The 288,358-nt window shown below is 43.8% G+C and overlaps 4 protein-coding genes and 1 long non-coding RNA gene across 5 annotated transcripts in view; 1 reads left to right on the top strand and 4 right to left on the bottom strand.

Annotated features, from left to right (window-relative positions):
* Positions 1-108, bottom strand: part of LOC121553736 (lathosterol oxidase-like) — a 2,505-nt gene extending 2,397 nt beyond the window's left edge. The window contains exon 1 of the mRNA XM_041867086.2: positions 1-108. This exon is cut by the window's left edge and continues 102 nt beyond it. Coding sequence (XP_041723020.2) covers positions 1-108 — 108 coding nt within the window.
* Positions 109-4,432: 4,324 nt separating this feature from the next.
* rin2a (Ras and Rab interactor 2a) lies at positions 4,433-82,506 on the bottom strand. Its single transcript, XM_045211598.1, has 12 exons — positions 82,205-82,506; positions 61,529-61,625; positions 39,905-40,005; positions 38,084-38,294; positions 37,375-37,486; positions 35,621-35,693; positions 34,439-34,530; positions 26,881-28,521; positions 7,415-7,723; positions 7,150-7,281; positions 6,799-6,962; positions 4,433-6,712 (listed from the first exon to the last, which is right to left on the bottom strand). The coding sequence occupies exons 2-12, from the start codon at positions 61,586-61,588 to the stop codon at positions 6,242-6,244; spliced, it is 3,366 nt and encodes a 1,121-aa protein (XP_045067533.1). The 5' UTR covers positions 61,589-61,625; positions 82,205-82,506; the 3' UTR covers positions 4,433-6,241.
* A 24,244-nt stretch (positions 82,507-106,750) lies between these two features.
* Positions 106,751-107,577, top strand: LOC123482739. Its single transcript, XR_006657909.1, has 4 exons — positions 106,751-106,815; positions 106,924-107,035; positions 107,220-107,342; positions 107,538-107,577. It is a non-coding gene; the product is annotated as an uncharacterized LOC123482739 (long non-coding RNA).
* Positions 107,578-109,668: 2,091 nt separating this feature from the next.
* Positions 109,669-114,305, bottom strand: si:dkey-187a12.4. Its single transcript, XM_041866604.2, has 4 exons — positions 113,856-114,305; positions 112,928-113,154; positions 112,650-112,809; positions 109,669-111,712 (listed from the first exon to the last, which is right to left on the bottom strand). The coding sequence occupies exons 1-4, from the start codon at positions 114,148-114,150 to the stop codon at positions 111,531-111,533; spliced, it is 864 nt and encodes a 287-aa protein (XP_041722538.1). The 5' UTR covers positions 114,151-114,305; the 3' UTR covers positions 109,669-111,530.
* Positions 114,306-119,846: 5,541 nt separating this feature from the next.
* slc24a3 (solute carrier family 24 member 3) lies at positions 119,847-235,005 on the bottom strand. The gene is made up of 17 exons (XM_041866847.2): positions 234,546-235,005; positions 170,205-170,330; positions 134,691-134,767; positions 128,603-128,677; positions 128,375-128,459; positions 128,071-128,174; positions 127,830-127,904; positions 127,278-127,303; positions 127,116-127,169; positions 126,859-126,986; positions 125,000-125,160; positions 124,149-124,410; positions 123,766-123,932; positions 123,552-123,666; positions 122,792-122,904; positions 121,888-121,953; positions 119,847-121,749 (listed from the first exon to the last, which is right to left on the bottom strand). The coding sequence occupies exons 1-17, from the start codon at positions 234,736-234,738 to the stop codon at positions 121,600-121,602; spliced, it is 1,977 nt and encodes a 658-aa protein (XP_041722781.2). The 5' UTR covers positions 234,739-235,005; the 3' UTR covers positions 119,847-121,599.
* Positions 235,006-288,358: the final 53,353 nt, after the last annotated feature.

The following is a 288,358-nucleotide window of genomic DNA, read 5'->3' as shown; positions in this document are numbered from 1 at the left end:
TACCAACAGGCTAATGATCTGGCGCAATGCTGTGTCCTCGGGCCATGACGACGGGAACACGTAGGGGGTGAGGACATAGTGGTCGGCAACGTTCAGCACGAGATCCATGTCTGAATCTGTCAAGTTGATAAGCAATGGCTTTCAGCAGAGCCTTCTAGACTCCGGTTAGAAGACTCCTCCTAGACTCCTCCTCTCAAGGAGTTCATCCAACCCACACATCATAAGTGACAAACAATTCTACTACATCTGCAAATTCCTCACTTATCAAAGCCAGAGACAAGGCTTATTCAGAGGGAATGCTCTGGTTTTGAGAAGTTAAGGAATTTGCATGTAGCAGACAAAAATGTCACAAATGATTTGTGGGTAGAATAGACTCCTTGAGAGTGACATGTAAATTGGATATGGCTTATGAATAGGGTGGGTAGTTCTATAGACTATATCAATTATAGTTTTATCATATAGATACAGTAGCGTGTTGTAGTAGAACTAACGTAAATAACAGTATGATAAATGGTAGTGTTTTTTTTTAAGCAGTGAGATTTGGGAATGCTACTGCTAGTGCTTTTTAAAGCAGTGACATCTGATCATGTCTTGAGGTAAACTGGTAGGTAGTCTTTTACTAGGCAATCTTTTAAGTATGCTGGCACCACCAAAGGTTTTCCAGGAATGGGAATGCTTATCTGGGTACAAGCCTAGTCGTTGTATATTCTTGGTATTCCAGAAAGAGGATAGCATGCATCTGTCTCCCATATGCACGGTCATTTAGGAAGATGCATGCTATCACTTTTCATTTAATGGAACACCAAGGCTCTAATTTGGTCAGTCTATTCCAGACATTTCCAGAAGGTTAGATAAACAGTACAACATATAGAGATGTGTAGGATCTAGCAAACCTACACATTACAACTAATATATTTCAAAGTAGTCTCAGTCCAATAGAATGCATTAGTGTTAATTAATGAATCTACATCAGGGATGGACAACTGGCGGCGGCCCACCTTTTGTAGGCCCACGGCCAATAATAATAATAATAACAAATTAGGTGCTAAGTCGGGGTCTCAACTTACTGTTGAGAGGTAGAATACACAAGGTGCAATTTCAAAAAATTGGTTGTGCATCAGCAGTTTTTCCCTGATGTCAGTCACTGACAGTCACTCAATTAGGCAATGTCAGCAACAAAAAAATGGATTGGTAAATTAGTCTAGTAGCAAGCTATATTTACGTGTAGTAATCATGGTCGAATTACCAACTGGGGAGCCCCCATTGATCATCAGATATCATATTAAAAAACATTTGTCCACCCTACGGCAAAATGTGTAGAATTGCAGGAAATTAGCTGTGAAACGGCAACATTTTCTCTACACCCCATGGCAAAATGTGTAGAATTGACACATTTTGATGTGAAGAGAGAGGCGCAGAGAGGGCACATTCGCTATATAACGCAACATATATTGTGACAAAACCATCAGTAGAGTTGAAAATGCGATGGAAAGCCATTTAACTTGAAGGTTTTATTTGGTACATGTGAATTTAATGGCAAAAGGTATTTTTATGTGCACTACGTTATCATGCACAGCCTTTAATCCTCAATAAATCAATTAGATGGAAACACATCTCTGGTGGGAAAATGTGCATATTGTTTTTATGCAGATTTGAGAATATTCACATGAAACCTAGCTAGTGTGTGGAAATATCCTTTAAAAAACAGGAAAATCCAATTTTTGACTGTGTTGCCCCATAAACAGTGAATAGCTAACTAGAGCAATCTACAAGCAAAGTATTTATAAATACGAGAATGCTCCTGAGCATGTTTACAACAAAGCCAGTTAAAATAGTTACACTTACTTCTGTCCATGCACTCCCTCAAACATGTCCACTTGGAGAGAGACTGAGGAGGCTCTGACCTGAGCAGGCAGAGGGAATGGCAGGTGTCTGGCCCCCTAGCAACCTGAGCCTAGCAACCTATCTGTGGCCTAATCACAGAGGTCACTGGGATTTTGAGGGGCAGGTTAATGAACCCCCAGTATCTCTGGCACCATCTGGGGATGGGTGGAGTGAGGTATGAGATGAACAGAAAGACAGTGGGAGTTCTCTACAGCCACCTCTAAATATGTGCAGCATCAGTGATGTAAAGTACTTAAGTAAAAATACTTTGAAGTACTACTTAAGTAGTTTTTTTTGGGTATATGTACTTTACTATTTATATTTTTGACAACTTTAGTTTTACTTCACTAATAATGTACTTTTTACTCCAAACATTTTCCCTGACACCCAAAAGTACTCATTACATTTTGAATGGCTAGCAGGACAGGAAAATGGTCCAATTCACACACTTATCAAGAGAACATCCCATGTCATCCCTGATGTCTCTGATCTGGCAGACTCACTAAACACAAATGCTTTGTTTGTAAATTATGTCTGAGTGTTGGAGTGTGCTCCTGGCTATCCATAAAATAAAATAAAATGGTGTCGTCTGGTTTGCTTAATATAACTAATGTGAAATGATTTATACTTTTACTTTTGATACTGAAGTATATTTGAGCAATTACATTTACTTTTGATACTTAAGTATATTTAAAACCAAATACTTTTACTCAAGTGGTATTTTACTGGGTGACTTTCACTTTTACTTGAGTCATATTCTATTAAGGTATCTTTACTTTTACTCAAGTATGACAATTGGGTACTTTTTCCACCACTGTGCAGCATATTTAACACGAAGAATGAATTCCCCCTGCCAGAATGTCAAAGTCTGCTGGGAGCCAGCTATGTTCCACCACCCTGTCATTTCAAGTCGAATTTTGGCTACCACATAGATAGAGCCTGGAAACACTGTACAACTGAATGGAACTTGCAAAGGAAAGAGACAAATTAATCCACAGGATGGCGCTGTAGGCACATGAGTCTTAATTTCCTGTCAAAAATAACATCAGATCACAACTTTGAGGAAGAGTTTGGTTGTCATTCATTTAAATTAAAAGGTGAATCCCAGTAGGTGAATTTCAAGTTGGCATAGGATGTGGTGAAGGAAGTGGCCCCTTCAGTGGCAAACTGCAAACACACACACCGCACGCATGTACGCACAGTCAAATTCATGACCAAAATTTATTGAGTGCAAAATAATATCATTCAATGATACATACAGACAGTCTTTATCATAGGAACATAAGTAAATGTCTTGTTGATCTTGGAAGACTGCAATATAACAGATATGGAAAAAGCCATCTGTGAAAAATCCCAGCACAGATACATATAAATAAAAGAATGTGTATAATTTAAAATATCTTGTTAGAGTAGCAATTGTATTACAGTACAAGTAAATTAAAAACAGGATAAAACCTCTAAAAAGTCCCCAAAAAGTATAACATATTTCAATATATTTAACTAACCTTATAAGCTACATATTGTTTCTAACAATAATGCTATTACCTACTCACAACATTTCCTCAATCACATTTCCCATTTAACTTTTCTGTTATCGTTCTACAGCACCAGCAATGCCAAAGTCTACATTTCAAAATGTAAACATTGAAGTACTGATACATTAATATAATACAATTTGTTTTAAAATTATTAGTGTTAAGTTAACGAAACATTAGAGCCTGTATTTTATGAATGATTCAGTTCTACTTCTCTTATCTCATTCCTTTCCCTTCTCTCTCCATCTTTTAAATCGGCGTCCTTCAAAATTCAAATTCTTTGTTGCAGGTGCCATGGTAACAGTTGAATAAGATGAGAAAAAAGAAGAAACCAGCACACTGCTCTTGCTAGTATCACTGCTCTTTACTAAGCTTTACGTATCGGCCTAAAGGTCAGAGCTCTGACGAAGGCCTTGAGGCCGATACGTAAAGCTTAGTAAAGAGCAGTGATACTAGCAAGAGCAGTGTGCAGGTTTCTTCTTTTTTTTTCAAATCTGCGTCCTTGCAAATCTTTCTCATGCCCTCTCATACCCAATGCACAAAATCTTACCAGCCAAGAGCCAAAACACACACAAGTTTGTGCATTTGTGTGTGTGTGTGTGTGTGCATTATCTCAGACCAGCTTGAGAATCGACACACCAAATTTCATAAGGCAACTTAGGCCTACTTTTAGCATTTGTCAGTAGTACAATATTTCATGACCTTGTCTGAGATTTGACGCTGGTGCTGTAGACCAAGCCAGTCAATCATATATCACACATCAACCATTATGGCAGTGATGACCTCTATTAACTAAGGATTAGCTATGAGGGAAGTACAGTATAATATCTCCTGGATAATCATAATAACATTAAGGACGTTCATTATTTAATCACTGGCAGACATGCCTATTTCTAACATTTTACTTTAACAAAGAAAAGCACATGTAATGATACATTTCAAGTTGGCATAGGATGTGGTGAAGGAAGTGGCCCCTTCAGTGGCAAACTGCAAACACACACACCGCACGCATGTACGCACAGTCAAATTCATGACCAAAATTTATTGAGTGCAAAATAATATCATTCAATGATACATACAGACAGTCTTTAGCATAGGAACATAAGTAAATGTCTTGTTGGTCTTGGAAGACTGCAATATAACAGATATGGAAAAAGCCATCTGTGAAAAATCCCAGCACAGATACATATAAATAAAAGAATGTGTATAATTTAAAATATCTTGTTAGAGTAGCAATTGTATTACAGTACAAGTAAATTAAAAACAGGATAAAACCTCTAAAAAGTCCCCAAAAAGTATAACATATTTCAATATATTTAACTAACCTTATAAGCTACATATTGTTTCTAACAATAATGCTATTACCTACTCACAACCTTTCCTCAATCACATTTCCCATTTAACTTTTCTGTTATCGTTCTACAGCACCAGCAATGCCAAAGTCTACATTTCAAAATGTAAACATTGAAGTACTGATACATTAATATAATACAATTTGTTTTAAAATTATTAGTGTTAAGTTAACGAAACATTAGAGCCTGTATTTTATGAATGATTCAGTTCTACTTCTCTTATCTCATTCCTTTCCCTTCTCTCTCCATCTTTTAAATCGGCGTCCTTCAAAATTCAAATTCTTTCTCATGCCCTCTCATACCCAATGCTCAAAATCTTACCAGCCAAGAGCCAAAACACACACAAGTTTGTGCATTTGTATGTGTGTGTGTGTGTGTGTGTGCGTGTGTGCATTATCTCAGACCAGCTTGAGAATCGACACACCAAATTTCATAAGGCAACTTAGGCCTACTTTTAGTATTTGTCAGTAGTACAATATTTCATGACCTTGTCTGAGATTTGACGCTGGTGCTGTAGACCAAGCCAGTCAATCATATATCACACATCAACCATTATGGCAGTGATGACCTCTATTAACTAAGGATTAGCTATGAGGGAAGTACAGTATAATATCTCCTGGATAATCATAATAACATTAAGGACGTTCATTATTTAATCACTGGCAGACATGCCTACTTCTAACATTTTACTTTAACAAAGAAAAGCACATGTAATGATAAAACAATATTACATAAAAACACATCATACAATTTACCAGCAACTGCAACAAGTAGTTCATAATAGAAGTAGGCTATCACCCAGATAAAGTAATTGCTGTATATTTGCTATAAAGGCTCTTTTCTGTCTGAAGATAAACATTTTCGGTCTGAAGAAAAAGTGAATGGCCAGAACGAGTACATCACTAGATGGAACCATTCCAGACAAAAGTTACCCCTATCCACAGATCTGAGATCAGCTTTCCTTCAACTTATCATTCAGCTTTCCTTCAACTTATCATTTGCTTCACCACTAGGAGTTACAAACCAAAAACTGACCCTGAATCTGCACTTTCAGACACTTTCGGAGTATGACCGTATAGACGGTCTGTCTGTGTCTGTAACAAGACTATTTCAAAGCCTTTATCCATCCTTTCTGTGAGTGGTGTTTGCCCTCACGTGTGCTCCTTGCGTGCCATGTCCCAAAGGTTCACATATAGAGCTGCAAAATAAACCCATCTGTCACATTTCCTTCCCTCTTCCTCGCCTTTCCTCCTGTATTTAGACAAATCTTTCCACTTTGAGGATGCCCTGCTAGACAGAATATTCACCAAAAGGGGAAGTTTGTTTTGGCTAAGCTTAGCATGGCGCAGCTTAACCCCGTTAGGCCCAGTTCAGCCTAGTTAAATCCATTTAAACACAGCTCAGATCAGTTTTGTTGGGTTACAGAAAGAATGTCCAGATGGGTGTTTCAACCCCCCCAGCCCTGCAGTCTCAGATAGATATGGAGTTGCCATTGTGCTGGTTGGGGGGTAGACTGAGGCTGAGACTGGGACTGAGACCCAGGTTGAAGTTGGGCTGGGGGTCCGAAGGGGTTAAGGCTAAATCATTAAGATTGGGCTCAGAGTCCGTGGTAAGGGTGACGTCATTGAGGTTGGACTGGGGGTCAAGAGAGGTCACGGTCAGGTCATTGAGGTTAGCCACGCGACGGAAGACGAAGTGAAAAGGTGCGGCCTGGGGTCGACTGTGGAGCTCAGCTTTGATCTTCTGGGGGTGTGTGTCAGGGGCTAGCTGCTGGCTCGAGCCCTCAGTGAGCAGGAACAGAGCGTAATTCTCAGGGTCGAGAACTTTGAATTTGTAGGCGCAGATCTGGCAGACTTCCTCGGTGGTGGCGTAGGGCTGCACCTGCAGGGTTTTGGCCGTGCAGCCGCTGTCCAGCTCTTGGAGCGCCACTCGCAGGTAGTTCTGAGGAAAATGAAAAAGATAAGGTTGTTTAGATGTATTTAGTCAAAGGGACTAAGAGTTAAGAATTCAGTGTGAGTGTGTGTTACCTGGAAGTCATCTACGGAGGGAGCAGTGCGTTGGGTGGTGCGGCGACAGTGCCACTGGTGGAGTGTGTTGCGTGTTTCAGAACTGAGTACACGAGCTGCTTGCTCCTCTTGGAAGTTCCTGATGAGGGACATGGCTCCGTATGCACTGGTCAGGTAGTACCCACCTGGAACAAGACAGGAGAGAGGAGGGTCAAACATCTCTGCAGCCTGACACTGCTACAACAGCAGTCAATGATTGACACTCAACATTTAGTTGAGTTTATTTGAACATTACGATCTACAATAAAATGGAAGAAGAAAGGAAAGATTAGGAAGGACAGTACACGTAAAGCAGATAGATGTGTGCTGTACCTTCTCCATGGAGCAGAGAGGGGTCCAGCAGCTCCATCATGTAGAGGATCTCGTTGTCTAGTTGAGGCATGTCACACTGGGCCAACACATAGGTAAGCATGGGCAGGAAGTCATCTGCCCCGTACAGACGTCCTGAGACACATACCGCATTAAAATTAGAGCGAGAGAGAGTCGATGTGTTTGTGTGTGTGCACGTGCGTGTGCATGTATGTGTGTCTATACATATGTAATTGGTTGTTTATGCATGTGTGTGTACACTATGTACCTGAGTTGTCCTCCATGATGGTATAGATGAGTTTACACACGTGCAGCAGCATGGTCACCTTCTTCTCAGGGGAGTAGAGTTTACACATGGTGTAAAACTTGTGCCGGATCTTCTCTATGGCAACTGGATCCGGAGGGAGTGCGTCGGTCACGCCCATTTCCTGTGGCTGCCGGACCTTGGCCAATGAGAGGTTCTCCTTAAGCTCCTGCCACGCCCCGCTGCGGACCTGGAACTCCTGGAGGGCCACCCCCACCACACCTTTCAGGGGCTTCAGGACAATCTTATGCATGGCCTTCTCTAGGACATAGTCTGTATGGGGGAGAGAGAGAGAGAGATACCATTATTTTGACAGCAATTACTGATAGGCACCATCCACTCTGTATAATGAATGATTTGCAGGAAGTCTTACTAGATTCCTGGTAGTAGTAGGAGTGGGATTCAATCCATATCATGTTATCAAGAAATAATGCAGACCTCAGGTTTTACAAGCACACTCAAATAGACTGGCTAATAGGAACCATGATATCATAATACACACAGGATGAATGCAGAGTGGGAGTCAAGAGAGAGGAGAGAGAGAGAGAGAGAGAGAGAGAGAGAGAGAGAGAGAGAGAGAGAGAGAGAGAGAGAGAGAGAGAGAGAGATGACTGTACAGTTGAATGGGGCAAACTCAGCAGGATTATACTGAAGACATCTGCAGACCTAGGCACAGCTTCTTCCAACACTGAATTTTCAACCCGTTCCCACATGGTCTCAACCCACTTTTCATTATTTCCTTTCTCCTGTGTCAGATTAGCTGCTGTCGAGGCTTCTCTTCCTGGGGTCCAAACAGTAAAATACATAATATATACTGAACAAAAATATAAATGCAACATGTAAAGTGTTGGTCCCAGAAATATTCCATTTGCACAAAAAGCTTATTTCTCTCAAATTTCGTGCACACATTTGTTTAGATCCCTGTTAGTGAGCATGTCTCCTTTGCCAAGATAATCCATCCACCTGACAGGTGTGGCATATCAAGAAGCTGATAAAACATCATGATCATTATACAGGTGCACCTTGTGTACCTTTTTTTCCACACAACACAATGCCACAGAGGTCTCAAATTTTGAGGGACCGTGCAATTAGCATGCTGACTGAAGGAATGTCCACCAAAGCTGTTACCAGAGAATTGAATGTTCTTTTCTCTACCAACGTCATTTTAGAGAATTACGTCCAACCGGCTTCACAACCGCAGACCATGTGTAACCACGCCAGCCCAGGACCTCCATATCCAGATTTTTCACCTGCGGGATCGTCTGAGACAGGCCACCCAAACAGCTGATGAAACTGAGGAGTAGTTATGTCTGTAATAAAGCCCTTTGTGGGGAAAAACGTATTCTGATTGGCTGGGCCTGGCTCCCCAGTGGGTGGGCCTATGCCCTCCCAGGCCCACCCATGGCTGTAATGTACAGTGGGGAAAAAAATGTTAAGCAGCCACCAATTGTGCAAGTTCTCCCACTTAAAAAGATGAGAGAGCCTGTAATTTTCATCACAGGTACACGTCAACTATGACAGACAAAATGAGAAAAAAAATCCAGAAAATCACATTGTAGGATTTTTTAATGAATTTATTGGCATATGATGGTGGAAAATAAGTATTTGGTCAATAACAAAAGTTTCTCAATACTTTGTTATATACCCTTTGTTGGCAATGACACAGGTCAAACGTTTTCTGTAAGTCTTCACAAGGTTTTCACACACCGTTGCTGGTATTTTGGCCCATTCCTCCATGCAGATCTCCTCTAGAGCAGTGATGTTTTGGGGCTGTCGCTGGGCAACACAGACTTTCAACTCCCTCCAAAGATTTTCTATGGGGTTGAGATCTGGAGACTGGCTAGGCCACTCCAGGACCTTGAAATGCTTCTTACGAAGCCACTCCTTCGTTGCCCGGGCAGTGTGTTTGGGATCATTGTCATGCTGAAAGACCCAGCCACGTTTCATCTTCAATGCCCTTGCTGATGGAAGGAGGGTTTCACTCAAAATCTCACGATACATGGCATTATCCTTTCACGGATCAGTCGTCCTGGTCCCTTTGCAGAAAAACAGCCCAAAAGCATGATGTTTCCAACCCCATGCTTCAGCAGGTAGGTATGGTGTTCTTTGGATGCAACTCAGCATTCTTTGTCCTCCAAACATGACGAGTTGAGTTTTTACCAAAAAGTTATATTTTGGTTTCATCTGACCATATGACATTCTCCCAATCCTCTTCTGGATCATCCAAATGCACTTCAGACGGGCCTGGACATGTACTGGCTTAAGCAGGGGGACACGTCTGCACTGCAGGATTTGAGTCCCTGACGGCGTAGTGTGTTACTGATGGTAGGCTTTGTTACTTTGGTCCCAGCTCTCTGCAGGTCATTCACTAGGTCCCCCGTGTGGTTCTGGGATTTTTGCTCACCGTTCTTGTGATCATTTTGACCCCCCCGGGTGAGATCTTGCGTGGAGCCCCAGATCGAAGGGAGATTATCAGTGGTATTGTATGTCTTCCATTTCCTAATAATTGCTCCCACAGTTGATTTCTTCAAACCAAGCTTCTTACCTATTGCAGATTCAGTCTTCCCAGCCTGGTGCAGGTCTACAATTTTGTTTTTCGTGTCCTTTGACAGCTCTTTGGTCTTGGCCATTGTGAAGTTTGGAGTGTGACTGTTTGAGGTTGTGGACAGGTGTATTTTATACTAATAACAAGTTCAAACAGGTGCCATTAATACAGGTAACGAGTGGAGGACAGAGGAGCCTCTTAAAGAAGAAGTTACAGGTCTGTGAGAGCCAGAAATCTTGCTTGTTTGTAGGTGACCAAATACTTATTTTCCACCATAATTTGCAAATAAATTCATTAAAAATCCTACAATGTGATTTTCAGGATTTTTTTTCCTCAATTTGTCTGTCATAGTTGACGTGTACCTATGATGAAAATTACAGGCATCTCTCATCTTTTTAAGTGGGAGAACTTGCACAATTGGTGGCTGACTAAATACTTTTTTTCCCCACTGTATTTATTTCAACTGACTGATTTCCTTATATGAACTGTAACTCAGTAAAATCTTTGAAATTGTTGCATGTTACGTTTATATTTTTGTTCAGTATACATAAATATACATACATAGCACTACATTTACATTACAATTTAGCCATTCAGCTGACGCTCCCATCCAGAGTGACACACAGCTAGTGCCTTCATCTTAAGATAGCCAGGCGAGACAACCAAATATCACAGTCGCATCCCAACCACGTATCACATCCATAATACAATGTATTTATCTGGTTTTTCAAATCTGGTTTTATGGCAGAGTTCCATTTAGTCATGGTTCCATTTAGACTCTATTTAATAATGTGTGTTTCCCAGCCTCTGTTCTGGACTTGGGGGATTGTGAAGAGACCTCTGGTTACATGTCTTGTGTGATACCGAAGAGCGTCCGAACTGTGTGCCAACTGTTTTAACAGACAGTTCGGTACCTTCAACACATCAACACCTCGCACAAAGACCAATAGTGATGCAGTCAATCTCTCCTCAACTTTGAGCCAGGAGAGACTGACATGCATGTCATTGACATTCGCCTTCCGTGTACATGTAAGTGCAATACGTGCTGCTCTGTTTTGGACCAACTGCAATGTGCCTATGTCCTTCTTTGCCGCACCTGACCACACAACCGGACAGTAGTTCAGGGACAACACAACTGGACAGTAGTTCAGGGACAACACAACTGGACAGTAGTTCAGGGACAACACAACTGGACAGTAGTTCAGGGACAACACAACTGGACAGTAGTTCAGGGACAACACAACTGGACAGTAGTTCAGGGACAACACAACTGGACAGTAGTTCAGGGACAACACAACTGGACAGTAGTTCAGGGACAACACAACTGGACAGTAGTTCAGGGACAACACAACTGGACAGTAGTTCAGGGACAACAAAACTGGACAGTAGTTCAGGGACAACACAACTGGACAGTAGTTCAGGGACAACACAACTGGACAGTAGTTCAGGGACAACAAAACTGGACAGTAGTTCAGGGACAACAAAACTGGACATTAGTTCAGGTGTGACAAAACTAGGGCCTTCTCAAAGTAGCCTAACCACTCCATCTGAGAATGTGTGTCATGCGTATGAATGTCTTTCTTCCTCGTTCTGTAAGTCAAGATCAGCAACACATTTCCTTCCTTGTAGGTGTTAGATCACTGTATCATTATCAAAAGTATGGTTTAAAAATATTACAAAATATAATTGTTCCAGTAAGCAGTATAACCAACAGGTTAAGCCAGACTTGTGACATTTCACTGACAATTAGTCAGATTTTATCAAAGCACTCATGTCAACTTGGACATCACCCTGTCATCTTGAGTTCTATTGGATAGGCAACTGTCCATCCATGATAAGGCAGAGGATATTAATCCATAACACCTACATTTTTCAGCGATATGTTATGATCAATGATATCAAAGGCTGTACTTAAGTCTAACAAAACAGCTCCCACAAGCTTCTTATTATCAATTTCTTCTTTCAGCCAATCATCAGTCATTTGTGTCAGTGCCGAGCATGTTGAGTACAATTCTCTATTAAGCTCTGTTGTTAATTTGTTGAACACATTGTATTTGGTCGAACATGATGTTTTCCAAAAGTTTGCTAAGAACCAGTAACAGGCTGATTGGTCTGCTGTTTGAACCATTAAAGGGTGCTTTGCCCTTATTTATAGATAACAATACTTTTTTCACCTCTTCCACACTAACTTTGCGGAATTCAAAGCTACAGTGCTTGTCTTTCATTATTTGGTCCATTATACATGATTATGAAGGCTCAGCATTTGTTGTTTGCATGTCATGCCCAAGTCTGCTAAAAAGGTTTTTAAAGTTGTTGGCAATATAAAAGGGTTTTGTTATAAATGAGCCATCAGCCTCAATGAAGGATGAAGCTGAGTTAGCTTTTCTGCCTAGAATTTCAATTAAAAAGGTACTACAAAGCTTTTTACTATCATTCATAATAATAATAATAAATAATATGCCATTTAGCAGACGCTTTTATCCAAAGCGACTTACAGTCATGCGTGCATACATTTTTGTGTATGGGTGGTCCCGGGGATCGAACCCACTACCTTGGCGTTACAAGCGCCGTGCTCTACCAGCTGAGCTACAGAGGACCACATTTATATTTGTCCATTGTATAGTTTCTTCTTCTTTTTGTTTAGTTACGTGATTTCTCAATTGACTCTATTTTTGCCAAACTGCTGTGTTGCCAGACTTATTTGCCATTCCCTTAGCCTCATCCCTCACAGCCATACTGTTTTTCAATTCATCATCTATCAGTTTCTAACAGTCAGTTTCTTTATGAGCGCATGCCTGTCAGTAACTGGAAGAAGCAATTTCATAAATGCTTCAAGTGCAGCGTCAGGATGTTCCTCATTACACACATCAGACCAACAAATATTTTTCACATCTTCAACATAGGAATCATTGCAAAACCTCTTGTATGATTGCTTATACACTATTTTAGGTCTAGTCTTTAGAACTTTGGTTTCCTAGATACAGTGGGGGAAAAAAGTATTTAGTCAGCCACCAATTGTGCAAGTTCTCCCACTTAAAAAGATGAGAGAGGCCTGTAATTTTCAACTATGACAGACAAATTGAGTCACCTACAAACAAGCAAGATTTCTGGCTCTCACAGACCTGTAACTTCTTCTTTAAGAGGCTCCTCTGTCCTCCACTCGTTACCTGTATTAATGGCACCTGTTTGAACTTGTTATCAGTATAAAAAGACACCTGTCCACAACCTCAAACAGTCACACTCCAAACTCCACTATGGCCAAGACCAAAGAGCTGTCAAAGGACACCAGAAACAAAATTGTAGACCTGCACCAGGCTGGGAAGACTGAATCTGCAATAGGTAAGCAGCTTGGTTTGAAGAAATCAACTGTGGGAGCAATTATTAGGAAATGGAATACTGATAATCTCCCTCGATCTGGGGCTCCACGCAAGATCTCACCCCGTGGGGTCAAAATGATCACAAGAACGGTGAGCAAAAATCCCAGAACCACACGGGGGGACCTAGTGAATGACCTGCAGAGAGCTGGGACCAAAGTAACAAAGCCTACCATCAGTAACACACTACGGCGCCAGGGAATCAAATCCTGCAGTGCCAGACGTGTCCCCCTGCTTAAGCCAGTACATGTCCAGGCCCGTCTGAAGTTTGCTACAGTGCATTTGGATGATCCAGAAGAGGATTGGGAGAATGTCATATGGTCAGATGAAACCAAAATATAACTTTTTGGTAAAAACTCAACTCGTCGTGTTTGGAGGACAAAGAATGCTGAGTTGCATCCAAAGAACACCATACCTACTGTGAAGCATGGGGGTGGAAACATCATGCTTTGGGGCAGTTTTTTTGCAAAGGGACCAGGACGACTGATCCGTGTAAAGGAAAGAATGAATGGGGCCATGTATCGTGAGATTTTGAGTGAAAACCTCCTTCCATCAGCAAGGGCATTGAAGATGAAATGTGGCTGGGTCTTTCAGCATGACAATGATCCCAAACACACCGCCCGGGCAACGAAGGAGTGGCTTCGTAAGAAGCATTTCAAGGTCCTGGAGTGGCCTAGCCAGTCTCCAGATCTCAACCCCATAGAAAATCTTTGGAGGGAGTTGAAAGTCTGTGTTGCCCAGCGACAGCCCCAAAACATCACTGCTCTAGAGGAGATCTGCATGGAGGAATGGGCCAAAATACCAGCAACAGTGTGTGACAACCTTGTGAAGACTTACAGAAAACGTTTGACCTGTGTCATTGCCAACAAAGGGAATATAACAAAGTATTGAGAAACTTTTGTTATTGACCAAATACTTATTTTCCACCATCATTTGCAAATAAATTCATAAAAAATCCTACAATGTGATTTTCTGGAAAAAAAATTCTCATTTTGTCTGTCATAGTTGACGTGTACCTATGATGAAAATTACAGGCCTCTCTCATCTTTTTAAGTGGGAGAACTTGCACAATTGGTGGCTGACTAAATACTTTTTCCCCCACTGTATATGGTATGTTATGAAGACACTCACTCAACACCTAAGATGTTAACTGTAGAAAATCCATTGAGAAATCTTCTGAGTGACGTAGTATTAAATATAATGTATACTCTATGAGTTACCAGTTTAGTATGTTTATGTAGTCAACTGTATCAAAGCACAAGAAGAATTCCAGAGGATGTTTTGGCTGCAGGCATCACTGCTTAACAATTTCAGTTGTCTGATGTTGATTGGTACTAAAATTGAGTTCTATGTTATTTAATTGTCTTCCTTTTAAAAAGAAGACAGTCATCATGCCAACCACATTTCAAACAGTTTCAACCACCACAAAAAAAAAATAATGTTTGATGTTTGCGTTTACTAAGAAGACACAGATATAGGAAGCAAACCAACGCAGATATTCAATTTTGTGTAGATGAGGGATATACATTTTTAAATATAGTATACATCTAATCAAAAATGTTATTGTCCTATCATGATGGAAATATCCCTAACCCTATATCCTGGACACCCACCTGAGCGACCCATACACCAAAGAGAAGTTCCCATCTCTTTTATGGTCCTGCTGTGAGTATGCAGCCTAAACAGAGAAATAAATGCGGTCAGAGACCTACTTGAGCAGCACCACCCCCTCAAGATTCTGAGCCTGCCTGGCAGGGTTGGTCCTACAAAGCCAGAGCCCCCTGATGGGAGAGCATTATATACAAGGAAATTCTCAAAGCTGCTAATGAGAACCTTGACGACCTTTTACCTAGCCGGTGGGGATTCCGGTGGGGTACCCCCACCCAGGTAGTGGCAGTGCTGGCAACACTGGCTGCAGTAACCCATGGGGAGGGTGTCACACTCAGACAATCAGAGAGGGGGTTTATCATTGTGGCCCAGGTGGCACAAAATAATCAAAGGTCTGACTGCACGGAGATGCTTGGGAAAATGGTTACAACAGGGGATCAGAGTGTTTGTGTCTCAGGTGAAGAGGGTGGATCTGATCTCCATCACCTAGGACTTGACATAGATTAAGTAGATTAATCAAATCTCACATTGTTGTCAATTTCTGCTCAATCTGCATGCTTTCTCAATCAGCTTTAACTGTATGTGCACTCGTAAATCAGGTCCTTTCTTGAGTTGGGCTCTGGGATATAACAGCCGTTGAGTGTCTGATTTGATAGTGGAGGAGGGGGGTTGAGTGTGTTGGAGTATGTGAGTGGGGGGGGGTTATGGGATGGACCACGGGAATTATTTGCTAGGATAATAATTGCTTGTCAATAAATTAAATGTAATACAATGGCAATCCGGGTTATATGTTAAAATCCTACGCATGAACTGCCGACATTACATTATTACGCATATTAATTGATAATGATGGAAAATAGGATATGCATCATTTTTTAAAAATAGTTATATATATATATATAGAGAGAGAGAGAGAGGTGAGAGCATTGGAAATGCTTTTGGCGGTTAATCTGCTTCTGTTGGCACTGTGTGCTGTTTTCGATGGATGGGTCCTGGCCTCTCGGGGCCTTAGGGATCCGGAGGGACGTGGGTGGGATGCCGATCACTGGGATGACGGCTCAACTTGGGATGGGGAGGGGCTTTAGCGGGGGAATTAGTGGAGAACAATTGAAGGGTTACTCAGTAGCAATGTAAATATCACGGTACAGCTATATGGACACTCAATCATTACGGTATTTTTTATTGGTCAATTTACAAACATATATAATGATAAATAGACTTGAAACTTGTATCTCATTATGGTGTATGGTGAAATAAGTATAGCCAGTTATAATTGTAATGGCTTAGCTGATAATAACAAAAGAAGAACAATATTTACATGGCTCAAAGAGAAGGAATATAATCTCTATTGTTTACAGGAAACTCATTCAACAATTCGAGATTAAGTTGCGTGGAAAGAGGAATGGGGGGGGGAAATATACTTCTCCCATGGGCAAAGAAATTCAAAAGGGGTGATGATATTAATTAATAGTAATTTCGATCTGAATGTGCAAATTGTCCAAATAGATACGCAAGGTAGATGGATTATTTTAAATATGTTATTGGAACATAAACAGATATGGCTCATTAACCTTTACGGACCAAATAATGATGATCCACACTTCTTTGACAATATATATAATAAATTATCAACCCTGCAAGCAATTCAAGACAATATTATTATGGTGGGGGATTATAATACTGTTTTAAATAGCTCAATGGACCGTAAAGGAAATCACACCACAAACAATCACCCACATGCTCTTAAGGAAATTGTGGATGTCATGGATACATTAGAACTAGTAGATATATGGAGGCTTAAATATACTGATCTAGTGAGATATACATGGCGGAGACTCAATCAAGCTAGTCGTCTTGACTTCTTTCTTATCTCATTCTCGTTGGCACCAAAAGATAAAAAAGTGTTGATAGGGGACAGAATGCGGTCGGACCATCATATAATTGGCATATACATTACTCTTACTGAATTTCCACGTGGGCGAGGATATTGGAAATTTAATCAAAGCCTATTGGATGATAATTTATTTATAATTAGAACAAAGGAATTTATAACTGACTTTTTCCGACATAACATAGGTACAGCAAATCCCCTTATTGTATGGGAAACCTTTAAATGTGCCTTTAGAGGCCATGCAATTCAGTACTCATCTCGAAATCAAAAGCAATTTAGGTAAAAATAGTTAATACTAACAAAGGAAATAGAAAGTCTAACAGACGAGAAAGACGGCAATAAAAACTAACATAGAGGCTCAGAATAAATTAGAGGAAAAACAAAAAGAAATGGAGAAACTTATTCAAGAAAGATCAAGTGTAATATATTATAAAAATAAAGCAAACTGGATGGAATATGGGGAAAAATGCACAAAATTATTTTTTAATCTTCAACATAGGAATGCTACCAAAAAGAACTTAATGAAACTGGTTACAATTGACGGAGTCACCCATGATTCACCAAATTATATTTTGAAGGAGGAAACAAAGTACTTTAAGCATATGTTTTCTTTTCAGTCGCCTCCATCTCCTCTAACTGAAGCTAATTGTAGAGATTTTTTTTCTATTGATAATGTCAAATTAACAGCCATACAGAAAGACTCATGTGAAGGTGAAATTACAGAGGAGGAACTTCTGGATGCAATTAAATAATAATAATAATAATAATAATAATAATAATAATAATAATATGCCATTTAGCAGTCCGGGAAAACTCCAGGGTTGGATGGCATACCAGTCGAGGAATACCAAACCTTTTTTGATATACTAAGAGGACCGTTATTAGCATGTTTTAACCACTCCTATGTAAATGGTAGATTATCTGACACTCAAGAAGATCTCATTATTACTGAAACAGGATACAAGTGGAAAATATAAAGATCCAGTCCATTTAAAAAATTGGAGGCCCCTTACACTTCAGTGTTGTGATTCAAATATTCTAGCAAAATGTATAGCGCATAGAATTAAAAAGGTATTGTCGGATATTATTTATTCTAATCAGACAGGTTTTTTACATGAAAGATACATTGGAGATAATATAAGGCAAGTATTGGAAACAATAGAACACTATGGAAAATATGGGAAACCAGGCCTGCTATTCATAGCAGACTTCGAAAAGGCATTTGATAAAGTACGACTGGGGTTTATACAGTGGGGAGAACAAGTATTTCATACACTGCCGATTTTGCAGGTTTTCTTACTTACAATGCATGTAGAGGTCTGTAATTTTTATCATAGGTACACTTCAACTGTGAGAGATGGAATCTAAAACAAAAATCCAGAAAATCACATTGTATGATTTTTAAGTAATTCATTTGCGTTTTATTGCATGACATAAGTATTTGATCACCTACCAACCAGTAAGAATTTCGGCTCTCACAGACCTGTTAGTTTTTCTTTAAGAAGCCCTCCTGTTCTCCACTCATTACCTGTATTAACTGCACCTGTTTGAACTCGTTACCTGCATAAAAAGACACCTGTCCACACACTCAATCAAACAGACTCCAACCTCTCCACAATGGCCAAGACCAGAGAGCTGTGTAAGGACATCAGGGATAAAATTGTAGACCTGCACAAGGTTGGGATGGGCTACAGGACAATAGGCAAGCAGCTTGGTGAGAAGGCAACAACTGTTGGCGCAATTATTAGAAAATTGAAGAAATTCAAGATGACGGTCAATCACCCTCGGTCTGGGGCTCCATGCAAGATCTCACCTCGTGGGGCATCAATGATCATGAGGAAGGTGAGGGATCAGCCCAGAACTACACGGCAGGACCTGGTCAATGACCTGAAGAGAGCTGGGACCACAGTCTCAAAGAAAACCATTAGTAACACACTACGCCGTCATGGATTAAAATCCTGCAGCGCATGCAAGGTCCCCCTGCTCAAGCCAGCGCATGTCCAGGCCCGTCTGAAGTTTGCCAATGACCATCTGGATGATCCAGAGGAGGAATGGGAGAAGGTCATGTGGTCTGATGAGACAAAAATAGAGCTTTTTGGTCTAAACTCCACTCGCCGTGTTTGGAGGAAGAAGAAGGTGAGTACAACCCCAAGAACACCATCCCAACCGTGAAGCATGGAGGTGGAAACATCATTCTTTGGGGATGCTTTTCTGCAAAGGGGACAGGACGACTGCACCGTATTGAGGGGAGGATGGATGGGGCCATGTATCGCGAGATCTTGGCCAACAACCTCCTTCCTTCAGTAAGAGCATTGAAGATGGGTCGAGGCTGGGTCTTCCAGCATGACAACGACCAGAACACACAGCCAGGGCAACTAAGGAGTGGCTCTGTAAGAAGCATCTCAAGGTCCTGGAGTGGCCTAGCCAGTCTCCAGACCTGAACCCAATAGAAAATCTTTGGAGGGAGCTGAAAGTCCATATTGCCTGAAGGATCTGGAGAAGGTCTGTATGGAGGAGTGGGCCAAAATCCCTGCTGCAGTGTGTGCAAACCTGGTCAAGACCTACAGGAAACGTATGATCTCTGTAATTGCAAACAAAGGTTTCTGTACCAAATATTAAGTTCTGCTTTTCTGATGTATCAAATACTTATGTCATGCAATAAAATGCAAATGAATTACTTAAAAATCATACAATGTGATTTTCTGGATTTTTGTTTTAGATTCCGTCTCTCACAGTAGAAGTGTACCTATGATACAAATTACAGACCTCTTCATGCTTTGTAAGTAGGAAAACCTGCAAAATCGGCAGTGTATCAAATACTTGTTCTCCCCACTGTATATAAATGCCTGGAGCATTTCAATTTTGGAGAATCTCTTATAAAATGGGTCAAAATCATGTATAGTAACCCTAGGTGTAAAATAGTAAATAATGGCTATTTCTCAGAAAGTTTTAAACTGTCAAGAGGAATGAAACAAGGTTGTCCACTATCGGCATATCTATTTATTGTGGCCATTGAGATGTTAGCTATTAAAATCAGATCCAATAATAATATCAGAGGATTAGAAATCCAGGGCTTAAAAACAAAGGTGTCATTGTACGCTGATGATTCATGTTTTCTTTTAAATCCACAACTAGAATCCCTCCACAGCCTCATAGAGGATCTAGATACATTTTCTAACCTCTCTGGATTACAACCAAATTATGACAAATGTACTATATTACGTATTGGATCACTAAAAAATACAATTTTTACATTACCATGTAGTTTACCAATAAAATAGTCTGATGGTGATGTGGATATACTCGGAATACATATCCCAAAGGAAATAAATGATCTCACTTCAATAAATGTTTATAGAAAGTTAGCAAAAATAGATAAGATCTTGCTACCATGGAAAGGTAAATACCTGTCAATTTGTGGAAAAATCACCCTGATTAACTCTTTAGTATTATCCCAGTTTACCTATTTGCTTATGGTCTTGCCTACGCCTAGCGAACAGTTTTTTAAATTATATGAGAAAAAATTATTCAATTTTATTTGGAACGGCAAGCCAGACAAAATTAAAAGGGCCTATTTATATAATGAATATGAATTCGGAGGACAGAAATTATTAAATATTAAAGCATTAGACCTATCACTAAAAGCTTCAGTCATACAAAAGTTATACTTAAATCCGAACTGGTTCTCAAGCAAATTAGTAAGATTGTCTCACCCAATGTTCAAGAATGGCCTTTTTCCCTTTATTCAGATTACAACCACTCATTTTCAGTTATTTGAAAAGGAAGTCATTTCCCAAATATCACTATTTCTAAAACAAGCCATAGAAAGTTGGTTGCAATTTCAATTTAATCCTCCAGAAACGACAGAACAAATAATGCAACAAATATTGTGGTTAAATTCAAATATACTAATTGACAAAAAACCTTTATTTTTTGACAGAATGTTTAAAAAAGGTATAATCTTCGTAAATGATATCATCGGTAGGACTGGTGGAGTTATGTCGCACATGCAGCTAACAAAAACATATGGAAATGTCTGCTCTACCCAAAATTACAACCAAATAATTGCAGCCTTACCGCAAAAGTGGAAGAGGAAAGTGGAAGGTGGAGAAAGTAAGGAACTTGTCTGTCGGCCTTGCATTAAAGAATATAATTGGTTAAGGAAAACTGTGATAAATAAAAAAGTATATCAGTTTCACTTAAGGACCAAAGGATTGACAGCCGTCCCATATAGATTGCAAAATAGTTGGGAAGAGATTTTTGACGTACCGATCCCATGGCATAGTGTTTATGAACTGATACGCAAAACGACACCGGATTCAAAAATTAGAATCTTTCAATTTAAATTATTATATAAAATTCTTGCAACCAATAGAATGTTATTTATATGGGGGATACAATCTTCACAGCTCTGCAGATTTTGCTGTGAAGAGACAGAATCATTAGATCATTTGTTTTGGTTCTGTCCATTTGTAGCTTGTTTTTGGACACAGGTCCAGGAATGGCTAAAGGATTGCAATATTTACCTGGAGCTAACCTTGCAGATAGCATTACTGGATGATCTGAAAAGTCATAGTCAATCAATCAATAATATAATAATACTTTTAGCAAAAATGTTTATTTTTAATTCACAATCTGTAGAAGCAATGAGAATAGAAAGGTTCAGAACTTTTGTAAAACATCACAGTACGGTTGAAATATATATGGCAAATAGAAATCCTATATGGATGGTGTTAAGAGATAGATGGGAGGTATTGAATGGAGTTGAAGGATGGGACTAATAACAAATAACAAATAATGTAAGCGTACTGTGTCCATAATAAGTACAGTGGGGAAAAAAAGTATTTAGTCAGCCACTATTTGTGCAAGTTCTCCCACTTAAAAAGATGAGAGAGGCCTGTAATTTTCATCATAGGTACACCGTCAACTATGAAAGACAAATTGAGAAAAAATATCCAGAAAATCACATTGTAGGATTTTTATGAATTTATTTGCAAATTATGGTGGAAAATAAGTATTTGGTCACCTACAAACAAGCAAGATTTCTGGCTCTCACAGACCTGTAACTTCTTCTTTAAGAGGCTCCTCTGTCCTCCACTCGCTACCTGTAGTAATGGCATCTGTTTGAACTTGTTATCAGTATAAAAGACACCTGTCCACAACCTCAAACAGTCACACTCCAAACTCCACTATGGCCAAGACCAAAGAGCTGACAAAGGACACCAGAAACAAAATTGTAGACCTGCACCAGGCTGGGAAGACTGAATCTGCAATAGGTAAGCAGCTTGGTTTGAAGAAATCAACTGTGGGAGCAATTATTAGGAAATGGAAGACATACAAGACCACTGATAATCTCCCTCGATCTGGGGGCTCCACGCAAGATCTCACCCCGTAGGGTCAAAATGATCACAAGAACGGTGAGCAAAAATCCCAGAACCACACGGGGGACCTAGTGAATGACCTGCAGAGAGCTGGGACCAAAGTAACAAAGCCTACCATCAGTAACACACTACACCGCCAGGGACTCAAATCCTGCAGTGCAAGACGTGTCCGCCTGCTTAAGCCAGTACATGTCCAGGCCCGGCCTGAAGTTTGCTAGAGTGCATTTGGATGATCCAGAAGAGGATTGGGAGAATGTCATATGGTCAGATGAAATCAAAATAGAACTTTTTTGGTAAAAACTCAATCGTCGCGCTTGGGAGGACAAAGAATGCTGAGTTGCATCCAAAGAACACCATACCTACTGTGAAGTATGGGGGTGGAAACATCATGCTTTGGGGCTGTTTTTCTGCAAAGGTACCAGGACGACTGATCCGTGTGAAAGGAAAGAATGAATGGGCCCATGTATCGTGAGATTTTGAGTGAAAACCTCCTTCCATCAGCAAGGGCATTGAAGATGAAACGTGTCTGGGTCTTTCAGCATGACAATGATCCCAAACACACCGCCGGCAACCAAGGAGTGGCTTCGTAAGAAGCATTTCAATGTCCTGGAGTGGCCTAGCCAGTCTCCTGATCTCAACCCCATAGAAAATCTTTGGAGGGGAGTTGAAAGTCTGTGTTGCCCAGCGACAGCCTCAAAACATCACTGCTCTAGAGGAGATCTGCATGGAGGAATGGGCCAAAATACCAGCAACAGTGTGTGAAAACCTTGTGAAGACTTACAGAAAATGTTTGACCTGTGTCATTGCCAACAAAGGGTATATAACAAAGTATTGAGAAACTTTTGTTATTGACCAAATACTTATTTTCCACCATAATTTGCAAATAAATTCATTAAAAATCCTACAATGTGATTTTCTGGATTTTTTTCTTCTCATTTTGTCTGTCATAGTTGACGTGTACCTATGATGAAAATTACAGGCCTCTCTCATCTTTTTAAGTGGGAGAACTTGCACAATTGGTGGCTGACTAAATACTTTTTTTCCCCACTGTATATAGGTTGTATGTTGGGAGCTTTTGGGAAAGAGCACAGTTAGAAAGATATGGCATATAGAAGCAAACCGGATGGACATCATGAGAATGATCGGAGAGGTTGAGAGTAGAAGAGGTTCAGGAGCAAAAACAAATAAAATATAATTATTGTAAAATTGTGTCCATAAGGTGTAGATAGTAAGTATAGGCTGGAAGTAGAGGCCTGGGCATTGTTGTTCACTAATTTACCCCAAGTAGGGAAAGGATGGCAGGGTTGAAAAGTAATAAAGGGGACTATATATATATAAAAAAAATGGGGGATTGGAAGTGATGCAGACAATTACATTGATGGAAGTTACAATCTATCTGCAATATTAAGCTTATTTTTTGCCCTAGCACTACACAGCTGATTCAAATAACCAACTCATCATCAAAAGAGCATAAATTAGGTTGACATCCGGTGACTGAGACACACACACAAACCCTTTAAACCCCTTATTCTCCTTTGAGACCCCTCTTTCAAAGTCACTTCTAGTCATGTTATCCAAAATAATAGCAACTGGGCATTTTTATACATGACCCTAAGCATGATGGGATGTTAATTGTAACCAATCAAAAGTGTTAAACAAATCAAAATATATTTTATATTTGAGATTCTTCAAATAGCCAACCTTTGCCTTGATGACAGCTTTGCACACTCGTGGCATTCTCTCAACCAGCTTCACCTGGAATGCTTTTCCAACAGTCTTGAAGGAGTTCCCATATATTCTGAGCAATTGTTGGCTGCTTTTCCTTCACTGTGCGGTCCGACTCATCCCAAACCATCTCAATTGGGTTGAGTTCGGGGGATTGTGGCGACCAGGTCATCTGATGCAGCACTCCATCACTCTCCTTCTTGGTAAAATAGCCCTTACACAGCCTGGAGGTGTGTTGGGTCATTGTCCTGTTGAAAAACAAATGATAGTCCCACTAAGCCCAAACCAGATGGGATGGTGTATCGCTGCAGAATGCTGTGGTAGCCATGCTGGTTAAGTGTGCCTTGAATTCTAAATAAATCACAGACAGTGTCACCAGCAAAGCACCCCCACACCATAACACCTCCTCCTCCATGCTTTTCGGTGGAAACTACACATACAGAGATCATCCGTTCACCTACACCGCGTCTCACAAAGACATGGCGGTTGGAACCAAAAATCTCCAATTTGGACTCCAGACGGTCTAATGTCCATTGCTCATGTTTCTTGGCCCAAGCAGGTCTCTTCTTATTATTGGTGTCCTTTAGTAGTGGTTTCTTTGCAGCAATTCGACCATGAAGGCCTGATTCACACAGTTGATGTTGAGATGTGTCTGTTACTTGAACTCTGTGAAGCATTTATTTGGGCTGCAATTTCTGAGGCTGGTAACTCTAATGAACTTATCCTCTGCAGCAGAGGTAACTCTGGGTCTTCCATTCCTGTGGCGGTCCTCATGAGAGCCAGTTTCATCATTGTGCTTGATGGTTTTCGCAACTGCACTTGAAGAAACGTTCAAAATTCTTGATATTTTCCGTATTGACTGACCTTCATGTCTTAAAGTAATGATGGACTGTCGTTTCTCTTTGCTTATTTGAGCTGTTCTTGCCATAATATGGACTTGTATTTTACCAAATAGGGCTATCTTCTGTATACCCCCCCTACCTTGTCACAACACAACTGTTTGGCTCAAACGCATTAAGAAGGAAAGAAATTCCACAAATTAACTTTTAAGAAGGCACACCTGTTAATTGAAATGCATTCCAGGTGACTACCTCATGTGTTATTTCATAGTTTTGATGTCTTCACTATTATTCTACAATGTAAAAAATAGTAAAAATAAAGAAAAACCCTTGAATGAGTAGGTGTTGTCAAACCTTTGACTGGTAGTGTAGGTCTAATACATAGTACATTGCAAATTACAATTCAAGATTTATAAAATGTCTGTGTCTCTTCACAGTCCCCTTTGTGCAGTAAGGTGTTATTTTATCGTTTTTTTTTTTTTAACTGTTTTTATTGCTAGCTTGAGTTACCTGGTGTGGCAGAGAGTTCCATGTAGTCATGGCTCTATTTAATACTGTGCGTTTACCAGCCTCTGTTCTGGACATGGGGACTGTGGTAGAGCAAGCCTGGTACCTTGTAGTTCTGTTAAAGTGGTTAAAAGCCCTGGAATGCAGTGCCAGCATTCCAAGACCTCAGGCCTGTGGTTGGGCTTAACACGTTTCCCAGTGGGAGCACACATGTAAACACACACTCCCGCATACAAAATCCCCTGTGGCCTTTGTTTTTGCATGCAAGTGCTTTTCAAGTTTCGCTGGACTGGTCTTTAAACAATGTGCCTCCCGCTACTGTACTTCCTTACATACTGGTACTGCTCATAACTCTGGTCATTAGCACTGTGGAATGTAATAACATGTAACTGTGGAGGGTTAGCATGCAATTCTGTAGTGTACTAATGCAGTTGTTAAACTCACTGTATGGCTTACAGCACATGCTAGATGAGTAAATGCTGGATGAGTAGGTAGTCTTTAGAGAAGTTGGAGTTCAATCTGTGTTGAGTGGTGTGGTATGGTGTGACAGAGGGGACAGATAGAGAGAGAGACACAGTGGAGCCATCCCCCCTTAGGAGAGACTTTTCATCAGCCAAGGTCACACACTTATTTACCATTAGGCCACTTAACAGACACAAACTCACACAAATGTACAGTAGGTACTGAGTGCCCCTTCTGCTTCAAATACACATCTCCCCACCAAAACAACGTCCCTTGCCCGCAATCTCACTCAAAACATCCTCCCTGCAGAGCTTGCACGTGAACCTGAGTTATGTTCTGTTATGTACAGACAGACAGACAGACAGACAGACAGACAGGCAGGGAGACAGGCAGGGAGACAGGCAGACAGACAGGCAGGTTAGTTCACGTTAGCTAGTTCACAGAAGCATCCTCTCTGGCTGAAACATGCATTGTTTTCACTGTTTACATTTGGGCCAGTTTCTAATCCAATAATTCCCAGACATGAATACCTTGGCCTTTTTCTAAGCCCCTCCCCTGGGCAGGTGTTTGACATGCCAGTGCGTCATAAAGGCCAAGAATAACACTGTATCTAAATGCTAGCACTGTTGTCTCACTAGCAATAAAGTATCCCAATCTCTTATATCCCATTGGTTAACTGTCTGTAACTCAACTCCTGCTGCTTCACCCACCACTTCCCCTTTTCTGAGATACATTCCAAAGAGCTGTAATCATCCTGACCAAAACAGCCAGCTCACACACAGACTTGCATACTGAGCTGCTCTCGCCCTGGCTATAGGCATACACAGTGTTGTCCAGTTGGTATATTTTCAGATATGACGGTTTATTATGATTTTCTTTAGCTGTTTGGTTGTCTCAATGTCAAATAATTAACATTTTAGAGATGGCGATGGAACAACTTCGAAACAAGTTCAATGTACATTTTTACTGTGACATCTAGCAAACTATCAACTTTCATGCAACGGTTAAGCAACATTGACTGGTGTGATATACAACATTTGTGCAACTATTGGACAACAGTAAAAACCCACACATTCTCACACACCCCTTGCTACTTACCGATCTGGTCCTCTGGGATGAGTGACTCGATGGGGGGCTCTAGCTCAGAGCTCTGCCGCAGGTAGCTCTTCATCTGGGTGATGAACTGGCGTAGCGTCTGCAGCAACTCCAGTCCTGACGCGTGGCACTGCCAGGCATGGCTGCCCCCTCCCTCCTGCAGGAAGCTCAGGTAGTCCTGCACCAGGCAGCCGAAGTACGAGCCCTTATCCCTGGACAGCTCCAGGACTCTCCGTATGGCCCGTTTCTCTGGGGTCATCAGAGAGTTGAACACCCCACTCATCTTACGGAGGTGGCCCCTGAGGGCCCGCTGGATGACCATGGCCCCGGCGCTGGCTCGCCGTTTGGTGCGCAGCCCGGGAGGGGTGATGGTCAGGTCCTGGTCTTGGTCATGGTCGCTCTCCAGGCTCCCGCCGAAGTCTGCTTCGTCTTCATCATCGTCATCGTTGTCTTCCTCCATGCTGCTGTAGGGGTGGGTGAGGGGGGGCAGGACCAGGTTGTTGGTGGTGGGGGGGCTGGGTTCAGGGAGAGGGGGGAAGAAGCCCTGGGAAAAGTCTAGTGAGTCGGCAGAGGATTCGGTGGAAAGGCTCATGTCGCTCAGACGCTGCACACTGTCCCCTCTTCCTCCTCCTTCTCTTCCTCCTCCTTCTCTTCCTCCTCCTTCTCTTCCTCCTCTTCCTCCTCCTTCTCTTCCTCCTCCTTCTCTTCCTCCTCTTCCACTTCCTCCTTCTTCCTCTCGACAGGAGGGGGCTGGGTCTTGAGTGGACGGACTGTTTCCCTCTGTGTTGTCATCAGGGGTGGTGGTGGTGTTTCTCAGTGACAGCTTAGCCAGACTGAGAGAAATGGCGTTCTCAATAGTCTGGTCATCGAGAGCAAGATGGCAGTCAACGTCGCTTGGTGGCGTGGGTTTTGGCCTACTTGGGGAGGAGGAGAGGGGGAGGGGGATAGAGATGGGGGCACTGATGCTGAGCTTCTTAGGAGGGGAGGATAAGAGCAAAGGAGAGGAAGGGCTGATGCTGAGAGAGGAGCCCAGGCGGGAGAGAAGGCTACTGCCCTTCTCCCTCTCTCCTCCTTTCTCCCTCTCTCCCACCCTCTCCTTCTCTTTCAGGGGGTTGATCCAGGATATCTTCTCAGGCATGCTGCGCTGGCGTTGAGGGGGGGCAGGGCGACGGGGGGCACAGTGGGGAGGTGGGGGGCGAGGAGGTGGGGGGCGGGACATGCTCTTAGCCTGGCTCACACTGTTGTTATGATGCTGGGGGCTGTTGTCAGGGCTAAGATTCTGAGGGCTCTCGCTAAGGGGTTGAGGGCTGTTTGTGCAGTCGTTAAGTTGCTCTGGGTTGCTGGTACAGTGCTGTTGTACTTGTACCGTTGTTGCTGTAGTTGTTGTAGTACTATTGTTGTTTAGGTGGTGGGGGTTGTTGTAGTGGCTGGTGGAGGACGGAGGGGTGTGGTTGCCCCCCTCTGGGTCGTGAACCTTCAGGAAGAGGGGGTTGATGAAGCAGAGAGCCCCATTGGACTGGGAACACTCAAGCTGGGATGGGGTGCGGGTGACCAGGGGGCTGGGTGATTGGTCCTGGGTGGTTGTTCCGGACAACCGGGAGACAGAACTCTTCCTCCTGCAGCAACGCCCAGAGTCCCAGAAGCCTGCAGGGCAGAGACAGGAGAGAGAGAGGATCAGAACAGTCAGACACTACAACAGCAACATTACTGTAAAATATAGTGCTGAGCGATTAGTGCTTTTTGAGGTCAGTTCGGCTTCGGTTCGATTATTTATTTATTCGTTTTTTAAACATTAACTGCACTATGCATTAGTGTTGCACAGTATACCTGTACCACGGTAATATAACGGTACCAAAATGTCATGATAACAACATTTTAGAATACCGTAGTACCGTTTCATATGATACTACCAACTTTTTCAACCCTACCAATCTAAAGAACCCGTTGGCGCCTGTTATAAAATGTTTATAAAGTCAGTTCTGTTTATAAATGGAGTAAAATTTAAGCTACAGCCATTAGTCTCTAATATGCACATGTCCAATAATATCCACTTCACTTTCATGCGCACGTGTGGCAGATGTAATCAACGCGCCGCATCCCCTAACAGCCCTCACCTGCTTCTCTCTGTCCGCCCTTCATGTGTGTCTATACCTCCGTCAGTTTTAAAAATATGTAATTTAGTACTGATGGCAAGCGGGGATGCAGACCCAGACCCTGATTAGTCTTCTGTTGTTAGATTTGTACATTTGCTACATTGGAGCAGCGCAAAGCAAGCAATGTTGATACATTGTGTAATTTAAAAGTTGGAAGCAGTGTGTATGTGTGTTTGTGGGAGAGAGAAAGTGGTGTGTGTGTGTGTATGAGAGTGAGGGAGACCGAGAGAGTGTGTGAGGAAGGGAGAGTGTGTTTGTGTCTGTGTTAACTGAAGAGTAAAGAAGGTTTTATGCAGTGTTTTCTCCTTATACATGCATAATAACATGCAGATCATAATGTATGTATATTCCTTCTTCCCATTTCTCCAGCCAAATCACAGTTAGGCCTTTTTAAATAAGAGCAAATCAGCCATTCTATGCAGTATTCTATTATACACTGAACAGTGTGAAGTTAAATTCAAAGTGATATTACTCGGTATCGTGATACTTGGCCTAGTATCGTGTCGTTTGTAATATGTTGGTATCCTGACAAGCCTACTATACATTATGTGGGTTGAATGCTGTAACAACACAGAATAAAACAATTAATAAAAGTCACATGATGGTAGTGACTGCCCATTACTGCTTATCACTTATTAACCATCATTTATTCACATTACTTTAATTACTAAAATATTTCAGTTGTTTGTGTATATTACATTTGTTTTATTTGATGACTTTATTATTTCATTCCAAGTCATCATCTCATCTCTATAGAGCTGCTGCCTATGCTGTCTAACAAAATCACTATTTTGTAGTTCTTCAAAGTAAATAAGGCATATTTTTATACCAAATAGCAATCACTTAGATATTGTATTTTCAGGTAGAGATACCTCATGAAGCAACTGCTCTCTATCCCCCTCAATCGCGCATTCTTCTCTCTCTTCCCTCCCTCTCCGTGTCTGCCCCACACACTTACCTAACGTAGCAGGCGTAAAAGAAACACAGACAAGTAGGCGCACAATAGATTACGGTCATTGTAATTAATTACCACGTTTTCTGCACTAAACTGTGTAGAATATTTGCCTGTTGGAAACTGTAACTCCCTACTATATTGCACAGTTCGGGCTTGATATAATTGATCTCTAGAGAAACTGTGCAATGTGCGCATTGAGCTCACTGAAAAAAACAGAATGAAATGCTCAATTAGTTGTTTCAAAACATAATCACTCAGCACTAGTAAGATAACACTAACATTACATTAACATCATGCAAATATTACGCCAACATTATTTCAATGTTGCCCTAACTCACAATAACATTACTGGTCAAACGCTGCAGGAGTCAGTCAGTCTGATATTACACTCCTTTGCAACATTAGGATAGCATGGTACTGTAATATAATATCAATGTAGTGATGTTCTACATTAAAACAGAGGCTACAATAACCTGATAATAACACCAACGTAGTAACTGAGAAAAACAATGCCAATACACATCAACATTATACCATCGAGTCAATTAAGCTACTGTCATCATACCAATTTGCCAATGCCTACATTACATAGTATTAATACAAAAGCATATTAGCACATTGTTGCAATTAAGTACAACCATACCAGTCTACATAACAGCAACACAATAACATTCCAATCAGTATGATATAACCATAGAACACTTAGAAAGAACAGCGCTGGTCACTACTGTTTGTACACAGCCAACAACTTAGCAACCAAAGCCATTACCAAATAATGACACTATTGGTGCATTTCCATACAGGATTTACCCCAGTGTTTTACCCAAAAGGCTCAGACTTTTCTGTTCCATCTATGCGGGCCAGCACCCGAGTCTCACTGGACATTGGCTCCGGCGGACCTTCTCTTACTTGGGGCCAAAGCCAGGCCACTGGTACTTTTCAGCTTTCATTTACATAACAGAGGCTAACTGTGAACTTTAACACCTTCTTACAAAGCAACTGTTTTGATTATGCAGAGGTTGTTGATTCGGCTCTTCACAAGTTCTCACTGTCAGCCATAGCTACGGAAACACACATTTCCCTAGTATAACATAAGGGTGTATACACTAGTGTAACACTGGTGTTCCAGTCGAAAAGCAGCATATGACAGAGCTAACCTATTGCTAGAAGAGACACGTCCAACTGAAGAGCTTATACAACAGAGCTGTACTAGACAGTGCAAACTCAGAGAGACTCTAGAACAATAAAAGACAAAGCCGTACCAGACTCAGCCAAAGTCACATCACAATGTAAGACCAGAGAAACATTGACTTACTGTTCTCACATCGACTTACAGCAGACAAAGACCAGCTCTGATTTGAGTTGACTAGTGTGAGAGCTCTAGAGCACACTGCCGTCCAGTCTGAAGCCTCGCTGTCATGTCTCACACACACGGACTGTGTTATGACTCACACATGCTAATGAGTGCGTGATGGAGGACTGTCAACACAGCATTCTCTCCTCCCCCTGTTTCTCTCCCACTCCCTCGCTCGCCAGCTCTCCGGCAAAGTTTTTCCTACTCCACTCCTTCAATAATTATTTTTCTCTGCTGTTTTTGTTATTCTTCCATTTTGGCAGCTCTTGCCCTTTTCACAGTTACTTTCTGGGGCGAAACTTTGGTTTTATAGGTGGGGGGAGAGCAAACCTGTTAGGGGGTACTCCCCCAGAATTTATTTTCTCCACCTAACGCTAATTTACTGCATTTCTACACAATTTAACTTGACCCTCGGCCCTTCTAACTAGTTATTTTTAGAACATGTTTAAGTGATTCATAAAAGACCGAACTAGAGCAACAGTAATTCAATAATCAATATTGTGTTGCACCTTGAACCAAATTAACAACTCTTAAAAAAAGCAAACGTTAAGTACAAAGACTTAACTTTTGATGGTCATCATGAAGACTTCCTCTATATCAAACGTCTTCAAACTTAATTAGTCAGACAATATTTAACGTTTCTATGACTCTAGGATATCTTCACTTTTTTCACATGGTTCAGATTTGTTTCAAAAGCCACTGGCATGTTGAGCTAACTTTACGCAACAATAACCAAAACCCCCAAAACAATGGGAGTGAAAGGGGAAAGCTCACCATGTTCAAATGGTGTGGCCAATTCACCTCTAATTAACTTCAAACTAAGTATTTGAGTTGATTTGGTCATGCAATTTTGAACACGGTGAGCTTGCCCCTTTCCTTATGTTTTGAAACAAACCAAAACAGTGGATGACAGCCTCTCCTGGCCCCATAGAATTCTTTCAGGGCAAATGGAAAAATGGTCTAAAAAGGGACGCTATCCTTTAACATTTTATTTGGTCCCCTCAAAACACCAATTATAGAGACATTAGACCTGAAACATTTAGTTTCATACCCTCGGCATATGATCAAATGATGTGCTCAAAACAGGAGCTACACAGGAAAATCACGTTTTTGACTGCACTGGGCCTTTAAGATAGTGATAACATGGACCATCACACTATTTTAGGACACTTTGAGGTATCCGAAACAAATGTAATTATTTGATTACACTTTTGAATCTGGCCTTATAAATAACACAAAGATGTTTCAGTCTGAATGAAGTATGCTTAGAAGTTGGAAAGTTCAGGAGAGCAGAAGAAAGATCATCAGGCAATCATTCTGTATTTCATCTTTCTTAGAACAGAATATCAATTAATTTTCCCCAGTCATTCTGTGTTCCTGAGAGTCATAGCTTTCAGGCATGGGGTCATAATTGCCAATAGCCCAAACAGTTCAACTGCTAGAGCCAAATTCATAGGAAGATCACAATTACATTAAATTCATTTCCCCCAGTCATTCTGTGCGGTTTTGTCACAGTCCCTTCTAACGAGTCCTGTGCGACACTTGAGCTTTGTAAGCAACTTTTTATTCAGAGGGGGGTTACAAGTTTAAAAACAATCAAAGAAATGCATACAAAGATAACCCCAACCCATTTGCTTGATGGTTTGTACTGAACGACATGTTTCCCCAAAACATTCTTCAATGTTCTTGAAAAGACTGAGGTACGTTTGCGCCGTTTGATGGGGTGTGGCTTGAAGCAATGAGTGAGGTATTTAAAGGACAGCGGAGTGTTTCCCAACCCAACCGCTCCCTGTTTTTCACCTAGTCGTTCAGAACAGCACCGTTTCCATTTAATTGAACGTTGCAGTACGTTTTTTCGTACTGAACACTGCCCTGAGACACTGGGAGGGTGTGGCCTAATGAGGGAAATGTCCTTGTCTAAAACTGGCAGCTGTAAAAATCTAGGGTGAGCTTAGGACAATGAGGGGAGGAAACCTGAAATTCAGGCAGATGATGACAGATAAAGTGAATTCATTCTTGGCCAAAGTTCAGCCTCTTGGTAAAGAAAGACAGCAATGTCTGCTAATGGTTCGCTGCTTGAAAAAGCTTCTTTATCAAGCATCTGCTAGTATGTCCAGCTACTGTGTACTTCTTTTTCAATCAAGCTCATCTTCTGACAAAGGGTTGAATAGACACAGACAGAATGAAATAAAGAGTCGACTTTCTCTGAAGCATAGATGGACACAGACCCATTGTATTGAATCAGACCCACACACAGGTGCACAGTCACAGGTACGGTTACCGATCCAGACGTCAGAACTCAGCACTGGTGTCTTTTGTTCTGTCCAAAGCCACATTTCAGTGACGCGACATAGCCTATCTACCTACACAGCTCATCTCCAGCATGGTCACCTATATGAATGTCATTAAAATCTATTTGAAACTTCACTGACGCGCATCTACGTCCACACACACAAACTCAAGCATTGTTTAAGTCTCAATGCAGTCTGCTCACGTTCCTCAGAGGGAAAAGCTACACAGTGGGCCTGTTGTGTGTGAAGATCACTCGAAACCACACCAAAGGAAGTATGTTATCAAATCAGTGTGTCACCGAGGCTAGTATATGCCTACACTGTATATCAACTCTTTCAGAGGCAGCCAGGCAGAGTGACATTACGTCTTTGGCACAGAGAGCACATTGCACAGAGAGTGGTTCATGACTGAGGTTTAAGACCCCAGTGAGGCCTACTAAGGGGCTCCAGAGCCCCAGTGCTCTCCTGATCATGTGCCCAGCTGAGCAGCACTGATTTGGGGCTCAGAGAGGCATTGTTCCTATGGGTCATGGAGCCATGTCATTTTGGGCTTTTACTAGTTTAACTTGGAGAATGTGGTTAAATGTGATTTACGAGAACAGCCGGAGGAAGACAATTTGCTTGGTTTTAAACAGAACAGATGTACCTTAGACCTAAGGTCCTAACAATACTTTTCTAAAGCCACCACAGTCAACTAGCAGGCAGTCAATGACCATCCAGCTACAAAGTGAGGCTACACTTTTAATCTTCATGCTTCAGACATGCATTATCAGTACAAACATACAGTATCAGTCTAGTGGACACTCACCTGCTCCTAGCTTGGCCACCTCCTCCAAGTCTGTTAGTGTCTTGGCTGCAGAGATGGCTTCAGGAAGCTTTAGAGTGAATGGCAAGACATCCCTAAGAGAGAGGCAGACAGAGACAATATGTGAGATGAAAATGAGTGAGAGTGAGTGAGAAAGAAAGACCATAAGAAAATGGAGCGAGAGAAAGAGTAAGAAACAGGGAATTAATCCCTGTCCCTGCAGTGAGTCATTTCATTGGAGTGACCAAACAGCCCTTCCCTAACTAGTGTTTGTCCCATGTGTGGTTCCTTGGGCTAGAGAGAGAGAGAGTGGACACACACACACACATACACAAAACACACACACGCGCACACACACACGCGCACACACAGACGCACACACACAGACGCACACACACAGACGCACACAGAGAGACAGACAGACAGAAAGAGAGCGAGACAGGCCAAGAGGCTCAGCACCCCACCCTGTTTCTTCCTGTGTCTCAGAGAACTGAGACGCAGGAAGTGCACATTTACTAAGCTCTAATTGAATCATTGACATTATTGACATTATCATGGCAAATAATTTAACCAACATCATTCATTCCGAGAGCAGAATAAGGCTGCTATTCAAAACAGAATTGAGAACTTTGAGCCATGCACACAGTTGGCTTGAAGTCATACTGTACACTCAAAGTTCATGATCATCTTTGATCCCTTATGGTTTGTTTGCAGTTTTGTTCCTGTCTCTATACGTAAACACAAGCTACAGACAGTTCAAGGCCTGTTTTCTTCCTCAGACACTTCCTGCTTGCCCCCCACTCCATGTTGATTTGTGGCCTTGACATTCACCACACCAGAAAAGAATGTGTTTTCAATCAAGCACAACCTTCAAGTTTTATCCAAGCTTTAATATCATTGTTTGAATAGCCTTGAGCTTGTTTAACTAACCAAGACAATATGTAATTAGAATTGTTATAGTGCAGACTAGACTGACATTGATAGCTTTCGAAGAAAACAGTGCAATAGTCTCAGTGCAATAACATGAAGTGATGAGGTGGCCAGTAAATTCCATTCTCTGTACTTCAACTGACTCATGGTTCTTTCAGTAACCTCTGGGCTCCATGTGTTCCTCTTCAAAGGAATAGGTGATTTATAACTAGGATGAGAAATGTAGTGTTTCTTGAGGTAGTGTGTGTGTGTTACCTGCTGATGCAGCAGAAGGCCACAAGACGGAACAGGTCTGCGAAGCTGAGGCCCGATCCCTCCAAGGAGAATGCTGTGAAGGGATAGATTTATATTTAGGGAACTAAGAGATATTTTCATACTTCAATCAGGAGCAAAGCTGTATTCACATAATCAGAACAAAAGCATGGCCACATTCCTAGATGGGAGAAGGGAGTTGGAGTGATGTTTTCACTTTGGAACTTCAAAAGACATACTATATACACACCAGTAGCATTATCATCGCGAGTAGCTAACTGTTGCTCACATATTTGGGTCACTCTACTAAGAAAGAAAACTGAGTACACATCTGGAGGCTTGCTATTTTATTTGCCAAGGCACAAAGCGCCAGACACCCAAAGGTAACTGTATACAATCAGTCCACAGCACTGCTCCACCCTCTCCTGGTCTCCCTTCCCCTCCCCTCTGTGGGCTAAACGTGACCCAAAGAGAAATGGACAGAAAGAGGGAGAAAGAGAGAGAATTTACATTTGAATTAAGATGGGGGGGGTATGGAGGATGTGAGACAGAGATGGACAGAGAGAAAGAGAGGCAGAGATGGAGCGAGGGAGGGGGAGAGAGAAATTGTGTTTACATTTAACGGGTCATTGGGGAAGTGGGTTAAATCCAGACATATACTGTATGCCATCTGGCAGCAGGCCAGCGAGCACAGAGCAGTCCCCATCTGTACACTCTCTGAGCTCCATTACATATGGTCAACTTGGACGATCTCTGAGCTTGAGAAGAGCAACAGGATGTCAAACTCTGCTGTGCACTGTGAAAACGTGTCCAAATTGAATATGCTTTACATTTGCACATTCTAGCCTGGACACTTGACTTTTGCTGCATTAAACAGTACTCTATGTAGGAGTTAGCGGGAAAAACAAAACTGACCCAAGAGTAGCGTCTAAGTATAGACAATTTTACTCCTCTCCAACAACATGATTGTTGCATGGCCCAAAAAAAATCACAAGTTAATTGCATAGCTCATTGGGTTTTTGCAGGAGAAGGGTACATCTGTTTTCTTGGCAGGCTGGCATGGCTGAGTGGGTGTGTCTACGCCTAGTAGGCATTTGGTACACATACAAGCAGTTACAAGCTGCAACAGGCCATCACACTTACCAGGCTACATCGCATTAGGAAAGAAAGGGAAAAATACCTGGTCAGCCATTTTCTGGGACAGCACACCCAACAAATAGCCTAATAAGATTTTCCTATTCACTTCAAGAACATCAACAAGATGTGGCTATATTAAGCCTTGTTTAAGGTTAGCTTTTGTGTGACTCTTAACTGCATAACACATAACTACTTTCACTAGGTAAGTATTGGGAAATAGGTTTTTGGGAAACTCCAAATGCTCTCGGCATTGACCTCAGAGTAGGGAAAGGTAAGTGAAAGGGTGATACCTAGTCAGTTGAATGCGTTCAACTGAAATATGTCTTCCGCATTTAAGTAGAGAATGTTGAGGCCCAGGTAGAGAGATGTCACATATTGTACTAGACAGCGGTAAACTGTGACAGTAGCACATCAGCACGTGTTGATTTAGGAGGGGGAAAAACCGAAAGGGAAATGCACAGAGAGCAAAATGAATACAATAGAAAATAATATTCAAATGATCAGAGGAAAATTGTTCTTTTTTGTGTTGAGAATAAGTTTATAATAACACAGGTATATGCGGGATACATTTGGATGATAAAGATCCATAATCGATGGGAATGAACAGGCCAGGTGCTTACTGTATTGACTCTCCTTCACAGGGAAGTCTTTGACGGGTGTCTCAGAATCCTGATGCATACGCAGAGAGATCACCTTCCTCTGCAGGGTAGTCGACTTCCTCACCAGAAACGTCTGCAGCCAGGGTAAAAAAGCACATTGAGAAACACAGACAACAACAATAAAAACATTGAAATGGAGAATATCAGACACTTCGGAAGTATACGTCTCAATTAGTCCTCCATTGTGTGAGATTGTAAGGGTGTCTTTGAGTATTGTGAGGTTGTTGCATGAATAGGAGTTTAATGGTAGGGTCAAGTAACTGATGCACCTAAAACTATTTTCTTTATTCCTCCTATTACCTACACGGAAATGGCTGTCAAATAAATGGCTCTGCTCTTTAAATGGAATGAAACTGCCGTGTGAGATGTTTTATCTTGTGTTGACTATGTCTGCTGTTTTAAAAGAGATGTAAATCTCAATGTGACCTCTCTGGTTAAATAAAGGATAACCATTTAAAAAAAATAAGTGATCAGAATGTGATGGTTGAGTGGTGAGATACAATTCTAAACTACTGTGTACTTAGATGAGATGTATCATTGATTATCTTGTAAGACAGTGTAAGCTTTATGCATGGAAACGCCATGTAAAACTTGAGCGACTCCTGTTTCACAATCAGTTCTTCTGAGAATAAAATAAATAAAAAGAATGACTGAGTGTATCTCATCTCACCCCGGTGGGCTGCGGTTCCAGCATGCTTGTGGAGTCTGCATGGCTAAGTCCCAGCTGCAGCCACACAACGTGCGTCTGCACCAGCCTGTCCAGCACACTCATCCTTCTACACAAAGAGTCGTAGCCGGAATCCCTAGCTCCAGCCAGCCGAGCCCCCACACCAACACAGGGACGAGCCTGTAGGAACAGACCTCCCACCTCCCCATCCAGCCTGAGAGAGAGGGAGAGAGAGAGGGATAGAGAGGGGGAGAGAGAGAGGGAGAGGAAGAGACCTAATTAGAAATATACCTTTCAAATCCCCTATATGTATAATGGCCCAGGAGGAACAGTACTTCAGTGTAGAAGGACCAATGTACTCAACAACATCTAACAATGAAATGACGCAAAGCAAGCACACCTACTGAGGCCCGTATCCCTCACCACTCATACATCTTCAAGAAATGGGTGCTGGGTACGCAGACCCACGAGCCACTGCGGCCCCTCATGATGAGTTCAGTTTTTTGGGGGCCCACACCCCCATCAGTTGCCCATCCCTGATCTAAGTGATTGATAGTTGTATTCAGCAGTCATAAAAATATGCCTTATTTACTTTGAAGAACTACAAAATAGTGATTTTGTCAGACCACATAGGTAGCAGCTCTATAGAGATGAGATGATGACTTGGAATGAAATAATAAAGTCATCAAATAGAACAAATGTAATATACACAACAACTGAAATACTTTATTCAAGTAAAGTAATATGAATAAATGATGGTTAATAAGTGATAAGCAGTAATGGGCAGTCACTACCATCATGGGACTTTTATTAATTGTTGTATTCGGTGTTGTTACAGCATTCAACCCACATAATAAGTTGGTAGAGCATGGCGCTTGCAACGCCAGGGTTGTGGGTTCGATTCCCACGGGGGACCAGTATGAAAATGTATACACTCGCGACTGTAAGTCGCTCTGGATAAGAGCGTCTGCTAAATGACTAAGATGTAAATAATGCACAATGCATTTAATGTAAAAAAATAAAATAAATTGAAACCGAAAACCGTGATTATCTTTTTTAATCGAACCGAAACTACCTCAAAAAACACTAATCGCTCAGCACTAATATTTAACAATCTTCAAAATGAAGCTGATACTGGGTATAATTTTATTATAATCTACATGTCATTATTATGTACCTAATGTCAGGTAACTTGTAACCCATTATCTAATTTACACTAATATGCTTGGTGTTCACTTTGAAAATCCCTGATACTCTTTCCACTGTCAGTCCTAACATAGATCCCTCTGACATCCCGTCAACACAATGACATGATGAAACTCAGCTACGTGAATGACCAGGGCACACTATCCACACCTGCTGGTGGACACAGGAAATTACAGTGGAACTTAAATCAATGTTACTCAAACCACCACTCATTTTACATTTTAGTCATTTAGCAGACGCTCTTATCCAGAGCGACTTACAGTTAGTGAGTGCATACATTTTCATACTTTTTTCATACTCATCATTATCATCATCATCCTCATCAATCATTCTTATCAAACATCCAGTAACAATGAATTCAATAACTGTTGTTACTACATTTGAACAAACAACAGAGGTCTGAAAGGGAATTCTACTCCTTCCTTAAGGAGACAATCACTGTTTGAATGTCTTCCACCGTTTCCTCTCCCTCTAACATACACAGCTAACGTTAGTTTTACATCAGCCCATGAAGAGGCTGAAGCAAGTCTTCTCATCATACTACTACTAGAGTAAACGGATGTACAGAAAGAACAATTTTGTTAGTCAGTTTGTCTGTCAGTTTTAACACACACTTACCCCTGTAGTATGACAGGCTCTGGGTCTCTCTCTGCTGGCTCAGCCTTCTGCACCATCTCCCTCTTCAGAGTCCCGATCTCCCAGGCAAACGAGTCGATCAGCTACAGCACAGCAAGACGGGAGAATGATCAGTGATGAGGGATAGAGGGATAGAGTGATAGAAGCAACCAAATTGAGAAAAAAATGAAACAGAGTGAGAGTGTGTGTACATTTCTTGTATTTGCGTGAGACTACTTTTCACTCATTCCTGCAGACTCAGGAGCTGGGAAAATGTTAGTCACCTCCCAGTGTGTGTGTGTGTGTGTGTGTGTGTGTATGTGTCCACCCTCTCCTCAGAAGAGCCACTTCCCCTTTAATGACTGGCCAAGACTACAAGGAAAGAGAAAAGAAAAGCAACACAGAAATACCCATTCAGACAAAACAAACCAGAAGAGACGCCAAACTCACATAACATCCTCTAGCCTAAAACATCTCACGCTGATACTGAAGTTTACAAGATAAATAAATCCAGCCATGCTAAAAAACAAATAATCCAATACTTCATGCATTTTTCCACAAACCAGTCATATCCAGTATAGGTCACTGTTTCAAACACATGAACAATGAACAATGAACTGAGGGGATCTCACACACCACTGTGAAATCTGACTGGACTCATACACGCACCCCAGACCCCATCCTCAGAGTCTGTGCATCTACGGCCATTCCTTGCTCCTACAGTGGCTTGATAAATCTGAGCCAGCATTTTTATTTCCACAACTACTGACAGGGTTGTTAGTCTAACCATAACTAAACCCCAGTCAGCAAACCATACACACGCACGCACACACACACTGCCTGCCACTCTCCCACTACAGCTCACTGCCAAGACACACAGCCGGAGAAGAGCAAATGGAAGCTTTAACCCATGCTTAATCCTAGAATCGAAAAGATTTAGACAATACAACCTTCCCTGAATAACCACATTCACCATGCTTAAACTACATCAGCTACTATACTGAATTACTTACATTAGCAATAGTTCACAATATCTAGTATAAATCTCTGCTTACCTTGAAAGTGTGTTAGGTAAAATAAGCAACAGTCTAGCATCATTAGCACTGAACAAAGACCCCAGTTTGACAACCGTCACCTCTGGGTGTTTTCATTTCATATATGAGGCGACAAATGTCTTCCTGAAAATCAAAGTGATGTAATTGCTCAATTACGTATATGGTTGATTCTGGTGTAAATTGTAGTCCCACCCCCAAAAAACTATTTAAAAAACTCAGGGCATTTATTTACATGCTGATATGTTCTAATTCAATCCAAGGCAATAGCAAACATATTGTTCAATCAATATAGTACAAAGTCCTTGTTTATACACCTATTTCTATTGAGAGGTGGCTGTCCCACACTCTGAGTCCTAAACTTCATGTTTGAAAATCAAGCAATTAATGCATTTTTTATAAAATTTTGAACACTATTATTTCAATAGAACATCTTGAGTTGTTTTATTATTATATTGAAAGATACTGATCTAATTAGTAGTTTTGTTAATTTTTAAACATCTTTCTCTAAAAAATGCTGTCCCACCTTCTGATGTCACTACTGAAACACACATTAAAATACTGTAGAATGAATGTGTCTTAAACCACACCCCTACAAATATCACCAGGTGATGGGTTTGCACCCATCTCGACTATGGCCACATGGTGAGTAGTCTGTCTGCAAACATTTTTGAGAAAATTAGTGAGCAAGTTGGCAAATCTTCATGCATTTTTAAGAAGTGTAACTACCGGACATCTAATATATCAATAAATATGTAAAGTATGGTTTTGGGACTAAAATAGGCTATATGTTTGCTGGGATGTAATAATAATAATAATATGCCATTTAGCAGACGCTTTTATCCAAAGCGACTTACAGTCATGCGTGCATACATTTTTTGTGTATGGGTGGTCCCGGGGATCGAACCCACATGTACATCTGTCCAAATGAAAGATAGCCAGCCATATGTTAGCTATGGGGATTCTTTAAAGTCCCAAATAAGTAAAAATTGTCTAAACTGAAATGGTCACAACCAAAACAATTGACACCATAGAGATATATAGAGGTCTCATCTTTGTATCTGTGCCATTATGGAGCCTGTGACGGCACGGGCAGCGCCATTGAGGCTATCTCCATTTTAAAGTTGCAAGTGCCATGCTCTACCAACTGAGGACCACCATCTGGGTAGTGGACAAGTGCACACATCAGGAAAAAGTGTAGAGTATTGAGATACATAGGCAGCAGGGGGGCTCCAACCTTCCAAGAGCCCAAACATTGACATCTATTTGGCCAAAACGCAGACGTCTATAATGTGCTATACTGTATTGTCACCTACTCTACTATACAATGCTCTACTGTACCCTACTGAACTGTGCTCTACTGTACTGTACTCTACTGTGCTCTACTATACTGTACCCTACTCTACTGTACTCTTCTCTAATATACTGTACTGTATAATAATATAATATATAATATGCCATTTAGCAGACGCTTTTATCCAAAGCGACTTACAGTCATGTGTGCATATATTTTTACGTATGGGTGGTCCTGGGGATCGAACCCACTACCCTGGCGTTACAAGCGCCATGCTCTACCAATTGAGCTACAGAGGACTCGAGTTTACTCTACTTGAGTTTCTTACAATGGACTCTTGATCTAGTGGTCTTAAGATTCGGTCTTTAAGTTGTCATGGTCTCAACTCACTGGGACTGGGTCTTTCTTGGGACCAATGTCCTGGTATAAATCTTGGTCTTGGCTCCTGGAAACCCAATTTGAAGAAGGAAATGCTCTCTGATCATTGGCTAAACACTCCCAACCCACATGAATCCCCACCCAGTTGACTACATTTAAATGAAGCCCTCAATGGCAATGTAAATACTAAATGAAGTAATATCCTCCATTTAACTCTAAGATTGACACTCGACACAGAAACACCTGTTATTTTGCCAAAATAAAGACAGGTAGAGTGATAATTCATTAGATGCATAAGTAATTCAATCAATCAACACGTTTCAGATTCATACAATCAAAATTTAACATTTTACAGAGAACAATAGAGATAATATTCCACTAAATTAAATTGAAAGGTTTTAAAAGTCTGGTTGAAAGTCATGTTTTTACTATTTTGTTAATTTGGTATACAAATAATTGCAACTTTTCCCACTATGTTTCTGCAGTGACAAATTTAGTGGGGTGGAAAGGAATTCAGGTAAATGTTTCAAATATGCAATACCAACTAAGTGTGTGAGTAGTATATAAATTGTCTACCTGACATAAACTATGTATACAAAAGTATGTGGACACCCCTTCAAGTTAGTGGATTCGGCTATTTCAGCCACACCCGTTGCTGACAGGTGTATAAAATCGAGCACACCAGCATGCAATCTCCATTGACAAACATTGGCAGTAGAATGGCCTTACTGAAGAGCTCAGAGACTTTCAAAGTGGCACCGGCATAGGATGCCACCTTTCGAACAAGTCAGTTGGTGAAATTTCTGCCCTGCTAGAGCTGCCCCAGTCAACTGTAAGTGCTGTTATTGTGAAATGGAAATGTCTAGGAGCAACAAGTGGTAGGCCACACAAGCTCACAGAAAGGGACCGCTGAGTGCTGAAGCGCGTAGCGCTTAAAAATCATCTGTCCTCATTTGCAACACTCACTACCGAGTTCCAAACTGCCCCTGGAAGCAACGTCAGCACAATAACTGTTTGCCGGGAGCTTCATGAAATTGATTTCCATGGCCGAGCAGCTGCACACAAGCCTAAGATCACCTTGCGCAATGCTAAGCGTCGGCTGGAGTGGTGTAAAGCTCACCACCATTGGACTCTGGAGCAGTGGAAACGCGTTCTCGGGAGGGATGAATCACGCTTCACTATCTGGCAGTCTGATGGACAAAGCTGGGTTTGGCGGATGCCAGGAGAATGCTACTTGCCCCAATGCAGTGCCAACTGTAAAGTTTGGTGGAGGAGGAATAATGTTTGGGGATTTTGTATTTATTTTTTAACACCCAATTTGCAACACTTCTATAGAATGACCCATATACAGTACACAGATGCGCGCACGCACAAACTCACAAGCAGTATAAATTGAACCATTTCCCAATACTGTGACTAAAAAAGGCCAGTTTTGTAATATATAATAGATGTTGTGTAAGTTGGTTAAGCAGCTATAGAGCAGGGTAGAGGGAGTCAAACTCCCTCTACCCTGGAAACAGAGTTTCCAAGAGCAAAGCAAATTCCTCTTGCACTAGGCAGCAGCTATACAGGAAGACAGTCAGTATGACACATTTACCAGAAGTTCTGCAATTAGCCTCCATGTTGGTAACAAACGGCTATGCAAATGCATTCTATAATGCATTTGCGTAGCATACAGTTGAGCATCCGCATTTTGGGGGATTTCCACATATCATTATCATTATTGTATATCATTGTTGTTATTCTAGGCCTTTTTATTAATCTAAACCGGTTCTTTAAATAGCCTATGCAAAACATGTTTTGTTTAATTCTGTTGAGACATTTTCATTGGCTAAATTAAGTTTGATCTGTCTTTTGAATTGTGTGTTCCGTATTTAGTTTAAGGTAAAATCATTATCATTAGCCTATTGCTGTCATTTATTGGGTACGGTAGGCACTAGCCTTTCTTGGTAACTACTGCAATAAACCAGTTCGCATGTCACGACTTCCTCCGAAGCTGCCTCCTCTCGAGCACTTGCTCGAGGGGGCGAAACACCCTTTCCTTGTCTGGACTGACCACCGTAACCTGGAGTATATCCGGGCAGCGAGGAGGCTGAACCCTCGCCAGGACAGGTGGGCCTTGTTTTTCACCCAGTTTGATTTCACGCTGTCCTATATACAAGGCACAAAGAACGTGAAGGCAGACGCACTGTCACGGCTGTATGACACAGAGGAGAGGCCCATAGACAACACCCCATACTCCAGGCCTCCTGCATTGTGGCGCCGGTAGTGTGGGCGGTGGACGTGGACATAGAGCAGGCGTTACGCACAGAGCCATCTCCACCTCAGTGCCCAGCTGGGCTGCGGTACGTGCCGTCTAGTCCGTGATCGTCTTATCTATTGGGCACACACGTCCCCCTCCTCTGGTCACCAAGGCATCGGCCGTACAGTGCGCTGCCTGACCGGGAGAGGGCGTTCCTTACTGCATGCTTAATGAAGTGCTGAAACCACTTCCTGAACAGGTCCCCATCAATGTAGCCACTGTTTGACCGTCTATACAAGGCTTGGGGAGGGGGGCCTCCCAGTGTGTAGTGGCCACCGGGGAAACACTTGGGGTAGATGATAAACGGGGGGACGTCCTCCCCAGCTGCGTTGAAGCAGGCCAGCACTGCGATGTGCTCCTTGGTCCTCGGAGCCTGCTGGTACACTGTGCCTGCTCTGGTCGCTACGAAACCCAGACTCATCGCAGTTATAGATTTGTCTGGGTTTCTCCCTCACCCCACTCTCCTTCAAGTGCTTCTCATAAGAAGTAAAAGCGTCCATCGTCGGACGTGTGGCACACTCAGCTCTCCCCCTGTCCAGGGTGTCCGGCCTCCTCATGCTCAGGTTCTTGTGCCTCCTCCTGAACATTTCCCACCACCTCTTCCCCAGTGGTGGGATTGTTTCCCCTGGGTGCCGAAACCTACAATAGAATAGAATATATAATTGTCCATCCAGGATGAACATTTTTGTTTTGGCATCACCATACACATCCACATTTACATCACACACATTGAGAACAGTCAGTCCAGCATTCTACATACATAAACACATAGAACACCAAATACCTGCGTATTTTGTAGGCGTATTTCATCAGCCTCTGTCTGGTGAAGGGGAACCCATGGCTGGCGCAGTAGATACAGTACTGCACCAGAGAATTTTCATCCTCTGTGGAAGCAATGTGGGTGGTACACTGCGACAACCATGGGTCACCCGGCCGCTCAGCCTGTCCACCATCCCTGCCCCGCAGTCCTCCATGGCATGGAACATGTCCACCTCACTCCACTGCTTCCTCTTGACTTTCTCCATGCTGTGGTGGTAAATACATGTAGCTAAATAACTTGGCATACTCTACACATTTTAGAAAGATAACTCAATCTGAATATGTATAAACATTTACATTTCAAAGCTAAGGCATTGAAAGGTGATGAAAGTATTCACAATAACTGAAAGTGTACCCACGTTTTTTGTTTGATGTTATCTGTAATGAAAATTAGTGTCCCAATTAGTTTAATATTGATGCATACATTGTAACATTTGACTAAACACTGCCTCTATGTAGCTGTTGTAAGATGAAACATAGCCAACAGTGATGGGTGTCAAAAAGTTAATGGTTCAAAGTTCAAAATTACTTTTTGCAAAACGCCCCCGTCAGAGGACTCCAATTTTGATACGGTAAAGCTTGACAACATTCAGCTGTTTTCGTGATATGTATTATCTAACGCTTACAACTTTTTTGAAAACTCTCAAAACCTAACTTAACTTACATAAATTGCACTGAAAATCGGTGGTCAGCTAGCTAGAAGGGTGTCTTTAGTCGCAAAACTTACCGTTATTTTCCAGTCCATTTAAAATGTTGAGCTCGAGGTGATTTAGTCCTCCAACCGCTACAGAGTGTCCGAAGTTAGGGGGTGTCCAATGTTGGGGAAAAATTAGCTAGCAAGAACATCAACAATGAAATGCGGTGGAATTGAAGCTTTCTTTAACAAAAAAATAAATAAATTATGAAAATGATCATCCACAACCAAAAGATGATGATGAGGACACTGTCAGAGATGCTGCTACCGATCCTCCACCTCAGAAAAATATCAACATGTTTCGAGAGGGGTCGCTTCGCGAATTCAAGTGGCAAAGGAGGGACAAAACTAGCAGCACAATGTTCTGTGAGTACTGTTGAAAGTGTGGAGTAATAGCAGTAGGGAAGACTTATTTTGCCACTAGGTTCAGCAACCTAAAACACGAGTTGTTGCTAAAACATAACTTAAGCCACAAGCACATCAAGTGACAGGACAAGTGCATCGAGGGCTACTAGCTACCAGACGTATTTGACAGTCAACAGGTGACAGCCCAAGCCAATGAACAGGCAAAACTAGAGATGAAATGTAACACTGCTTACTGCATTGCCAAAGAGGAGATGGCTTTCAACACGACATATGGAAGCGTGGTGTCCTGCGCAAATGTTATTGGCACCATCGTGGACACTATCCGGGAAGAGGGTTAGTGCTATCCGGGATCCTTGACGTCCCTACCCTAAACCCTAACAGCAAATGTTTTATCAGCTAGATTCTAGATCAAAGAAATTGATTAGTTATTGTGAGAGGAGACTAAATATTTTTACATTTGTCATATCCCTACCTAGGGCTGTGGCGGTCATGACATTTTGTCAGCCAGTGATTGTCAAGCAAATAACTGCCGGTCTCATGGTAATTCACCGTTAATTAACATAAACACATGTAGCATCTCCTGGCTTCCACGCATAGCCTACAAGCTACTGATGCAGACCTATGGAACATCTACATTTAAAAAAGTCTAATAAATCCATGTAATATATCCTACACAATCACAATAAATCCATTATTTATTTTATATAGACTACATTTTCTTCATGTTTCTTTAGACCTATTTCAGAAGAACAGAATAGCATACTCTGAGTTGTCCTTATGTTAGGACCTGATCTGGCTATGTCATATGGCTGTGGGCTACACTAGTTCATTTAGCAGACAAGATTTGCTTAGAATTCCGTGGCATTATTTTATATTATTTAATAGTATGAAGAATACAATAGAAAATAGCTGAATAAAATAGAAATGATATTTTCTCCAAACGATTTGAGGGAGTGCTCACATGCAGCTATTCTGTGTTGAGTGGTTAACAAAGAAACAGGTACTCCTATATGCTTAATTTAGAGTTATTTATGTAACTTTAGTTGTGATACAAATGTTGGGCTATATGTTTTGATTTTTAATACATTCTAAGGCTGCATGATGCAACTCTAATGATGATTTGAAAAAAGTTGCATGAAAGAAATGAGCTCTGCTTAGTTTTTTGCACAGGCTGTACACACTTCATCAGTCTCTAATTCACAATTTGACAAGCACTTGATAATGCCTCAAATTTCCCAGCTGCATCCCCTATGTGTGGCCGTAATGCCCCCTAAAGAAATCCATGCCTTTTGCGGCCAGTGGCCGCTGTGCCCTTGGGCTGAATATAATCATTATAATTCCCTTCTCCCGGCTGCGTGCCGAAGCACCTCTCATTCACATGGCTCTCCGTCACGTGATAGGGTCTTTCTCACAGGCTACAAGTGAAGACCGACACATCGGGGAAGCAACTGCGCATCAGGGGGCCCAGTATGAAAATGTACGCACTCACTAACTGTAAATCGCTCTGGATAAGAGCGTCTGCTAAATGACTAAAATGTAAATGTAAATGTCCTTATCCAATTCCGAGGCACATATTGAAGATATTGGAAGAACTGTCCACATTTACTTTTCGTCAGCCAACAAGATGTGTAGGCTTAACGAACAGCAAAGGCACTAGCCTATGTCAATCTACTATCCCCATAGTACAAAAGTTGACCTATTCTGTGCGAGAAGTAAATATTCCAAACATAGTCTGGGACAGTTGTGGGATGCGATAGATCCCAAATTAATACAACCACTAGCATCAAAAAACCTGTTTTAAGCAATGAGCCTGATGCAACGTTTAGCTTAAAATGTTGATAAACTATTAGGCTATTTCTTCACATTATAAGTGCAGCAATGCGCACACGGCAGTAGGCTATAAGCACGAATGTTCCATCATTCTCATGAGGTGTGCTACATGAGGTGTGCGACCTTTGATTTGAAAAAGTAGACCAAAAAAAAGCATGCACTGTTTCTTGCCTTAAGCTGGGCATCATTCACAAGTGATAATATATAATTCACAAGTGACAGGCTAATATTGTCACTGATCACACTATTCTTGATTTAATCTTGTCTTTACATATACTAAATAATATGTGTGAAATTTGTTTTGATTTAGAATGGACCATTATCATGCACCTGTCTGGAAACAGGGGCAGCGTAGGAAAATACATGTCATCTATGCACTTAAATAGCGAATGGAGGACGCTTTTCCAGTGGTTAATTTTCATGTCCGCCAGGTTGGCTATACTCCTGTTGTAAAGAGAAGCAATTTGCTTAATATTAGGAAAGTTGAGAAATAAATATAGTAGGCCTAGGCTATAGAAAGCTGATGGGATCCTCCTCTTTTTAAGAGGCCATCACTCTGTTTTCTCACACAATTGCATAGCCTATAGAAATGTTGCGCAACATGAGCTCATGGGCTCTCATGAAGTGTTTGATTAGATTTTCGATCACATTTGCATTGATATCAGAGTGATTAGAGGGACAATAGAGTGCTGAGTACCAACCAGGCAGTTCGCAAGTTTCATAGGCTACTAATGACCATCAGCAGCATCAGGGCGTGGACAAGCCTAATTACCGTGACTAAACGGTCATGTGGAATTTGACTGCAGTCATGACTCGTGACCGCCGGTGTGGCAGTAATACGGTCACCGTAACAGCCCTATCCCTACCATTTAGACATAAAAACACTTCATGTATCTAGTTCCCCCATTTGAAGAAATAAGTATTTGGACAAATTCACTTTTAGTGCATTCAAATCTTAAAGTCTAAAGCCGGTTGCGTCAAACTGTATGGTTCCTGCAGAAGTCCATTCATTTAATTGGGAGGCAATCCGCACCACTGCAACTCATCTGCCAGACTAGGTTGCGGTGCGTGGCACTGCGTGCAGTGTGTCGCATGCGTTGTATTTTTTAAACTTGTGCATTGATTTGCTGTGCGGTACCAGTAGTAAACCACTGAAGAAGTTGTTAATGTGTAGCATGATTCTTTTTGTTGTGATGCGGCGCATGGGTTGTGAGGAATACGTCAAATGTAACATACAGCAATAACTTGTGTGCACGCAGCGTAAGGTTAGTATTTGGTCCCATATTGCTTGTACCCAATGACAACATCAAACTTGTGGCTCATTGGGTGCATTTGCTGTTTGTTTTGGATACTATGGGACATGTCTTGTGAATGGTGAATGGTGTCTGGAGTAATTTTCTTTCTAATTGAGCAGAGACGATGTTTCTGAACACTTCTAAATTCATTCTGATGCTGCAATGATTAAGACAATTCATAAATGGATCATGAATAATGATTAGTATTAAAGTTACATAGGCTACAACAACAGATGCTAACCTCTAACCATTACCAATAACAGAGAAGGTTAGCATTTTGGGGGGGGTATCACCTTTGTGACTATGTAACTTTCTCACTTGTCATTATTCATTTTTCATAATCATGGCAGCATCCAAGTGAATGTTTCAAACTAGAGCTGTGTTCAAACTAGAGCTGTCAAAGTTAACACGCAAAAAAATGTGTTGTGTTACATTTTTAATGCTGTAAATGTTTTTGACACTGTTAAATCGCATCTCTATTTCTTCACCGCATGGACCCTTTTTAAGCCCATGTTTCTGCACGGACCCTATTCCACATGGACACTGCCCTCGGTGGCAGCTGCTGTTATGTAGCGCTGTCCATCTCAAAAATCCACTATGTGCACAGCTTTGAGCAACAATTTTTAAGGAAAACTTAGAGTTCAACCATAAACACATTCCGAGGCGTTTCTTTAGAGAACAGCAAAAACATAATTCGTTTAAATAGCTGGCTAGACTAACTAGACTAAAAATGTTTAACTGACATGGGCTAATTGAGTGACTGTCAGTGAGTGACATAACAAGAGGTAAACTGCTGATGCACAACCAAGTTTCGAAATTGCAACTTGTGTATTCTACAATCCTAATGATCAACAGTAAGTTGAGACACCAACCGAGTTCCTAAATAACAAAATAATAATAATGTGTTTTATTACCGGTACAGACCTCGGGGTCCTCATATGTAGCTACGGCCATGTGTGTGTGTGTGTATGTGTCTGTGCGCGTGCAAGTGTTAACCTTCAAGTACATTGATAACAGGGAGTAGGCCACAGGTGGCTGCTGAGGGGACAAGTGCTCATAATAATGGCCGGAACGGAGCAAATGGAATGGCATCAAACACATGGAAACCATGTGTTTTATGTATTTGATACCATTCCAGCCATTACCACGAGCCCGTTCTCCCCAATTAAGGTGCCACCAACCTCCTGTGGAGTAGTCCTACTTAAACATTGGGAGCATTTTGTTTCTGATACAGATTATGTTTGTGTTTCCGTCCCTGCAATGCACTGCTTTTTAAATGGACAAATCTTTCTTTAGGACCAAATTTGAGCAAATTCAAAAATGTTGATTAATCGTGATAAACTACAGAAAATCATTTGATTAATCGCGAGGAATTATTTTAATTGTTTGACAGTACTAGTTAAAATATCTTCTATTCTCACTTACAAAAAAGTTTATACAAAATTACACCCGGGCAAGACATGTCCCAAAACAAACTGAAAATGCACCCAATGAGTTTGTAGACTCACAAGCTTGATGCAGTCATTACGTGCAAGGGACATGAAACAAAATACTGAACTTTAGACTAATTTAAAACACTTTAAGTAAATGTGTCCAAACACTTATGATTTCTTCAAAACGGGGGGACTAGATACATAACGTTTTTTTTTTCTTCTGAATGGTAAAACAGATCTGTATGAAAATACCCTCAAATAAAAAGTGACATTCTGTCCTGTCACTTTATAGTAATAATTTGATCTTATAACCAATATGCTGGAGTACAGAGCCAAAATCAAGATTTTAGGTTCACTGTCCAAAATATACAGTATATAGCCTTTTATCTTTCTGTTGGTCTGGTAAGCCACATGAACTGATTTATGACTGGACTGATAACACTCCTGGAATCTCAGTCTGGAGTGGCCCTAGTGACACTATTCCAGTCTGGAGTGGACCTAGTGACACTATTCCAGTCTGGAGTGGACCTAATGACACTATTCCAGTCTGGAGTGGACCTAGTGACACTATTCCAGTCTGGAGTGGCCCTAGTGACACTATTCCAGTCTGGAGTGGCCCTAGTGACACTATTCCAGTCTGGAGTGGACCTAGTGACACTATTCCAGTCTGGAGTGGCCCTAGTGACACTATTCCAGTCTGGAGTGGATCTAGTGACACTATTCCAGTCTGGAGTGGCCCTAGTGACACTATTCCAGTCTGGAGTGGACCTAGTGACACTATTCCAGTCTGGAGTTGACCTAGTGACACTATTCCAGTCTGGAGTGGACCTAGTGACACTATTCCAGTCTGGAGTGGCCCTAGTGACACTATTCCAGTCTGGAGTGGACCTAGTGACACTATTCCAGTCTGGAGTGGACCTAGTAGGGGTGGGCGATATGAGCTAAAATTCATATCACGATATTTTCCACTGTCCAGACGATATCGATATGATATCACGATATATGACGTAAAAAAATATGAATCACATTTTAATATCCCTTCTTGGTTAAATTATATTAGTTAAGGAAAAATATGTATTTGAACCTTATATAACCAGAAAGAGTGAGGCATTGGACCGTATGGACCTGAAAAGTTTTTATTTGTATTGTGCAAACATGCATTCCGTAAACATGAGGTAGGTAGGCCTATATATATATATATATATATATAAATTAGATATTAAGTAAAATTAAATAAAAAATAACAGGAGATAAAGAAAATAAGGTAATTACAAATTCAAATACGTGTGTTTGTTTTGGCTACGGTCCGTAGATATGTAAAAAACTAACCGTTTGAAACTAAACCTTTCAAGCCTCAACCATCAATTATCAACAATATCAACAAATCTTCACTAGAACTTTCTTCACAAGTTCCGTGCCAGGAATACCAGCATGTTGACTGTTTCTGGCTTTAGTGCTGCCCTGTGACATGTCACCACATTGCCCCCCAGTGCTGAATGCCCTCTCAGAGGGGGCACTTGTGGCAGGGATGCATAAGTATTTCTTTGCCAGACAACTCACACGTGGAAAATTAGATCCGTGAAATCGCCACCACTCCAAAGGATCAGACTCGCTGTCTGCCGTTGCCAGAATGTAGCTATTCAGCTCTTGCTCAATGATCTGCCTCTCTGAACATGAGGCAGGTGCACTGCTGGTCTGCTTAAAGAAGCTCCCAAGGCTCTTCTTGGGCTTCTTGCCTGATTGATGAGCAGTGGAAGCTTCTTTCTCCCTGTCAGTGTGATCCTCTGCAAGAGACGATTTTCCCAGGGCTGTGTTCTCCACCAGGAGGGCTTCGGTCTCTGAGGCAGCTCTCACCTTAAAAATGAAAATAATTAAACTTTATTTGTATAGCACCTTTCATACATAAAATGCAGCCCAAAGTGCTTTACATTTGAAGCAATAAAACAAGAACAAATGAATAAATACCTTAATGTCCTCCAGTTTCTCAGCGGACATGTACCTGGTCTTGAACCTTGGATCTAGAAAGGTAGCCATGGAGAGCAGCTCATCTGTTGCAGGGTCAGTGTACTTGTTATTCAAGTAATCAAGAACCTTGATCTTGATCTCTTTGGTCAGTTCTGTATCGTCCTTGCTCAGATTTAGAACCTCTGCATTTAACAGATTGATGACAGGCTTCAAATAGGACACGCTCACATACGCTTCTCCTGACAGGGCATCTGTAAAGTCCTGAGTGGCTTCAGTGCTGCTGTGACTGATTCCAAGACCTGGATGTCTTGCCAGGTAGGTACAAGGTGCCGTGTCTTTTTGTCCCCTGCCAGGACCTGTGTAATGGCCTTTTCCTGCTCCAGGACTCTTTCCATCATTTTCAGACGAGATCCCCACCTTGTCGGAGATTCTGTGATGAGCTTGTGCAGGGGCAGGCTTAGTTCATTCTGTGCTGTCATCAGGGCCTTCTGCTTTTTCCAGCTGTATGAGAACGTGCTAACCACCTTTTTGCAAACCCCTGTGGCCCGGGGAAATCGCACACCCCTGTGGCCCGGGAGCGTTTTGGACACTCCTCTCTGGAAATTGGGAATAAGAAATCAAAATAATAGGGTGAAAAATAATCGAATCACAATACAATAATAATTAATAATAATGCATTTTTATATAGAAATCACAATACAATATAACTTTTAATCTTTGTTTGAGGATTTACGGCATTTACATTCAACTGTTACACATTTTACAAATCTGATGTGCTTAGATTTAGCCTACGGTACATGGCTGATGTGAGCTGTATTTTTTCTTAATAATAAGCATCATACAGGGTAGGCCTAGGCTACAGTCCTGAAACTTACCAATAGCATTGTGCAGCCTGTGTCCGAAACATCCAAGGTTTGCCCACTTGTTCAGCTGCAATGCCTTGATCATGTTCGATCCGCTGTCGGTCGTCATACAAACTTGACGCGACTCTTTTAATCCCCAGGACGACAGTATGTCCCTCAGCCCACCTGCAATTATTTCCCCGGTGTGGTCGTCTGGGAAATAAGACGTCTGTAGGCACTTACTTTTCAGTTTCCAGTCACCGTCTATGTAATGGATTGTGAGGCTTATATAAGGTTCTGTGGTACGACTTGACCATAGATCGGCAGTAGTGGAGAAGAATGGAATGTTATTTATCTCACTGTAAACTCTGTCCCAGCATTCTGTGTAAAGCTGTGGCAGGCATTTTTGGCTAAAATATTTGCGGCTCGGGATCTCATATCTTGGGTCCAGAGTTTGAATCAACTTTCTGAACCCCTCTTTCTCCACAGTTTGAATCGGTACCATGTCCTTCGGCTATGTGATTTGTAATCGCAGCTGTGATGTCTATCCATTTTTTTGCTCGTCTTCTCATAGCAAGTACCGGCAGCAAATGATGATATAATTGATTGTTGAGTGCGAGTCTGGCTTGTCTTCGGGCCGAGCTCCTGGGCTTACTGTCTCACGCATTCTGGTGCATTGTTCATACTCACGGACATGTATGTTTTTAAGTGATTGAACAGGTTGGTCGTGTTTCCACCTTTTGCTAAGACAACACGACGACACAACTTGCATAGGGTAGTGTTTTGGTCGGGGTCGGAGATTTTAAAAGCCAAACCAGTTCCAAACAACAGAGGTGCCCCCTTTCTTCTTAACCAATTTATCCTCCTGCTCTTGAGCAACATCAATTTCTGTGTTTTCGCTCATCCTGGATTGTAAAGTTTTCCCCCAATAGTTAACCTGCCTCCTAACTGCAGCTGCCTGCACACTTCTTTGTTGCTAGCACTACATGCGTGCAACAAGTGCATGCGACGTGCGCTCATAAAAATAGGTCAACATATTAACATACATTCTTTTATTCGTAAGAACCAAGAAAGGTTGGATAAAAAAAAAAAAAAAAGATGTAGCTACTTAGTACTATCACTCAGTTGAAATTTGGAACAAAAAAATATTGATGCAAAATTCGAATTTATGAATTCTGAATAAATCGCGGTATCCATGATATTGCTAAATCCATATCATGGCGCGGCACAATACCGGTTTTAACTATCAAACCGGTATATCGCCCACTCCTAGGACCTAGTGACATTATTTCAGTCCGGAGTGGACCTAGTGACACTATTCCAGTCTGGAGTGGACCTAGTGACATTATTTCAGTCCGGAGTGGACCTAGTGACACTATTCCAGTCTGGAGTGGACCTAATGACACTATTCCAGTCTGGAGTGGACCTAGTGCCACTATTCCAGTCTAGAGTGGACCTAGTGACATTATTTCAGTCCGGAGTGGACCTAGTGACACTATTCCAGTCTGGAGTGGACCTAATGACACTATTCCAGTCTGGAGTGGACCTAGTGACACTATTCCAGTCTGGAGTGGACCTAGTGACACTATTCCAGTCTGGAGTGGACCTAGTGACACTATTCCAGTCTGGAGTGGACCTAGTGACACTATTCCAGTCTGGAGTGGACCTAGTGACACTATTCCAGTCTGGAGTGGACCTAGTGACACTATTCCAGTCTGGAGTGGACCTAATGACACTATTCCAGTCTGGAGTGGACCTAGTGACACTATTCCAGTCTGGAGTGGACCTAGTGACACTATTCCAGTCTGGAGTGGACCTAGTGACACTATTCCAGTCTGGAGTGGACCTAGTGACACTATTCCAGTCTGGAGTGGACCTAGTGACACTATTCCAGTCTGGAGTGGACCTAGTGACACTATTCCAGTCTGGAGTGGACCTAGTGACACTATTCCCCTTTTTCCACTTTCCTTTTCATCCTCCTCTCTATTAAATTTTAGTCATTTAGCAGGACGCTGTTATCCAGAGCGATTTACAGTTAGTGCATTCATCTTAAGATAGCTAGGTGAAACAACCACATATCACTGTCATAGTAGGTACAGCAAAGTCAGTGACAGGGGTGGAATGAAACATATGTCTTATTTAAAATACTCTTTGAAGAGGTAGGTTTTCAGATGTTTTCAGAAGATGGGCAGGGACTCTTCTATCGTAGCATCAAGGGGAAGCTGGTTCCACCACTTAGGTGCCTGGACAGAGAAGCGCTTTGACTGGGCTGAGCGGGAGCTGACCTCCCGTAGGGGTGGGATGGCCAAGAGTTCCAGAGGTGGCACAATGGAGTGCTCAGGTTGGGATGTAGGGTTTGAGCATAGCCTGAATGTAGGGAGGGGCAGTTTACGTTGCTGCTCCGTAGGTAAGCACCATGATCTTGTAGTGGGTTTCAACTGGAAGCCAGTGGAGTGTATAGAGTACTGGGTTGACATGGGAGAACCTGGGAAGGTTGAACACTAGACGGGCTGCGGCGTTCATTGCACGGTTTTGATGGCACAAGTGGGGACCCCAGCCAACAGAGAGTTGCAGTAGTCCAGACAGGATATGACGAGTGCCTGGATTAGGACCTGCCCCACTTGCGAGGAAAGGTTGTACTCTAATTATGTTGTAGAGCATGAACCTGCAGGAGCAAGTCACTGCTTTAATGTTTTCAGGGAATGACAGGGTGTTGTCTAGGGTCACACCAAGGTTATTTGCTCTCTGGGAGGGGGACACCGTGGAGTTGTCGACTGTGATGGAGAGGTCTTGGAGCAGGCAGGCCTTCCCCGGGAGGAAGAGCATCTCCGACTTGTCGAGGTTGAGCTTGAGGTGGCGGGCCGACATCCAAGCTGAGATGCGTGTCGCCCCCTGGGTGTCAGAAGGGGGGGAAGGAGAAAAGTAGTTGAATGACATCCGCATAGCAATGATAGGAGAGACCATGAGAGTGACTTGGTGTATAGAGAAAAGAGGAGAGGGATAGATCTAGGAAGATGAGAACAGAGGAGAGAGAGTCAGCTTTGGCAGGGCGGAGAGCCTCCGTGACACAGAGGAGAGTAGTCTCAGTTGAGTGACCCGTCTTGAAGCCTGTTTTAGGGTCAAGAAGATCGTTCTGAGAGAGATAACTAGATAGTTGGTCAGAGACGGCACGCTCAAGTGTTTTGGAAAGAAAAGAAAGAAGGGATTCCGGTCTTTAGTTTTTGACATCAGAGGGATCGAGTGTTGGTTTCTCGAGGAAGGGAAATGACTCTGGCCATCATGAAGTCAGAGGGGACACAGTCAGTGGTCAGGGATGAAGAATGGGAGAAGGTCTCCAGAGAAGGGGCAAGGGGATGGGGTTGAGTGGCAGCTGGACATCACTAGTCGCAGGATTTTATCTGGAGAGAGGGGAGAAAAAGGTAAAGGGTAGTTCTGTGTGAGTGAGACCAATGGACTCAGTAGGCTGAGTGAACGAGGAGCCGATGTCAAAGTGGTTGACAAAGTCGTCTGCAGAGAGGGAGGAGGGAGGGGGAAGAGTTGGAGGATTAAGGAGGGAGGAGAAGGTGGAACAGAGTTGTAGGCAGAGGCTTGTAATTTAAAGTGATGGAAAGCGGCTTTAGCAGCAGATACAGAAGAAGAGAAGGTAGCGAGGAGGGAGTGGAAGGATGATCGGTCCTCCAGAAGTTGAGGTTTCCTCCATTTTCACTCAATCATGGAGGAGGTGGGGAGGGTTGAGCCGGCCGGGAGGAAAGGGGACAGTGGGAGTCAAAGGAGGCGGAAAGGGAGGAGAGTAATGTCAAAGAGGCAGAGTCAGGAGACAGTATGGAGAAGGATTTAGGGGAAGGAAGAGATGGATAGAAGAGGAGAGAGTTGTGGGAGAGAGACCGAAGATTGCGACGGTACTTTACCATTTGGGTAGGGGCTGAGTGGGTATGGTTGGAGGAGCGAGGGAGAGTAAAATAAACAAATGAATGATCAGAGACCTGGAGGGGGGTTGCAGTTCCAACACTTCATAGTGTTATTATATTGGGGCAAGGTTAGTGTTAGGACATAGACAAACACACTATCCAGGATACACTTCCACACTCCATTCCTTTAGAGGCAGCAGCAACCTTGTCCAAGTGCTGAGCCTGGTTGATAAGCACATCAGGTGCTGCCAATTAAGGTGATTGTCAGTCAGTGTCAGCTTGGAGAGCCTTCTGGTTTTGTTTGGTGGCCATGAAGCCTTTTGTTTGTTTTGAGTCTTTAGTTTGGGCATGCCTTTTGTAGTTATGTTTCGTCACCATCTGAACTAACAATAATCCGCTTGGACTGGCCGACTAAGAGGTCAAGAGAGACATACACTACATGACCAAAAAAGATGTGGACACCTGCTTGTCGAAGATCTCATTCCAAAATAATGGGCATTAATATGGAGTTGGTCTCCCCTTTGCTGCTATAAACAGCCTCCACTCTTTTGGGAAGGCTTTCCACTAGATGTTGGAACATTGCTGCGAGGACTTGCTTCCATTCAGCCACAAGAGCATTAGTGAGGTTGGGCACTAATGTTGGGCGATTAGGCCTGGCTCGCAGTCGGCGTTTCAATTAATCCCAAAGGTGTTCCATGGGGTTGAGGTCAGGGCTCTGTGCAGGCCAGTCAAGTTCCTCCACACCGATCTCGAGAACCCATTTCTGTATGGACCTCACTTTGTGCATGGGGGCATTGTCATGCTGAAACAGTAAAGGGCCTTCCCCAAACTGTTGCCACAAAGTTGGAAGCACAGAATCGTCTAGAATGTCATTGTATGCTGTAGGATTAAGATTTCCGTTCACTGGAACTAAGGAGCCTGAACCATGAAAAACAACCCCAGACCATTATTCCTCCTCCACCAACCTTTACAGTTGGCACTATGCATTCGGGCAGGTAGCGTTCTCCTGGCATCCGCCAAACCCAGATTCGTCCGTCGCACTGCCAGATGGTGAAGCGTGACTCATCACTCCAGAGAACGTGTTTCCACTGCTCCAGAGTCCAATGGTGGCGAGCTTTACACCACTCCAGCCGACTCTTGGCATTGCGCATGGTAATCTTAGGCTTCTGCTCGGCCACGGAAACCCATTTCATGAAGCTCCCGACAAATAGTCCTTGTCCTGACGTTGCTCCCAGAGGCAGTTTGGAACTCAGTAGTGAGTGTTCGATCCGAGGACATGCAATTTTTATGCGCTACGTGCTTCAGCACTCGGCGGTCCCGTTCTGTGAGCTTGTGTGGCCTACCACTTTGCGGCTGAGCCATTGTTGCTTCTAGACGTTTCCACTTCACAATAACAGCACTTACAGTTGACCGGGGCCTCTCTAGCAGGGCAGAAATTTGATGAACTGACTTGTTAGAAAGGTGGCATCCTATGACGGTGCCACGTTGAAAGTCACTGAGCTCTTCAGTAAGGCCATTCTACTGCCAATGTTTGTCTATGGAGATTGCATGGCTGTGTGCTCAATTTTATACACCTGTTAGCAACGGGTGTGGCTGAAATAGCCGAATCCACTAATTTGAAGGGGTGTCCACATACTTTTGTATATATAGTGTAGCTGGCACTGGACCAAGGTAAGGTTGCTCTCTCCCTGGGCACATGTACATTCAACACCTAGGCGTATTCTGCTGATTTCTCACATAGATGCCCATCTTACATCAGGTTACAGACCAGTTAACTAGGTCTAAGGCCCCTAGACTTAGTGAGTGCAACAAGTTTAGCAGGCTAGTTATTGGTTTCCTAACAACAGCCACTAGTACTGAGCATTCAGCAGTTCAAAGCAATGATTAAAAGCGTCCACATGCTTCCCGTCCGAAACAGTTCTTGCATATATTATGACGATATTTTAGTTTTGTTCTTCAGCATGGGGGTTTTCCGGCTATTCGTGCACACAGCATTTTTTCCTGAGGCTAGCCGAAGTTCGGTAGCCGAAGTCTACGCTCCTTCGTCTGTGATTTGTCAACAGTAGGGCTTCTTCAATTAAGTGTTTGTCATTCAACAAGAGACAATTGGTTTTCATGCAATTTTTTTCACTTGATAAATACTGCACCAAACACTAAGACCTCCTTGGCAAAAACGGCAAAATTAATTACAGATTTCTTTAGTTATTTTAGATGAATTCAGACTATTTTGAGGAAATGTATACTTGCTACGGTGTCTCTAGGGACAAGAAGTACTATTGCCGCTTTTTTCTCGTTATTCAAGCGAAGGTCTTTTAAGGGAGTATTCGAGGCACAGACGTTCACTTGGCCTAGCAGAGTTCTGCTAGGATCAAACCAAACCTAGTATGCAGATGCCTTAAGTAGGCTAATAGGTGGAAGGGCAGCACTTAGTATAGTCTGGCTAGGGCAATTCTAGCTATCTCCCCTCTTTTTTTCTCGTTGACCTATCATCTCCCCTTCCCTTCTTCCCTCCCTCCCTGCTAAAGCATCATTCGTATGATAGGCTGTTTCAAGTCAGCAGCCTTACTGTATCTCCTATTGAACGCCACAACCCCATTGAAAGCCTTTGATTTAGTATATGAAATGAATGGCTTCAAAGTGTAAGAAATGAACTGGTCTAAAAATAGAGTGGGTGTGTTCTTTGAAAAGACAGTTCATTGGAGAGTAACCTATTACTCTCACATTCAGAGTGAAGATCTATAAAGTCTTTATTGGAATCAGTAGATCTTCTACCCCTCTTCACAGCACTAAGGGGTGTGGTGTGATGGTGCTGTGTGGTGTGTGCAGGTCTATAATTACTCTTTCTCCCCCCAGTGAGATAGCAGGGTTTACACAGTTAACTCAGCCATAATATATGCCTGGCTGGGGATATGGGTCCCTGAGTAGGCCTTTGACCTCCTGAAGCATTTGTAGGCTAAAGAGACTCACTAGCTAAAGTCCCAGCAGGTTCCCAACACATAACCACCAGATGTATTGAAAGAGGAGCTTCTCACTGAGTTCACAGCTTAAATGTGGTAGTCGTCATTACTACAGAGAGATAGAGGCACGAACCCACAGCTCAGAGACTTTGGTAAGCAATGCTAAGCTAAAACTAAATCACTTCAGTCTATGACATCACATTTCATATGGAGTGTATTTATCATACATCTGATGCATGGACATTGAGGAGAAAAAGAAAGAACATGGGGACTGTTTAATGTTAATAACATAACTAACCCAAACTTCCTCTCAAATAAGTATCAATAGAGTAACTTAACAGACAAAATACAACTAGAACAGGCCGTTACGGACACAGATGGACAGAACAAAAACAAACCACAAGGACAGTTTCAGGAAGGCTCCTTCTATCTACCTCTCCCCCCTCCTAATCTTCTATTTGTTTATCTTCTCTCCCCCCTCTCCCTCCGTACCTTGAAGAAGCTCCCTTTCTTCTCCCTCAGGCTGGGTTGGATGAGTGCGCTTGTTGACATGCTATCCTCCTATCCTTCGTCGTGCCTGTGTTTCTCTCTGTGGGGGAGAAAAATAATGTCGTTAGCTAGGTTTCCATCCAATTGACGACAGATTTTCATGCAAATATTTTCAAATCCGCATAATAACAATATGCACATTTTCCCACCAGAGATGTGCTTCCATCAAACTGACTTGTTGCGGATAAAAGGCTGTGCGTGATGACATAATGCACATAAAGATAACTTTTGCGGTTAAATTTCCATGTACCGAATTTTAAAAAATACAAGTAAAAAAATAGGTAGTGGGAGCAACACACAACATGTCATCGGTGACTCCAAGTTTACTTCGATATGATGGTTATTAAATCAATATTTGCGCAAAAAAGTGTTTCCATTGCGAATTTCTCACATAATTCATTTTAACGACACAAAAAGATCCCACTTTGTCTAGCGTATTTTGTTTTGTCGACATTTGCTGTTTCCATCAGGCCTGTCGTGACATTTTTTATCCGGCATGTACTTTATTCTGCATGCTCTTCAATCGAACACTGCTTGCACCCGCCCGCCCGACTAGAATCACTAGTCTCGGCGGGTCTAACTTAGAATATGTGGACAACTACAAATACCTAGGTGTCTGGTTAGACCGTAAACTCTCCTTCCAGACTCACATTAAGCATTACACAATCAGTTAGGAAAGCAAAGGCTAGCTTTTTCAAACAGAAATGTGCATCCTGTAGCACTAACTCCAAAAAGTTTTGGGACACTGTAAAGTCCATGGAGAATAAGAGCACCTCCTCCCAACTGCCCACTGCACTGAGGCTAGGAAACACTGTCACCACCGATAAATCTACAATAATCGAGAATTTCAACAAGCATTTTGCTACGGCTGGCCATGCTTTCCACCTGGCTACCACTACCCCGGCCACCAGCTCTGCACCCTCCACTGCAACTTGCCCATGCCCCCCCGCTTCTCCTTCACACAAATTCAGACAGCTGATGTTCTGAAAGAGCTGAAAAATCTGGACCCCTACAAATCAGCTGGGCTAGACAATCTGGACCCTTTCTAAAATGAGTCGCCGAAATTGTCGCAACCCCTATTACTAGCCTGTTCAACCTCTCTTTCGTAACGTCTGAGATCCCCAGAGATTGGAAAGCTGCCGCGGTCATCTCCCTCTTCAAAGGGGGTGACACTCTAGATCCAAACTGTTACAGACCTATATCCATCCTGCCCTGCCTTTCGAAAGTATTTGAAAGCCAAGTTAACAAACAGATCACCGACCATCTCGAATTCCACCGTACCTTCTCCGCTATGCAATCTGGTTTCCGAGCTGGTCATGGGTGTACCTCAGCCACGCTCAAGGTCCTAAACGATATTATAACCGCGATCGATAAAAGACAGTACTGCGCAGCCATCTTCATCGACCTGGCCAAGGCTTTCGACTCTGTCAACCACCGCATTCTTGTTGGCAGACTAAATAGCCTTGGTTTCTCAAATGACTGCCTCGCCTGGTTCACCAACTACTTCTCAGATATAGTTCAATGTGTCAAATCGGAGGGCCTGTTGTCTGGACCTCTGGCAGTCTATGGGGGTGACACAGGGTTTAATTCTCGGGCAGACTCTATTCTCCGTGTATATCAATGATGTCGCTCTTGCTGCTGGTGACGCTCGGATCCACCTCTATGCGGACGACACCATTTTGTATACATCTGGCCCTTCATTGGACACTGTGTTAACAAACCTCCAAACGAGCTTCAACGCCATACAACACTCCTTCCGTAGCCTCCAACTGCTCTTAAACACTAGTAAAACTAAATGCATGCTCTTCAACCGAATGCTGCTTGCACCCGCCCACCCGACTAGAATCACTACTCTCGACGGGTCTGACCTAGAGTATGTGGACAACTACAAATACCTAGGTGTCTGGTTAGACTGTAAACTCTCCTTCCATACTCACATTAAGCATATCCAATCAAAAGTTAGATCTAGAATCGGCTTCCTATTTCGCAACAAAGTCTCCTTCACTCATGCTGCCAAACATGCCCTCATAAAACTGACTATCCTACCGATCCTTGACTTCGGCGATGTCATTTACAAAATAGCCTCCAACACTCTACTCAGCAAATTGGATGTAGTCTATCACAGTGCCATCCGTCACCAAAGCCCCATATACTACCCACCATTGTGACCTGTACGCTCGTTGGCTGGCCCTCACTACATATTCGTCGCCAAACCCACTGGCTCCAGGTCATCTATAAATCACTGTTAGGCAAATCCCCGTCTTATCTTAGCTCACTGGTCACCATTGCAACACCCACCCGTAGTCTGCGCTCCAGCAGGTATATATCACTGGTCATCCCCAAAGCCAACACCTCCTTTGGCCACCATTCCTTCCAGTTCTCTGCTGCCAATGACTGGAACGAACTGCAAAAATCTCTGAAGCTGGAGACTCTTATCTCCCTCACTAACTTTAAGCATCAGTTGTCAGAGCAGCTTACCGATCACTGCACCTGTACACAGCCATTCTGAAATTAGCCCACCCAACTACCTCATCCCCATATTGTTATTTATTTTGCTAATTTGCACCCCAGTATCTCTATTTGCACATCATCTTTTGCACATCTATCATTCCAGTGTTAATACGAAATTGTAACTATTTTGCACTATGGCCTATTTATTGCCTTACCTCCATAACTTACTACATTTGCACACACTGTATATAGATTTTCTATTGTGTTTTTCTATTGTGTTTTTGACTGTATGTTTTGATTACCCCATATGTAACTCTGTGTTGTTGTTTTTATCGCACTGCTTTGCTTTATCTTGGCCAGGTCGCAGTTGTAAATGAGAACTTGTTCTCAACTGGCTTACCTGGTTAAATAAAGGTTAAATAAAAATAAAACTTGCATAAAAATGTTGGATGGAAACCTGGTTAGGCTAGTGTCAGCCCTGTAGGCTACAATCCAGTACAGCCCAGTACTGTCTAGTTCATACATTCAGCGGTGAGCCTTTTTTTCTTGAGCGGATGGTCGGGGGGCCGGAACATGGTTATAAATAATTTGTACAATGCCAAACAGATACAGTATTTGACAAAAACATAATTATTTCAAACCTTGATTAGATTGGGATACGATCACATACAGTACCTTCAGAAAGTATTCACACCCCTAGACCTTTTCCACATTTTGATGTGTTACAGCCTGAATTTAAAATTGATTAAATTGAGGATTATTTTTTCTTCATTGGCCTACACACCATATCCCATAATGGCAATGTGGAATTATGTTTTTCAGTTGTTTTTTTTAATACAAATGAATTACAAATTAAGAGGTGAAATGTATTCAGTCAATAAGTATTCAACCCCTTTGTTATGGCAAGCCTAAATAAGTTCAGGAGCAAAAATGTGCTTAACACGTCACATAATATGTTGCATGGACTCACTCTGTGTGCATTAATAGTGTTTAACATGATTTTTTTAATGATTACCTAATCTTTGTACCCCACACATACAATTATCTGTAAGGTCCCTCAGTCGAGCAGTGAACTTCAAACACAGATTCAATCACAAAGACCAGGGAGGTTTTCCAATGCCTCGCAAAGGACACCTATTGCTAGATGAAAAAAGAAAGAAAGAAAAAAAGCAGACATTGAATATCCCTTTGAGCATGTTGAAGTTATTAATGACACTTTGGGTGGTGTATCAATACACCCATTCACTACAAAGATACAGGCGTCCTTCTAACTCAGTTGCCGGAGAGGATGTGATTCTTTAACCTTTTTTTTGTTTTTTTGTTTTACTTGTCCCGGGCAAGCGGACATGCGTTAATATCGAGCCCTGTGTCTGTTATTATTGCAGAAGAAAATAATTACATGAGCGCCAGTACCATCATGTTCGTGCCTACTGATTGGTTGCCTTGGTTAGGAGTAAGAACCAGAAGGTTACACTTGCATCTATATTATTGTTTTTGCATCTCAGCCTTCTTGTTTTTTCCTTTTTATGGTTTGAGTGCAAGTATTGAGCTCTATATCCATCAAAACAACTCCTTGCTTGAAGGCAATAAATTGCTGGGTCGTTCCCCCAATTAGGTGCCTTTCACCCTTGGCAGAAAGCGGATGTTTCTGGTTTTCAGGGATACAGTATTTTTGATGTTTCTGGTTGTCAGGGATACAGTATTTTCAACCAAACTTACGTTAAACTCTGCTCAGGCATCTTTCTACGCCTGCTACATTAGGTTTGAGTTGTGTAACTTTTTACATTCTGTCATAAAGTGCCATAAATCAGCCATAAATCCCCTTGTGACAGGGGGAATGTAAGCATGTTGTGTGCAACAGGGAGGGGCAATTGAATGCAAGCTTCACATTTATTTATTTATTGTTAAAACATTTCTAGCCTGTCTATCTATGGGTAACAGGGTTGACTTGTTATGCTAGACCCGCTCAGTTTTCCACCACAAAAACACCAGAAAATGGCCAAAGAGTAAGAGTAGAACCATCTCTTTTATTAGATGTTCAATGTTTATTTGGTTCACGTAACAGGGATGACCTTAAAATGAGGGACAGGTTGTATTTATTTTTTTTACCTTAAAAGAACCACATTATGATTTATTTAATCTTCAGGAATTACTTTTTCATAGCAACAAAATAACTAGGGCTTTACAATGAATGTGAAAACTTTGAGAAATGTTAGGATTAAGTGGGTTACAATCTTCCTAGAAGTCACAGAGGATGCTGAATTTAGGCACTTTAGCAAGTCTTTATTCATATAAAGAATTTGATTTATTGAATTGTAAATGTGGCCTTTATTAAAGGGCACTTCATTTAATATAACAGGCTTTTAAAATTCAATATTTGTGCACAATTTCTACTTAAAATATCAAAGGCACTGATTTCGTGGAACTACCCAAGTAGTATAGGCAAATGGGTGGAATATGCCATTTGAAAAGATAACCGTAAAACAAGCCATTCATATGCTAATGTTAAGGTAGGGCTGGAAAATTAAAGTATCTTTATGTCCATTCTCTATGTGAGAGGGCAGCCTCGTCATAAACCTGCATTTCCTCTGAGCGGACAAGCTTTGATAAGTATTGTGGTTAACTAATCGTAGACGAGTAACCTCCCACCTCTGGGCTGCACCCATCGAGTATAAGACATGACACATCTGAGTCTGTGGACTGTAGTTAGAGGAGCAGACACTCTGAGCTATCCCTCTAAGATTCAAAGACTACTTCTACTTGTATATAATATTCAGGAAGATATGAACACAGGGAACCTGCTAGTCTCTATAGGAGAGGGGAAAACCAACTATTAGCTAAGTAATGAACTGCCATTCTTAGCACACTTCTTAAATTCCTAACCTGTGACTCAAGTTCTACTATGACTTCAACAAAGCTCAACAGTAGTATCGTGTGCTCTCTCAACATGACAACTCTTCAAGATAAGCTTGACCTGTCCGCCTGTGTTTTCTGGAACATCGCTTCAGGGAAAACGTTGTACTTTCTGATTCTTTACATCATTTTTCTCCTCTCTCTGGCGGTTACCAGCTATGTACTCATTCGATTGGTGAGACTTAAAGGATGGCAGCGGTCCTGCACATTGTTTAAGAATGTATTGATCTGTGGTCTTTTGCAAAACTTTGTTATAGCATTCCCTGTGATGTACTCTCTTCTGCTCAGACGTACTGTGATTTTAGGGGGATGGTGCAAGGCACATTCTTTTGTTATGGTTACTGTGTTTTTTAGCTGATGACCAAGGACTTCATGGCAATAGAAAGATGTGTTTATTTGCCACATAATCCACTACCTGAGCATAATGACTCCCAGGCATGTGTGGCTTGCCTTGGGGCTAATCTGGGTGCTGAGTGTCTGCGTTGGCAGTAATCACCTTGTCCTGCTCAACCCACAGGAAGCATTTAACAGAGCCACTGCAGGGCTGCTCTGTGAGCCTAGAATTGTCAGAGCATCTATGAGCTTCAGTGCTGTGGAAATGGTACTGCTCTATGGCCCTCCCACTATAATCATGACTCTTTCAATAACAATCTGCTTCTGTTATGGATGCATGTACATGAAGGCACACAGGGCTGATGTGGCTCTTCAAATCTTGTTTAAAACTGCTTGTACTACTGTAGCCTTCTATTTCTTCATGTTTTCACTGCAGCTGATGCCAATAATCTACAGAGCAACCTGTATACTATTACTAGAGCAAACTATGTCCTTTCACTTGTCCCATCAAGGGTGTATGAAGCATGTTACAAGTATACTGTTTAGCACTGTACAATTGTCTATGTGATCCGTAATGGGGTTGTGCCGATCTGGCCATACTCGTAATCGTATCCGTAAATATACAGTTGATAGTCGGATCGGATAATACTCGTAATCTGAAAAACGTACGTGTTTTAAGATGGCTTAAAAATGTCTGTGCACGTTTATAGAAAGCATAAAAGCTGCAGATCAGGAGTCTACAGTATGAGTGTGTTCTTAAAGCTTGAAGCGGGCAGATTAGTTTGCTGTCACTCGGTCAGAACGTGCTTCTGTTTTTTATCTGTTGTTGTTTAGTCTTTTTCATTAACTTTTCATTTATGTTTTGTCTGTATCCTTGCTTCCACAACACGCTGCCTGTCTCACTAACCCCCGCTTGTGGGGCCACAAGCCCACGAGCCTGTGAGGCCCCCCATCCACCTGGTCAGGGATCCAACCACCAGTCCACCCACTGACCCGCCCACCTGGCTGCTTCCCCTGTGATCAAACCACCATACTCAGGGATCCATCCATTCTCTATTCACTCCGATGTCCTACCGTGAGATCCCTCCACCTTTCCTCCTGGCTGTCACTGGACTCACTGTCACTCTTGCTCTACTGGACTCCATGTTTTACTGTTGTTATATTACATGTATTCCCCCCTCCCCCCATTTCTCTGTTGATGGTTTTATTTATTATAATTATGTTTTTCACTAAGCGTTTATTGTCTTGGCATTTCAGTATAAATATATACAGTTGAAGTCGGAAGTTTACATACACATAGGTTGGAGTCATTAAAACTTGTTTTCCAACCACTCCACAAATGTCTTGTTAACAAACTATAGTTTTGGCAAGTCGGTTAGGACATCTACAGTGGGGGAAAAAAGTATTTAGTCAGCCACCAATTGTGCAAGTTCTCCCACTTAAAAAGATGAGAGAGGCCTGTAATTTTCATCATAGGTACACGTCAACTATGACAGACAAAATGAGAAAAAAAATCCAGAAAATCACATTGTAGGATTTTTAATGAATTTATTTGCAAATTATGGTGGAAAATAAGTATTTGGTCACCTACAAACAAGCAAGATTTCTGGCTCTCACAGACCTGTAACTTCTTCTTTAAGAGGCTCCTCTGTCCTCCACTCGTTACCTGTATTAAATGGCAGCTGTTTGAACTTGTTATCAGCATAAAAGACACCTGTCCACAACCTCAAACAGTCTCACTCCAAACTCCACTATGGCCAAGACCAAAGAGCTGTCAAAGGACATCAGAAACAAAATTGTAGACCTGCACCAGGCTGGAAAGACTGAATCTGCAATAGGTAAGCAGCTTGGTTTGAAGAAATCAACTGTGGGAGCAATTATTAGGAAATGGAAGACATACAAGACCACTGATAATCTCCCTCGATCTGGGGCTCCACGCAAGATCTCACCCCGTGGGGTCAAAATGATCACAAGAACGGTGAGCAAAAATCCCAGAACCACTCGGGGGGACCTAGTGAATCACCTGCAGAGAGCTGGGACCAAAGTAACAAAGCCTACCATCAGTAACACACTACGCCGCCAGGGACTCAAATCCTGCAGTGCCAGACGTGTCCCCCTGCTTAAGCCAGTACATGTCCAGGCCCGTCTGAAGTTTGCTAGAGTGCATTTGGATGATCCAGAAGAGGATTGGGAGAATGTCATATGGTCAGATGAAACCAAAATTGAACTTTTTGGTAAAAACTCAACTCGTCGTGTTTGGAGGACAAAGAATGCTGAGTTGCATCCAAAGAACACCATACCTACTGTGAAGCATGGGGGTGGAAACATCATGCTTTGGGGCTGTTTTTCTGCAAAGGGACCAGGACAACTGATCCGTGTAAAGGAAAGAATGAATGGGGCCATGTATCGTGAGATTTTGAGTGAAAACCTCCTTCCATCAGCAAGGGCATTGAAGATGAAACGTGGCTGGGTCTTTCAGCATGACAATGATCCCAAACACACCGCCCGGGCAACGAAGGAGTGGCTTCGTAAGAAGCATTTCAAGGTCCTGGAATGGCCTAGCCAGTCTCCAGATCTCAACCCCATAGAAAATCTTTGGAGGGAGTTGAAAGTCCGTGTTGCCCAGCGACAGCCCCAAAACATCACTGCTCTAGAGGAGATCTGCATGGAGGTATGGGCCAAAATACCAGCAACAGTGTGTGAAAACCTTGTGAAGACTTACAGAAAACGTTTGACCTGTGTCATTGCCAACAAAGGGTATATAACAAAGTATTGAGAAACTTTTGTTATTGACCAAATACTAATTTTCCACCATTATTTGCAAATAAATTCATTAAAAATCCTACAATGTGATTTTCTGGAATTTTTTTCCTCATTTTGTCTGTCATAGTTGACGTGTACCTATGATGAAAATTACAGGCCTCTCTCATCTTTTTAAGTGGGAGAACTTGCACAATTGGTGGCTGACTAAATACTTTTTTTCCCCACTGTACTTTGTGCATGACACAAGTAATTTTTCCAACAATTGTTTACTGACAGATTATTTCACTTTTAATTCAATGTATCACAATTCCAGTGGGTCAGAAGTTTACATACACTAAGTTGACTGTGCCTTTAAACAGCTTGGAAAATTCCAGAAAATGATGTCATGGCTTTAGAAGCTTCTGATAGGCTAATTGACATCATTTGAGTCAATTGGAGGTGTAGCTGTGGATGTATTTCAAGGCCTACCTTCAAACTCAGTGCCTCTTTGCTTGACATCATGGGAAAATCAAAATAAATCAGCCAAGACCTCAGAAAGAAAATTGTAGATCTCCACAAGTCTGGTTCATCCTTGGGAGCAATTTCCAAACGCCTGAAGGTACCACGTTCATCTGTACAAACAAAAAACACCATGGGACCATGCAGCCGTCATACAGCTCAGGAAGGAGACGCGTTCTGTTTCCTAGAGATAAGCGTACTTTGGTGCGAAAAGTGCAAATCAATCCCAGAACAACAGCAAAGGACCTTGTGAAGATGCTGGAGGAAACAGGTACAAAAGTATCTATATCCACAGTAAAACGAGTCCTATATCGACATAACCTGAAAGGCCGCTCAGCAAGGAAGAAGCCACTGCTCCAAAACTGCCATAAAAAAGCCAGACTACGGTTTGCAACTGCACATGGGGACCAAGATCGTACTTTTTGGAGAAATGTTCTCTGGTCTGATTAAACAAAAATAGAACTGTTTGGCCATAATGACCATTGTTATGTTTGGAGGAAAAAGGGGGATTCTTGCAAGCCGTAGAACACCATCCCAACCGTGAAGCACGGGGTGGCAGCATCATGCTGTCGGGGTACTTTGCTGCAGGAGGGACTGGTGCACTTAACAAAATAGATTACATCATGAGGAAGGAAAATTATGTGGATATATTGAAGCAACATCTCAAGACATCAGTCAGGAAGTTAAAGCTTGGTCGCAAATGGGTCTTCCAAATGGACAATGACCCCAAGCATACTTCCAAAGTTGTGGCAAAATGGCTTAAGGACAACAAAGTCAAGGTATTGGAGTGGCTATCACAAAGCCCTGACCTCAATCCTATAGAAAATGTGTGGGCAGAACTGAAAAAGCGTGTGCGAGCAAGGAGGCCTACAAACCTGACTCAGTTACACCAGCTCTGTCAGGAGGTATGGGCCAAAATTCACCCAACTTATCGTGGGAAGCTTGTGGACGGCTACCGGAAACGTTTGACCCAAGTTAAACAATTTAAAGGCAATGCTACCAAATACTAATTGAGTGAATGTAAACTTCTGACCCACTGGGAATGTGATGAAAGAAATAAAAGCTTAAATAATAAATTCTCTCTACTATTATTCTGACATTTCACATTCTTAAAATAAAGTGGTAATCCTAACTGACCTAAGACAGGGAATTTTTACTAGGATTAAATGTCAGGAATTGTGAAAGACTGAGTTTAAATGTATTCAGCTAAGGTGTATGTAAACTTCCGACTGATATTTTTAAGTAATATTTTCTACAGAAATGCCAAGACAGGATTTTTAAATCAAGAAGTTCATCCTTCAAGAGTATGTCTACCTTCATGGGAAAAGTAAGCCCCACAATTAAAGGGGAGGCCATCATCCCCTTAGTTTTTCTGCCAGTCATAGACCAGTCCCCCTAGGCAGACGGGTTGCCTCCCATAATGTATCCAATGTTCCAGCATACACGTCTGCTGACAATACCAGCGTCGGTTGGACAGTAGGTGGAAATGACACTCGCACAGGAAATCAGTCCATAGCCTTTCAGTTCATGTCCTGCCGTAAACATTAGCCTACCATCGGACACAAAGTCAGCTGTCATGACGCAAGCAAACTACTTACTTGCTAACATTAGCGTTACAAGCTTAAAACATAATTTTTCAGAAGCACAATTCCCCTCCGCATTTTAAGCCCCGACCAATCAAACTCGTGATTTGTTTTGGTGAGTTGTCCGTCTGAAGAGCACCATCCTCGGAACAATTGTTTTCCCCTTTCGAAGCGTCCAAGAGAATCCGACATACTCTCCAGACCTTGTGCTGTTGCTCCAAGGTCAGGGATTTCCAAGTCTAGTCATAACCTAACCTTGAGACAGAACTCAACCAAAGCAGACAGACTCACAGCACAAAAGGAAATGCACACAGTTGGTGCTGTGTTTTTCCTTTATCACTGATATGTATATATTTTTTCATTGCTTTGGTTGAATACTGTCTCAGAATTCTACAACATTAAATCTATAAAATGGGCATTGCATACATTTTAGTAATTTAGCAGACGCTCTTATCCAGAGCGACTTACAGTTAGTGAGTGCATACATATTTTAAAAATGTTTTCATACTGGCCCCCCGTGGGAATCGAACCCACAACCCTGCCGTTGCAAGCGCCATGCTCTACCAACTGAGCTACACAGGGACCATACATGTTAAACATTTGCAAAACATTGTCTTTTGATTATACCTTGTGTTGACTGTACCATTATGTTATGAGCTTATTTGAAATTTTGAAGTAATTGTGACTGAACAAGTTAAATATTTCATGTAAAATGTTTAGGAAGAATAAGACAATGGGATAATCAACATGTTAGAGATGTGTTTGATAATGTGTGTTGGTGCTGTGTCCTTTCTTTATCATTGAGATGTAGAGTGCCTTCAGAAATTATTCACACCCCTTTACTTTTTCCACATTTTGTTGTGTTACAGCCTGAATTTAAAATGGATTGAATTTAGATTTTTTGGTCACTATAACCTTCACACAATACCCCATAATGTCAAAATGGAATACATTTTTCCGCTATTTTAACTAATGAATTAGCTGAAATGTCTTGAGTCAATAAGCTTTCATCAAGGCAAAGTGTGGCTACTTAGAAGAATATAAAATCTAAAATATATTTCGATTTGTTTAACACTTGTTTGGTTAATACATGATTCCATATGTGTTATTTCATAGTTTATGTCTTCACTATTATTCTACAATGTAGAAAATAGTAAAAATAAAGAAAAACCCTTGAATGAGTAGGTGTCCAAAACTTTGACTGGTACTGTGTATATATATATATATATATATATATACACAGTGAGGGGGAAAAAGTATTTGATCCCCTGCTGATTTTGTACGTTTGCCCACTGACAAAGAAATGATCAGTCTATCATTTTTATGGTAGGTTTATTTGAACAGTGAGAGACAAAATAACAACAAAAAAATCCAGAAAAACACATGTCAAAAATGTTATAAATTGATTTGCATTTTAATGAGGGAAATAAGTATTTGACCCCTCTGCAAAACATGACTTAGTACTTGGTGGCAAAACCCTTGTTGGCAATCACAGAGGTCAGACGTTTCTTGTAGTTGGCCACCAGGTTTGCACACATCTCAGGAGGGATTTTGTCCCACTCCTCTTTGCAGATCTTCTCCAAGTCATTAAGGTTTCGAGGCTGACGTTTGGCAACTCAAACCTTCAGCTCCCTCCACATATTTTCTATCGGATTAAGGTCTGGAGACTGGCTAGGCCACTCCAGGACCTTAATGTGCATAGTCTTGAGGCACTCCTTTGTTGCCTTGGCCGTGTGTTTTGGGTCATTGTCATGCTGGAATACCCATCCACGACCCATTTTCAATGCCCTGGCTGAGGGAAGGAGGATCTCACCCAAGATTTGACGGTACATGGCCTCGTCCATCGTTCCTTTGATGCGGTGAAGTTGTCCTGTCCCCTTAGCAGAAAAACACCCCCAAAGCATAATGTTTCCACCTCCATGTTTGACGGTGGGGATGGTGTTCTTGGGGTCATAGGCAGCATTCCTCCTCCTCCAAACACGCACCAACTGTTGTCACCTTCTCACCAAGCTGCTTGGCGATGGTCTTCTAGCCCATTCCAGCCTTGTGTAGGTCTATAGTCTTGTCCCTGACATCCTTGGAGAGCTCTTTGGTCTTGGCCATGGTGGAGAGTTTGGAATCTGATTGATTGATTGCTTCTGTGGACAGGTGTCTTTTATACAGGTAACAAGCTGAGATTAGGAGCACTCCCTTTAAGAGTGTGCTCCTAATCTCAGTTTGTTACCTGTATAAAAGACACCTGGGAGCCAGAAATCTTTCTGATTGAGATGTTCAAATTTTTTGTCCATTTAAAATAACATCAAATTGATCAGAAATACAGTGTAGACATTGTTAATGTTGTAAATGGCTATTGTAGCTGGAAAAAGCAGATTTTTAATGGAATATCTACATAGGCGTATAGAGGCCCATTATCAGCAACCATTAGTCCTGTGTTCCAATGGCACGTTGTGTTTGCTAATCCAAGTTTATCATTTTAAAAGGCTAATTGATCATTAGAAAACCCTTTTGCAATTATGTTAGTACAGCTGAAAACTGTTGTGCTGATTAAAGAAGCAATAAAACTGGCCTTCTTGAGACTAGTTGAGTATCTGGAGCATCAGCAAATGTGGGTTCGATTACAGGCTCAAAATGGCCAGAAACAAATAACTTTCTTCTGAAACTCGTCAGTCTATTCTTGTTCTGAGAAATGAAGGCTATTCCATGCGAGAAATTGCCAAGAAACTGAAGATCTCGTACAACGCTGTGTACTACTCCCTTCACAGAACAGTGCAAACTGGCTCTAACCAGAATAGAAAGAGGAGTGGGAGGCCCCGGTGCACAACTGAGCAAGAGCACAAATACATTAGAGTGTCTAGTTTGAGAAACAGACGCCTCACAGGTCCTCAACTGGCAGCTTCATTAAATAGTACCCGCAAAACACCAGTCTCAACGTCAACAGTGAAGAGGCGACTCCGGGATGCTGACCTTCTAGGCAGAGTTGCAAAGAAAAAGCCATATCTCAGACTGGCCAATAAAAAGAAAAGATGGGCAAAATAACACAGACACCGGACAGAGGAAGTTGGAAAAAAGACTAATCGAAGTTTGAGGTGTTCGGATCACAAAGAAGAACATTTGTGAGACGCAGACCAAATTAAAAGATGCTGGAGGCGTGCTTGATGTCAAGCATGGTGGAGGCAATGTAATGGTCTGGGGGTGCTTTGGTGGTGGTAAAGTGGGAGATTTGTACAGGATAAAAGGGATCTTGAAGAAGGAAGGCTATCACTCCATTTTGCAACGCCATGCAATACCCTGTGGACGGCGCTTGATTGGAGCCAATTTCCTCCTACAACAGGACAATGACCCAAAGCACAGCTCCAAACTATGCAATAACTATTTAGGGAAGAAGCAGTCAGCTGGTATTCTGTCTATAATGGAGTGGCCAGCACAGTCACTGGATCTCAACCCTATTGAGCTGTTGTGGGAGCAGCTTGACCGTATGGTACGTAAGAAGTGCCCATCAAGCCAATCCAACTTGTGGGAGGTGCTTCAGGAAGCATGGAGTGAAATCTCTTCAGATTACCTCAACTAATTGATAACTAGAATGTCAAAGGTCTGCAAGGCTGTAATTGCTGCAAATTGAGGATTCTTTGACGAAAGCAAAGTTTGAAGGACACAATTATTATTTCAATTAAAAATTGTTTTTTCTAACCTTGTCAATGACTACATTTCCTATGCATTTTGCTATATTTCCTATTCAAACTCAGTTAATGTATGTTTTCATGGAAAACAAAGACATTTCTAAGTGACCCCAAACTTTTGAATGGTAGTGTAAATACACTGCTCAAAAAAATAAAGGGAACACTTAAACAACACAATGTAACTCCAAGTCAATCACACTTCTGTGAAATCAAACTGTCCACTTAGGAAGCAACACTGATTGACAATAGATTTCACATGCTGTTGTGCAAATGGAATAGACAACAGGTGGAAATTATAGGCAATTAGCAAGACACCCCCAATAAAGGACTGGTTTTGCAGGTGGTGACCACAGACCACTTCTCAGTTCCTATGCTTCCTGGCTGATGTTTTGGTCACTTTTGAATGCTGGCGGTGCTTTCACTCTAATGGTAGCATGAAACAGAGTCTACAACCCACACAAGTGGCTCAGGTAGTGCAGCTCATCCAGGATGGCACATCAATGCGAGCTGTGGCAAGAAGGTTTGCTGTGTCTGTCAGCGTAGTGTCCAGAGCATGGAGGCGCTACCAGGAGACAGGCCAGTACATCAGGAGACGTGGAGGAGGCCGTAGGAGGGCAATAACCCAGCAGCAGGACTGCTACCTCCACCTTTGTGCAAGGAGGAGCAGGAGGAACACCGCCAGAGCCCTGAAAAATGACCTCCAGCAGGCCACAAATGTGCATGTGTCTGCTCAAACGGTCAGAAACAGACTCCATGAGGGTGGTATGAGGGCCCGACGTCCACAGGTGGGGGTTGTGCTTACAGCCCAACACCGTGCAGGACGTTTGGCATTTGCCAGAGAACACCAAGATTGGCAAATTCGCCACTGGTGCCCTGTGCTCTTCACAGATGAAAGCAGGTTCACACTGAGCACATGTGACAGACGTGACAGAGTCTGGAGACGCCGTGGAGAACGTTCTGCTGCCTGCAACATCCTCCATCATGACCGGTTTGGCGGTGGGTCAGTCATGGTGTGGGGTGGCATTTCTTTGGGGGGCCGCACAGCCCTCCATGTGCTCGCCAGAGGTAGCCTGACTGCCATTAGGTACCGAGATGAGATCCTCAGACCCCTTGTGAGACCATATGCTGGTGCGGTTGGCCCTGGGTTCCTCCTAATGCAAGACAATGCTAGACCACATGTGGCTGGAGTGTGTCAGCAGTTCCTGCAAGAGGAAGGCATTGATGCTATGGACTGGCCCGCCCGTTCCCCAGACCTGAATCCAATTGAGCACATCTGGGACATCATGTCTAGCTCCATCCCCCAACGCCACTTTGCACCACAGACTGTCCAGGAGTTGGCGGATGCTTTAGTCCAGGTCTGGGAGGAGATCCCTCAGGAGACCATCCGCCACCTCATCAGGAGCATGCCCAGGCGTTGTAGGGAGGTCATACAGGCACATGGAGGCCACACACACTACTGAGCCTCATTTTGACTTGTTTTAAGGACATTACATCAAAGTTGGATCAGCCTGTAGTGTGGTTTTCCACTTTAATTTTGAGGGTGACTCCAAATCCAGACCTCCATGGGTTGATAAATTTGATTTCCATTGATCATTTTTGTGTGATTTTGTTGTCAGCACATTCAACTATGTAAAGAAAAAAGTATTTAATAAGATTATTTCATTCATTCAGATCTAGGATGTGTTATTTTAGTGTTCCCTTTATTTTTTTAGCAGTGTGTATATATATATATATATATATATATATATATATATGCGGACCCATGCAGTACCTGAGTGAACACCCGGATGAATACCACTGTGCTACAGCATTAAATCTAAATGATGTACTCTATAAATAAAAACGGAAATAAAGCAACTATGTGGAACTGTTTGATAATTACTGTGTGTTGGAGTGTCAAAGCTTTTAGCCAAATGTGTCTCCCTCAAAAAGTCACATTCAGCCTCTTATCACTTGCCAAAGAGCTCACACACACAATTTTAAAGCAGATGGTGTTTCAATCAAAACACATATTTTGTCTAGTGGTGCGAGCTGTTGAATTTTGGCCACATTAGAAAAATTACAGTAGCGTTATACTATGCTATTTAATTTGGTTATGTTATGTAGAATACTATCATTATGTGATCTTGCAGACATTGTTTCAGCATTGATCTAACTTTCTTAGACGAGCGCCATTCTCTATTCATCACTGAAATTCAACAGAGTAGCTGAACGAGTAGACGCAAGATCTTAGGGTTTTTAGCTATGGGGAATAGCCCTCCCCCCCAGTTCTAAAGTTCTAATGACACTTCCAGCTATCAAAGCATCCCATGTAACACCCTAAAATCTCAGCTCCACACCCAACTCCCTGCACCCCTCTCTTCTCCCCACACCCCAACAACCCACACCACAAACTAATGTGAACAGACTGGTTTTCTTGCTTTGACAGCAACAGATTTCCTGCACTGGCACATCTACAGTAATAGTTGGGGCTAGCAGACAGATGGGTGAGGTGAATGACTACAGGTTTATGAGATGTGAGTGTTGTTATGGCTTGTTATGGTAGGCTTTAAACCAAACTCCTTATGACAGCATTTATGGCTACTATTTTCAGAGGTCGAAGCGTTCTTGCTCTCTCAGGGCTGAATCATAACTTGAGATTCAAGTGTGAAACTCCAACTTCTGACCGAGTCTCCTATAAAGTGTGTGTTTTGTAAAGTATATATCATAGGGTTTCTGTGGTTGGAGCCTCAAGTGATGACAAACACACTTCTCTATTTGTGATCTGCACGCAATCACAGCAGACTGCTGGGGGGAAAAAACTGCTAGACAAAGGAAAGAAAACTACAGCCAGTTACAACATGGTAATAAGGAGAAATACTGCCTTAGAGGCACACTCAGCCCCATATTACCCTCTATCAGGCTGAGTGTGCCTTTTTATGTGGCCTGTTTTGGGGAGCAGATAACCATTAATAACTGGTCCAGGGGCAGACATTTGTCAGAATGTTATAGGGCAACAGTGCTACAGTGACAGGAACAATGTGTAGAGACAGCTGGCTATGCCATGCAGTTGGGCAATTCCACAGTAACAGAATTACACTGAGACTCAAATGTTTCACTAGAATGCCATAAATGGCACATATTAAACATGCAATATACCTTGACAACCGTTACATGATCACATTGCATTAGATCATGCCACCATCATCATTCAATTACTAGGGAAATACAGCTTATTTATGTACATCTACAGACCAATTCTCTATTCCACATAGAATGTATTCTATGCATGCATTCCAATATTTCATACGTTGTGTAGTTTGCCTTGCCTTTGGCCAACTGAGGAAACCCAAGAGCACACACTTTGACTCCCACAATCTGCTCCTAAACTACACTGTAACCTTAACAACACATGATTTAAAACAAATTGCCCATGCAGGGAGCTTTGAACACAGGGAACCTGCTAGTCTCTAAAGGAGAGAGGGGAAAACAAACTATTTGCTAAGTCCTGAACTGCCAGTCTTAGCACACTTCTTAAATTCCTAACCTGTGACTAAAGTTCTACGAAACAACACCAGTCTGTTTTCCCCCCAAAGCTAAGCTTAAGCATATTAACAGATTTTAGAGCAGACTGGAAAACTGGCGCCTTGGCAAGTATGTAATTGGCAAAAAAAGGTCACTCTTTTGCAGAGAAAGTGAGAGGTTTGAGATGATCATGGCAAAATAATGAAAACAGGTTTTCAATCTAGTTTGGAAATCTATAGGGTGACAGCTACCAACTAAATATTTATTTATTTATCAGAAACTGGAATGGTTGAACACTAGAACAGAAGTAATCTCTGTAAAAGTTGAACCGCTCCTTAGATCACACACTCAACTGAAGGTTTATCTGTGACTGCCTCTTATGACTCACCCAGCTGAACAGAAAGCTAACTTCCCAGTACTGAGTCACAATGAGCTTTGTTGCACCTGTACAACTCCTTTGTATTCTCCATACTTTCTCTGAATTCACAGGGTGAAATAACACACCGCTGATCACTTAAGGGCAATTTAGAGGGTGATGAGAGCATAAATTGGGAGAAGTACACACAATTTCTATATTCTATTTATGTGATTAGTAAAAGTTCGTTATAGCTTTCTTAGGCCTATGTCTTCATATATCTTATCAGGCCCACTACAGTAGGCTAACTTCAATATTTCAATGTAGTTTACACTTGTTCATTGCAGCACACCTTGCTTTCCACCTTAAACAATATTCCCCTGTTGCCTTGCTTGGCAAGCATTTTGAACTTTGCTCAGGGCCTATACTATAGCACACAGTCATGACAGTCCGTACTCCTAGAGTGAATTGCACAGCATTGCAAACTTCTTCATATTGTATTGTGTTACAAAGTGTGATTCAAATAGATTTGATTGTCATTTTTTGTCAACAATCTACAGAAGATACTCTGTAATGTCAGAGTGGAAGAAAAAATCTAAGATTCATAAAACATATCTACAATATAGTAGTTGCATAAGTATTCAGCTCCTTGAGTCAATACATGTTAGAAACACCTTTGGTATCGATTACAGCTGTGAGTGTTCTTGGGTAAGTCTATAAGAGCTTGGCACACCTGGATTGTGTAATATTTGCCCATTACTCTTTAAAAAAAATGTCTAGCTCTGTCAAGATGTTGGGGAACATGGTTAGAAAACCATTTTCATGTCTTGCCATAGATTTTCAAGCAGATTTAAGTCAAAACTGTAACCTGGCCACTCAGGAACATTCACTGTCTTCTTGGTAAGCAACTCCAGTGTAGATTTGGATTTATGTTGTAAGTTATTGTCCCAGTCTCTGGTGTAAAGCTGATGCAGGTTTTCTTCTAGGATTGTGCCTGTGTTTAGCTCCATCCCGTTTCTTTTTATCCTGAAAAACTCTCCAGTATTTGTCGATCTCAAACATGCTTAAAAAAATAGGGAGGCAGTGATGTGTTGTGTTGGATTTGCCCCAAACATAAGGCTTTGCATTTAGGCCAAAACGTGTATTCATTTGCTGTGTTTGTTTGCAGTATTACTTTAGTGCCGTGGTGCATACAAGATGCATGTTTTGGATATATATATATATATATTTTTTTTTTTAATATATTTGTATTGTTCTTTTCACTCTGTCATTTAGGTCATTATTGTGGAGTCACTACAATTTTGTTGATCCATCACAGCCATTGAAATCACCAATGGCCTGATGGTAACATCCCTGAGCAGTTTCATTCCTGTCCTGCAGCTCAGTTCAGAAGGATGACTGTATCTTTGATGTGGCTGGGTGGTTTAATCCACATCCACAGCATAATTATTAACTTGACCATGCTTAAAGATATATTAAATGTCTGATTTGTTATTGTTACCCATCTACCAATCACTGCCCTTCTTTATGAGGCTTTCGACAAGCTCCCTGGTCTTTGTAGTCAAATCTGTGCTTGAAATTCAATACTTGACTGAGGGACCTTACAGATGTTGTATGTATGGGGGACAGAGGAAGGCTTAGTCATTAAAAAATAATGTCAACCATGTCAGTAATTATATATTTTTTAAATATAATTTTAAATAATTTTCCTTACACTTTTACATTTGAGTATTTTGTGTAGATTGTTGACAATTAAAACCATTTTAATTCCACTTTGTAACACAATAAAATGTGAAGAAATCCAAGGGGTCTGAATGCTTTTGCAAGGCACTGTAAGTGAGCAAATGAAGTTGGCCACTGTTCAATTTACACTTACAATATCTCTATCCCTGACTGAAGTGTCTCAGCCCTCTCTACATTGTATCTCTCTATCTAGGCTAACACAGCGGGCATTGTCTCTCTCCCCCCCACAGGATCTAGGGGCCCCAGCCCCAAGATAGCACCAGATAGCATATAAACTTGTCATAATCCATTGCAATATTGTTCCGAATTACAGGAAATTAGCTTTAAAATTGCAAAATTATATCTCAGCCTCATTGCAAAATGTGTAGAATAGCAGGAAATTAGTTTTTAAAATAGCATTAGTTATAAATTGGGGGGGGTGGCTCAGCTCGCGAAACTGCGCAACGCCGCTGCCTACAGCTTCCACAAACCATGTTTTATATGTAAAATATATAAACACACTTTCACGCCATTTCGCAAGTGTCTCGAGCGACAAGTGTAGCTTAGTACAGTGGCGGAGGCTATATTCAGTTTCCATTCACTCAGAGAGGAATAAGTGGGGGAGGATTTTCGGGGACAATACTTTTGTAGGTTAAAATAACTGGCAAACATAAATACAGTAGGTACAGTAGGGCCTATTACTTTCAAAACATGCACTTTTAGACTGACGGCCAGGCTTGCTAGCATGGAAATTGAGAAATAAGATGAGAAAATACGTTTTGTTAGCTGAACCCTATTTGTCAACACACTGAAAACTTACCTCTTTCATAGGTGCCCAGTCGGCAGAATGTAGCTCCTAAACCGACAACCCTGATGTATGTAGGCCTATATAATTGCCTATCATTATGAAGTAAAATTGTTTATATATTTCTGTGTCATTGAAATGACGGCGTAGTTAATCGTAGAAAGTTGGCCTCCGCTCCTTTCCCGAGTCGGCTCCGTCCAAGATTTGCACTAGTGCCTTTCCATTTTCTTTCCTTCCTCCACCGCGCATGCGACCTCTACAGGCAACACCGTCTGGAGAACAAAACAAAAGGTTATCGGAGTGGCTGGATAAGGAGCTTTTTGTATCCCAATTTGCAAAAGCTAAAAAAACTGACATTTCTGCGCATGTGCAGTTTTTTTTTTTACGTTGCTGCTGTGCTTAGTGCTCCGCTGCGGGTCCCTCCTACATGATTGCCTTTGTCTGAACACAAAACGTGATGTTGTACAAAGCTGTTCGAGCTATTGCATTCCCTCAGTAGGCTATTAAGCATAAGTGCGAATTCCTACAAACTTCATGTTGTACACAAAACTGTTTTTAGATATTGCATTCCATGTCTCAGTAAGCATAAGCACGATTTTACGTTATTTTTTCAGGACGGGAGTAAGCTATTTACATGTTTTACACAAAATACATAATCGACATGTTCGTTTAAACTTTGTGGTCAGTATTGTAAACATAAGAACGATACAAACAGACAGTCTATTGATTTCATGTTCTTAGCTGCTGTGTTACAGCTATTTACTCTCGCCATGATATCAGCGTATATGGCATAACTATGGCACGGGGGTACGATAACTACGATATGTCAACAACTATAAAGATTAGCCTAAATCTGACAAAACGCTGATTGTTTTTGCTCCGTCTAAGGACTGTGTTCTGCTTGTGCAACTGCAATATCCGTTACAACAAACAGACAGAGAAGGTTGTAACTTTAATAATATATTGAACAAAAATATAAACGCAACATGTAAAGTGTTGGTCCCGTGTTTCATGAGCTGAAATAAAAGATCCCAGAAATGTTCCATATGCACAAAAAGCTTATTTCTCAAAAATGTTGTGCACAAATTTGTTTACATCCATATTAGTGAGCATTTCTCCTTTGCCAAGATAGTCCATCCACCTGGCAGGTGTGGCATATCAAGAAGCGGATTATTACCCAGGTGCACCTTGTGCTGGGGACAGTAAAAGGCCACTCTAAAATGTAATAATAATAATAATTTAATGTTCATTTCTCTAGCATCCATCATTCCTTCAATTCTGACCAGCTTTCCAGTCCCTGCCGATGAAAAACATCCCCACAGCATGATGCTGCCACCACCATGCTTCACTGTGGGGATGATGTTCTCGGGGTGATGAGAGGTGTTGGATTTGCGCCAGACATAGCATTTTCCTTGATGGCCAAAAATATCAATTTTAGTCTCATCTGATCAGAATACTTTCTTCCAAATATTTGGGGAGTCTCCCACATGCATTTTGGTGAACACCAAACGTATTTGCTTACTTTTTTCTTTAAGAAATTGCTTTTTTCTGGCCATTCTTCCGTAAAGCCCAGCTCTGTGGAGTGTACGGCTTAAAGTGGTCCTATGGACAGATACTCCAATCTCCGCTGTGGAGCTTTGCAGCTCCTTCAGGGTTACCTTTGGTCTCTTTGTTGCCTCTCTGATTAATGCCCTCCTTGCCTGGTCCGTGAGTTTTGGTGGGCGGCCCTCTCTTGGCAGGTTTGTTGTGGTGCCATATTCTTTCCACTTTTTGTAATGGATGTAATGGTGCTCCGTGGGATGTTCAAAGTTTCTGATATTTTTTTATAACCCAAACCTGATCTGTACTTCTCCACAACTTTGTCCCTGACCTGTTTGGAGAGCTCCTTGGTCTTCATGGTGCCGCTTGCTTGGCGGTGCCCCTTGCTTAGTGGTGTTGCAGACTCTGGGGCCTTTCAGAACAGGTGTAAATATACTGAGATCATGTGACAGATCATGTGACACTTAGATTGCACACAGGTGGACTTTATTTAACTAATTATGTGACTTCTGAAGGTAATTGGTTGCACCAGATCTTATTTAGGGGCTTCATAGCAAAGGGGGTGAACACATAAATATCACAATATCTCAGATCCACCTCTACGCAGACGACACCATTTTGTATACATCTGGCCCTTCATTGGACACTGTGTTAACAAACCTCCAAACGAGCTTCAATTCCATACAACACTCCTTCAGTAGCCTCCAACTGCTCTTAAACACTAGTAAAACTAAATGCATGCTCTTCAACCGAACGCTGCTCGCACCCGCCCACCCGACTAGAATCACTACTCTCGACGGGTCTGACCTAGAGTATGTGGACAACTACAAATATCTAGGTGTCTGGTTAGACTGTAAACTCTCCTTCCAGACTCACATTAAGAATCTCCAATCCAAAGTTAAATCTAGAATCGGTTTCCTATTTCGCAACAAAGCCTCCTTCACTCATGCTGCCAAACATGCCCTCGTAAAACGGACTATCCTACCGATCCTTGACTTCGGCGATGTCATTTACAAAATAGCCTCCAACACTCTACTCAGCAAATTGGATGTAGTCTATCACAGTGCCATCCGTTTTGTCTCCAAAGCCCCATATAATACCCACCACTGTGACCTGTACGCTCTTGTTGGCTGGTCCTCACTACATATTCGTCGCCAAACCCACTGGCTCCAGGCCATCTATAAATCACTGCTAGGCAAATCCCCGCCTTATCTTAGCTCATTGGTCACCATAGCAACACCCACCCGTAGTCTGCGCTCCAGCGGGTATATCTCACTGGTCATCCCCAAAGCCAACACCTCCTTTGGCCGCAATTCCTTCCAGTTCTCTGCTGCCAATGACTGGAACAAATTGCAAAAATCTCTGAAGCTGGAGACACTTATCTCCCTCACTAACTTTAAGCATCAGTTGTCAGAGCACCTTACCGATCACTGCACCTGTACACAGCCCATCTGAAATTAGCCCGCCCAACTACCTCATCCCTATATTGTTATTTATTTTGCTCATTTGTACCCCAGTATCTCTATTTGCACATCATCTCTTGCACATCTATCATTCCAGTGTTAATACTAATTGTAATTATTTTGCACTATAGCCTATTTTATTGCCTTACCTCCATAACTTGCTAAATTTGCACACACTGTATATTATATGTATTTCTGTTGTATTTTTGACTTTGTTTTGTTTTACCCCATATGTAACTCTGTGTTGTTGTTTTTATCGCACTGCTTTGCTTTATCTTGGCCAGGTCGCAGTTGTAAATGAGAACTTGTTCTCAACTGGTTTACCTGGTTAAATAAAGGTGAAATAAATAAAAATAAAAATAAATATGCACGCACCACTTTTCCGTTATTAATTTTTTCGAATTTTTGAAACACGTTTTTATTTTATTTTTTCACTTCAGCAATTTGGACTATTTTGTGTATATCCATTACATCAAATCCAAATAAAAATAAAAATCAATTTGAATTACAGATTGTAATGCAACAAAATAGGAAAAACGCCAAGGGGATGAATACTTTTGCAAGGCACTGTATAAGTGACAACGAACACAATTGCATTTTATCGCTGGCAATTTGAATGTACAGAAATACTGTGACGAGATTCTGAGGCCCATTGTGAGACCCATTTTTTTAAATGTATCTGTGATCAACAGATGCATATCTATATTCCCAGTCATGTGAAAACTCCATATCGTAGCATACCTCAGTTATCCATAACATACCTCAGTGAACCGTCGGCATGGCCAAAGTTTAATCCCTTTTGCCTTTAACGTCACGTGTCTTCGTCTGGAATTGCGGTTTTGACTAGATGGAATACATACCGTTTTTGTCAGATTATTTTACTTTTCGTAGCATGTTAGGATAATTCGGTTAAGGTTAGCTAAAATGCACAAAAAAAGCAAACATTTGACTTTAATTTGACAAAAGCTGTATCTATTCTAGCCATGACCTGGAATTACTTAGGCAGGGGTACTTCATATTTTATACCTCAATCTCACAGAGATGAAGAAGAAGAGAGAGGCCCAACTCAGCGGAAAATTGCTTTTTTGTTGTTGTTTCGCCCACCAAGCAAGGCGTTTTTGTATGGAAGTCAATGAGAGAATGTCGAATATGGTCAGCAAAAAAAATTGATGCCTTATTTGCTACGTGAGGTTTATTTCATCGAATAGAAGTTTCGCAATGCTTAAGTTGTTACAAGTGTGCTGAAATAAGTAGGGCACGTGACATCCCTTTAAATGTTAAATGTAAATCCCTGCAACTTTGAGAAAAAACACTATATCGAAGCTGTCTCAAGAGGTTTATGCATATTCATGGCATGAGGCTAGTAGCATAGCATCTCTCTCCATTGAATACAGGCTGTTGACATCAACAACCCTTATCGAATATTCAAAAACAAATTAGATGTATCAGGGAGGTGGGAGGTGACCAAGAACCCGATGGTCACTCTGACAGAGCACCAGAGTTCCTCTGTGGAGATGGGAGAACCTTCCAGAAGGACAACCATCTCTGCAGCACTCCACCAATCAGGCCTTTATGGTAGAGTGGCCAGACGGAAGCCAATCCTCAGAAAAAGTAACATGACAGCTAGCTTGGAGTTTGCCAAAAGGCACCTTAAGGACTCTCAGACCATGAGAAACAAGATTCTCTGGTCTGATGAAACCAAGATGTAACTATTTGGCCTGAATGCCAAGCATCACGTCTGGAGGAAACCTGGCACCATCCCTACGGTGAAGCATGGTGGTGGCAGCATCATGCTGTGGGGATGTTTTTCAGCGGCAGGGACTGGGAGACTAGTCAGGATCGAGGGAAAGATGAATGGAGCAAGGTACAGAGAGATCCTTGATGAAAACCTGCTCCAGAGCGCTCAGGACCTCAGACTGGGGCAAAAGTTCACCTTCCAACAGGACAGCAACCCTAAGCACACAGCCAAGACAACGCAGGAGTGGCTTCGGGGACAAGTCTCTGAATGTCCTTGAGTGGTCCACCCAGAGCCCAGACTTGAACCCGATCGAACATCTCTGGAGAGACCTGAAAATAGCTGTGCAACGACTCTCCACATCCAACCTGACAGAGCTTGAAAGGATCTGCAGAGAAGAATGGGAGAAACTCCCCAAATAGAGGTGTGCCAAGCTTGTAGAATCATACCCAAGAAGACTCAACAAAGTACTGAGTAAAGGGTCTGAATACTTCTGTAATTGTGATATTTATTTACGTTTTTTTTTTTTTTTTTTTAATCTCAAAAGCTGTTTTTGCTTTTTTATGCGGTATTGTGTGTAGATTGGTAAGGGCAAAACAAACTATTTAATCAATTTTAGAATAAGGCTGAAACGTAACACAATGTCAAGGAGTCTGAATACTTTCGAATGCACTGTATGTTCACTACATGACTAAAAGTATGTGGACAGCTGCTCGTCGGACATCTCATTTCAAAATCATGGGCATTAATATGGAGTTGGTCCCCCCTTTGCTGCTATAACAGCTTCCACTCTTCTGGGAAGGCTTTCCACTAGATGTTGGAACATTGTTGCAGTGACTTGCTTCCATTCAGCCACAAGAGCATTGGTGAGGTCGGGCACTGATGTTGGGCGGTTAGGCCTGGCTCGCAGTCGGCGTTCCAATTCATCCGAAAGGTGTTCGATGGGGTTGATGTCAGGGCTCTGTGCAGGCCAGTCAAGTTCTTCCACACAGATCTCAACAAATAATTTCTGTATGGACCTCGCTTTGTGCACGGGGGCATTGTCATGCTGAAACAGATTAGTCCGTTGGACTGCCAGATGGTGAAGTGTGATTCATCACTCTAGGGAATGCGTTTGCCCTGCTCCAGAGTCCAATCTTGGCGAGCTTTACACTACTCCAGCCGATGCTTGGCGTTGCGCATGGTGATCTTAGGCTTGTGTGAGGCTGCTGTCATGGAAACCCCTTTCATGAAGCTCCCAACGAACAGTTATTGTGCTGACATTGCTTCCAGAGGCAGATTGAACGTCTGTAGTGAGTGTTGCAACCGAGAACAGATGATTTATATACGCTACGTGCTTCAGCACTCAGCAGTCCCGTTTTCTGAGCTTGTGTGGCTACCACTTCATGGCTGAGCCGTTGTTGCTCCTTTCCACTTCACAATAACAGCACTTAGGGTTGACTGGGGCAGCTCTAGAAGGGCAGAAATTTGATGAACTGACTTGTTGGAAAGGTGGTATCCTATGACGGTGCCATGTTGAAAGTCACTGAGCTCTTCAGTAAGGCCATTCTACTGTCAATGTTTGTCTATGGAGATTGCATGGCTGTGTGCTCGATTTTATACACCTGTCAGCAACTGCTGTGGCTGAACTAGCCGAATCCACTAATTTGAAGGGGTGTCCACATATTTCTGTGTATTACTTCTGTGTATATAGTGTATCTTTCCATTTTCCCTGAAAAACTGAATATCCGGTCACAGAGTTTTAAACCCAGAGGCACAACATCCCGAGAACACTTGCGAAACAGTCCAAGCAGACCAGACCAGGTTTGCGGTTTGAGAAATCAATTAAAGAAGAAGATTCTTCCTTAGTAGCTAATTTTCTCGAAATCTAAAGGCACAACTTAGATTCGAGACAGTATCTTAAGTAGTTGAACTTGTTATTACTCCAACCTCATGAAAATGACAAACTGACACGTTTTCATTTTCTTCAAAAATATCTTCATAAAGGAGTGCCTTTGATTTGATGGCCTGCACATGCGCAGTTCGGAGCGAGACGACCGTTAGACCCGATGACGTGTGTCTGTGCATGAGCTTAGCTAGCCGAGGGTCGCCATGACATCGCCTACAAGTGTGATCGGGGATTTGTATTGGAGAAGCAGTTTCTGCCTATCATCGAGAGCATCCTGACTGGATGCATCACTGCCTGGTATGGCAACTGTTCGGCCTCCGACCGCAAGGCACTCTGTAGTGAGGGTAGTGCGTACGGCCCAGTACATCACTGGTGCCAAGCTTCCTTCCATCCAGGACCTCTATACCAGGCGGTGTCAGAGGAAGGCCCTAAAAATTGTTAAAGACTCCAGCCACCCTAGTCATAGACTGTTCTTTCTGCTACTGCACAGCAAGCAGTACCGGAGCGCCAAGTCTAGGTTCAAAAAGCTTCTTAACAGCTTCTACCCCCAAGCCATAAGACTCCTGAACAGCTAATCAAATGGCTACCCAGACTATTTGCATTGTCCCCCCCCACTCTCTGTTTATTATCTATGCATAGTCACTTTAACTATACCTACATGTACATATTACCTCAATTACCTCGACTAATCGGTGCCCCCGCACATTGACTCTGTATCGGTACCCCCTGTATATAGCCTTCCTACTGTTATTTTTACTGTTATTTTACTGCTTTTATTTTTTACTTATCTATTGTTTACTTAACACTTATTTTTCTTAGAACTGTATTGTTGGTTAAGGGCTTGTAAGCATTTCACTGTAAGGTGAATGTTGTATTCGGCGCATGTGACAAATAAAATGTGATTTGATTTGATTTGATCATACTTTATTGTCTTTGATCTGGTTGTTGGGGACTCGGCAGAGGCTATAAAGGAGGCTAAGTCCGCCATGGCTCATTGGCGAAAGCCTATGGGGAAATTAGGGTTTTTGGATAAATGCCGAAAATAAGGTCAGAGGTAAACACAGGCTTAGGAGATCTTATATGTTTTGTTCTATGAGATCATCTTCATCAGCTAACATCACATTTTGTGAATTGTGAAGCATTTCTGTAATCAAAAAAAGCACCTAAAGCACTTAAAGGCTTTATAATTCATAAAGGCCATGTTAACTGACTGATATTATCTCATAGAATAAAATGTATAAGATCTCCTGAGCCTGTGTTAACCAGACCTTATTTTTTGGCGTTTATCCCAAAACCCCATTCTTTCCCCATTAATTTCCCCCATAGGAATGGCTGAACAAACCAAAGATTTCCATTTTGTTTTTTAGGACTACAAACTGGCGAGCTCTATTGGGGTACGATGGGGGGAGGTACCCCGCTTTGTTGTTGTTGTTGTTGTTGTTGTTCTTCTTCTTCTTCTTCTTTGAGGTTTTATGGCAAACTACACCTATTAGCTGTATTGCCGCCACCTACTGGATGGGATGAAAACAGAAACTCTAACACAGAAATAATAGTGGAAAGGGGAAGGGTGAAAAACATACTCCTTATATTCCAAAAGTAAGTCGGATTCAAATGTTTACTCAGATCCCTACACATGCTCAGGAGCCTGGGAGGGGGAACCTCTTCATTCAGTATTCCCTGCAACATTACGGCCCTGAAGTCTTGGGCACAGTTTTTCAAAACATTTAGTCTGGATCAGAATGATCAGGGCCATGTTTTTCTAAAGTTATCTATCTAGACTTCGCCTATCGGATAGGATTAAATGCTTAGAAATAGAATGCATAGAACGGACAAATCATTGACTTGAATGGAGACTCCCGTTCTATTCATTCTATTTTTATGCAATTAATCCTATCCTATCAGCGAAATCCAGATAACTTTAAAAAAAAAACTGGGCCCTATTATCCTCTTTTTTGCAATCCAGGATCAGATCGACTTTGCTGTTTTTGAGATGGTTTTTCAGAAAATAATCATTCTTATCCAGATACCACAACATCAAGATCACATAATCCGGATTTCCAGTGCTTTGAACAGGCCTACTTCTTGCCATCTACTGGACAGGTTATGGTACTACTTCTACACTGTCATTGGGAAACAGAGATGAGTAAACTACATTAATAAATGTACTTAGATTACAAACAATAGAGCCTGCATATCACTTATAAGTAAGTACATGCATTTATTTGACACTTATCAATATAACAACTGACCACAGACCTATACTACGTCAATTTATTGTAACAAACCTTTGGTTTTCAGATGTAAGAATGTTTTTCACCTTTCTAAATCCACCCTGAATGCACCTTCCAGTGGGATCAAGATAATAGAGATTTTCGGTATCAAAACCAGAGTTCAAGTTATACCGGGACCTCCTATGTGTTACAAAACACCAAAAAGTGTAATGACATTCTGGGATTGTCATTGCGTCTACACTCTTGTAGCCTGAATGAATTGATGCGTCTTGCTGACAAAAGGACCTTGTTGGTAGAAAGAAACGCTGGGACACCAGAAAAGGGGCTGAGATACGGAACTGTCCTGGGATGACATGTGCAGCCACATGGATATAAAACATTGTTTAAACCATGACACAGAGGTGGGGGTGTTATTTTAATTTGGAATAAGCTTTTATTTTAATATTTACCACTGTAGCAGTGTAAAAATAGCATAAAAAAAAAATAGGAGAATAGTTAAATTAGCATTATTTAGAGACCCAAGTTTGACTTTGTTACATTTAGGGGGACTCAAGTCTCGTTCAGGGTGTCTGAAACCCCCCCTGGCCCCCCGTAATTCACACTCTGATCAAAACTATCCTAATCCCCTTTTAAAAACACAAAATCAACATTAAATCGTGGTTAAAGGTCAGATTGAACCCAATTCTAACATTTAATCCTATCCAATCAGCTAACTTTTGAAAAACTTGGCCTTGGAGACACAAAGATATTTTTGCCGCCTTCACAATGATGTCTAGTTTCTTAGATGTACAATAGTCCTATAAATCTACCCTAATCGTCACTAATCATGGAACTGTATGACAACGGTCCAGTCATTGTGAACCGTGCGCCAGGCTCAAGGTTTAAACAGCTACACTATATATACAAAAGTATGTTGACACCCCTTCAAATTAGTGGATTTGGCTATTTCAGCCACACCCGTATAAAATCAGGCACACAGCCATGCAATCTCCATAGACAAACATTGGCAGTAGAATGGCCTTACTGAAGAGCTCAGTGACTTTAACGTGGCACTGTCATAGGATGCCACATTTCCAACAAGCCAGTACGTCAAATTTCTGCCCTGCTAGAGCTGCCCTGGTCAACTGTAAGTGCTGCTATTTTGAAGTGGAAACGTCTAGGAGCAACAACGGCTTAGCCGCTAAGTGGTAGGCCGCACATGCTCACAGAATGGGACCGCCGACTGCTGAAGCGCGTAAAAATTGTCTGTCCTCGGTTGCAACACTCACTACCGAGTTCCAAACTGCAAAAACGGTTTATTGGGAGCTTATTGGGTTTCCCTGGCCGAGCAGCTGCACACAAGCCTAAGATCATCACGCGCAATGCCAAGCGTCGGCTGGAGTGGTGTAAAGCTCACCACCATTGGACTCTGGAGCAGTGGAAACGCGTTCTCTGGAATGATGAATCACGCTTCACCATCTGGCAGTCCAACAGACAAATCTGTTTCAGCCTAATATGATCCACTAATGCTAGCTAACATAGTGTGTTATCAGGAACAAAATTAGTTACCACTTTATGTAATAGGCTTTAGCCTATGTATAGTAATAATAACCATCCTGACAGACATTTGATTCTGACAGACAGTTTATTCATAACTGTTTGTGTGATTTAGCCATTCAATCACAATACATATTTTTAGCATAGGGACAGGTAATCTACTTATCAGAATCCTATGTGTTAGGTGTATTCTTTCTAATGGACAATAACTGTCTTGACAATCATTTTCAAGTCATGTAGCTGTATGTCTCCCCCACATTTACAACAGGAGTGCCAAAGGTGATTGGCAACACTTTTCATCCACAGACTTAGAACTTCCTTGCCCTTTTTTTTGACTGTGCCAGAAGTTTTTTTTCAAGCCTATTAGAGGAAAAATTAACATTTTACCTAAACATAAAAAAACGGAAACATATGACATTGAATGACAACTCTGTTGGTGGAATAGTTAGGAGCGGGGAATATGCCTGGAGTCATTGAGCGGGTCCGGGAGCATTCCAACATGTTAGCCAGCTTGGGCGAAGCGATGGATTGGGTTCTCCAGGTCGTCCAGCACCTGGAGAGGAGAGGACCCGACCCTGCGGATCCAGCTGAGCGACCGGATCCAGCCACCCACACACCAGCACCCAGAGGTATTCACCTGTCTAGACCGAGGGAATACGATGGGACAGCGGCCCACTGCCAGGGTTTCCTCCTGAAGCTGGACCTCTATTTCACCACCATCAGCCTGGCTCCATCGCATCGGGAGAAGGTGTCCGCCCTCGTCTCCTGCCTCTCGGGGAAAGCCCTGGAGTGGGCCAATGCGAGGAGACGTGTTGGACAATTATGGAGAGTTTGCTCTCCTCTTCCGGGCAGTCTTCGATCATCCCCCCGAAGGAAGAGAGGTGGGCGAGCATCTGGTCCATCTGAGGCAGGGGACGAGGACCGCGAAAGACTTTGCCCTGGAGTTTAGAACTCTAGCGGCTGGGTCCGGGTGGAACGAGCGGGCCCTCATCGACCACTTCCGATGCAGCCTGTGTTAGGACGTCCGAAGAGAGCTAGCCTGCCGGGATACCACGTTGACTTTCAACCAACTGGTGGACATGGCCATCCGGTTGGACAACCTGCTGGCTTTGAGAGGACGTCCTGGAAGGGGCCTGCCCGTTTCACCCCCCTTCAACCCGGATCACGTTCCGATGGAGCTGGGTGGTGCAGCGATCCGGGAGAATGGAGGATGACAGATCCAGTGTCACTCTTGTGGCAAGAGAGGACATTCTGCTGCACGATGTCGTCAGCGTTCTTCTGGTTCTGGAGGCGGCAGGCAGGGCACTCTCGCGTCACCTCAGGTAGCGCTAACCACACTCATTCAGAGCCCTCTGCTGCGCATTTCACCATCCGCGTCAACTTCCCTGATTACACGGTAGTTCCCCAGTGTAAGGCGCTGGTAGAGTCAGACGCAGCTGGGAACTTTATGGATAGGTCTTTAGCTCTTAGTTTACGTATTACATTGGTTCCCCTGTCCATTCCATTGCCCATCAAAGCACTTGACAGTCGACCATTAGGGTCAGGTTTTGATTGGGAGGTTACAGCACCAGTCACTATGATTACGCAGGAGACCCATAGGGAGCAAATCACCTTCCATATTATTGAGTCACCTGATTTCCCTGTTGTGTTGGGCCTTCCCTGGCTAGCACTACACAACCCCACCTTTTCATGGCCGCAGAGGGTTCTCACGGGGTGGTCGCGAGAGTGTCAGGGTAGGTGTCTAGCTTTTTCCGTTGGTGCGACCACTGTGGAAAGTCCAGACACTACCTCCACCGTGCGCATTCCCCCAGAATACCTCGACTTGGCGCACGCGTTTTCCAAAATGCAGGCGACCAAATTACCACCCCATCGGGCGTGGGATTGCACGATAAACCTCCTGTTAGACGCTGTGCCTCCCAGGAGTCATGTATATCCCCTGTCGCAGGCTGAAACGGAGGCAATGGAGACATATGTCCCAGAGTCCCTGCGTCAGGGGTTCATACGTCCCTCCACTTCACCCGCCTCCTAAAGTTTATTTTTCGTAAAGAAGAAAGACGGGGGTCTACGCCCTTGCATTGATTGCCGTGCACTTAATCAAACTACCATTCGCTATAGTTACCCTCTACCCCTCATCTCCTCTGTTATCGAATCAATGCATGGGACACGCTTCTTTACGAAATTAGATCTCAGGAGTGCGTACAACCTGGTGCGTGTCCGGGAAGGGGACGAGTGGAAGACAGCATTTAGCACAACCACAGGGTATTATCAATACCTAGTGATGCCGTATGGGTTGATGAATGCTCCATCAGTCTTCCAGTCCTTTGTGAACGAGGTGTTTCGGGACATGCTTGGTGGCTGTGTGGTGGTCTACATCGATGATATCCTAGTGTATTCTGCTACGCACGCCGAGCATGTGTCCCTGGTTCGCAGAGTGCTGGGCCGACTGTTGGAGCATGACCTGTATGCCAAGGCAGAAAAGTGTCTGTTATTCCAACAATCCGTCTCCTTCCTCGGATACCACATCACCACCTCAGGTGTGGAGATGGAGGGAGATAGCATTTCAGCCGTGCGTAATTGGCTGACTCCAACCACGGTAAAGGAGGTGCAGCACTTCATTGGCTTTGTCAATTACTATCAGAGGTTTATCCGGGGCTTTGGCAAGGTCGCAGCTCCCATCACCTCTCTGTTGAAGGGTGGGCCGTCCCGGCTCCGCTGGTCTGCTGAGGCTGACAGGGCTTTCAGTAACCTGAGGGCTCTGTTCACCTCAGCCCCTCTACTGGCCCATCCCAATCCATCATTGCCGTACGTAGTGGAGGTGGATGCGTCCGAGGTAGGGGTAGGCGCAGTCCTATTCCAACGGGCGGGCACGCCACCCAAGCTCCGCCCCTGTGCCTTCTTCTCTAAGAAGCTCAGCCCGGCGGGGCAGAACTATGACATTGGTGATCGGGAGCTGTTGGCTGTTGTCAGAGCCCTGACAGCGTGGAGGCACTGGCTCGAGGGGGCGAAACACCCTTTCCTCGTCTGGTCTGACCACCGTAACCTGGAGTACATCCAGGCAGCGAGGAGGCTGAACCCTCACCAGGCCAGGTGGGCCTTGTTCTTCACCCGGTTTGATTTCACGCTGTCCTATATTCCAGGCACAAAGAATGTGAAGGCAGACGCACTGTCACGGCTGTATGACACAGAGGAGAGGCCCATAGACAACACCCCCATACTCCCGGCCTCCTGCATTGTGGCGCTGGTGGTGTGGGCGGTGGACGCGGACATAGAGCGGGCGTTACGCACAGAGCCATCTCCACCTCAGTGCCCAGCTGGGCTGCGGTACGTGCCGTCTAGTGTCCATGATCATCTTATCTATTGGGCACACACGTCCCCCTCCTCTGGTCACCCAGGCATCAGCCGTACAGTTCGCTGCCTGACTGGGAAGTACTGGTGGCCTACCTTGGCTAAGGACGTGAGGGTGTATGTCTCCTCCTGCTCGGTGTGCGCCCAGAGTAAGGCACCTAGGCACCTTCCAGCGGGTAAGTTACATCCCTTACCAGTTCCACAACGGCCATGGTCCCACTTATCGATTGACTTTCTTACTGATCTTCCCCTCTCTCAGGGTAACACCACCATCCTGGTCGCTGTGGAACGCTTCTCTAAAGCCTGCCACCTCCTTCCTCTGCCCGGTCTCCCCACTGCCCTGCAAACTGCGGAAGCCCTGTTTACTCACGTCTTCCGGCACTACGGGGTGCCAGAGGACATAGTGTCTGACCGGGGTCCCCAGTTTACGTCTAGGGTCTGGAAGGCGTTCATGGAACGTCTGGGGGTCTCGGTCAGCCTGACCTCTGGGTTTCACCCTGAATCTAATGGGCAGTTGGAACGGGTGAATCAGGATGTGGGTAGTTTCCTGTGGTCCTACTGCCAGGAGTGGCTGGGGGAGTGGTCGCTGTTCTTGCCATGGGCAGAATATGCCCAGAACTCTCTCCGCCACTCCTCCACTAACCTATCACCATTTCAATGTGTTTTAGGGTATCAGCCGTTCCTGGCTCCGTGGCATCAGAGCCAGACCGAAGCTCCTGCGGTGGACGACTGGTTTCGCCGCCCACGTCCAGAGCGCCGTGCGTTGCCAGAAAGCCAACGCTGACCGCCACCGCAGTGAGGCCCCGGTCTTTGTACCGGGTGATCGGATCTGGCTCTCGACCTGGAACCTGCCCCTCCGCCTGCCCTGCCGGAAGCTGAGCCCGCGGTTTGTGGGGCCGTTCAAAGTCCTGAGGAGAGTTAACGAGGTTACGTATAGGTTGCTGCTCCCTCCTGATTACCGTATTAACCCCTTGTTTCACGTATCTCTCCTCAGGCCGGTGGTGGCTGGTCCACTCCAGGAGTCTGAGGTGCGGGCGGTCCCTCCACCCCCTCTGGACATTGAAGGGGCCCCGGCGTACTCCGTCCGTTCCATCCTGGATTCGAGGCGTCGGGTGGGGGGCCTTCAGTACCTCGTGGAGTGGGAAGGGGTACCGTCCGGAGGAGCGGTGCTAGGTCCCGGTGAAGGATGTGCTCGATCCCCGTGTGTTTTGTTTCCCCAGTGCGCATTGAAGTCGCACTGTGTTTGGTTTTCGCATTGCTGCGAACTGCTGTATTTGGACGAATAAACCATATTCTGTGATTCACACCTCCTGTGCCTGACTCCATCCTCATCACCCACTACAATTGGTTAGATCGGCCATAGCCAGGTGCACCGCGGGTCAGCTTAATGTTTACATAGCTGGTTAAGATAACTAACATAGCAGGTTAGGAGAATGAACATAACACAATTTAAGTATGCTCCCTCTAATTCTCTCTCTCTCCCTCTCTCCCTCCCATCCCGGAGGACCTGAGCCCTAGGACCATGCCTCAGGACCAGTGATGCCAACTTAGCAATTTTCAAACTACCCTGGCAACTTTTTTTTCAAACAGCACCTAGCAACAAATGTAGCTACTTTAAAAAAGTGACTCAAACGCTAAAATGCACACATTTTCCCACTAAATGACACAAAAACGATTTTCTCGGTCACACACTCAGTCACAACACACGTGCCTGGCTGCAAAAGTGCATTGTGAGTGACGTCAGCAGCAGGCGCTCAGCTCGTGCACAGGCAGCAGCAGGCCAGTCAAGCAGCACAACAACCTGGAGAGAGATGCCTAGCGCACACATCATTATTTGAGTTAAGTTGCTTGTTCAATGAGATAGCATATATACCTTGTTATTAGCTTGTACCTATAATTGTTGATCAGTTAGGTAGCATGTTAACTAACTACCAATACACTGCTTAAAACTATAATTGTTCAGAATGTGTAGGTTTACTAGTTAATAAGAAAATAAATAAAATGTAATTGTTCAATAATGTGTAATGTGTAATTGTTCAATAATTCAATGTGTTGTGTTTAAAAATAAAAATATCTGATCACATAAAATGTGTTGCGTTTATATTACTTTTACAAATAAAAATATGTGATAATAAACAAACAAATCTAAACTAACAAATGTCAAATCATATTTGTCGCCGAGATGGCCAGTCAATTTGAGTAACGTTATTGTGTATTCTACGTAATGACGCAGTTTTACGTTATTACGTAATGACGTCATCACACAATGACTTCACAACGTCATTTAGCAACTTTTAGTAACAAATCGACCTGCCTCTAGCAACTTCCCCTGAAAATTAGTTGGCAACACTGCTCAGGACTACCTGGCCTGATGACTCCTTGCTGTCCCCAGTCCACCTGGTCGTGCTGCTGCTCCAGTTTCCACTCTTCTGCCTGCGGCTATGGAACCCTGACCTGTTCACCGGACGTGCTACCTTGTCCCAGACCTGCTGTTTTCAACTCTCTCTCTCTACTGCACCTGCTATTTCAACCTCTAAATGCCCGGCTATGAAAAGCCAAGTGACATTTACTCCTGATGTACTGACCAGTTGCAACCTCTACAACCACTGTGATTATTATTTGACCCTGCTGGTCATCTACGTACGTTTGAACATCTTGGAGAAAAATCTGGCCTTAATGGCCATGTACTGTTATAATCTCCACCCGGCACACCCCTCAGAGCCTGGTTCCTCTCTAGGTTTCTTCCTAGGTTTCTGCCTTTCTAGTTTTTCCTAGCCACTGTGCTTCTACATCTGCATTGCTTGCTGTTTGGGGTTTTAGGCTGTGTTTCTGCTGATGTAAAAAGGGCTTTATAAATAACATTTGATTGATTGATTCGGATAATTAATGTGGCAGGTTAGGAGAATGAGGTTAAGGTTAGGAAAAGGTTTAGGGTTAGGCTTAGCTAAAATGTGTACTAGGTTAGAATAATTATCGTGGCAGGTTAGGAGAATGAGGTTAAGGTTGCAAAAAGGGTTAGGCTTAGTTAAAATGCTACAGTAGTCAACAATCAATTCGTCATGCAGCCCAAACAGCCACGTCAAATCTGCCCAATTAGCTGATTCGCTTTCCATACACCTACTTCTGTTGATCCTCCCACTTCTGTTGACATGCCCACTTTCAGACACGCTCCATGTATGCAGTTACCCATGATGACACTTCAAAAACCCCACCTCAAACTTGTATCTCAAACAGACCATTTAAAAAATGCTTGCTATTTCCTCATAGAGGATGATGTCATCCTCCTGAGGAGGATGAGCTGGCCAATCAGCATTCTACTCGCATTAATATTTTTATTGACCGTTGTATGCCCACACCTTTTTGTTGTTGGGGTATGCCCACACTAGGGATTCATATTTTCCCCAAAATCTACCAAGTTTCAATACCAGGAATACTTCATATTTATCCCGAGACTCCTGGGAAATGCCCATTTAAAGCATTTAAAACCAAGATATGGTCACTATGCCTGGGTTCTCCCAAAATAAGATTGTTGCTGCTCCACATTGCCGGCTTGGCTGCGCCACTATGTAAAGATTTCACAGCAAGTGAAACTGATATTTTGTAATGATAGAGAAACTTTGATCGCCAACGACATTATTGTGAATTGCGAAACAGGCCGTTGATCAATTCTGAGCTTTTTCATGTTCCTCAATTAATTCAGCGCATTTCAGCAGTAAACCTAGGCTATCTCATACACAGAGTGTGCTCAGGACACACAGAGTAGGCTATAGCATTGTCGAATCATACAAACTTTGTAATGGCTGTCAAACAAAAGCCAAATGACCAAAATTGCTAATCTTATAAGATAACATCCAATGAATGACAGAATATCTCCTATTTGGCAAAAATCGAGTTGATGAATATACAGATAGCTGATAAACTCATGAATAACGGGGAGATGAAGAGAGGAAATTGTTTAAATATCAAGGTATCTTAATGGAGACCAACTCTGCTTAAAATATCCATATCTACTCTCACACCGTTTGTTGATCACACATTCTCTACCGAAGCTCTCATATGGGCAGCAATACCAGACAGCTCAGAGAAGCAGGGAAATGTTAAAGCGGTATTTTGACATAGGCCAGACGTGATTTGATAATGCAACCTATGGATTATAGAATAAAATTAGGAATTTTCATGCGAGACAGGAGTCAGGATTTTGGGTTTCAGTGGGATTGAGACGATAGGAAAATAGCCTAGGCTCTATATGAGGCTGTATAAGGCTACTACGTGAGTCAATAGATAAATAATAGGACTACACTTGATTTAGGCTACATTATTGCATGCCAAATGTTTCTCATCAATGATAAATGAGCAAGTGAATAAATGAGCTACCACTTCCACTTGTCCAGCCAGAGATCAATTAACCAAATATACAGACAGAGATTCAGTGAAACAAAATCACATTGATTTTAGATGTGGTTGAGTCTGACTCAGACTCCAGACTAGCTCGTGGATGTTGGGGCCGTATGTAGTCAGAGCCCTGATCCTCGTCATCATCAGGGGAGCTAAAGCTGGTGTCCAGCTGGGAAGGTGGAGACCGTGGATGTTGTGCAGGAAGAGGTGAAGGAGACTGCTGTTGCTGAGATGTATTTCCCTGATCCTCCTTATAAAGACAATACACACAATTACCTTAGTGTTCTAAAATGATAACAGCACATACTGAATAACACTTTGCTATATGGAATCATATAAAATATTTACATTGTCCTGGGATACTTACCGAAGACTCAGGGATCCTTTCTGGTGAATCTGGAGGTCTGGACACAGTTGCAAAGCCCAGGGAATCAAGTTGCTGAGAGGAGATTGACCGCATTATTAAACATTTAAAACAGCTTTACTCTCACCCATTTAAATCAAACAATCAATGTGAAATCATTACATCTAAATGCTGAATGAACTCTCAAAGTATGCTTTCATTATGCAATGCCAAATTCCAATTACAGAACTAATTACCTCCTGCCTGGTCTTCTTAGTGGTTGGGGACACATGGGTAGAAGGTCCAGAGCTTTCAGAGACAGGGGTCGGGGACCTGGATGCCTGAAGACATCAGGGCCAGGCTTGGTCCGGACATTTGACTTGTTGCAGCAGTCTTTCATAAAACACAGTAATGCAACATTAGCATTCTGTCAGTTTATACACTGAGTGTACAAACATTATGAACACCTGCTCTTTCCATGGCATAGACTGACCAGGTGAATCCAGGTGAAAGCTATGATCCCTTATTGATGTCACTTGTTATATCCACTTCAATCAGTGTAGACAGGTTAAAGAATGATTTTTTTTTGCAACTCAATATTAGGAAGGTGTTCTTAATGGTTTGTACACTCAGTGTCTGTCTACATGATATATGGTGCAATGGCGATAACACAAGAATGCCTCGAACTTCAAAGATCAGGTTACATACCTCCGCATGTTGACTTTGCTGCTTTCGCTTCTCAAACACACCTCAGCATTTTGCTACTGCGCCAGAAATACAGTAGGAACAGCTCTGTGACAAAAATAGCTAATTCGGCCGTACGCTTTCAATAAAAAAACGGATTTGTCCACATTTGGCGGATTTGTTAATCATGAATTCACTCGCAATGGAGCAGAGCGAGGCCTGCATCCAGCAAAGTCACGAGTCACGTGACCCGGTTTTGCAGCTGTTTCAGTACATCACTACAGGAAGAGAGAGGGGGAGAGGGCAAACTCCACTGAACTAGTTTCAATGTATGGAATCACTTGGGAGTTTCTGGATTTTGGGTAAACTTCTCCTTTAAGTTCAAGATCAGAATATGGGTAGAGAGAAAAGTACATAAAAAAGGGAATTACATTTCATTAGTGTGCCTAACTTGGGTCGGAATTCCCCCTTAGTGAGTTGACAAATGTGTGCAGCAATGGGAAGATCTCAATTGCAAACTCCTCGTGTCCTCTCTCCTCATCTCCCTCTCAAAGCCCATTGGATGAGAAAGCCAGAGGTCCCGCCCTTCTGACCTTCTCCTCCAATGGGTATTGAGAAGGAGATAAGGAGAGGAGTGAAGACGTAAGGAGTATGCAATTGACATCCTCCCAAGGACTTGAGGACTGTCTGGAGGATTATGGAACGTCTTATTGTAGCCAATAAATATCCCTGTATAATGACCCATTTTATGAAATTTAGATTTTAAAATGCAGTATTTTTTACATATCAGACCCTTTCAAGGTCAAGTTATAACTTTTTGTCCTACAAGGCAATTGATTTTGCCATAGAGGAGAACATGAGACATAAAAAACATATCCACAAAGACAATTATACTGATTAACAATGGACTATTATATCAGTCATGGGCTGACAGCCATCAATGTAAATATGTACAACACTAACGATCAACATTAGCAGCAGCACAAAAGTATGGTGATACTACAAAGTTACATAAAGCGCACATACTTGAATCATCACGTCAATATCATCGTAAAAAATATGCTGACCAAAATCATCAGCTTCGTCATCATCACCATCAACCTCACATCATCATCCCCATGTTATGACAACCAAGGACAATTATACCAGTTCGGACAGACTAGCCTTCCACCTCCTCTTCCCTGTATTCAAAGGGCAATGGCTGTTAGGGGTAAAGGAGTGTTTGTACCAGTTGGGCTTGACAGTGGGGAATCCATCCTGTCTGAATGTGCTCACCATTTACTAAGTTTATTGGTCGCGTACATAGATTAGATGTTATCGCAGGTGCAGTGAAATGCTTGTGTTTCTAGCTCCATCAGTGCAGTAATACCCCCCCCCCACAAAAAAAGTTTTAAACTACACACATACAGTGGGGAAAAAAAGTATTTAGTCAGCCACCAATTGTGCAAGTTCTCCCACTTAAAAAGATGAGAGAGGCCTGTAATTTTCATCATAGGTACAAGTCAACCAGGACAGACAAAATGAGGAAAAAAAATCCAGAAAATCACATTGTAGGATTTTTAATGAATTTATTTGCAAATTATGGTGGAAAATAAGTATTTGGTCAATAACAAAAGTTTCTCAATACTTTGTTATATACCCTTTGTTGGCAATGACACAGGTCAAACGTTTTCTGTAAGTCTTCACAAGGTTGTCACACACTGTTGCTGGTATTTTGGCCCATTCCTCCATGCAGATCTCCTATAGAGCAGTAATGTTTTGGGGCTGTCGCTGGGCAACACAGACTTTCAACTCCCTCCAAAGATTTTCTATGGGGTTGAGATCTGGAGACTGGCTAGGCCACTCCAGGACCTTGAAATGCTTCGTACGAAGCCACTCCTTCGTTGCCCGGGTGGTGTGTTTGGGATCATTGTCATGCTGAAAGACCCAGCCACGTTTCATCTTCAATGCCCTTGCTGACGGAAGGAGGTTTTCACTCAAAATCTCACGATACATGGCCCCATTCATTCTTTCCTTTACACGGATCAGTCGTCCTGGTCCCTTTGTAGAAAAACAGCCCCAAAGCATGGTGTTTCCACCCCCATGCTTCACAGTAGGTATGGTGTTCTTTGGATGCAACTCAGCATTCTTTGTCCTCCAAACACGACGAGTTGAGTTTTTACCAAAAAGTTATATTTTGGTTTCATATGACATTCTCCCAATCCTCTTCTGGATCATCCAAATGCACTCTAGCAAACTTCAGACGGGCCTGGACATGTACTGGCTTAAGCAGGGGGACACGTCTTGCACTGCAGGATTTGAGTCCCTGGCGGCGTAGTGTGTTACTGATGGTAGGCTTTGTTACTTTGGTCCCAGCTCTCTGCAGGTCATTCACTAGGTCCCCCCGTGTGGTTCTGGGATTTTTGCTCACCGTTCTTGTGATCATTTTGACCCCACGGGTGAGATCTTGCGTGGAGCCCCAGATCGAGGGGAGATTATCAGTGGTCTTGTATGTCTTCCATTTCCTAATAATTGCTCCCACAGTTGATTTCTTCAAACCAAGCTGCTTACCTATTGCAGATTCAGTCTTCCCAGCCTGGTGCAGGTCTACAATTTTGTTTCTGGTGTCCTTTGACAGCTCTTTGGTCTTCGCCATAGTGGAGTTTGGAGTGTGACTGTTTGTGGTTGTGAACAGGTGTCTTTTATACTGATAACAAGTTCAAACAGGTGCCATTAATACAGGTAACAAGTGGAGGACAGAGGAGCCTCTTAAAGAAGAAGTTACAGGTCTGTGAGAGCCAGACATCTTGCTTGTTTGTAGGTGACCAAATACTTATTTTCCACCATAATTTGCAAATAAATTCATAAAAAATCCTACAATGTGATTTTCTGGAATTTTTTTTCTCAATTTGTCTGTCATAGTTGACGTGTACCTATGATGAAAATTACAGGCCTCTCTCATCTTTTTAAGTGGGAGAACTTGCACAATTGGTGGCTGACTAAATACTTTTTTTCCCCACTGTAATCCAACAAAATTCTGAAATATCAGAACGAGCAATGTCAGAGACCTGAATATAAATATACAGTGCATTCGGAAATCATTCAGACCTCTTGACTTTTTCCACATTTTGTTAGGTTACAGCCTTATTTTAACATGTAATAAATAGTTGTTTCCCCTCATCAATCTACACACAATACCTCATAATGACAAAGCAAAAACAGGATTTTAGAAATGTTTGCAAATTTATTAAAAATAAAAACCTGAAATGTCACATTTACATAAGTATTCAGACCCTTTACTCAGTACTTTGTTGAAGCACATTTGGCAGTGTTTACAGCCTTGAGTCTTCTTGGGTATGACGCTACAAGCTTGGCACACCTGTATTTGGGGAGTTTCTCCCATTCTTCAATGCAGATCCTCTCAAGCTCTGTCAGGTTGGATGGGGAGCGTTGCTGCACAGCTATTTTCAGGTCTCTCCAGAGATGTTCGATCGGGTTCAAGTCCGGGCTCTGGCTGGGCCACTAAAGGACATTCAGAGACTTGTCCCAAAGCCACTCCTGCGTTGTCTTGGCTGTGTGCTTAGGGTTGTTGTCCTGTTGGAAGGTGAACCATTGCCCCAGTCTGAGGTCCTGAGCGCTCTGGAGCAGGTTTTCATCAAGGATCTCTCTGTACTTTTCTCTGTTAATCTTTGCCTCAATCCTGACTAGTCTCCCAGTCCCTGCCGCTGAAAAACATACCCACAGCATGATGCTGCCACCACCATGCTTCACCGTAGGTATGGTGCCAGGTTTCCTCTAGAAGTGACGCTTGGCATTCAGGCCAAAGAGTTACATCTTGGTTTCATCAGACCGGAGAATCTTGTTTCTCATGGTCTGACAGTCTTTAGGTGCCTTTTGGCAAACTCCAAGCGGGCTGTCATGTGCCTTTTACTGAGGAGTGGCTTCAGTCTGGCCACTCTACCATAAAGGCCTGATTGGTGGAGTGCTGCAGAGATGGTTGTCCTTCTGGAAGGTTCTCCCATCTCAACAGAGGAATTCTGGAGCACTGTCAGAGTGACCATCGGGTTCTTGGTCACCTCCCTGACCAAGGCCCTTCTCCCCCAATTGCTCAGTTTGGCCGGGTGGCCAGCTCTTGGTGGTTCCAAACTTCTTCCATTTAAGAATGATGGAGGCCACTGTGTTATTGGGGACCTTCAATGCTGCAGAAATGTTTTGGTACCCTTCCCCAGATCTTTGCCTCGACACAATCCTGTCTTAGAGCTCTACGGACAATTCCTTCGACCTCATCTTGGTTTTTGCTCTGACATGCACTGTCAACTGTGGGACCTTATATAGACAGGTGTGTGCCTTTCCATATCATGTGCAATCAATTGAATTTTCCACAGGTGGACTCCAATCAAGTTGTAGAAACATCTCAAGGATGATCAATGGAAACAGGATGCACCTGAGCTCAATTTCGAGTCTCATAGCAAAGGGTCTGAATACTTATGTAAATAAGGTATTTCTGTTTTTTATGTTTAATACATTTGAATGCATTTCTAAAAACCTGTTTTTGCTTTGTCATTATGGGGCATTGTGTGTAGATTGCTGAGGATTTTTTTAAAAATATCCATTTTAGAAGGGATGCTGGCCGATGTTGACTCCAATGCTTCCCATGGTTGTGTCAAGTTGGCTGGATGTCCTTTGGGAGGTGGACCATTCTTGATACACACACAAAACTATTGAGCGTGAAAAACCCAGCAGCATTGCAGTTCTTGACACACTCAAACCGGTGCGTCTTGCACCTACTACCATACCCTGTTCAAAGGCACTTCAATATTTTGTCTTGCCCATTCACCCTCTGAATGGCACACATTCACAATCCATGTCTCAATTGTCTCCAGGCTTACAAATCCCTCTTTAACCTGTCTCCTCCCCTTCATCTACACGGATGGACGTGGATTTAACAGGTGACATCAATAAGAGATCATAGCTTTCACCTGGATTCACCTGGTCAGTCTATGTCTCCCCGACGGTAGATGGCGCTGACGAGCGCCACTGAACCATATGCGCTGCACCCCGAAGTTAGCGACAGAAGAAGAGATACTATTGCCGCTAAAGACAACAGGAGAAGAAACGGTCACTACCTCAAGAAGTCTGATAAGAAGCTGAGCTGAGACTAGGGATGTAACAATGAAATGTCGTCCAATTGAGTACTCACTCTCTTAAACTTTAAATCTTGAAATAAATTATTTGTTTGTGCGTGCGTGTGAACATGATTTAGTGTGGTGAATGTAAACTCAGCTGATTTCGAACAGGTAAGATGTATTCCAAAGAATTTAACATAAATACAGGAAATGTGTGCAATAAAAGTAGACTTGTGCAGACATTCACTGACCCCATGACAGAAGTGTACCTGCTGTTCTTCCAAGCCACCGTACCATCTTTCACTTCTTTCAACTTGCTGCTTCAGAGAGAGCAGTCATCAATATTTTTGTTACATGATGAGGTGGGATTGGATTTTGCAGTTTTTTTTCCATTCTGTGTTTCTTGCTGATATCTGCAGGGATCCTCTAAAACAGGTTTCACCTACTATTTTTGTAAATGTCTGTTATAGATGGTGAAATTCGTACGCAAGCTATGTTCCAAGTTTATGGTTCCAGCAGCTCTGCAGTGCCATGAGGAGCCTTTTGAAATTGCCTTTAAAGAAAAGGCAAACCATTTACCAGGTTAGTATTTGACTATTATTATGATCAAACACTGTGATATGTGATATTTAGCCTTGTACCTTATACCGATATGCTGTATCTGTGACAGGAAGAAAGTTGAACATTAGGTTCACAACCAGGGCTAAATTGAACAGATTACTCGATGAGGGTGACATCACACCACAGCAGGTGGATTCCTGACAAGTGCTGTGGACTATGCACTTAAGAAGCTGCCACTGGAAGAGCCACTGATCAAGCACGCACAATTTGTAGATGTACGGCAAAGGGCTGAAAGTGACATCGAAGATGTCCTGTACTTTGTTGAAAGGTTAGTTTTTTTTCTCTATTTATTGTCTGTTATCTTAGCTAAAATACCCTGTGTTTTATGATGAGGTGTGTTCACTCCTAAACTGCACATTAGATATTCTTATGTGGCTTCTCCTCAAAGATGTGTATGAACTGCTGCTGGTTGATGACTATATACCTAAAACGTAACAACTTGTAACTCTACTTTCATAAATAGGTTTCCCCATCTCCTCCCATACCATGGGCCAGAGGAGCATGACCTTCTGGGTGAGGAGTTTCTAAATTATCAGACCATGCCAATGATATCCCTGCAGGACGAAACTGAAATGGAAAGCTTCTGGGCTGAAATGGCAACCCGGAAGCATAAGGTAAACATTTTTTGTCTTTCCTTTTGGCAGGTGTGGCTTGGCTACATCTGTTGCTTAAAATTGTTGCATGCATATGTGTCATGCATGTTGCAAATTATGCATGTTTTTATCTGAACTTTGTTAATGGATCAACCTACAGTATACTTATAGTATTAATCAATCAAAAATCAAGGTATGTTTTTCCATTGTGTTTTGGAGCCAAAGAATTCGAGAGGCTTGCTGCCGTCGCCAAGCTTGTCCTGGTGTTGCCCCATGCAAACGCAGATGCTGAGAGGGTGTTTTCAGTTGTGGGACTGAACAAAACCAAGAGAAGAAACAGCCTAGCATTGGATGGCACCCTGTCCTCAATAATGACCATAAAGATGGCCAATCTGGAGCCCTGCTTCAAATGGGAGCCCCCCTCCGATATCATCAAGGCCTCCAAGAAGGCCACAGGCCAGTATAACCATGCCGACAGATCATAGACAAGAGGCTCATTTGAGATGAGCCAGGTCTGCGCAGAATCGATCACCGGCGATCACCGCCCAATGCATGCTGGTTAGATTTGTGTCCGACTTGATCCCGACTTTCTCTGACGTCATGCACACGTGGGCAACGATAACCTCATGAGATCAAGGCGGCCGCAGTTCTGAGACGCAGGCAGTGCAATTGCTTTTTACCGACTGCAGGACCCAGGCGAAAATCTTTTTGAAAAGGTTTTTTGAAAAGTTGGCAGGTAAGTATTTTGTACACTCAGTGTAAAGACAGTATGGACCACAGGAGGTTGGTGGCACCTTAATTGGGGAGAACGGGCTAGTGGTAATAATTGGAGCGGAATGTAAACAAATATATCAAACACATGGTTTCCAGGTGTTCGATGCCAATCCATTTGCTCCGTTCCAGACATTATTGTGACCCGTTCTGCACTCAGCAGCCTCCTGTGGTATGGACAGTATATGAATAGAAAAGGTGTACAGCAGTAGCTAAATAGGATGAGCCATGACTAGAATACAGTATACTGTATACATATAAAGTGGGTAAAACAGTATGTAAACATTATTATAGTGACCAGTGTTCAATGACTCTATGCACTTAGGGCAGGGCAGAGTACCAGGTGGTAGCCGTCTAGAACAATGAGTAAGGTTCAGGGCAGGGTACTGGGCGGAGTACGGCTAGTGGTGACTGTTTAACAGTCTGATGGCCTGGAAGTAGAAGCTGTTTTTCCAGTCTCTCGGTCCCAGCTTTGATGCACCTGTACTGTCTCCGCCTTCTAGATGGTAGTGGGGTGAACAGGCTGTGGCTCGCTGAGGTCCTTGATTATCTTTTTGGCCTTCCTGTGACTTTGGGTGCTGTAGATGTCCTGGAGGGCAGGCAGTGTGCCCCTGGTGATGCGTTGGGCTGACCGCACCACCCTCTGGAGAGCCCTGCGGTTGCGGGCCGTGTAATTGTCCTACCAGGCGGTGATACTGCCCGACAGGATGCTGTTAATGGTCCATCTGTAGAAGTTCGTGAGTGTCTTTAATGAGCAAAACATCTCTTCAAGTTATATGCTGAACCACACTACTGACATTTTACCATATTCTTTAGGTCAGCATTTCTAAAACTCAAATCTAGAGACCACAAGGGTTGCACATTTTGTTTTTTACTTAATTACACAGCTGATTCAAATAATCAAAGCTTGATAATGAGTTGATTATTTTAATCAGTTGTGTAGTCGTGCTTAGGCAAAACCCCAAAATGTACACCCTTTGGGGTCCCAAGGACCGAGTTTGGGAAACACTGCTATAGGTCCTTGGACGAGTCAGCAGTCAGATCATACTTGACACAAAGATTATCCCAATAAATGGAGAGAGCCAACACATCTGATGCCACATTTGTGGATTGTAATATGTCGACAGGCACAGAATACAGATCCACAAGCACTTTTTGAATGCGCAAATGCACGTTCCACAGTTGTAAATGTTAGGGATTTCTGAACAGTTGCTCACAAATCATTCTACATTTGTTGAAATTGTAGTTTTATTTGTACATTATGTTGAATCGTGAATTTTGTTGAATATACACACAGATCCTGGTAGACATACTTACAGAATAAATAAACAAATCTCACTCTATACAGGTCAGACAAAAAAACATCCTTTCTGATGAACCGCACTCCAACAATAAACTGATGTTCATTTCAAACTTTTAGCACCATTATTCTTTATCACCGTCGTCCACTCATTCTTATCAACAGAATAAAAAAACATTGCTGATGCCATTGCCCCGGCTTGGGTCGTTCACCCCGCTTTGTTGGGATTGTATTGTTTTCTAGCAAAAGACCCACGTTTTCATTACAAAAACAAGGAAACAGGAATGAGAAATATGTATTTTCAAAAATGTATTTATGGACATGTACAATGTATTATGTTACAAGAAAGCTTATATGGACATTTATTTGACTTTAACATATAGTAAGTTGCTTTCACGTCTCTGACATTCAATCATAAAACTGAGTGAGCTATATAGGAAAGACAATGTGCAGAAAGAGGTGATCTGAATAACCAGGAAGCCTGGGTTTTCATGAGGATGAAAACATATGCCTACTACAAACTAACATCCATGGCATATTATGAGCCATGCAGGCCATTTGGGTTAACTATATATATTTACCCATACTCTCATAACTGGAATTAGACAAAATCTTCAGGAAAGCTTACTAGTCAGTACCTTCAAAGCATTAAATGCAATACAACTTTTATCAACAGGTTTTGCAGCAGTATTTGGTTTGAATTAATTACACAGGTATTAACAGGGATAGTGCCACACCATAGCAGACAGATCTGTGATGGTGAGGAGCTTCATGGGGTGTGTCTATTGGAGACTGTGCATTGTGGGCAGAATCTTGAGAACGGTGTGAGAAACTGGATTTTGAGTACAAATCCTCAATTTATATCAATGCATGATTCATGCAGGGGTTACTTGAGTTACTTGAGCAGATCACAGGTTTGGCCCTGTATGAAGTAACATGGGCCAACCTGCAAATATTCATATTGAAATATAATGTCTTCTTATTTTACGAAATGTAACAAACTTAGAAAAAATACATACATTTTAAACACTGGAATATATTTAAATACCGTAAAACTTCAATTAAACACTGAGTCTCAAATAGTCACCTGTCCCTTTTAATAGCAGGGCAATGGCACATATTTCAGCAAATAAAAGCCTGTTTCAAATAAACGCTGGGTTTAAATTGAATTGTTTGAGGTTACCATGAATTACCATTAATTATTTACGAGGTTTAATGTTGGATTTGTTACATTACATAATTCTGTAATGTCTTAAAAAAATGGTAATCATCTATTTTTATCGCGGGTAAGAAACTGCTAGTCATTGGCTGCTAACAGCTGAGAACTGCTAGCTAACTGACAAGCTGAGAACTGCTAGCTAACTGACAAGCTGAGAACTGCTAGCTAACTGGCAAGCACAAAAACAGTCAACAACTTCAGGAGTATAGACCCCCAGAAATTGTTTGATTGCCCTCTAGTGGCGAAAGTAAGATCTGCCAAAAATGCACAGTCAAAGAGGAGAATATTTATTCTGTCAAGGAAAAGTTTTTCACACCCAAATAGAGGCATACTAAGACAACAAAAAACGTGACAGTGTGTAAATGATAACACAGTGCAGGAAATTAAAAAACTGATTAAAATGATGGAAGTGAATGCTGTAATTAAACAATAACTATGCAAATGAGTAAAAGCTGTATTAGCTGCATTAAGGAAATAGATGCCGGTCTCTAATAAAGCACCTGTTGTGTTCAGTGATTTAAGCAAATAAACGCCCGGGCTATTAATTGAAGTTTTCGGTAAGCTGGTTGAGAGTTACTGTGGATGTGTAGGCAGACCTACACATTCATTTGGACACAGGAACTCAACAGGTGGTTTGTAAAGCCGTCGACCACTCCCTCCCTGTCTGAACGGGGTGTACCGCAGCCATTTCTTCACCACGTCTGCAAACTGGTGATGTGTGGCCTCTTTGCCCACTGGGGTTCTTTTCAGAGCACCTATAGTAATAGAGAAGTAGTGAGGTCAGTGCTGCATCCAAATGTCTCTTTTTGTCTATATGGAGACTGATCAGATTCCTTCGCATTATCCATCCATCCATCTATCTATCCATGCATCCCCCCCTCCCGGTATGTGTAAGGTATGATAGTAGGGCCCTATAAAATTTGCATTGTGGAGAATATGGACGGAATCCAGACACAAAATTCAACAATATTTAAAAAATGTATTGAACTTTGTAGGAAATCAACAAAATGTATTGAATTTATTAGAACATTCATTAATTTCACCAATATTATCATAAGACATTAATAAAATGATTCAGTGATTCGTATTTTTTCTACTTTCTGACGAGGCAACGGCACAAGAATGCCCCCGTCTGTGTGTGCGCATTTGTCTATCACTTTGTGTAGCCGTTAGTGATCATGCTAATGTAATGACTACCGTCTTCTGATAGATGCAAAGGCTTTCCCAAAAATGTTCTCAATTAAAATGTTAACTACAAAGTAGCCTATGCATATCTGGCAGAATGATATAATGACTATTTGCAACAATCCAGTTGCCATTTGTTTTGCAACTCTGCAATCACGAGCGCTACAGAAATGTAGCTAACCAAACAACGGTCTCTTGCTGGCGCTCACTTGCATTAAAAGGGTAACTACACCCAAAAATCTAAATTTCATCAATTTTTCCCAGACCTCAAAAGTGGTCTCCTGATGTGGTTTAAGCATTGTTGTGGACTGAGAACATCCAATTGTTTAAAAAAAAAAAAAATATATATATATCTCTCAATTGTGATTTTGAGAGTGAAAACCTGAAAAAAATTCTAACAACTGAAACCTGAAAAAACAGAGAAGTGCATTTGTGAAAAAACTAAAACGGAATCAGGCAAAATATATATACATTTTATAGAGCCCTAGGTATGGTACCGACACTTACGGAAGAGAACCCCTTGGAGGCGGGTGTTTCTGAAGCTCCTTTTCTGGCCGCGGCCCACCCAGTTGAGCTCAGAGCCCACAGCGAAAGTTAGCACTGCCTGCAAGAGCCTTCGCACTGCATCATCCACCGTGGCCCCGCCCATCCGTGACAGGTGAGACACCTGTCATAGATACACACCATTAATAACACAATCACTTACCATTATGTAACACTATTATACCACAGTAGGTAGTGTGCTTGTCGCTGGTTTAAGCCCTATTGGGTCACTGTCCACCTACCATTCTCTTCTGTGCTCCGGCATCCTCCAGGTGCCTCTCTGTGTCATCTAGCTGCTCCAAGGTCCTCAGAGGGATGTCAATGTCTAGAGCCTCCACCTCCTCCTCTACCTCTGGAAAGCTCTGGCCCTGAACCCTGGCCTGCAGCTCCCTCAACACTGCCCACTGTCTCTGCTGCTCCTCCTTGATCTCCACCAGCAAGGAGATGATCTTACGCTGGGCAGCCGTCTCTGAGGAAAAGTGGATAGGAACGGATTTGGGATGACACCAGGGTCAAGGTAGGGGCCCAAAAAAGTTTTGTTGGTCAGTTTGTTGATTTGTCATATTGTGTCACATTTTAGAACAGTAACAGGCCTGGTGTAGTTAGTCATTTCCCCCCATCATTCTAAAACAGAGTAAGTGTCATTGGCTACTGTAACTAACTCTTCAGCCAAATTTTTGTTGTTGCTACGACTAGACGCTGGGAAATGCTAGATGTGCAGCATTTAATGGCGAGGAACCTCTTTGCGCGGTTCAAAACATGGATTTACTATCTTTCAGAGTTCTCAGGCGTTTGTAGAACCAATTGCAACTGGACACAGACATTTATAAGACTAATGTTTTCCAGAATCAAAAACTAAGAGAGTATCGCCAATACCAGATTAGTTGAAAACTCTATGGCGACGTTTTGTATAGGCAAACTTGTAACGTCCAGTCCTCGACACCAAACATATTTGGTTATATCACATTCTGGCGTACAAACTGTAGCAATTAAAACATTTAGCCTGAGAGCGATTTTACTACTCCTGCGAATCTGATTGGTCACACAGCTGAATAATTCATGTTATTCTTAGTTTTTTTCACTGCTTGTTACTTCCAAGTAGGCTAGATACAAAACAAAGTGAGGAATTCACTAATATTAGAACCACAGTTAATCAGGGTAAAACGTTACCTGCTGATGATGAGGTGGCTGGCATCAACAACTTTTCCCCAACACCACCCGTGCTAAACGTCGCACTCAGCGACTCAACGTCAAAGCTGACATCAGGTCGTCTTGAAATATCATCTTTGGGAATATCCTCCGAGCGTCTCGAGACATGTTCCGCAAGATTGTTCATTTCGTCGGACACAGCTGAAAGTCTCTGCTGGAGTGTTTCTAGAGCTATGTCTGCCATGTGTTTGTTGACCAATCCTTCCATTCGTCGCTGCATCGCCCAGCTAGAAGTATCTCCATTATTATGCTCCATAAAATTCCTCAAGCAGTCGACCTCCTAAACGTTAGTTTAAACCAACAAAAACCTTTCTACAATGTCTTCCTATCTTTCAAGGTATACGCAAATGGGGACTAGTGAGGGAAAAAAGCGGAAGTGGTTATCAAACAGTCCATAGCAAGCGCACGATATCACGTTGCAACAACGTCACAGTAATGTTGCGAGAACATTGAGGGGGTTCGATTAATCTCGCCCGGGCTTCCGTTTAGGCGTGTTTTGCAGCGATTGAAAGTTGATTGCATTCGATTTGGAACCGGGTGGCAAGGTGCCCCAGTCGGATCATGTAATTAAGCTCGTGTAGTAATGAGTAGGATTCTGTGTTTTCCTATTCAAAAGTGATTGCTTTAATAAAAACGCTTTATAAGCATTCCCAATGAAAACTAGTTTGAAAATTCAAACATCTATTTAATAATTATAATAATACTTGTATGTTTCTGGACAATGCACCATGCTGCCTTGTTGACAACATGACCAAGCTCGGCAGATTACTGTTCAATTTGAGAAGGCCTGATGATGTGACGGGCCATAGCTTGTTTTGATTTGAAAAAATAAAATAAAAAATAAAGTTGGTGTACCCCGGGCCAGATTAATCGAACCCCCTCGGTGGGAAGGACAGAAGAACTACATTTCCCAGTAGCACCAACAATACAGTCGTTTCCTACGCGTTGACTGCATATTTTGCCCCGTTCACAACAACTGAGAACTGGGAACTTGGAAATCTCCGACTTCCGACTTCAGTGCGTTCAAGACAACTGGGAACTCTGAAAAAAATGAGCTCCTACTGGGAAAAGTTGTCTTGAACGGTCATCCAACTCGGAATTTCAAGTCGGGAAATCGGGCCTCTTTCTAGAGCTCCGCCTTTCCGACCTGAAAATCACTGACGTCATGACCTTTTTTTTTTCTCCAGATTTCCCAGTTGTCTTGAAATCACCATTATCCCCACAGAAGCCTTTTTCCAATATGGCCGCCAAACAACTCAACAACTTATTGGATTTATTTTGCATGACCATACCTTTATGAAATATAATTGTAGTATTCCCAATAATATCTTAAAATATTCATAGTGATGTAGAATACACAACTAAATAAGCCAGGTGTGCCAGATATAAAGATGTGGTCCTCTGTAGCTCAATTGGTAGAGCATGGCGCTTGTAACGCCAGGGTAGTGGGTTTGATCCCCGGGACCACCCGTACGTAAAAATGTAGGCGCACATGACTGTAAGTCGCTTTGGATAAAAGCTTATGCTAAATGGCATATTATATTATATTATTATTCAATTATTCACAGAATTGTGGTAAGAATGTGTCCAAAATGCTGTCTATATCTCTGATTTCTGAAGATGTCATGATCAATAATTGCAATATTCCATCTTCAAACATGTGAAATGGATATGTACAAGTGAATAGTCATGGATGTGAGCTGATAAAAATGATATACAATGTTATCCTATTAACTGTTTTCATAAAACAGAGGACTAGAAACTTGTAAAATTCCAGAAGAATGCCAATAAGTTTTAACCTAATATCTTAATGATGAGAGCAGCAAACCATTACACATAGTTAGTCTTATTTAAGATCTATTTTTACTATGGGGCCAGTTACTAGAATACTAAAAGTAGTATAATTGGCCTCAACAGTCCCAACATTGGATTTTACTACATTGTAATGGAATGTACGGGGCAGGTTTATAGTCAACATGATGAAAACAGTTAAAGGATAACATTGCTTATCATTTTAATCAGCCCACATCCATGACTATTTAAATGTATAAATGCATTTAACATGTTTTGTGTGAATAATCATTTTTACATATCTGGCACACCTGGCTCATTTGGTTGTGTATTCTACATCACTATGAACATTTTAAGATATCATTGAGTATACTACGATTATATTTCATACAGGTATGGTCATGCGAAATTGATCCAATAAGACGCCATTGAGTTGTTTGGTGGCAATATTGGAAAAAGGCTTCTGTGGGGTTAATATGTGTATCCTGTGATGGCCCTGTATCTACAAATCTTTTTAAAATCCTGTTCTAGCAGTGTGTGAAATGTGGTGCCTCGATCACCAAAGTTACAATCCAAAAACATAGCTGCCCCACTACATGGAATTCTATGGTTAAGTTACACTACATGACCAAAAGTATGTGGACATCTGCTCGTTGAAAATCTCATTCCAAAATCATGGGCATTAATATGGAGTTGGTTCCCCTTTTGCTGCTATAACAGCCTCCACTCTTCTGGGAAGGCTTTCCACTAGATGTTGGAACATTGCTGTGGGACTTGCTTCCATTTAGCCACAAGAGCATTAGTGAGGTCGGGCACTGATGTTGGGTGATTAGGCCTGGCTCGCAGTCGGCATTCCAATTCATCCCAAAGGAGTTCAATGGGGTTAAGGTCAGGGCTCTGTGCAGACCAGTCAAGTTCTTCCACACTGATCTTGACAAACCATTTCTGTATGGACCTCGCTTTGTGCACAGGGGCATTGTCATGCTGAAACAGGACAGGGCCTTCCCCAAACTGTTGCCACAAAGTTGGAAGCACAGAATCGTCTAGAATGTAATTGTATGCTGTAGCGTTAAGATTTCCCTTCACTGGAACTAAGGTGTCCACGTACTTTTGTATATATAGTGTACCAACATTCTATTGTCAATGGCACAATTTGCTATTTTTAAACAATAGTTGTAGTTGGTTATATTATATATAATTTGAAAGGTAATTTCCTGACCTTTCAGAACCACTTGTCAAACAGAGGTTAAAATGTATCAGGGTTTCCTTTTTTAAACGATTTATATAGGTAATTCTGAGATGTACTCTAGAGGTCAAATTCCAGAAATGTATCTGATTGATAGCTGTGAATCTAAGCTTTCCAATGATATATCAATAAAGGGTATACGTGAGCAATAACTTGTATATTGACATTGTTTGTCATAGGTAAAATCCCTATGGGAAAAATGATGGGACTATCACACATTTTCCAACTCTAGGGACATAGACCTTCAAGAAAATCACTATGAGATATCGTCGGCCCAAGTGAGCCCGACTGACCCCCCTGGCTTGGACTAGTTGATGCAACGTTCTATAATGTTTTCACATAGCTCTGATGGAATGTAAAAAAGAAAATAATATGCCAGCTGTGAGTGATTATTTGGGGGAACAACATCTACTTGAGTGTGGGAATAGCCTGCAACATACTTTTCTGCATTTTGAGAGTGATAGCATTTTTGCAGACCAGAGTGATGGTCACTACTTTGTGCTAATTTGTCCAGTGTGTGCTCCAAAAGTTGTGAATGTCCCAGATGATGCCCCAAAAACACTGTACACAATATAGAGGCAGTATGTATTGTGAAATTATAAACCGGGTGATTCGAGCCCTGAAGGCTGATTGTCTGACAGCCAAGGTATATCAGACCATATACCATGGGTATGACAAAAAAATAATATGTACTGGTCTAATTACGTTGGTAACCAGTTTATAATAGCAATAAGGCACCTTGGGGGTTTGTGGTATATGGCCAATATACCATCGGGGGTTTGTGGTATATGGCCAATATACCACAGCTACGAGCTATATCCAGGCACTCTGCGTTGTGCCTAAGAACAGCCCTTAGCCGTGGCATTTTGGCCATATACCACACCTCCTCAGGCCTTATTGCTTAATTAGACATCAGATAATTGACTCATGAAAATACCGTTTTAGTGAGTTTCTCTCTGTCCCTTTCTCTGTCACATCTAAAAGGTACTTAATGGATTTAGTTAAAGAACAGATTTTCTGTGGATACAAAAGCAACACAAGGGTACATGCATTACCTTAAGCAAATATTACTTTATTTATGCTCAAGTAGCAACATTATTCTAAACATCTGAAACATTAGAACACAAAGTAAACCATTCTGTCTAGATCTCCCTGTTCAGGAGGCATAACTCGGGCGATTTGGTTAACATTACGTCATCAAACTCAGCAATCCTATCAGCAACAATGCAGTCATCTAGGAAGTCCAGTTTAACAGCTGCGTCTAGTGCCATCTTTGATATATATATATATATATAAAACTATGATTCAATTACATTATAATTACCATAAATAATGTATTATATTAAAATATATCCATGCGAGTTAACAAAGGACACAGTGATATCAATAAAATCTAAAACACAACAAAACAAGGACTAAGGAGGGTACCAAGGGGGACATAGGATCACATCTATGAAAATATATTCAACAGATATACAGATGAAGACTAAATATATAAATACATTTACATGTATGTATATCTATGTACATCAGCAATATATCACCATGTTTATATCACAAATTATTAAAATATTCCTTTCTTCAAGACAGCTCATCTGCAGATAAGAGTCTTGGCAATAGTTTGGTTAATTTCAAGCACATGATCGTATAGTACCTGTTTTTAGAACATAATCCTCATCAAATGTACTGTAGAAGCTGTACTACAGGGACACATTAACACATGACATCTGACCATATTGTCCATGCTATTATGCCCAATGATGAATATGTCACTGGTTAATATTTCAGTTACAATAGATGTGCCACTGAAAGTTTTCCCAACATAAATACCTGTATATTGAATGCTGCATGGGGACATTTGTATGATATTTGCCAAAAAAGAGAGTTGGGAGCCTTTGACTTATAGGCTGGTAGATATTAAGAGAAGTCCCATTTTCAGAACAAGCTTCCAGTGCAGATTTCTGTAAACCATTTAGCCTTAGCCTGTCCTAAAATATAGATTTTCCTCTATTGACAGAAGGATGTACTACTGTGTACGTACTATCTAGAAAACTGCCATATGTGCCTTCAATCAAACAAAAAGAAACACCATATTTACATTGTAAAGCTCATAATTATTGCATTATAAATAATTTGACATTTTAACGATAAACCCTGTTTTCCTTTGACATTACAGAGTTTTGCTCTGTCTATACTAATCTCCCAAGACAAATAAATATGATATGAACAAAAACAAACAAACATCCTTTAAAAATAAATGCAACCCTAAGACTTTGTACATTCTGAGACTTTTTTCATTATAATTTATGCATTTGAGATGTTGTGCTATTGGTCCATGAAATTAGTATTCACAAGATAAGTAATTCAGAGTTATTTGCATTCATGAAATAAACCCATCAGGTGAAACATCTCAATGTTTTAACAGTGTTTTAACAGTGTTCCCCCTCCTTTCAGGAGAGGATAGAGAGATAAATATAATACTTTCTGAGGGGCCAATGTAATTATGGTGCTTTGCTGGTTGGCTTGACTTGAGCAACAGTGTCTCAGAATCCCCTGCTGGTCGACAGATGATGTCTGATATGTTCCCTTTAAACTAAAGGCGTAAAGGTCATATGTATTGATTTAAATGTAGCACAACCTACCACTTGGAGGAATCTAAACATTGTGCATTACAAAACACAAATTACCGCAGCCCAACCAACATCAGGTCAGGTCAAATTTCAGATGCTTTATTTAAAGTGCATCTCTACCATAGAGATAGATCGAGGACTCATCTTTGTATCTGTGCTATTATAGCGTCTGTGACAGCATGGGCAACGCCATTGAGGGTATGTCCATTTTGAAGTAGTACATTTTCTTCTTCACGATTGGCTGATCCCTCCTGATGACCCGGTTGGACATGATGCCAACAGGGTCACCAGGAGGCATCAGCCAATGAAGTTGGAAGTCCCACCCAGTTGACTATATTAAAATGGTGGAAGCCATCAATGGCGCTCCCCATGCCAATACAGCCTTTTGGTCACTAGAGGCCTCTATCATTCTCTATGATCTCTACCCCTATGAATAATGTCACTGGGAGTGATTAGTACAGATATGTCTAATTTCCTCTGTGTGCCAGCAGAACAGAAAATCCATCCTTTAAACAAGAAGTCCTTCCAGGCAATGTACATTTGGTAAAAGTTACTTTGAATAAGAGATAGTCCGTAGGAATCCAATATTGTGATATAGTTCATAGTTGTGCCCCTAGGTGGCAGCACAGCTCATTCTCTTGAGCTACATGAGTGGAAAAAAGGAGTTCACTGTTTTTCACAAACGCTTGCTTCATTTTACCAGGAGATTGTCCTAACAATCAGCAAGTAGGGACAATCATGGTCATTGAAACAGAGACCGTCTCCCACTTTGGATAGGTACCACATATAATATACCTCAGTGCAAATACAGTCTCACAGAAGAGGTTTGACTTTGCTAAGGAAAAATACATTTTCTTCCATAAATTGTTATCATCTCAATCAAGTCCATCATAAAGTAAATGTTCAGAATAACTTAAGTAGAAATTACTCTCTTGCAAGAGTCAAAAGAGTGTTGAAAGGATGTTTTTCCTAAAAGTGACTTTAGACTGGAGTCTCACAACATACCAGGGAGTATTGGTGTCGCTATACTCTGCAGACAGTATCTCCTAAATTAACTAATCTTTGAGACCAATGTGGATTGGGTTGGATTTAAAATGCACCCTCCCCCCCATAAATAATGTTCAATAAATAAATTAATAAAATATCTGTCTGGGTGTATTTACAAAGGGAAAACATTTACAAAACCCCTAAATCAACACATTTCATTACCCTCTTATCCTTTAGAGATACCTTTCACTTTCCACATTACAGCATATCTGACCTCATATTGCTGTTGCCTATTCCAACCAAATGTACTCAATTTATCCTGTCCCCTCCTGAAATGGACTCAAAAGGGCCAGATTCAATAAAAGCTGCTTTAGCAATGTTTATAAAGTATCTTTGTGTACATACTGCTGCTCAACAACAGTGTGTGTATGTGTGTGTGTGTGTGTGTGTATATAGAGGGGGTTGGGGGGGTAATGCCCGCAGATCATGATGAGAAGTCTGGGTTGTCATTCAGCAATATGTCCTCCGTCAACTATTTACATCAAGTCACCTGGTGCTTTCACCTTAAATGATTTCCATTGTCATGATCAACCGTAAGAATCATTGCTAATATTGTTCAAAGAACAACACTATTCCAGTAGACTATCAATATTCTTCAGACTGGCTTTCCTCTAAGCCAGTTAGCAGCTATTAAACACATTACATTATAAAATATAATCAAGATCACACTGTAGAATAACGCAGTTTCAATCACCTTTACAAACAATTCAAAACAAAAACAATCTTCATATCAAAGCAGGCAGTAGTCGACAAAAATAGCTTTGTTCACGAGCCCTCGTGAGAGAGCTTTTTACAAGTCAGTTTGTGCTCCTGCATGTGTGTGCCCAATCATCTCCTCTCCTGTTAAAACACACACACACACACACACCAGGGCTGCTCCATATTGCACTGACCATGAAGAAAATAATGAAATTCAAAAACGGATGCTTTGAATAAGACAAAATGATCTGAGGCGCAGACAGACAGGGGACGACAGGGAGGAGAAAGAGCCTCAGCGGTCTCTGCAGGTGGGCAGGTTGACGAAGGTGAAGATGTTGTACTCTATGAGGATGGAGAAGCAGAGAAAGATGGAGTACATGAACAGACACACCAGGCCCAGACGACGGTCCAGTTTCCACCCATTCAGATGTACCCCCAGGACCTGAGAGCGAGAGGTGGGAAGAGATGAAGAAATTATATCTATAGCTGCTCTATTCAAACTCAATTGTGCATAGACTGTGTAAAAATACAAAACACAAGTATATTTTATTATTTAAAAAAGTTCTAAAGAGTCACTCACTGTGAGGAACACAGACCCCAACAGAAGTCCCACAGAGAAGATGAGCCCTTTGCTGTTCAATTGAATCTAATAGAAGAAAGGGTTCAACAGGAGAAGAAGTTAAACCATGGGGTTGGGAACTGATTTACAACACTTTCGCACCAGTGTAAAGTGTACACCTGCTATTTCCAGAAGAGCATAATAGTTTCAAAAACACCACCAAACTGATGCATTACAAGCCTGCCATCTCTTTTGAATTCGGGCCCATTTGAAATGAATACAGTATATCAGCTGTACTCTGTGTATCTTATTCTACACCCTCGATACACAGCTCAATTCTCTAACGCACAGTCAAAGCCTTCATTGAGAATAATCATGTTACACTCCACACTCCAAAAGCAGCAAAGCTTGTCTGTGTGCTCCTGGGAACAGATGTATGTAGGCATTCCTTCACAGCCACAGCACCCCCACATGTGTGTTTGATCTAGTGGGGTTATGGCACACTGGGCTACAGGTGCACTCAGCGCTATATTTCGCTTGGACTGCTGACAGCTACTTTTCTTCTCCCTCTTTCAGCTGTTAGGACCATCTCTCTCTCATGTCAAGCTGGAAGATATGTTTATCTACAGAGATCACAAATAACACACGCTCCAATGGCTATGTTAGCATGGCATGACTAATATTGTACATAAACATACATAACATTGGTACCATTTGACATGAGCAGAGAGGGCTCTGGACAGAAGATCAATTGTGTCATCTCTCACATGATAAAGCAACATCAATATTACCTTCTCGGAATAGGCCTAGCATGTATACGTGTCAAAGAGGTTGCTCATGTCAGTTTTTATTGTGTATTGCTTATAGATGTTTACTAAAAGACCTTACACAGTCAGGGTTAGGAGAAACTGTGTTTGTTACTTACGTAGGAGCCGTAGTTGATGGCCAGGGTCTGCAGGGCCCAGGGTAGGCCGAGTCCAATAAGGATATCAAACACATTACTGCCTATAGAGTTAGACACAGCCATGTCCCCAAGACCTGAGAGAGAGAGAGAGAGACAGGGAGAACGAAAAAGGGAGAAGAGGCAGAGGCAGAGAAAGAGAGAAAGAGAAATCAAAAGGCAGAAGGAGGGAGGGAGAGGGAGAGGGAGACAAAGAGATAGAGAGAGGAGGGAGGGAGGCAGAGCGAGAGAGAGGAGGGAGGGAGGGAGGCAGAGAGAGAGAGGGAGGCAGAGAGAGAGAGATAGGGAGGCAGAGAGAGAGAGAGATGTTGGTCAACATCTGTAACATCAATAAAAAATTCAGACTTGCTGAGGTATTCAGGTCGCCACAAACAACAAACACAACAACAACAAACAGACTGTCAGGGAATGTGTTTCCCATTTCCCCCTCTCAGACAGACTCTGATGAATATTTGATAGGGGGAGTGAGAATAAACACAGATCAAAAAAATGGAGGAAGGAACCACACTGTGTTCTCTTCCATCACTCCCACACGACTCAGTCACAGAGGGTGGGTGGGGGGGGGTGACAGCCCGACAGATGACAAGCTTTGCCTCCTCCCTTCTCTCCACCCTCTCTCTGTTGACCATGTACACAGACAGTATGGAGCTCTTTGATTCCTGGGTGTCGGTTCATGGGGCAGGTCAGCAGCAATGCAAACAGCCCTGGTAGTGTGTGTCCTCACCTTGACGTGCCACTATAAGACTGGCCATGCAGTCAGGTACACTGGTGCCAGCTGCCAGGAAGGTGATGCCCATGATAACATCAGGGATACCCAGAGTAAACCCGATCACTGTCACCTGAAGGGAAGAGACACACATCAGTGAGTGTCTGTCTGTGTGTGTCTGTGTGTGTGTCTGTGTGTCTGTGTGTGTATGTGCACGTGTGTGTGTCCTCACCATCCAGACCATGACATAGGAAAAGCCAGCAATCCAGAGGGTGGAAGTGACGAAGGAGACCATGAACCATCTCTCCCAGCGAGGGTTGGCACAGTTAGGCACCGTGAAGAACAACAGCAGGCACAGAGGCCAGGCTAATAGCCACTTGATCTTATTACAGCACCCAGCTAGAGAGAGAGAAAGAGAGAAAGAGAAAGAGAGGAAGAAGAGATGTATGGTTTCAATTTGTGTTCATTGCTGGGCTTACATTAAGTGATGCTTTTATTGAGGAAATCTAAAAATACCTTTAGGTGAGTGTGAATGTGGTTGACCAACACAATAAAGAGAGCTCAGAGAGACTGAGAATTGTTTGAAACCCTGTAATGATATTTAAAAAATTATACCTGGGGCGTGAAAGGGCACGAAAGGTCCCTCCCCTTCCTCCTCCCCTTCCTCCTCCTCCTCTTCCTCATCATTCTCATTGTTTTCCGTCTCGTTGCCAGACTCCACCCCTCCCCTGTCGTCCTCTCCATGGTGACCACGGCGGCCATTGACACCCCTTTCTGGCCCGCCCAGTCCATTCTCCAGGCCCCGCCTACCGCCGACTTTCACCGTGACCTCCGAGTCTCCGTTAGTGAACGGCCGGGTGCTAATCAGACGCTGCCTCTGCACAAATGCATACACACGTCATAGCTAGGGCCCTGTGTTTTGGTTAATCATGTCACATGACCTGGATTTTAAACTTTATTTAAAGCTTTTTCATCAAACTGTCCCCTCTTCTTTTTATGTCAGATAGATGCTTTCATTTTTGGTCTAATTCTAATTTCTGGAAAAGGCTTAAAATAAAGTTTAAAATCCATGTCATATGACATGACTAACCAAAACACAGGCCTATAGTCATAGCCTATCCAATACAAACACATGCCATATGTTGTACAAACATCAGAATAAGTATGCTGTAAGAATATAATTTATTCATACCCACACAGCAAACAGAAACACCCACGTGTGCAGAAGGCTATGGCAAAGCGTGGGTGTGTTTGTGTCTGTGTGGTCCTACCTCAGTGATGAGCATGCGTGAGGCCATGGAGAGGCGTGTGTGTGTTTGTGTCTGTGTGGTCCTACCTCAGTAATGAGCATGCGTGAGGCCATGGTGAGGCGTGTGTGTGTTTGTGTCTGTGTGGTCCTACCTCAGTAATGAGCATGCGTGAGGCCATGGTGAGGCGTGTGTGTGTTTGTGTCTGTGTGGTCCTACCTCAGTAATGAGCACGCGTGAGGCCATGGTGAGGCGTGTGCGAGGGGAGAAGTGGCTGGTAATCATGATCCTCATGCTGGCATCAGAGAAGGACAGCTGGTGGGGGTAGGCTGACAGCAACTCATCTACCATCAACACTGACTGCTTTCTGTGGAAGTTAGCTACGAGAGAGCGTGAGAGAAAGAGAGAGAGGGAGAGAGACATGAGGCAAACACACACACACAGACACACATATACAGTGGGGAAAAAAAGTATTTAGTCAGCCACCAATTGTGCAAGTTCTCCCACTTAAAAAGATGAGAGAGGCCTGTAATTTTCATCATAGGTACACGTCAACTATGACAGACAAAATTAGAAAAAAAAATCCAGAAAACCACGTTGTAGGATTTTTTATGAATTTATTTGCAAATTATGGTGGAAAATAAGTATTTGGTCAATAACAAAAGTTTCTCAATACTTTGTTATATACCCTTTGTTGGCAATGACACAGGTCAAACGTTTTCTGTAAGTCTTCACAAGGTTTTCACACACTGTTGCTGGTATTTTGGCCCATTCCTCCATGCAGATCTCCTCTAGAGCAGTGATGTTTTGGGGCTGTCGCTGGGCAACACGGACTTTCAACTCCCTCCAAAGATTTTCTATGGGGTTGAGATCTGGAGACTGGCTAGGCCACTCCAGGACCTTGAAATGCTTCTTACGAAGCCACTCCTTCATTGCCCGGGCGGTGTGTTTGGGATCATTGTCCTGCTGAAAGACCCAGCCACGTTTCATCTTCAATGCCCTTGCTGATGGAAGGAGGTTTTCACTCAAAATCTCACGATACATGGCCCCATTCATTCTTTCCTTTACACGGATCAGTCGTCCTGGTCCCTTTGCAGAAAAACAGCCCCAAAGCATGATGTTTCCACCCCCATGCTTCACAGTAGGTATGGTGTTCTTTGGATGCAACTCAGCATTCTTTGTCCTCCAAACACGACAAGTTGAGTTTTTACCAAAAAGTTATATTTTGGTTTCATCTGACCATATGACATTCTCCCAATCCTCTTCTGGATCATCCAAATGCACTCTAGCAAATTTCAGACGGGCCTGGACATGTACTGGCTTAAGCAGGGGGACACGTCTGGCACTGCAGGATTTGAGTCCCTGGCGGCGTAGTGTTACTGATGGTAGGCTTTGTTACTTTGGTCCCAGCTCTCTGCAGGTCATTCACTAGGTCCCCCCGTGTGGTTCTGGGATTTTTGCTCACCGTTCTTGTGATCATTTTGACCCCACGGGGTGAGATCTTGCGTGGAGCCCCAGATCGAGGGAGATTATCAGTGGTCTTGTATGTCTTCCATTTCCTAATAATTGCTCCCACAGTTGATTTCTTCAAACCAAGCTGCTTACCTATTGCAGATTCAGTCTTCCCAGCCTGGTGCAGGTCTACAATTTTGTTTCTGGTGTCCTTTGACAGCTCTTTGGTCTTGGCCATAGTGGAGTTTGGAGTGTGACTGTTTGAGGTTGTGGACAGGTGTCTTTTATACTGATAACAAGTTCAAACAGGTGCCATTAATACAGGTAATGAGTGGAGGACAGAGGAGCCTCTTAAAGAAGAAGTTACAGGTCTGTGAGAGCCAGAAATCTTGCTTGTTTGTAGGTGACCAAATACTTATTTTCCACCATAATTTGCAAATAAATTCATTAAAAATCCTACAATGTGATTTTCTGGATTTTTTTCCCTCAATTTGTCTGTCATAGTTGACGTGTACCTATGATGAAAATTACAGGCCTCTCTCATCTTTTTAAGTGGGAGAACTTGCACAATTGGTGGCTGACTAAATACTTTTTTCCCCCACTGTAGCAGAACAGTCAGACCGTACCTTTCTTCAGCAGGACAGCGGTGGCGTCACAATTGTCATCCAGATCAGCGTTACTGGCTGTGCCGTTCCCCAGGCTGGACGAGTTCTTCTTCCGCCTCTCCAGGAAACGCACAATGTTCGAGTTAAACCTATGCACAGAAACAAACAATGTGACAGTTATACCTAGACAAAGAGGGACAGAACAAGGATGTGGATACAACTTCATACCTCTAATTGTTTTGAAGTGTGTGTATTGATGGTGTCAGACACAGACTTACTTCATTATCAAAATGTAGCCGAAATACATCAGAACCAGTGTCAGAGACTCCCACCTGGAACAAACATCGAGAGGGATTCAATTGAAACTGATTTTTAACAGCTATACAATACAACACATAACGTATGTACTGTATACACAAGAAAGTGAAAGCCATATTTACCATGAAACCTTTTCATCATATATGAACTGTAAGGAGAAAAAGAAGAATGATACTGAACACTTGGAAGAATGACTGGAAGTACAGTAAAAACCATGGTGGTTCACCATTCTCTGATGTTAACAGTGTATGGCTCCACTGTAGTTGCACCATCTGATCAACAGGATGCAACACACTAAAATTGCGATCCGGAGGCTCCATATGGAGGGTCTGACGCAATTGCGGAGCCTCCGGAGGCCAAATTAAGCTCCGTACCGCATCGCCTTGCGCCTCCCAAATGTAACAATGCAGAGGGCTCCGTATAGCTCTGTTTAGCTCCGCATTGACATGATTGGTTGACGGTAGGTGGGGGCGGGAGGTCCTGTGTAAACACAAACTCACTTCCTTGACAACTTCCCTCACAACAGTTCTGCTCTGCTCCACGAAGCGCAAGAAGTATGAATGATCTGACATCTGCGGAGGCCGCATGCTGTACGGCCACTGCAGAAATCGGATTGACCATACAGAGCCTTTAAGGCTCACTTCACTGGTTTGCAATGGTCAGGCTCCACTCACCACTATGAGAGCAGCGATGGACAGGGTGTAGTACACAGAGTCTCTCATAAGAGACCAACGAGACAGATGCACCGCCTGAGAGAGAGAGAGAGAAAGAGAGAGAGAGAGAGAGAGAGAAAATATTCAGTAAGAGTGGAACAGACAACATTTTACCCCCAGGTATTCATCCCTTCCGGTGTGTATGTGTGTGTGTGTGTGTGTGTGCATGCATGCCTGAGCAAGCCAAGGTACAGAAACCTACCTGGCCAGCAAATATTCCACACACTCCGATAATGCAGAGGATATTGAAGACGGCGGAGCCCACAATCGTGCCCACCCCCACATCCCCTTTAGTGATGAACACACCTGCACAGTAACAAATAAAAGACAGAACACCCCTGGGTTATACAATGGTTAGGAATGGAGGGTTACAAGCTTGTACATGTAAAGTATTGACATGGCTAACGTATATCACTCTCACTCATTAAAACATACTGGGACTGCTGATAAAGTAAAACATAAAAACATTTAAAAAGTATGTGTGTCTGTGTGTCTGTACGTCTCACCGATGACAGAGGTGAAGAGTTCAGGAGCTGAGCTGCCGGCTGCCATGAAGGTTGCTCCTGCCACATCCTCACTAAGATGAAGACGCTGAGAGAGACAGAGAGAGAGTGAGAGTGTTAGAGAGAGTAGAAAGCACATCTTCTTATATGAAAATAAGAATTGTGTGCCTAAAATTCATTCCCGTTGAATTGACCCCGACCCTGTTACAGAATAGTGTATTACATTCTTACCTCGCATATCTTCTCCAGAGAGGGAACAAAGTAGTCATCACACACCAGGGCCAGCGCATAGAACATGTACATGGCCTACAGAGGAATGACACATAACAACGTCAGAACACGCATACCCATATATGAACAAACTCTGTGATCTCAGCAGTGTTCTGGAACCTTTCAGACCCCCATGTGATGCAGTGATAGTGTCCCTTAGCTCAATGTGTCCGTTTTTTCGGAGAAAGTATCCTAAGCTGAGACACACTCTGTGCCAGTGGCCTCGTATGTCAGCTAAGCCTCTATCCAACATCTGGCACCCAAGCCTGCCAGAGAGACACCGCCCTCTTTAGGATGGCTTGGCAACTGTGCCGTGGTGTAAAAAAGTACTGCTTAAGTCGTGTTTTGTGGTATCTGTACTTTACTTTACTATTTATATTCTTGACAACTTTTACTTCACTACATTCCTAAAGAAAATAATGTACTTTTTACTCCATACATTTTCCCTTACACCCAAAAGTACTAGTTACATTTCGAATGCTTAGCAGGACAGAACATTTTTCCAATTCACACACTTATCAAGAGAACATCCCTGGTCATCCCAACTGCCTCTGCTCTGGCGGACTCACTAAACACAAATGCTTCTGTCACGAATTCCGCCGAGACTGCTCCTCCTCCTTGCTCGGGCAGGCTTCGGCGTTCGTCGTCCCCGGAGTACTAGCTACTACCGCTTGATGTATCGATGTTTGTTTGGTCTTGTCTTGTTAGTGCACCTGTTTCGTGTTATGTATTGATTAGGTCACCTATAAGTTTCCTTTAGTTTTGTTTGCAGTTGTGTGTGATTGTCCGCCTGTCCTTTGATGTAAGATATTTGTTCTCATGTTGATAGTGTCTTTACGCACTGTATGCGTAATCGCTCGCCTCCAGTGTTTGAGGCCCGTTTATTTTGTATTGTATTTGTGGACTAGTAAAGTCTTTTTTGACTGAGCTTCTGTGTCCTGCGCCTGACTCCAACACCGCATCCACATCAGCTTGTGACAGAATCACACACCAATACTATGGAGTCAGCAGGAGCAGCGGTGCCGACCGAGTCGCTGGAGGATCGGGTCAGCTGTCAGCATGCCAGGATCCAGCAACTCGGCTCCGCCATGCAGGAGGTGATGAACACCCTGCGCCGATGGGAAAGGGGAGGCGTGCCCACACCTCCTCCTACATTACCACCACCATCGGCCAGCCCCACCAGACCAGCTCCGGAATCCAGTGGGATTCGGCTCTCGCTCCCGAGGGCGTATGATGGCACCGCAGCCGGGTGTCAGGGGTTCCTCCTTCAGGTGGAACTCTACCTGGCCACCATACACCCGGCGCCCTCGGGATACGAGAGCGTTTCCGCCCTCATCTCCTGTCTCTCCGGCAAGGCGTTGGAGTGGGCCTACGCCGAATGGAGGGGAATAGACGCCGCCACCATCAGCTACGCAGAGTTCTCCCGCCGCTTCAGGGCTGTATTCGATCACCCTCCTGAGGGTAAAGCGGCAGGGGAGCGTCTGTTCCACCTCCGACAGGGGAAGAGGAGCGCACAGGAGTTCGCCCTGGATTTCCGGACTCTAGTGGCGGATGCGGGGTGGAATGAGAGGGCCCTCATCGACCACTATTGGTGTAGCCTGCGTGAGGACTTTCGTCGAGAGCTGGCCTGCAGGGACACCAATCTGTCCTTCGACCAGCTGGTGGACATGTCCATCCGTCTGGATACCCTGCTGGCCACCCGCGGACGTCCCGAGTTGGGGCCGTCCATTCCATCCCCCAGCACCTCCGAGCCGAGCCCTATGGAGCTCGGGGGTGCTGGCGCTAGAGAGAGAAGGAGAGAGAACCCGAGGGGGTCCCCTGTACCAACTGTGGCCGTGGAGGACACTCTGCGGCTAGGTGCTGGGGAGGGTCTCCAGGGAATCGGGGCAACAGGTCGCGCACTGGGGAGTCATTTCAGGTGAGTAGGCGCCCCACTCACCCAGAGCTCTCTGTTGTTCACTTGTGTATACCTGTGGTATTTCCTCAGGTTGCATCTCATTCCCAGCATAAGGCGCTAGTCGATTCAGGCGCAGCTGGGAATTTTATTGATCGGAAATGTTGTACTAAGTTAGGGATTCCCCTCCTGCCCGTTGATGCACCCTTCCCTGTCCATGCCCTAGATAGCCGCCCGTTGGGATCTGGGTTGATTAGGGAGGTCACAGCGCCACTAAAGATGAAGACGCAGGGGGGTCATGAGGAGATCATTCAGTTGTACCTGATTGACTCTCCTGCGTATCCCGTGGTGCTGGAGCTTCCTTGGTTAATCACCCATGACCCCACCATTTCGTGGCAACAGAGGGCTCTCAAGGAATGGTCTGACCAGTGTGTTGGGCGATGTTTAGGTGTTTCCGTTGGGGCGACCACGGTGGAGAGTCCGAACCAAGTGCCCGCAATGCACATTCCCCCTGAGTATGAGGATTTGGCATCCAGACAGGTGCGGCACTCCCGCGGAGCCATGTGTATCCTCTGTCTCAAGAGGAGACGGTGGCTATGGAGACATACATAGCTGAGTCCCTGAGACAAGGATACATACGGTCCTCCACTTCCCCTGCGTCCTCGAGTTTCTTTTTTGTGAAGAAGAAGGATGGAGGGTTGCGCCTGTGTATTGATTACCGTAGTCTCAATCAGATCACTGTTAAATACAGTTACCCTCTTCCTCTGATTGCGAGTATGACTGAATCATTGCACGGAGCGCCTTTCTTCACAAAACTGGATCTCAGGAGCGCCTATAACTTGGTGCGCATTAGGGAGGGAGATGAATGGAAGACGGCATTTAGTACCACCTCAGGTCATTATGAGTATCTCGTCATGCCATACGGGTTAATGAATGCTCCTTCAGTCTTCCAATCATTTGTGGACGAGATCTTCCGGGACCTGCATGGGCAGGGTGTGGTAGTGTACATTGACGACATCCTAGTGTACTCTTCTACACGAGCCGAGCATGTAGCCCTGGTGTGCCGAGTGTTGGGTAGGCTGTTGGAGCATGACTTGTATGTCAAGGCAGAGAAATGTCTGTTTTTCCAGGAGTCCATCTCCTTCTTGGGTCATCAGTTGTCCGCGTCAGGGGTGAAGATGGAGATTGACCGTGTGTCAGCCGTGCGTAACTGGCAAACCCCAACCACTGTTAAAGAGGTGCAGCAGTTTTTGGGGTTTGCCAATTACTACCGGAGGTTTATCCGGGGTTTTGGACAGGTAGCAGCTCCCATTACTTCCCTGCTGAAGGGGGCCGGTGCGTTTGCAGTGGTCGGCTGAAGCGGACAGGGCGTTTGGTAAACTGAAGGTCCTGTTCACTTCGGCTCGGTGCTGGCGCACCCGGACCCCGCTTTAGCGTTCCAGGTAGAGGTGGACGCGTCAGAGGCCGGGATTGGGGCAGTACTGTCGCAACGCTCAGGCACGCCTCTAAGCTCCGTCCCTGCGCTTTTTATTCTAAAAAGCTCAGCCCGGGCGGAACGTAATTATGACGTAGGGGACAGGGAGCTGTTAGCCGTGGTTCAAGCTCTAAAGGTGTGGAGGCATTGGCTTGAGGGGGCTCAACACCCTTTTCTCATTCTGACTGATCACCGTAACCTGGAGTACATCCGGGCAGCTAGGAGATTGAACCCTCGTCAGGCTAGGTGGAACATGTTTCTGACCCGGTTTGTGTTTAAGATAACCTACATCCCAGGGTCCCAGAACGGTAAGGCAGACGCCCTGTCCAGGCGGTATGACACAGAGGAGAGGTCCGTTGAGCCCACTCCCATAATGCCGGAGTCTTGTCTGGTGGCACCAGTGGTATGGGAGGTCAATACGGAAATTGAGCGGGCGTTACGCACCGACCCTACTCCCCCAGAGTGTCCAGTGGGTCGGACGTACGTGCCGCTCGAGGTCCGTGATCGTCTCATTTATTGGGCTCATACGTCACCCTCCTCTGGACATCCAGGTATTGGCCGGACAGTGCACTGCCTTAGTGTGAAGTACTGGTGGCCAACATTGGCTAGGGACGTGAGTGTTTATGTCTCCTCCTGCTCGGTGTGCGCTCAGTGTAAGGCGCCTAGACACCTGCCTAGGGGGAAGTTACAACCCCTGCCCGTTCCACAACGGCCGTGGTCTCACCTCTCGGTGGACTTTGTTACGGACCTTCCCCCCTCTCAGGGGAATACCACTATTCTGGTCGTTGTGGATCGGTTCTCTAAGGCCTGTCGTCTCATCCCAATGCCGGGTCTCCCTACTGCCCTACAGACTGCTGAGGCTTTGTTTACCCACGTCTTCCGGCACTACGGGGTTCCCGAGGATATAGTGTCTGATCGGGGTCCCCAATTCACCTCTAGAGTCTGGAGGGCGTTCATGGAACGCTTGGGGGTCTCGGTTAGCCTTACCTCGGGGTTCCACCCTGAGAGTAATGGGCAGGTGGAGAGAGTGAACCAGGATGTGGGTAGGTTTCTGAGATCATATTGCCAGGGCCGGCAGGAGGAGTGGTCGGGGTATATCCCCTGGGCAGAGATGGCTCAGAACTCTCTTCGCCACTCCTCTATTAACCTGACCCCTTTCCAGTGTGTGTTAGGGTATCAGCCGGTTCTGGCACCATGGCATCAGAGCCAGATCGAGGCTCCTGCGGTGGATGAATGGTTTCGCCGCTCGGAGGAGACGTGGAACGCTGCACACGTCCATCTGCAGCGGGCCATCCGTCGGCAGAAGGCGAGCGCCGATCTCCACCGCAGTGAGGGTCCAGTATACGCCCCTGGAGATCGAGTCTGGCTCTCGACTCGAAACCTGCCCCTTCGCCTGCCCTGCCGGAAGCTGGGTCGGCGGTTTGTGGGGCCATTCAAAGTCCTGAGGAGATTGAACGAGGTTTGCTACAAGTTACAACTGCCTAATGATTATCACATTAACCCCTCGTTCCATGCGTCTCTCCTCAGACCGGTGGTAGCTGGTCCACTCCAGGACTATGAGATAAGAGAGACTCCTCCGCCCCCACTGGACATCGAGGGGGCTCCGGCGTACTCGGTCCGGTCCATCGTGGATTCGAGACGTCGGATGGGGGGTCTACAATATCTCGTGGAGTGGGAGGGGTACGGCCCGGAGGAACGGTGCTGGGTGCCTAGGAGAGACATTTTAGATCCATCCCTCCTGACTGAGTTCCACCGTAGTCATCCCACGCGCCCTGCTCCGCGTCCTCCTGGCCGTCCCCGAGCCCGGGGTCAGCGCACGGCTGGAGCCGCGCGTCAAGGGGGGGGTACTGTCACGAATTCCGCCGAGACTGCTCCTCCTCCTTGCTCGGGCAGGCTTCGGCGTTCGTCGTCCCCGGAGTACTAGCTACTACCGCTTGATGTATCGATGTTTGTTTGGTCTTGTCTTGTTAGTGCACCTGTTTCGTGTTATGTATTGATTAGGTCACCTATAAGTTTCCTTTAGTTTTGTTTGCAGTTGTGTATGATTGTCCGCCTGTCCTTTGATGTAAGATATTTGTTCTCATGTTGATAGTGTCTTTACGCACTGTATGCGTAATCGCTCGCCTCCAGTGTTTGAGGCCCGTTTATTTTGTATTGTATTTGTGGACTAGTAAAGTCTTTTTTGACTGAGCTTCTGTGTCCTGCGCCTGACTCCAACACCGCATCCACATCAGCTTGTGACAGCTTCGTTTGTAAATTATGTCAGAGTGTTGGAGTGTGCGCCTGGCTATCCGTAAAATAATCAAACAAGAAAATCGTGCCATCTGGTTTGCTTAATATAAGGAATGTGAAATGATTTATACTTTTACTTTTGATACTTAAGTATATTTTAGCAATTACATATACCTTTGATACTTACGTATATATAAAACCAAATACTTTTAGACTTTTCCTCAAGTAGTATGTTACTGGGTGACTTTCACTTTTACTTGAGTCATTTTCTATTAAGGTATCTTTACTTTTACTCAAGTATGACAATTGGGTACGTTTTCCACCACTGCAACTGTGTTAAAGACACTATCCTGCTTTTCAATGCATTGCATCACACGGTCAGTGGCAGGTAGCCATTGTGTAGAGTAGATAGTGTGTTGGTGTGTGTTGAGTGTAGAACAGTCACTCACAAATAGGACATGTAAGGCCACTGCTCCCTCTGTGCGCTCCTGGTTGGTGAACAGGTCTGTGGGGAACTCATGTAGCGCTGGAGAGAAAACACACACACAGAAAACACACACACACAATATTACTAAACAGGGAGAAACTCTGTGTCATTTAGTGCAGCAGAGACATGTGTAGTGGCACTATCGTACACAGTCCATTTGAGTGACAGGACCTAAAAATAGCCTTGCCATGAGTGTGTGTGTGTGTGTGTTGATGGCTGCCCAATGTGCGGTGACATTTTCCCTCTGAACACCCAAGAGGTTGTGTGAGTCAGCGAGCTTCAGCCTGCCCTCAGTGCCGAACACAACACAGCCATTTCAACTCATAAGAACTGACAAGGCCCCAGAGAGAGAGAGAAAGAGAGAGAGGGAGAGAGAGAGAGAGAGAGAGATAGAGAGAGAGAGCGAGAGAGAGAGATATAGGCGGGTAGAGTTAGAGAAATAGAGATTGGAGAGAAACAGAGGGGGGATGAGAAGAGAGCGAGAGAGAGAGTGAGCGAATGCGAGATGGAGGGAGAGGAGAAAGGGTGAGTGGGTGAGGATGTGCGAATTGTGTAGGGTTGTAAGACATATCTTCGTGTTGGATTTTTCAATGGCCTCATCCCTTAGCAAGTGTATAATATCTCCCTACCTCCCTCCAATTTTACATTCCCATTTTAATCATTTAACAGACACTATTATCCAGAGTGGCTTTCAAAGAGTGTGTTCCAGTAAGCTGAATTAACTACATAGTACAATCATGGTTAGAAAACCTTGCTTCAAAACCCTCCATCCCTTCCTCCCACCATCCCTTTAGTACAGTACAGAGACATTCTCCCAGTAGGCACTACTGTACCATTCAGTTGGCAGGTCAGCAACACACTGGAATGCATTTCACACTGTGGCTCTGCAGCCAAAGCAACCAGTGCCAGGGCTAGTGCCCACTCTGTGTCCAGTGCTACCCATACAGGGCAATCACTCAGGGAGCCACTCACCCAACCAACCCTGCTGCCAACAGCGCAACTAGCAAGTAAGTGGGTTCACTACACAAAGCTCCACACACAGGTACACACACACGGTGCGAGTAATTACAAATACCTCAACCACACTCCAACCAACAACAAACAAATAATGACATCAACAACAACAAACCCCAAAACAACAGCTGGCAAGATGCTTAGGTAAACAAGATGGCTCCCTTCCCCAATACTGAGAGGAATGTTGTGTTGGAGTTCACTTTAACTTAGTTCAGTTCAGTGATTCTTGGTAGTGGCCAGGGTTGGGGTCAATTCCGCCATGAATCAACTGAATAAAGGCCTCAGATTGTGTCATGTTTTGGGGCATCTTTTACCGTGTCCTTCATTCTCCCTATTCTTACCACTGCATAGAGAGGATCTTTCAGTATGGCCCTTTGCACTTCGTTTTGAAGCAGTATGAAAGCAGACACATACATATTTTACACACAAGGTTTGAATCCTAAATAAAAAAATTACACGGAACCAATGTAGGATTTACATAAACGTACATATCCATTTCCCAGCTGGATTAAGCCCTAAGAGGTGTGAGTGTGCAGGGTTGGAGAAGAGAGCGTGTGTGGAGGGCTGGAGAGGAGAGGGGGCCAGTCTGACAGGTCATGCACACAGAGACTTGTCTCTCCTCAGCCTGGCACCGGAAGAAAACACCCCTGCAGGAAGGACAAAGCTCCACGTCCACATACATTACAGTAACTACTGACCGAGACCCCCCCCCGCCCCCTGTGTAAAAAGTTATTGTTACCATGGCGATGAGGTCACACACACACACACACACCCCGCAAGTAATCTCATCATAGATTCTGTGAATATTATTCTGATGCCACAGTAATAGCTTTCAGTGCCATGTCCCTTACTTAGGCATCCTCATTTTTCAATCCCTACGCTAAAGTCTACTCAATGTCCTGTCAGACGGCTCAAAACAATATGCTTTTGGCTGCATAAACCATTGCTGGAAATACATAATCAATTTTACTGTACATACTGCAACAGTCTGGCTAAGTGCATAGTGCCATACTGGAAAAAGCTTGATCCTCTGGTATGTCGTGGTAAGGCTATGGAGAATGACATGGTATTAGGACAACACAAAGTGCTGTAAGGGCTGTTAGAGGAGCTACAGTATCTGCTCTTACAAACCGTTAGAGAGGTAGGATACGACTTGGTTTTACTCTAAAGCACATTGCACATAGTAGCTAGAACGAGATAAATGCACACGCACCCCGGCCTCTCTCATAGCACGAGGGTTACTATAACCAAGGGTCAAAGAGCAATCGATTCCTTTGACGGTTCCCTCAGACTCCTGTAAAAAGTCATCTGGAAAGCTTTTTCATTTGAACGCATAATTACAATCCAATACATTGAGGCTTCAGAGGTGATTGTAGTTATTGTATAGTTTAAGACTGTTGAACACCTCTTTAGTTTATTGCATTGTCAAGCTAGAAGTCAATCATTTCAGTCCCTCAATCGATTTCTTCTGAAGGTTTCAGGCAAGGTTAAATATATATTGAACAAAAACATAAAACACAACACGCAACAATTTCAAAGATTTTACTGAGTTACAGTTCATATGAGGAAATCAGTCAATTGAAATCAATTCATTAGGCCCTAATCTATGGATTTCATTTCACATGACTGGGAATTCAGATATGCATCGGTTGGTCACAGATGCCTTAAAATAAATGGGCCTCACAATGGGCCTCAGGATCTCGTCATGGTATCTCTGTGCATTCAAATTGCCATCGATTACAATGCAATTGTGTTGGTTGTCCGTAGCTTATGCCTGCCCATACCATAACCCCACCGCCACCATGGGGTACTCTGTTCACAACGTGGACATCAACAAACTGCTCGCCCACATGATGCTATACACGTGGTCTGCGGTTGTGAGGCCGGTTGGACGTGCTGCCAAATTCTCTAAAACGACGTTGGAGGTGGCTTATGGTAGACAAATGAACATTCCATTCTCTGGCAACAGCTCTGGTGGACATTCCTGCAGTCAGCATTCCAATTGCACGCTCCCTCAAAACATGAGACATCTGTGGCATTGTGTTGTGTGACAAAACTGCACATTTTATAGTGGTCTTTTATTGTCCCCAGCACAAGGTGCACCCGTGTAATGATCATGCTGTTTAATCAGCTTCTTGATATGCCACACTTGTCAGGTGGATGGATTATCTTGGCAAAGGAGAAATGCTCACTAACAGGGATGTAAACAGATTTGTGCACAAAATTTGAGAGAAATAAGCTTTCTGTGCGTATGGAACATTTTGAGGATCTTTTATTTCAGCTCATGAAACATGGGACCAACACTTTACATGTTGCGTTTATATTTTTGTTCAGTGTAAGTAAAAAAAAAACGCCAACACCTCTGATAGGGCTTTGTGTTGTGTTGTGTGTGAGGGGTTTTAATCAGTGATAACTTTAATCCATGGGATAGTATGTGAAGTTAAGATAACCTGTCACTTCTGTGTGACATCACAGTGTGGATGGTGTGTCAAATCCCTGACTTTGAAATCTGGACTGGATCAGGCAGGATTGAACTGAGCTATGATGGCTTGCTGGGGGCAGAGGGTTGCAAAGGAACAACAGAGACTTGACTACTCTCTCTCTCTTCTTACATAAGCATCACAATCATTACATAAGGCGGTGTGTTGGAGAGAGATAGAGAGGCGAGTCCTCCAAATTCTCTGCATCATTACAGAGATCTCAGGAGGTTTGAAAACAGTAAAAAAGACCACACTGATGGTTTTCACCCTGTGGTGTGGTTTGTTTACCTTCGTGATGGGAATATAGAGGTGTATTGTTAGAGAGAAAACAGAGCTAGCTGTTTTCCGTGTCTCACAGAACGCATCACACCTATTTATAGTTTATTTATTTAGGGGGAAGCACATTGGATTGCACATACTTTGTTTAAAAAAAATAAAAAAATTGCTATATGAATACAGATTGTGCCTGAAAGCCCAAATCACTCACTCACACACACACACACACACACACACACACACACACACACACACACACACACACACACACACGTGCCAGGGTACACTGGATCAAGTGTATGCATATGTGTGCGTGTTGCATTAGCCTTGTCATACAGTGTTGTATGTGGCTTTTGAAGCTAATCTTTAATGTGAATAAAATAAGCATAATCTGTGTCCAGCAGCTTTAGAAGCACAAATCCAGCACTCTTCTTTGAAACACTCTAGTTACTGACCTCTATGACACCCACTGAGTGCTGTGAGGTCCTTAGGCTCGCAGATGGGACAAAAGCGACCGCCAACAAAGAAATAGCCAAGGTAGTTGAACTAAGGCAGCCGTGCCACACACACACACACACACACACACACCGAAATGAACAGTCACCCTCGAAAAGGGATCAAAGTCTCCTACCCTTTACATTGTCCACCTCTCCATAGTGCTCCTGAAAACATGTGTACACGGAAACATGTGGTTGCATTTCATTTTCACCACGTGCTTAAAAACAACTGGGTGGCATTACCTAATGTGTCGGACATTCATCTAATTGTGCAGAAATGGGAAGAAAAAGGGGAAAGAGTTAGTGAGTTTAGTGATGGTGTGTTCTCTAGTTGTGACATTAGGATATGAGCCTGATGTGATGAGTGTGATGGAAGGAGTCAGGCGCAGGAGGGTAATCACCGAATACAGAGTTTATTCCGTCTTTACACACAAATGCGCTGGAATAGCGACAAACGAAACAGGCACAGGGGAAACTATCATCCCTGGCAATACACTGTAACGGTAGATCCAACAATACATAGGCACAGGGGAAATATCTACCCTGGCAACAAAATGGTACGAGTAGCTCCACCGAGCTCCACTACTCTCACAATTAAACAATCACCCACAAAGACAAGGGGGCAGAGGGAACACTTATACACGGACTAACGAGGGGATAAGAACCAGGTGTGTGTAATGACAAGACAAGAATATTGGAGCGGCAGTGGTTAGTAAGCCGGTGACGACGAGCGCCGAAGCCTGCCCGAACAAGGAGGGGAGGCAGCCTCGGCGGAAGTCGTGACACCTGATCATCCCTCAGGAATGGAAAGGAATTCAATGAGAGTAAAGGGGAGAGGAGGAATAGCCACACAGGTTGAGTAGCCTCCAGGCTCTACCACTCTGTAAAGTGCTCCTATGAATGTCTCCAGCTACGAGCTGCAATTAGCACCAGGGGTGGCTCTGAGAGAGGGTGAGATGGTTAATCTTAGCCCACCTCCGAGCTCCTCTGGCTGGGTTACTGACCTCGCACAACCCTGCTCACTAACTCAGATATCCAGAGCCCCAGACCATACCAAAACCACCACTCCTCAATTAGCTTCTGTCAATCATTTAGTCACTCATTGAATGCAGTGGGCAGCTATCGTTTTTATATTCTTTACCCAGCAAATAAGAAACAATGGATGGTAATCTCTCATGTGTGAGATTTTCAAATAATATAACCCCCGTTTTCCTGGAACTAATTAAAGCAAGTGTGTGATTCAATGGTTTAGTTTTTCTATTAATTGTTTTGTTTGCATATGCTGCAAAATTAATTTCCTCATTGAGGTTAATAACATTTGTGATCTAATCTAATCTACAGTATACCAGGCTCAACACCATATGTATCTAACGTTCCACACTCATTATGATTCACTTCTCCACGTTTTCCTTAATAGAACAGCTAACATCTAAATTAGAGTAGTGCGTCATACAACTTTTAACACAACCATAACCCCAGAGTTCAATCTCTCAGTCAATTATCAGCGTCTCCGTGGCGACAGGTTTACGGCTACAGCCCGCTCATGCGCCACAGCCTGAAATAGGCACTTCTCCTCGTCAGAAGTTACAGCGTTCCGGTCTCCAAGGAGGCTTGTTCCCTGGAGACGTCATATTCATGGAACGCGGCTATTTCCGACTCAGAGAGGAGAGAAAATAAATCATGCAATACAGGGATCAGGTCAGCAGCAGTGCACCAGGTGGGAGTGTGTGTGTGTGCGTGCGTGCGTGCGTGCATGAGAGAGAGTGTGAGAGAGAGTGTGAGAGAGTGAGTGAGAGAGAGAGAGTGAGAGAGAGTGAGGGAGCAAGAGAGAGCGAGGGAGCAAGAGAGAGCGAGAGAACGAGAGAGCGAGAGAACAAAAGGGAGCGAGCGCGAGAGAGAGAGAGCACGAGAGTGACAGAGAGTGAGAGAGCGACAGAGAGCGAGAGAGAGACAGAGAGCGAGAAAGAGAGCGAGAGAAAGGGATTGAGTCTGTATCTGTGTGCACGGGCTTGTGTGCGTGTGAGGAAACAGGTCGACTGTGTGAGGGAGCGGAGAACGCGCTTGGTTAGGGGGACCAGCAACCAGCGAAAGGTTACATGGTAATGCTGCCATTTAAACAGAGCGCCAGACAATGTGCGCAGAAAGAAATCATGGTGCTGAGATCGCTCCACTGACCTAGGCCACAGGAACAGAGTTGAAGAGTGCAGTCTCAAAGAAAGTCACTGCTAAATGCTGTTGCTCAGTGGTGTGATGAGGATGTCTTTATGGAAAGCTACCAGGTATCTGTAGCAGTATTCCACTGAGTTATTCCCAGACAGGGCACACAGGTCCCTTGACAAAACATTATAGGATGCAAACACTATAGATTTTCTCAAGTGCTAATTGCATGATTTAGTTGTCCTTAGTAGGATACATTGCTTGTGGTTTAATGCAGGTGAGTGACGTCACCAGCATACCCGTGGTCTCTCTTGTTTAAGTAATGATAGAGGAAACACTGCTCTATGATCTAACTATCTAAATTCAGAATACATCCCACAGTATTGTGCTACAATGTAGGATCAAGGGCGTCTAAATTAAAGTGTGTAAATTATAAACGCATGACATTAATCCCTCAGTAAGCCAGTAAATCCTCTACAGCTCTAGTACCTCTCAGACAAGAGTGCAGCTCCTAAGAGAATACAAAAATGCTGTCGTCATGAATAATATAACATAAAAGATTACAAGAGCCATCCTATGAAAAACGGCTTACACTGAAAGTACACTTCAAATGTAGTACATTTGCATAGCTATTTGATTGATACAACAGAAGCATATCACAGAGCTAGAAATCAGAAGCCAAACCTTAACCGGTGGGGAAAACACAAAACGGACCTCTTGTCTGGGGGAAACGATCCTCGTTTGTTAAGTCTAATGACACTGTTGGTCCTGCTCACACTGCCCTACCCTATGCTCTGACTTCTTTCTCCCCTCTCTCTCCAGATAAAATCCTGCGACTTGTGACTGCAGGCCGCCCAACAACCTGCCCGCTTGACCCCATCCCCTCCTCTCTTCTCCAGACCATCTCCGGTGACCTTCTCCCCTACCTCACCTCGCTGATCAACTCATCCTTGACCGCTGGTCATGTCCCTTCCGTCTTCAAGAGAGCGAGAGTTGCTCCCCTTCTCAAAAAAACCAACACTCGACCCCACTGATGTCAACAACTACAGACCAGTATCCCTTCTTTCTTTTCTTTCCAAAACTATTGAGCGTGCCGTCTTTAGCCAACTCTCTTGCTATCTCTCTCAGAATGACCTTCTTGATCCAAACCAATCAGGTTTCAGGACTGGTCATTCAACTGAGACTGCTCTTCTCTGTGTCACGGAGACTCTCCGCACTGCTAAAGCTAACTCTCTCTCCTCTGCTCTTGTCCTTCTAGACCTGTCTGCTGCCTTTGATACTGTGAACCATCAGATCCTCCTCTCCACCCTCTCCGAGCTGGGCATCTCCGGCGCGGCTCACTCCTGGATTGCGTCCTACCTGACCGGTCGCTCCTACCAAGTGGCGTGGCGAGAAGCTGTCTCCGCACCACGCGCTCTCACCACTGGTGTCCCCCAGGGCTCAGTTCTAGGCCCTCTCCTTTTCTCCCCTATACACCAAGTCACTTGGCTCTGTCATATCCTCACATGGCCTTTCATATCATTGCTACGCTGACGATACACAACTAATCTTCTCCTTTCCCCTTCTGATAACCAGGTGGCGAATCGCATCTCTGCATGTCTGGCAGACATATCAGTATGGATGACGGATCACCACCTCAAGCTGAACCCTGGCAAGACGGAGCTGCTCTTCCTCCCGGGGAAGGACTGCCCGTTCCATGATCTCGCCATCACGGTTGACAACTCCGCTGTGTCCTCCTCCCAGAGTGCGAAGAGCCTAGGCGTGACCCTGGACAACACCCTGTCGTTTCTCCGCCAACATCAAGGCGGTGACCCGCTCCTGCAGGTTCATGCTCTACAACATTCGGAGAGTACGACCCTGCCTTACACAAGAAGCGGCACAGGTCCTAATCCAGGCACTTGTCATCTCCCGTCTGGACTACTGCAACTCGCTGTTGGCTGGCCTCCCTGCCTGTGCCATTAAACCCCTACAACTCATCCAGAATGCCGCAGCCCGTCTGGTGTTCAACCTTCCCAAGTTCTCTCACGTCACCCCCTCCTCCGCACACTCCACTGGCTTCCAGTTGAAGCTCGCATCCGCTACAAGACCATGGTGCTTGCCTATGGAGCAGTGAGGGGAACGGCACCTCTGTACCTTCAGGCTCTGATCAGTCCCTACACCCAAACGAGGGCATTGCGTTCATCCACCTCTGGCCTGCTGGCTCCCTTCCTCTGCGGAAGCATAGCTCCCCCCTCAGCCCAGTCAAAACTGTTCGCTGCTCTGGCACCCCAATGGTGGAACAAGCTCCCTCACGACGCCAGGACAGCGGAGTCACTCACCACCTTCCGGAGACATTTGAAACCCCACCTCTTTAAGGAATACCTGGGATAGGATAAAGTAATCCTTCTAACCCCCCCAAATTGTAAAGTGGTTATCCCACTGGCTATAGGGTGAACGTACCAATTTGTGAGTCGCTCTGGCTAAGAGCGTCTGCTAAATGACGTTAATGTGCCCTTGAGCAAGGCACTTGACCCTAATTGCTCCTGTAAGTCGCTCTGGTTAAGAGCGTCTGCTAAATGACTAAAATGTAAATGTAAAATGAAACTAACATAATTCTTCAGTAGCCTATTCCTTACAAAGGGGGCATGTCGATGCCCCATTGCTCTCCCTAAAGGCCACAGTGGAGTGTAGGGACTGTTAAGGGGACACAGGTTTTGGGTGAGGGCATGCTACTTTACCGTATTGTGTCTGAGTTGTTTTGGGGGATTGGAGAAATCATGTGACAGTCCTAGTGCTTAATTACAAACACATTTAAGGAAGTAGAATGCTTGTAAAGAAAAGGTTGTGTGCTAGAGGGGTCTGTGGAAAGAGAGAGACAGAGAGACAGAGAGACAGACAGGCAGAGGGAGAGAAACATGTACTGTATATGTGTCTGTGGCAGAGTTGTTATTCTGAATAGATTGTGTGTTGTGCTAACTTCTAAAAATGAGCATCAGAAAACATCCTACACACAAACATCTTAGCATTTTTCAGCCTGGTCTCATAGACTAGACATAACATAGGAAATGAAAATCAGGGACACTCAAATTAGTATGATATGTTAAGTTTGGTATAGTTACATGAGACAGAAGGTTACTTAAGGCAAAAACGAAAGGAGGGTTGTTGGTCGGGGTGGATGGGTGGGCGGACAACTTTTGTATTTTAGCACCTTTGCAACTATTACTACTTTTTAGCTACTTTGCAACTACTTAACATGTTAGGTTAAATGGTTAGGGGAAGGGTTAGCTAACTCCTAACCCTAATCTTAACCCTAACCCCCAGCCTAGCTAATGTTAGCCACCTAGCTAACGTTAGCCAAGACAAATTGTAATTTGTAACATATCATACGTATTGCAAATTCGTTTATATTGTACGAATTGCAATTCGTAACATATACGAATTGTAATTCATGACATCATACAAATTGTAATTCGTAACATATCATACAAATTGTAATTAACATTATCATTCGAAATGGATGTTGGACATCCACAAATTAATACATACCATACCAAATGTAACATATCATACTGGATTTTATTTTACTGTGTTATGTCTACCCCTGAGTCCAGGTTGCATATTTCCTGTGGGAGAGTAACTAATAGAAATCTCTCACTGTCTCCTGACCTCTCCCTTCTCTCTCAACCATGTGGCCCACTCACTAATTCATTAGCAGAAAGGTGGGAGCATCAATGAGGAAAACCACAAGATCAATCACTGCAGTTTAAACATAGCACGCATAGCCTGTCGTGAATTAGTAACACATATGCACGCATGCACACACACTCATGACATGATTTAATCAGTTCAAAATGGGTCTGGCTTCTTTGAAAGCCACTTAGGAGCATTACATATCATTGTTTATTAAGAGGCTGCAGTTCCCTTCAGGGCACGGGGCAGGGGGTATGGGCCGGGGACAACTATGTTGGTTTTCACAGGGACATTTCCAATGGAAATGTATGAATCCTAAGGGATGACGAGTACATGTAGTGATGGAGAGGAGGATGGAAGTGTTTATACTATGGATAGACATAGACACACACATATGTAACGCATGCATGGCACAATGCTGAGCAATTAACCGAAATGTCATTTTTTAAATGTTATTAAACAACTAATTGACAGACGTCTGTTCAATTACTTGAATTCCATTTAGTTTTTTAGTTTTTTGTGAGCTCAACGCTCCGCTTCTCTAGAGAGAAATCAAGTCAAGAACTGTGGGACGTTGGGCTGAAGGGAGTTGTAGTTTTCATTAAGTAAATATTCAACCAAGTTCAGCGCAGAAACGTGGTAATTAACTACAATGACCATAATCCATTGCGCATGTTCTTTGTAGCTCAGACAAAAATGGATACACATTTGCGCCTGCTACATTAGGTTAGATACACACAGACCGCATCGACCGCATGAGAGAGGAATGTACACAACACAATAGATGAGAGAGAGGGATAGCGACAGTTTGTGAAAGTATGCCTTATCTACTTTGAAGAACTAGTAAAATGATTTTGTCAGACAGCTCTGCAGCATACTTAAGCAGCAGTGGCGGTCGGTGACGTTTAAGATGAGGGAGGACGATATTTCTTTATGAGCGTGGCCTTATTTTTATTACAGCATATTGTATGACTGTCATTCATATTCCATTCACCCAGCTCAATGTAACATCGATAGGTTTAGGCTACTACATGACGAGGTTGATACAACCTAGCCTATGAGTGAAAGTTTACAACGTAGGTGCACATGTCGAGAGAAAAATGTGAGTAATCAAGGTGGCAGACAGTGACACATTCAATAGTGCCTTGCACACTCTTGCCTGTATCTAGCTGATCTAGGGTGTAATCATTAGTCTAACAGTTGCAAACGAGAGTTTCTATTGGACAAATTGTCTGTATGTTTATCCCCGTTTTGTTCCGTTTGCTTCTGTTTAATAAATGTTTTATAACAGAATCGGCGGAATGAATACACCCCTGATCAAGCGCAAACACAGTTCACTTTCATAGCAGCCACATCCAAACAGCATGATCACTTTGCTCGTTGTATAATTCGTTCTCGCATCTATGCGCTCTCCTCCTCTCACCTTTTCCCTTCGCTTATCGCTTATGGACTTCAGTGCACAACACATCAGCTGTCCGTGACCAGGCAAAAAAACGCTCCAAGCCAAACCTTCATACCATAACCGCTGCACACAGCCTACATCGGTGTCACCATATAAGCTAACGTCATAGTCAACATAGCTACTAGAACTAACACGTTAGTAAACCCGCTACAATCATGAAGCACAGTCAGCCAGCAGTTTAGTAGTTACACCAGTGGGCCCCGGTGGCAATTAATTAATACAACCAAAAGCTTACATTGACTTGGAAGAGTTCCCGTGTTGGATAGCCATAGCCAGCTACCTAACATAGCATCCCTCTCTGTTTGAGCTGGGTGTTTGAGTAGGCTAAACTACCTAGCTGCATTCGCTTGTGAAAGTGAAAAAAATACAATGAAAAAATACAATGAAATGTAGCTAGCTCCCTCGCTCTTGCTTCTTAATTTTTAAAGAAATTAATTTGTTCAAAACTGTTCAACTATTGTCTTTCTCTCTCTGAGTCAACTACTGACCACATTCTATGCACTGCAGTGCTAGCTAGCTGTAGTTTATGCTTTCGGTACTAGATTAATTTTCTGATCCTTTGATTGGGTGGACAACATGTCAGTTCATGCTACAAGAGCTCTGATGGGTTGGAGGACGTCCTCCGGAAGTTGTCAATTACTGTGTAAGTCTATGGAAGGGGGTGAGAACCATGAGCCTCCTAGGTTTTGTATTGAAGTCAATGTATCCAGAGGAGGACAGAAACTAGCTGTCATCTGGCTACACCATGGTGCTACCCTACAGAGTGCTGTTGAGGCTACTGTAAACCTTCATTGCAAAACAGTGTGTTTTCATCAATTATTTGGTATCGTGAATATGTTTAGTATAGTTTGATCTAAAAAGGATAACTTTAATGTTTCACTATTTTAATTTTTTATGAAATTCACTGAGGAAGATGGTCCTCCCCTTCCTCCTCTGAGGAGCCTCCACAGTTAGGCAGGCTAGCCTAGCTAAATACTGACTAACGACAGTACAGTATGGGGAGCACAGAGATAACGTTGTCTGGCTGACTGGCTGCTACTGCCTGGGCAGAGATGAGATGATGACTTTAAGGAATTAAAAATAATAATGCCATCAAATAAAAAGTAATATACACAACTGAAATATAGTATTATTTTATAGTAATTTCATATTTTTTATTGATGTTTTCCCAATGTGAACCGAGACAATGGAATATTTTCAATGTTTTGGCAATTGAATGTTCACTATTTTTGGCTTTGGAATTTCCATGAAAAGCTCACAAATATTTTTTGTCATTATGTCATAATGCATTTAATGTTTAAAACAATTATCGAAAACCGAAATCGATTTTGTATAATCGAACAGAAACCGAACCGACCTCAAAAAGCACTAATCGCTCTGAACTAGCTAGCACATAGAGTAAAACTCACGCACATACACACACACACACACACACACACACACACACACACACACACACACACACACACACACACACACACACACACACACACACACACACACATACACACACAAGGAGCAGAAAGAAGTGTCCTCATAAGACTCAGTTCATAATTCAGAGAAGTGTTAATAATTAAGCAGTGTTCTCATTTCAAATCATGTAGCTACAGTCCAACACTCCACTACAGCTGAGCCTTTGCAGCTCTCACCATACTGGCAAGAGAGATCATTATGTGCTATGCAGAGTCAGCCCATGTAGTGTGTGTGTGTGTGTGTGTGTGTGTGTGTGCAAAAGAGCCATCATCACTGTGTGTGTGTCTGTGTGTGTGTGTGTGTGTGTATGTGTGTGCGCGTTTGTGTGCAAAGTAGCTGGCAAGGTATTGCTCTGTGTCAGCTGCTGAAGGAAACGTATCTCTACGAACTCTGTTTTCAGTTTCCAGACATCGGTAACTTTTGAAATATTTGCATCTTTTCTCACTTACGTGTGTGCGCGCGCGCGCGTGTGCCATATTGTCCTATAGCATTTGCACTCATACATTTCACAAGTGTGTAGTTACATTAGATCTATATTGCCAGAAAAACATATACATAATACTAAATCATATCTAATGTGCCTTTTATTCCATAGGATTAGATTACCGTCCAGTCCCTCTTTACCAGTGGTGGAAAAAGTACTCAATTGTCATTCTTGAGTAAAAGTAAAGATACCTTAACAGAAAATGACTCAAGTAAAAGTGAAAGTTACCCAGTAAAATACTACTGTTTTTAAATGTACTTAAGTACAGTGGTAGAAAAAGTACTTAATTGTCATACTTGAGTAAAAGTACAAAGTAAAAGTAAACACTATACATAAAATTCCTTATATTAAGCAAACCAGACGGCACGATTTTCTTATTATTTTTGATTACGAACTGACAGGGCACACTCCAACACTCAGACATCATTTACAAACACAGTATTTGTGTTTCGTGAGTCCGCCAGATCAGAGGCAGTAGGGATGACAAAGCGTTATATTGATAGGTGCCAGAATTCTGTCCTGCTAGAGTACTGTAAATGTAATGAGTACTTTTAGGTGTCAGGGAAAATGTATGGAGTAAAAAGTACATTATTTTCTTTAGGAATGTAGTGGAGTAAAAGTAAAAGTTGTCAAAAATATAAATAGTAAAGTAAAGTACAGATACCCAAAAAAACTACTTAAGTATTTTTACTTAAGTACTTTACACCACTGCTCTTTACTCCCCTGACCTCGCTCTCAGTGATGACATCATCCCTAGCGTCGAGCCTCGGTGTGATGCGTAATAACAGTGATCTGATCTGGCTACTCGGCACAGACGGCTCAAACAGAGCTGCGATGGTGATGACGTCTTACCAGAACTGGTTGTCTTGGTAACGTACATTCAATGAATGAACGCACGGGCGATTTTGAGGATGGAATATTATAAGGGTGACTGAAGGCTACATCAGCTATTTTAAGTTTGGCTTGGGGGAGAGTGAGAGAGAGAGGGAGAGAGAGAAAGGGTGGGAGACAGAGAAAGAGGAGAGAGCGAGAGAGAGGCTAATAAAGAGAGTAAAGCATAACATGTCTTTAAATGCACAGATCCCTTTTCCTTTTTTCTTGGGTCCTCTACCCTCTTCAGTTCTACTTCCCTTCTGCCGTTGTGAGTTGCTGAAAGGAAAACATCCCCTGCGGGCCAGCATGGCGGTGGAATGTAGAGAGGAGAGGCCCGGCGAGAGGGAGAGGTAGTGAATGCCTGGGTGCGTGAGTATCACACACAGCTGTGCCCGTACACAGTTGGCACTCTGCAGTGGTGTGAGGGTCATGTCCGTTAACTTATGTGCCAGCGCACGCGTGCATGAGCACAGGCGTACACGCTTAAACACACACACATCCTGGCAGGAGTCTAGGGACATGGCAGGTTGCCATGGTAACTGGAGGGGGAGTGAGGGGTTGTTCAGTGCATCGGCCAGGCTGCCCGTGTGCATACCTGATGACTCGTCTGAGCAAGGAAATATAATATACTGTAGAGTCCTTAGATCAGTCACATACAAACGCAAGCAGCACACACGCCAATAATAAAAAAGAGAGAGAGGGAAAGAAAGGAGGAGAGAAAGAGAGTGTAGGTCATCCTGTAAAGAACATGAGGTGTTAAAGTTCAACAGACATAGAAATCCTGACTGAGTGTGGAGAGATACAGAAGAATGGATTGGCAGGGAGCCGTAATGTTCCTCAGTGCAGGAACAGGTGTGTGTCTGTGGCGGTCATGACATTTTGTCAGCCAGAAACTGTCATGCAAATAACTCTCATGGTAATTGACCGTTAATTAACATAAACATGTTTAGCATCGCCGGGCTTCCACGCATAGCCTACAAGCCACTGATGCGGACCTTTGGAACATCTACATTTAAAAAAGTCTAATAAATCCATTCAAAGGGTAACTCTCAACCCCAATTCCAGCCTTTGCCCAACCCCTTAAAAAATTAATAATAATAACATTCAGGTGAGAAGCTGTGGGTGGGGGCAATTGCTCATAAATATACATTTTGTGGGTGGATAAACGTAGTTGGACCTGATCCCAAACCCTTTCTCACTAAAGCATACTTACCAGAAGTCCACTGGCACGCTCTGATAATAAAATATTGTTCATCACAAGCAAAGTGGCCATGTACTCTTATAATCTCCACCCGGCACAGCCAGAAGAGGACTGCCCCTCCCCCCTCAGAGCCTGGTTCCTCTCTAGGTTTCTTCCTAGGTTCCTGCCTTTCTAGGGAGTTTTTCCTAGCCACTGTGCTTCTACATCGGCATTGCTTGCTGTTTGGGGTTTTAGGCTGAATTTCTGTACAAGCACTTTGTGACATCTGCTGATGTAAAAAGGGCTTTAAAAATACATTTCATTGATTGATTGAAATGTGTCTCTGGACAGTTTGCTCACAGTGGCAAGGGGCGCCAAGTTCCTGACATCTATTGCCACTTGCGGTGTAAGTGTGAATCCTCCATGGGGCGTAAAATATATCTGAAATGTGACTGAAATTTATTGCGGTATTGTGTTGGGAAGAAAAGTGCAATCATCACCTTGAAAATGAAGATTAAGGGCTCAATTCAATCCAACCCACATTGAAGTATTTACGCACTAGCTCTTTTTCCACTGGTACTGTATAAAAACCTACAACTACTAACAGGGCGACCACTCTCACAGGTATGCTTTCACTTTTCAGAATTAGAAGTGTGTGGGCACGGGATGAATATTGTAAATTAAGGATATTAACAAATTAAAAATCTGCCCCATGTGGGATTAGAACTCACTACCATTGAACTATGAGCCAACTGGTCTTAGCGGACTGCACCATCAATCAGTCATAGTGCTTTGGAAAAAGTAAAAAAAGTTGACATGAACAACATTGTAATCTATTTCTTGTTACGATGGATGTAGCTACGAATATAAACGTATAATCCTCATAGCCTAAATGTTTTCTTTTGCTTCATAAAAGCACAGATGTGTATGAAACTTTAAGCAAAAACGTTGAATTTGGTCATATGCAGAAATGTGCCTTACTGCCTTTTGAAGGAAGCATCATCCAAAATATATTGGCACACTCCACGTACTAAGACCATTGCCAAATAAGGTGCGCTGTCACCTGCTTTTATAGTAAGCCTTGAGGTGGTACCACCCAGCACACCTTCTCAAAGTGCCGCTACATCACAATTTCAATGGTAGAGTTGAACCTCTAGGGGCAAAAATAGCTAGATTTACTACAAAAAATATATCCATTTTGCAACAAAGTGTAAAAATTACGTTTGAGTGTAAAAATGTGTTTGACTATAACTAAACCTAAAACATCTGGTTTTCAATGTTATTTTCATGATTACTCTTTAATATAGCCAACACCATTATAATAAATCCATTATTTTAGGCAGATCTAAAGAAACATTATGATAGTCATCCTTATGTTATGGCTATGCCATATGGCTGTGGGCTACACTAGTTCATTTAGCAGACAAGATTTGCTTAAAATTTCCATGGCATTATTTTAGATTATTTTCAGTAAGAAGAAAACAATTGAACATAGCTGAATAAAATATAAAATAACGATTTCCGAGGGCTATTCTGTGTTGAGCAGTTAACAAAGTGATAATTTGAAACAGTTCGTTAACCAATTTTGAGTTAGTTGTGATACAAACCTTATCAAAACATATAGTAGGCCTATGCATGCGACTATGATTTTAAAAAGGCACAAAAAAATGGGCATTATTCACAAGTGATAATATTCCCACCCATCAGACTACTCTTAATTTAATCTTTACATATACTAAATAATATGTGTAAAAACTAGTTTTGATTTAGAATGGGCCATTATCACGCACCTCTCGGAACAGGGGGAAAAAAAGAAATGTCATCCATATGCACTTGAATAGCAAATGGAGGACGCTTTTCCCGTAGTTAATTTTCATGCCAGCTAGGTAGGCTACTCTGGTTGGAAAGCGAAGCAATGTGCTTAATATTAGGAAAGTTTAGAAATAAATATAGTAGGCCTAGCCTATAGAAAGCTGATGGGATCCTCTTTTTAAGAGGCCATCTAAACTCTGTTTTCTCACGCAATTGCATAGCCTAGGCTATATAAAATGTTGCGCAACATGGGCTTGCTTATAGGAACACATTTCATTCCATGCATCAACCAGCTATGAGGAGCTGGCTCTCACTGTGCAACAGGTGCTCCTATTCCGCTCAAATTGAATGCCAGGGCTCTCATGAAGTGTTTGATTTGATTTTCGATTGCATTTGCATTGATGTCAGAGTGATTAGAGGGACAATGGAGTGCCGAGTACAAGCCCATTAGCGACTGGCCGTTAACAAGTTTGGTAGGCTACTAATGACCATCAGAGGCATCAGAGCCTAGTTTTGGAGAAGCCTATAGGTCAAGACTTGTGACTGCTGGTATCACGGTAATACGGTCACCGTAACAGCCCTATGTGTGTGCATGTGTGATTTATTGTTCTAGTTTAATTGCAGATCAAGACAGGAAATCCTAATTAGACTGTTTTTTGCAGAGAACCTTGGTGTATTGCTGGTATACAGGCCGAGGTCACAGTGTCATACACCTACCAGAGTGATTTAATCATTAATACATGCAGGAATGTGATAAATAACTATGTTCAACAGCAGAGGCCACAAATTGATATGCTCATGGATGAAAAGCTTTATAGTAGAATTCTGCTGAACTCTATTTGATATGTTAAAGGTACCATCTGTTTCGGTATAGTAGCAGTTCAAACTTCAAAACTTTGAACTGGGAATGTAAGTAACAGATTGTTCCTTAAGATGTGGTCCGGTGTGTTGGGATGTCAGTGTTTTTGGTTGCTTATACTCCAAATTGGATTCGTTTTATAAGCTCAAGGCTAGGAAAAACAATCTGTAGGCCTATTCTACCTGGCTGTATTCTTTCTGCTCTGTGTTTATTTGTTGCAATAAAACAACACACACACACACACACACACACACACACACACACCCCTCAGATGCTAATGCAGTGACACATCTCATGATAGTTAGCCTTGCTTCCTGTCACTGTGCTGAGTAATATGACATTTAAGCCTCCTGTCTGTTGTTGACATTCAGTTGATTTGAAGCAGATGAGTCCCTATGGATATTTAATTCATTTATTGCAACAGGAAACATTTTTGCTGAGTGACAGTTTCATGTAGCAAATACACCAGAAATGCTGACAAAACCCCTGATTATAACACTGAAAATAAACCCAAATTCTGAATCAGGTCCAGAGTAACACAAATCTCCCTCTAATCCTTCTTGTCCACATGGGTCAATAGAAACAAGACCTGAACGATTAGCAGATTCTATTCCCCCAGTCAGCATGGATACAGCTGACCCACAGGGAAAACTCACACACTGGCAGTCAAGCAGGCAGGCGGAGTGTGCATGCATGTGTTTGTATGTGTGTTACTGTACATTGTGTGATTTTGTGTCCTTCTGTGTCCTACAATGGGAAAGTTCTGGAAGGAATAAGGCCACTAGCTGTAATAGACTCAATGAGAAATGACTGAATCCAGTTAGTAGAATGAGATATGATAGACATTGAGATCATTTTATTTATTTATTTATTTTATTTTTATTTTATTTTTTCTTAGGGGGTAGATCAGCTTTAATATTGCAGATAGATTGTAACTTCCATCAATGTAATTGTCTGCACAATCAAGACAAAACAAATGGAAACAGAAACATAGATCGGTGGCAGCTAGAAGGCCAGTGACGACGACCGCCGATAGCCGCCCGCACAAGGAGAGGCACCAACTTCGGCGGAAGTCATGACAGTACCCCCCCTTGACGCGCGGCTCCAGCAGCGTGCCGACACCTGCCTCGGGGACGACCCGGAGGACGAGGCGCAGGACGATCCGGGTGGAGATGGTGAAATTCCTGCAGTAAGGAAGGGTTCAGGATGTCCTCCACCGGCACCCAGCATCTCTCCTCCGGACCTCCCACTCCACAAGGTACTGAAGGCCCCTCGCCCGACGCCTAGAGTCCATGATGGCTCGCACAGTATTAGCCGGGGCCCCCTCGATGTCCAGCGGGGGCGGAGGAACCTCCCGTACCTCAGACTGCTGGAGCGGACCAGCCACCACCAGCCTGAGGAGAGGCACATGGAACGAGGGGTTAATACGGTAATCAGGGGGGAGCTGTAACCTATAACATACCTTGTTCAGTCTCCTCAGGACTTTAAATGGCCCCACAAACCGCGGACCCAGCTTCCGGCAGGGCAAGCGAAGGGGCAGGTTTTGGGTCGAGAGCCAGACCCAGTCCCCCGGTGCATACACCGGGGCCTCACTGCGGTGGCGGTCGGCGCTCGCCTTCTGTCGCCTGATGGCCCGTTGCAGGCGCACATGGGCAGCGTCCCATGTCTCCTCCAAGCGCCGAAACCATTCCTCCACCGCATGTGCCTCGATCTGGCTCTGATGCCACGGTGCCAGGACCGGCTGATAACCTAGTACACACTGAAACGGAGACAGGTTAGTGGAGGAGTGGCGGAGGGAGTTTTGGGTCATCTCTGCCCAGGGGATGAAAGCCGCCCACTCCCCCGGCTGGTCCTGGCAATAGGACCGCAGAAACCTACCCACATCCTGGTTAACTCTCTCCACCTGCCCATTACTCTCTGGGTGAAAACCTGAGGTCAGGCTGACTGAGACCCCCAGACGTTCGATGAACGCCCTCCAGACCCTCGATGTGAACTGGGGACCCCGATCAGACACTATATCCTCAGGCACCCTGTACGTGGTGTGATGTCACGAGAGGCTGTGTCCTGGAGGGACGTTACATCCCCCTGAGATGGCTGCAAACCCAGACAGCTATGGCTCCATCTGCTGGTATGGTCGGGAACTCCACCCCTCTATGGCCAATCTTCCCACGCAGCTGAAACAAATCAGGAGCTGATGAGCTGAAGGTTTTGGAAGGGAAGAGACACACTGAGGGAGTGTGTGGGGGGTGAAGAGACACAGTCTCCAACCTGGGCTCTCTGGAGGACAAGAGTGCTGCACGTCCACTTCCATGAGGAATATAAGGATTTGGAGATACTTACCTTTGGGAAATACTCACCTTTGGATATATGCACCTGTGGAAATACGTGAGAGACATTTGGAAGGACTTTTTTGCTGGGTTGGCCACTAGCTGCAACGTGGACTACAGTAAGGCTGGGGAAAAGTTATCTGAGCGAGTGAGAATTATGATTCTGGATGTGGAAGAGACATCCCTGAACTGTTAACCCTTAAAGAGCCACAAGAGAACAGAATTTTGTTATATTTTCGTTAATTTCCCAAGACCTATAATAAAATCCTTGTTTTGTTTGAACCTTGTCTCCTTGCACTACTTGAGCAATCCCGCTGAAAGCTGTGTAGCCTCGTGACGTCACAGATGGTGGAGAATACGGGCACGCTCAAGCGTTAATAGTGCATGTCAGAGGAGGATACCGAAGGTTTGATCACCCAGTTTTCCAAGTTGGCCGTAGGCTCCCCGCCCGACTGAAATGGAGGACATATTGAAAGCCCTTGTTGCTGGCCAGCAAGCCCAGATGCAAGCAAACGTGGCTCTCTTGGAGGAGCAAAAGAAAGCCAACCTTCTGAAGGCAGAGGAATTGCAGTTGCAGAGACAGAGGGTTGTCCAAAATACCCGCCCAATAAAGGCAAGTGACTTTATATCTAAGATGGGAGCTACCGATGACATTGAGGCATACCTGCATGCATTTGAGGCCACGGCCACTAGGGAAGCCTGGCCCAAGCAACAGTGGGTTGGTCTGTTAGCCCCCTTTCTAACCGGGGAATCGCTGAATGCTGTCCGGGACCTGGGCCCTGACCAGGTTACTGACTATGATGCCCTGAAGTCTGAGATCCTCAGCAGATATGGACTCACAAAGTTTGGTATGGCCCAGCGCTTTCACAGCTGGACCTTCCAACCAGACCAACCTCCTCGGGCGCAGATGCATGAACTTGTCCGAATCGCAATGAAATGGCTGGATCCGCAGAGGAATACAGCAGCGGCGGTGGTGGAGGCCGTTGTGGTGGATCGTTACCTACGCGCCCTGCCTTATGAGGCAAAACGGGTCATCAGTCAACAGGCCTTGACCACGGCTGATCTGACCGTGGAAGCTGTGGAAAAGTACCAGGCCACAGCGGAGATGCTGAATGCTTCCCGAAAAGACCCCAGGAGTGCGGCCCCACCACAAATGGGAAGAACCCGTCCAAAGGACCCCAAGGTCTCGAACCCAGCCACGCCAGGGCTTATCCCGGCTCCAGGGGGAGCCAGAAACCAGGCGGGTCCAAGAAGAGTACACCAGGAGGGGGAAACTCGACAGTGTTACCGGTGTGGGGAGATGGGACATATCTCCTGGCAGTGTGGGAAACCAGCCGATGAACCTATGCCCACTGCGGAGTCCTCCAGCTCAGCACCCACACACCGCTTTGCCTCGCTCTTGGGAGTCGTAGATGGCGGCGCAGATCGACCCCCACCTGCCCGGTAACTGTGAATCACCATGATGTGGAGGCCTTACTGGATTCTGGTAGCCGGGCCACCCTGGTGCGTAAGGATTTGGTGGGCCCAACGTGTCTGACCCCGGGGAAAGTCCTCCCAGTTTCCTGTGTCCATGGGGACACCAGAGAATACCCCATTACTGAACTTACAATGACCAGCACACGGGGAACCATACACACGATGGCGGGGGTGGTTGATTCCCTCCCCGTCCCTGTCCTAATTGGACGAGACTGCCCAGCCTTTTACCCACTCTGGAGAGAGTCTCAGGAGAGGATAACCCGAGTACCTCGGAAACGGAGAGGCAAGACTCATCCTGGGAAGGCTCCGGTGCAATCCTCCGAATTACTCACTCCCGCCCGGGCTCTGATAGGGATGGCAGGTGCCCAGACCGACACAGAGACGGAGCTACAGAATCTGGACAAAGAACTGTCTGGTCTGAAGGGGACCGCTGAGAGGTATCGTTTGTTAAAGCAACAGTTAGACATGAAGACAGAAGAGTTAGATATCCTCCAGGCTAAACTCCAACAGAGCTCCTTCCCTAAGCAACAGGAGGAGCTGGAGATGCTGCGCAGGACCATCGAGGAGTGTGAGGAGACCCTGCGCAGTAGTAAGGAGGTCCAGAAGAAGGCAGAGGAGAAGTACAAGGTGTTGGAGAACAAGATGAAGAATGCGGAGGCAGAGAGAGAGAAGGAACTGGAAGCTGCTCAACAGAAGCTAAACTCTGCTAAAACCAAGGCTGATGCTTCAGTAAGAAACTCAAGGAGAGACAACAGGAGGCTGAGTCCCTGGTCCTAGAGTTGGAGGAGTTGAAGAGAGAGCAGTCTGGCAAGCACCACGGCAATGCAGACGCCCTCTCCCGGCGTGATGCCTTCTTCGCTGCCTTTACCCGACGAGGACGTCGGTCCCGAGGAGGGGGGATGTGTGATGTCACGAGAGGCTGTGTCCTGGAGGGACGTTACATCCCCCCTGAGATGGCTGCAAACCCAGACAGCTATGGCTCCATCTGCTGGTATGGTCGGGAACTCCACCCTCTATGGCCAATCTTCCCACGCAGCTGAAACAAATCAGGAGCTGATGAGCTGAAGGTTTTGGAAGGGAAGAGACACACTGAGGGGAGTGTGTGGGGGGTGAAGAGACACAGTCTCCAACCTGGGCTCTCTGGAGGACAAGAGTGCTGCACGTCCACTTCCATGAGGAATATAAGGATTTGGAGATACTTACCTTTGGGAAATACTCACCTTTGGATATATGCACCTGTGGAAATACGTGAGAGACATTTGGAAGGACTTTTTGCTGGGTTGGCCACTAGCTGCAACGTGGACTACAGTAAGGCTGGGGAAAAGTTATCTGAGCGAGTGAGAATTATGATTCTGGATGTGGAAGAGACATCCCTGAACTGTTAACCCTTAAAGAGCCACAAGAGAACAGAATTTTGTTATATTTTCGTTAATTTCCCAAGACCTATAATAAAATCCTTGTTTTGTTTGAACCTTGTCTCCTTGCACTACTTGAGCAATCCCGCTGAAAGCTGTGTAGCCTCTCGTGACGTCACAGTGGGTAAACAGAGCCTCCGCAGTCTGTAGGGGAAGTAGGGAGACCGGGCAAAGGAAGGAGACGGCAGGACTTAGAAAACCGATCCACAACGACCAGGATCGTGGTGTTACCTTGTGACGGAGGAAGATCCGTCACGAAGTCCACCGATAGGTGTGACCACGGCCGTTGTGGAACGGGTAGGGGTTGTAATTTCCCTCTGGGCAGGTGTCTAGGTGCCTTGCACTGGGCGCACACCGAGCAGGAGGAAACATAAACCCTCACGTCCTTAGCTAAAGTGGGCCACCAGTACTTCCCACTAAGACAGCGCACTGTCCGACCGTTGCCACCAGGCAAGAAGCCGGGAGTATGGGAGTGGGATCCGTGGACCGCTCCTCTGTGTCATACATCCGGGACAGTGCGTCTGCCTTAGCGTTCTGGGAACCTGGTCTGTAGGATAGGGTGAAAACAAAACGGGCAAAAAACATGGCCCACCATGTTCAGTCTCCTCGCCGCCCGGATGTACTCCAGATTGCGATGGTCAGTCCAAATGAGGAAAGGGTGTTTAGCCCCCTCAAGCCAATGGCTCCACGCCTTCAGAGCCCTGACAACAGCTAACAGCTCCCGGTCCCCCACATCATAGTTTCGCTCCGCCGGGCTGAGCTTCTTCGAAAAGAAAGCACAGAGGCGGAGCTTTGGTGCCGTAACCGAGCGCTGAGACAACACAGCTCCTATCCCAGCCTCGGATGCGTCCACCTCTACTATGAATGCCAAGGAGGGATCAGGATGAGCCAGCACGGGAGCCGAGGTAAACAGAGCTTTCAGGTGACCAAAAGCCCTGTACGGCCCAGCTGACCACTGCAGTCGCACCGGTCCCCCCTTCAGCAAGGAGGTAATGGGAGCCGCTATCTGACCAAAGCCCCGGATAAACCTCCGGTAGTAGTTGGCAAACCCTAAGAACCGCTGCACCTCACCGTGGTTGGAGTCGGCCAATTACGCACGGCTGAAATGCGGTCATTCTCCATCTCCACCCCTGACGCGGACAGGCGGTACCCTAGGAAGGAGATGGACTGTTGGAAGAACAGACATTTCTCAGCCTTGACGTACAGGTCATGCTCCAACAGTCGACCAAGCACCTTGCGCACCAGGGACACATGCTCGGTGCGTGTAGCGGAGTATATTAGAATGTCATCTATATACACCACTACACCCTGCCCGTGCAGGTCCCTGAAAATCTTGTCTACGAAGGATTGGAAGACTGATGGAGCATTCATCAACCCGTACAGCATGACGAGGTACTCATAGTGCCCAGAGGTGGTACTAAATGCTGTCTTCCACTCATCCCCCTCCCGGATACGCACCAGGTTGTAAGCGCTCCTGAGATCCAATTTGGTGAAGAAGCGCACCCCTTGCAATGACTCTGTCGCACTGGCTATGAGAGGCAGTGGGTAACTGTACTTCACAGTGATCTGATTTAGACCTCGATAGTCAATGCACGGGCGTAAACCTCCATCCTTCTTCTTCACAAAAAAGAAATTTGAGGAGGCAGTTGAAGTGGAAGGCCGAATGTATTCCTGTCCCAGAGATTCGGAGACATATGTTTCCATAGCCGCCATCTCCTTCTGAGACAGAGGATACACGTGACACCTGGGAAGTGCTGCGCCTACCTTGAGTTTATCGCACAATCTCCCTGTCGATGGGGTGGTAGCTGAGTCGCCTTCTTTTTACAGAAGGCGAGAGGCAAATCGGCATATTCGGGGGGAATGTGCATAGTGGAGACCTGGTTTGGACTCTCCACCGTAGTTGCACCTATGGAAACACCTACACACCTCCCTGAGCACTGACATGACCATCCCTTGAGAGCCCTCTGTTACCACAAAATAGTGGGGTCATGAGAGGCCAACCAGGGAAGCCCCAACACCACAGGAAACGCAGAAGAATCGATCAGGAAGAGACTAATTCTCTCCTCATGACCCTCCTGCGTTTTCATACAGAGTGGAGCTGTGACCTCCCTAATCAGGCCCGACCCTAAAGGACGACTATCTAAGGCATGTATAGGGAAGGGCACATCAACAGGAACAATAGGGATCCCTAATCTACGTGCAAATGAACGGTCAATAAAGTTCCCAGCTGCGCCTGAATCTATTAGCGCCTTATGCTGGGAATGCGGGGAAATCTCAGGAAACTCTATACAGACACACATGTGCGCAACAGGGAGCTCTGGGTGAGTCGGGTGCCTCCTCACCTGGGATGATCCACCAGTGCCCTGCCTGCTACCTCGACTCCCTGGGGAACCTCCCCAGCACCGACCAGCAGTGTGCCCTCTGCGGCCACAGGTGGTGCAGGAAACGGCCCCCCCTCCAGTCACCCTTAGAGCAGCACCTCCGAGCTCCATAGGTGTAGACTCGGAGGTGCTGGGGGATGGAACAGACGGACCCCAATCCGAGCGTCCGCGGGTGGCCAACAGGTTATCCAGCCGGATGGATAAATCCACCAGCTGGTCGAGGGTAAGGGTGGTGCCCCTGCATGCCAGCTCCCGACGAAAGTCCTCCCGTAGACTACACCGGTAATGGTCGATCAGGGCCCTCTCATTCCATCCCGCGCTGGCAGCCAGGGTCCTGAAGTCCAGTGCGAAGTCCTGTGCACTCCTCTTCCCCTGTCTGAGATTAAACAAGCGTTCCCCCGCCGCTCTCCCCTCAGGCGGATGATCGAAGACCGCCCGGAGGCGGTGGGTGAAATCCTCGTAGCGATCCAAACGTTGCGTCTATCTCCCCCCCATTCGGCGTTGGCCCACTCCAGCGCAAAAGCATGAGGGAACAAGAGGGTTAAATAGGGAAATAATCATAACGTGATGGGAACCAGGTGTGTACAATCAAGACAAAACATATGGAAAACAGAAACGTAGATCGGTGGCAGCTAGAAGGCCGGTGACGACGACCGCCGATAGCCGCCCACACAAGAAGAGGCACCAACTTCAGCGGAAGTCGTGACAGAAGTATAATTACAAGCATTCCATAAGTGTCAAAGGCTTTTATTGACAATTACATTAAGTTTATGCAAAGAGTCAATATTTGCAGTGTTGACCCTTCTTTTTCAAGACCTCTGCAAGCCGCCCTGGCATGCTGTCAATTAACTTCTGGGCCACATCCTGACTGATGGCAGCCCATTCTTGCATAATCAATGCTTGGAGTTTGTCAGAATTTGTGGGTTTTTGTTTGTCCACCCGCCTCTTGAGGATCGACCACAAGTTCTCAATGGGATTAAGGTCTGGGGAGTTTCCTGGCCATGGACCCAAAATGTAGATGTTTTGTTCCCCGAGCCACTTAGTTATCGCTTTTGCCTTATGACAAGGTGCTCCATCATGCTGGAAAAGGCATTGGTTGTCACCAAACTGTTCTTGGATGGTTGGGAGAAGTTGCTCTCGGAGGATGTGTTGGTACTATTCTTTATTCATGGCTGTGTTCTTAGGCAAAATTGTGAGTGAGCCCACGCCCTTGGCTGAGAAGCAACCCCACACATGAATCGTCTCAGGATGCTTTACTGTTGGCATGACACAGGACTGATGGTAGCGCTCACCTTGTCTTCTCCGGACAAGGTGTTTTCCGGATGTCCTAAACAAACGGGAAGGGGATTCATCAGAGAAAATGACTTTACCCCAGTCCTCAGCAGTCCAATCCCTGTACCTTTTGCAGAATATCAGTCTGTCCCTGATGTTTTTCCTGGAGAGAAGTGGCTTCTTTGCTGCACTTCTTCACACCAGGCCATCCTCCAAAAGTCTTCGCCTCACTGTGCGTGCAGATGCACTCACACCTGCCTGCTGCCATTCCTGAGCAAGCTCTGCACTGGTGGTGCCCCTATCCCGCAGCTGAATCAACTTTAGGAGACGGTCCTGGGTTCGATTCCCATGGGGGGCCAGTATGAAAAAATAAACTCACTAACTGTAAGTCGCTCTGGATAAGAGCGTCTGCTAAATGACGTACAATGTAAAAATGAAAAAAGTATTTGAACCCCTGCTGATTTTGTATGTTTTAATGGTAGGTTTATTTGAACAGTGAGAGACAGAATAACAACAAAAATATCCAGAAAAACGCATGTCAAAAATGTTATAAATCCATTTGCATTTTAATGAGGGAAATAAGTATTTGACCACCTCTCAATCAGAAAGATTTCTGGCTCCCAGGTGTCTTTTATACAGGTAACGAGCTGAGATTAGGAGCACACTCTTAAAGGGAGTGCTCCTAATCTCAGCTTGTTACCTGTATAAAAGACACCTGTCCACAGAAGCAATCAATCAATCAGATTCCAAACTCTCCACCATGGCCAAGACCAAAGAGCTCTCCTAGGATGTCAGGGACAAGATTGTAGACCTACACAAGGCTGGAATGGGCTACAAGACCATCGACAAGCAGCTTGGTGAGAAGGTGACAACAGTTGGTGCAATTATTCGCAAATGGAAGAAACACAAAATAACTGTCAATCTCCCTCAGCCTGGGGCTCCATGCAAGATCTCACCTCGTGGAGTTGCAATGATCATGAGAACGGTGAGGAATCAGCCCAAAACTACACGGGAGGATCTTGTCAATGATCTCAAGGCAGCTGGGACCATAGTCACCAAGAAAACAATTGGTAACACACTACGCCGTGAAGGACTGAAATCCTGCAGCGCCCGCAAGGTCCCCCTGCTCAAGAAAGCACATATACAGGCCCGTCTGAAGTTTGCCAATGAACATCTGAATGATTCAGAGGAGAACTGGGTGAAAGTGTTGTGGTCAGATGAGACCAAAATCGAGCTCTTTGGCATCAACTCAACTCGCCGTGTTTGGAGGAGGAGGAATGCTGCCTATGACCCCAAGAACACCATCCCCACCATCCCCACCATCCCCACCGTCAAACATGGAGGTGGAAACATTATGCTTTGGGGGTGGTTTTCTGCTAAGGGGACAGGACAACTTCACCGCATCAAAGGGACGATGGACGGGGCCATGTACCGTCAAATCTTGGGTGAGAACCTCCTTCCCTCAGCCAGGGCATTGAAAATGGGTCGTGGATGGGTATTCCAGCATGACAATGACCCAAAACACACAGCCAAGGCAACAAAGGAGTGGCTCAAGAAGAAGCACATTAAGGTCCTGGAGTGGCCTAGCCAGTCTCCAGACCTTAATCCCATAGAAAATCTGTGGAGGGAGCTGAAGGTTCGAGTTGCCAAACGTCAGCCTCGAAACCTTAATGACTTGGAGAAGATCTGCAAAGAGGAGTGGGACAGAATCCCTCCTGAGATGTGTGCAAACCTGCTGGCCAACTACAAGAAACGTCTGACCTCTGTGATTGCCAACAAGGGTTGTGCCACCAAGTACTAAGTCATGTTTTGCAGAGGAATCAAATACTTATTTCCCTCATTAAAATGCAAATCAATTTATAACATTTTTGACATGTGTTTTTCTGGATTTTTGTTGTTGTTATTCTGTCTCTCACTGTTCAAATAAACCTACCTTTAAAACCAAAATCAGCAGGGGATCAAATACTTTTTTCCCTCAAAGTACATATCCTTTAAAAAAATATATTTCCCTTTATTACTTTCCAACCCCACCACCCCTTCCCTAATTGGAGTAAACTAGTGAACAACAATGCTTAGGCCTCTACTTCCAGCTTATACATACTATATACATTTTATGGCCACAGTCAATTTTACAATAATACTATTTTGTTTGTTTTTACTCCTGAACTTCCTCTACCCTCAACCTCTCCGATCATTTTCATGATGTCCATCCGGTTTGCTTCTACAGTGGGGAAAAAAAGTATTTAGTCAGCCACCAATTGTGCAAGTTCTCCCACTTAAAAAGATGAGGGAGGCCTGTAATTTTCATCATCGTACACGTCAACTATGACAGACAAAATGATTTTAAAAAATCCAGAAAATCACATTGTAGGATTTTTAATGAATTTATTTGCAAATTATGGTGGAAAATAAGTATTTGGTCAATAACAAAAGTTTCTCAATACTTTGTTATATACCCTTTGTTGGCAATGACACAGGTCAAACGTTTTCTGTAAGTCTTCACTAGGTTTTCACACACTGTTGCTGGTATTTTGGCCCATTCCTCCATGCAGATCTCCTCTAGAGCAGTGATGTTTTGGGGCTGTCGCTGGGCAACACAGACTTTCAACTCCCCTCCAAAAGATTTTCTATGGGGTTGAGATCTGGAGACTGGCTAGGCTACTCCAGGACCTTGAAATGCTTCTTACGAAGCCACTCCTTCATTGCCCGGGCGGTGTGTTTGGGATCATTGTCATGCTGAAAGACCCAGCCACGTTTCATCTTCAATGCCCTTGCTGATGGAAGGAGGTTTTCACTCAAAATCTCACAATACATGGCCCCATTCATTCTTTCCTTTACACAGATCAGTCGTCCTGGTCCCTTTGCAGAAAAACAGCCCCAAAGCATGATGTTTCCACCCCCATGCTTCACAGTAGGTATGATGTTCTTTGGATGCATCTCAGCATTCTTTGTCCTCCAAACACGACGAGTTGAGTTTTTACCAAAAAGTTATATTTTGGTTTCATCTGACCATATGACATTCTCCCAATCCTCTTCTGGATCATCCAAATGCACTCTAGCAAACTTCAGATGGGCCTGGACATGTACTGGCTTAAGCAGGGGGACACGTCTGGCACTGCAGGATTTGAGTCCCTGGTGGCGTAGTGTGTTACTGATGGTAGGCTTTGTTACTTTGGTCCCAGCTCTCTGCAGATCATTCACTAGGTCCCCCCGTGTGGTTCTGGGATTTTTGCTCACCGTTCTTGTGATCATTTTGAACCCACAGGGTGAGATCTTGTGTGGAGCCCCAGATCGAGGGAGATTATCAGTGGTCTTGTATGTCTTCCATTTCCTAATAATTGCTCCACAGTTGATTTCTTCAAACCAAGCTGCTTACCTATTGCAGATTCAGTCTTCCCAGCCTGGTGCAGGTCTCTCTCATCTTTTTAAGTGGGAGAACTTGCACAATTGGTGGCTGACTAAATACTTTTTTCCCCCACTGTATATGCCATATCTTTCTAACTGTGCTCTTTCACAAAAGCTCCCAACATACAACCTATATACTTATTATGGACACAGTATGCTTTACATTATTAGTTATCTTGTTGTTATTAGTTGTTAGTTGTCATTAGTCCCATCCTTCAACTTCATTCAACACCACCCATCTATCTCTTAACACCATCCATATTGGATATTTGCCATATATTTTTCAACTGTACTATGATGTTTTACAAAAGTTTGAACCTTTCTATTCTCATTGTTTCTACAGATTGTAAATTGAAAATACTTTTTTTTGCTAAAATTATTATTATATTATTGATCAATTGACTATTACTTTTCAGATCACCCAGTAATGCTATCTGCAGGGTTAGCTCCAGGTAAATATTGCAATCCTTAAGCCATTCCTGGACCTGTGTCCAAAAACAAGCTACAAATGGACAGTACCAAAACAAATGATCTAATGATTCTGTCTCTTCGCAGCAAAATCTGCAGAGCTGGGAAGATTGTATCCCCCATATAAATAACATTATATTGGTAGCAAGAATTCTATATAATAATTTAAATGGAAAAATTATAAGTTTTGAATCCGGCGCCGTTTTGCGTATCAGTTCATAAACACTATGCCATGGAATCGGTATGTCAAAAATCTCTTCCCAACTATTTTGCAATCTATATGGGACGGCTGTCAATCCTTTGGTCCTTAAATGAAACTGGTATACTTTTTTATTTATCACAGTTTTATTTAACCAATTATGTTCTTTAATGCAAGGCCGACAGAAAAGTTCCTTACTTTTTCCCCCTCGACTTTCCTCTTCCATTTTTGCGGTAATGCTGCAATTATTTGGTTGTAATTTTGGGTAGAGCAGACGTTTCCATATGTTTTTGTTAGCTGCATGTGCGACATAACTACACCAGTTCTACCGATTATATCATTTACGAAGATTATACCTTTTTTAAACATTTTGTCAAAAAATTAGTATATCTGAGTTTAACCACAATATTTGTTGCATTATTTGTTCTGTCGTTTCTGGAAATTTTTATTAAAATAATATGCCATTTAGCAGACGCTTTTATCCAAAGCGACTTACAGTCATGCGTGCATACATTTTTTTTTTGTGTATGGGTGGTCCCGGGGATCGAACCCACTACCTTGGCGTTACAAGCGCCGTGCTCTACCAGCTGAGCTACAGAGGACCACAGTTGGTTGAAAATTGCAACCAACTGAGATCATTGTCAATGTGTTATCATTACTAATGAAGCGAATGGGCACTCACATTAATCTGTGATGATGAATATCTGATCTCTCCCTTTGTATGCGTACATAGCCTGGTCTACTGGCCCAAGTTGAGAGATGTGCAAGGAAGTTGGATTGGATGAGTAGTGGAAAGGAGAGAGAGAGAGATAAGGGTGGAAGGGGGGGAGAATAATCAAGAGGGAGTGAGAGATATGAGACAGGCTCTTTTGTGCAGAAAAGCAGGAATAATCCCTATTAAAATAATTACAGCCTTTCAGGAGGCAAAGCAATTAAGCGGAAAACAGGCTATTAAGTATTTCTGTCTAAATATTACTCCCATATACAGTCGGGGAAAAAAGTATTTAGTCAGCCACCAATTGTGCAAGTTTCCCACTTAAAAAGATGAGAGAGGCCTGTAATTTTCATCATAGGTACACGTCAACTATGACAGACAAATTGAGAAGAAAAAAATCCAGAAAATCACATTGTAGGATTTTTAATGAATTTATTTGCAAATTATGGTGGAAAATAAGTATTTGGTCACCTACAAAAAAGCAAGATTTCTGGCTCTCACAGACCTGTAACTTCTTCTTTAAGAGGCTCCTCTGTCCTCCACTCGTTACCTGTATTAATGGCACCTGTTTGAACTTGTTATCAGTATAAAAGACACCTGTCCACAACCTCAAACAGTCACACTCCAAACTCCACTATGGCCAAGACCAAAGAGCTGTCAAAGGACACCAGAAACAAAATTGTAGACCTGCACCAGGCTGGGAAGACTGAATCTGCAATAGGTAAGCAGCTTGGTTTGAAGAAATCAACTGTGGGAGCAATTATTAGGAAATGGAAGACATACAAGACTACTGATAATCTCCCTCGATCTGGGGCTCCACGCAAGATCTCACCCCGTGGGGTCAAAATGATCACAAGAACGGTGAGCAAAAATCCCAGAACCACACGGGGGGACCTAGTGAATGACCTGCAGAGAGCTGGGACCAAAGTAACAAAGCCTACCATCAGTAACACACTACGCCGCCAGGGACTCAAATCCTGCAGTGCCAGACGTGTCCCCCTGCTTAAGCCAGTACATGTCCAGGCCCGTCTGAAGTTTGCTAGAGTGCATTTGGATGATCCAGAAGAGGATTGGGAGAATGTCATATGGTCAGATGAAACCAAAATATAACTTTTTGGTAAAAACTCAACTCGTCGTGTTTGGAGGACAAAGAATGCTGAGTTGCATCCAAAGAACACCATACCTACAGTGAAGCATGGGGGTGGAAACATCATGCTTTGAGGCTGTTTTTCTGCAAAGGGACCAGGACGACTGATCCGTGTAAAGGAAAGAATGAATGGGGCCATGTATTGTGAGATTTTGAGTGAAAACCTCCTTCCATCAGCAAGGGCATTGAAGATGAAACGTGGCTGGGTCTTTCAGCATGACAATGATCCCAAACACACCGCCCGGGCAACGAAGGAGTGGCTTCGTAAGAAGCATTTCAAGGTCCTGGAGTAGCCTAGCCAGTCTCCAGATCTCAACCCCATAGAAAATCTTTGGAGGGAGTTGAAAGTCCGTGTTGCCCAGCGACAGCCCCAAAACATCACTGCTCTAGAGGAGATCTGCATGGAGGAATGGGCCAAAATACCAGCAACAGTGTGTGAAAACCTTGTGAAGACTTACAGAAAACGTTTGACCTGTGTCATTGCCAACAAAGGGTATATAACAAAGTATTGAGAAACTTTTGTTATTGACCAAATACTTATTTTCCACCATAATTTGCAAATAAATTCATAAAAAATCATACAATGTGATTTTCTGGATTTTTCTCATTTTGTCTGTCATAGTTGACGTGTACCTATGATGAAAATTACAGGCCTCTCTCATCTTTTTAAGTGGGAGAACTTGCACAATTGGTGGCTGACTAAATACTTTTCCCCCCCACTGTAACTCACTCAGAGAGGGCAGGGTTTGGGAGCAGGCAATACAGTCCTAGAAAAAGGTGCCATCTAGAACTTAAAAGGGTACTTCGGCTGTCCCCAAAGGAGAATCCTTTGAAGAACCCTTTTTGGTTCCCAAAATAGTTCTACCTGGAACCAAAAAGGGTTATTCAAAGGGGTTATCCTATGGGGAGAGCTGAAGAACCCTTTTGGAACCCGTTTTTCTAAGAGTGTAGGGTTAAGAGCTGGCTAGAGCGTATGAGCATCTGTGTCTGTGTGTGTGTGTGAGTGAGTGAGTGAGTGTGTCTGTGTGCGTTCAACTTAGGTGTGTGTTTGGTTTGTGTGTGTGTGTGTGTGTGTGTGTGTGTGTGTGTGTGTGTATGTGTGTGTGTGTATGTGTGTGTGTGTGTGTGTGTTGTATCTAGGACGGGCGAGTTTTGGGAGGCGGTGTGTTAACAGTGAGATCAAGAGAATGGTTGGCAGGAACGCAGTCTCGTAAAGCCCCAGGATTCCACATGGAAAACCCTCACACACAAGGGCCCAGAAAAACACATAAGGGCCCAAAAAAACACACACGCCCACAGAAAAAATATACCCACACACCTACCCACCCACCCACCCACGGGCAATGCAAACACACGAAGTGCCGTTAGAATACAGCTTACATATCTGCACATCCTCAAAAGACACACCTGCACTCACACACACACACAAAACTCCCTCCCCATACACACAGACTGCGTTGACTGCAATAAACCAAAGCTCAAACAGCAATAATACCATTAGAACTATGTGTATAAATAGGGCTGGCAGAATTATTGTATAATCGTGTAACCGACAATTATGAACAACTTAAAAGGATTATAGTAAATCATCTTAATACATTCATTTTAGAAGAAGGGGGGATTCAACGTTATATTCAAGTAGATATAGATTACCCAATAGACATTTTTATTTTTTACATGAAGTGGGAAAAGTTTACAAGCAGCTTCATTTTCAAAAGTGGTCAAAACCATTCATTTTTGAGATAGGGGTGTCACCCCTGTGTTTTATTCATTAGGTATGTTGTAGCAAATGTTTAAATGTGCATTATAATGCATTACAAGCTCAAAACATTTTTCAACAAACATTAGAATTATGACATTACCCATGGTAATTTGCATGACAATGAGTCATTAAAAAAAAAAAATCTTCATCGTCACAGCCCTACCTATAAGACTATCCCTGCCCTGTGCGTCTGAATTCTCAACCCCCCTTTCTTTCTTTCTTTCTTTCATCTCTACTCCAGTCTTCCCTACAGTATATCCTCCAGGAATCCCTCAGGTCTTCCCCATAGGAGTGCCATGTACACTCATTCTAAAGCTTCAATTTGACTCTTCTACAGAATCTCTTGCTTCCTGCTATCTGAGCAATTGGTTTTACAGAGAGGGGGAAAACTACACCAAACACATTTCAGCCACTGCAGGACAACACAGGATGCAATATAGCAGGCATATCTCTGTAAACATACACTTTGTTATTGTGGGAATAGGAGATGGTCGTGTGTGTGTGTGTGTGCGCGCAGGCCTGCGCGTGTGGGAAATCAGACTTGCCCACCGTGTAACCTTCCCCGCCTTTTTAAGTCTTAGGACAAGACATTCTGGCAACCTTACCTTTTGGCTAATAGTTTCACCAACCTGGCAACCAAAACATAAATCACAACTTCCATAGCGGGACCTACCTGGCTCAGTGCAGTTTTTGGACGAGGGGTCCAACAGAGGGTCTGTCTCGTTGTCCCAGGACTCTAGTAGCCTCCGACTCTCCCACCCGGCACCCTCCTCAGTAGTAATGCTGGAGAGGTCATATCCTGGGATGGAACGAGAGAGTATTGTTAAGAGTTAAAATCACTCTCTGTTAGGTGCGTATACCATAAAAGAGTGGGCCGCCAACAAAAATGTTAACAAGGGAGCTAATGCATCCCATGCCAAGACATTCACATACAAATATATCTTGATTTCCATGATGTATATGTGGATATACAGTGGGGAGAACAAGTATTTGATACACTGCCGATTTTGCAGGTTTTCCTACTTACAAAGCATGTAGAGGTCTGTAATTTTTATCATAGGTACACTTCAACGGTGAGAGACGGAATCTAAAACAAAAATACAGAAAATCACATTGTATGATTTTTAAGTAATTAATTTGCATTTTATTGCATGACATAAGTATTTGATCACCTACCAACCAGTAAGAATTCCGGCTCTCACAGACCTGTTCGTTTTTCTTTAAGAAGCCCTCCTGTTCTCCACTCATTACCTGTATTAACTGCACCTGTTTGAACTCGTTACCTGTATAAAAGACACCTGTCCACACACTCAATCAAACAGACTCCAACCTCTCTACAATGGCCACGACCAGAGAGCTGTGTAAGGACATCAGGGATAAAACTGTAGACCTTCACAAGGCTGGGATGGGCTACAGGACAATAGGCAAGCAGCTTGGTGAGAAGGCAACAACTGTTGGCACAATTATTAGAAAATGGAAGAAGTTCAAGATGACAGTCAATCACCCTCGGTCTGGGGCTCCATGCAAAATCTCACCTCGTGGGGCATCAATGATCATAAGGAAGGTGAGGGATCAGCCCAGAACTACACGGCAGGACCTGGTCAATGACCTGAAGAGAGCTGGGACCACAGTCTCAAAGAAAACCATTAGTAACACACTACGCCGTCATGGATTAAAATCCTGCAGCGCACGCAAGGTCCCCCTGCTCAAGCCAGCGCATGTCCTGGCCCGTCTGAAGTTTGCCAATGACCATCTGGATGATCCAGAGGAGGAATGGGAGAAGGTCAAGTGGTCTGATGAGACAAAAATAGAGCTTTTTGGTCTAAACTCCACTCGCCGTGTTTGGAGAAAGAAGAAGGATGAGTACAACCCCAAGAACACCATCCCAACCGTGAAGCATGGAGGTGGAAACATCATTCTTTGGGGATGCTTTTCTGCAAAGGGGACAGGACGACTGCACCATATTGAGGGGAGGATGGATGGGGCCATGTATCGCGAGATCTTGGCCAACAACCTCCTTCCCTCAGTAAGAGCATTGAAGATGGGTCGTGGCTGGGTCTTCCAGCGTGACAACGACCTGATACATACAGCCAGGGCAACTAAGCAGTGGCTCCGTAAGAAGCATCTCAAGGTCCTGGAGTGGCCTAGCCAGTCTCCAGACCTGAACCCAATAGAGGGAGCTGAAAGTCCGTATTGCCCAGCGACAGCCCCGAAACCTGAAGGATCTGGAGAAGGTCTGTATGGAGGAGTGGGCCAAAATCCCTGCTGCAGTGTGTGCAAACCTGGTCAAGACCTACAGGAAACGTATGATCTCTGTAATTGCAAACAAAGGTTTCTGTACCAAATATTAAGTTCTGCTTTTCTGATGTATCAAATACTTATGTCATGCAATAAAATGCAAATTATTTACTTAAAAATCATACAATGTGATTTTCTGTATTTTTGTTTTAGATTCCGTCTCTCACAGTTGAAGTGTACCTATGATAAAAATTCCAGACCTCTACATGCTTTGTAAGTAGGAAAACCTGCAAAATCGGCAGTGTATCAAATACTTGTTCTCCCCACTGTATCTGTTGTGTGAGGCTAGATTGGAGCTAGCAGTGCAGAGTTCATGGAATGTGTTATTCAGAATGTAAGAATGTCACATAGGACGCAGAGCTCAGCCCCATTCCCATTATTAGATATCAGCACTCCGAAAATCTGGTATGTCGGAATAAGATGAGATCATTAGGAGCATTTCTAAGGCAACACAGTCTGCGGTGGCGTGCTCCGTAGGCCCTGGGGTGATCATTCTGGCGGCTCAGTCATCTGGGTCACCATGTCCTCAGGTCACCGCCTCCAACTCAATGCAGCTCCCAAGATGCAACAGGGCCTGACATTAGGATTTGGCGATGCCTGCTAATAATAGCCCTTACTATATTTATAAAAACGGGGATTAAAAACAAATCGCAGCTTCGCTCGCCTGTCCACAAGTTGAGGAGCAGGCGGATAGGATGATGACATGTGGACGCTGACCAGGGAACCTAGGATGGGTCCATGTTGTGTGACTGTAATCATAGAAATGAATACAGAGCCTAGAAATAAATAGAATATGTCTGTCCTTGTGTGTTTGTGCAACCTGCACAAGACTGCAGACAATTTCCTCTTTGTAGGACAATATTATATTTTATGATGTGAAGTGTTTATTTCAACCTTGGTGTATCAGAACGAATCATTACAAAAAAATGTCTTCATCGTCACAGCCCTACCTATAAGACGATCCCTGCCCTGTGCGTCTGAATTCTCAACCCCCCTTTCTTTCTTTCATCTCTACTCCAGTCTTCCCTACAGTATATCCTCCAGGAATCCCTCAGGTCTTCCCCATAGGAGTGCCATGTACACTCATTCTAAAGCTTCAATTTGACTCTTCTACAGAATCTCTTGCTTCCTGCTATCTGAGCAATTGTGTATCAGAAAGGCCCACTGTGAAAGGCCCACTGTGTCTCCCTCTTTCTCCTCTCTCTCTCTCGGTCTCCCTTTCTTCCCCCTCTCCTTCACTTCCCATACCAAAACACTGGAGTGGCTCTCTCTGGGGCTTTCTGTTTGATGATGCATGTCCCAGGCAGGTAGCCTAGCAGTTAGAGCGTTGGGACAGTAACTGAAAGGTTGCTTGTTCGAATCCCCGAGCTGGCAAGGTGGAAAAATCTGCCGTTCTGCCCTTGAGGAGCAAGGAAATCAACCCAAAACAACTGCTCCCCAGGTGCCGATGACGTGTATGTTGATTAAGGCAGCCCACCGCACCTCTCTGATTCAGAGGGGTTGGGTTAAATGTGTAAGACACATGCAATGCATTCAGCTGTGAAACTGACTAGGTATCCCCTTTCCTTCTCATTCAGCTGTGGGAGCACTGAGTAGACTACATGTTAGAGTACAGAGGCCTTCTCCATGTAGGGCCGGCGCTAGAATGAATCAGTTGGACTTACCATTGGTGGGCACATTTTTTCATGGGATCTCCTATGCATTCGTTATAGTAAAGACCATAGGCAGCTTGTGAGTTTCAAGTTTGAGGAAGCTTACAATTTATTCTAGCATTTCTACCGATCTGTGTGCCAGTTGATTATTTTTATATGCATATTTTGGTGGAACAGTTTCATTTCAATAATAACATTTTGGTTTCTCAAAATCATTGTCATGTGGTTAATCATACAAATCTGAAGTAAAATGATAAAAATTGAAAAGTTAAAATTCAACTAAGGCGAGAGCACCAGCCTCTGCCATATGGACACATTGATACACTGAGATACATTGGCATCTAAAGAAATGAGCCAATGCAGCAGTAAGCCTATAACTTCCATCTTCAACTAAGTAAAATACATAGGCCTAAAGCCGACAAAAAAACTGTAGAAAATATCCTGATGAAAAATCTGGTTCTTTCAATCACATTCATCTCTCTATTCTACCTGTCTGCCTCCCTTTCTATCTCTTGACTTGAGCTATTGTTAGTGAAGTGCAACATTGTATCAAATAATTAACTGGGTCCAGCCTAAAGCTGTCGCTATAGAGTACCACAGTATGAGTCGTAATAACCATAAAACCTAGAGGTCAAACAGGGGAATGGTTCCAATCGTTTTTCCACCATTGATTTTCCCATAGGGGATTTTAGAAACACATACAGTGGGGAAAAAAAGTATTTAGTCAGCCACCAATTGTGCAAGTTCTCCCACTTAAAAAGATGAGAGAGGCCTGTAATTTTCATCATAGGTACACGTCAACTATGACAGACAAATTGAGGGGAAAAAATCCAGAAAATCACATTGTAGGATTTTTTATGAATTTATTTGCAAATTATGGTGGAAAATAAGTATTTGGTCACCTACAAACAAGCAAGATTTCTGGCTCTCACAGACCTGTAACTTCTTCTTTAAGAGGCTCCTCTGTCCACTACGCCGCCAGGGACTCAAATCCTGCAGTGCCAGACGTGTCCCCCTGCTTAAGCCAGTACATGTCCAGGCCCGTCTGAAGTTTGCTAGAGTGCATTTGGATGATCCAGAAGAGGTGTCATATGGTCAGATGAAACCAAAATATAACTTTTTGGTAAAAACTCAACTGTTTGGAGGACAAAGAATGCTGAGTTGCATCCAAAGAACACCATACCTACTGTGAAGCATGGGGGTGGAAACATCATACTTTGGGGCTGTTTTTCTGCAAAGGGACCAGGACGACTGATCCGTGTAAAGGAAAGAATGAATGGGGCCATGTATCGTGAGATTTTGAGTGAAAACCTCCTTCCATCAGCAAGGGCATTGAAGATGAAACGTGGCTGGGTCTTTCAGCATGACAATGATCCCAAACACACCGCCCGGGCAACGAAGGAGTGGCTTCGTAAGAAGCATTTCAAGGTCCTGGAGTGGCCTAGCCAGTCTCCAGATCTCAACCCCATAGAACATCTTTGGAGGGAGTTGAAAGTCCGTGTTGCCCAGCGACAGCCCCAAAACATCACTGCTCTAGAGGAGATCTGCATGGAGGAATGGGCCAAAATACCAGCAACAGTGTGTGAAAACCTTGTGAAGACTTACAGAAAACGTTTGACCTGTGTCATTGCCAACAAAGGGTATATAACAAAGTATTGAGAAACTTTTGTTATTGACCAAATACTTATTTTCCACCATAATTTGCAAATAAATTCATTAAAAATCCTACAATGTGATTATCTGGAAAAGAAATTCTCATTTTGTCTGTCATAGTTGACGTGTACCTATGATGAAAATTACAGGCCTCTCTCATCTTTTTAAGTGGGAGAACTTGCACAATTGGTGGCTGACTAAATACTTTTCCCCCTCACTGTATTAATGGCTGTCTACTTTGATTCTAATTGGCATTTTCGAATCAGAGTAAATAGTGCCGAATATATTGATAAGTCACCTTGTCCGAGAGAGATTTACATGGTTATCAAAACGTCACGCCAGGGTAAGCCTACACGAAACACAGCCCTTATTTTACGTGTTTCTAAAATCCCCTACGGGAAAAATGAATGGTGGAAAAACGATTGGAACCATTTCCCTGTTTGACCACTAGGTTTTATGGTATTATTATTATGGTATTATGACACCTCCACTGTGGGGCTCTATAGCGAACTTGTAACATTGTATCAACTAGCCTATTCTGGGCCCTCTGAGTTTCCCTTGCCAGTGAGCTTGGGACAGACCACTGTTTTTTATGAAGTTTTCACTGGATATATGGAATCATCAGATCATGATATTTTGCTCCTTCACACCGAGGCTTGGAGATTATCGAGGCCGGGAGTGTTGGAAAGATTTTTCAAATACTGAGGAACTATCATTGGCAATGGATGTTTAAAAAACGGACTTTGTTGACTTACTGTGTGAGGTGAAGAAAACATTACTGAGAAGCTTAGCTTATTAGTGGTGGACGTGATGAGTTATGACAATCAGAAATGTGCATGCAGCAGGCCAGGTAAGCCTACATCTGTGCGTGCTCAGGCGCGCTCCCTCAACGTTACCAGGACTGAGAAACCAGACACGTGCTCATTGCGCACATGGAGCACTCCAAACAAAAGACAATAAAAAAATTAACAAAACTCGTAATGGTTATGAAATAAACCAAAACTTGTTTCTCACAAGTGTAGCAGGTTGTAAACTCCACAAACAACGTTTCCAGTCCGAGAATGAGAATGGTAAATGACTGTAATTCATACAGAAATTAATGTAAATGATGGGGGAATAATGGTCATTTACTAGGCCTACAGGTGACATACACTACCAGTCAAAAGTTTGGACACACCTACTCATTCAAGGGTTTTTCTTAATTTATTTAAAAAATTTACATTGTAGAATAATAGTGAAGACATCAAAACTATGAAATAACACATATGGAATCATGTAGTAACCAAAAAAGTGTTAAACAAATCAAAATATATTTTATATTTGAGATTCTTCACATAGCCTCCCTTTGCCTTGATGACAGCTTTGCACACGCTTGAAAGAGTAGGTGTGTCCAAACTTTTGACTGGTACTGTATGTAAATATAAGCAATCAAAGAACAAATAATTCACACAATGAAACAATGTATATCACAGTGTATATCAATAATGTCGCTCTTGCTGCTGGTGACTCTCAGATCCACCTCTACGCAGACGACACCATTTTGTATACATCTGGCCCTTCATTGGACACTGTGTTAACAAACCTCCAAACGAACTTCAATGCCATACAACACTCCTTCCGTATCCTCCAACTGCTCTTAAACACTAGTAAAACTAAATGCATGCTCTTCAATCGAATGCTGCTTGCACCCGCCCGCCCGACTAGAATCACTACTCTCGGCGGGTCTGACTTAGAATATGTGGACAACTACAAATACCTAGGTGTCTGGTTAGACCGGAAACTCTCCTTCCAGACTCACATTAAGCATCTCCAATCCAAAGTTAAATCTAGAATTGGCTTCCTATTTCGCAACAAAGCTTCCTTTACTCATGCTGTCAAACATGCCCTCGTAAAACTGACTATCCTGCCGATCCTTGACTTCGGCGATGTAATTTAAAAAAAAGCCTCCAACACTCTACTCAGCAAATTGGATGTAGTCTATCACAGTGCCATCCGTTTAGTCACCAAAGCCCCATATACTACCCACCATTGTGACCTGTACGCTCTCGTTGGCTGGCCCTCACTACATATTCGTCGCCAAACTCACTGGCTCCAGGTCATCTATAAATCACTGCTAGGCAAATCCCCGCCTTATTTTAGCTCATTGGTCACCATAGCAACACCCACCCGTAGTATGCGCTCCAGCAGGTATACAGTGGGGAAAAAAAGTATTTAGTCAGCCACCAATTGTGCAAGTTCTCCCACTTAAAAAGATGAGAGAGGCCTGTAATTTTCATCATAGGTACACGTCAACTATGACAGACAAAATGAGAAAAAAAAATCCAGAAAATCACATTGTAGGATTTTAATGAATTTATTGGCATATGATGGTGGAAAATAAGTATTTGGTCAATAACAAAAGTTTCTCAATACTTTGTTATATACCCTTTGTTGGCAATGACACAGGTCAAACGTTTTCTGTAAGTCTTCACAAGGTTTTCACACACTGTTGCTGGTATTTTGGCCCATTCCTCCATGCAGATCTCCTCTAGAGCAGTGATGTTTTGGGGCTGTCGCTGGGCAACACAGACTTTCAACTCCCTCCAAAGATTTTCTATGGGGTTGAGATCTGGAGACTGGCTAGGCCACTCCAGGACCTTGAAATGCTTCTTACGAAGCCACTCCTTCGTTGCCCGGGCGGTGTGTTTGGGATCATTGTCATGCTGAAAGACCCAGCCACGTTTCATCTTCAATGCCCTTGCTGATGGAAGGAGGGTTTCACTGAAAATCTCAAGATACATGGCCCCATTCATTCTTTCCTTTACACGGATCAGTCGTCCTGGTCCCTTTGCAGAAAAACAGCCCCGAAGCATGATGTTTCCAACCCCATGCTTCACAGTAGGTATGGTGTTCTTTGGATGCAACTCAGCATTCTTTGTCCTCCAAACATGACGAGTTGAGTTTTTACCAAAAAGTTATATTTTGGTTTCATCTGACCATATGACATTCTCCCAATCCTCTTCTGGATCATCCAAATCTACTTCAGACGGGCCTGGACATGTACTGGCTTAAGCAGGGGGACACGTCTCGCACTGCAGGATTTGAGTCCCTGGCGGCGTAGTGTGTTACTGATGGTTGGCTTTGTTACTTTGGTCCCAGCTCTCTGCAGGTCATTCACTAGGTCCCCCCGTGTGGTTCTGGGATTTTTGCTCACCGTTCTTGTGATCATTTTGACCCCACGGGGTGAGATCTTGCGTGGAGCCCCAGATCGAGGGAGATTATCAGTGGTCTTGTATGTCTTCCATTTCCTAATAATTGCTCCCACAGTTGATTTCTTCAAACCAAGCTGCTTACCTATTGCAGATTCAGTCTTCCCAGCCTGGTGCAGGTCTACAATTTTGTTTTTGGTGTCCTTTGACAGCTCTTTGGTCTTGGCCATTGTGAAGTTTGGAGTGTGACTGTTTGAGGTTGTGGACAGGTGTCTTTTATACTGATAACAAGTTCAAACAGGTGCCATTAATACAGGTAACGAGTGGAGGACAGAGGAGCCTCTTAAAGAAGAAGTTACAGGTCTGTGAGAGCCAGAAATCTTGCTTGTTTGTAGGTGACCAAATACTTATTTTCCACCATAATTTGCAAATAAATTCATTAAAAATCCTACAATGGGATTTTCTGGATTTTTATTTCTCAATTTGTCTGTCATAGTTGACGTGTACCTATGATGAAAATTACAGGCCTCTCTCATCTTTTTAAGTGGGAGAACTTGCGCAATTGGTGGCTGACTAAATACTTTTCTTCCCCACTGTATCTCACTGGTCACCCCCAAAGCCAACACCTCCTTTGGTGTTGCCATTCCTTCCAGTTCTCTGCTGCCAATGACTGGAACGAACTGCAAAAATCTCTGAAGCTGGAGACTCTTATCTCCCTCACTAACTTTAAGCATCAGTTGTCAGAGCAGCTTACCGATCATTGTACACACTCTGTAATTAGTCCACCCAACTACCTCATCCCCATATTGTTATTTATTTTGCTCATTTGCACCCCAGTATCTCTATTTGCACATCATCTTTTGCACATCTATCACTCCAGTGTTAATACTAAATTGTAATTATTTTGCACTATGGCCTATTTATTGCCTTACCTCCATAACTTGCTACATTTGCACACACTGTATATAGATTTTCTATAGTGCTTTTGACTGTACGTTTTGTTTATCCCATATGTAACTCTGTGTTGTTATTGTTTTTATGGCATTGCTTTGCTTTATCTTGGCCAGGTCGCAGTTGTAAATGAGAACTTGTTCTCAACTGGCTTACCTGGTTAAATAAAGGTGAAATAAAAAAAATAAAAAAAATGAATGTGCAAGAATTGGCGGGAGACAGCTGAGGATTCTGGATAGAGAGGCGCCATATCTTCGCCACACACCCATCCCTTTCTTATTGCAACATTGTAAACTATACACAAGACACATTATCTTCACACATATTTTAGATGCTTATCACTGACAGCCACAACTCAATCAGCTAGACCTATTAACACGAGCACTACCCAAATTGCGGCCTTCCCAAATTTGCATAGGTGTACACGATTATGATTTGAAACAATCCACAGCAAAAAAAATGTAAGAAGCTAATGATCCTCTGTGGCTAAGTCATGCTCCCTGGTGAAGTATTTTGAATTATTTTATTTATACAGGAGTAATTATATAATTTTGGCAAAACATCAATTTACTTTACAATCCTAAAAGTGCACTGTGCACCCGCTAACTTTATTTTTCAATTCGCAAGAGGCTGAAACCAGAAATCAGTATATAATGACGAGATTCTCATGTCCCCGATACCTAAATAGGAGTCAAGAATAGCAGCACGTTCGTGAAGAATTCAGCATAGCAAGTTTGTATGAAGGTCGGGTTATTAAATGGGTAAATAGTTTAATCCATTCTCCATTTCATGAATTTATTCACAGGTAAATAGTAATATGCTCTAAACCGCTCTGGTGACAAACAAACTTTGCTGCCCTGTTTCCAATCTTCCACATGGCTGGGAGTACCTATTCAAGTAAGTAAATACATTTTGAAAATGTAAAAAAAAAATGTATTATTAGCTAACTAGCTACAGTACAGGCTAATTCAAATGAGCTGCTAACGTAGCTAGCTAGCTATCTAGCCAACTTTACATACTGTATAGCTAGCTAAGTTAATTAAATATCACCAGCTACCTAACTTAATATTAGCTAGCTATCTTGATGTATTTATCATTGTAAAAAACAAACTCCAAATGCATTTGAAGGTAGCTAGCTAACAGCCATGGAGGAGGAAAGGGCAACCCCAACTGTCAAAGTGAGAGAGTAGACTATTCTGGATAGGGCAGGTACTTTTGTGTAGTTCCAGTCCCTAGAAATGAGGACGGAGATAATAGTAACATAATATTCAGTGCTGTCTAATTTGAGTATAATGAACTTGGTTTCTTGTGATGTTTAACGTCCTCAGATACAGAGAGTTGTGAAAGCCTTTCTGCAGATGAAGAGGTCCTAATGAAGAGCAGTGGTTCTCAGTCCTGGGGACTCAAAGGGGTGCACATTTTTGTTTTTGCCTTAGCACTACACAGCTGATTCAAATGATCAACTCATCATCAAGCTTCAAGTGGTATTTATGTATTCATTTGTGATGCTATCCTTGATATGATCCTGCTGTTGTCACATACTACACATGCATGTGTGTGCACATGCATCTATCTATCCAATGTTATCATGATTTGTTTAAAGAGATATTATACTTCAGTAATCCACAATGACCTTCTGATGTAAAAGTCTAATAATTACAATATCTTCCATATTCCTACAGATGCAGTGGGGAGAACAAGTATTTGATACACTGCCGATTTTGCAGGTTTTCCTACTTACAAAGCATGTAGAGGTCTGTAATTTTTATCATAGGTACACTTCAACTGTGAGAGACGGAAAAAATCCAGAAAATCACATTGTATGATTTTTAAGTAATTAATTTGCATTTTATTGCATGACATAAGTATTTGATCACCTACCAACCAGTAAGATTTCCGGCTCTCACAGACCTGTTCGTTTTTCTTTAAGAAGCCCTCCTGTTCTCCACTCATTACCTGTATTAACTGCACCTGTTTGAACTCGTTACCTGTATAAAAGACACCTGTCCACACACTCAATCAAACAGACTCCAACCTCTCCACAATGGCCAAGACCAGAGAGCTGTGTAAGGACATCAGGGATAAAATTGTAGACCTGCACAAGGCTGGGATGGGCTACAGGACAATAGGCAAGCAGCTTGGTGAGAAGGCAACAACTGCTGGCGCAATTATTAGAAAATGGAAGAAGTTCAAGATGACGATCAATCAACCTCGGTCTGGGGCTCCATGCAAGATCTCACCTTGTGGGGCATCAATGATCATGAGGAAGGTCAGGGATCAGCCCAGAACTACACGGCAGGACCTGGTCAATGACCTGAAGAGAGCTGGGACCACAGTCTCAAAGAAAACCATTAGTAACACACTACGCCGTCATGGATTAAAATCCTGCAGCGCACGCAAGGTCCCCCTGCTCAAGCCAGCGCATGTCCAGGCCCGTCTGAAGTTTGCCAATGACCATCTGGATGATCCAGAGGAGGAATGGGAGAAGGTCATGTGGTCTGATGAGACAAAAATAGAGCTTTTTGGTCTAAACTCCACTCGCCGTGTTTGGAGAAAGAAGAAGGATGAGTACAACCCCAAGAACACCATCCCAACTGTGAAGCATGGAGGTGGAAACATCATTCTTTGGGGATGCTTTTCTGCAAAGGGGACAGGACGACTGCACCGTATTGAGGGGAGGATGGATGGGGCCATGTATCGCGAGATCTTGGCCAACAACCTCCTTCCCTCAGTAAGAGCATTGAAGATGGGTCGTGGCTGGGTCTTCCAGCATGACAACGACCCGAAACACACAGCCAGGGCAACTAAGGAGTGGCTCCGTAAGAAGCATCTCAAGGTCCTGGAGTGGCCTAGCCAGTCTCCAGACCTGAACCCAATAGAAAATCTTTGGAGGGGAGCTGAAAGTCCATATTGCCCAGCGACAGCCCCCGAAACCTGAAGCATCTGGAGAAGGTCTGTATGGAGGAGTGGGCCAAAATCCCTGCTGCAGTGTGTGCAAACCTGGTCAAGACCTACAGGAAACGTATGATCTCTGTAATTGCAAACAAAGGTTTCTGTACCAAATATTAAGTTCAGCTTTTCTGATGTATCAAATACTTATGTCATGCAATAAAATGCAAATTAATTACTTAAAAATCATACAATGTGATTTTCTGGATTTTTGTTTTAGATTCCGTCTCTCACAGTTGAAGTGTACCTATGATAAAAAATTACAGACCTCTAAATGCTTTGTAAGTAGGAAAACCTGCAAAATCGGCAGGGTATCAAATACTTGTTCTCCCCACTGTACCTTGCAACTGGAGATTCCTTCAAATCGATTGCCTACAGTTACAGTGTAGGGCACTGCAAAGTTGGGTGACCAGGGCCATCTGGGACTGCCTCCTGGGGGAATTCAGGCGTGTGAAGGCTACCTGTGTCCTGCATAACTTCATGAGGATGGACACGAGGACCAGGGCCCAGATTCACAAAACACTTCTTACGCAAAAACTGAAGAAGATCTTAAGAAGAAGATTGTTCATAAGTGCAATTCCTCAAAAATATCTTAAGATTTTATAATTTTCTTACGAGCTTCTCAAATATCTTCTTACATTTTAGCTAGCTATTTAGCTAGCAATGGCAATCATGTAAGCATATTCTGTAATGAGATCACTGTTCTAAAACATGTTCTTGGGTTTAAAATAATAAATACTGAAACTTTCAGATGAAGTTTGTGAGTTCATTAAATATGTTGAATTGTGTTCATTAGCTTCTTCTCTCACTGCCCTGAGTTTAACACAAGGGTTTAGCTGTCTTGGAATTAAGAACATTTCCAATAACTTTATTTTCAAGAATCTAATTTCTTCTTAACTTTTTGCTTAAGGAGAAACATAAGAAATAGTGCAAGAACATTTCCAAGAATCTTTGAGGAATAGCAACTTTGCCTAATTCTCTTCTTTAGTCTATAGTTACGGAAAAAAATGCCAGTTAAGAATACATTTCTTCTTAAGAAGGTTTTGTGAATCTGGGCCCAGGGGGTGATCTGCAGCTCACCGCCGTGTGCCAGAGGAGAGGTCTGCTGCTCTTCAGCATGTTTCAAGGATGGGTGCCAACAACGCAGCACGGGAAGCAATCCGTGTGCTGGACACCTTCACCTCCTACTTCTTCGAAGAGGGTGCTGTTCCCTGGCAACACCATAGACTACACTATGCACAACCAAAGGCTCTTTTAAGAGCCATCCACATTGCAATAAGAGTATTCTTCCATTTACTTAGCTATGTCAACTGCAGTTATCCAACTCCCAGTTTCTCTCCCTTTGATTTCTACTTCTCAGGTGAGGGTGCTGTTTGGGTGTGATGTCTGTACAAAAACAAAAAGGCTCTTTTAAGAGTCACCCATATTGAAAAAATTTAAAACAATTAGACAACCTATAACCCACACACTCGTGTATCAATCTGATTGATGGACTGTGTTGTACAGTAAGCAGGATCTGATGTATAACTGTGTCTCCTTCCACATTCAACGAATAGGCAAGAGGACCAACCATGGAGAATAGTAAGACATTTCATTATTTCTATAACTACACTATATTGTTTGTCCTCGTGTGTCTGTGCATGTTTTTCAGTATAAAGTACTTTGCAGCCACTTAGTGTGGACACCAGGTGAGGCCACACACACAGTCTATTTAACTACCTTATTTTCTCAATAACAGTCACTCTCCTTCACTTCATCCCTCTCCCCCCTTCTCCCTAAATCCTCTAGGTTATATCTGCTGTGTCTGTGAACCCCTCCCACATCTGAACTTGGGCTCCCGAGTGGCGCAGCAGTCTAAGGCACTGCATCTCAGTGCTTGAGGCGTCACTACAGACCCCCTGGTTCGATTAATTTACATTTACATTTACGTCATTTAGCAGACGCGACATACAAATTGGTGCATTCAACTTATGATAGCCAGTGGGACAACCACTTTTTTTATGGGGGGGCTGGTAGAAGGATTACTTTTATTCTATTCCAGGGTTTCAAGTGTCTCCGGAAGGTGGTCAGTGACTCCGCTGTCCTGGCGTCGTGGAGGAGCTTGTTCCACCATTTGGGTGCCAGAGCAGCGAATAGCTTTGACTGGGCTGAGCGGGAACTGTGCTTCCATAGAGGTAGGGGGGCTAGCAGGCCAGAGGTAGTGCCCTCGTTTGGGTGTAGGGTCTGATCAGAGCCTGAAGGTAAGGAGGTGCCGTTCCCCTCATAGCTCCGTAGGCAAGCACCATGGTCTTGTAGTAGATGCGAGCCTCAACTGGAAGCCAGTGGAGTGTGTGGAGGAGCGGGGTGACATGCGAGAACTTGGGAAGGTTGAACACCAGACGGGCTGCAGCGTTCTGGATAAGTTGTAGGGGTTTAATGACACAGGCAGGGAGCCCAGCCAACAGCGAGTTGCAGTAATCCAGACGGGAGATGACAATACACAACACAAGTGCCTGGATTAGGACCTGTGCCGCTTTCTGTGTAAGGTAGGGTCGTACTCTGCGAATGTTGTAGAGCATGAACCTGCAGGATCGGGTCACCACTTTGATGTTAGCGGAGAACGACAGGGTGTTGTCCAGGGTCACGCCAAGGTTCTTTGCACTCTGGGAGGAGGACACAATGGAGCGGGCAGTCCTTCCCAGGGAGGAAGAGCAGCTCCGTCTTGCCGAGGTTCAGCTTGAGGTGGTGATCCGACATCCACACTGATATGTCTGCCAGACATGCAGAGATGCGATTCGCCACCTGGTTATCAGAAGGGGGAAAGGAGAAAATTAATTGTGTGTCGTCTGCGTAGCAATGATAGGAGAGACCATGTGAGGATATGACAGAGCCAAGTGACTTGGTGAGAATAGGAGAGGGCCTAGAACTGAGCCCTGGGGGACACCAGTGGTGAGAGCACGTGGTGCGGAGACAGATTCTCGCCACGCCACCTGGTAGGAGCGACCTGTCAGGTAGGACGCAATCCAAGAGTGAGAAGCGCCGGAGATGCCCAACTCGGAGTGGGTGGAGAGGAGGATCTGATGGTTCACAATATCAAAGGCAGCAGATAGGTCTAGATTCCAGGCTTTATCACAACCGGCCGTGATTGGGAGTCCCATAGGGCAGCGCACATTTGGCCCAGCGTCTTCCGGGTTTGGCCGGTGTAGGCCGTCATTGTAAATAAGAATTTGTTCTTAACTGACTTGCCTAGTTAAATAAAGGTGGAAAAAAAACATAGAGGGCACAGCATGATCAGTGGTGAGAGGTCACTTGGTCGGGTCAACAGGAAGTATTATTAAAGAGATGCTTTACAGATGTGCATTGAAGTACAGATTGAACATGTATTTATAATATAATATTACAATTGTAATATTTACAATGCATGTATTATGTATTTATAACACTTGGATAATGAACTTCTTTCAATAAAGCATTTCACATTCTCTACTGGTTGAAATTAAGTCTATCATTTGATGAAATACTACACCTATCCTGTGTCCTCAGGTCAGTGCAGATTAAGGATATTAGATATTGAGATGAACCGGTTTTAGAGTATTTACATGATGCATGGGAAGTGTAGTGTACTGTTTTTAAAAATTCAGTTTCTGTATATATAAATTACAAATCAGCCTTTAACAAGTTAAATCATGTTTCTAGTCTATTGCATAGTTACAATGTGTAACCATTGATGTCCCAGGTCCAGGATTGGTAAACACTGTTGAAGTGTATAATTTTAATACATACATGCAGACACAGCATCATTCAAAAGACTGGAGTTTGATACTCCTGGTATTGGATATGACTGAAAAAGAATGTCTCACAGACATTCATACCTGAACCGCACCTTTATTTGCCAAGGTAGAGTACATGATCAGTGAAAATATTAAATGTACAGGCTACAATGTGGGGATCTCATGCTTGGTAATAACTACATGTATATACGACTTGCATCCTTGGCACAATAAAGTTATATTATATTCTACTCAATCCATAGGCTTCATTAATGCCATTCAGACTGTTTTGAAGTCGATAGCTGAGGTTCATAGCTAGGTTCTGAAATAATATTTATACCAAATGTTTTAGGGTCCATACACAGATTGGCTACATAGCTAGCTACACATCCATAGGCATACAGGTATTTTTATCCTCCACTACACAATAACCAAGAAAATAGTTAGCTAACTACGTTACTTCAGCTGCATTGCATGGGAAATATCAGCAAGGCAAGCTTACAAAATTGTACATTCAATTTGCAGTAAATGCTTTAACTAGCTAGATTCTTTACATCCACTGTTTCACAAGCCGACAGCCTGGTTTGCTTGTTCTCAGGAGTCCCTAAAACATTAAACAACACAAATTAAAATGTCAACTCATGTCACAATGCCCGTAAATCTAGCTGGCTAATGTTAGCTAGTCAGCTAGCTTGTTAAATAGTGATTTTCGTAAATTAACTTTATGACAAAAACATATGCATAATCGTTTGTCTCTTTACATTAACATATTCCTCTCAACTGTACATGTTTTGCATGATTCCTTATGACGTTACTTCCATCTTTGTATTTTTGTCAGCCATCTTTGCTGAAGAAAGTCTCCAGCGTTGGGTACCTAATGTCAAATTCATCATGGGAACCACTCAATATGATTGGTCATCGCCCAGCGGTCGCTGCTGGTGATTTGCAGAAAGTTGGGAAATGCAGAACTTTTCACCGCCTTTTCACCGCCCACTCCGCTTCTCCGCCCACTCCGCTTCTCACCGCTTTCCTTCCATTGAAAATGAATGTGAATCAGTGTTTCACCGCGTGGCATCACATGCTAGTGTACACGAAGGGTTAGGTCTGCATATTATGTCCATAAAAACGCATTGTCTTATTCTGTACAGATTTTGGCGAGAGTGAGCCCTCTCGCTTCAACCTCTTCCTCTCTGCTATGTCACCGGAGGAAGCATCAGAGCGAGCAAAACAGCGCCCCTCTGTATGTAGCCCATGTATCTGATGCTATCTGGCCAGAAATAGTATGACATGCCATACTCTTTAGGTCCAGACAGCATCAGATACAGAGTCTACACATACTGAGACAGAGGGGCGCTGTTTCGCTCGCTCGGATGCTTTAACTGAGATTGATGCGTCTTTCTGTCCGCGCGTGTCTCTGTCAAATAAATTATCAATATTTGCATTTGGATGGGCAAGGCGGCACAGTAGGGCGGGCAAGGCCCCATAAGGCCCGCCCATAAAGCTGGACCTGTCTCCATGACTGGACACAACCACAGGTAACAGGAACACAACTATTCAAACACAGCAGACACCAGAGACTTCTGATAGGTTCCTGCTGCTTTCTGGATGGACGCACGCCGCATGCACACACACGCACACACACTCAGGCACAAATGCACGCAAAACACTACATCTTGTGCTTTTCTGTTGTGGAGTAGAGGCATTACCTGTTCAATGAGCCATAATGCACCCGGGATCTGGAGTTACTATGGAGATGTGACTTAATTGCCAATGCTGGGACCAGGGAGACTAGATGACATAACAAACACAAACACAAACACACACACACACACAAACACACACACACAACATTTTGAAACCCATTCACCCCCCCCCCCCCCCCCACACACACACACACACACACAGACTTGAACATTGTAGTGACCATGTCATCCCCTGCATCCAGTAGTCCAGTAGCAGATTTGTGTGGTGTGGAGGGGATGTGTCTGGGCCTGAGTAAGTGCACACAGATGTAATCCCTGGGCAGGTATGACATAAATCTCCATGTCAGACACATCAGGCTCACAAGCCTGCTGTAAGAGGCTCCCTCATTCCCTCCTCTTACAGGAAACCTCCTCTATATTGGTTTTTGTGTGTTCCAGTTTGCAGCTGCATACTTGGCGGCTGAGTTGAGCATATTTATACTGTAGATCATATCTTAGCAGAGAAAAATAAAGCCTCAGTTTCACTCAAATCATATCAGTGACATGGACAATTATCTTTTAACAATAGACAGAGATATTTGCCATCATCCCACATGTGCTCATGAAAGAGTATGCATCTATTTTAGTTATCATTGCAATAAATCACTAGAGTGACCTTATATCAGTGTCCATGGACAACATCCGCCTAAACAGCAAATCAAGGAGTTTACATAGTGTCCATCAGTAGAGAGGAGAGGCCTTAGGTAGTAGTGAAGAGGACAGTGACTTATACACAGGTTATATAAAACTAAAACTGGGTTTTCTGTGGTGTTCATATACCCTCAATACAAGGAGAATCTCAGTCACGATAGTTAATAGTCAGGGAAAGGCCTATGTTTAGACATACATGATCGCAAGTGTGGCGAAGACTGCACGTTGCTCTCCAATAGTGCGCTCTCCAAACTCCCGCCATTTGAGTGCTTTGTTATCCATTGAAAATATGTTTTTTTCCCCAAGCAACAATACATATTTGTTTAATCTATATTTCATATAATCTTAGACATTTCTGTTTCATTTTGGTATGAAATTACCATTTATTCTCCTCTGAGTGGGCACAATGTTTGGTTTGATGTGGGTTTTTCTTGGGTGTGTCTTTGCCATTCAATCACAACAAACCAAGGGCAGTAGTGAGTAGTGACAGCGAATTAAATGAAGCTAGCTTTGCTATGGAAAGAGGTTTTGAATTTGAGGACTTCTCCCCTCCTGACTGACTCGCCATCTCAGGATGGTTAGCTAATTCAGTTCTATGTGTAGGCTAAAGCCTGTGCTAACCTTGTGTTTAGCCAAGCTGACAGCAGTTAGCTAGCATTGCTTGGGGATAGCTGCAGCTGGCTAGCCTATCTAGCTAACTGATATTTCTCTGTCAAATCACAGTTATGCCAAGATGGCAAGAACCAGTGTCTGGAATGTGTTTCATGAGACACTCGTTCTACAACGCCTTGCTACGAAAGTAGCTTGCAACTTAGTTTCATCACGTCATGCAAAGACATGTTACCGTGGAACCGATATCAACTGCAATTTGAATGCCCGGTCTTCAGTCAGCTCAGCTGTCCTACAACACAATATTGTATAACTGGCTAGTTTTTTGTGATGGGACGATTGATACCGGGACTCTGATGCAGTTTTTAAAGCACTACTGATCCGACAAAATGTACAAACGCTCGTTTCAAAGAACATTCTCACGTAATCAATGACGTCCAAAGCTTAGTTTTATCACATGGTTTTTCAAACCATGTTTTGCAAAATGCGAGATCCCACTTATTTTGCGGTGGTTCCAGTGCTTTCTTCGATTCAAAGTTGCTTTCAAACACCGACCTCTACTGGACACCGTACTTTGGCCTACAATGTAGTTAGGGTTTTTTCATGTAGCCTCACCTGAACGGTACTTAAGCTGGTAGATTAGAGGACAATAGAACACTCACTGATGACAGAGAATGGGGTTGAATCCCAGTGAAGGCATATTATTTCGAAAATAATATTTTTGTACATTGTTGTTCAAACAATTCATTGTATTTATACTGAACAAAAATAAACGCAACATGCAACAATTTCAAATATTTTTACAGTTCATAAGTCAATATAAATACATTCATTAGGCCTTCATGACTGGGAATACAGATTTGCATCTGTTGGTCACAGATACCTTTAAAAAAAAAAGTAGGGGAGTGGATCAGAAAACCAGTCAGTATCTGGTGTGACCACCATTTGCTTCATGCTGCGCGACATCTCCTTTGCATAGAGTTGATCAGGCTGTTGATTGTGACCTGAGGAATGTTGTCCCACTCCTCTTCAGTGGCTCTGCGAAGTTGCTGGATATTGGTGCTGTCGTACAAGTTGATCCAGAGCATCCCAAACATGCTCAATGGGTGACATTACTGGTCAGTATGCAGGCCATTGAAGACATGGGACATTTTCAGCTTCCAGGAATTGTGTACAGATCCTTGCGACATGGGGCCTTGCATTATCATGCTGAAACACGAGGTGATGGCAGCGGATGAATGGCACGACAGTGGGCCTCAGGATCTCGTCACGGTATTTCTGTGCATTCAAATTGCCATCGATAAAATGCAATTGTGTTCATTGTCTGTAGCTTATGCTTGCCCATACCATAACCCACCTCCACCATGGGGCACTCGGTTCACAATGTTGACATCAGTAAACTGCTTGCCCACACAATGCAATACACGTGGTCTGCGGTTGTCAGGCCGGTTTGACATACTGCCAAATTTTCTAAAACGACGTTGGAGGCGGCTTATGGTAGAGAAATGAACATTAAATTATCTGGCAACAGCTCTGGTGGACATTCCTGCAGTCAGCATGCCAATTGCAAGCTCTCTAACAACTTGAGACATCTGTGACATTGTGTTGTGTGACAAAACTGCACAATTTAGAGTGGCCTTTTATTGTCCCCAGCACAAGGTGCACCTGTGTAATCATCATGCTGTTTAAATCAGCTTCTTGATATGCCACACCTGTCAGGTGGATGGGGATTATCTTGGCAAAGGAGAAATGCTGGGATTTCTGGGATCTTTTATTTCAACTCATAAAACATGGGACCAACACTTTACATGTTGCGTTTATACACTGCTCAAAAAAATAAAGGGAACAGTTAAACAACACAATGTAACTCCAAGTCAATCACACTTCTGTGAAATCAAACTGTCCACTTAGGAAGCAACTCTGATTGACAATAAATTGCACATGCTGTTGTGCAAATGGAATAGACAACAGGTGGAAATTAAAGGCAATTAGCAAGACACCCCCAATAAAGAAGTGGTTCTGTAGGTGGTGACCACAGACCACTTCTCAGTTCCTGTGCTTCCTGGCTGATGTTTTGGTCACTTTTGAATGCTGGCGGTGCTTTCACTCTAGTGGTAGCATGAGACGGAGTCTACAACCCACACAAGTGGCTCAGGTAGTGCAGCTCATCCAGGATGGCACATCAATGCGAGCTGTGGCAAGAAGGTTTGCTGTGTCTGTCAGCGTAGTGTCCAGAGCATGGAGGCGCAACCAGGAGACAGGCCAGTACATCAGGAGACGTGGAGGAGGCCGTAGGAGGGCAACAACCCAGCAGCAGGACCGCTACCTCCGCCTTTGTGCAAGGAGGAGCAGGAGGAGCACTGCCAGAGCCCTGCAAAATGACCTCCAGCAGGCCACAAATGTGCATGTGTCTGCTCAAACGGTCAGAAACAGACTCCATGAGGTTGGTATGAGGGCTCGACGTCCACAGGTGGGAGTTGTGCTTACAGCCCAACACCGTGCAGGACGTTTGGCATTTGCCAGAGAACACCAAGATTGGCAAATTCGCCACTGGCGCCCTGTGCTCTTCACAGATGAAAGCAGGTTCACACTGAGCACATGTGACAGACGTGACAGAGTCTGGAGACGCAGTGGAGAACGTTCTGCTGCCTGCAACATCCTCCAGCATGACCGGTTTGGCGGTGGGTCAGTCATGGTGTGGGGTGGCATTTCTTTGGGGGGCCGCACAGCCCTCCATGTGCTCGCCAGAGGTAGCCTGACTGCCATTAGGTACCGAGATGAGATCCTCAGACCCCTTGTGAGACCATATGCTGGTGCGGTTGGCCCTGGGTTCCTCCTAATGCAAGACAATGCTAGACCTCATGTGGCTGGAGTGTGTCAGCAGTTCCTGCAAGAGGAAGGCATTAATGCTATGGACTGGCCCGCCCGTTCCCCAGACCTGAATCCAATTGAGCACATCTGGGACATCATGTCTCGCTCCATCCACCAACACCACGTTGCACCACAGACTGTCCAGGAGTTGGCGGATGCTTTAGTCCAGGTCTGGGAGGAGATCCCTCAGGAAACCATCCGCCACCTCATCAGGAGCATGACCAGGCGTTGTAGGGAAGTCATACAGGCACGTGGAGGCCACACACACTACTGAGCCTCATTTTGACTTGTTTTAAGGACATTACATCAAAGTTGGATCAGCCTATAGTGTGGTTTTCCACTTTAATTTTGAGGGTGACTCCAAATCCAGACCTCCATGGGTTGATACATTTGATTTCCATTGATAATTTTTGTGTGATTGTGTTGTCAGCACATTCAACTATGTAAAGAAAAAAGTATTTAATAAGATTATTTAATTCATTCAGATCTAGGATGTGTTGTTTAAGTGTTCCCTTTATTTTTTTGAGCAGTATATTTTTGTTCAGTGTAGTATAGTATAAGCGTCGGTATTAAGTAATAAATTATGTCTTAAGCATCCTAAATATATATAATATATAATAGCCGTAGATTCAGTTTGACAGCAAAATAAAGGGATTCACAGCAAAAAAGGGAAGCGATGATGTACGGTGCAAAACTGTATTGGTAGCTGATTGTTGACACCCATGACTAACAGCTGTGCCACAGAGATTTGATTAATATTGTGGAAAAAATGATATGAACACTAATGTGCATTGTGTTAAAAGCGTAATGAAGAGTAATGAACAGTTTTTTGGCACAATTTGGTGAAAGCCCAAAGGCTTCAGAAAGCCTCGGTTTCCAATCACTACTAGTTTTGTCTCTCCTTATGCTATGTGGCAGATCAGGGGGTTGGGTCAAGACGTTTACACAGATCAGACACGGACAGAGTATGATTAGCTCGGTTTCAAGGGTGTTTATTAATAAAATAATCAAAAGAAAAGGTCTCCCCCATCAGACCGCTCAAGGTCCTAAACGATATTATAACCGCGATTGATAATAGACAGTACTGTGCAGCCGTCTTCATCGACCTGGCCAAGGCTTTCGACTCTGTCAACCATCGCATTCTTATTGGCAGACTAAATAGCCTTGGTTTCTCAAATGACTGCCTCGCCTGGTTCACCAACTACTTCTCAGATAGAGTTCAGTGTGTCAAATCGGAGGGCCTGTTGTCTGGACCTATGGCAGTCTCTATGGGGGTGCCACAGGGTTCAATTCTTGGGCCGACACTTTTCTCCGTGTATATCAATGATGTCGCTCTTGCTGCTGGTGACTCTCAGATCCACCTCTACGCAGACGACACCATTTTGTATACATCTGGCCCTTCACTGGACACTGTGCTAACAAACCTCCAAACGAGCTTCAATGCCATACAACAATCATTCAGTAGCCTCCAACTGCTCTTAAACACTAGTAAAACTAAATGCATGCTTTTCAATCGAACGCTGCTGGCACCCGCCCACCCGACTAGAATCACCACTCTCGACGGGTCTGACCTAGAGTATGTGGACAACTACAAATACCTAGGTGTCTGGTTAGACTGTAAACTCAACTTCCAGACTCACATAAAGAATCTCCAATCCAAAGTTAAATCTAGAATCGGCTTCCTATTTCGCAACAAAGCCTCCTTCACTCATGCTGCCAAACATGCCCTCGTAAAACTGACTATCCTACCGATCCTTGACTTCGGCGATGTCATTTACAAAATAGCCTCCAACACTCTACTCAGCAAATTGGATGTAGTCTATCACAGTGCCATCCGTTTTGTCTCCAAAGCCCCATACACTACCCACCACTGTGACCTGTACGCTCTTGTTGGCTGGTCCTCACTACATGTTCGTCGTCAAACCCACTGGCTCCAGGCCATCTATAAATCACTGCTAGGCAAATCCCCGCCTTATCTTAGCTCATTGGTCACCATAGCAGCACCCACCCGTAGTCTGCGCTCCAGCAGGTATATCTCACTGGTCATTCCCAAAGCCAACACCTCTTTTGGCCGCCATTCCTTCCAGTTCTCTGCTGCCAATGACTGGAACGAATTGCAAAAATCTCTGAAGCTGGAGACTCTTATCTCCCTCAATAACTTTAAGCATCAGTTGTCAGAGCACCTTACTGATCACTGCACCTGTACACAGCCCATCTGAAATTAGCCCACCCAACTACCTCATCCCTATATTGTTATTTATTTTGCTCTTTTGCACCCCAGTATCTCTATTTGCACATAATCTCTTGCACATCTAGCATTCCAGTGTTAATACTATTGTAATTATTCTGCACTATAGCCTATTTATTGCCTTACCTCCATAACTTGCTACATTTGCACACACTGTATATATATTTTCTGTTGTATTTCTGACTTTATGTTTTTTACCCCATATGTAACTCTGTGTTGTTTTTATTGCACTACTTTGCTTTATCTTGGCCAGGTCGCAGTTGTAAATGAGAACCTGTTCTCAACTGGCTTACCTGGTTAAATAAAGGTGAAATAAATAAAAAAATATAAAAATAAAAATACCCTCTCCAGGATACCGTCTCCAACTACTCAGAAGTTACCTTACTTCCCCCAGTCCTCTCTCATGTGCTGCCCTTCTGGCAGCTTTATGGGCATTGCACAGCTGGTGAGCAATCCGCGCTTAATTACTCACCAGCTCCCAATCAGCCCCAATTAGTCCTGTCCGGGGAGCCCGTTGAGACCTGGCACGTCCAGCAGATGGAGCCACCGCCTCGTGATGTATACTCCATCTGTTACCAGGCCTCGACGAGTCTCCCCCGGTTGCTGACCTGCTGTACGCCACACATCCCCCCCCCCCTTTAGCTCTGTCGGGGAGGGGACGGTCATCAGTGCAACGTTTGTCTCCCTTCTCGATAGGGCATCTGCGTTTCCATGCTTTGCCCCTGACCTGTGCACAACAGAAAAAGAGAAGCGTTGAAGGGACAAGAACCACCAGGTGACCCGATCGTTTGTGTCTTTTCCCCTGGCCATCCAGACCAGGGGAGCATGATCCGTGACCAGGGTGAAGTGGGTACCTAACAGGTAATACTTGAGAGTGTAGCGCCCACTTCACCGCCAGACACTCTTACTCAACAATTGAGTATTTCTTTTCTCTCTGTATCAGCTTTTGGCTGATGTACATGATGGGGTGCTCCTCCCCATTGTGTATCTGGGACAGAATGGCCCCTGGGCCCGTATCACATGCTTCTGTCTGGACCACCATCGGCACCTGGAAATCGGGCGTTACGAGAATCGGATGGGAGCACAGCGCTTTCTTCAGACGGCTGAATGCCGCTTCTGTCTCATCCGTCCATTTCACTGTTTTCGGGAGGCGGGCCCTGGTTAGATCGGTGAGGGGGGAAGCTATAGCCGCAAAGTTGGGGATAAACCGGCTATAGTATCCTGCCAGTCCCAGGAAGGACTTGACCTGTGTCTTGGTGCGTGGAACGGGCCAGTCACGTACCGCGTGAACCTTCCTCTCCTGGGGCTTGACGTTTCCCCGTCCGATCAAATACCCCAGGTACTCCACCTCCTCGAACACTAGCTTACATTTCTTGGGGATTGCGGTCAACCCGACTTGTCTGAGCGCGTCCAGCACCGCCTGGAGGCTCGGCAGGTGCTCCTCCCAACCTTGGCTGTGGATGATGATATCATCCAGATCGGCCGCTGCGTATTGCTGGTGGGGTCGAAGCACTTCATCAGTCGCTGGAATGTGGGCGGGGCTCCATGGATACCGAACGGGAGCACCCGGTACTGGTACAGACCCTCTGGTGTCGAGAACGCCGTCTTCTCCCGGGAGGAGGCTGCCAATGGTACCTGCCAATATCCTTTGGTCAGGTCAAGGGTGCTGATGTACCGGGCCTTTCCCAATCGGTCGATTAGCTCGTCCACCCTCGGCATGGGGTAGGCGTCGAATACGCTTATGTCGTTCATACCCCGGAAATCATTACAGAAGCGGAGGCTACCGTCCGGTTTGGGCACCAACACGATGGGGCTGCACCATGCACTGTGGGACTCTTCAACGACCCCCATCCTCAGCATAGCCTCCACTTCCTGTTTCACGGCCTTCCATCGGGCCTCCGGAATTCGATACGGCCCCTTTCTTACCGTTTCCCCGGGCCGGGTACGGATGTGGTGTTCAATGAGGGTCGTGCGGCCCAGCTTCTCGGAGAGCACCGGCGTGTTCCGATCGACAAGCTACTATAGCTCTTGCTTCTGGGCCGGGTCGAGGTCCTCACTGCTCGGGACCACCACTGGTACTGTTGGCGTCCTGGGTCCCGACCATAACACGGCCAAGGCTGTCCTCTCGTGCCACTTCTTCAACAGGTTCATGTGGTAAATCTGTTGAGGTTTCCGTCTCCCCGGTTGCCGAGACAGGTCCCAGTTTCTCGACCACCTCGTATGGTCCGTGCCATGTTGCCAGGAACTTACTTTCGGCCGTGGGGATCAACACCAACACCCTGTCTCCCACCTGGAATTCTCGGGGCTGGGCTCCCCGATTGTAGACCTGGGCTTGGGCGCGTTGGGCCTTCTCCATATGTTCCCTCATGACTGGCCATATGGCTGTCATCCGCTCCCGCATCGTCTCCACGTGCTCTACCACGCTGCGTAAGGGGGTTGGTTGGGCTTCCCACACCTCCTTGGTGAGGTCCAGTAGGCCACGTGGCCTCCTCCCGTAGAGGAGTTCAAACGGGGAAAACCCAGTGGAGGATTGGGGTACTTCTCGGATTGAGAACATTAGGTGGGGTAGCAGCTGGTCCCAGTTCTTCCTGACCTGCTCGATGACCTTCCGCAGCATCTGTTTGAGCTTTTTGTTAAAGCGCTCGACGAGCCCATCCGTCTGCGGGTGAAAAACGGAGGTCCGTATCTGCTTGATCTGCATGAGGGCACACAATTCTTTCATGAGGCGGGACATAAACTCTGTACCTTGGTCTGTCAGGATCTCGTTCGGGATGCCCATCCGGCTAAAGAGGTGGAACAGCTCCCGGGCGATTCTCTTGGATACTGCCACCCATAGGGGAATGGCCTCAGGATACCGGGTGGCATAGTCTACTATTACCAAGATGTACCTGTGTCCTCGTGCAGTCTTTACCAGGGGTCCCACTATGTCCATGGCGATGCGTTCAAAGGGCACCCCGATGATCGACAGGGGGACCAGAGGGTTTCGGAAGTGTGCTTTCGGGGCAGTGAGTTGACACTCCGGGCAGCTGCGACAGTAATCTTCCACGGCCCTCCTCATCCCGGGCCAGTGGAACCGGAAGGCGACTCGAAGTTCCCCCTGTTGGCGCGACACCTGATACAAAAAGGTTATTCTTAATTGGGAAATGGGGGTATCGCCAGTCACTCACCCCTGGAAGTAGCTGTCCATCCACCGCTATAACTTGGGCTGCGGCAGCTTTCATATTTGGATCCTCCCACTGGGCTGTCCCGAAATGTACCCTCAGTTGGCCCCCAACGGGGATCTCGACAGGCCCCTCGAAATCGAGAAGGGGGAGGCTGGGCTTCTCCTCCAGTGGTTCCCCTGGGGGTTCCGGTTCCGGCTCCCCCTTCGACTCCGGACCCATAGAGTCAGGTTGGTTAACCGGTGGCATCCTGGCCGCACATGCGAGGGGTCGTCCCCGCTCTCTTCTTCGGCCAGTTCGTATCTTTTTTTAAAAACTCGTGCCCCCATAGGGCCGCGAACAGTGGACAATCCCGTCCCACTAAGATAGGTACCGGTAGCTCTGGTACTGCACCCACCATCATCTGGCAGCTCCCTCGTGGTGTCACGATGTTGGTCCATACGGCGGGATACCGCTTTGTGTCACCGTGAACACAGGAAATTGACATCTCCCTACCCCGTTCGGTCTCCTAGTTCAGCAGGCTCGTGGTTACGAGCATAACCATGCTTCCGGAGTCTAATAGCGCTTCCGTGTCGTGTCCGTCAACCTTCACCAGGACCATGGGTGCAGTTGATTCATGGTGCGCCCAACAGGAAGTGACAAAGTTCACGGCGTGACCCACCTGGCCTCCGGTGCTAGCTGATGGCATCGACTCCTCTCGAGCAGGGCAATTCCAGGCAATGTACCCCCAGGCGCCACACTCAAAACACCTCTGTTGGTCTCCATCCACCTGAGGTTGTCGGTGGCGGGTCGGCCCTTCACCAGCCATCTCTCCACGGGTTTGCGGTCCCTTGGCCCTGCCGACTGTCGGTTCGGGGTACACCGCGGTGGGGTTGTCCTTCCGTCCCCTCGCACAGGTCGCCGACTCGTCCCGGCTCCCCCTCAGTAGGGCCTGAGTGTTCTGATGCGTCTCCAATGCTTCCAGGAGGCCCTCCAAGGTCTGGGGCAAGCATAGGCTTGCTGCCCTCTTCATGTCGTGGGGTAGCAACCATACGAAGCGATCCAGGACCAGTGTGGATATGTCAGTTAGGAGCCATGCCCTGGTGACGCGCAGAAGGTCGCTCATCTGGGCTCGGGGGGATGCGTCGGGTACGAACCTCCAATCGTGGAACCGTTGAGCCAGGCTGTATCTGTAGCGGCTGAGTATCTCCCGTTTGAGTCTGTCGTAGTTAGCTGCCTGTTCGTCATTCAGGTCCCAATACGCCTTTTGGGCATTCCAAGAGAGGAACGGGGCCAGCAGACTTGTCCACTTCGGTCTTGGCCATCCTTCCCGTGGCGCTGTCCGTTCAAACGTACAGAGGTATGTTTCAATGTCATCGTCTTCCGTTAGCTTGATTAAAAACTGGTTGGGATGGGATTCAGGAGACGCTCCTCCTTGCAGCTTCCTGACTTCCTCCACGAGGCGGACGTTTTGTAGTCGCTGTTCCTCCAGCGTTCGTTCCTGAACCGCCTGTTGTGCTTGTTGGGCCCGGACGAACTGAGCTATCAACTCGTCCATGCTGATGCTGTGTAAACGTCAACCCTGATCTGACCACGTTATCAAGATGCCCGCATTCTCCACCACTTGTGGCAGATCAGGGGTTTGGGTCAAGACGTTTACACAGATCAGACACGGACAGAGTATGATTAGCTCGGTTTCAAGGGTGTTTATTAATAAAATAATCAAAAGAAAAGGTTAGGTCTCCCCCATGAGACCCTCTCCAGGATACCGTCTCCAACTACACAGAAGTTACCTTACTTCCCCCAGTCCTCTCTCTCATGTGCTGCCCTTCTGGCAGCTTTATGGGCCTTGCACAGCTGGTGAGCAATCCGCGCTTAATTACTCACCAGCTCCCAATCAGCCCCAATTAGTCCTGTCCGGGGAGCCCGTCGGGACCTGGCACGTCCAGCAGATGGAGCCACCGCCTCGTGATGTATACTCCATCTGTTACCAGGCCTCGACGAGTCTCCCCCTGGTGGCTGACCTGCTGTATGCCACAGCTAGTATAACCTAAATGTACTAGTGTTGTTGGTGTACCAGTCACCAACAACCCTAGTCTCAGGTTTGACGGTTGACAGCCCGCAGAAGTAGTAGTTAGCGTCGAATGTAATCCATATCCTGACCATCTTCCCAAGATTGTTGAACAACTTTATGGAAGCCTATTTTCACTAGAGTATTTCCCAAACAATATGTGCATTGCACATCAACCTACTGCCAAATATAATCTGTGGCAGACCACCAGTCTTCCGCATGGCAGGGGAAGTAACCACACCACGTTGTCCGTGCATGACATTTCTCCCTAGGAATGGCCACCACGTGTTAATTGGCAAAAAAGGGGCATGTATTTTGACAATCTTGACGAACTCACTTACAAAACTCAGTTTTGAACGAGACTGACTTTATGACCCACATTATCCTACTTTGTAGTCAATATTTGACACTAGAATAAATGTTTCTGTCTCATATCGATGCCACATAGGCCGTTTTCAAACAGAGAAGTAGCTTTTTTGGTTCAGTCAGTCTTTTGTGGAAAATGTGTTTTGCATTGATTACCACCAGTTATGTGGCTCATTGTCATTTTTACATTGGTAGGTCCCAGAGAGGGGCTAAGTAAATATAAACGCCTGTCTTGGGCAAATTTGTTTTGGTAATGTGGGGGAGGGCGGCTGGCCTGAGCCTGGTATACTGACCTGAGGCTGGTGTACCACAACCTATGTCTCAATGGAATGGACAGGTGTCCCTGCTCCTAGGCATTTTTTTTCATTATGAAAAGGTTTATAAATATCATTTTTTGATAATCTGGTAAATATTGTCAATTGCACCTGTAGACCACCATCTTCAATAGTAAATAAAAGCACAACTTCTGCACCGGATCCTGCCTGCCTCCTGCAACATTTCTGCTCTTACAACTGCTACAAGGTCCCGATTTCACAGAGTGTATTAAGGTAAGGAGATGATCAAATGAATACATGTGGTGCTACATTTGTCTGTTCACTGACATTATAATGTAAGGATGTGCTGAACCTACAGGTCTTTTCCAACAGGAATATGGGCTAGCTGTGTGTGTGTACTATTTGTGACAGCAGGCAAACTGTATGTGTTCTCCCTCTGTGCTTTGCGACCATTGTCTGACTGATTGTCTCACTTTGTGCGTGCAAACCACACACACACACACACACACAATAATGTCCCAGATCTCTATAGTGTCCCCACCCAGTCCTATAGGTTTAGACTGACCCCATAATGTCTTTGTGGGGGTATATTTGGCGGTCCATCCATTCCTCCTGCATCCTGTCCTGCCATGCTTAATCAGGTAGTTTATCTTCATTAGTAACCCAGGCATGTGTCTCTTCATCTGGGCCATATCTGGGCTAGTTAGAGAAGAGCTGCATACACGTCCCTGGAGAGAGGAGAATCAAGGAAGGGGCATGTGTCCTACTGCATGTGATCCTACTGCATGTATCCTACTGCATGTCTCTACTGTATGTCTCTACTGCATGTCTCTACTGTATGTATCTACTGCATGTCTCTACTGTATGTCTCTACTGCATGTCTCTACTGCATGTCTTCTACTGCATGTCTTCTACTGCATGTCTCTACTGCATGTCTCTACTGCATGTCTCCTACTGCAACATTCCTACTGCATGTCGCCTACAGTATGTCTCTGATGTATGCTACAACATGTTGAGAATAGCCTCGATTCGTCGGGGCATGGACTCTACAAGGTGTCGAAAGCATTCCACAGGGATGCTGGCGCATGTTGACTCCAATGCTTCCCACAGTTGTGTCAAGTTGGCTGGATGTCCTTTGGGTGGTGGACTATTCTTGATACACACGGGAAACAGATGAGCGTGAAAAAACCAGCAGCGTTGCAGTTCTTGACACAACCTGATGCGCCTGGCACCTACTACCATACCCCATTCAAAGGCACTATTTTGTCTTGCCCATTCACCCTCTGAACGGCACACATACACAATTCAGTTCTCAATTGTCAAGGCTTAAAAATCCTTCTTTAACCTGTCTCCTCCCCTTCATCTACACTGATTGAAGTGGATTTAACAAGTGACATCAATAAGGGATCATAGCTTTCACCTGGAGTCACCTGGTCAGTCTATGTCATGGAAAAAGCAGGTGTTCATAATGTTTTGTATACTCAGTGTAAGCCTTTGCTAAGTGCCTGTATTGGGTAAATCCATTTTAATTCAATCACTTTTTGACAGCATCCCTTTTGATTTAGATAAAGCTTTCCATACACGTTTGCCCATGGAAGAAGTGGTCAGAAAATTACTTTTTGGAACTGAATGCCAAATCATTATCAGTAGATAAAGGTGCTCAAAGTTGACCCATTTTGCATAACCCACCATACCATGAGACATCCATGTCTTTCTCACTGGAAAAGATAAACGGTTGAGTTTGATATTATTTAAAAGCTTACAAACAGGGTTACCAAACTATTTTATAATTTCTTGAAAAAATGTTTTTTTTTTCTATAAAACTTCTGACATTTAACGTTTAACAGCAATTATCTCAAAACTTGCAAACTTCACCCAAGTTTGATCAAAATCGGGCAAGTGCTGTCAGATATCGCTTATGACTAATGTACGAACGGAGACAGATCCACAGTCCCCTCCCCGATTTAATCGTGGGGGACAATAAAATGCACAAGAATGGCGCTATATACATTTAAGTCATTTAGCAGACGCTCTTATCCAGAGCGACTTACAGTTAGTGAGTGCATACATTTTCATACTGGCCCCCCGTGGGACTCAAACCCACAACCCTGGCATTGCAAACGCCATGCTCTACCAACTGAGCTACAGAGGGCTACAGGGAGTACCAATGTCAGATCAATCTGTAGGGGTATGAGTTATATGAGGTAGATATGTACATGAAGCAGGGTAAAGTGACTAGGCATCAGGATAGATACAAGTTTAAAAAAGGCAACAGTAAAAATGTAATCCCCCACGAATGATGCAGCGCCCCCCTTGGCCAATCATTGTACTTTTGTAAATGATGGCAAGACGCATCGTTCACCCAAGTTTCTTCAAAATTGAGACAGTGGTGTCTGAGATATCACGTGTGACTAACATACGTACAGGTGATTACTATCGCGCCCCCCATTGGTCCATTCAGTGTCAATTTGGAAATGCCGGATCTCTATGGCAAGACGCATCATTCATCCAAGTTTCGTCAAAATCTGGACAGTGGTGTCTGAGATATCACGTGGGTTAGTGAGACTCGTATCCGTGAGCATGTGTGCCAACTTTCAGCACTGAGTCAAACAAATCAAGAGATAAACATGTGCCTGTTATAGTGCCACCGTGTGGTTGATATTAATTTGTCTTGCATATGTTGAGTCTTGACAGTGTTTGCAACATGTGTAAAAATTGTGTTACAATACGAATATCCTTGACTGATTTACATACATTTTTGTTCCAGACCACGCCCACGTGAATGTTTATTGATCAATAACGGCCATGTTGTTTAAGGTACTAGTTTAGAAAAGATTGCAGATTGATCATTTGGTTTCCAAGAAGAGTAGCTTTTGAAGTGTTTTTCACAAAATTCAAAATAGCGGAAAATCAATCACGGCAGACCTTATAGGTCCCTGAGGCAAATTTGTTCCTTGTGAGAAGAGGGACGTATGTACTGAATTTCATGACTTTAGATTTACATTTAAGTCATTTAGCAGACGCTCTTATCCAGAGCGATTTACAGTTTACAATCGAACCCACAACCCTGGCGTTGCAAACACCATCCTCTACCAACTGAGCTACATCCCTGCCGGCCATTCCCTCCCCTACCCTGGACCAATTGTGCGCCGCCCCATGGGTCTCCCGGTCACGGCCGGCTACAACAGAGCCTGGATTTGAACCAGGATCTCTAGTGGCACAGCTAGCACTGCGATGCAGTGCCTTAGACCACTGCGCCACTTGGGAGACCGGGGTGAGGGGCGTGACCTTTCAAGTTTGCATTTTCAATGTCATTATAACGCCACTATCTGGAAAATCTGTGTAATTTTGTAAATGCCGGATCTCTATGGCAAGACGCAACATTCACCCAAGTTTCGTCAAAATCGGGCCAGTGCCGTCTGAGATATCGCGTGTGACTAACGTACAAAGTAATGTGTGGATGGATGGACACAGATCCACAGTCCCCTCCCCGATTTCATTGTGGTGGACAAATACACTACCGGCCAAAAGTTTTAGAACACCTACTCATTCAAGGGTTTTTCTTTATTTTTACTATTTTCTACATTGTAGAATAACAGTGAAGACATCAAAACTATGAAATAACACATATGGAATCATGTAGTAACCAAAAAAGTGTTAAACAAATCAAAATATATTTTATATTTGAGATTCTTCAAATAGCCACACTTTGCCTTGATGACAGCTTTGCCCACTCTTGGCATTCTCTCAACCAGCTTCACCTGGAATGCTTTTAGAACAGTCTTGAAGGAGTTCCCACATATGCTGAGTACTTGTTGGCTGCTTTTCCTTCACTCTGTGGTCCGACTCATCCCAAACCATCTCAATTTGGTTGAGGTCGGGGGATTGTGGAGGCCAAGTCATCTGATGCAGCACTCCATCACTCTCCTTCTTGGTAAAATAGCCCTTACACAGACTGGAGGTGTGCTGGGTCATTGTCCTGTTGAAAAACAAATGATAGACCCACTAAGCCGAAACCGGATGAGATGGCGTATCGCTGCAGAATGCTGTGGTAGCCATGCTGGTTAAGTGTGCCTTGAATTCTAAATAAATCACAAACAGTGTCACCAGCAAAGCACCCTCACACCATAACACCTCCTCCTCCATGCTTTACGGTGGGAAATACATATGCGGAAATCATGCATTCACCCACGCCGCGTCTCACAAAGACACAGCGGTTGGAACCAAAAATCTTGCTTGTGTTTCTTGGCCCAAGCAAGTCTCTTCTTCTTATTGGTGTCCTTTAGTAGTGGTTTCTTTGCAGCAATTCGACCATGAAGGCCTGATTCAAACAGTCTCCTCTGAACAGTTGATGTTGAGATGTGTCTGTTACTTTGAACTCTGTGAAGCATTTTTTTGGGCTGCAATTTCTGAGGCTGGTAACGCTAATTAACTTATCCTCTGCAGTAGAGGTAACTCTGGGTCTTCCTTTCCTGTGGTGGTCCTCATGAGAGCCATTTTCATCATAGCGTTTGATGGTTTTTGCGACTGCAGTTGAAGAAACTTTCAAAGTTCTTGAAATGTTCCGGTTTGACTGACCTTCATGTCTTAAAGTAATGATGGACTGTCGCTTCTCTTTGCTTATTTGAGCTATTCATGCCATAATATGGACTTGGTCTTTTACCAAATAGGGCTATCTTCTGTATACCACCCCTACCTTGTCAAAACACAACCGATTGGCTCAAACGCATTAAGAAGGAAAGAAATTCCACAAATGAACTTATCAAGGCACACCTGTTAATTGAAATGCATTCCAGGTGACTACCTCATGAAGCTGGTTGAAAGAATGCCAAGAGTGTGCAAAGCTGTCATCAAGGTAAAGAGTGGCTACTTTGAAGAATCTCAAATATATTTTGATTTAACACTTTTTTGGTTACTACATGGTTCCATATGTGTTATTTCATAGTTTTGATGTCTTTTACACTTACATTTTAGTCATTTAGCAGACGCTCTTATCCAGAGCGACTTACAGTTAGTGAGTGCATACATTTTTCATACTGGCCCCCCATGGGAAACGAACCCACAACCCTGGCGTTGCAAGCGACACGCTCTACCAACTGAGCTACACGGGACTACTGTCTTCACTATTATCCTAGAATGTAGAAAATAGTAATAATAAAATAAAAACCCTTGAATGAGTAGGTGTTCTAAAACTTTTGACCGGTAGTGTATGTATGGACAGTTTCGTTCAAATCAAAAAGGGGTGCTGTCAAAAAGTGATTGTATTCAAATGGATTTACCCTGTTAATGTTAATTTCAAACTTCAACACACTTATGTGATATATGTATGCAACATCTCTACACCTCCATTCTGTGCCTTTGCATCAAGCATTATGAAGAAAACAGAACATTTACATTTTAGCAGACACTCTTATCCAGAGCGATTTATAGTTAGTGAGTGCATACATTTTTCATACTGGCCCCCCATGGGAAACGAACCCACAACCCTGGCGTTGCAAGTGCCATGCTCTACCAACTGAGCTACAGGGGACTTCCAAATAAATCATGGCGGTTACATGGCTCACTGTAGGCCTATCCCACTTGGTAAAAACTGGTTGAAACAAAGTTGTTTCCACGTCATGTCAACCAAAAAAATTCTACGTAATGACGTTGAATCAACGTGGAAAACTGATTCGATTTGAAAAAAGTCATCAACGTAAGGAAATTTCGTATTTTTTCATCCAACTTTTAACCTAAATCCAATGACATGTAAATCAAAACTAGACGTTGAACTGATGTCTGTGCCGAGTGGGAAGTCTCTAGGAATTGTCAGCAGCCATTGGTCACAAATTCTCCATAAATAAATCAGTATGGCATTAAGTGGGATGAACGACACTGAATGAAAATAACGCCAACATCCTTCTAGGCCACCTCACCCACAAATGAGGTCATTATGGGTGGCCGAGGATGGGCCTGAACAGACAATAAAAAACACATCACGTCAACAGTGGGTAAAAAAATAAAAGGCCCATCTGAGGGCATCAGTAATTGGCCATTTACGAGTGTGACAGCTCATTAATGGGTTTGTTAATAAGCTTTTTAGCTGAAGGTGTCCGCAGCCCTCCAACTGTGGGTGTGTGTGTGAGAGTGTGCTGTCAGTTTGAAGGGTTTCTAACAGTCTTCTATCTCTCCATCAGAAGCTCAAGACAGGCAGGCTTTGAGGAGCTGCTTCCCACAGCGGGAGAGGAGTTTTGTAGGCTGTAGGGCTCTATGAAGTACCCAATCTCTCTCTCCTGTGGAGCTCATGGCAGGCTAGGCAAGCAGCATCTCACATATGGAGGTATCTACAGGCATATGCTCAATTTCGCACACAAACAAACACTGTAGCTGCCTCTATCTCCTCGGCATTCTCAGACACATACAAATGCATTCACAAACCTCTACAGCTGTAGAGACTAGCGGGCCTTTAACAGGCCTTTTAAGGTATCAGCCTCAGCCAACAAGCAGTATCGGACCGTCCAAGCAGGTTTGTTTTCTCACCATTTTGATCTCTGGCAATAGCACTAATCAAATTAGATGTCCACAAGCAATCAAGATGATGTCAGATTTTATTCACGGAGAGAGCAGACACCAGAGCAGTGAGGTGGTTGTTTGAGTTTGACCGTAGATGGGTTGGACTGTTGCCTTGACCATTTATAGTGACCACTCCATGGTCTGAAACTGAGGGCAGGCAGTCTTTTTTTTACTGGCCCTGTACATCCACAGTGGATGACTGTGTGTGTCTGTGTGTTTGCGCATGCACGTGCAAGAGTGTGTGTGTGTGTGTGTGTGTGAGAGTGGTGAAGTCACCTCTCCTGCAATTCCAAAAATACCCCACTGTCGGTTGTCACATCTGGACTTAAACATTAACAACCAATCACACACTGTAGATTCAACAACCAATTGGATGTGACATGTCCAGGTCACGACCGTGATGAAGAATGTCACACCTCACTTCCCAGGTAGAGTTATGGCTCCTTGACCTCACAGAATGACACCACACCCCAGCACAGCTACTGCTTACAGCACAGGTTCTGTACAAACCCCCCCCACACACACCTCTAACCAAGTATGACTTTTGATAGCTTGACAATAGATTGGTGTAATCTGTCTGCATCTAAAAGTGGATTCTAATAATAAGGAGCAGCCTGAAGATAAGATAAGCTTAATGTAGTCATTGCGTGGAATATGGGACCAAATAATTACACTTTTGACTACTTTAATACACGTAAGTGAATTTGTTCCAATAGTTTTGGTCCCCTAAAATGGGGGGTCTATGTACAAAAAGTGCTGTAGTTTCTAAACGGTTCACCCGATATGGATGAAAACACCCTCAAATTAAAGCTGACAGTCTGCACTTTAACCTCAGTCATTGTATCATTTCAAATCCAAAGTGAGAGCCCCAAAAAATTGTCACGGTCCCAATACTTTTGGAGATCACTGTATATGCGCGCACACACACACACACACACACACACACACACACACACACACACACACACACACACACACACACACACACACACACACACACACACACACACACACACACACACACACACACACACACACACACACACACACACACACACACACACACACACACACACACACACACACACACACACACTTCATTTTCCCTCCAAGACTCTGAGCAGACGATTGATGTGCTCTGAGTAATTAAAAAGCTAATGGGTTCCTCTAGCCCTGGAAGTGCAGGTGAAGAGCTCTCTGATTGTGTTTGCTTTGTTCAAGTGAACAAAGGCTCTGGGCTAATCTCTGTTGGAGAGCTCCGGCTATTTCACACACAGTGAGAGACTTATCACTTAGCTGTGAATAGGAGGACGGATAGCGGGGCGTGATGTGATAAAGTCTCCTGAGTGGCGCAGTGGTCTAAGGCACTGCATCGCAGTGCTAACTGTGCCACTAGAGATCCTGGTTCGAATCCAGGCTCTGTCGCAGCCGGCCGCGACCGGGAGACTCATGGGCGGCGCACAATTGGCCCAGCGTCGTCCAGGGTAGGGGAGGGAATGGCCGGCAGGGATGTAGCTCAGTTGATAGAGCATGGCGTTTGCAACGCCAGGGTTGTGGGTTTGATTCCCACGGGGGGCCAGTATAAAAAAAAGATGTATTCACTAACTGTAAGTCGCTCTGGATAAGAGCGTCTGCTAAATGACTAAAATGTAAATGTAATGATGATGGGGAGATAAGCGTCTGTTGGCTCAGGCTGTATACAATATGCACACTCCCTCCCTCACTCCCTTCATCCCACACAGAGGTCCTCGGACATTCCCTCTCTGAGTGTGGTACCTACTGTGTGCGTCATCCAGTCACAGTGGACTCAGTGAGTTCCACACAGATGGGACCTTGCTGGCAGTACAGTATACAGCAGGGGTACTCAAGGATTATTTCAGAAGATCCGGCCACAAATTTCCTAGGTGGCAAAGGTCCGGATGGATATCGTCATTTATCGGCGTAGTAACAAACCCCCACCTCGCAACCCATGCGACCCCAGACTGTTCACACCCCTCTTGTTGGCAGAGAGAACATTTTGCAGTTTTAAAGGCAATTTCCCACAATTCTACACATTTTGCATGGGTCAGATAATATTTTTTGCTGTTTAAAGCTAATTTCCTGCAATTCTACACATTTTCCATATCTTATGTGTGTTTATATCATACCATGGGACGAAGACCGACCGAGTTCAAAAAACAAACAAAAAAACTGGTCCATATTGACCGCATTCTGGGTCTGGATCCGGACTGCGGTCCGCCAGTTGAGTATGGGGGGTATACAGTATATTTGCCGTTCCGTTGTGATGTCTGGGAAACTCTATCCTAATATTCCCTTCCAATGCCTCTCCAATGGTCGATGTTATTAATTCCAAAACGTCATGGATTGTCTCAAAGCTCATTCTCCAAATGGCCAAATCTGACAGGAGTAAATTACATAAAGTGCATCTATGCTAGTATGTAACAGCATGTGTATCTCTGTGTGTGTCGAGTGCACATCAGAGCCTTGCACGTCTGACCCCAGGCATGTAGTCAGGGAGCTTGTAACATTACTCACATTACTCACATTACTCACAGTGTGTGTCTATGTGTGTGTTTGTGTGCGTGCATGTCTGTGTGTGCACTCAACACACCACATCTTTACACAATTACAGTCCCATTCTGTTTCTCCTCCTGTAGTGTCAGAGCTATTCAGACCAGCTGTCTGCCACCCACTCCTACTTTGTCTCAGACGTAAAGAGTTCAGTGCTCTTACGAGGTTAAAAGGCCAAGGTTTAGACCAACAGAGACCAAAATAGTCGTGGCTGGTTCGGTAAAGCTGTTTCGACTGCTTTATGATGAGTCCTGGGAGTCAGTAGGAAAGAACATTTTGAAACTACCCGTAGAAAACTGCATACCATTATCAAACTGCATAAACATGTAATTTGCGTGACCATGACATCATGTGAATCTGGGCTATGACTGGGCAGACTCTGCCCTACATAATGGATCATGGAGGCTCGGTACTGTAAGCCCTGAGTCTTTACTCCTCTGAAGTGTGGGGCGCCACCTCCCTTCCTGTGTTCTCCTATGGCCCATTGGATGAGGATGGAGGTAGAGGCCCATAGAGAGGAATAGCAGGACTCAATCACCTGGTTAATGAGGACATTTATCGGACTTCTATATATAAAACAGGTGGGGATGTGGGACCACCACCCCTCTCAGGAATTACTGGTGCGAGGTACAAGCCCACTACTCTCTCCATCAATGGTTGGTGTGAAAGGGGGGAAGAGGAGATGACGGCAGAGAGGAGAGGAGCATTCTGTACTCTTCAGGTACAGAACGCTCTCCCCCACCTCCTATCCCTCTCTCCTGTCCTCCCTCCATTCTTTTCCAGGTCCTGTGGGTTCCCAGAATACATGAAGTGCTAATCTGGGCGGGGGTGATGAATTAGGCAGGGTGTATTTGGGGAGCTGGAATAGTGTTTAATCACAGCCAGAGCTAATACTGTACTATAGAGCATGAATCGTCTCACTGACCCCTGCTCCTATCAGCACATCCATCACTAGCTCTCAATGGGAGGACAGAGACACACTGCTCCACTCCCAATGCTGGGAATGGAATATCTACTGCCTGTGTGTGTGTGTTAGTGATGAGTGATTAGTGCTTTTTGAGGTCGGTTCGGTTTCGGTTGGATTATGAAAACATTATTGCGGTTTTCGATTTCAATATTATAATTTTTTTACATGAAATGCATTTTGAAATAATGACATTCAAATGATTTTAGAGCTTTTTAAATGGAAATTCCAAAGCACAAAATTGCCAAAACATTAAAAATATTCCATTGTCTCTGTCAGGTCCACATTGTGTGGACATCAAAAGAAAAATAAGAAATACAAATATTTTTGTTTGTATTTGATGACTTTATTATTTTTCATTCCTTATTAAAGTAATCATCTAATCTCTGCTCAGGCAGTAGCAGCCAGCCAGCCAGGCCATCTAACATTATGTGCTCCCCATACTGTACTGTCTTTAGCCATCCTATTTAGCTAGGCTAGACTGCCTAAGTATGCTGCAGAGCTGTCTGACAAAATCGTTTTACGGTATACTTTCTCGCAGGGCGCAACTGTCACTGGGGACGGGGACGGGGACGGGGGGTCGACGACGACATGTCCCCCTCACATTCTGAAATTGCATTTTTGTCCTACCCAGTTTTATCATTGGAATGTGATACAAAACAGGTCAACTGTGTGCTTTAGGACCATGCGGACGCCTCCGAGTAGTCGGGTAGGCTGTTTGGAGTGTATATCCGACTGGATTTAAAAAATTACAAAAGTTATGTCCCCCCCACTTCTAAAACCAAAGTTGTGCCCCTGCTTTCCCGAACTGTCTCTGTGCCTCTTGTTGTTGTCTTGTGTATATTCCGCTCTCATGCGGTCTATGCGGTCTGTGTGTATCTAACCTAACGTAGCAGGCGTAAAAGTGTACCCGTCCAGAGATCTGTATAGAATGATGAGATGTTCATGTTTCCGCCCTAACAATGGGAGTCGTTGTCCCAAAGGCGAGAAGGCAGGCGACAAGTTTAAGTCCAAAATAAGCCCATAGAAACACATTGTGCTTAGGGCTGTTGCGGTGACCGTATTACCGCCACACCGGCGGTCACGAGTCAAGAAGGCAGTCAAATTCCATGTGACCTTTTAGTCACGGTAATTAGGTTTCTCCAAGCTCTGATGCTGCTGATTGTCATTAGTAGCCTACCAAACTTGCTAACTGCCTGGTTGGTACTCAGCACTTTATTGTCCCTCTAATCACTCTGACATCAATGCAAATGTAATGGAAAATCTAAACAATGTTGCGCAACATTTCTATAGGCTATGCAATTGCGAAAGAAAACAGAGTGATGGGATCCTCCTCTTTTTAGTAGAGGCCATCAGCTTTCTATAGGCTAGGCCTACTATATTTATTTCTCAACTCTCCTAATATTAAGCACATTGCTTATCTTTACAACAGGAGTATAGCCTACCTGGCTGGCATGAAACTGAACCACGGGAAAAGCATCCTCCATTCGCTATTTAAGTGCATAGATTACATGTATTATTTCCCGCTGCCCCTGTTTCGAGACAGGTGCATGATAATGGTCCATTCTAAATCAAAACAAATTTCACACATATATTATTTAGTATATGTAAAGACAAGATTTTATTAAGAATAGTGTGATGGGTGACAATATTAGCCTATCACTTGTGAATAATATTTTATCACTTGTGAATGATGCCCAGCATAAGAAACAATGCCTTTTTTGTGTGACTTTTTCTAATCACACCTCATGTAGCCTAGCCCATAGGCCTATATGTTTTGATAAGGTTTGTATCACAACTAAAGTGGCCAAATAACTTCTTAAAATTCAGCACATTAATCTGCTTTACATTTTACATATTTAGCAGACGCTCTTATCCAGAGCGACTTACAAGTAGGGTTAAGTGCCTTGCTCAAGGGTATATCGACAGATTTTTCACCTAGTCGGCTCAGGGATTAGAACCAGCGACCTTTCGGTTACTGACACTACGCTCTTAACCACTAAGCTACCTGCCGCCCCTTTACAAGGGGTATAGAGCCTAACTGGCATACATAAGCAGCGCTTGAGTTTCAAGTTTGGGGAAGATAATTTTCACCATAAAAATGCACCTTAATAATAAAAGCATTACATGCATAATCGCATTTGCGGTCACTTTTGATAATGGTGTTTTCCCGCTAATGGAACATTCGCGCTTATAGCCTACTGCCGTGTGCACATTGCTTCGCTTATAATGTGAAGAAATAGCCTAATAGTTTATCAACATTTTAAGATAAATGTTCTGATCTGTTGCGTCAGCCACATTGCGTAAAAAAGTTTTTTTGATGCCAGTGGTTGTACTAATTTGACATCTATCACATCCCACAACTGTCCCAGACTATGTTTGGAATGTTTATTTCTCTCACAGAATAGGTCAACTTTTGTACTATGGGGGATAGTAGATTGACATAGGCTAATACTTTTGCTGTTCGTTAGGCCTACTCATCATGTTGGCTGACGAAAAGTAAATGTGGACAGTTCCAATATCTTCAATATGCACCTCGGAATTGGATGAGGACGCGACGCGCGCAGTTGCGTCCCAGATGTGTCTGTCTTCACTTATAGCCTGTGAGAAAGACCTGATCACATGATGGAGAGCCATGTAAGTGCTGCGCAGCACTCAGGGAGAAGGGCACAATGCAGCACCCCGGGCCAAGGGCACAACGGCCACTGGCCGCAAAAGGCATGGATTTTTTTAGGTTGCATTACGGCCACACAAAGGGGATACCGCCGGGAAATTCGAGGCATTATCAAGTGCTTGTCAAATTGTGAATGAGAGACTGATGAACTGCATACAGTCTGCGCAAAAATACAAAGCAGAGCTTTTTTCAAATCACCATGAGAGTCGCATCATTAATAACCCTAAATTAAGCATTTAGGAGTACCTATTTATTTATTAACTGCTCAACACAGAATACACTCCCTCAAATTGTTTGGAGAAAATATCCTTTCTATTTAATTCAGCTTTGTTCAATTGTATTCTTCATACTATAAAATAATATAAAATAATGCCACGGATTTCTAAGCAACTTTTGTCTGCTAAATGAACTAGTGTAGCCCACAGCCATTTGGCATAGCCAGATCAGGACCTAACATAAGGACAACTCAGAGTATGCTATTCTTTTCTTCTGAAATAGACTACATTTTCTTCATATCATGTTTCTTTAGACCTGTCTAAAATAAATAATGGATTTATTGTGAAGGTGTAGGCTATATTACATGGATTTATTAGACTTTTTAAAATGTAGATGTTCCAAAGGTCTGCATCAGTGTCTTGTAGGCTATGTGTGGAAGCCAGGAGATGCTAAATGTGTTTATGTTAATTAACGGTCAATTACCGTGAGACCGACAGTTTTGTGCTTGACAATCACTGGCTGATGGAATTTCGTGACCGCCACAGCCCTAATTGTGCTTATGCTTATTTTGGACAGATTTTGGTGAGTGAAACCTCTCGCTTTGCCTCTTCCTCTCTGATCTGTCTCTGAGCCAGAAAAAAACTGGAGCAATGGATTATGGTCATTGTAGTTAAATACTACGTTTCTGCGCTGAACTAGGTTGAATTTTTGCTTAATGAAAACTACAACTCCCTTCAGCCCAGCGTCCCATATAGTTCTTGTCTTCATTTTCCCAGATTTATCTCGTGAATGATTTGATTTCTCTCTAGAGAAATGGCACGTTCGGCACAAAACCCCCCAGAACTAAATGGAATTCAAGTAAATGAACCGACGTCCGGTCAATTAGTTGTTGAATAACTGAAAAACCAAAATGTTGGTTAATCGCTCAGCACTAGTGTGGGTGTGTGTGTCTGCTCGCGCAGAGACAGAAATTAATGCTCTCCTCCATAACAATTTTTTTCTATGATGTACAGAAATTTGACTTCAAATCAGCCAAATTCCCTGACTTCGACCAAACACAGGCACCAGAGTCAAATACAGTTTGAATTCAGCAAGCACAGAAACCAACACAGTTTTCCCACTCGCTGTCTTACACAATGAACTTCGTACACATCAACTCCCATAAGTATTCATTATTCATATTGGGGACTGAATTAGTAATAGTCTGGGACTTCCATTGAATCAACAGCCTTCTTATAGTAATGACATTGGAGCTGACTGAACATAATCAGACAGGATGGGTGTGTACGCTTAAGAGAGATCTATAAGGAGTGTGGGTGCATGCGTTTGTGTGCGAGTGTGCATGTGAGAGAGCAAGAGAAGGGGAGGGCACTATGAAATGAACAACGAACAAGCCGACACAGATACCACAGAATGTGGTCATAAAATGTCTCCCCTCACATAGTCAAAGAGCTCAGTGGTAGTCATTTGGTCATACGGCCCAACCGTGCGGTCATAAACCCATTAACCATCACTAAATTCCATGGATGCCAAGATAACCAGCATGACAGTCTAGACAGACAACCTGTTTCCCTGGGTGTCAAAGACGTTTACAACAGACCTCTTCCAGATGGACTAGAAAAGTGTTGCACTAAATATGTGTAAATGTGAGGGTGTGACTGTGCCTATCTAGGACAGTATTTGTTCAAAGCCAACTTCACCTGGCCTGTACACTGCTAATAAACAATGTACTACTGTATATCTGCCATAATGTTTGATGTGCAGTTAAGCAGTGAACATCTACCACAGCCCACATCCTTCCCCCTACCATGTTTCAATGAGAATAGCCAATGATTCTACATTTGTAGTATGGGCGATGGGAGTATGTGTATGATGTCTGTTTGAGAGAAAGAGAGACAGCAGATGTGTGTGGGCCCCCTAGCTATAATAATACTCATTATTCTATGACAAAAGCATGAACGGTCCCACTCACACATACAACGGGAGTCTCCACTATTTCACACCGTCAGCTAGTTTTCAGCTGACAGCACAGCGCCAGAGCAAAAGCAGACACAGGTGGACTACATAGAATACACACAATCCCTCTCTTACCCCCTACCTACATATTTTCCTCTTATTCTCTTCAACTGTAATGGAACAACACTAACATTATGTCAAACCCAACTAAGGAAGTCCCTATGCTATAATTTGAATATGTTGTGGACTGTAGAATATCTGCGAAGTTGTTTCTAGATCATCTTTGTTTTGTAATCTAGTCAACGTACTGGCCCATCTACTCTACAGGTTCCATGAATCTAGCTTACTCCATACCTAGGTTCTGGAGTTCTTCCTGACCACCTGAACTGACCTGACCAGGAAAAACTTTTTCCTGGTCAGGTCAGGTTAGCCCGGTCAACCAGACTGACCGCTGCGCTCACCATTCACAAAATTAAAAGAAACCAATAAATACATTTACTCAATAAATGTGTATTCCTTTAAATTATCTTACTCAAAAACATTTATATATTCTCCCATATAATAATCTGTACTCTTCATTCAATTTTGGCAACCCCACTGCAGTTCCGCTGCAATCCCACTAGGGGGTTGCAACCCCCACTTTGAATGCCACTGGTCTATTGTGTAACAAGGAACCACCATTTTTCCAGACCCTGGTTTAACCATTAAGGGACTGGTTTAATATACAGCTATATATCTAAACTCGCTGGCTGTCACACTGTGCGCCCACAGAACCATATAAAACTTGCTAAAATAAGTGCTTTACTGCAAATGGAGAGAGAGAGAGAGAGAGAGAGAGAGAGAGAGAGAGAGAGAGAGAGAGTGTGTGTGTGTGTTTAAATGAATGATAGAAACAGTGTGAGTGTGAGTGTGTGAGAGACAGCGAGGGAGAGCAACCCGAGACAGGTTGCTGTGTGTGATGACTGATGAATGAGGTAGTCAAGATATAGAGGGAGCAAAGATACTGCTCCCTTCACTAGGGACCTTGTGGATTTCTTTCTCAAGCACACATCTCCACCTACATCCACCAACAACCCCACAGTCTTTCCCATTATCTGCTAATAATGCAGTTTTCTGATTGATTATTCCCTATTGGAATTTGGCCTCTAGGTACACTTTAAGGCCAGAGGTCATCGTAAAGCAGGTCTTAGTACCTTGTTTCTGGGCCCAGCTCCTATGCGAGTGTGTCAGTCTCTGCAGGTATTCTTGCTAGCTAGCCATCTTTGTTTCTGAGCCTTTACTGTATCAGATGTATTTGCTGACAGAAAGGCAGGTACAGCACTCTTCCAAGACATCCTTCCCTCTGCCATGTTTCAAAGATAATAATAGCCAGTGATTATATATTTGTAGTGTGGGGGATGGGAGTATGTGTATAATATCTGTGTGTGTGTGTGTGTGTGTGAGAGAGTGAGTGAGTGAGTACGGCCCAGGCAGCTCTCTTCTTTGGTTGAGGAGATAAAGGTGTCGTTCATTTGACTGGTTGTTATATCTGTATATAAAGGCTGATGGTGGGAACCTCTAGCGGCACTGGGAGACTGGATTGAAAAGTGACAGTAGAGTGCTCTCTCTAAAATCAGCTTACATTCCCCAATCCTAAACCTTGACTGTTAAGGAATGGAGAAAACACAAAACCTTAGATCAGCGTCTCTAGGGGGCAACTTTACCCTAGCCTGTCATTCTCTCCTGTTCAACTAACCCCACCAGGTACACTCAAATAGATCTGATGTAAATCATCCCTGTTTACCTGTCCAGGGCCTTGTCTATCACATACCCTAAGATGGTGGCGCTGAGAAGGGTTCCCGTCTTGCCGGTTCCTGCTCAATTTAGCTTTTTTATGGCTATTTTTGCATTAATTATAACTTTGTTTGCTCAGATAGTTAGTGCAATAATTTCCTACGACCTACAAACGCTTCTGGATCATGAATCGGAAGCTACACACTTTTCTCAGCCTCCCAGATCTGGAATACTACATTTGCTCCTTTGTTCCCTGCACAGCGGGCTTACCTGTTGCAAGGAAAGGGGGACTCCAAGCTAGGCTGAAAAGATGGGCTACTAGGCCAGGGAATGCTGTGTCTGTTTTTACTGAGACGTGGCTTATGGACAATACACTCGACTCTGCTATTCAACCAGACGGCTTCTCCATATTGCGAATGGATCGAACGGCGACTTCGGGTAAGAGTCGGGGGGAGGGGTATGTTTCCTCAAACAATTCCTGGTGTACCGAAGTTGAAAACATCTTGAGCTCCTGTTCACCCAACCTGGAGTTTCTGATGCTGAGATGCCAACCCCACTATATGCCGAGGGAATTCACATGTATTATTATCACAGCTGTGTACATACCACCACAAGCAAACACCAAGGCGGCACTCAGCGAACTGTACAAGATTATTAGCCAGCAAGAATCCTCTCACCCGGAAGCAGTCTATTGTCACAGGTGACTTTAACCAAGCCCGTCTAAAAAAAAAATCCCCAAAATATCACCCACATGTATCCTGCCCCACAAGAGGATCCAGTGTGCTTGATCATGTATACACAAACATCTGTCGCGTACAAAGCCATCCCCCGCCCCCACTTCGGCCAATCAGATCACATCTCTGTTCCTACTCCCTGCCTACAAGCAGCAACTCAAGAGGGAACCACCAACAGAGAACAGCGAGGCGCTGGACAGAGGAGGCAGACTCAATCCTGGAGGATTGTTTTGAGAATACTGATTGGAATAGGTTCAAAGATTCCTCCACCCAGGACTCATCCATCAACATTGATGGATCGTCAGTCACAGGCTTCATTAGGAAGTGTGTTGATAATGTACTACAATACAGTGCATTCGGAAAGTATTCAGACCCCTTGACTTTTTCCACATTTTGTTATGTTACAGCCTTATTCTAAAATGGATTAAATAAATAAAAATCCTCATCAATCTACACACAATACCTCATAATGACGAAGTGAAAACAGTTTTTTACACATTTTTACAATGTTATTCAAAATAAAAAACAGATACCATATTTACATAAGTATTCAGACCCTTCGCTATGAGACTCGAAATTGAGCTCAGGTGCATCCTGTTTCCATTGATCATCCTTGAGATGTTTCTACAACTTGATTGGAGTCCACCTGTGGTAAATTCAATTGATTGGACATGACTTGGAAAGGCACACACCTGTCTATATAGTCCCACAGTTGATAGTGCATGTCAGAGCAAAAACCAAGCCATGAGATCGAAGGAATTGTCCGTAGAGCTCAGAGACAGGATTGTGTCGAGGCACAGATCTGGGAAAGGGTACCAAACAATTTCTGCAGAATTGAAGGTCCCCAAGAACACAGTGGCCTTCCATCATTATGAAATGGGAGAAGTTTGGAACCACCAAGACACTTCCTAGAGCTGGACCCCCGGCCAAACTGAGCAATCGGGGGAGAAGGGCCTTGGTCAGGGAGGTGACCAAGAACCCAATGGTCACTCTGACAGAGCTCCAGAGTTCCTCTGTGGAGATGGGAGAACCTTGTGGAAGGCCAACCATCTCTGCAGCACTCTACCAAGCAGGCCTTTATGGTAGAGTGGCCAGACAGATGCCACTCCTCAGTAAAAGGCACATGACAGCCCACTTGGAGTTTGCCAAAAGGCACCTAAAGGACTCTCAGACCATGAGAAACAAGAATCTCTGGTCTGATGAAACCAACATTGAACTCTTTGGCCTGAACATCAAGCGTCACGTCTGAAGGAAACCTGTCAGGGACTGGGAGACTAGTCAGGGTTGAGGGAAAGATGAACAGAGCAAAGTACAGAGAGATCCTTGATGAAAACCTGCTCCAGAGCGCTCAGGACCTCAGACTGGGGCGAAGGTTCACCTTCCAACAGGACAACGACCCTAAGCACACAGCCAAGACAACGCGGGAGTGGCTTCGGGACAAGTCTCTGAATGTCCTTGAGTGGCCCAGCCAGAGCCCAGACTTGAACCCGATGGACCATCTCTGGAGAGACCTGAAAATAGCTGTGCAGCGACTCTCCCCATCCAACCTGACAGAGCTTGAGAGGATCTGCAGAGAAGAATGGGAGAAACTCCCCAAATACATGTGTGCCAAGCTTGTAGCGTCATACCCTAGAAGACTCTAGGCTGTAATCTCTGCCAAAGGTGCTTCAACACAGTACTAAGTAAAGGCTCTGAATACTTATGTAAATGTTGTGTTTCAGTTTTTTATTTGTAGTACATTTGAAAGAAATTCTAAAAACCTGTTATTGCCTTGTCATTATGGGGTATTGTGTGTAGAATGATGAGGAAAACATTTTATTTAATCAATTTTAGAATAAGGCTGTAACGTAACAACATGTGGAAAAAGTCATGGGGTCTGAATACTTTCCGAATGCACTGTAACAATCCGTACATACCCCAACCAAAAACCCTGGATGAACTGAGATATCCGTACAATGTTGAGAGCCCGTACTGCGGTGTTCAATGTCAGCAGAATGAACCCCGACGAGTCGGTGGCGTGTGATGCGTACAAGGCAAGCAGATACGAGCTCCGCAAATATATTAGGGATGCAAAAAGACAACACAGACTCAAACTTGAACTGATGTTCGACAACTCAGACTTGCGTTGCATGTGGCAAGGACTACAGACTCTCAATCACAGACTACAAAGGCAAATCCAAGCCTCCCTCCCAGACGAGCTTAACACATTCTATACTTGCTTCGAGACAGATAATACCGAGCCATCCAGGAAGACTCTCACTGCTCCGGATGACCAGGTGCTTTCGCTCTCCGAGACTGACATGAGGAAAACTCTCAAAAGAGTGAATACTCACAGAGCCGCTGGCCCAGATAGCATCCCTGGCCGAGGCCTCAGAGTGTGTGCTGACCAGCTGGCGGGTGTCTTCTCGGACATCTTCAACCTGTCCCTGTCCAAGGCTCTAGTTCCCACCTGCTTTAAGGAGACCACCATTGTCCCACTGCCCAAGAAAAACAAGGTGACATGCCCAAATGACTATCGACTATCGTCGCGCTCACCTCAGTTATCATGAAGTGCTTCGAGAGGCTGGTCATGGCCCACATCAAGGCCAGCATGCCAGGCACACTGGACCCACTCCAATTTGCCTACCGTTCCAACAGATCCACGGAAGATGCCATTTCCATCGCTATTCACACGGCCATAACACATCTGGACAAGAGGAACACTTATGTGAGAATGCTATTCATGGACTACAGTTCCACAATCAACACTATTGTTCCCTCCAAGCTCAACACCAAGCTCAGAGCCCTGGGCACAACCCTCTTCAACTGGATCCTGGACTTCCTGACAGGCAGACCACAGGCTGTAAGGATTGGCAACAACACTTACTCCACACTAACTCAGCGCAGGGCCCCCCCAGGGGTGTGTCCTCAGTCCTCCGCTGTACTCCCTGTTCACCCACGACTGTGTGACTTTGCACGATAACAACTCCATCATCAAGTTTGCTTACAACACCAAGGTTGTCGGCCTGATAACCAACAACGACGAGTCAGCCTTTAGGGAGAAGGTAAGTGAACTGGCATTGTGGTGTCATGACAACAACCTGTCCCTCAACGTCAGCAAAACAAAGGAGTTGATTGTTGACTTCAGGAAGCAAAGGAGGGAACATGCCCCAATCCACATCAACGGGACTGCAGTAGAGAGTCACGAGTTTTAAGTTCCACGGCGTCCACGTCACCGAGGACTTGTCATGGACCAACACCACCACCACTCTTGAACAACAGCATCTCTACCTCCTATGCTGCCCCGGGTCCTCTCCAAATACTACCGCTGCGCCATCGAGAGTGTCCTGTTTGGTTGCATCACGGCCTGGTATGGGAATTGCTCCGTCCAAGACTGCAAGGCCCTCCAGCGGGTGGTTAAAATGGCCCAGTACATCACTGGGACTGTGCTCCCACCCATCCAAGACATCTACTCGATACGGTGCCTGAGGAAGGCACGCAGCATCATCAAGGACCCCACACACTCCAGCCACGAGCTGTTCGGGCAGACGGTATCGGAGCATGAGGTCTGATACCAACAGGCTCAGAGACTGTTTCAATCTACAAGCAATCAGACTGCTGAACACTTGAACTGGACTGACCACCTGCTCCGATTCTCCACACACACACACACACACACACACACACACACACACACACACACACACACACACACACACACACACACACACACCTACCAGACTCTTATTATACTGCTCAATTATACACTGCCCCCCATCCCCAATACACATGCAAATATTGGACTATAAATTGTGCCTTTCTGTATTATACTTATGCTAAAATGTTTATTCTACTGAGCCATTTACCTTATGTTCGTATTCTTAACTTTTTAAAAATGTATTTCTTATTGTTGTTGCATTGTCGAGAAGGAACCTGCACGTAAGCATTTTGTTGGACGATGTATACCATGTGTATCCCGTACACACAACTAATAAAAACTTGAAACATAACATCCACCACTTTACTGATGAAATGGTTTGAAGGTTGGAGAGTGCGAAAGAGAGGTAGTGAGAAAGCTTAAAAGAGTGATAGATAAACGAAAGAAGGAGAGCGCATTAGAGAGGGAGAGGAAAAGAGAAAAAGTAAGAGAGAGTGACAGAAATTGCAAGCAAAGGAAGGTGATAGACAGACCGAGTGATGGAGGGAAGAATACGTTGTTTGCGTTGTGTTCTCCCAGTCAGACTGGAGCAGAGTGGAGCACTGCTCTCTGTTCAAACCGAGTGACCCAGATACAGCTGAATTAGTGACAGCCTCAAAGAGCATAGAGAGAGAGAGAGAAAAAGTGTGTGTGTGTGTGTGTGTGTGTGTGTGTGTGTGTGTAAGACAGGAAGTGAGAGATGAAGAAAAAGAGAGAAGGGGGCAAAGAGAAAGAGGGAAATGGAAAGTGAGACAGAGAGAGAGTGCGAGTGCGAGTGAAAGAGAGAGCGAATGTCACTTTTCCTCAGACTCGCTGCTGATGACAAGCTGCTGTCTACATCTCCATTCTCCACCAAGATCTTTGCCTCTCTCATTTCCTCTTCATCCCTACCTCTTATTTCTCTCTCACTATCATACCTCCTCCCTTTCCGTTTTCATCTCTACACCTCTTTCTCTCCCGGCTACCCTTTCTTGCCACTTCAACCCTTTTCTCAATTCCAGCCACTCCCTTTCCTTTCCTCTGACCACTCTCTCTCCCCAACTCCACCAACCATCTCAACTCCATTTTCCTCTTGCCCTCTCTTGTTCCCACTCTACCTCTATACCTACGTCACACTCTCTTTAGTCTGTGTTGTCAATCAGTACCAACATCATGGTCCATATCTATAAAGTACTCCTTTGCTCTGTGCTGTTTTTAAGTGTTCTGCCATCGTGCATAGGCTCACCACAACACAACCATGTTACTCAATGAGATTATCTAGCAGACCATAGGAAAAGCACATTAGTGCCCAGATGACACTCCATACATTGCCTGTGTTCATTTGTCTCAGTGACATCTATGTAGATAGCATGTCTTTCAGGGATCACTCACCAACCCATAGGGCGTAATGGTCTGACTTAGGTAAAGTGGCAAGGCCAGTAATGTTAATGGTAGGAGATAATACATCCGCTAAGACATGTTTGCTCATATTCATTCCCATGAACGCAATGGTAAATCTAAGCGCTGGCGGTAGCGCTATAGGTTCGGGGGTGTCAGAAATATTTTTGCTATTTTCACAACCACAATTATGGGCGCAGTTGCTGGCGTTGGGTTTTGATTAATAAACAAGTTGTGTGTGTGCCCTCACTGGCCAATCAGAACGTGCTCCGTGGCTAAACGTGGTTGCTTGAAGTTGTGTATTTCTTTTATGTATTGCGTTGTCATCAACTCCAATTTTAATGTTAGCCTAGCTTGCTAAATAGCCTGCCCCATTTGCTAAATATGTTGAACATGTTTGCAGTCCATATTGTTCTAATTGCATTGCTTCAATATGGAAATACATTGTTAAACATAGGCTATAGCATTCACACTGATATAGGGGCTAGGCGTACAGTAAATTGCAGTCTGGACATTGCTCCCTGTGGGCGTATAATACAGACAAGGAAACTTAGACTATGGAGGGTTTTACACACATCTACACTTTTCACAGGAGGTGGATAAAGATACAAAATAAAGCGAATGGGGGAATGTCCACTTACCATTATACTGCTAAAAAATGTAATGTTTTATAAACATCATGAAACCATCTTACAGATCATATTTGCACTTCTCCAGCAATAGCAGACGGAATTGCATTGCATTCGAGCCATGTAGCCTACGTTCTCACCATAAACCCAAGGATGGTGAATCGTTTGGTTTTTAATCAAATTAAACGAAAAACAATCAATCTGCTTTTTAAACGAACAATAATAATTCTAAATAGGATTGGGTCAGAAGCATAATATCATAAATCGCTTATCTCATTCCATGGCACTCTGTGTGTAAAGGACATCACGCTGCTTGCTTAGCGAGTACCACTTCCTCCCGATTCGGCCCATATCTGGCTCGAACTCAGGACCTCTGCCTCACAAACACACGTGACCGCCCTCCTCAAGTGTCTTAGCCGATTGCACCACCTCAAAATCTGCAGTTGACATAGCATTATAAGAGGACTGAATAGTTCGGAAGAGCGCGTGTTAGTGGTGCGCGGGTCAGCTGTTTGTTCACCCGCACCGCCTGCATCTGCTAATAACCCATCCGCAACTGCCCGACTAGACTATATGTGATAAAGTGAAAATCTGTGGCTCGCACCAGACCCAAAGTATTCATCCCCCTTGGCGTTTTTCCTATTTTGTTGCATTACAACCTGTATTTTAAATGGACATACACAAAATAGTCCAAATTGGTTATGTGAAATGAAATAAATAACTTTTTTCAAAACATTCTAAAAAATAAATAACGGAGAAGTGGTGCATACATATGTATTCATCCCCTTTGCTATGAAGCCCCTAAATAATATCTGGTGCAACCAATTACCTTCAGAAGTCACATAATTAGTTAAATAAAGTCCACCTGTGTGCAATCTAAGTGTCACATGATCTGCCACATGATCTCAGTATATATACACATGTTCTGAAAGGCCCCAGAGTCTGCAACACCACTAAGCAAGGGGCACCACCAAGCAAACGGCACCATGAAGACCAAGGAGCTCTCCAAACAGGTCAAATTTGTGGAGAAGTACAGATCAGGGTTTGGTTATAAAAAAATATCTGAAACTTTGAACATCCCACGGAGCACCATTCAATCCATTATTAAAAAATGGAAAGAATATGGCACCACAACAACCCTGCCAAGAGAGGGCCGCCCACCAAAACTCACGGACCAGGCAAGGAGGGCATTAATCAGAGGCAACAAAGAGACCAAAGATAACCCTGAAGAGAGAGCGGAGATTGGAGTATCTGTCCATTGGACCACTTTAAGCTGTACACTCCACAGAGTTGGGCTTTATGGAAGAGTGGCCAGAAAAAAGACATTGCTTAAAGAAAAAAATAAGCAAACACAATTGGTGTTCGCCAAAAGCCATGTGGGAGAATCCCCAAACATATGGAAGAAGGTACTCTGGTCAGATGAGACTAAAATTGAGCTTTTTGGCCATCAAGGAAAACGCTATGTCTGGCGCAAACCCAACACCTCTCATCACCCCGAGAACACCATCCCCACAGTGACGCATGGTGGTGGCAGCATCATGCTGTGGAGATGTTTTTCATTGGCAGGGACTAGGAAACTGGTCAGAATTGAAGGAATGATGGATAGCGCTAAATACAGGGAAATTCTTGAGGGAAACCTGTTTCAGTCTTCCAGAGATTTGAGACTGGGATGGAGGTTCACCTTCCAGCAGGACAATGACCCTAAGCATACTGCTAAAGCAACACTCGAGTGGTGTAAGGGGAAACATTTAAATGTCTTGGAATGGCCTAGTCAAAGCCCAGACCTCAATGCAATTGAGAATCTGTGGTATGACTTAAACATTGCTGTACACCAGCGGAACCCATCCAACTTGAAGGAGCTGGAGCAGTTTTGCCTTGAAGAATGGGCAAAAATCCCAGTGGCTAGATGTGCCAAGCTTATAGAGACATACCCCAAGAGACTTGTAGCTGTAATTGCTGCAAAAGGTGGCTCTACAATGTATTGACTTTGGGGGGGTGAATAGTTATGCACGCTCAAGTTTTCTGTTTTTTTGTCTTATTTCTTGTTTGTTTCACAAGAAAAAATATTTTGCATCTTCAAAGTGGTAGGCGTGTTGTTTAAATCAAATGATACAAACCCCCAAAAATGCCATTTTAATTCCAGGTGGTAAGGCAACAAAATAGGAAAAATGCCAAGTGGGGTGAATACTTTCGCAAGCCACTGTAGAAGATGAGCTGTAGGCTAGTCCGAGACGGCGTAACAATTGTTTTTACTGGGGGTGCAGGATTGTTTTTGCCTAATTCAGATGTAGTGTATGTTCCTGCTTATAATTTCTGACATTTTGGTAGGTCAACTTGTTTATAATTTGATACTAGAAGACTAAATAAACCCTTGCTCATCAGAATGTCATATATCGATAGAATTAATGCTTTAATTTAGTTTACATCGGTAAAGAGAAAATGCAAGAAAAAAAAAAATGAAAAAGATTCTGTGCAAAATGTCCAAATGACATCAGTTTGACCGGTTGTAAGGAAATAGAAAGCTGTGAAAACGACCCAACATGTAGGCCTATGTTTCTGATAAGATTTCAGTTCGGCTTTGATGCATATTTAATGTGGTTGAAAAATACTATCAGCTTTTATGACGCTGATAAAGATAGTACCTCTACAGACGATATCTAATTGCATTCCCATTCTCTCAAGATGCTGAAATAATTAAATAATATTTCTACAATCCTGTTCCCTTGTCAAAATATTGGTTACATTTGGTCTATAATTTTACTGAAAGAAATGCTTAATTCTGCAGTTCATATTAAGGCTAAGTCAGTGTCAAGATTTCTGTTTCCATTTAACCATTATCATCTGAACAGTAGGCTACAGTTACATTGATGTGCCATAGGTCTTTTTGAAGTAACTGTGCGACTGTCAAATTTGTATAGCGCCTCAATCATCACACATAACATAGCTGCCACTGCTATCATCCTTTTACGACTTCACCAAATCTTTCCCAAACATTACTTTTCTGGCCCTCCCTTCTCTTTATTTTCAACTCTCCATTTCGCAGCTTTTTTCTTATTGAATTAAACTTACTACAGAGACATTGTCCTTTTGGCATCCGTGGATCGACTTAAACTTTTTCTGCCCATTCCCAAAAGCATTTGGCGATTGCCGTGTAGGCTATTTGGCATACATAAGTTTATGCTTACACACTAATGCCAGATAGCCTCAAATAATGAAAGAAAAACCTCAATGTAGCCTTAAAATATAAATTGCACAAGAATGATACATTTATGGATTTAAGGTATTATTTTCACTTCAATCAACCCCCCCACCACCTACCCGCCCTTCATCCACACAATATTTAATGACCCTAAACCCGCACGAGCCAGTGATATAACTGTAGGGCCTGTTGGTTATGAGTCAACCCGGGTATCACTAGCACGCATATCTTTGGTAGCCTAATCGGACGAGGGGCGCTCTTTGAAAATGGGGATGGATAGCCTACTCAAACAAGCTAAATGAAGGTATGCAGGTATGTGAATTGTGAATAATGAAAAAGCAGGAGGGCAAAAACCTCCAAATTATTTAAAAGCACTCTCAGTAGACCATTTAAACCCCCTTTATTCATAGGCTAGTTGGCTAATGACCAGGATAAAAAAGATGCACCTATGCAATGCTGCTAAACCAGCCTTGATTAAGGGGAGGTTAGGCAAAATGGGGGGAAACCAAGTATTTTTTATTTTTGGGGGAAATTCACAGACACAAAATGCAGATCTCTTCCAAGGGCACTGTGCATCATGGCTGGATAGGCTGTGCTTCCGCTCTCAAAATCCATTCCATCCTCAACTGCATTACTGTTGAGACTGGTTTTTTGTGGGTCTTAAAACTTCTCATTAGCCTGCATGAAATTGTCACTTTTGCACGTGTTTTTAAGGACACACCTCAAATATTGCCACCCCTCCCATCTCAGCGCAAGTGAGCTGATGTTAGACAGGTAAATTGCCGAACCTGGCATTAGGTCTGGAAAATGCCAGTGTGCCAGCTTTACATGACGAAATTGCAAATTAACGTGCGTTTGACAATTGCGCCTCCTTACCGCCAGACAAAAATAGAGCCCTATGTGTAATTATTATATTGCTTTGTTTTTTAAAAAGGGGCTAAATGGAAAGAAATAGGAGCAGATGGAGGAGGAAGAGAGTGAGGGACGTGAAGGGGTTGATGCTATACGGGAGACAGAGTAAACACTGTCCACACACAGGCAGGCACGCAGGCACACATGCACAATTTGTTGGTGTGGGTTCATGATGACTGACAGTCAGCCCTGAAAAACATCACTATACTCTGAGGAAGGGAATAAGCACCATCTGACAGCACAATCAATGGTCAAGTTTACAATCGCTGACACTGCCATCTTATCAGTGGAGGAAAATATCAGCATTCATACAGGTGCTTGACAACATAGATACCACAGAGCATCAGCACCTTGGTTCTGTAGAAAGGTAGTGGATGATGGATGATGTAATGTACGCCTACTTTGACAATCTGGAAGAGTGTTATAATAATCCAATCCATTACATCAGTATACGCGTAAATAAAATAATGTAATAAGGTAAATAAGAGGTGCACCAGAGTGTGTCATTGATACAATAGTGTGTTGTTTATTACCTCCAAATAGCTTACAAGTGATTAGACATCAAGGCACACCTTTGCCATGTCAGTGATTGGTTTTCTTTGACATATTCAGTCACAACTAACATTCAACTTTGAGCTTGCTTCCCTAAGATAAAACCTAATTCTGTAGTTGGTAAGTAGCATTATGTGAAATCTAAAATATTTCGTTTTATGATCTCTCTTGCTTTGACATTTCATAGTATTGTGATATTCTTGGTATTTTTTTTTGACCTTGCAAGAACGTGAAGTGTTTCACTTTTCTCCACTTTTCGTTCAGTTGTGATCAAATATCATATTATGGTCATGTTCAGTTTCTCATTTTCAATTCCTCTCCATATTGGACAGAGAATTTTCAACACACGTTAGAAATTCGGCGACAGAGCAATAGACACGCAGCTGGGTTGTTCTTGAATTACGGTGGCATTTGGGCATGACATTTTTTTTTAAAAGAGCTTAATTTTTCAAGATGTTTATTTATTTAAATGTATTTTTCCTTACATCTTCCCATACTAAATCAACCAATATTGTAGCTTAATGACTTTTTACCATTATAATAACATTGTGCCATCAGTAGGAGTAGTAACACCAATGATGGTAACGCCAATGTGACATTTTTGGTAAATGAGGATTTTCTTAAATGGCGAAAATGCTCAAATCTAATGTAAGCAATTATTTCAAAATAATTTACTAAAGTGATATGATTAATAATTTAGCTCACAATGTTATTTCCCTTTATTTAAATTGAGCAACACCAAGTAACACTTTGGATTTAGATAAGAAATGATCAATGGAATCCTCAAATTTATGGCATACTAAAATGGTGTGATTAGCTAATAATTATATTTAATATAGACCCCTCCCCCGATAACAGTTTGCCACTGGAGAGTATGCTCAAGGTCCTTGTATATCTTTGTAATGAGTGATTTTCAAGGTGGTAACATCAATTACATAAAACTGAGGGACACACATTATACTAGTAAAATGTATTTTTAATAGCATTCATTATTTTTATTGATCTATACCATATGTGTCAAACTCATTCCATGGAGGGCCTAGTGTCTGCAGGTTTTTGTTTTTTCCTTTCAATTAAGCCCTAGACAATCAATCAATCAATTTTTTTTATATATATATTTTTTTTACATCAGCAGATTTCACAAAGTGCTATACAGAAACCCAGCCTAAAATCCCAAACAGCAAGCAATGCAGATGTAGACAACCAGGTGTGGGGAGTTCCTTACTAATTGGTGACCTTAATTCATCAATCAAGTACAAGGGAGAAGCGAAAACCTGCAGACACTCTGCCCTCTGTGGAATGAGTTTGACACCTTTGCTTTAACTTAACCTTAACTCCTAGCCTAGATAACGTTAGCCACCTAGCTAACATTATCATTAATCCCCTAGACAACGTTAGCCACAACAAATTGGAATTTGTAACATATCATACATTTTTCAAAATCGTAAAGCTTTGCAAATTCCAGTTCTATTTGTTGTAACTAATTTATGCATAATCCTTGCTTTAGGCCTACATAACAAAGACCACTCTTATGGAAACTAAAAGCTCACACTCCAACCTGGTCTCAGAACATTTCATATTATTGTGTACGTAAATTGCCAAAATCCATTTAGTATGATATGTTATGTTTCGTATGGTATGTATTAATTTGTTGATGTCCATCACCCATTTCGTATGATACGTTACGAATTACAATTTGTTTTATATGTAAGGAATTTGTAAAACATTCGATATGTTATGAATTCTAGATAGGTGGCTAACGTTATCTAGCTGGTTAATGTTAGCTAGGCTAGGGGTTATGTTAGGGTTAAGTTTGGAGTTAGGTTAAAGGGTTAAGGTTAAGGTAGGGGAAGTGTTAGCTAACTTGCTAAGTAGTTGCAAAGTAGCTAAAAAGTAGTAATTAGTTGAAAAATTGCTAATTAGCTAAAATGCTAAAGTTGTCTGTGATGAGATTCGAACTCACAACCTTTGGGTTACTAGACGTTCACGTTATACGCCCGACCAACCACCCTACTTTAATTTTTGCCTTAAGTTACCATCTGTCTTATGTAACCATCAGTGGCAATTGTAGCATGTAATTCTTGGTGGGGCAAACAAAAAACTCAATGTGGGATGCATGCCAGCAAAGCCATAACACAACACAACACTAAACAATACATTAATTGCACTATAACGGTGACAAACGGTGCCCACAAACTGTTAGGGCCTACATAAAGCTGTCCCAACAGCAGAGTCCCAACAGCAGTCCCAACACCATACCACTGCTACACCTGGCTAACAGCGGAGCTTTGTCTGGCAGCAAAACAGTTCAATCTGCCTAATTTATTGCATTTTTAAAAAACATAGCTGATATGGCTAACTTGCTTAAACAAATGTGGTTTCTACTGACAATTGAGATGTACAAACTATGGCATAAGGGGACGACAAGCGGATAAGAGGCAATCCGTAATTTCGATTAAGAAATTCATGAGTGAGCTAGGACGGACATAGTCAATATAACTATTTGTTCAGCACTTATGAAATGTACAGCGACAGAATTCAGAACATGGGCTGTTCTTACAGTGTTCTCCCTGTACACCAAGTCAGAACCGTAGGATAAATAAAGGGGGCGTATAAGCAGACAATGAAAGCTCTTACAATATTCGATGATTACGTTTCTCTAAAACAGATTATAGGCTACATGTGCACCACCAAGTCGGAACAGTAGGCAAAATTAAGAGGGGAAAATAGACCAAATTATTAGGGTGAGGCACATGGGCTACTAACAGTTTACTACACAACATACACATAGTATTACTTTCTTAGCTACAGTATACACTACCGGTCAAAAGTTTCAGAACACCTACTCATTCAAGGGTTTTTCTTTATTTTTTACTATTTTCTACATTGTAGAATAATAGTGAAGACATCAAAACTATGAAATAATACATATGGAATCATGTAGTAAACAAAAAAGTGTTAAACAAATCCAAATATATTTTATATTTGAGATTCTTCAAATAGCCACCCTTTGCACACTCTTGGCATTCTTTCAACCAGCTTCATGAGGTAGTCACCTCGAATGCATTTCAATTAACAGGTGTGCCTTTTTAAAAGTTAATTTGTGGAATGTCTTTCCTTCTTAATGCGTTTGAGCTAATCAATTGTGTTGTGACAAGGTAGGGGGGGTATACAGAAGATAGCCCTATTTGGTAAAATACCAAGTCCATATTATGGCAAGAACAGCTCAAATAAGCAAAGAGAAACGACAGTCCATCATTACTTTAAGACATGAAGGTCAGTCAATACAGAACATTTCAAGAACTTTGAATGAAACTGGCTTTCATGAGGACCGCCACAGGAATGGAAGACCCAGAGTTACCTCTGCTGCAGAGGATAAGTTCATTAGAGTTACCAGCCTCAGAAATTGCAGCCCAAATAAATGCTTCACAAAGTTCAAGTAACAGACACATCTCAACATCAACTGTTCAGAGGAGAGTGTGTGAATCAGGCCTTCATGGTCGGATTGCTGCAAAGAAACCACTACTAAAGGACACCAATAAGAAGAGACTTGCTTGGGCCAAGAAACATGAGCAATGGACATTAGTCCGGTGGAAATTTGTCCTTTGGTCTGGAGTCCAAATTTGAGATTTTTGGTTCCAACCGCCGTGTCTTTGTAAGACGCGGTGTGGGTGAACGGATGATCTCTGCATGTGTATTTCCCACCGTAAAGCATGGAGGAGGAGGTGTTATGGTGTGGGGGTGCTTTGCTGGTGACAGTGTCTGTGGTTTATTTAGAATACCACAGCATTATGCAGCAATATGCCATCCCATCTGGTTTGGGCTTTTTGGGACTATCATTTGTTTTTCAACAGGACAATGACCCAACACACCTCCAGGCTGTGTAAGGGCTATTTCACCAAAAAGGAGAGTGATGGAGTGCTGCATCAGATGACCTGGCCTCCACAATCCCCTGACCTCAACCAAATTGAGATGGTTTGGGATGAGTCGGACCGCAGAGTGAAGGAAAAGCAGCCAACAAGTGCTCATCATATGTGGCAACTCCTTCAAGACTGTTGAAAAAGCATTCCAGGTGAAGCTGGTTGAGAGAATGCCAAGAGTGTGCAAAGCTGTCATCAAGGCAAAGGGTGGCTATTTGAAGAATCTCAAATAGAAAATATATCTTGATTTGTTTAACCTCTACGGGATCGGTGTCCCGTATACGGGACAGTTGAGCTAACGTGCGCTAATGTGATTAGCATGACTGTTGTAAGTAATAGTAAACTTTCCAGGACATTGATATGTCTTAAATGGGCAGAAAGCTTAAATTCCTGTTAATCTAACTGCACTGTCCAATTTACAGTAGCTATTACAGTGCAAAAATACCATGCTATTGTTTGAGGAGAGTGCACAACAATAAAAAATGTATCACGACAACTGGTTTGATACATTCACCTCTGAAGGTAAATAATGTACTTACATTCAGTAATCTCGCTCTAATTTGAGATAAAATGTAGCATAGTTTTGCTTGATAAAATCAATTTTTATATTCAAATGTAGGAACTGGGTTCTACAGTTTGAACCCCTGCTGTCTCTGGCTCCACACCCACCCCGCCCGGCCATCTAGATGTGTGAAAGTTAGTGTATAAGCTAATGTTCCATCATGTATGACGTTCCTGGGAGTGTGTAAACTTACATTTTGTATTACCATATCATTTTTGTATGTTCTCTATAGTTATGTACTTGAAAATGAATCAATTGACCAATTCGGCACATTTGGGCAGACTTGAAACAAAATAGTCCAGTATTGCTATGCTTCACTGGATCAATCTGAAACTTTGCACACACACTGCTGCCATCTAGTGGCCAAAATCTAAATTGTGCCTAAACTGCAATATTATATTGTGGGCTTTCTCTTGCTTTTCAAAGATGATGGAACTAAAACAAAATAGAAAACACATGTTTTTTTGTTTGTATTATCTTTTACAGATCTAATGTGTTATATTCTCCTACATTAATTTCACATTTCCACAAACTTCAAAGTGTTTCCTTTCAAATGGTGTCAATAATATGCATATGCTTGCTTCAGGTCCTGAGCTAAAGCCAGTTAGATTTGGGTCCTTAAGAGGTTAACACTTTTTTGGTTACTACATGATTCCATATGTGTTATTTCATACTTTTGATGTCTTCACTATTATTCTACAATGTAGAAAATAGTAACAAATAAAGAAAAAACTTGGATGAGTAGGTGTCCTAAAACTTTTGACCGGTAGTGTACATATCTCCCTGGTATATTACATCATTTATGCAGCAGCATACAATACATTTTTGGACTCACCTGAACAGGAAGGTGGCGCGGCGGTCCTTCGTGGGCAAATTTTGTCATCAAACTTTGTCATCAAAGTCTGGCATACTCTGGATTTATGGTGCTTTCAAGACAACTGGGAACTCAGAAAAAAACAAGGTTGAATCATGATGATGTCAGTGATCTTCAGGTAGAAGCTCTAGAAAGAGGCCCAAGTTCCGGATTTACAATTCCGAGTTGGATGTTCAAAACATATTTTCCCAGTCGGAGCTCGTTTTTTCAGAGTTCCCAGTGTCTTGAACTCACTGAAGGCAGATTTTGCAGTTCCAAGTTAACAGTTGTTTTGAGCGCGGCACAAATCATGCTTCATTGACAGCATGGCCAATGTTGAATGTTTATCATTTTAAGCTTGGAAAATAGACCCTTAATCCCAGACTTGGGACCACACAGCCACTCCACTGAATAGCATGCTAGTCATTGCTTTGCAATGCTTGCAGTTAGCGACTGATTCCTTCCAAACCACTCATTGTTGGATTTGCAATTTCCAACTTGTTGTGTAATGTTTATGTCCAATGGCCGATGAGCACCGATACATTTTATCTATAATTTCTCTCATTATTTCTCTTCATATTACAAGGATTAAAAAGGATTTGCCAGTTGATTGTCGACTTGATTCATGATGATGACTGCTAGCTAAGATTTGGAAAGTATGATGTTGACATGATCAATCCAATCAAAGCTACTCTAGATATAACGTGATTTGACATCATTTTATCTGTGGCCAATGACCTTGAGCCATATTGGATGGGCACTTCTAATGTAACTCTATGGCAGCACCCAAGGGGCTTGAATTTTCGAGCTCTACCCTTAGACTTGGCGGTGACGTTGTGTCCTCATGAGTGACAGAACACTGAGCCAATCATGGTGTAACTAGAGAACATTACAAACAGCTACGCTACGTATTTTCTGCTAGCTGCCCCACCACCACAGAAAGCACTGAGCTAGGCTGAAACACCTGCATTTTGGAGCTGTCTTACTCAAGAAAGCAAAAAAGCGGCTTCATTAACTCAATTAATTTATTATTTTTTATTATTGTTTGCAAACTGATATGTGACACGTATTAATGCCAAAATAACATGCAAAACAGGCAAGCCCCAAAAATGTTTTTATTTTTAGCTAAAAATGTGGGGCTCAAAACAGGCCCACCTGCCCTGAATGACGGGTCGCCACTGGTAACCATACCAAATGTAACATTTCAGTGTACCTGATGTACGTTTCCTATGTTAGGTCTAGTATATGAGACCAGGCTGCACACTCAGACGATGAAGTGCAAACTCACTGGGAGGAAATGCATGCACTCAGAAACATCATAGCCTACTAAAACTGATATTATTGAACAAAGTTCTAGCATCGCTGCCGATATGTCCATTCTTAGGAGCCTCACACAATAGTTAAACTCAATATAAACACTCTCCCAAACGATTGCAAATAGGCAACTGTTCAACAAGACATTCTGGCAACAAGCATCTCACCTGCTTTCTCGGCCATACACGAGAGCCCCGTTACTAGCACGAGCAGCACCCCAATGAAGCACATCTGCACACAGAGCAACTCCTTTCGCTTTTTCCGCCGAGATTTGGTCTTCTGCTGGTTCAGCATCACTTGAAGCGGCCTACACCGCACCCGGACGGTCCCGGGCATCATGCCAAAAGCTATCCCATCCATGGAGAAGTTTTCACGGTGACAAGGCTTCTTGGAACCCGGAAAGAGAACGTGGAGGAAAGCCGGGAGAAAGAGGGGTTCGGAAAGTTAGACAACGTAAGAGGTGGGCTGTCGACGGGTGAAAGACAATGTTGGTATGCTATCTTGCGTCGGTTGCGATGTTGTCTTCTATATTACTTCGGACCGAAGTGTTGTTGTGAGTCGTGGCTTTTGCGAGAGGACGGAGCACTCCATGGATGCGTCAGTTTGGTGCCAGTTCTCGCAGGACACTGTCTGCAGCAAGGCTGGGGATGTTGAAGAGAGAGCTCGGAAAGGAAAGGAAAGGAGGGGGGAGGAGAGTGTGTGTGTGTGTGTGAGAGAGAGAGAGAGAGAGACACACACACACACAGAGAGAGAGTGAGAGAGAGAGAGAGAGACCATTGTAAATACAACCAATATTTTTTTTTTTTGCCCTTTTGTACTTTAACTATTTGCACATCGCTACAACACTGTATATAGACATAATATAACATTTGAAATGTCTTTATTCTTTTGGAACTTGTGTGAGTGTAATATTTACTATTCACTTTCTATTATTTATTTCACTTTTGTTTATCCATTTCACTTGCTTTGGTAATGTAAACATATGTTTCCCATGCCAATAAAGCCCCTTGAATTGAATTGAATTGAGAGAAAGAGAGAGAGAGCGAGAGATTATAAAGCTATAGCCAACAGAAATTGCCCTTGGACAATGCAGTGAGAGGGGGAGAAAGGACTGAGCGAGAGAGATGGGCGACTGGGCACCAATTATTTTATTTTTTTACAAGGTTTACATTTTTTATGATTTCATGTTGTATTCAGGATAGTTGACAATTCAATCAAATGTAAATCAACACTAGACGTTGAACTGACGTCTGTGCCCAGTGGGATACATTTTTGAAGCAGCAGGCGTTATTTGGAACAAAAAATACACGCTCATCGTTGCCCTCTCCTGGATGAAGTAGGATTATATTCCATAGTTTCTTTCAGCTAGCCTATTGCAGTAGATCCGTTTGGCAATGGACGGCTATTTGGACATTATAAATCCTTTGCATGAGAATGGCAGGCACCCATAAGTGCACACACACACACACACACACACACACACACACACACACACACACACACACACACACACACACACACACACACACACACACACACACACACACACTGTGGGTGAATGTCAATCTAAACACTCAATCGAACACTGCACCACTCTCCTCTCTTTTCCTTCATTATCTCATTATCTCATAATCACTAGTTGACCTCTTCTAACCTGGTGAGTCCCAGCATACACCCACACCACTCTGCCTTTGATGCATTCCACTCATCAGCAGGTTCATGTCCAGTATCAGCCTCCATACAGTCTGTAGTATAAAGGAGTCAGCCTCAGGTTGACCCCCTGTTGTTCAGTCTATGTTGGGCAGTGATACTTGATAATGTCATTAATGAAATACATTTATCTCCACATTTGTATGGCGCCTAGATACACATTGACCTATCCAAATATAACATAGCACACCACTTCAAGAGATAGTTAACCCAAATGTTATAATTGCATTACCTTGTAGTTATGGAGGAAGAGAGACAATGATAAGCATTGAATAATTCACAGCCACCACTAGCAGAACGCATTGGAATGAGATAGAGACCCAGGTTTCAGGTTGTCTAGTGCTGATTTATGTGGGAGATTGTTGTCGTATGATGAACAGGAAGTAGTCAGGGACAAGCATGAGTGGGACAGTGACACATTTAGCTATCATGCACTGCTTCATGCCACATTTACCAATTTACAAAGAAACCTCACTAGCACTTCCCAGTAATGGTTAAACTTCTGTCACTTGGATATTGGTCCCTATAGGCAATATCCTGTGTGCTACTAGTCCCTGCGTCACTCATCAGTGATATGTCTCAGCTATTGATGAAGTGAACCTCTCTCATTGATTCTGTGGGGCTTTAGATCAGCATAGGTTGCAGTGAAGCATATAGAGGTGTGCGTGTCTCTCTCTCGCTCTGTGTGTGTGTGTGTGTGTGTGTGTGTGTGTGTGAGAGAGAGAGTGTGTGTATATATGTATGTAGGTGTATGTGTGTGTGTGTGTGTGTGTGTGTGTGTGTGTTTGTGCATCTATCTCTCACACCAGAGTACAGTGAGGGAAGGAACGAGAGTCTATGGCATTAACAATACATTGAATTGTTGAATATTTACCATAACACCTGCTCGAAAAATAAAGACTAGTCTGCTACTGGTAAAAAACTGTGATGTTGCATATTCATTGTTTATTCACATAACAGACAGTGTGGAGCTATACAATGAAAAGGATGTACCATGTACAGTATTAGAGTGGTGCAGCAACCCAGAGCCCCTGAACACATTGCATGCACATCCAAACACTCCCTTATTCACTCACTCACTCACTCTCTCTCCACACACACACACACACACATTAGGGTCGCGATACTACAATGCCTGATTTTCCTTGGCAAAAAGGAAAACACAAAGCAGACTTAACATTTGGTCCTTTAAGAAACCTACAGTATGTAAAATATTGAGTTATATAGCTTGGAAAATAATCATGTGATTCTGGGTGACAACATAAGGCTGTTTGTTTCCAACATTAGGACTGTTTTCCTCAGGAAATGCAATCTGCTTCATGTTTCGTTTCCTTGCCATGATACCTCGGAGTATCGCAATACTGGTATCATGACAACCCTAATGCACACACTGTAGAAAGACAGGATAGCATGTGTGTATGTGTGTGTGTGTGTAGAGAGTGTGAGTGAGTGAATAAGGGAGTGTTTGGATGTGCATGAGATGTGTTCAGGGGCTCTGGGTTGTTGCTCTACTCTAATACTGTACATGGCACATCCTTTTCATTGTATCGCTCCGTACTGTCTGTTATGTGAATAAACAATGAATATGCAGTATCCCAGTGTCACAGTGTTTGACCCCACACACCTGGTTACTCAGACACTTTGCTAAGCATAGTCCAGCCCTGTAGCATGATGTTTTGAGGCAGGCCCACAATCCCCTCTGTCCGTCTGTTCCTAATGGAGACATGAGAACGTGTGACCCTGACACTGTAGTCTAATATTAGGCAGGGTAATAACTTTCTCTCTCTGTCCTTCACGCCTCTCAACAGTTTCATTAGAAGACAGCCTGCAGCAGTGCCTGTTGCTTGGTTTGCTTCCCAAACATCTTACCTGCTGTGACCCATCTAAAACCATGTACGGGTGTCTGTGTGTGTGTGTGCATGCGTGCGTGCGTGTGTGTGTGCGCGTGTGTGCGTTTGAAGACACCTGATTTGATTAATGTAAGAGAGAGAGAATGGCTTGACGTGCTAATATTGATTGTCTCCAACTACAGAAGCAGTATTGACAATTACCTCTACAGTATGTTTCTCATACATGTTCATTAATTTAACCCTTGTTACAAGATGCTGTGGTCTCGATTTGTTCTAAAACAGACCCATATACAATTAAGAACCCTTGTTCTTTTCATGACATAGACTGACCAGGTGAATCCAGGTGAAAGCTATGATCTCTTGTTGATGTCACTTATTAAATCCATTTCAATCAGTGTAGATGAAGGGGAGGAGACAGGTTAAAGAAGGATTTTTAAACCTTGAGACAATTCAGACATTCAGGATTGTGTATGTGTGCCATTCAGAGGGTGACTGGGCGAGACAAAACATGTAAGTGCCTTTAAACGGTGTATGGTAGTACAGTGAGGGAAAAAAGTATTTGATCCCCTGCTGATTTTGTACGTTTGCCCACTGACAAAGAAATGATCAGACTATAATTTTAATTGTAGGTTTACTTGAACAGCGAGAGACAGAATAACAACAAAAAAATCCAGAAAAACGCATGTCTAAATGTTATACATTGATTTGCATTTTAATGAGGGAAATAAGTATTTGACCCCACTGCAAAACATGACTTAGTACTTGGTGGCAAAACCATTGTTGGCAATCACAGAGGTCAGACGTTTCTTGTAGTTGGCCACCAGGTTTGCACACATCTCAGGAGGGATTTTGTCCCACTCCTCTTTGCAGATCTTCTCCAAGTCATTAAGGCTTCGAGGCTGACGTTTGACAACTCGAACCTTCAGCTCCCTCCACATATTTTCTATGGGATTAAGGTCTGGAGACTGGCTAGGCCACTCCAGGACCTTAATGTGCTTCTTCTTGAGCCACTCCTTTGTTGCCTTGGCCGTGTGTTTTGGTTCATTGTCATGCTGGAATACCCATCCACAACCCATTTTCAATGCCCTGGCTGAGGGATAGAGGTTCTCACCCAAGATTTGACGGTACATGGCCCCGTCCATCATCCCTTTGATGCGGTGAAGTTGTCCTGTCCCCTTAGCAGAAAAACACCCCCAAAGCATAATGTTTCCACCTCCATGTTTGATGGTGGGGATGGTGTTCTTGGGGTCATAGGCAGCATTCCTCCTCCTCCAAACACGGCGAGTTGAGTTGATGCCAAAGAGCTCCATTTTGGTCTCATCTGACCACAACACTTTCACCCAGTTCTCCTCTGAATCATTCAGATGTTCATTGGCAAACTTCAGACGGGCCTGTATATGTGCTTTCTTGAGCAGGGTGACCTTGTGGGCGCAGTCCTTCACGGCGTAGTGTGTTCCCAATTGTTTTCTTGGTGACTATGGTCCCAGCTGCCTTGAGATTATTGACAAGATCCTCCCGTGTAGTTCTGGGTTGATTCCTCACCGTTCTCATGTTCATTGCAACTCCATGAGGTGAGATCTTGCATGGAGCCCCAGGCCGAGGGAGATTGACAGTTATTTTGTGTTTCTTCCATTTGCGAATAATCGCACCAACTGTTGTCACCTTCTCACCAAGCTGCTTGGCGATGGTCTTGTAGCCCATTCCAGCCTTGTGTAGGTATACAATCTTGTCCCTGACATCCTTGGAGAGCTCTTTGGTCTTGGCCATGGTGGAGAGTTTGGAATCTGATTGATTGATTGCTTCTGTGGACAGGTGTCTTTTATACAGGTAACAAGCTGAGATTAGGAGCACTCCCTTTAAGAGTGTGCTCCTAATCTCAGCTCGTTACCTGTATAAAAGACACCTGGGAGCCAGAAATCTTTCTGATTGAGAGGGGGTCAAATACTTACAGTGGGGAAAAAAAGTATTTAGTCAGCCACCAATTGTGCAAGTTCTCCCACTTAAAAAGATGAGAGAGGCCTGTAATTATTTTTCCAGAAAAAAATCCTCCTTCCATATGACATTCTCCCAATCCTCTTCTGGATCATCCAAATGCACTCTAGCAAACTTCAGACAGGCCTGGACATGTACTGGCTTAAGCAGGGGGACACGTCTGGCACTGCAGGATTTGAGTCCCTGGCGGCGTAGTGTGTTACTGATGGTAGGCTTTGTTACTTTGGTCCCAGCTCTCTGCAGGTCATTCACTAGGTCCCCCCGTGTGGTTCTGGGATTTTTGCTCACCGTTCTTGTGATAATTTTGACCCCACGGGGTGAGATCTTGCGTGGAGCCCCAGATCGAGGGAGATTATCAGTGGTCTTGTATGTCTTTCATTTCCTAATAATTGCTCCCACAGTTGATTTCTTCAAACCAAGCTGCTTACCTATTGCAGATTCAGTCTTCCCAGCCTGGTGCAGGTCTACAATTTTGTTTCTGGTGTCCTTTGACAGCTCTTTGGTCTTGGCCATAGTGGAGTTTGGAGTGTGACTGTTTGAGGTTGTGGACAGATGTCTTTTATACTGATAACAAGTTCAAACAGGTGCCATTAATACAGGTAACGAGTGGAGGACAGAGGAGCCTCTTAAAGAAGAAGTTACAGGTCTGTGAGAGCCAGAAATCTTGCTTGTTTGTAGGTGACCAAATACTTATTTTCCACCATAATTTGCAAATAAATTCATTAAAAATCCTACAATGTGATTTTCTGGATTTTCTTTCTCATTTTGTCTGTCATAGTTGACGTGTACCTATGATGAAAATTACAGGCCTCTCTCATCTTTTTAAGTGGGAGAACTTGCACAATTGGTGGCTGACTAAATACTTTTTCCCCCCACTATATTTCCCTCATTAAAATGCAAATCAATTCATAACATTTTTGACATGCGTTTTTCTGGATTTTTGTTTTGTTATTCTGTCTCTCACTGTTCAAATAAACCTATCATTAAAATTATAGACTGATAATTTCTTTGTCAGTGGGCAAACGTACAAAATCAGCAGGGGATCAAATACTTTTTTCCCTCACTGTAGGTGCCAGGTGCAGCCTACACACTTCTGTGCATTGTTCTTCTACAATTGAGAATCAACTATCAGAAACAGAAAGGGCAGGCAGCTTTGTACGTCATACATATAATTCTGTGTATTAAATGGGTCTATGGTAAAGCCATGAAATGACATCTGTGCTCTCCATGTCCAAATGACATTGCCACCTCAGCCTCCCCTAAATACCAATGTCTCCTGCTTTATCAGGACAGTCAGAGAAGTAACTGGAGTAACTGGAGTGACTAGCTAGCTTCTTGCTTCAGAAGGTCGAACGGTCGGCGTGAGTGTGTTATGAAGTTGGGGATGCGGGTTCGAATGCACATACACATTTTGGCAGGTGTCCCTGAAAGAGAACAGGCTGTAAAATTGCATCTTCAACAACAGTGGTGCTCATTGGGTGACTAATCCTGTTGAGCTATAGTGGATTATGATAGAATGTTTTTACAGGTTCCTGCTATTATTCACATGCGCACACACACACACACACACACACACACACACACACACACACACACACACACACACACCACTCCTGTCATCACCCAAAAGCCACTACCTGTTCCCTTCTAGGACTGGGTGTTCTCTCTTCTGTCTTGGTCAGAGAACATCCCCTTCTGTAGAGAACAGAATGCAGCCTCAGCCATACTGCACTCTAATAAAGACTTCTCCACAACTTACCCAAACACACATGCATGCACACACAAACACACACACACAGAGCATGTCCATCTGACCAACAAGATCTCATAGTTTCCCTTCGAAAATCGACGTATTATGGATAAACGTCTATATTTTATGCATTAATTCCGTGTGGTTACAGGGTTAAAACAGAAACAACTCAAAGGGTTACGTTTAGGTATTAATTCCGAGTGGTTAAGGTTAGGGTTATGGTTTGGGGAAGGCTTAAAACATAATAATTGAAAACAACGTGCTGTTTCCATCAACTACCATCAAGTATTCTCACAGTATTGTGAACTGCGGTGGCGCAGTGGTCCAAGCAGCATACTCTGGCTCCGAGCATCAGATGTTTGCACCCAGTGCTGGTCAATCGTTTACATTTTTTTGTGAGCGCAGAGGAAGGCATATATCGAAATTCTCAGGACCTTTTCAAACCTCCGAAATCGGCGTCTTTTTTTGAGTGATCAGGCTGCATCTGACACCAAACAGGTTAGGCTGAGAGCACAAAGACAACAAAGATCTTACACAGTATCACTCAATGCCTCTGTCTAACATTTGTTCCAGACACATATAGTTTATCCTAATCAATCCAAAGTGTATGATATTGCCCCTTTCTTTTCTGTGAATATCACTGAGACAGTGAGTGAGGATAGTAATGTGTGTGTGTGTGTGTGTGTGTGTGTGTGTGTGTATCAGTCTGTCCTACTAATCAATAACCCTGGTCACTGTGTCCCCGTCTCTCCTGCTCCTGGTCACTGTGTCCCCGTCTCTCCTGCTCCTGGTCACTGTGTCCCCGTCTCTCCTGCTCCTGGTCACTGTGTCCCCGTCTCTCCTGCTCCGTTGCTACACTCAAGCTATGCTTTACCAATGGGGATTTCCAAAATGCTACCTCTTCTCTCTTGTCTTTTTAAAGTGGAACTGACAGCGTTTTAACTACTTTGCAGATATGAAACAAACAATCAATTATAATATCAGTAAAAAATATCACATTCCCAGTTTATGCTACAAAACCAACTTTATAAGAGGTTTTAAAAATAGGTTATATTTGACTCAAAATTCCATGATGTACAGTTCAATGTATGATCAATTTAACTCACCAATACATTTCTTGGTTGTCCACATTTCTTTCAGGTTGTAAATCACAGCTGGTCTGGTACATTGTTTGCTGCCTCCACCCATTCGGGATGCACTGTTTCAGTTTAAATATTTTGGACAAAAATGGACTAATGTAACTAAGGCTGGGAATGTCAATACAATCAAACTAGCAAGGACAATGATCACAAGTCAGTCATAACGTGGCTAATAGGGTAGCATATCTATTTATGTAGCTATTTATTTAGCAAGCTAAAAACATGGAGCCTAACGTTAGCTAGCTAGCTGCTGGGAGGATGTCATGTCATTGGAGGAGTGGGTGAGTGACCGACTTATTCCCCTCATATCATTTTTTCGGTGGCTACAGCTAGAGCTGCAGGTTTCATTTGGTGCAGGAGTCCCGGGGTATTTACATATTTGCAGAAATCCATTCAGGTGTATTTTGTATCTTTTGGCGAATGCATTCTAATAATCTAAAGTTGCACTGTTGCTACTGCCTGTAAAACAGTCAGTCTGGTTCAAAGTGAATGATGGCAGGCCTGTGGCAAAATGATTATTTACATAAAGGCCTACTGTAAAGCTCTGATTGGCTATGGCGCACCGGTCTGCGTAGACTCAGGTCCTGGAAGAAACAGATGTTTTTGTTAGGTTTTATTTACTGCAGTGTCTATTAATTGTCCAAACGCACGGCCGCTTTCCCACTCTATATTGCTATAGAATTTTCACAAATGCCTTACTATACGTCATTCCCAAACATTCTATGAATTTATGAAAATGTGAAAATTACCAAGTGTTCGCTTCTCAGAATTAAAAAAAAAGTTGTCATATTCTTCCTGGGGGTGTACAGTGGGGAAAAAAAGTATTTAGTCAGCCACCAATTGTGCATGTTCTCCCACTTAAAAAGATGAGAGAGGCCTGTAATTTTCATCATAGGTACACGTCAACTATGACAGACAAAATGAGATTTTTCTTTCCAGAAAATCACATTGTAGGATTTTTTATGAATTTATTTGCAAATTATGGTGGAAAATAAGTATTTGGTCAATAACAAAAGTTTCTCAATACTTTGTTATATACCCTTTGTTGGCAATGACACAGGTCAAACGTTTTCTGTAAGTCTTCACAAGGTTTTCACACACTGTTGCTGGTATTTTGGCCCATTCCTCCATGCAGATCTCCTCTAGAGCAGTGATGTTTTGGGGCTGTCGCTGGGCAACACAGACTTTCAACTCCCTCCAAAGATTTTCTATGGGGTTGAGATCTGGAGACTGGCTAGGTGTCAGTGATGTGCTGATGTGGATGCGGTGGTTGATTCAATCGCAGGACACAGAGGATCAGTCAAGGCGACTTTACTATACTCGTAAATAGACACAAAAGAAACGGCCTCAAACACAGGAGGCGAACAAAATACGCGCAGTGCGTAAAACACTATACAAAGACAAGGCACCGAACCTACAACACACGACATGTATAACAATAACACACAACTACAAAACATAACACAGGGAAACTTATAGGTGACATAATCATGACAGAATACGAAACAGGTGCACTAAACTAGACATGACAAAACAAACATCGAAAACATCAAACGGTGGCAGCTAGTACTCCGGGGACGACGAACGCCGAAGCCTGCCCGAACAAGGAGGAGGAGCAGCCTCGGCGGTATTCGTGACAGTACCCCCCCCCTTGACGCGCGGCTCCAGCCGTGCGCCGACCCCGACCTCGGGGACGGCCAGGAGGACGCGGAGCAGGGCGCGTGGGATGATTACGGTGGAACTCCGTCAGGAGGGAGGGATCTAAAATGTCCCTCGTAGGCACCCAGCACCGTTCCTCCGGACCGTACCCCTCCCACTCCACGAGATATTGTAGACCCCCATCCGACGTCTCGAATCCACGATGGACCGGACTGAGTACGCCGGAGCCCCTCGATGTCCAGTGGGGGGCGGAGGAGTCTCTCTTATCTCACTGTCCTGGAGTGGGCCAGCTACCACCGGCCTGAGGAGAGACACATGGAACGAGGGGTTAATGTGATAATCATTAGGCAGTTGTAACTTGTAGCATACCTCGTTCAATCTCCTCAGGACTTTAAATGGCCCCACAAACCGCCGACCCAGCTTCCGGCAGGGCAGGCGAAGGGGCAGGTTTCGAGTCGAGAGCCAGACTCGATCTCCAGGTGCGTACACTGGACCCTCACTGCGGTGGAGATCGGCGCTCGCCTTCTGTCTACGGATAGCCCGCCCGCTGCAGATGGACGTGTGCAGCGTTCCACGTCTCCTCCGAGCGCCGAAACCACTCATCCACCGCAGGAGCCTCGATCTGGCTCTGATGCCATGGTGCCAGAACCGGCTGATACCCTAACACACACTGGAAAGGGGTCAGGTTAGTAGAGGAGTGGCGAAGAGAGTTCTGGGCAATCTCTGCCCAAGGGATATACCCCGACCACTCCTCCTGCCGGTCCTGGCAATACGATCTCAGAAACCTACCCACATCCTGGTTCACTCTCTCCACCTGCCCATTACTCTCAGGGTGAAAACCCGAGGTAAGGCTAACCGAGACCCCCAAACGTTCCATGAATGCCCTCCAGACTCTAGAGGTGAATTGGGGACCTCGATCGGACACTATATCCTCGGGAACCCCGTAGTGCTGGATGACGTGGGTAAACAAAGCCTCAGCGGTCTGTAGGGCAGTAGGGAGACCCGGCATTGGGATGAGACGACAGGCCTTAGAGAACCGATCCACAACGACCAGAATAGTGGTGTTCCCCTGGGAGGGGGGTAGGTCAGTGACAAAGTCTACCGAGAGGTGAGACCACGGCCGTTGTGGAACGGGCAGGGGCTGTAACTTCCCCCTGGGCAGGTGTCTAGGTGCCTTACACTGAGCGCACACTGAGCAGGAGGAGACATAAACCCTCACGTCCCTAGCCAATGTTGGCCACCAGTACTTAACACTAAGGCAGTGCACTGTTCTGCCAATACCTGGATGTCCAGAGGAGGGTGACGTGTGAGCCTAATATATGAGACGATCACGGATCTCGAACGGCACGTACGTCCGCCCCACTGGACACTCCGGAGGAGTAGGGTCGGTGCGTAACGCCCGCTCGATTTCCGCATCGATCTCCCACACCACCGGTGCCACCAGACAAGACTCTGGCAGTATGGGAGTGGGCTCAATGGACCTCTCCTCTGTGTCATACCGCCGGGACAGGGCGTCTGCCTTACCGTTCTGGGACCCTGGGATGTGAGTAAGCTTAAAAACAAACCGGGTCAGAAACATGTTCCACCTAGCCTGACGAGGGTTCAGTCTCCTAGCTGCCCGGATGTACTCCAGGTTACGATGGTCAGTCAGAATGAGAAAAGGGTGTTGAGCCCCCTCAAGCCAATGCCTCCACACCTTTAGGGCCTGAACTACTGCTAGCAGCTCCCTGTCCCCTACGTCATAATTTCGTTCCGCCGGGCTGAGCTTTTTAGAATAAAAAGCGCAGGGCCGGAGTTTAGGAGGCGTGCCTGAGCGTTGAGACAATACTGCCCCAATACCGGCCTCTGACGCGTCCACCTCCACTTGGAACGCTAAAGCGGGGTCCGGATGCGCCAGCACCAGAGCCGAGGTGAACAGGTCCTTCAGTTTATCAAATGCCCTGTCCGCCTCAGCCGACCACTGCAAACGCACCGGGCCCCCCTTCAGCAAGGAAGTGATGGGAGCTGCCACCTGTCTAAAACCCCGGATAAACCTCCGGTAGTAATTGGCAAAACCCAAAAACCATTGCACCTCTTTAACAGTGGTTGGAGTCAATTACGCACGGCTGACACACGGTCAATCTCCATCTTCACCCCTGACGCGGACAACCGATGACCCAAGAAGGAGATAAACAGACATTAGGCCACTCCAGGACCTTGAAATGGTTCTTACGAAGCCACACCTTCGTTGCCCGGGCGGTGTGTTTGGGATCATTGTCATGCTGAAAGACCCAGCCACGTTTCATCTTCAATGCCCTTGCTGATGGAAGGAGGTTTTCACTCAAAATCTCACGATACATGTCCCCATTCATTCTTTCCTTTACACGGATCAGTCGTCCTGGTCCCTTTGCATAAAAACAGCCCCAAAGCATGATGTTTCCACCCCCATGCTTCACAGTAGGTATGGTGTTCTTTGGATGCAACTCAGCATTCTTTGTCCTCCAAACACGACGAGTTGAGTTTTTACCAAAAAAGTTCTATTTTGGTTTCATCTGACCATATGACATTCTCCCAATCCTCTTCTGGATCATCCAAATGCACTCTAGCAAACTTCAGACGGGCCTGGACATGTACTGGCTTAAGCAGGGGGACACGTCTGGCACTGCAGGATTTGAGTCCCTGGCGGCGTAGTGTGTTACTGATGGTAGGCTTTGTTACTTTGGTCCCAGCTCTCTGCAGGTCATTCACTAGGTCCCCCCGTGTGGTTCTGGGATTTTTGCTCACCGTTCTTGTGATCATTTTGACCCCACGGGGTGAGATCTTGCGTGGAGCCCCAGATCGAGGGAGATTATCAGTGGTCTTGTATGTCTTTCATTTCCTAATAATTGCTCCCACAGTTGATTTCTTCAAACCAAGCTGCTTACCTATTGCAGATTCAGTCTTCCCAGCCTGGTGCAGGTCTACAATTTTGTTTCTGGTGTCCTTTGACAGCTCTTTGGTCTTGGCCATAGTGGAGTTTGGAGTGTGACTGTTTGAGGTTGTGGACAGGTGTCTTTTATACTGATAACAAGTTCAAACAGGTGCCATTAATTCAGGTAATTTTCTGGATTTTTTTTTCTCAATTTGTCTGTCATAGTTTACGTGTACCTATGATGAAAATTACAGGCCTCTCTCATATTTTTAAGTGGGAGAACTTGCACAATTGGTGGCTGACTAAATACTTTTTTCCCCCACTGTATATGAACAGATTTGAATAAGATTTCATGTTGCTAAAACGCTGTCAGTTCCACTTTAAGGAATGCTGTGTTGTCTATGGTGTCTCTATATCATCTAGTGATAGGTTACCAATGTCAGTCCAAGGGCATAGAGAGGAAAGTGGGGAGAGGGAAAAGAGTAGGGGGGAGCCAAGGCAAGAAAGAGGGTGGGAGAGAGGTGAGAGACGGGAGAAAGGAGAAGGGATGGGGAGGTAGAGAGGGGAGAGAAGAGAGATGGGATGTGAGGTGAGTAGAAAATAGAGGAGAAAAGCAGTTAGGAAAGAGGGATGGAGATGGAAAGAGTCCATCTGTAGTTAGTCTCACGTTGCTATACCTCCAAAATCACGTCCTTGTCACGCCTAAGCCTGGTTGTCGACGAGGCTAATCTGTAGTAGACACCTGGTATCAGAACAGCAGGATGGATGGATGGAAAGAGGGATTAGGAAAGATAAATGAAGTAGTCTACCGTCAGAACAATCTGCTGTGAGGATGAGTGTTTTCTCCTCTCTTGTCACGCTGTGACATTCATGGGCACGTGCACAGACACACACGCACAAATGTGTGTGTTTGTGTGTGTCTGTGCATGTGTGAGTGACCTGAGAGGGAATCACTGGAGAGGGACACTGGGGAACACGAGACGCTGAAGGATCACCTCATTCCACAAACACTCTTCTCATCTTTTTTTGTATCTCTTCCATCCATCACCTATAGTAAAGAGAAGAAAAAACTGAGTGGAAATGTGACCTCAACTCTCTTATTCAAATGTGACTTTAAGCCCTGGGTAGTATCATTTATTCATTTAGAGAGAATACACCTTGTAATGAGGAAAATCCCTACAATTTTGCTAGAAGCACTAATCTGTTATTTTGAGAATGTTGTGAAACTAGACTGTGTTAATGCCTAGGTTTACTGATCTTAGACAGACACTGAGATCTAACACACTTTTACAAACATGCACAGGCATGTAAATACACATTAATAGTGTCAAGGGCTGATGTAAGTGTGGTGTGGAAGTCAGGCGCAGGACACCGAAGCTTAGTCCAACAAAGTTTACTAGTTAACCACTAGGCAAAAATACAATGAACGGCCTCAAAAACACACAGAGGCGAGCGATTACGCAAACTGTGCGTAAACTCCAAAACAACAAACAGAGCAAACACGCAGCACTAACTGACATGCAAAAAACAACATACAACCTAACCAATACAAAACAGGCAACTTATAGAACACATAATCAGACACAAACGGACACAGGTGCAATAGACAGACAAAAGCAATCAAACATAGAAACATTCAAAGGTGGCAGCTAGTACTCCGGGGACGACGAACGCCGAAGCCTGCCCGAACAAGGAGGAGGAGCAGCCTCGGCAGAATCCGTGACAAATACACACAAAACATGCAAGCACGAACACAAATACTAAGACAAGAAATAGAAAGAGAGGGAAAAAGAGATGAGTGAGGGAGGGAGGGAGGGAGGGAGGTAGACAGAGATGGACAATGACAGAAATTGAAAAAAAAAAGATAAACAGAGAGAAATACATTTTCTCAAAAGTTTGGGGTCACTTAGAAATGTCCTTGTTTTCGAAAGAAAAGCAATTTTTTTGTCCATTAAAATAAGTGTAGACATTGTTAATGATGTAAATGGCTATTGTAGCTGGAAACAGCTGATTTTTTTATGGAATATCTACATAGGCGTACAGACGCCCATTATCAGCAACCATCAGTCCTGTGTTCCAATGGCACGTTGTGTTTGCTAATCCAAGTTTATCATTTTAAAAGGCTAATTGATTATTAGAAAACCCTTTTGCAATTATGTTAGCACAGCTGAAAACTGTTGTGCTGATTAAAGAAGCAATAAAACTGGCCTTCTTGAGACTAGTTTAGTATCTGGAGCATCAGCAATTGTGGGTTCGATTACAGGCTCAAAATGGCCAGAAACAAACTTCTGAAACTCGTCAGTCTATTCTTGTTCTGAGAAATGAAGGCTATTCCATGCGAAAAATTGCCAAGAAACTGAAGATCTCGTACAAAGCTGTGTACTACTCCCTTCACAGAACAGCGCAAACTGGCTCTAACCAGAATAGAAGGAGGAGTGGGAGGCCCCGGTGCACAACTGAGCAAGAGGACAAATAGAGCAGTGCCAATAGAGATCCTGGTTCGAGTCCAGGGTCTGTCACAGCCGGCCGCAACCGGGAGACCCATGGGCGGCACACAATTGGTCCAGCGTCGTCCAAGGTAGGGGAGGGTTTGGCCGGCAGGTATGTGGGTTCGTTTCCCACGGGGGGCCAGTATGAAAAAAAAACTAAAAACGTATGCATTCACTAACTGTAAGTCGCTCTGGATAAGAGCGTCTGCTAAATTACTGAAATGTAAATGAAATGAAATGTAAAACACCAGTCTTAACGTCAACAGTGAAGAGGCGAAACCGGGATGCTGACCTTCTAGGCAGAGTTGCAAAGAAAAAGCCATATCTCAGACTGGCCAATAAAAAGAAAAGATTAAGATGGGCAAAAGAACACTGGACAGAGGAAGATTGGAAAACATTTTTATGGACAGACAAATCGAACTTTGAGGTGTTCGGATCACAAAGAAGAACATTTGTGAGATGTAGACCAAATGAAAAGATGCTGGAGGAGTGCTTGATGCCATCTGTCAAGCATGGTGGAGGCAATGTGATAGTCTGGGGGTGTTTTGGTGGTGGTAAAGTGGGAGATTTGTACAGGGTAAAAGGGATATTGAAGAAGGAAGGCTATCACTCCATTTTGCAACGCCATGCCATACCCTGTGGACGGCGCTCGATTGGAGCCAATTTCCTCCTACAACAGGACAATAACCCAAAGCACAGCTCCAAACTATGCAAGAACTATTTAGGGAAGAAGCAGTCAGATGGTATTCTGTCTATAATGGAGTGGCCAGCATAGTCACCGGATCTCAACACTATTGTGCTGTTGTGGGAGCAGCTTGACCGCATGGTACGTAAGAATTGCCCATCAAGCCAATCCAACTTTTGGGAGGTGCTTCAGGAAGCATGGGGTGAAATCTCTTCAGATTACCTCAACAAATTGACAACTAGAATGTCAAAGGTCTGCAAGGCTGTAATTACTGCAAATGGAGGATTCTTTAACGAAAGCAAAGTTTGAAGGACACAATTATTATTTCAATTAAAAATCATTATTTCTAACCTTGTCAATGACTACATTTCCTATGCATTTTGCTATATTTCCTATTCAAACTCATTTCATGTATGTTTTCATGGAAAACAAGGACATTTCTAAGTGACCCCAAACTTTTGAACGATACTGTATAGTAACATCATTAAAAGCACATAATTTATTTCGTATTCACTGACCTAAAAACTTAGAACAAAGTTAGAACCATGAGACAGAGAGACAGAGATGAGACAGAGAGAGAGATGAGACACAGAGATAGATCTTATGCTGCATGGAGCACTGGTCCAGTACAAAAGGGGCGTATCCTTATGGCTTGGTGTCTGGGGCAACCTGTTGAGGTCACATGTGGGTCAGTGATGATATCATCTCTCCAGGGGGAAGTCTTTGAAATTAGGAAAATGTCTGTATCCTTTGCCTCATCCCTTCCGTTGCAATGTATATTTCCATATCCATTCACAGGGTGTAAATACGACATAATACGTTTCAGATAGCGACCATCGGTAGCCTTTCGATCGAAGACACATCAACACTCTGCCTTTGAATAAACTAAGTGTTCACAGACTGGTATTGTAACAGTCTCAAAATAACAGTGATTTATCTGTCCGTGTGTCTCTTCATACAGTGGCTTGCGAATGTATTCAACCCCCCTTGGCATTTTTCCTATTTTGTTGCCTTACAACCTGGAATTAAAATGGATTTTTTGGGGGTTTGTATCATTTGATTTACACAACATGCCTACCCCACAACATGCACCCCCCCCCCCCTTTTGCAGCAATTACAGCTGCAAGTCTATTGGGGTATGTCTCTATAAACTTGGCACATCTAGCCACTGGGATTTTTGCCCATTCTTCAAGGCAAAACTGCTCCAGCTCCTTCAAGTTGGATGGGTTCCGCTGGTGTACAGCAATCTTTAAGTCATACCACAGATTCTCAATTGGATTGAGGTCTGGGCTGGGCCATTCCAAGACATTTAAATGTTTCCCCTTAAACCACTCAAGTGTTGCTTTAGCAGTATGCTTAGGGTCATTGTCCTGCTGGAAGGTGAACCTCTATCCCAGTCTCAAATCTCTGGAAGACTGAAACAGGTTTCCCTCAAGAATTTCCCTGTATTTAGCGCCATCCATCATTCCTTCAATTCTGACCAGTTTCCCAGTCCCTGCCGATGAAAAACATCCCCACAGCATGATGCTGCCACCACCATGCTTCACTGTGGGGATGGTGTTCTCGGGGTGATGAGAAGTGTTGGGTTTGCGCCAGACATAGCGTATTTCTTGATGGCCAAAAAGCTCAATTTTAGTCTCATCTGACCAGAGCACCTTCTTCCATATGTTTGGGGAGTCTCCCACATGCCTTATGGTGAACAGCAAACATGTTTGCTTTATTTTTCTTTAAGCAATGTATTTTTTCTGGCCACTCTTCTGTAAAGCCCAGCTCTGTGGAGTGTACAGCTTAAAGTGGTCCTATGGACAGATACTCCAATCTCCGCTGTGGAGCTTTGCAGCTCCTTCAGGGTTATCTTTGGTCTCTTTGTTGCCTCTTTGATTAATGCCCTCCTTGCCTGGTCCGTGAGTTTTGGTGGGCGGCCCTCTCTTGGCAGGTTTGTTGTGGTGCCATATTTTTTCATTTCTTTTTATAATGGATTTAATGGTGCTCCGTGGGATGTTCAAAGTTTCTGATATTTTTTTATAACCCAACCCTGATCTGTACTTCTCCACAACTTTGTCCCTGACCTGTTTGTAGAGCTCCTTGGTCTTCATGGTGCCGCTTGCTTGGTGGTGCCCCTTGCTTAGTGGTGTTGCAGACTCTGGGGCCTTTCAGAACATGTGTATATATACTGAGATCATGTGACAGATCATGTGACACTTAGATTGCACACAGGTGGACTTTATTTAACTAATTATGTGACTTCTGTAGGTAATTGGTTGCACCAGATCTTATTTAGGGGCTTCATAGCAAAGGGGGTGAATACATATGCACGCACCACTTTTCCGTGATAATTTTTTTGAATTTTTTGAAACAAGTTATATTTTTCATTTCACTTCACCAATTTTGACTATTTTGTGTATGTCCATTACATGAAATCCAAATAAAAATCCATTTAAATTACAGGTTGCAATGCAACAAAATAGGAAGAACGCCAAGGGGGATGGATACTTTTGCAAGGCACTGTATGTGAATTCTGGACACCAGCTGTAGCCTATGAGTGGGAGGCGCTTAAAATGTTCTTTACCACTCCAAATAAAGGTTGACTGGATGGAAGTTGACCATCATTAGTTGTTCAGCAGCTGCTGGACCAGGATAAGGCAAAGCGTTGCCTGTCATGCATGGGGGGAAGGGGCAGCTGTACTGTGCGTGTGTGTGTGTATGGTGTGTGTGTGTGTGTGTGTGTGTGTGTGTGTGTGTGCAGGGGCCTTTGATAGATGTCCCCAAGTCACCATAATCCTTTTCCGTAAGTCCCACTGTGGGCAGACCCATCTCCTAATCCCTATAAGACTCCACATCAGTACAGTAGAGCACATGCACATGCACACACACAAATTAACTTTCACAGCATGCTTATATAAATTTATTTTAAAAATATATTTCGGTATGGTTAAAAGGAAATATATTACATTTCCTCGACCTCTGAAATTGCTCTACCTGTCCTTAACCTAAGCGGTCATTGGATGATGAGAGGAGAGAGGAAAGGAGGAGGAGGAGGAGGAGGAGGAGGAGGAGGAGGAGGAGAGAGAAACTGAGGGCTAGGTTTGAGGTATGCCACACCCCCACATATAAACTACAGCCAAGTTTGCAGGAAATTTAGATTCCTCTCACGCACTGATGGAGCATTGACATACAGTATACATAATGCAATATCATTTCAGTTTAATACATTCCCTGTGTGTGTGTATGTGTGTGTGTGTGTTTGATGAACTGAATAGCTGTGGTTTGGGTCCTATATTCAGACCCAAACCCAACCCCCCCCCCCAACACACACACACAGTAAATACCACAACATTCTGCTCCTACAGCTCTCTTCTTCACAGACCAAACTTTATGTGTCTGCCTCCCTCTGGGCTGACTGTGACTGGTCTTATCAGACTTACCTGTCACGACCGTCTTGAAAGGGAGCAGACCAATACGCAGCGCGTTGAGTGAACATGATGACTTTAATGAGTAAAGCACGTAAATACAAAACAAAAGACGATAGTGAAGTCCAACAGTGACAAAGACTGAACCTGGAACAAAAACCCACAACACCCACAGGAAAACATACAGATAAAATATGGCTCCCAATCAGAGATAACGAGCCGACAGCTGACACTCGTTACCTCCGATTGGGAGTCATTGAACCCAACAAAGAAATACAACACATAGAACCACCCAACCAAACAAAACACCACGAAACGAACACACCCTGGCTCAACACACAAAGTCCCGGAGCCAGAGCGTGACAGTACCCCCTAAAGGCGCGGACTGCGACCGCGCCTCAATAAGGCTAAACAAGGGAGGGCTGGGTGGGCATACCTCTTCGGCGGTGGTTCTGGCTCTGGCCGTGGTCCCCACCCCACCAAAGTCACTACCCGCTTACGTAGCCTCCTCCACATGACCACCCCCCAACTAAACCCCACTGGATTAAGGGGCGGCACCGGACTAAAGGGCAGCACCGGACTAAGGGGCAGCACCGGACTAAGGGGCAGTACCGGACTAAGGGGCAGCACCAGGATAAGGGGCAGCACCGGGCTAAGGGACAGCACCGGACTCAATGGCGGATCCTGGCTGGCTGGCTCTGGCGGATCCTGGCTGGACGGCTCATGGCTGGCTGAAGGATCTGGCTGCTCATGGCTGGCTGACGGATCTGGCTGCTCATGGCTGGCTGACGGATCTGGCTGCTCATGGCTGGCCGACGGATCTGGCTGCTCATGGCTGGCCGACGGATCTGGCTGCTCATGGCTGGCTGACGGATCTGGCTGCTCATGGCCGGCTGACGGATCTGGCTGCTCATGGCTGGCGGAAGGCTCTGGCTGATCCTGTCTGGCGGAAGGCTCTAGCGGCTCCGGTCTGGCGGACGGCTCTGAAGGCTCATGGCAGACGGGCGGCTTTGCAGGCTCCGTACAGACGGGCAGTTCATGCAGCGCTTGGCAGACGGACAGTTCAGACGGCGTTGGGCAGACAGGCAGTTCAGGCGCCGTTGGGCAGACGGGCAGTTCAAGCGCCGTTGGGCAGACGGGCAGTTCAGGCGCCGTTGGGCAGACGGCAGACTCTGGCCGTCTGAGGCGCACCGTAGGCCTGGTGCGTGGTGCCGGAACTGGAGGTACCGGGCTGAGGACACGCATCTCAGGGCTAGTGCGGGGAGAAGGAACAGGCCGGACCGGGCTGGCGACGCGCACCGTAGGTTTGGTGCGAGTGGCAGGAACAGGCCGGGTCGGGCTGGCGACGCGCACCGTAGACTTGGTGCGGGTGGCAGGAACAGGCCGGACCGGGCTGGCGACGCGCACCGTAGGTTTGGTGCGAGTGGCAGGAACAGGCCGGGTCGGGCTGGCGACGCGCACCGTAGGTTTGGTGCGAGTGGCAGGAACAGGCCGGGCTGGGCTGGCGACGCACACCGTAGGTTCTGTGCGTGGAGCAGGAACAGGCCGGGCTGGGCTGGCGACGCACACCGTAGGTTCTGTGCGTGGAGCAGGAACAGGCCGGGCTGGGCTGGCGACGCACACCGTAGGTTCTGTGCGTGGAGCAGGAACAGGCCGGGCTGGGCTGGCGACGCACATCTTAGGTTCTGTGCGTGGAGCAGGAACAGGCCGGGCTGGGCTGGCGACGCACACCGTAGGTTCTGTGCGTGGAGCAGGAACAGGCCGGGCTGGGCTGGCGACGCACACCGTAGGTTCTGTGCGTGGAGCAGGAACAGGCCGGGCTGGGCTGGCGACGCACACCGTAGGTTCTGTGCGTGGAGCAGGAACAGGCCGGGCTGGACTGGCGACGCACACCGTGGGCTTGATGCGTGGAGTAGGAACAGGCCGGTCCGTACTGGGAACACACACCACTGGCTTTAACTGGGGATCAGGAACGGGCCGGACCGGACTGGTAACACACATCAGTCTCTCACGCCGTGCCGCAACAACTTCCCTTCCTCTACTCGCCAATGGCTCCCGTAATCCGATAGCCTTCTCTCCACGTCTCCCTGTGGCAGCCTCCTGCTGCCCAGCCGCCCAAGCCATGTGCCCCCCCAAAAAACTTTTTGGGGTTGCCTCTCGTCCATCCGACGATGGCCCTGCTGACGCCCGTTGCTCCTCTCCTCCCAGGTTCTCCCCCTTCATCGCCCTCCGGTACCGGACGGCCTCCTCCTGCGTAATATGTCCCCAGCCGAGGAGGACATCCACCAGCGTTCTCTCCTGCGGGTGTTCCTGTGTACGCTGCTTGGTCCTTTTATGGTGGGTTTTTCTGTCACGACCGTCTTGAAAGGGAGCAGACCAATACGCAGCGCGTTGAGTGAACATGATGACTTTAATGAGTAAAGCACGTAAAAACAAAACAAAAGACGATAGTGAAGTCCAACAGTGACAAAGACTGAACCTGGAACAAAAACCCACAACACCCACAGGAAAACATACAGATAAAATATGGCTCCCAATCAGAGATAACGAGCCGACAGCTGACACTCGTTACCTCCGATTGGGAGTCATTGAACCCAACAAAGAAATACAACACATAGAACCACCCAACCAAACAAAACACCACGAAACGAACACACCCTGGCTCAACACACAAAGTCCCGGAGCCAGAGCGTGACATTACCACAGTCCTCTGAAGGAGGCTTCATAAACACACACACACACATGCGCACGAACACACAACCTCTCTCTCTTTCTCTCTGTGTCTCCCTTTCTCTGTCATACACTAACATCCACATTGAAAAACAAAAGGACAGCAGTGGGAGAGTAGGTGAGCCACTTACTAACAGGTCGATTTTACCTGGTCATTATCTAGAATTCACAGAGAAAATGCTTGCAACCTGTGTGTTGACATTGGGCAACCCCAAAAAATATACAATCCTAAAGATAAAGATTTAGGGCGGGATTCAATCCGATCTCGGGTTATAGGCATTGCGGTTTTAAAAGGCAATTTCTGATTGAGCCGACATATCAAATCAAAACAAATCAACATTTATTGGTTGCGTACACAGTTTTGCAGATCTTATAGCGGGTGCAGTGAAATACTTGTGTTACTAGCTCCAAACAGTGCAGCAAAAATGTCAAAGAGGTACACAAGTAATAATAATCAAAAACTAGAAACAAGAAATCATGAATGTCAGAACGAATCCAATTAACAACCGAAATAACACTGTATCAGTAATCCAACTGCAATCGATGTGTATATACAACAAAATATATAGCCTACTTAAGAATGATATGTACAGCAGTAGATACAGTTGAAGTCGGAAGTTTACATACACTTAGGTTGGAGTCATTAAAACTCATTTTTCAACCACTCCACAAATTTCTTGTTAACAAACTATAGTTTTGGCAAGTCGGTTAGGACATCTACTTTGTGCATGACACACGTAATTTTTAAACAATTGCTTACAGACAGATTATTTCACTTATAATTCACTGTATCACAATTCCAGTGGGTCAGAAGTTTACATACACTAAGTTGACTGTGCCTTTAAACAGCTTAGAAAATTCCAGAAAATGATGTCATGGCTTTAGAAGCTTCTCATAGGCTAATTTACATAATTTGAGTCAATTGGAGGTGTACCTGTGGATGTATATCAAGGCCTACCTTCAAACTCAGTGCCTCTTTGCTTGACATCATGGGAGAATCAGCCAAGACCTCAGAAAAATAAATGTAGACCTCCACAAGTCTGGTTCATCCTTGGGAGCAATTTCCAAGCGCCTGAAGGTACCATGTTCATCTGTACAAACAATGGTACGCAAGTATAAACACGATGGGACCACGCAGCCGTCATACCGCTCAGGAAGGAGATGCGTTCTGTCTCCTAGAGATGAATGTACTTTGGTGCGAAAAGTGCAAATCAATTCCAGAACAACAGCAAAGGACCTTGTGAAGATGCTGGAGGAAACAGGTACAAAAGTATCTATATCCACAGTAAAATGAGTCCTATATCGACATAACCTGAAAGGCCACTCAGCAAGGAAGAAGCCACTGCTCCAAAACTGCCATAAAAAAACCAGACTACGATTTGCAACTGCACATGGGGACAAAGATCATACTTTTTGGAGAAATGTCCTCTGGTCTGATGAAAAAAAATGGAACTGTTTGGCCATAATGACCATCGTTATGTTTGGAGGAAAAAGGGGGTTGCTTGCAAGCCCAAGAACACCATCCCAACCGTGAAGCACTGGGGTGGCAGCATCATGCTGTGGGGGTGCTTTGCTGCAGGAGGGACTGATGCACTTCACAAAATAGATGGCATCATGAGGAAGGAAAATTATGTGACTATATTGAAGCAACATCTCAAGACATCAGTCAGGAAGTTAAAGCTTGGTCGCAAATGGGTCTTCCAAATGGACAATGACCCCAAGCATACTTCCAAAGTTGTGGAAAAATGGCTTAAGGACAACAAAGTCAAGGTATTGGAGTGGCCATCACAAAGCTCTGACCTCAATCCTATAGAAAATGTGTGGGCAGAACTGAAAAAGCGTGTGCGAGCAAGGAGGCCTACAAACCTGACTCAGTTACACCAGCTCTGTCAGGAGGAATGGGCCAAAATTCACCCAACTTATTGTGGGAAGCTTGTGGAAGGCTACCCGAAACGTTTGACCCAAGTTAAACAATTTAAAGGCAATGCTACCAAATACTAATTGAGTGTATGTAAACTTCTGACACACTGGGAATGTGATGAAAGAAATAAAAGCTGAAATAAATCATTCTCTCTACTATTATTATGACATTTCACATTCTTAAAATAAAGTGGTGATCTTAACTGACATAAGACAGGGAATTTTTACTACGATTAAATGTCAGGAATTGTGAAAAACTGAGTTTAAATGTATTTGGCTAAGGTGTATGTAAACTTCCGACTTCAACTGTATATTAAAGTGAGCTACACTACCGGTCAAAGGTTTTAGAACACCTACTCATTCAAGGGTTTTTCTTTATTTTGACTATTTTCTACATTGTAGAATAATAGTGAAGACATCAAAACTATGAAATAACACATATGGAATCATGTAGTAACCAAAAAAGTGTTAAACAAATCAAAATATATTTTATATTTGAGATTCTTCAAATAGCCACACTTTGTCTTGATGACAGCTTTGCCCACTCTTGGCATTCTCTCAACCAGCTTCACCTGGAATGCTTTTCCAACAGTCTTGAAGGAGTTCCCACATATGCTGAGCACTTGTTGGCTGCTTTTCCTTCACTCTGTGGTCCGACTCATCCCAAACCATCTCAATTTGGTTGAGGTCGGGGGATTGTGGAGGCCAGGTCATCTTCCAATAGCTTTGCTTTGACAGCTTTGCACACTCTTGGCATTCTCTCAACCAGCTTCATGAGGTAGTCACCTGGAATGCATTTCAATTAACAGGTGTGCCTTCTTAAAAGTTAATTTGTGGAATGTCTTTCCTTCTTAATGCGTTTGAGCCAATCAGTTGTGTTGTGACAAGGTAGGGGGGGTATACAGAAGATAGCCCTATTTGGTAAAAGACCAAGTCCATATTATGGCAAGAACAGCTCAAATAATCAAAGAGAAACGACAGTCCATCATTACTTTAAGACATGAAGGTCAGTCAATACGGTACATTTCAAGAACTTTGAAAGTTTCTTCAAGTGCAGTCACACTTACTGCACTGTTGGAGCTAGAAGCACAAGCATTTCGCTACACCCACAATAACATCTGCTAAACACGTGTATGTGACGAATAACATTTGATTTGATTTCAAAAACCATCAAGCGCTATGATGAAACAGGCTCTCATGAGGACTGCCACAGGAATGGCAGACCCAGAGTTACCTCTGCTACAGAGGATAAGTTCATTAGAGTTACCAGCCTCAGAAATTGCTGCCCAAATAAATGCTTCACAGAGTTCAAGGAACAGACACATATCAACATCAACTGTTCAGAGGAGACTGAGGGAATCAGGCCTTCATGGTCGAATTGCTGCAAAGAATCCACTACTAAAGGACACCAATAAGAAGATGAGACTTGCTTGAGCCAAGAAACACGAGCAAAGGACTTTAGACAAGTGGTCATTTGTCCTTCGGTCTGGATTCCAAATCTGAGATTTTTGGTTCCAACCGCTGTGTCTTTGTGAGACGCGGTGTGGGTGAACGGATGATCTCTACATGTGTATTTCCCACCGTAAAGCATGGAGGAGGAGGTGTTATTGTGTGGGGGTACTTTGCTTGTGACACTGTCTGTGATATATTTAGAATTCAAGGCACACTTAACAAGCATGGCTACCAAAGCATTCTGCAGCGATACGCCATCCCATATGGTTTGTGCTTAGTGGGACTATCCTTTGTTTTTCAACAGGACATTGACCCAACACACCTCCAGGCTGTGTAAGGGCTATTTTACCAAGAAGGAGAGTGATGGAGTGCTGCATCAGATGACTTGGCCTCCACAATCCCCCGACCTCATCCAAATTGAGATGGTTTGGGATGAGTTGGACCGCAGAGTGAAGGAAAAGCAGCCAAAAAGTGCTCAGCATATGTGAGAACTCCTTCAAGACTGTTGGAAAAGCATTCCAGGTGAAGCTAGTTGAGAGAATGCAAGAGTGTGCAAAGCTGTCATCAAGGCAAAGGGTGGTTATTTGAAGAATCTCAAATATAAAATGTATTTTGATTTGTTGAACACTTTTCTGGTTACTAGATGATTCCATATGTGTTATTTCATAGTTTTGATGTCTTCACTATTATTCTACAATGTAGAAAATAGTCAAAATAAAGAAAAACCCTTGAATGAGTAGGTGTTCTAAAACTTTTGACCGGTAGTGTGTGTCAAGAATCCAGTATATAGATACGCGGTGTGAATAAACAGTGTAACAAAATGCAATGCACAGTAGTAGATATACAGTACCTTCAGAATGTATTCACACCCCTTGACTTTTTCCACATTTTGTTGTGTTACAGCCTGAATTTAAAATTGATTAAATTGAGACACAATACCCTATAGTGTCAAAGTGGAATTATTTTTTTAGAATCTTTTACAAATTAATTAAATATGAAAAGCTGAAATGTCTTGAGTCAATAAGTATTCAACCTCTTTTGTTATGGCAAGCCTAAATAAGTTCAGGAGTAAACATTTGCTTAACAGGTCACATAATAAGTTGCATGGACTCACTGTGTACAATAAAAGTGCTTGACATGATTTTTGAATGACTACTTCATCTCTGTACCCCACACATACAATTACTTATCTGTAAGGTCTCTCAGTCGAGCAGTGAATTTCAAACACAGATTCAACCACAAAGACCAGGAGGTTTTCCAATGCCTCACAAAGAAGGGCACCTATTGGTAGATCAGCAAAAAAAAACTGACATTGAATATCCCTTTGAGCATGGTGAAGTTATTAATTACACTTTGGATGGTGTATCAATACACCCAGTCACTACAACGACACAGGCGTGCTTCCTAACTCAGTTGCCGGAGAGGAAGGAAACCACTCAGGGACTTCACAATGAGGCCAATGGGCCAACTCTGAATTACAGAGTTTAATGGCTGTGATAGGAGAAAACGGAGGATGGATCAACAACATTGTAGTTACTTCACAACACTAACTTAAATGACAGAGTGAAAAGAAGGAAGCCTGTACAGAATATAAATATTCCAAACATGTCACGCCCACTCCCACAGTGTCAGTGTGGTGTGACCATTTCAGGTCCTCAGTGACGTGCAAGCCGAGGAACTTGAAGCTTTTGACCCTCTCCACTGTGGCCCCATTGATATGGATGGGGGCGTGCTCCCTCCTTTATCTCCTGTAGTTCACAATCTGCTCCTTCGTTTTTTTTTACATTAAGGGAGAGGTTATTTTCCTGGCACCACTCCGCCAGGGCTATAACCTCCTCCCTGTAGGCAAGAGATCATCATCTAAATTCAGAAGTCCAAACAGATATAACATTTGACTAAAACATAATAATTTCAAACTTTGCTTACGTTTGTGTATGATCACATATACTGTATATATATCTTTGATGGCGCCGGAGGGGATGGCTGCCGTTTTATGGGCTCCTAACCAATTGTGCTATTCTGTGTGTTTTTGCGTTGTTTGTAACTTTTAATGTTTCTGCCACCATATCTTATGACCCAAAATAACTTATGGACCTGAGAACAGCGATTACTCACTTCGGACTGGAAGAAGATTCTTTCTTTAATGAACCAGAGGCGAAAGATTTACGGCTCCTCACGGACCAGGCCCAAATCTCTGTCAATCGCATGCAGAGGAGACGCCGATACAGGGGCCGCAGATCCGGGTGCTTGGTGAGAATTCGTCGGCAAGTGGATAATCCGCCTTTACCATCCGTAGGGGGTGGTGGTCTGTGTCTATTTATCAATAACAGCTGGTGCGCAATCTCTAATATTTAGGAAGTCTCTAGGAAGAGTACCTCATGATAAGTTATTTACGAAGAGAGTTTTTATCAATATTTTTTGTAGCTGTCTATTTACCACCACAAGCCAATGCAGGCACTAATCCGCACTCAATGAGCTGTTTAAGGCCATAAGCAAACAAGAGAATGCTCACCCAGAAGCAGCGCTCCTAGTGGCCGGGGACTTTAAAGCAGGAAAACATAAATCCAGCATGTCACGTGCAATGAGAGGAAAAAAAACTCTAGACCACCTTTACTCCACACACAGAGACAAGTACAAAGCTCTCCTTCGCCCTCCATTTGGCAAATCTGAACAAAATTCTATACACCTGATTCCTGCTTACAAGCAAAAACTCAAGCAGGAAGTACCAGTGACTCGCTCAATACGGAAGTGGTCCGATGACGCTGATGCTAAGCTACAGAACTGTTTTGCTAGCACAGACTGGGATATGTTCCGGGATTCATCCGATGGCATTGAGTATACTTTACCGTGGTTAAATGCGGTGGTTCGCGCTTTCAGTTTTGCTAAAATGTTGCCAGTAATCCACGTTTTTTTGTTTGGATATGTTCTAATCGTCACTGTAGGAACAACATCTTCTATGTACTTCCTGATGAAACCAGTGACAGAGTCAGTGTGGTCATCGATGTTATTCCCAGAGACGACCCGGAACATATCCCAGTCCACGTGATCAAAACAATCTTGTAGCATGGATTTCAATTGGTCAGACCAACATTGCACAAACCTTACCACAGGCGTTTTCTGCTTTATTTCTGCCTATAGGCGGGGAGGGGCAGAATGGAAGCGATCTGATTTGCGAAAGGTGGGTGGGGAAGGACTTGTAGCCATCTCGGAAGGGAGAATAACAGTGATCTAGGGTCTTCTTTCCCCGTGTGTCACAGGCGATGTGTTGGTGAAATGTCCTTTATTAAAGTCCCCAGTTACAACAAATGTGGCCTCAGGATGTACGGTTTCCAGTTTGCTCAAAGTCCCGAATAGTTCCTTGAGTGCTGCCGTGGTGTCGGCTTGAGGGGGGATATAAACGGCCATGACAATAACCGATGTGAATTATCTTGGGAGGTAGTGAGGTTAACATTTGATGGTGAGGTATTCCAGATCGGCAGAGCAAAAGGTCTTCAGTTTTTGTTTGTTGTTACAATCACACCATGACTTATTAATTATGGAACATACACCACCACCTTTGCTTTTCCCGGAGAGTTCTTTCTTCCTGTTCGTGTGATGTACAGAGAAGCCAGCAGGCTGTATGGCCGAAGAAGGTGTAGCCGGCGTAAGCCATGACTCTGTAAGACAAATTATGTTACAATCTCTCGTGTCCCTCTGGAAGGAGATCCTTTCCCTGAGCTTGTCTACCTTATTATCTAGAGACTGTACATTGGCAAGTAATATACTCGGAAGCGGTGGGGGGTTTGCCCTCCTACGGAATCTGACTAGAATGCTAGTTCTCCGTCCTCTCCTTCGGCAGTGTCTTTTAGGTAGAGAGCCTGGGATCAATATAGTTGCTTTGTATAGTCCAAACAAAGGATCCAGGTCTGGGAAGTGACATTTTGTGGTGAATGATCTTCAATCTAATATCTATGTGCTTGTCGGTTGTAGAAAATTATACCATAAACATTCTGAGCAAATAAAGTAAGGAGCTAGAAACAAGGCGGCCGTGTCTGTCAGCGCCATCTTGCTTACTATATATATAGCGTTTACCGTGAATGCGAACGCGGAAACATTGCCTTTAAAAGCTGCAATGCCTATAACCTGCGGTCGGATTGAATCCCAGCCTTTGATCTGGCATTCAGACAATGGAAAGTTGAGTTGGCTTTCAGAACGTTCTAAGCACGCTCCCTCTGATAGGTCCCGATTGGTCGATCCACTGCCACAGCCAATGGGTTCAGTGAAAAGGGAATCCATGACTGCACAGCATAACAATCCTAGCTGTGTGCCAGAGCAAATCTCTCTCTCTCCCACTCTCTCTCTCTCTCTCTCTCTCTCTCTCTCTCTCTCTCTCTCTTACCCATTGTGTTTGTAGAACAATATTCCATGTCAATGTGGAGCCAGAGACATTGTGTACAGGGGTTCCTCTGCTCTCGCTGCTCCCTCTCCCTGGACCTGGGCTATTGGTTAAAGCTGTAGAGAGAGATAAGAACCAGGCATGCTGACTCTGTCTGACTGGGCCATTCATCCGGAACACACACACTCACCAACATACTGTACAGGTGACTATCACATCTTACAATACAGACGCAACACAGGAGGACGCTAATGATAAAGACACTGGAAAGCCTGTTTCTAGCGGAAGCATGTACAGTGAATGGGTGGATAGAGCCGAGGACAGATGTACTACCAGCTCTCACAGTCTCACGTCAGAATAAGACATTCATTCATGTTTCTCAAACGTCAAATTTCGAAGTGATTAAGGTTAAGTTTAGTCATTAAGTCAACATTTTTAAGGTTAGGGTTAAGTTCAGGCATTAACCATTTACTGAAGTGGGCTAAATCAGGGTCACATAGAGTGTTTCTTGGTAGTCTTAAACACATTTAATTTGAAACAAAAGTATACACCTCACACACCTGTAAAAGAAGACACCATATCAGATATAGACTTGAAATGTATTCAATTTTGAGTTTGCATTCCAATATTACACTTTATATACACCACAGAAGACCGAAAAATAACAAAACTGATTGACATAGAAACACCGGATTTTCGGCAGATTTTTTGAAATAATGTTTATTTAATTATGAAATTATGAAAAATATTAATAACATTCCACCCATGAGGCCACTAGGTCATTTGACTGCAGAAAAGGGCTAGCTCCAAATTCTCAAGGTTAGGCATTAACACCGAATGGTAAGGTAAGGGTTAAGGTTTGGGATAGACTTAAAACAAAAATATAAAAAACTACTTTTTATCACTGGATTTGAACTTGCAACCAGAGTCAGTTTCTTACACCCATCTGCCATCCCCATCCACAACACCTTAACAAAACCGAAACCTACTTGAAGGTAACAGCGCTCACTGTTGCCCCTAGTGGCTGGTTTCCATGTAATCTCCTGACATCCTCAGACATGGATGGACTTCGAATACTGACTTGTATCACGGGTGACCTGGCTGGGATGGATGGATGGTTGCGTAATCCAGCAATTTACAGTAGCTTTTTACTCCAGGTGCGACATTTTACTCTTAGATCTCAGTCTGCATGTGTGTGTGTGTGTGACATTAGACAGAACCACAAAGGGTGTGTGTGTTTCTGTGTGTGTGTGTGTGTGTGTGTGTGTGTGTGTGTGTGTGTGTGTGTGTGTGTGTGTGTGGTTCAGTGCGTGTCCTCTGTATATGCAGGTATACAACAACACACAAATGCACTCTGTGTGGTAACATTTTAGCATTCCACAGACAACCAGTGAAGCGTAGCATTGCTAACCTCAATCCAAACCTAACGCTTGGAGAAATTACAGCAGAGCAGCAGAAATATTTATAACTGATTTGTCATGTTGAAATTTGAAACATCCCTTTGAAGAAACACTGATTTATTATTCATTAACCTAAATTCTGAGATGTATTATGGGAAATGTTTCCCAATATGGAAAGAGATAAATTTACATTTTAGTCATTTAGCAGACGCTCTTATCCAGAGTGATTTACAGTTAGTGAGTGCATACATTTTCATACTGACCCCCCACAACCCTGGCATTACAAGAGCCATGCTCTACCAACTGAGCTAAATTGGGAGGAAATTAGAGGGGAGAGGACAGAGCCATGTAATGGCGCAATTCCACTAGAGGAACCAAACTGTGCCGGGCCATGCCGGAACCAGCACGAACTAGCCTTGTTGGTTCTTGGTTGTTTTCTATTTGCCGTGGAACTGGAAACAGGATTAGGTTTAATTCGCGGGAAAAACTGCTAGAGATGATTTTAAGACCGCGACCGATGATGAAATTTGACAGCGATGTTGTTGTGATCCTTGGTGACTGGCATTTTTGGGAGAGAAATGTGCTGGTAGAGTTAGCCAGGCTATTTTGTGCCCTCCTTTTCAATTTTGTTTGTGGGCAGCAACTGAGACTGAACAGAATATAGGAGACAGCTGAAAAGAAACTGAGATATACACAACGTATCGTCATGCGAGGAGAGGATCACTTCAGCCGGTTGAAAGATGCGTTGAAAAAACACTCAAGAGAGGTATGTGTATCTGTTTTGTGTATCTGTCTTTGTGAATTGTTGAAAACTTATTTGGAATGAGGTCAGCTGTGACAGTTGCTTGCAATAAGGTGCAGTCCTGCAATACAGTATTAAATAAATCAAATAAAATCAAATTTTATTTGTCACATACACGTGTTTAGCAGATGTTATAGCAGGTGTAGGGAAATGCTTGTGCTTCTAGCTCCGACAGTGCAGTAATATCTAACAATTTCACAACATATACCCAATACACACAAAAAAATAAGGAATGGGATTTAAGAATATATACATATATGGACAAGCAATGACAGAGCGGCATGGACTAAGATACAGAATAATATTATAGAATAGAATGCAGTATATATTATAGAATAGAATGCGCGCACGACCCACGTGGAGTTCCAGGTCTCTGGCAGCCTCTGGAACTGCCGTTCTGCGGCCAACAAGGCAGAGTTCATCTCAGCCTATGCTACCCTCCAGTCCCTCGACTTCTTGGCGTTGACGGAAACATGGATTACCACAGAAAACACTGCTACTCCTACTGCTCTTTCCTTGTCTAACCATGTGTTCTTGCATACCCCGAGAGCATCTGGTCAGCGCGGCGGTGGCACAGGAATCCTCATCTCTCCAAAGTGGACATTCTCTCTTTTTCCCCTGACCCATCTGTCTATCTCCTCATTTGAATTCCATGCTGTCACAGTCACTAGCCCATTCAAGCTTAACATCTTTGTAATTTATCGCCCTCCAGGTTCCCTTGGAGAGTTCATCTCTTCCCTCTGCTAAATCCTTCTCCCTCCGATCTCCTGATTCTTCCTCCTCAACCCTCCTCTCCTCCCTTTCTGCATCTTTTGACTCTCTATGTCCCATATCCTCCCGGCCGGCTCGGTCCTCCCCTCCTGCTCCGTGGCTTGACGACTCATTGCGAGCTCACAGAAGAGGGCTCCGGGCAGCCGAGCGGAAATTGAGGAAAACTAGACTCCCTGCGGACCTGTCATCTTTTCACTCCCTCCTCTCTACATTATCTTCCTCTGTTTCCGCTGCTAAAGCCACTTTCTACCACTCTAAATTTCAAGCCTCTGCCTCTAACCCTAGGAAGCTCTTTGCCACCTTCTCCTCCCTGCTGAATCCTCCTCCTCCTCCCCCTCCCTCCTCCCTCTTTGTGGATGACTTCGTCAACCATTTTGAAAAGAAGGTTGACAACATCCAATCCTCATTTATTAAGTCCAATGACACCGCTGGTCCTGCTCACACTGCCCTACCCTATGCTTTGACTTCTTTCTCCCCTCTCTCTCCAGATGAAATCTTGCGACTTGTGACGGCCGGCCGCCCAACAACCTGCTAGCTTGACCCTATCCCCTCCTCTCTTCTCCAGACCATTTCCGGAGACCTTCTCCCTTACCTCACCTCGCTCATCAACTCATCCTTGACCGCTGGCCATGTCCCTTCCGTCTTCAAGAGAGCGAGAGTTGCACCCCTCCTCAAAAAACCTACACTCGATCCCTCCGATGTCAACAACTACAAACCAGTATCCCTTCTTTCTTTTCTCTCCAAAACTCTTGAGCGTGCTGTCTCTAGCCAACTCTCCTGCTATCTCTCTCAGAATTACCTTCTTGATCCAAACCAGTCAGGTTTCAAGACTGGTCATTCAACTGAGACTGCTCTTCTCTGTGTCACGGAGGCTCTCCGCACTGCTAAAGCTAACTCTCTCTCCTCTGCTCTTATCCTTCTAGACCTATCCACTGCCTTTGATACTGTGAACCATCAGATCCTCCTCTCCACCCTCTCTGAGTTGGGCATCTCCGGCGCTGCTCACTCTTGGATTGCGTCCTACCTGACAGGTCGCTCCTACCAGATGGCGTGGTGAGAATCTGTCTGTCTCCGCACCACGTGCTCTCACCACTGGTGTCCCCCAGGGCTCAGTTCTAGGCCCTCTCCTATTCTCTCTATACACCAAGTCACTTGGCTCTGTCATATCCTCACATGGTCTCTCCTATCATTACTACGCAGACGACACACAATTAATTTTCTCCTTTCCCCCTTCTGATAACCAGGTGGCGAATCACATCTCTGCATGTCTGGCAGACATATCAGTGTGGATGTCGGATCACCACCTCAAGCTGAACCTCGGCAAGACGGAGCTGCTCTTCCTCCCTGGGAAGGACTGCCCGCTCCATGATCTCGCCATCACGGTTGACAACTCCATTGTGTCCTCCTCCCAGAGTGCAAAGAGCCTTGGCGTGACCCTGGACAACACCCTGTCGTTCTCTGCTAACATCAAAGCGGTGACCCGATCCGGCAGGTTCATGCTCTACAACATTCGTAGAGTACGACCCTACCTCACACAGAAAGCGGCACAGGTCCTACTCCAGGCACTTGTCATCTCCCGTCTGGATTACTGCAACTCGCTGTTGGCTGAGCTCCCTGCCTGTGCCATTAAACCCCTACAATTTATCCAGAACGCTGCAGCCAGTCTGGTGTTCGACCTTCTCAAGTTCTCTCATGTCACCCCGCTCCTCCGCACACTCCACTGGCTTCCAGTTGAGGAATGCATCTACTACAAGACCATGGTGCTTGCCTACGGAGCTGTGAGGGGAACGGCACCTCCTTACCTTCAGGCTCTGATCAGACCCTACACCCAAACGAGGGCACTACGTTCATCCACCTCTGGCCTGCTAGCTCCCCTACCTCTACAGAAGCACAGTTCCCGCTCAACCCAGTCAAAGCTATTTGCTGCTCTGGCACCCCAATGGTGGAACAAGCTCCCCCATGAATCCAGGACAGCGGAGTCACTGACCACCTTCCGGAGACACTTGAAACCCTACCTCTTTAAGGAATACCTGGAATAGTATAAAGTAATCCTTCTACCCCCCCTCCCCCACCCCCCCCATAAAAATAAATGAATGTAAGACGCTCTGGATAAGAGCGTCTGCTAAATGATGTAAATGTACAAATGTAAATGAGATGAGTAGTGCAAGATATGTAAACATTATTAAAGTGACTAGTGTTCCATTTCTTAAAGTGGCCAGTGATTTCAATAGGCAGCAGCAGCCTCTAATGTGCTAGTGATGGCTATTTAACAGTCTGATGGCCTTGAGATAGAAGCTGTTTTTCAGTCTCTCGGTCCCAGCTTTGATGCACCTGTACTGACCTCGCCTTCTGGATGATAGCGGGGTGAACAGGCAGTGGCTCGGGTGGTTGATGTCCTTGATTATCTTTTTGACCTTCCTGTGACATCGGGTGCTGTATGTGTCTTGGAGGGCGGGTAGTTTGCCCCCGGTAATGCGTTCGGCAGACCGCACCACGCTCTGGAGAGCCCTGCGGTTGTGGGCGGTGCAGTTGCCGTACTAGGCGGTGATACAGCCCGACAGGATGCTCTCAATTGTGTATCTGTAATAGTTTGTGAGGGTTTTAGGTGATAAGCCACATTTCTTCAGCCTCCTGAGGTTGAAGAGGCTCTGTTGCGCCTTCTTCACCACACTGTCTGCGTGGGTGGACCATTTCAGTTTGTCGGTGATGTGTACGCCAAGGAACTTGAATCTTTCCACCTTCTCCACTGCGGTCCCGTCGATGTGGATTGGGGGGTGCACCCTCTGCTGTTTCCTGAAGTCCACGATCATCTCCTTTGTTTTGTTGATGTTGAGTGAGAGGTTATTTTACTGGCACCACACTCCCAGAGCTCTCACCTCCTCCCTGTAGGTGGTCTTGTCATTGTTGGTAATCAAGCCTACTACTGTTGTGTCGTCTGCAAACTTGATGAATGAGTTGGAGGTGTGCTTGGCCACGCAGTCATGGATGAACAGTGAGTACAGGAGGGGGCTGAGCACGCACCCTTGTGGGGCCCCAGTGTTGAGGATCAGCGAAGTGGAGATGTCGTTTCCTACCTTCACCACCTGGGGGCGGCCTGTCAGGAAGTCCAGGACCCAGTTGCACAGGGCGGGGTTCAGACCCAGGGCCTCAAGCTTAATGATGAGCTTGGAGGGTACTATGGTGTTGAATGCTGAGCTATAGTCAATGAACAGCATTCTTACATAGGTATTCCTCTTGTCCAGATGGGATAGGGCAGTGTGCAGTGTGATGGCAATTGCATCATCTGTGGATCTATTGGGGCGGTAAGCAAATTGAAGTGGGTCTAGGGTGACAGGTAAGGTAGAGGTGATATGATCCTTGACTAGTGTCTCAAAGCACTTCATGATGACAGAGGTGAGTGCTACAGGGCGATAGTCATTTAGTTCAGTTACCTTTGCTTTCTTGGGTACAGGAACAATGGTGGCCATCTTGAAGCATGTGGGAACAGCAGACTGGGAAAGGGAGAGATTGAATATGTCCATGAACACACCACCCAGCTGGTTTGCGCATGCTCTGAGGCCGCGGCTAGGGATGCTGTCTGGGCCGGCAGCCTTGCGGGGGTTAACATGCTTAAATGTCTTAATCACGTCAGCCATGGAGAAGGAGAGGCCACAGTCCTTGGTAGTGGGCCTCGTCAGTGGCACTGTGTTATCCTCAAAGCGGGCGAAGAAGGTGTTTAGCTTGTCTGGAAGCGAGACGTCGGTGTCAGCGACGTGGCTGGTTTTCTTTTTGTAGTCCGTGATTGTCTATAGACCCTGCCACAGACGTCTCGTGTCTGAGCCGTTGAATTGCGACTCCACTTTGTCTCTATACTGATGTTTTGCCAGTTGAATTGCCTTGCGGAGTGAGTAGCTACACTGTTTGTATTCTGCCATATTCCCAGTCACCTTGCCATGGTTGAATGCAGTGGTTCGCGCTTTCAGATTTGCACGAATGCTGCCGTCTATCCACGGTTTCTGGTTAGGGTAGGTTTTACAGTAATAGTCACAGTGGGCACAACATCACCTATACACTTCCTGATAAACTCTGTCACCATCTAAATTATTTTCGGAAGCTACCCGGAACATATCCGCGTGATCATAACAATCTTGAAGCGTGGATTCCGATTGGTCAGACCAGCGTTGAATAGTCCTTAGCACGGGTACTTCCTGTTTGAGTTTCTGCCTATAGGAAGGGAGAAGCAAAATGGAGTCGTGGTCAGATTTGCTGAAAGGAGGGCGGGGGAGGGCCTTACAACCATCCTGGATGTTTGAATAGCAATGGTCGAGGATTTTAGCAGCGCGAGTACAACAGTCGATACGTTGATAGAACTTCGGCAGCCTAGTCCTCAAATTTGCTTTGTTAAAATCTCCGGCTACAATAAATGCAGCCTCAGGATATGTGGTTTCCAGTTTGCATAAGGTCCAGTGAAGTTCTTTGAGGGCCGTCGTGCTATCGGCTTGAGGGGGGATATACACGGCCGTGACTATAACCGAAGAGAATTCTCTGATTGTGAGAAATTCTAGGTAGGGTGAACAGAAGGACTCGAGTTCCTCTATGTTACTACAATTACACTCCTAAGTCGGACCAGCAGGCCGGTCCGAGTGCCTCTCCTCCGCCGGCGATGTTTTGGGTCAGCCGCTGGAATCAGTTCAGTTGCCCTGGGGAGAGCAAACAAAGGATCTGCTTCGGGAAAGTCGTATTCCTGGTCGTAATGCTGGTGAGTTACCGCCGCTCTGATATCCAATAGTTTTTCCCGGCTGTATGTAATGATGCAAAACACTTTCTGAGCTAATAATGTAAAAAATAATACATAAAAAAACAAAATACTGCAGAGTTTCCTAAGAGCTAGTCGCGAGGCCGCCATCTTTGTCGGCGCCAGAGTTACTCTTGCAGCATGCTGTGTGTGATAGGCCCCTAGGAGTTCTGTACAATCTATTTTCTTTGGGATAGATATACATTGTACCAGTGGAGGCTGCTGAGGGGAGGACGGCTCATAATAATGGCTGGAACAGAGCAAATGGAATGGCATCAAACACATGGTAACCATGTGTTTGATGTTGTTGATACCTTTCCACTTATTCCGCTCCAGCCATTCCCATGTGCCCGTCCTCCCTAACTAAGGTGCCACTAACCTCCTGTGGTTTGTACATACCTAGGCCTAACGTTACATCATACACGACATACTGCAAGAGTAATATTGCAGACTGCACCTTATTGCAAGTGTAACAGCTAGCTGTCCTCCTTCAATACTGCAAGAATAATTTAGCTGAACATTGTTATGAGAAACACTTCCTGACCTAATCAGATGATAATGAATCAACCCAATCAACAATATTATCTCCACCTATTCTGTGGTGAGTTGATGTGTGTCGTATTGACTGGATTGGCCAGCTCACATTCAATTGATCACCTGGGTCCAGACGGTCTGATCTGGTGTGCATTACCAACTGGATGGTAATTGTAATTGCACTCAGGAACTCTGTGAATGTGGGGTAGGTGCCAAGGTAGAAACTGCAGACTAAGTACTATTTCCCTAAGGAACATTACAACATCATGAACCGATAGTAACAATCTGCAATATACTGTATGTGTTTCAGATCTATCACATATTGCAGAGCCGCAGGCGAGCACCCACTGTCTGGACCCAATGCCAGTCAACTGAGTGTTGGGACCACTATGTTCCACAATTTACAAACACCCAATGGATCGATAACTTCCGCTTGTAGGTAGAGACTTTCCAGTTCCTCTGCAACAGGCTGAATCCTGTTATGAAGAGACAGGACACAGTGTTCCGCCTTTGTATCCCTCTCCGCAAGCGAATGCAGCATTTCAGCAGCCTGGAGTGCCACTTTCGGAGAGGATGGGGGCTAATGCAAACACAGTGCGTGATGGACAACTAGGTACATCAGAGTGGATTACACAGGATTGCTATTTATTGCTAAAACGAAGGCTGGTGCTCTCTGGTGTGTAGGTAGCCAAAATAAAGAGAACATTATCACAAGGCAAATAAACACAATGTTTAATAACATATTCTCTTTTTTCTTTCTTTGTGATTTTCTCTCTCCTCTCACAGACACCCAGCTCCACTAACACCCTTTGGAGAACAAAGCGCCTGCACCAACAATAGAACTACTAGTATGACAGACCGAGCCTGGTCTCTTAGCTCAGTGGTTCTCTCCCTTTTTGGTTACTGTACCCACTATCACATGAATTTACCCTTGGGGATTAATAAAGTTGTCACGATTTATTTATTTATTTATTTATTTTTAAAAATTCACCTTTATTTAACCAGGTAAGCCAGTTGAGAACAGGTTCTCATTTACAACTGCGACCTGGCCAAGATAAAGCTAAGTAGTGCAATAAAAACAACACAGAGTTACATATGGGGTAAAAAACATAAAGTCAGAAATACAACAGAAAATATATATACAGTGTGTGCAAATGTAGCAAGTTATGGAGGTAAGGCAATAAATAGGCTATAGTGCAGAATAATTACAATAGTATTAACACTGGAATGCTAGATGTGCAAGAGATTATGTGCAAATAGAGATACTGGGGTGCAAAAGAGCAAAATAAATAACAATATAGGGATGAGGTAGTTGGGTGGGCTAATTTCAGATGGGCTGTGTACAGGTGCAGTGATCGGTAAGGTGCTCTGACAACTGATGCTTAAAGTTATTGAGGGAGATAAGAGTCTCCAGCTTCAGAGATTTTTGCAATTCGTTCCAGTCATTGGAGGCTGATTCGGGCAGGCTTCCTGGTTCGGGCAGGCTTCGGCGTTCGTCGTCACCGGAGTACTAGCTACTGCCGATCCCATTCTCATCACTCCACTTGTCATGTCTTGTCAATCACACACACCTGGTACTCATTCCCCTAATTAGTATGTGTATAAGTGTTCCCTCTATTCCCCCGCCACTCCTCCACTAACCTAACACCCTTCCAATTTGTTTTGGGTTACCAACCGGTCCTGGCACCGTGGCACCAGAGCCAGACCGAGGCTCCCGCGGTGGATGACTGGTTTCGGCGTGCGGAGGAGACTTGGGACGCTGCCCACGTTCGCCTCCAGCGCGCCGTGCGTCGTCAGAAGGCCAACGCTGACCGCCTCCGCAGGGAGGCCCCGGTGTTCGTACTGGGGGATCGGGTCTGGCTCTCGACCCGGTATCTGCCCCTCCGCCTGCCCTGCCGGAAGCTAAGCTCGCGGTTTGTGGGGCTGTTTAAAGTCCTGAGGAGAATAAACGAGGTGACATACAGGTTGTTACTCCCCCCTGATTACCGTATTAACCCCTTGTTTCATGTGACTCTCCTCAGGCCGGTGGTAGCTGGTCCGCTCCAGGAGTCTGAGGTACGGGAGGTTCCTCCACCTCCTCTGGACATTGAGGGGGCCCCGGCATACTCGGTCCATTCCATCCTGGATTCGAGGCATCGGGTGGGGGGCCTTCAGTATCTCGTGGAGTGGGAGGGGTACGGTCCGGAGGAACGGTGCTGGGTCCCAAGGCGGGACATCCTCGAAACCTCCATGTTGAGGGATTTCCACTGTCGCCATCCGACTCGCCCTGCTCCGCGACCTCCTGGCCGTCCCCGAGGCCGGGGTCGACGCACTGCTGGAGCCGCGCGTCGGGGGGTGGTACTGTCACGACTCCCGCCGAGGCTGCCCCCCCTCCTGGTTCGGGCAGGCTTTGTTGTTCGTCGTCACCGGAGTACTAGCTACTGCCGATCCCGTTCTCATCACTCCACTTGTCAATCACACACACCTGGTGCTCATTCCCCTAATTAGTATATGTATAAGTGTTCCCTCTGTTCCCCTTGTCTTTGTGAGTGATTGTTTTGTTGTGACAGCGTGTAGCTCGGTTGAGCTACATTTCACTGTGTTATTGCCAAGTACAGCCTTGTACAGTTTCGCTTGACGCTTGGGGCTTTTGATTTATGCAAACGGATTAAACTCTGGACTTCGGTATTTTACCTCCTGTGGCTGACTCCTTCTTTCACACCTCATCACAAAAGTACTATTATATACTCCCTTATGTTAATTTTACCATTATACAGTTCGTTTTTTACCCTGTAAATACACTGCTACACAATTGTATCTTCTATTTTCGACCAATTGTTTGTTGTTTAAGTAAGCATGTTTAAGAAGTGTATTGCTCCAAAATGTACATTATTTTCATTTTTTAACAGTAGGCTGAATTCAATGAACAGTAATTGAAAGCCACATTCACAATGCTTTTGGTGTAGTGCAAATTTAAGTGAATAAAAAAATTATATTTTACATAGAATTTCAGCTAGTTTAGTCCAGTTTAGTCTAGTGACATACCTGCTGCTGGTGTCTGACGTCCTTTTATGGCCAGGACAAACTGTCCAAATACAGCTATGAAGCTGTTCTTAAACGAGGCGGTCTGAGCAATTTCAGTCGCCCTGGCTGATGCACTGGCTGCTGCCTCATTTTCACGCAGCTGATTGAAGTGCTGATCCTGCTGCTGACGCTGGGCCTCAAGTGTCTCCAGGTATGAGGCCTCGGTCTCCCTCATGAACTATTTGCTGGTTGTGCTCTGAGTGTGTTTTATCTTCCCTGGGAAGATATATAGGTAGAAGTAATGAGATGTACAGTACAGGAATGATACGGTACAGACTCCATAGCAAACATGAGGCCAGCCAGTGTGAGTGCAGTTTTGTTCTCCAACCATGTATTGTCTCAGCAAATGTATTAAATGTTATCCAACCAGATCTACCAACCAGATACACCAATGATGCAAATAATAAAGGTTTTGGGTCAGAATATGATTAATTGAATCAGTGTGACAGTTTTATATATACAGTGCCTTCAGAAAGTATTCATACCCCTTGACTTATTCCACATGTTGTTGTGTTACAGCCTGAATATTTTTCTCACCCATCTACACACAATACCCCATAATGACAAAGTGAAAACATGTTTTTAGAAATGTGTGCAAATTTATTGAAAATTAAATACAGAAATATCTAATTTACATAAGTATTAATACCTCTGAGTCAATACTTTGTAGAAGCACCTTTGGTGGCGATTACAGCTGTGAGTCTTTTGAGGTAAGTCTCTGCACACCTGGATTGTACAATATTTGCCCATTATTCTTTTTTTAATTCTTCAAGCTCTGTCATTGTGATTGTTGATAATTGCTAGACAGCAATTTTCAAGTCTTGCCGTAGATTTTCAAGTCGATTTAGGTCAAAACTGTAACTAGGCCACTCAGGAACATTCAATGTCGTCTTGGTAAGCAATTTGGCCTTGTGTTTTAGGTTATGTCCTGCTGAAAGATGAATTTGTCTCCCAGTGTCTGTTAGAAAGAACTGAACCAGGTTTTCCTCTAGGATTTTGCCTGTACTCATAGCTGTATTCCGTTTATTTTTATTCTACAAAATTCCCTAGTCCTTGCCGATGACACGCATAACCATAACATTATGCAGCCACTACCATGCTTGAAAACATGAAGAGTGGTACTCAGTGATGTGTTGGATTTGCCCCAAACATAACACTTTTGTATTCAGGACAAAGTGTTCATTTCTTTGCCACATTTTTTGCAGTATTACTTTAGTGCCTTGTTGCAAACAGGATGCATGTTTTGGAATATTTTTTATTCTGTACAAGCTTCCTTCTTTTTAGTCTGTCATTTATGTTAGTATTGTGGAGTAACTACAATGTTGTTGATCCATCCTCAGTTTTCTCATATCACAACCATTCAACTCTGTAACTGTTTTAAAGTCACCATTGGCCTCATGGTGAAATCCCTGAGCAGTTTCCTTCCTCTCTGGCAACTGAGTTAGGAAGGATGCCTGTATCTTTGTAGTGGCTGGGCTTTTTTATACACCATCCAAAGCCTAATTAATAACTTCACCATGCTCAAAGGGATATTCAGATATTTTACAATTGTTTTTTACAAATCTACCTATTCTTTGCGAGGCATTCAAAAACATCCCTGGTCTTTGTGCTTGAATCTGTGCTTGAAATTCACTACTCGATTGAGGGACACTACAGATAATTGTATGTGTGGGGTACAGAGATGGGGTAGTCATTCAAAAATCATGTTAATCACTATATTGAACACGGAATTAGTCGATGCAATTTATTATGCGAATTGTTAAGCACATTTTTACTCCTGAACTTATTTAGGCTTGCCATAACAAAGGGGTTGAACACTTATTTGCTCAAGACATTTCAGCTTTACATTTTTTATTAATACAAACAAAATTCTACAAACAAAATTCCACTTTGACATGGGGTATTGTGTGTAGATCAGTGACACAATAATCAAAATTTAATAAATGTTTAATTCAGGCTGTAACACAATAAAATGTGGAAAAAGTCAAGGGGTGTGAATACTTTCTGAAAGCACTGTACATTCCTAGATCCACACTGCCTCCTTTAATAATGTTTATGAAAATAACCCTGCCATGACAAAAGCCCTCTGGGGATAAGATTGCACACCCCTGTTGAAGACAGTAGAATTGTGGGATTAGGGCTAAACAAGTGAACATGACAATCAATTGACATTGAACTGTTTACCAACCGAGAATGGACCCTTGGCGCCTCGGGTGCAGGGCTCAGGGGTTGCAGGAGCATTGATTGTGTTGATGTACCCTGAGAGTCCAATCCTCTGAGTCCGTAGGTTCAGGAATGTCCTCTGAAAAGCATAAGTATGTTTGTTTGTATAGCGTAAAGTCGGATACCCTGGCTAACATCAAACATGTACCTAAGTCCACGGTGTTGGCCTTCCATGGATGTTTATATGACAAGTTATCGACCCTGGTTCACGTCGAATCACAGTGCTCACTCTCACACGCTACAGTTAGCTACGCTAAAGACATTGGTAGCTATTTAGATAGTAATTTGGCTAAAAACAAAGTATTACTGTGCTGATCATCGCTGTTCAACGACATCATAGCTTCAAATATTGCTGTCGGTTGTGTCGAATCCACCGTCCACCGAATAGACATCATGGGTCTGCATCCCAGCACAGCGTCGATCGTGTTGAACCACCGGTATGTTGTTGTGGTCTTTTATCTTTTTATATTCTTGTTTGAGTTTCTTATTTTTTCCCTGCAGTGTTTTACTGACCGATGAATTCCCATCTCGGCAAACGTTTCCAATATTTTGTAGAAGACCTTTTCATTCCTGGTGGAAGAATCCAGTTGCCTCTGGATGCTGGGGTCTTCCCAGTTGCACAAAAGCGCTTGAACATCTCCAACTGACGAATTTGCTGCTTCCATTGTTCGTTTTTACCTTTAGAGTTATAGGTTTGTATAGCTGTACCTTTCGTATTCAGATGTACCTTCTCTTTTGAAAATGGAGCCTGTGGCTCTTTCATGAGTATTAACAACATACGCAACACTGTGACATCATTGCATGAGACCAATCATTGAGTACGGCCATTTGTTACTCCACCCACCGGCCTTCTTGGTTCGAGGTCAGTACCAGATATCAAACGAGGCTGAATATCCTGCTTAGTTCCAGGAATAAAGTGGGCCATGGGCAAATGGAAGCGAAATAGGAACCGTGATATTCACGGCCCGGCACGGCCCTGCAATGGAAAAGCGCCATAAGAGAGCATTAGCTAAAGCTAGTACAACACCTAGCGGTTGCTATGAGCCTCTCTGCTCGACAATCAAGCATCCATAATGCGTACAGTACAGGGAGTAAAGCTGGGACACTGTACCAGCTCTTAGTGATTCACTTGAGGGAAACCACCATAAAGACCAGGCCCCACTTCAACTCTCCATGTTCTGTGTCTAGAGCAAGGAGGTTTCTGTTCTTGTGTATGTGTCTACTGGATCTGAAGCCTAGGATGCATAGTGAGGGACCCATACTATAGTCAGACAAGGCAAACTATAAGGAGAGAAAAAGCAGCAGGGAATATGCTAAACTCAGGGTCTGTGTGTTGAGATGAGTGCAGTTGTGTTATAGGACCAGATAGTTGGAGCGCTGTTCAGCGCTAGTCCAATAACACAACTGCACTCTGAAAGATGGTGGTTTATGCAAGTAATCCTGGGTTAGAAGTAGAACCCTATGAGTGCAGTTGTGTTATAGGACCAGATAGCATGTCCAATATCAGAATACTGTTTTTAGCTGCAGCATTGTATGTGCAGGAAGTTGGAGCTCTGTCCAGCGCTGACCTACTTTCAGATGGTGGTTTATGCAAGTCATTCTGGGTTAGAGGTAGAACCCTATCACCAAGTTCTGACTGACAGGAGGGGAGAGAGAGCGAGAGAGTGAGAGATAGAGAGAGTAGATGGGAGGAGAAGCTGACAGGGAGACAGTGCCTGGGGGGAGAGAGATGCTTGAGAGATTGAGACGGAAACAGAGAGACAGATAAACACAGAGAAATCAAGAGGAAAAGAGAAACAGAGGGGTAACGAGAGAGACAGAAATAAATCTCCTCGACATTTTCGACATCAGCGTGAAAAACAACAATAGACACTAAAAGTGAAGGAGCGAAAGAAACTTCCTGTACAGTTACTACAAAACAACAAAACATCCTTACCCAGGTCTCAATGGTATTGCATGGCTTTGTCCTCAGTTATACTCTATCTGGTCTGGGGGAGACTTTGCCTTGACACCACTGTCTGAGTCTGTCTAAATATAGCTTTTGGTCTTAAACCTCCTTCTTTCTGGGCTGTTTAAGATTACATGGCAGAGTTGAGATAGTGCTGTCAAGCACTAAGAGACATACAGCGTGCCATAGCTGCTCTCACCAGCCGTTATCACTGGGAAAAGGATGCTAAGGCCATTTCACAGTAAACCAGCCCCTGATAAGATAAATCCCTCATGAGCCTCAGCCAACAAGGTCTCTGTGCTGACACAGCGATGGAGAACTGAACACCATCCACAATGGAGCAGAATAAAACTGACGACTGAGGTTTCACCATCCATTTCACTGGCCAAGTGGTGGGTTCATTAGAAACAAACTGCTATCAGAACACAAGACGTGACTAGAATGGCAGTCAGAAAGATAATTAATTAATCAATTAATACAATTAGAAATAGAGTTTGTGACATCAGGCATATGCAAACCCTGTTATAGGTTTAGATGCAGCACTGCATATGATTCAATCTGTGAACTTGAAACTGTGAAAACAGGTTAATATCTGGGAATTTTCCAGGCCTGTCAGAAATATGAGGGGCTCTGCATGGGAAACGTGTTGATAGGTAGGTGGCTCCTTATGTGTAGAGCAGGATGACTCATGCAAACACACTTTGCTGGCCTTATTACAGGTTTTCAAAAATAGATGTCACAACTAGGGATTCTAGCTTTAAAGGGGCAATCAGCAGTTGTTACATCCGTTTTTGGACTTATAAATTAATGATATGTACCCATTGATTCTTAAAGAATATAACTTATAAATGCCTCATGAGCTTAGTTCAACTGTTGTACCCCATCAGAATCCAAAATGTAAGCTTTTTTTTTACTCCCATGTTTGTAAACAAAGTAAATGTAAACAAACACTATATAGCCTAAAAACATGGATATAAACTATAACTTTGATATCATGATGGTCAGTCCTTGCATCCATAGATCTGTCTTTGAATTTGAGAGTGGTTACATTTCTCCAGCCCCATCCCTCTGCTTTTTACAGAAAGAGTGGCAGGGACAAGCTTTGTTATTGTTTCTACTGCTGAATGCCGCTTTAAGGGCCCTAGTCAATCTGTATCGCTGAAGCGTTACTCATTACAGATAGACATTTTAAGGTAATTTCCAATTGAGCCTACACAGTGCCGCCTCTAGCCCGTGTGGGAACCTAAGCGAGATTTGGTTTGGGGTGCCCCCCTCTGCATATAGGCCCCTTCTGCGTGTCGGGGACCCACTCTGCGTATAGGCAGAGCACAGCTGACATGGGCTAATTGAGTGACTGTCAGTTGCAGACATAAGTGGAAAACTGCTGATACACTACCAAATTGAGAAATTGAGAAATTGTGTATTGCACTTTTAGAACTCTTAACAGTAAGTTGAGACGCCGACTGAGTAAAAATAAATAAAAAATCAAGAAACTTTTTTGGGTAAATTGTCGGGGGGCCCCTATTGGCCGCGGGGCCCTACACGCAGCGCGTAGCCTGCATATAGGCAGAGGCGGAGCCGACATATGCAACGTTTACCGTGAATGCAGTCTACTGCTAACATTTTGTTTTGGTTGTGAAGTGCATTAGCAAAAAGCTTTGTCCTTTCTTTAGAACAAAAATGCAATTTACCACATGGCTGACTATTATTTAGTGTCACATGCACTCCCAGTCAACACCACCTCATAAGATTGTCTGCTGCAATTGTTCGAGAGATGTCCAGTTTGCAACCGAACATGCAGCATAGAGAAGAACAGCAAGGTGGCCCTCATCAGCATCATGCAGACATGCCCTCGCTGTGAGCATTCCTATGAATGGAACAGTCAGCCACATGTAGGCAAGTATCTGGCCAGCAACCTTAACCTGTCAGCGGCAACAGCTTTCACAGGCTCATCATTTGTAAAAATACAAGAGTGTAACCCTCCACTGGGCACACACTGGTTGAATCAACGTTGTTTCCACATCATTTCAAAGAAATGACGTAGAACCAACATAGGAGAGACGTTGAATTGATGTCTGTACCCAGTGGGCCACTTCATTACTTTGATACATTTGATATCCCAATTGTGAAACATAACATTATTTATGTAAACTGACATTATTTATTGCTTATTGTCTACTTCTTAGATGCAAATAATTTCCAGGGTATAACCTAGCCTGGTGGAACCAGCCTGATCGCTGTGTTCACCATTCTATTTCACTTCACATTTTATGATATCTGGAAGGTATGAAGACTGACATGTTTGGCAAGGTAGCCCCAGCACCACCAAACAAAATGTTGATAGGTACAGTATCGGTATCAGCTGAGAATGACAATAAAAGATGAAAGACAAGTGTAATATGTGCACATTGTTATTTTAGCAGACCACCGCTTCTACAATATTATGTGAAGGATGGTTTATTCTACATGGAACTGTTACACTTGAAAGTTAACAATACACTTTTTTAGAATATCTACATTCAGAAATTGCATTCTTCTCATATTACTCTAGGCTACTCAGTACGAAAAGAGTCCCATCCTCCTGCATCTCACATCTGCCTGTAGTTATTGAACTATGCCTGCTGGACCCATGGATGGAGTCTCATCCACTCCACCCCTCCTGCCACCTGACTGCACCTGTCCATAACCTGTAATACATTACATACACTACATGACCAGAAGTATGTGGACACCTGCTCGTTGATCATCTCATTCCTAAATCATGGGCATTAATATGGAGTTGGTCCCACCTTTGCTGCTATAACAGCCTCCACTCTTCTGGGAAGGCTTTCCACTGGATGTTGGAACATTTCTGCGGGGACTTGCTTCCACTCAGTTACAAGAGCATTAGTGAGGTCAGGCACTGATTTTGGGCGATTAGGCCTGGCTTGCAGTTGGTGTTCCAATTCATCCCAAAGGTGTTCGATGGGGTTGAGGTCAGGGCTCTGTGTATACCAGTCAAGTTCTTCCACACCAATCTCGACAAACCATTTCTGTATGGACCTCGCTTTGTGCACGGGGGCATTGTCATGCTGAACAGGAAAGGGCCTTCCCCAAACTGTTGCCACAAAGTTGGAAGCACAGAATGATCTAGAATGTAATTGTATGCTGTAGCGTTAAGATTTCCCTTCACTGGAACTAAGGGGCCTAGCCCGAACCATGAAAAACAGCAGCAGACCCAGTGGCGACCCGTCATTCAGGGCAGATGGTGCAGAGCCCCACCTGTTTTGAGTCCCACCTGTTTAGCTTAAAAATATATATATTATAAAGAAATGTGTTGCCTGTTTTGCATGTTATTTGGCATTAATACGTGTCACATATCAATTTGCAAACAATGTAAACAAACAAAAAAAACATTTTGTTAATATAGCCGCATACAAACATGGTCTCTTTTTTGCTTTCTTGAGTAAGGCAGCTGCAAAATGCAGGTGTTTCAGCCTAGCTTAGTGCTTTCTGTGGTGGTGGGGCAGCCAATGGAAAATACGGAGCGTAGGGGTTGGTAATGTTCTCTAGTTGCGCCGTGATTGGGTCAGTGTTCTGTCACTCATGGGGACACTACGTCGCCGCAATATGTACGGGGAGAGCTTGAAAATTCTAGCCCCTTGGGTGCTGCCATAGAGTTACATTAGAAGTGCCCATCCAAGAAGGCTCAAGGTCATTGGCCACAGGTAAAATTACGTAAAATCCCATTATATCTACAGTAGCTTTGATTGGACTGATCAACATCATACTTTCAAAATCTTAGCTAGCAAGCTAGCAGTCATCATCATGAATCAAGTCGACAATCTACTGGCAAATCCTTTTCAATCCTTGTCATATGAAGAGAAATAATGAAGAGAAATTATAGATAAAACGTATCGGTGCTAATCGGCCATTGGACATAAACATTACACAACAGTTGGAAATCGCAAATTCAACAATAAGTGGTTTGGCAGGAATCAGTGAATAACTGCAAGCATTGCAAAGCAATCACTATCCTGCTATTCAGTGGAGTGGATGTGTTGTCCAAGTCTGGGTTGAAGGTTCTCTTTTCCAAGCTTAAAAGGATAAACATTCAACATAGCCATGCTGTTTAAATCAACTGGAAACTTGGAACTGGGAAATCTCAGACTTCAGTGAGTTCAAGACAACTGGTAACTCGGAAAATAACGAGCTCCGACTGGGAAAATACATTTTGAACGGTCATCCAACTCGGAATTCCAAGTCGGGAACTCTGGCCTCTTTCTAGAGCTCCGACCTGAAGATCACTAACGTCATGATTCAACCTTGTTTTTTTTCAGAGTTCCCAGTTGTCTTGAAAGCACAATAAATCCAGAGAATGCCAGACGTTGATGACAAAGTTTGATGACAAAATTTGCCCACGAAGGACCGCTGTGCCACCTTCCTGTTCAAGTGAGCACAGCACAACAAGGTGAGTCCAAAAATGTATTGTCTAAGAAAGTAATACTAAGTGTATATTATGTAGTAAGCTGTTAGTAGCCCATGTGCCTCACTCTAATAATTTGGTCCCTTTTTCCCTCAGAATTTCCCTCATAATTTCGCCTACTGTTCTGACTTGGTGGTGAACATGTAGCCTATAGCCTGTTTTAGAGAAATGTCATCATCAAATATTGTAAGAGCTTTCATTGTCTGCTTATATGACCCTTTTATTTATCCTACGGTTCTGATTTGGTGTACAGGGAGAACACTGTAAGAACGGCCCATGTTCTTGTCACGGATCCCCCCGGTACTGCTTCTCATTCCATTCACCAGCTCCGGAGGTCAACGTCACAGGCCGTCTAGGTGTCACTGAACTAGATCATTACCACCAGCCCCGGACTGTCTTGTCTCATTATGCACAACTGGTTCCCATTCCCCCTAATTAGTATGTGTATATATGTGCCCTCTGTTCCCCATTGTCCTTGTCGATAAATGTCCCATGTCTGTTGGTCTCGTGTATTGTGCTTGTTATTACGGGTCCTGTATATTTGTTTGGAGGTTTACACCTCGCTCTTTTGTTTGGGTTACATCCCAGTGTTATATATATACAGTTGAAGTCGGAAGTTTAAATACACTTAGGTTGGAGTCATTAAAACTACTTTTTCAACCACTCCACAAATTTCTTGTTAACAAACAATAGTTTTGGCAAGTCGGTTAGGACATCTACTTTGTGCATGACACAAGTAATTTTTCCAACAATTGTTTACAGACAGATTATTTCACTTATAATTCACTGTATCACAATTCCAGAGGGTCAGAAGTTTACATACACTAAGTTGACTGTGCCTTTAAACAGCTTTGAAAATTCCAGAAAATGATGTCATGGCTTTAGAAGCTTCTGATAGACTAATTGACATCATTTGAGTCAATTGGAGGTGTACCTGTGGATGTATTTCAAGGCCTACCTTCAAACAAATGTTTAAACGCCTGAAGGTACCATGTTCATTTGTACAAACAATAGTACGCAAGTATAAACACCATGGGACCATGCAGCCGTCATACCGCTCAGGAAGGAGACGCGTTCTGTCTCCTAGAGATGAATGTACTTTGGTGCGAAAAGTGCAAATCAATCCCAGAACAATAGCAAAGGACCTTGTGAAGATGCTGGAGGAAACGGGTACAAAAGTATCTATATCCACAGTAAGACGAGTCCTATATCGACATAACCTGAAAGGCCGCTCAGCAAGGAAGAAGCCACTGCTCCAAAACCGCCATAAAAAAGCCAGACTACGGTTTGCAACTGCACATGGGGACAAAGATCGTACTTTTTGGAGAAATGTCCTCTGGTCTGATGAAACAAAAATAGAACTGTTTGGCCATAATGACCATCGTTATGTTTGGAGGAAAAAGGGGAAGGCTTGCAAGCCGAAGAACAACACCCCAACCATTAAACAATTTAAAGGCAATTCTACCAAATACTAATTGAGTGTATGTGAACTTCTGACCCACTGGGAATGTGATGAAAGAAAGGAAAGCTGAAATAAATAATTATCTCTACTATTATTCTGACATTTCACATTCTTAAAATACAGTGGTGATCCTAACTGACCTAAAACAGGGAATTTTTACTAGGATTATATGTCAGGAATTGTGAAAAACTGAGTTTAAATGTATTTGGCTAAGGTGTATGTAAACCTCCGACTTCAACTGTATATACAGTGGGGGGAAAAAGTATTTAGTCAGCCACCAATTGTGCAAGTTCTCCCACTTAAAAAGATGAGAGAGGCCTGTAATTTTCATCATAGGTACACGTCAACTATGACAGACAAAATGAGAATTTTTTTTCCAGAAAATCACATTGTAGGATTTGTAATGAATTTGTTTGCAAATTATGGTGGAAAATAAGTATTTGGTCAATAACAAAAGTTTCTCAATAATTTGTTATATACCCTTTGTTGGCAATGACACAGGTCAAACGTTTTCTGTAAGTCTTCACAAGGTTTTCACACACTGTTGCTGGTATTTTGGCCCATTCCTCCATGCAGATCTCCTCTAGAGCAGTGATGTTTTGGGGCTGTCGCTGGGCAACACGGACTTTCAACTTCCTCCAAAGATTTTCTATGGGGTTGAGATCTGGAGACTGGCTAGGCCACTCCAGGACCTTGAAATGCTTCTTACGAAGCCACTCCTTCGTTGCCCGGCGGTGTGTTTGGGATCATTGTCATGCTGAAAGACCCAGCCACGTTTCATCTTCAATGCCCTTGCTTATGGAAGGAGGTTTTCACTCAAAATCTCACGATACATGGCCCCATTCATTCTTTCCTTTACACGGATCAGTCGTCCTGGTCCCTTTGCAGAAAAACAGCCCCAAAGCATGATGTTTCCACCCCCATGCTTCACAGTAGGTATGGTGTTCTTTGGATGCAACTCAGCATTCTTTGTCCTCCAAACATGACGAGTTGAGTTTTTACCAAAAAGTTATATTTTGGTTTCATCTGACCATATGACATTCTCCCAATCCTCTTCTGGATCATCCAAATGCACTCTAGCAAACTTCCGATGGGCCTGGACATGTACTGGCTTAAGCAGGGGGACACGTCTGGCACTGCAGGATTTGAGTCCCTGGTGGCGTAGTGTGTTACTGATGGTAGGCTTTGTTACTTTGGTCCCAGCTCCCTACAGATTATTCACTAGGTCCCCCCGTGTGGTTCTGGGATTTTTGCTTGTGATCATTTTGACACCACGGGGTGAGATCTTGCGTGGAGCCCCAGATCGAGGGAGATTATCAGTGGTCTTGTATTGTATCTTCCATTTCCTAATAATTGCTCCCACAGTTGATTTCTTCAAACCAAGCTGCTTACCTATTGCAGATTCAGTCTTCCCAGCCTGGTGCAGGTCTACAATTTTGTTTCTGGTGTCCTTTGACAGCTCTTTGGTCTTGGCCATAGTGGAGTTTGGAGTGTGACTGTTTGAGGTTGTGGACAGGTGTCTTTTATACAGGTAACGAGTGGAGGACAGAGGAGCCTCTTAAAGAAGAAGTTACAGGTCTGTGAGAGCCAGAAATCTTGCTTGTTTGTAGGTGACCAAATACTTATTTTCCACCATAATTTGCAAATAAATTCATAAAAAATCCTACAATGTGATTTTCTGGAAAGAAAAATCTCATTTTGTCTGTCATAGTTGACGTGTACCTATGATGAAAATTACAGGCCTCTCTCATCTTTTTAAGTGGGAGAACTTGCACAATTGGTGGCTGACTAAATACTTTTTTTCCCCACTGTACGTGTTTGTTTTGGGCTTCGTCCCCATCGTTTTTTCAAGACGTACCTTGTGTTGGGTGGAGTAATAAAAAACCCTAATACGTATTCCTTCGCCTGTCTTCTAATCATTATACAACGTGACATTTCTGAATTCTGTCGCTGTACATTTAAAAAGTGCTGAACAAAGTTATATTGACTACGTCTATCCTAGCTCGCTCATTGATGTCTTAATCGAAATTACGGATTGCCTCTGATCTGCTCGTCGTCCCCTTATGCCATAATTTGTACATCTCAATTGTCAGTAGAAACCACATTTGTTTAAGCAAGTCAGCCATATTAGCTATGTTTTTTTTAAAGGCAGTAAATGAGGCTGAATGAACTGTTTCACTGCCAGACAAGGCTCCGCTGATAGCCAGGTGTAGCGGTGGTAAGGTGTTGGGACTGCTGTTGGGACTCTGCTGTTGGGACAGCTTTATGTAGGCCCTAACAGTTTGTGGGCACCGTTTGTCACCGTTATAGTCCAATTAATATATTGTTTAGTGTTGTGTTGTGGCTTTGCTGGCATGCATCTACAATTATTACTTTTTTTTGGCCCACCATCATTTACATCCTAAAATCGCCACTGCCCAGACCATTATTCCTCCCCCACCAAACTTTACTGTTGGCACTATGCACTGGGGCAGGTAGCATTCTCTT

The sequence above is a fragment of the Coregonus clupeaformis genome, chromosome 37 (assembly GCF_020615455.1).
Source record: "Coregonus clupeaformis isolate EN_2021a chromosome 37, ASM2061545v1, whole genome shotgun sequence".
NCBI classification, from domain to species: domain Eukaryota; kingdom Metazoa; phylum Chordata; class Actinopteri; order Salmoniformes; family Salmonidae; genus Coregonus; species Coregonus clupeaformis.
The sequence above is the reverse complement of the archived record's forward strand: the minus strand, read 5'-3'. Positions and strand labels throughout refer to the sequence as shown.

Excerpts from the sequence above, each read along its gene's own strand:
- slc24a3 (XM_041866847.2), bottom strand. The coding sequence starts at position 234,738 with ATGGATGGGATAGCTTTTGGCATGATGCCCGGGACCGTCCGGGTGCGG. Across the intron at positions 128,460-128,602 it reads CTCTGGAGAAGATATGCGAG|CGTCTTCATCTTAGTGAGGA; the intron begins GTAAGAATGTAA and ends TGTCTCTCTCAG. Across the intron at positions 127,170-127,277 it reads TATGATGAAAAGGTTTCATG|GTGGGAGTCTCTGACACTGG; the intron begins GTAAATATGGCT and ends TGTTTGTTCCAG.
- si:dkey-187a12.4 (XM_041866604.2), bottom strand. The coding sequence starts at position 114,150 with ATGGAGCATAATAATGGAGATACTTCTAGCTGGGCGATGCAGCGACGA. Across the intron at positions 113,155-113,855 it reads AGCCACCTCATCATCAGCAG|AGACGGCTGCCCAGCGTAAG; the intron begins GTAACGTTTTAC and ends ACTTTTCCTCAG. Across the intron at positions 111,713-112,649 it reads CCTCCAAGGGGTTCTCTTCC|GTGCTCTGAAAAGAACCCCA; the intron begins GTAAGTGTCGGT and ends CTATTACTATAG.
- rin2a (XM_045211598.1), bottom strand. The coding sequence starts at position 61,588 with ATGTCAACAAGCGCACTCATCCAACCCAGCCTGAGGGAGAAGAAAGGG. Across the intron at positions 37,487-38,083 it reads TGGAACCGCAGCCCACCGGG|ACGTTTCTGGTGAGGAAGTC; the intron begins GTGAGATGAGAT and ends CCCTGGCTGCAG. Across the intron at positions 34,531-35,620 it reads GCCTTCTGCTGCATCAGCAG|GGATGTCTTGCCATTCACTC; the intron begins GTAACACACACA and ends CCTCTCTCTTAG.